Genomic DNA, 242,113 nt, shown 5'->3' on the forward strand with positions numbered 1-242,113 from the left:
CATTCTATTAATTTGATCATAAATCTGAAAAAAAATCCACAAATTTGGCCCTCAATGTTTATACAATTTGTCATTGTAGTTCGAATTCCAAAAATTCAATAAATTTAGCCCTCAACATTATAAAATTCAATAAATTTTAGGATCAAATTGATAAAATGTGTAAATATTAGAGGGCTAAATTTGTTATTAGGCCGATAAAAAAGGCCTGCATCATCTTTCCGTCACTCATCTAACAGAAGAGTGACTAAAATATTTGATTTTGAAAAGTTAAGTGACTAAATCAAAAAAATTAATAGTTTAATGACCAAAATAGAACTAAAGACATAGTTTAGTGACTATTTTTGTAGTTTACCCAAAAAAGAAAAATCCACAAAATTGGGAACCAAAATGGCAAAATCAGCCACATGCCTAATCCCTTTTGTCTTCTTCTTTAGCTTATTTAGTTAACAAATTTATTCAGAGACAAATAATCAACACACACAGAGACATATACACAATTCCCCACAAAAATGGAATCTGTCACTGTTATATTAATATATGTGGCTAAGACCTTAAGCTGTTAGCTTCATAATTGTTTATTTGAGAATCATATCGATATACGCTCCAAAAATGACCAAAACCATGTTTCTTCCGCTTCTCCTCCTCCTCCTATCCGCCGCCGCAGCTTCCACTTCGGTGTCAACGGAGTGCACAGTTTCCATGATGGACGATTACCCGGTTCCCGTTCGGCGTGAAGTTTACGGCGACGGGAGAATCTTCGATATTAGCCATAGATACACCATGGATATGCCGTCATGGGAGAGAAAGGATGGTCTGGGTCGGTTCCTTTGGCTTCCCGCCAGCATGAAGAATGGGTCGTTGGCTAATAACTCACTGATGAAACTACCGACTCATAGCGGCACACACGTCGACGCGCCGGGCCATATGATCGACCGTTACTTCGACGCCGGGTTCGATGTCGACACCCTTGACCTTGAAGTCCTTAACGGTAAACGCCCACCGCCGTTATTAATCTTCTTTTTCAAATGTTAATCGACGATGAACACTAGGCGTTTGTTTAAATGCCGCAGGGCCAGCTTTGTTAGTGGATGTGCCGAGGGACAGTAATATAACTGGTAATACCATTTCTAAATACTCTTCTTTGAATTTAAGTTGAATATTTGATAGTGACAATGGGCGGAGTGGACCTGACCCGGCCCATAAATGGGATTAATGCCATACATGACCTCCATTCGAATTTATTTTAGCTTGAATTCCGACACGAATGTTTTCTGTTTTGAGTTTTTATGATTTAAATTATCTTTTATATGTATTTTGTTCGGATATATTATTTTGTGATTATGTTTGTACCTAATCATGTTTGAATTAGACAGACTGGTTAGATCAGTTGGATTGAGAAATTGGTCAGGGTATTGATTCGAATGATGACTTTAAACTAATTAGAAGGGGAACTGGTACGGACTGGTTGAACTGATTGAAAATAGCACGGACTAGTTGAATCGGTTAAAAATAGGTTGAATCATTTTTTTTAATGATTTTTTATCGAACCTGTTGGACTAACGAATCGAGGGTTTAACGAATTCGACCTTCAATTTGATTTTAAAAACATTGCTTGTACCCCATAAAAAAATAACCCAGTCTGATTGAACCTTGCTCATGAATGACATTAATACAATATATGATTTACCAAGTCCGGTCCAACCAAAATATAAGCTTTAATCTTTGTTTAAATTTGTTTATATTTTTAAAAATTATTAACCCAAATTTATTTAGGATGGTTTGTATTTATATTGTTTGTATAGAAAGAAATAATATTTGGCACAATTGATAGTAAAGTTTTAGACTTTACAAGTAGGGTTAGAGGTTAATAAGTGGCCTATAAGAGTATAGTAAAATAGAATAATATTTATACACTAGCAATGTACTAAAACTAACTTATAGTAAAATATTAAAAATAAATATTTTAAATAAAGAGACACGTGACCATTTTTAAGATTGCTTGTGAAATAAAAAATACACTTCTATTGTACCAAATATTAACCCTTATAAAATATGCGCTATTTTTCTTTAATATTTATAATTTTATATATGTTTTATTAAAATTTTAAATTTAAATTGCAAAATTATATATTAATTTTTCATATAATACGAAAAGGATAATATATATAAACAAATAACATATTATTTAATTGAAAACGTGTTGGATTTAGCTCAACTTTAGCGAAGCTCAACTCATAAATTGAACCAACTTTGTTTCCGTCTTAAATTTATTAAACTTTTCCAAACTCTCTCAAATATCGTTAAATAAACGTAGATATTATAACAAATGGTAATCTTTTGTTTTTGGCAGCCAAAGTTATGGAGTCGTTGAAAATTCCTAAAGGAGTGCGTCGTGTTCTTTTTAGAACACTAAATACGACAGTATGTGTCTGATATGAATATATGTTTAAGTTAAAATATGCTATAAGTTCTTATATATATATATATATATTTTTTTTGAAATTCACAATTTAGTCAATGTAATTTTATTTTAGAAATTTAGTTTTCTACTTTTCATATTTTAAAATTCAGATCCAACTATTAATACTATTAAAATTATTTTGGTTAAATCTTTTATTTTTAGTTACATTACTACCATCACCATGTGAATATTTTCTTTATTTCAAAATTCTACACCAATAAATTTAACAAAAAAAATTCAACACTGTTAATATTAGAATTAAACTTTGAAACCTAAATAAATTCTGACTTTGTGAAGAGTATAAGGACCTCTGAATAAATTTATTTTTGGATATTTCTGTTTTCTCAATTTCAGGAGGCTTATGTTTAAAAGTGAGTACGATTCTAGCTATGTTGGATTCACAACAGATGGGGCAAGATGGCTGGTGAAGAACACTGACATCAAACTTGTAGGTAAGATCAACAATTACTCGGATTTGAGTGTTAGGATTGGATACAAGTATTTATTTGATATAAATATTTTGATATTTATTTAAAGATCCCGATTATAGTGAGATCACGTAGGATCCTTTTAAATTAATGGTTGAAATAAAAAGGACAAAAAAAAAGAAACACTAATTCACCATAGATCATGCCACATAGGATTTTCATTAAGAGATGTGAGTTTACATTTTAATCAATTCAACCAGTTTCAACACTAAAAAAGAGAGATTGATTTCCAAAGAAAAACAATGTATTCAGTAACTGATTTAACAAGTTCTAGGTCACGAGCACAATTTTCTAATTTTTACTGTGACTTTATCAAACGATTATAGTTTCTTCATTTATGTCTTTCAATCACAATTGTTAATTTAAAAAAGATTCTATGGAATCCCACTATAATAAAATAGCACGTTACTTTACCTATAAATATATACAATGTTTTTTCAAAAATTTCATGTCTTGGAGGATCTTTAGAGGACCATATCCCTGTATTGACATTTGTATACATGTCAGGTACGAATTTTAAGGTACTGCAACAAAAAATTGAAGAGCAAGATTTGTAGGGATGTTCTTCATATTATCACATAACTACATTATTTCAATGATGTCAGAATTAGACTAGATTAACTAATTGAGCTGGTATACATTCTATTAAATCGATGGTATATAACTAGATATAAATCAAATTGATATAACTGGTAAAAGAGATGGATATTGAGATAAAAAAAATCGTTAATTCAACCTATTGAATCGGTTTGTGACTTTCTATATTTTTTCTTTATTTGTTGTTGAGAACTTAAATATAAAATCAATGATCTGATCAGTTCAATCATCGATTCGTTTTTTATAGTATTACATTACTTTGATTTTCTTTTGTCTCAATCATTTGGAAATAGGAAAAAGGATATTAAATTCTAGGATACAAATCCCAAACCTTTTAGAATTTTTTTAAAAACAATTGCATGAACCGACTGAGTTAATTCGATTTTTGGTTGTTTCCTTGCAATATAAGTAATTATGCTGATGAATTTTTTAGGAGTCGATTTCTTATCCGTTGCATGTGAGGATCATTTGGTTTCGGCTCATCTTGAATTCTTTGAAAGCAGGGTAAGGAATTTTTTACAATTTGAATCCTTTTCTTTTCCTTAAATTATTCGTGTCAGGTCGATTTATATTCAAACATGAATATTAAATATGATCCTCGAAACATATGAATAAACTTTAAGTATATTCGTATTAAACACATAACTATATTCCAACACTCACTTTCGAGTTGGGATAATGCAGGAAATCATTCTAGTAGAGGGCTTAAAACTTGATGATGTTCCGACTGGGATATATAATGTACATTGCTTACCTTTAAGGTTGCTTGGTGCTGAAGGATCACCCATTAGATGCATTCTCATTAAATGATACATGTAATTTAATCTGGATTTAGCCTTTGTATTGTCGTATGATGTTTTTCAGTCTTTATACTTTTTAAATTTTAAACTTACGTCTTTGTTCTAAATGGTTATTGTTAAATTCTTTAAGCTAAATTTAACTATTTTCAAAAAGATTAATGTTTGATTCACTACCGGAGGAGTTTGTAGATTCCACAAGCAATGTTAGGGTTTGACAATTATCTTATAGAGATGTAGTAAAATATTAAAAAAAACACGTGATAATTTTTAAGGCTGCTTATGGAATAAAATAAATACACTGCCAGTGTACCAAATACTGATCTTTTTCAAAATATTACTTGACAAACATATTATCACTAACTGATTGAGTTTTAGCTTGATTGATATGGGTATTGTTGCCAATGTAGGAGAATATGGGTTCGAGTGCGTTGAAGCACATTATATTTATATTTATGCTTGTCAAAAAATTGTAATGCCAACATGGATTTTCATTTCTTTATATAGCTAGAACATTGTAATATAATATATATACGGGATATGATACGCGTAATGCCATGTTAACTTATTATTTTTACAACAATAAGTCTTGAGTGTAGTAGCAATACACATTGCTCTTTTAAAGACAGAATGCAAGTTCGAACTTTGGAGGCAACATTGTTAGAAAAGATAACTATGAACTCAAACATAGATAATAAAACAAACTAGGGGTGAAGCCAGAAAATCTTTTTAGGGGGCGTGAAATTAAATTGTAATTTTTATGATAGTAAAAATGTAATTTTTAAAAGATTAAATAAAAAAATTATCATTTTTAAGGGGCCAAAGTGTAATTTTACTTTTACTAATTTAAAATTTTAAAAATTTTAAAAGGTCAAAATAGAAAATTTTCCATTTTAGGGGGGCCGAGGAGCCTGCCAGCCCCCTTAGATTCGCCCTTGAAACTAACATGAATAATACAAAAAAAGATGCTATTTTCACATAATATTAAAAAAATATGTCATCTTAATTAATGGATCTAATATAAACAAAATTGACGGTACAAGACTAATAGTTGAATTTGACTTAATAGATTTAATTGCTATATTACGTGCCATTATTGAAATTTCAAATTTTGAAAATATATATAAACAAAAATTGATCAAATTAGAATAAATGGATTAAATACGTAACTTACGCATATAATAAGGACTAATAATAGAATTTGACCCAAAGTTTTGTACAACTATACAAATAAAGGTCTAATTCTGATTTTGCCTCTCTACCAGGCTGAAATTTGATAATTAGTCTCTTCATTTTGATTTACTTAAAAACATACTTAAGCATTTGGTTAATATATAACTTTTTATTGGTTAAAGATAATCGAAAGAAATTTCGCCTAATTTTAATTGTATGATAAAAAAATAACAATAAAATTCACGTAAATCACTTGAACAGCAATAAGTAGAGATGTTTTATGCCAAATTAAAGGAATTAAATCACAATTTCATCGTAATAGAGGGACTAAAACAAGAATTAAAACCAATGAATTTTGGAGCAATATCCACTTTGTGGGTAAAAGTATCATGGAAGCATGTATATTAAGAGAAAGATTACATTTTTCCTCCTTTACTAAAAAATGGGTAAATTAGTCCCCGTGCGTTAGATTGAAGAACAAACTAGTCTTATTAAAAGTTTCATCTATTTTTACTGTTAAAAACTGGTCATTGTATATCGGCATGAGATATACGTGGCATGTTATGTGTCACTGTTTAATTATTCTGTCAGCTATGCCAATTTTTAATAGTAAAAACAGATAATTTTTTAAAAAGAAATTATCAATATGCTATTTGATTCAACGTGCAAGAATTAATTTATCTATTTTTTTAGTAAAAGGACTAAAATGCAACCTAACATTTAGGATAGGGGACTCTATAGTATTTTTACCCTCTGTCTTATTTTGATAATAGTTAGTTGAGACGAATGGTCACAAAACACAGTTACCGACAACATTCAAATCATAAGAGCTACTAAGCTGTTTCCATAAGCTCCAAATTGATCAATAACCATGTCTTCTCTGATTCTCCTCCTCTTATCCACCGCCATCACCGCCGCCGTCGCTTCCATTCCCGCCTACCCTTCAGTGTCGACAGACTGCACCGTTTCCGCCGCGGATGATAACCCGGTTCCCGGTCGTCGTGAAGTTTACGGCGACGGGAGAATCTTCGACATTAGCCATAGATACACCGTGGATATGCCTTCGTGGGGGAGCAAAGATGGTCTGGGTCAGTTCCTTTGGCTTCCGTCAAGCATGAAGAACGGTTCAAGGTCCAATAATTCCTTGATGAAGCTGCAGTCGGTCCATTCCGGCACCCACGTTGACGCGCCGGGACATATGGTCGACAGCTACTTCGACGCTGGGTTCGATGTCGACACCCTTGACCTTGATGTCCTTAACGGTAAACACCCAACGCGGCAATCGCCATTGTTGGATCTCTTATCTTTCATTGTAATCAAATGATGCACTCCAAGTGTTTGTTTAATTGTCGCAGGGCCAGCTTTGTTAGTGGATGTGCCGAGGGATAGTAATATAACCGGTATCGATCTACAACACCATTTTTTTTTTTTTTGGCTTTGTGTATGATCTGATACTGATAGTAACTTATAATCTTCTGTTTTTATTTTAATGTTGTTGCAGCTAAAGTGATGGAATCATTGAACATTCCCAAAGGAGTGCGTCGTGTTCTTTTCAGAACATTGAATACTGACAGGTATTGGAGCTTAATTGAACACTAAAATACTTGGATTATTCTTTTAAATGTTTCATTACTAAATTAACCCCTAAACTATAATCAAATTTCCAAATTAATCATTAAAATTTTTTTATGTGATACTTGAGTTATTAATTTTGCTCAAATTTTTTAAAATACTACATTTAATAACAACATATCATGTATCATGCTTTTATTTGCTAATATGGTTCTTTGGGTAAACTAGGATAAAATTAATAGTTTAGAATTATTTTTGATAAAAAAGAACTGAGAACCTCTCTGGTTCTTTTTAATTTTGATATTGAACAAATTGGAATATAAGTTTAGGGTTAATTTACTGAATGCTAGCAATGAGGTGAATTTTTGGAGCAAAAAAGCTTTCGGCAGCCGTGGCTGGCGGCGCTATCACCAGAAACTAGGTTTTGAGGAATATACAGTTCTATGTTTGTTTTACAATCTATATTCAAGTTCATGGTTATTTTCTTAATAATATCGTCTTTAACGTTCGAATATGTATTCTCTAATTAAAAGTACAATGTGCTTTACCATTACATCTACACTAGTTAATTATAACCCGTCGAAATATAAGTAGAAATGAAATTAAATGTAAAGGGTAGAGATGAAAAAAACCAAAGGAGGGTAGGAAAAGAAATTATGATAGAGAGAGAAAATAATTAATATGCTTAGTAAGAGAGAAATTAATAAGAGAGAAAAATAATATTTACATAAAATAACTTTGCATTTAAAATTTGTATGTATTCAATAATATTTTTATATTTATTATTTTGGTGATCATATTTTAGTATAATTATAAAATTTATTTTAAATAATATATTTTAATAAACCATATTACAATTTTTAAAATACTGTCATAATATTTTTTATTTTACTAATAAATATATTATATTTAAAAATTATGAGATAGTAATAATATTAATAAGGTATCAAAAATAATATTTTTATTGTAAGGGTAAAATTGATTTTTTTATTTATTCTTTATTTATTATAAGTAACCAAAAATGTAATACTTTGTATATTCCATTAAATCAACAAAGTTATGTTATACTTATTATTTCTTTATTTCATTTGCATCAAATAGCTATTTTATCATTTATTTTTATTCCAATGAACCAAAGGAGGGGTTAGTTTTTATTATTTTCTTGGAAGTTACATGCTATGCTATCCAGGTTTAACGGTGAGCTTGGGTATGTATCAAATATGAGTACATATAATTTATTTCTATGTTTCTTCACATCTTTGGAGGACCATACTTCATTACATATATATGGTTTTGTGGTGTGCGTAGGTGAAGACTTGAACTATTTAAGACGAATGAAAAGTTTTGAGTATCATAAGTTATCAAGTATGTTGAGGGTTTCTCAAAAGTAAAAATGGCGTCTTTTTTTGTAGGGGATTTTTTACTCCGTCAGAAGAAGTATGTGAAGTGTTATTTGTCCGTCTTGAGTTGACAAACCCCTCAACAATTTCAGTATTATCTTCGATGGGTTTTTTTTGCTTTCAACCTTGTTGAGAGTCCGAGTATTTGAAGAAACAATGGATTCACTGGGCGAAAGTGCCTTGCTGGGTGTCTAAAAAGGCGAACCACGTAGAAGTGGTAGCATTTTCACCCATTAATGCCCTATATGGGATCGAGTCTAACCATGCGCAATTACACATGGTTCAACTTCCCAGGCACCCAAGGAGGCACTTTCTCACTTTGTGAATCTGGAGCCTTTTTAGGTTACTTCTCCAAACACTCAAGCTCTTAGTAGAATTGAGAAACAAAATTCTCACCGGAGATAATAACGGACTTGTTGGTCCACCAGGTTTGAGCGGATGACACTTCACATACTTTTCCTGAAAGAATAGGAAATCCCTTAACAAAGTATTAACTCAAACAAACCTATCAACAAAATAATCAAAGTCATTGGCGTTGTCTCCTTTTTGTTTGAACATAGAATTTGGTTGAAATGGTAGATCATTATTTTGTATCTTTTTCCCCAATTTCAGGCGGCTTATGTTTAAAAAGGAGTTTGATTCGAGCTATGTTGGATTCACCACAGATGGGGCAAGATGGTTGGCAAAGAACACTGACATCAAACTTGTAGGTAAGATCTTTTCTTGATTTTGAGTGTTGGATACGAGTATGTTTATTTTTCCTCTAGTTCTCATTTATTTGAAGGGATCTTGAATCCGTATTTGAATTTACGAGAAAAACAAATGTCAGATACGAGTACTTAAAGTGAGAGATATAGGGTTTAAGGTAAAAGAGTGTTTTGAGTTATGTCCTTTATATCATCACATAAATTCATTTCTCGATTTCAACCTGGAACTTGCTAGATGTCAGCGTATTTGAATTTACGGGGAAAACAAATGTTGGATATGAATACTTAAAGTGAGATATAAGGTTTAGTGCAATGTTTTTTAAACCGAACTAGTTAGGCCACTGGTTCGTCAGTCTAAAACAAAAAAGAATCTTGTTCAACCGATCTGTACCGATTCAAAGCTATTCTTCGGACCGGTACCTTGGTCCAACCGGTCTGATCTGATTCAAACATCCTTGGTTTAGGGTAAAAGAGCTTTGAGTTATGTTCTTAGCTTAACATAACTTCGTTGCTCGATTTCAACCTGGAGCTTGCTAGATGTCAGCTTTTAAAGGTTGTTTGCATGAATCAAAAGTGCTAAATTCTGAGCTCCTTCGATTAGCCTATTGGTGTTGCTACTTTAGTTTACTTGCAAAACAAGTAATCTTAGGGACGAATTTGTTTATCTTGGAAAATGCAGGAATCGATTTCTTATCTGCTGCATGCTATGATCATTCCGTTCCAGCTCATCTTGAGTTCTTTGAAGGCAGGGTAAGGAAATTGTACTTCAACAACATATTATTTTATTACTTTTATAGGTGGTCAAATTAAGGTTTTGGTCCTTTTATATACCGAAAATTGGAATTTAGTTCCTATAATTTAATTTAGCATAATTTAATCCCTTTATTTTTATAACGCCTTACGTTAAAATGCTACCGTGGATTTTTGTTAGAAGTACCATCTCCAATTCCAAAAAAAAAAAAATCATGTTAGCATGATAAGTTGAAATATTGTATTTAAGAAAAATCCATGCTAGCTATTTTGACTAGAATTAACGATATTTCAAACTTAGGTTTAAATATAAAATTGGCCTTAAATTATATCAGTTTTCCCACTAGGGTTAGGTGCTTAAAAGTTTTTTTTCCTTAAACTATTAATTTGGTCTCATTTTATCCCAAAACACGATATCATCCAATAAGAATGTGACATGCAACACGTTTTTATCGGAAGTCATACATTATTTTAGGTAAAATGAGATGAAATTAATAGTTTAGGTACCATTTTTGACCAAAATTTTGTTAGGTACCTAAGCGAGAAAAGTAGTATAGTTTGGAAGGTAATTTTGTGATTAAATCTAAAAGTACTGAGATTAAATTATGTCTGTATAGATAAATCCTAAATTCGAACTCAAGGATTAACTATCGATTTTCAAAGTCAAACTCTTTGCTTTTTTTAAACGAGTATTTGTATAGAATCTAAATATATGAAAAAACTATGAATATTCTTAAATTAAGTATATATCCATATCAAACACTCACTGTCAAGAATTATTGGATCCAGGAAATCATTCTAGTGGAGGGCTTGAAACTTGATAATGTTCCAGTTGGAATATATAGTGTTCATTGCTTGCCTTTAAGGTTGCTTGGTTCTGAAGGATCACCCATTAGATGCATTCTCATCAAATGATCCTAACTCCTTCACTGTTCTTATGCTAGAGATTTCATCACCACTAATGTTGTTCAGATTTTTAATATTTTTGCCTAAACCCCTTTCTTATGCCTTTCTTATGTTTAAGCTTAGGATTGTAAATGAATCGAATTTGAATGAATAATCTTTTGTTCATGTTTGTTTTTATTTGGCGGGTGTTTTTAAGAATTTCAAATAGTAAAGTCGTCGTTCATTTATTTAAAATTATGTATGATTATGTTTATTCGTTTAAATTAAAAAACACATTCACGAACATAGATAAACTTATTCATAAATTGAACAACATTTGTTCGTGTTCAGTTCGTTTAATAAGCGAGTCTTTAAAACTTGAATCAAACTATGCAACGAAACTTTGTTCATCTACGATCCTACTTAAACTACATATAACCTTTCGATCCCTAAATTGAAAGATATTATTTGTCAGATTACTGCTAACAATGTTGTCAGCCCCGAATCTCAAAAATAGAGGAGGTGGATAAACATATTCAAACTCAAACTCTATATCAACAGCAATGATGGCAAATCTTAATCCCAAAATAAAAAATATTACGAGCTTAAACATAAATGTTGCAATACTAACAATACCAATTAATTCTAAAATAACAGACCTTCAAGTTAGGATAATAAATAGTCTGCGGATAATAAATAGTCTGCCTTAGGTCAAGTTTAGGTTAATTGTTCAATATTTCATTTAGCTTTGGTGGTGTTGTAAGACATCAAAGTTGAACAAAACAGAGTAGAAATGACCTAAAAAGAAATCCACAAACTGAAGTGTATTATTATCATAAAAAGTCAAAACTATACAATGGATATTACAGAGTTCTAAGTTTTCAGTTTCCACACAATATTTTAAATACTTCTCATTTTAGCTTTTGGTTGACATGTGCATTTTTGCATTTGGTTGACATGTGAAACCCTTGGCCGATGAGGAATTGTCTCCTCCTTGGATGTTTTAGTACGGTGGTGGGGGATAATGACCCGGGAAAGGACCTGTTTGCAAAATGGAAAAGAATGGAACTTAAGTACTATATTTGAAATGCAATAGGGTGTAATCATCGAAAGATATAAAATGTAACTGAAATTACCTGGCGGATAATAGGGTGATTGTTGTGGATACGTAGATGGGGGATACGATGAATGTGGCGGAGGTGGAGGGTATGTGGAAGGTGGTGGAGGGTATGCGGAAGGTGGTGGAGGGTAAGCTGAATGCGACGGAGGATAAGCCGAAGGTGGAGGAGGGTATGCAGATGAAGGATACGCTGGATATGGTGATGGAGATGGATATGTTGTAGCTGGTGGTGGATAAGAAGCTGGATAAGTTGCCGGAGGTGCGGAATATTGAGGGACATGTGGAGGAGGAGCTGTATATTGTGGTGCTGTCGGAGCATATGTTGTGGTTGGCGGCTGCAATAATCCAAGTAACCGTTTAGTTCACATTTTTTCAAATAAATATTAACGAAGCTGGTGAATAACAGTAAAATAGATTGGACTTACTTTGGCATTTCCGTAATGCATTATCAGCCGTACTTCTCCGGCATATCTGCAATTCGGAAAAAGTATCGGTAGGTGCTCAAAGATTGCTCTAACTAAAGGAAATCCAAAAATAGGGAATATAACATGAAATTTAACTCGGCAAATTAGACAAGTCAATAACCGAGCATGAAACAGAATGTCTTGCTGGTATATATATAACAAATAAGGTTCCAAGAAACACAATTGCTATCAAAACAGTATCGTAACATTTATGGAGCAAGACATTGCAGCAAAATGAGTAATTACGTGTCAATTTTGATGAACAGAAGCATAAATTAAGCAAAAATCTTTCAGTTTGAGGACAACTGAGACATGCGTACATGACTACAAGAACCGATTTTCTTCCTCATAAACCGTGAGAGTAAAAATGAATCCACATGGAAGATAGGATGCAATAAGTATAAAGACAAGCTAGCAATGACAGAGATTCCAGAATTATATGGAGGAACATAAACAGCGTTTCACAACCAATATAAGCTTAAACCGATCTCGAGATCAAGCGTCCTTAGATTCTTCATTGAAACATATCTTATCCTAGTACATGCTAAAAGCTACCATTCAATTTTCGATTCATTTACCTGCCGGTTTTTCTTTGAAGTGACCAAAGCAGTATCATTAAAATCCTGAGATTCAGGAATTATATGGAGAAATATAAACAAGGTTCTGCAGGCAATATAACTTAAACCAATCTCTAAAGGTCAAGTGCCGCTAGAGATTATTCATCAAAACATATCTCATCCTAGTACATGCAAAAAATGACAATTCGATTTTGGTTTTCGATTTGTTATTCATCAAAACATATCTTACCCTAGTACATGCAAAATATGACACTTCGATTTCAGTTTTCAATTTGTTTACCTTCCGGTTTTAGTCTGAAGTGACCAAGCAGTATCATCAAAACCCTGAGAAAGAACCTTCTGCAATTGAATCCTACAAGAAAACCGAACATTAGAATAAAAAAACCAATAAGAACAAATCTTTTCAAAAGCACATAAACGGATCAAAGGTGTTTTCTTACTTTCCACTGCCGATAAAATCGTCATAAGTCAATGTATTGCTGTTCCATACCACAACATTGATCTCTCTAAGCCCTTCAATCAATGTGAATGTGAACCTCTCTTGGAATACAGGTGCTTTGCCACCATCTAAAACAAAAAACCGAGATGTTAAATTTCCGGAAGAATTCCAGGGCGAGCTTTTTAGATTGAGCTTTCTACAAGCTCCGATCACACAAAAACAATGAATATGTTAACTATAAATCTACCGATTTTATGTCACCCTTCAATTCAAACTAGGAAAAGCGACGTCTATGGATTCCAAACATTCATGATTTGGATGCGAATGAAGCGAATTACTTACACCTTGTTATCACAATTTTTTCATAATGTTGTCTAATATCACAATTACGCAAAATATTATTTAATTACATAAATTATTACATCATCTGTAATGTTTTAACATTGTACAATTAGACAAATTATTATAACTTCTATAATGTCTTATATAACATTGAAGCTTACTAAAAGCTCATTTTGAGGAGCTTCTCTTAGAATTTTCCTAAATTTTGACTTAGATCCAAAAACCCAAAATACATGAATTCATATATATATGTAAATATATAATGCTGAATCTTACAAAAAGATTACCCAATTAGACAAACTATTATAACTCCTGTAATGTTTTGTATAACATGGAAGCTTACAGATAGCTCGTTTTAAGGAGATTTTCTTAGAATTTTCCTGACGTTTAACTTAGATCCAAAGACCCAAATCAAAAACCCTAAAATACATACATACATTCATCTGTGCATATATATATATATATGTGTGTGTGTGTGTGTGTATGTAAAGTTGAAAGAGAGAAATTACCAGTGCAAGTTCTAGTACGGTATTTAGTGCTGCCATATTCAAGACAAACGTAAGGATCTTGCCTTGAAAGCCATTCAGTATCTTTCAATCTATTGCATCCAACAACTTCCATAGCCACAAAAGAAAAAAAAGCCCAACATTCAAATAAGCACAAAAATCAATAATTACCCTATAAAATTCAAAAAAAAAAAAAACAAACTTTCACGTACCAGTAACCTCGAGAACATGGCCGTGGATACCAGAAACCGACATGGATTTGATACTAAAATAACAAATATAAAGAAAATAAAAATGAAGAAAAGTACAGAGAAGAAATTTGGAGTTTTTTTTGTGATGAGATTTGGTGATTTGACCTGCCTTTTAAAAAGGGGGGTGACTTTTTATAGATGAGAAAACGAGTGAACTTTTAATAGATAAGTTGTGTTTAAGCTTTGAATTAACGATTTTAATGATGGTTTTTTCTTTTAAAACTTTTTTTTTTCTTTGCAACAGCAAGGGAAGTTTAATTCAATTTGGGGGCTTTCAATTCGGTTTTAAAAAACTGGCAAAAACTATGCAATTTCCATATAAAACATATATAAACGCGTAGTTGCCATAACTGAAAAGGCTTGTAAAAGTGAAAAACCAAAGGATTTTTTATTTTCTGTTTGGATAGAAAGAAAAAGAAAGTTTTGGTTTTTGCGTTCAGGGGTTGTAACTTGTAAGTTGCTTAGTTGATAAAATGGTAATGGCGGCTGTTATATATGAATAAAGAAAATTATAAAAAATAGATTATTTATTTCATCAAAAAGAAAATTAGACTTTTTTTTTTTTCAACTTTATTTCCTTGACAATGAACAGCCATTGTCAAGAAAATATAAACGAAAATGGCAGTTGAATAAAATACAAAAAACAAAAAAACAAAATTTTCACGTTGTTACTTGTTTCTTAGTTTATCAACAGAATTTAGAAAAAAATAACAAAAATATTTTTTAATTCAAGTATTTTTCATATTCATTTAAATAAATAGTAAATGCATTAATGACAAACAGCCTCTTGGTCTAATAGTAAGATTATAATGTTATAGGATAAGAGTTTTGGTTGACTCTCAAATAACCCTATTTTTTCTCTCAATTATTAATTATAAAAAATTATTGTGGATTAATAGTTAAGGTTGGAATTTTAAAATTTTATTATCTTAAAATTGGATGGTTGTTAATTCATTCATGCATTGCAATAATTTAATTATAATTAAAATTATTTAAATATATATATTATTTGTGATATATTTGTAATTGTGTTTGTAATCTAAATTTCTTTTCATAAATATTAAATATATTTTTAGAAAAAATGAATAAATATAAATAATATTATAAACATGATCATCAGTTAAGGGCTCAATCCTCCTTTGGTTTTATAGCATCAATACTCAATTCAAGAGCTCAATTGATTTAGTTGATTAATTTAATTCAATTTTTAACAACAATGATTAAACACTTTATTTATAGTATACATAAATACAAATTAATTTTAATCTAACAATTATTGAGTTAAATATTAAGAAAATATAATTTTATTAGTATAAGATACAAACAAAAATATAATTTAATAAAATCGATCCTATCCAATAATTTAAGCCGTGTTGTGTATTATATACACACAAAGAATACTTTTCTTAACGAGGCAGGGATAAAGGCTTCGATTAAGATAAAAGAAAAGGTCTTCTAAGAGAAGAATTTTTATTATTTTGAAGCCCTTTTCTCCACGTCATCAAATCAAACAAAAACCAGGTCAAACTCTGACTAAAACATTTTTTTAATTTGACAAATTAAGATATTTTGCCACTATTTTGACTTTTTATTGCTGAAATTCGTTTTATATATATATATATTAATTATAAACGTTTTAACACGTTAAAAATTATATTTTTTATAATTTTTTTTCTTAAAGAAGTTAAACAAATAAATCAGGTATGAATAAATATAACCAAAAGTAAACTATTACGATATACAAACAGATTGGTATTCAAAATATAAGTGAACCCAAACTAGAATAAATTTAGACAGATGCACGCATGGAGAAATTTAAAATGAAATAAAATCCATACATAATTTACATGGGGTAAGACATGAACTAAAGATCTCAAAGTTCCTAAAACCTCGACCTTGTCATCATTATGTCAAGATATCATAGGATTTTTATAAAAAAAAAATTCATATATTCATGTGAAACGAACAAGCCGTGCTTTAAGAAAAAGCATAAAAAAGAATTATGTTACTCGGACTTGGATATGTTGGTATATTCATAACAGTAGACAACTCAGATTTGGATGTAAATTCAACATGGGCATATGTCAGATGCAGACGCGAGAAAAAATACTTCAAAAAAAATGAAAAATCGGGAAAAACCCTGAGACAACTCATATGGTATCAAGAACCATGCAAACTACACGATAAAGAACGAACAAACCAAATGTTACATTTCTAAATGGTAAACTAGTTTTTCTTTCACAAAGTAACCAAAAAACGAATTTCATCGAGACTTTGATTCATAATTTAATGCAGAGAATATTCTACCAGCCAATTTTTTTTATGGGGATTTACAACACCTATAAGTCAGAATCAGAATGTGAGATGATTCGAATAAAACAAATACAATAGAACATTACCTGGGATTCATATAACTTGCAACCTGATGTATGTACAGGAAGTTTGACATTTCTCCGGTTTATTCGCTATCAAAATCTTCCTCGTCTCCGAAACTGAAAACAGATGCATCAGCAGCCATTGCCTTGAATTGACTTTCTGAGCTGGAAATCGGAACACGTGCATCAGCAGCATCAGCAGCTTGCTGGACGGTGTCTTTTCTAGGCTCGTTAATGGCATGCTTATGTTGGGTGTCCGTACTTCCTAAGGAAACTTTTTCAGTAGACTTCACCAAACTTGCAACCTGATCAGAATTAGTTGTTTTGGACTTGGAGGTGGCTCCCTCGGCTGATTCGGAGGTGCCTGAGCTTTCATCTTGCTTATTTGTAGGAGTTTCGGGTTGTGACTTTGGGGGAGCAGTGCCATTATAATCTACAAGCACAATCTCAACCTGGAAACCGGGGGACGGCAATTTCCTCTGCAAAAATTATCCAAAAGAGGAAGAAACATCAAAGAGGACATTATTTCAACCGAAAGTAACGAAGATACGTAGACAGGTTGAAAGAACATCACAAATAAATTTAGGGTAAATTCTAGAAACATATTCAGCGGTTAACGGCGGACTAGATATGCCCTCTGAGGTTTAAAAATCGAAAGTTTAACTACTGTGAGATGTGTTTCATTTTATCTTTCCAGAACACTCTTTAACATTTTCCGTTTCTTTCCAAAACTTCTCTCATTTTCACTAAATACATTCATAAGCCGTCCAGCATCAAAAACCTGAGATTTAACAATTACCCATTTCCACATCCATGCTCATTCCAGGCTCTCTTTCTTCCTTAGCCATTTCAGGATTCCCAGTTCCCCTAGAATAGCCATTTCAGGATTCTCAGTTTCCCTAGAAAATCCTAAAAATCGAGATCAAACATCCTAAAAATCTTGTTACCATGGCTGTTGGCCAAGTATATTATGGATAAGGTTTTTAGCTGCCAATTTAAGCGTAGTAGGAAGCCAAGAAATGGCTGCTAATGTGAAACCATGAGAGAGGAAGAGAAAAAGGGCTGTAAAAATTTTTCTTACCAGAAACAAAGAAGTGTAAAATTAAGAGGAAAAATGGTTATCGGTGTCGTGTATAAAGTAAATGGAGGCAAGCATAAGATAGTTCAGTGTCAGATTTTTAACCTCAGGGGCCAAATTTATTTTGGGTTAACCACAGGGTGATTTCTTGGAGTTTTACGCATAAATATATAGTCTCAACGTAAAGCATATCATGTTTTACCTTGTCGAAACCATCAAGATCACCAGTACTCAGAAGTTTTCTGTTTTCTATCATTGTTGTATTCAACCAACTGAGGAATCAAAAGGCCAAGAATCACAAAGAGATCAGTTTCAATTCATAAATACAAGCCAAGGAGCTAATTTTATTTGAGAGGAAGATTACATACCAGTAAAAATCCCCTTGGCGATCATTAAAATGGACTTTAAAGTCCCCAGCCAACTCAGTCAGACCCGATTCCCCAGGCAAAGCAAAGACCATAACTCCTTTCTTTGGAGCGCTAAACCAAAAATCTTCTGGCTGTGAAGAATAATTATATGCACCGAAGTTCAAATTGGAATAAGGATGCTCCAGAGCTTAAAACGGCATTTTTAAAAATATGGGCATTGATTGTGATAATTAAGCAAACAACCAAAGAAACATACAGAGAGATCCTTGGTACGTGGATGCTTCTTTGTGGAGAAGAGAACACCTGTGCATGAAAAGATTATTATGTTTGGCTAGGCAGAAGGTTAAGGTAGCTTTAATATACAATAGAATGGCTGCGAGTCAATTTCACTTCTTTGAAGTACTAGAAGGGAAAGAATGTATCTGAAATTTTAATTTGCGAGGAAAGGTTAGAGCCTAGAATTACAGCAATTGCTCATTAAAGCATTCCGACAAAGACTCTCATTAACAAATGCTTTCAAGTGATGCAAAATTACATCAAGGGGTGGGTTTTGATCCTAAAACATAAGGAACCAAATGAAATCAAAGGTGACCTTAAGCCGGTAATTTAGATTCTTGGAACGACAACCATGCATTTTAAACATTCTTAATGCTGGTATTTTAGATTCTTGAGTAAGAGCGAATGTAGACGTGTAAAGGTAGAGTGAGAAATCTAATCTTCACATCTAACCTAAGGAATTCCTCTAAGCATAAAAAGTATCTTATGCATTGGCAGACCCTAAGTTATAGAGAAGCTTAGCTTAAAGAAAAATATAGAAGCACAAATCATCAATCAAATAAAAAAACCAATTTGCAGACGAAGCATGTTGTACCATTATGATCAGAGACGGTAATTGAGGGCCTGGTCCAATAAGGGCAATGATGAAGCCGGAATCCTCTAAGCATGCACCTATATAAAATGTGCTGTCAGCAATAATAGAAAGAACAAAGATGCAATATAAACATTGCATAGCCAAGAGAATACCTGCGTCCAGGCTGGTTTTCACCATTGAAGTATATTAAGGCGCGTTCAAAGTATTTGACATATCTCTTCAGAAGATAACAAGAAAACAAAAGTGGCAACCAGGTAAGATATAAACAGCTTGCCAAAGACAGAACAAATTCAGAAATTACTCGTCCGAGAATATCACTAGAAGTCCATTGCTCACAATTTGACTTGGCAGAACCAGCCCCTTCCCATCCACACATCTTTTCTGGTTGTAATAGTCAATCGACTCTTCAGCAGTGGGGAAGAACTAGAAGGGATAATAATTTATGAAAACAGTATCAACAATTGTAACCACAAAACATGTAGCTTCACCAAATTCACTATCATTTCTTCAAGAATATGTCCAATGGGTCAAACCTTCAAGTATAAAAGAAGGCTAGAGATCATCAACCCTGTCCTTGCCATCCCAGCTTTACAGTGCACAACCACAACATTCTCGATATCTTCCTTTAGCCATGAGTAAGCACTTTGACAGAAAGATATTATCAATCGAATTGGGGGGCAATTATGGTCATCAAATGGGAAACTAGCAACCTGAAGAAAAAGTATGATAACAATAATAAGATGGTACAACTTTATTGACATTGGTCATCCTATAACTACAGTCAGTTTTAGTTGATTTGATTTTAATCAACTGGGTTGTATCTGTTGTTAAGGATGCACGAATGAGAAACAAAAGTTAGTGAAACAACAAAAAAAGCTTGGATGGAATTGACTCTACCGAGGAATTATACTCTGCCAATGACTGATTTCGTCATCGAGTACAATATTCCACTCAATCCGCTCCGAATGGATTCCAAAAGAAATTAGGGCTTAATTTCTTCAGTTGGGTTAAACTTATTTTTGCTTTAGATTAATCCACAGGTCCGAACAAATGAAATCTTAATCTCTTTTCAAATGCTAAAAGAGAGCAATATGCTTATTTGGTTAGAAAAAGGGTTTCTTTTATCAAAGCTAAACAATAGGCACAGGGCATATAGATTATGAAATAAGCTCAAGTGAAATATGAATAGCAAACATATTACCGGGTTAGTTCCCATAACAAATCATGCCATACCTTTCCTTCAAACAGTGAAGCATCATATAGTCTCTCAGAGCAAAGGTTATATACTTTGTACTTATCCTGCATATAGAAAGTCGGACAGATTTTAGGGCCAAATTGTATCATATAATTGCGAATTACCAACATATAAAAGCCCCGTCAAACCCAAAGGCTCATTTTGAGTAATACAACCAAATATTTAGGCAAAGCAACTTTAACTGCTCCACAAACCTCGACAAACAAGGCTAATGTTGAAAGAAAGGTTGATGTACTAGGATAAAGGTATAGGCCAGAAAGTTGACATTATAGTCATCGCCCCAAACCAGGTATGTTTAAATTAACACAAATACAGCAAAACCTAACAGGACATAGATCAAGCTCATATTTTCGTTCAACTTATGAGGTCAGCACAAGGTTCCTGTTATCTATGAGGAAATAAATGGTAAAGTCCTCACAAAGAAATGGCTCACGACAATCAATTTGTCTTGTTCAATTATTAAATAAAAACGTAAACATCAAAGTGAAGGAAACTAGAAAGAGAAAGAAAAAAAGATTAAAAGAGGAGAAAATTATAAATCAGTAGATGTGTCATTACCTTGTGATTGGTTTCAAAAAACCTAATCACTTCTTCCATGTGATTTCGATAGAACCCCTGTTTCACAGTTACAGAAAATTTAGTACAATTAAAAGACAGTAGCCAAATTTAGCTATGAATTAGTTTAGCTACCTCAACATATCCAAAAAATCCAGAGCTCATGTCACCAGCAGGGAACCCCATAGCAATTATATTCTCAGTGATGTATGTCATATCTAAGTCAAATCCTCCTTCCTGAAGTCAAGGTGCAGAGGCAACTTTACAAATATTGAGAATCAAATCATCATAAAAAACAACAATTACAATATATATCACATATCAATTCCCATTTTTACAAGAAAAAGAAGTTAAGGAAGCATCTCCATGCAAAAGAAAATAGCAGTATCTGACCTGGAATCTCCGTTTGTTCTGTGAAACAACATGCCGAGCCTTGACCTGTACAGCTTTCACAGCATTTTTAGATGTGTTGACTATGCCATTTGTAATTGTTCCAAAAAAGCCAGGTTGAGCAGTTGGTGAATTCCCTTCATTACTATCATTGGCGGGAGGAGATTTAGGAGACGAGTGCAGTCCAATTCCACTGGTAAACCGTGCAAGAGGTGACTTTCCAGCAGTTTCTGTTTGTGAGTCCTCTTGTGAGGCAGCAAATGGCTGAGGAATTTTTAAATTTTTAGCCCAAGACGACAGCTTTGATGGTGAATCATGTGTAAGATTTTGTTGTCCTAAATCTGTGGCAGCAGGAAGTTGTACATCAGAAGCTTCAGCAGCAGGTGAACTTGATGAGTCAGCGGGTCCGTCATCCATTCCAGTGTTCCAGGGGTATCAATAATGACTTAAGGTCAAGAGCACAGATCTCAACATATGAGAAGGAATTATAGCTGCAAGCATAATGTCTAGGTTTAGATAATAAATAGTGACTGCAATGAGAAAATTGAAGTTGTGGTTCTTTTTTCCCTAACCATGAATAGCTAAATACCATAATGATTTGACCTAATGCCCAATAGCAAGTATATAATGAGAAGGAACAGAATGACATATAGTAAAATTGCCATGTAACTCTAATAATTTTCTTAAGTTCATATTCCACCTTAAGAAACAAAGAATGCATCAAAAAACATAATTGCCCTAACCCGAGGGTATACTATAGCGTTTGTCGCTTGAGCCATTTTTAATTCATGAACTCATTTGCAAAAGAATTTTCAACTGGCGAATACTGAATAAACAACTACGAAGTCAGGCTAGCAAACATTCAGATAGCATCCAAGCATATTATTACTAGCCAAAACCAAATTCAACCAACTTATTTGGAGAACTAATCAACGCATAATGGTAATTCAAATAGTCAAAATCAGTAAAACTGCAAGGAAATTAGAAAATGATCTAAAACAGCAATCGCTATTAACAGTTACAAATGTGGAACAAACAAATTATCCACTTACCACTCTGATTAGTGGCTAGTTAACAAATAATAGTCACTGATTTTTCGCTCTGAAGATCAAAAACCTACATTCAATTGGTAATAAAATTTCAATTAAATCTTCAACATGTAATCGAAATCAAATTCCAAATTTAGCTCCCAAATAACAAAATTATCTGCTTAATACTCTGATTGGTAGCTAATTAACAAATGATAGTCACTGATTTTTCACTCTAGAGATCAAAAGACTACATTCAATTGTGGAATAAACAAATTATCTGCTTATCACTCTGATTATTAGCTAATTAAAAATTAATAATCACTGATTTTTCAATCTAAAAATCAAAAGTCTACATTCAATTCGTAATAAATTTACAATTAAATCACAAATTTAGCTCCCAAATAACAAAATTATCTGCTTAGCACTCTGATTGGTAGCTAATTAACAAGTTACAGTCACTGATTCTTCAATCTAGAGATCAAAAGGCTAAATTCAATCGTGGAATAAACAAATTATCTGCTTATCACTTTGATTAGTAGCATATTAACGAGAAGCATACATTTAATTGGTGATAAATTCACCATTAACAAAATCCAAATTTCAGCTTCCAATTAACAAAAATCATCAAAATCAACCAAAGAAAAAAAAGAGTATAAATCAACCTTCAGAATCCAAATTCCAAAACAGTTTCAAAACCTAAAGATGAAATCAAATTAAAGCATCGGTCGGCTTCAAAAGATTTGATTCAATAGATTAGGTCTACGGTGATTATAGATCTTACCTTGGATCGATATTACGGAAGAACCTGAACCATGGGATTGCAAATTTTGAATACAAGTAAAATAAAATCAATTTGGTAGAAAATGGAGAAATGTGAGAGTGGCGTTTCGTAATTTGAAGTTGTTCGAGGGGTTTAACTGTCAATTCACGTGATTTCACAGTCAATGAATGTGGACCGCTGATCTGGTAGAAGCTTAGATCAAATTATGTTTCGTAAATGATATAAACTTCGCTTGTGATAAAGATTTAATATTTGAAATTGGTAATTTTTTATTCTGGAATTTGAATTTTTTATGGGTAAATTCTATGATAGTGCTTCAATTATTCATAAGTTTTTTTTAATCACTCAATTATGAAAAATCTCAAAATGCTCATCCAATTATTCGGTTCTGTCTTTTTTTTTTGTCACCGGTCCTTAAATGCCTAACAAAAAAAATGGCATGATAGTTTTAAATTTGGCATAATAGTAACTTTAACCCTCAATACTTATACATTGTGTCAATTAAAGCTTGAATTTAAAAAGTATAATACTCAACATTTACACATTGTGTAATTTTTTTTTTTACTTTTCTTTACGACCCTTTCATCTAAAGAGCTAAAAAATAAAATTATAAGCTAAATTGGTAATATATGATAATATTACATCTTAAATTTTTTTAATCTTTTAAAAATAACTTCTAATAATTTTTTAATAAATTTATATAAAAATTATTGAAATTTTTCGACTGATGACATGGCACAATCTCATAATGCCATATCATCGCTCTTGAATAGAATACAGTTCATTGACTAAATTGAGAAAAATTGTCAAATTTTAAATTAATGTAGATAAAAGAAATCAAGGATTATGTTTAGAAAATTTGTTGTTACTTTTTATCATTTCTAAATTGTATATCTATTCTTTTAAGTTTATTTATGGTTTTAATCCTCCATTATTTTAAAATTTATGATCAAATTTCTATCATATCTATTCTTTTTGATATAATGACTAGAACTACTCATAACTCTCCCTAATCCATAAATAGGAAGATAATGTGCTTCAACCCGCTCGAATTCACATCCTCCTGCATTGGCAACAATACCCATATCAGCCAAGCTAAAACTTAATTGGCGCATATAAAAGTTAATAACACTAATAATTATAGTTGTTAAAAATCATATGGATTTTGTTTTACTATTATTCGATGCAACAATTAGACTCATATCAAGTATCAACTAATGTTAGGTCATTATTGTTTTTATTAATTTGAACTTACTAATAACGTTATACAATGATGACTAAATTATACCATATCAAATTAAAATAAAATAGTTAAATTTCAATTGTTATCAAAGTAGATGGACTAAAATCGTAATTAGACTTATTATTATTTTAAAAATAATCCCATTTATGTTTTAATTTTTTATAGCAGAACGATTTTATTTAAAAGTATATTTTCTCATAGTACATTGCACTCATAAGTAGAGTTGATCATGGGCTGGGTGGCCCGGCCCGGCCCGAAGGTCAGCCCGAAAAATGAGAGGGTTTGGGTAAAAATATAAGCTCGAAAAATAGGTTTGGACAAAAAAGAGGCCCGTTTAGAAAACGGGCAGACCTAGAGTAGGACCTGCCCGGCTGAATTATATATTAATATATTTTTATTTTATTTTTAATCATTTTAAATTTTTAATATAACCATTTTTATTATATTGTCAATTTGTGAATTGTTTTAAAAATTGTTTTAGTATCATTTTATTTGTTTTAATATTAGTTTTATGTTTTTAAATATATTTGATTTATTATATTTTTAAATTTTTTATTTAATGAAATAAGCAAAAAAAAAAAATTAATATGGGTCGGGCCGAGCCGAGCCGGGCTCAGGCTTAGCAATTTTATTTTGGGTCGGGCTTGGACAAATTTTTAGGCCCATATTTCAGGCTGGGCTGGCTCAGGCCTATTAGACGGGCCTAAAATTTTGTCTGAGCCTAACCCGAACCCAGCCCGGCCCAGCCCATGATCACCTCTTCTCATAAGTAACAAACATAAATCTAAACTTTGAAGATAACATTTTTAAGAGGACAAAGAGTAGCCACGAACCCTAAATATAAATCATAAATTTAGACACTTCAATTTTTTGTTTCTTTCTTCTTCTTTTTTTAATAAAGTAACATTTAGTAAAAATTATAATTACCAACAAGCTGTCAGTTGAAGTAATAGTAGTTTAATCTCAGTAAAAAGTGAGAATACGAATTCAAATAAGAAAAACATACTTGTTTGAATAATTTTTTATCTCAAATGATTTTGATTTACAGAGTAGAGGTGTGTAATCAAGTCAAATTAAACTTAAATAGTGGTAAGATAGAACTCGTTCTCAATTGCGATTCAGGACTCAATATTCGTTTGAGCATGATCGAACATTAATTTCTAAGCTTGAGCTCGATTAAGTGTGTTTATCAAATTCATATTTAAGTTCGAACTCAAGTTCAATTAAGCTCATTCATACTTAATCTTTTTTCTATATAATAAGAATAATAATGTAATTTCAAATTTCATAATATAAAAATATTTAAAAAAAAAGAAGAAGCTTTGATTAGGAAGATAAGCTTTTTGAATATAAGTATTATGATGCTTGAATTCAACTCAACTAGTATCTCACATTCAACTTGACAATTACCTAATTGAATTTTTTTAAAGTCAAACTCGAATAGCTTGTAACTAGAGGTATCCACAGGCCAAATTAGGTTCAAGTTGGACCTAAGCATGATATTAGCATACTTTATGCTTATCCAAACTCTGACCCAAAATATGAGCTTAAAATTTTGTTCAAATTCGCCCATATTTGTAAATGACTAACTCAAACCTATTTTAAATCCACCCATATTATTTATATATATACATTTATATTATTTTAATTTAATATTAAAAATTTTATATATTTTTATTTATTAAAATTTTACATATAGTTATCTTAACACTTATAAAATTTTTACGTTACAATAATATTATATATTATTGTGGATTTTATTTTATATGTTATAAATTACATAATACGTAAAAATAACATAATATAGAACATTACAAACTTAAAAATAAGTTAATTTGGGTCGGACTTAAGTATTGAATATTTAAGTTCAAATTGATTCATTTTAAATGGGCTTATTTTTTTACTCTAAATCTATTTTTCGAGCTTAATATTTTTACTTAAACTTTTTCAAAATTTATGCAAACTTTTAGATTTAAACGAATAACCTAATCAATAAACAAATATACTTGTAAATATTATTATTTCATGTAATTTTATAATATAAAATATATTGAAATAAAATGAACAATTGGGCTTTTGAACCGGGCAAATAGAAGAGTTTTAGGATATTCGCTTTGCTACACGCCTAAACACATAATTGCCGGTGTCTGTCATGTCAAAGAAAGGTTAGCACGTCAATTTCCTGCTAGACCGGGAACAGGGAAGAGTTTGGTACTGCCCATTGCCCTTTACATAAAACTTTTCTAATTAAAAAGTATGAATATAATTTGAAAATGATATAAGGGTAAATTACATCTAAGGTCACTAAACTCTTAGTAAATATATGTTTTGATCACTTAATTTAAAAATGTTACAAAATGGTAATGAACTACTTGAAAGTTTTCATTTAAGTCACTAAATTGTTCGAAAGTTTTCATTTAAGTTATTGGGCTATTAAGTTTTCTTTTTAAGTCTGGCTAGCGAGCTCCAAATGACAATTTGACAATTAGTACAATGAATCAGTAGAAGAACATACTTTAAGTCTAAGTTAATCTGGTATCAGCAACGGAGGTTGAAGAAGAAAATTGTTTGAATTTTTGTTCATAAATTTGTGATATTTTAAGTTGTTTTTTTATGAAAGAAAAAATGAACTATAAAAGAGAAGGAAAATGAGAGTTTTCAATTGATGCATGCTATGCGAACAAATAAGGCCATACAACAACAATTTTAATAACTCGGTGACTTAAATAAAAACTTTTGAATAGTTCAATGATCACTTTGTAACTTTTTTAAGTTGAGTGACCATAATGTAAATTTACTAATAGTTTAGTAACATTAGGGTAGCTTACTCATGATATAAATATATAAATGGCTAATACTTGTTGTCCTTCTACTTTGCATAAGTTGTGATTTTAGTCCATATACTTTTGGAATTTTAAAATTTTAGTCATAACCTAAATAGTACCAATTAAATCCTTTTGGTTAAATTCAATAACTAGTTTTGTACTATGTGTATAATTGAAGATTTAGTCCATATTTTCCAATTGGATCATTCTAAGTCCTAATAATTTTTGAATTTTGAAATTTCAGTCTCTACGCAAATAATAATCATTAATCCATTAAATGGATTTGTAGTGAGTAACATATGAAAATAGTAAGCTGACATGATCAAATTGGATTTAATGACTATTGTTTGCATCAAGACTAAAATTTTAAAATTTATAATGATTGGAAATGATCAAATTGGAGAACGTAAACTAAACTTGTAACTTTGTATATAGTACAAGATCGATAGCACAATTTAACCGAACAAGTTAACTATTAAGGACTAAAAAAATTTAAAATCCAAAAATATAAGGACTACAATAGGGATGGCACCAAGGTGTAGTTAAAGGCTTTGGCCTCATTGGTATGGTAAATTTGCTAATTTGGCTTCCCAAATTTGTAAACTTGTCGGTTTAATTAATGATTCAATCTCTGCCCCAAATAAAAAATGCTTAACTTCGCCTTTCGGTTGAAAAATACAATGATCATGCTCATAACGTATGTATAATATAAGAATTGATAGCAAAATTTGAGGTAAAAATACCATGGAAGCTCTTGTACTAAGAGTTAAATTGCGTTTTACCCATTCTATTAAAAGATTTGACTAATTAGTCTCTATATATTAACCAAAGAGTAAACAAGCCATTCTATTAAAAATTTTATTCATTTTTACTGTTAAATATTGGTCCTTGTACACCGGCATAATATACACGTAGCTTGCCACGTTTTACTGTATGGTTATTACGTCAACCATGCTAGTTTTAACAATAGAAATGAATGAAATTTTTAACAGAAAAAATTGGGTTGCTCTTTCATTCAACACACATGAACTAATTTACTCATTTATTGAAAAAAAGTAAAATAAAATATCATTTATTTACTAATATAAAGACCTCTATGATACTTGAACCCAAATTTTAATCAAAATTTTCAAGTAATACCACTACTCGAGTATATGGACATGATAGATGCCGAAATGCACATGGCAATTTGGGGCGCATGAGAACAAAACTTGACCCCCAAGACGCCGATGAAAAGCAATAAAGCAATAAAACAACAGAACCGTCGGCGTTGGCCCATCTTTATACGACCAGCTACTCTGCCACCATTCAAAAGAGATAGGCTTAGGTTGCAAAGGGTTAAAAAAGTATAGGGCCCATTTAGAAATTTCTAAAAGTAAAGTGGTTCATTTAATTTTGATTTGATTTTTTTTTGTGGTTTTGTTATGCATGTGAACCTACTCTTAACTGGCTTGGCTACTATTCCATGCAAGACGACAACGTTTTTGTTTTGTCCCCATCTTGGCATTTTTCTTCTAAAATAATTTTTTAAAAAGGGTTTTTTTAAGTTGTCTTCAGCTAGTTGGATATTATTCTTAGAAAAAGCAATTAGTGTGACATTTCAAGCTACTTGATGTTATTAGTCTTTATATTTTTTATAGAATTCGAGATAATTTAAAATTTAAAATTTAATTATCTCACTTTTTAATTTAAAAATTTTAATTTAACTATCGACGTGATTCATAATTACTGTTAAAATTTGCCATCATGTTTATTTTCCATCAACAGATCATACATGGGCAGCTCAATTAATATGCTAATTTGACAAATTTTAACAGAAAATGTTTACGGTTTTAATGTCCTGACAATTTTAAATCGAAACTGTTGAAGGGATTAATTTCTAACTTTTTAAAATACATGGAGTAAATCTTTAATATGGTCAAAGTTTTTTTTCTTTAAATTTGAGTTTTGATCCAATCTACCTACAAGTTTAACTAAGTTATATTTTGAAACTTTTTTATTCTGACTGCAAATTAATTTTTTGCTAGGAGATTGCAAATGAAAATAAATAGGTTTTGACATTATTTAAATATTTTTGAACAAATATTAAATTAATTCATTAAATAATAGAATGACTAATTTGATAAAAATCCCTTTAATAGAAGGACTTCATAGGCACTTTCACCCTTTTTATTTAAATTAAATTTTTGGGTTCATATTTGCTTAAATTACCCACAACCCCCCATTGCTAAAGTGAAAGATATTTTGTGTTTAAGTGCATTTAATTTTTTACAACATTAAACAGCCGAGTTAATATTTTTATCCAAGTCCTTGTAAATATCAAATAAATTTTTTTGTAAAGATTATACTCGAGATTAATGCTAATTACAGTCTCTAAGTTGTTGTAATGTCAACTATACCAGCTAAACTAATACTTTTATACAAATCTTTTTAAATATCAATAAGATCTTTTTGTAAAGATTAAACTCGAGACTAGTACTTTAATAAAGAAAGATAAAGTACGCAAATAATCACCTAATCATTAGTGTGTTCTTACTTTGGTCACCTAGGTTTAAAATTTTCTATTTTAGTTCCAACATTATCGAAATTTAATATTTTGATCACTTATCTATTAAAATCACTAGCGATGGCCTCTTTATTGGCATAATAATAAATTTAGCCCTCCAGTACTTATAGATTTTATCCAATTAGTCTTAAATCTAAAAAATTTAACCCTCAACTTTACACATTTTTGTCAATTTAGTCTTGATTCTTGAAAACTTTAAAAATATAAAAATTATTTAAAATTTCTTTTCCAATAACATACATACAAAATAGTTATAAATAAATGAATATGTTATTTTTCTTATTTTCTAACATAAAATTTTTTATTAAATAATAATTTATTTATAAAATAATACTATTAATAAAACAATTTAAGGGAAAAAAATCACTAAGAAGACTTACGCAGGTTCAAAATTTTCCTTTTTTCACTATTAACTATCACCATGTTCAGGTTGAGTCAAAAGCTATAACTTGAAGACAAAAAGGGTGAGAATCGATGCTTTAGGTTGTTGCTTAGAATGAGCTTGATGCGCTTGAGGTCGTGGTTGAGGGCGAGCATGATTTGGGGATGAACTCTTATGAACTCAGTAGGTGGAACGCCATGAGAGCAACTCCACTACCAAATCCTAGTTCAATGGTGCGATGATGGAGAGAATATGGAAATCGAATAGTTTAAAGTAAAGGCTATTGGTGCTTGCGGTTGTGGAAGAAGGTGGTGCCTGAAGCAATGCTAGACGATAATAAAATTTAGTATTTATAAAATAAACTAAAAAAGGAAAATTTTAAATTTAGTTTAAGTCTTGTTTGTATTTTTTAAAAATATTTTATTTTAGTAAATAAATTTTATGCCAAAAAGAAAAAGAAAAATGGATATTCGTTCATTTATAATTTTATATGCATTTTATACAATCTTTTGTACTTTTATAAAAAATATTTAAATAAATTTTATTTTTAAATTTTTAAGAAGTAAAATTTAATTAACAGTAGGTGTAAAGTTAATGATTAAATTTAATTTTTAAGATTAAAATTAAATTGATAGAATATGTAAGTATTTAAGGGTTAAATTTATTATTACACCAATAAAAAGAGTTACTACAAGTGATTAGTGACCAAAATATTAAAATTTAATAATATTAATGACTAAAATAGAAAATTTTAAATTTTTATAGTTAAAAATAAAAAAAATTATGAGAAGAAGTTATTAAGGTGCAATTATGCAAAGGGAATCGAGCAACAAAGCAAGCAGCTGTTAACAAAACTTTCATTTTCCAAGACAAAAACAGTACGATCCAACTTTGTACCATGTCGTGAACCTTGACTTTTCCTTCAATTATGGTCACCCCTATTGCCCCCATTTTTTTTTTATCTTATATAATCCACCATAGCCTTTCACTCAATTTCTCAAAGAAAAACAATGGGTAATCTTTCTCTTTCGTTTTTAGTTTTGATCGCCATTTTTGGTTCTTGTTGGTCTCACGAGGTGGTCAGTGACAATGATTATGGTGATGATGGTGGTCTGTATCCGTTCATTGGGACTAACAGGGAAACGTTAGAGATCATTATCGGCGGCGGCGGCGGTGAAGCTCCTGCTCCGTCGCCTGAAGATTGTCCTCCTCCTCCGCCACCTGAACCTGAATGTCCACCACCACCATCTCCACCTCTACCTCCACCTCCACCACCACCGTCGAAATGTGGTTACCGGAGCAACAACCTCTGCTTCGAAAACGAACTGCTCGCAACATCTTATGGAGTAATCCAAAAGTTCAAGAAGCTAATCAAACCAGATGAAAATAGCAAAAGATACACAAAAACATGGAACGGTGCCAACGTTTGCAAATACAACGGCTTCAAATGTGATGTGCGACCGGACATGAAAAAAAGAGCAGTTGCCGCCGTTGATTTCAACGGCGCTAAGCTCTCCGGCATCAATGGTTCCCTTCCACTCCACGATTTCATCGACGGATTAACAGATTTAGCCATTTTCCATGCCAATTCCAACAACTTCACCGGCACCATTCCGTTCATCGGAACGTCCAAAATCAAATACCTCTACGAGTTTGATATCAGTAACAACAAGATCACCGACGATTTCCCGATGGAAGTCCTCCGTGCCACACAATTAACTTTCCTCGATATAAGGTTCAACCAAATCAACGGCGTCGTTCCGGCGACAGTTTTCAAATTAGACCTCGACGTTCTCTTCATCAACAACAACAATTTCAAGCAACGTCTACCGGAAAATTTAGGCGATACACCGGCATTATACATAACATTTGCAAACAACAAGTTCACTGGTCCGATCCCGCCAAGTATCGGCAAAGCTAAAAACCTCCTCGAAGTACTATTCCTCAACAACGAACTCACTGGTTGTTTACCGTACGAGATCGGCTACTTACAAAACGCCACCGTTTTTGACGTCGGAACGAATAAACTAACCGGGCCGATACCACATTCGTTCGGTTGTTTGAAAAAGATGGAGCAACTCAATTTAGCCGGCAATGAATTTTACGGCGAAGTACCGGAAATCGTTTGCCGGTTACCCAATCTTCAAAACTTGTCTTTGTCGAGTAATTATTTCACCCAAGTCGGACCGGCATGCCGGGATTTGGTAATGAAGAAGAAGCTCAACGTTAAGAACAACTGTATCTTGGATTTGCCGGAGCAAAGATCAAAAGCCGATTGTGCTATGTTTTTCTCGAGAAAACTGATTTGTGATAGAAAAGAATCTTTCAAATGGATTCCTTGTATGGCAGGGAAAAATGGGTTTCATTCAAATTCCATTGAAGAATCTGAGAAAAAGGAATCTACCGGTTCTGGTTCTTCTTCGCCGTCAGCTACTACTTATGGTGTTCTTAAACCTCATCGGTTATGAACAAAACGAAAAGATAATAAGGTTAAATATGTTAAAAGTCCCTGTACCATTTCCTAATTTAAAATTGTCATTTTACTTTTATTTTCAGAAATTCAATCTTTCTATTTTCAAATTAAAAATTTCATGACCAGTTGTTAATATTATTAAAATTATTTTGTTAGATTCGGATTCATTACAAGGAGCTTACAAGGAGCAAAGCCAAAATCTTTTTTTGGGTTAAGTTGTGTAATTTTATGAGCTAAAATGGAATTTCACCATTTTAATAGCTTATATCTTCATGATTTTTTAAATGACTAAATTAAAATTTTATCATTTTTAGAAGGTTAAAGTGCAATTTTGTTATATATTAGAATGCCAAAATTTAAATTTCCAATTTAACAAGTCAAGCTCCTACCAGCTTTTGCTGTCGCCTGTGTTCATTACTTATTTTTTTAATTATGTGATTACTAAGAATTTTTATTTTAAAATATAGTGTTAATAATTGAACTTGAAAATTAAAATTTAAAAATAGAAAAATTAAATTCTTAAAAATAAAAACTAGAGACTAAATATAAAATTTTGGAAGAAGTATAGGACTGATGGCACATTTTAACTATAAAATGGTAATTTTTTCTCAAAGCTGTGGGAGGAAAGAATCTTTCAAATGGGTTCCTTGTATGGAAGGGGAAAATGGATATAATTCAAATTCCATTGAAGAATCTGAGAAAAAAGAATCTACTGGTTCTGGTTCTTCTCCATCATCTACTACTACTAATGGTGTTCTCAAATTTGGATGAGAGCATATCCAATGGAAAGCTTAAGGAGTTATTCTCAATATAGTACCATAACATCATAACATCATGCAAGATCAATTATCGTACTTGATTAAGTTCAATTAGTTTTGATAATCATTTGGTTAAAGCGTATGTTTATAATGTATTATGTGAGATCTTAATAGAATGAATAAAGGATCAAAGTTTGTTGTGCTTTTACTCCGAAAAAGTATCTCGAGCTATAAGTTGATTAAAATTATCTCTACTTGCGTCTAAGTAGCATATGATAATAGTTCCTTTTGTTATGACAGCAACAGTTCTGTCAATACAGCAGCTGGTTTGTATCATCGCTCGGATTTTACGACATCTTTGATTCGTTAATACTTCATCCTATGGCTCACTTGAACGAAAAACGTTACCTCAAGGACGAGTCTATCGCTATCCACCGGGACATGGTCTACCCGCCTAATATTGACGGTGCCATGCTTTTCGTTCCATACAATATGTCAATAGGCGATGCATAAGAGTCTCAGCCGATTCCTATAGGAGCGGGTCCATACAATATCTCATTATTTTTAAAATTTAAAATTTATCCTTTAAAAATAATAATATTTTTGGCAATTAAAATAATATTATTTTTATTCCTAAAAATTCTCTCCCATTTTGTTGGTCTCTAATAATGTATATTATCTCCTAGTATTATAGGGATTCATCCTAAATAAAAAAAAATTCACTTCAACTTGAACTTTAATTTTATAAATTTTTTTAAAGCATTAATATTTATTTGACAAAAATTATTATTTTATATAAATAATAAATATTTATATAAATATATGATCTTAATGTTCGTAAAAAATCAGATAATAACCAAAATTTTAATGAAGACAAATCTTTTAATTAACTTTTGAAGGATATTTAAAAAAAATAAATAATGGGATTTAAATAATTAAATTTTGTACTTATAAATTTTAAAAATAAATAATTAAGTTTGAAAGAGGCTTCGTGAAGTTTCTATAAAAGTTTATTTAAGCTATTTTTTCTACCATTAATTTTTATTAAAAATATTATTTTTAAATAATTTAATTTTTGTTCCTAAATTCTCTATATCTAAACCTACTACAACTATGATTTTGTTAATATTTGTTTATTTAAATATAGAAAGCTTAGAATTTTTCGCAAAACAAAATCAGATAACCAAAATTAGTATTTTATCGCTCCTGACCGTACCATCGTATTTTCCTCAAATATGCAAAACAAAGAGCAAAATTTCTCAGCTGCCGCTAACGGCGGCGCCACTGCGCCTGAAGGCCATCAAGTTGTCACAATGGCAGCAAATATTGAAAACCAAAACGATATTTCAAATCCCTCAATTGCTTCGAACATGGACGCCACCGTTCTTGAAGGAGGTGAAATCGTCACAGCAACGGAGAATGAGGCTTATAACAACATACTAAATTACTCAGCTGCTACGGATGGTGGTGCCATCGCTTATGAAGGCAGCGAATTCGAGACAATGATGGAAGATATTTTTAATCAAAACAGCACGCTAAGTTACTTTGCTGCTGCGGATGGCGGCGCCACTGCTTATGAAGTTGGTCAATTCTTCACGCAGGAGGAAAATATTTATAACCAAAATAGCGTTCTAAATTCTACAGTTGCTTCGAACATCGACGTCGCCGCTTTTGAAGGTGATCAGTTCTTCTCGCAGGATGAAAATTTTTATAATGAACTCAATGTTCTAAGTTCCACAGTTGCTTCGAACATCGAGACCACCGCTTTTGAAGGAGGTGAAACCGTCACAACAGCGGAGAATGCCAATAACCGAAACAACATGCTGAATTCCTCAACTGCTTCTAACGGCGGCCGAACCGTTGCTGAAGTTAAAGACTATATCCAATCGTTTCCTCCTGGAGTCCGATTCGCCCCTACCGACGAGGAATTGATTCAGTATTACTTGTTGAAGAAGGTTAACAATGAACTCTTACCTTATAATCTTATTTGGGAGGTTGATCTCTATGGAACAGAACCTGCCAAACTCACTGGTAACCTAACTAAACCTTTATTATTCCTATTATATTCGTATTAGTTTTTTCACGTAAAAGTGCAGGGATCAAATTGAAAAAAAATTAAAACTCAGGGATTAAATGTTACATTATCCTTTTTAATAAATAATTTTTAACTTTGACTTGTAACCAGGGGTAGGGGTGTGCAAATTTAGGGTAAAATCGAATTAATTCGGTTAATCTATCGGTTAACCGAATTAATTCGGTTGGAGTCGGTTAATAATTTTTTAAAAGTTTGATTAACGGTTAATTCGGTTCGAAATCGATCGGTTAACCGAATTAACAGAATTTAATAAATAATATTATAATATATAAGTATTTGGTAGGTTCGGTTAATTTTTTAGAAATAAAAATTAATCGGTCGGTTAAGTCGATTAATATTTGATGTGTTTTATACTTGTTTTAACCAATATATATATATGTATATATAAATTTCAGTTAATTCAGTTAACCGACCGAATTAACAGAAAAAGTTCAATTCGATTAATTTTTTTTTAAAAAAATTTGGTTCAGTTAACGGTTAAAGATTTAAAAGGGTCGATTAATTCAATTAATGGTAGTTTGGGTTAGTAACCAGTCGGTTAATCGATTGAACACTCCTAACTAGGGGCAGTTGCGTGGACCCTAACTTACTCAAATATTTATATTTATTTAAATATATATTATATTTTTAATTTAAGTTTTATAATATTTGTGTTAGAGTCTTACGAACCAAATGGAGAAAGCGAATGGTATTTCTTCACGTCGAGGAGAAAAAAATACCCAAACGGAGGAAGGCCAGATCGTTCGACAGAGAATGGCTTTTGGAAGCCGACCGGAATGGATAAAAACATCCCTGAAGGCCGTCTGAAACCTATAGGCTCCAAAAAGACACTTGAATTTCACACCGGCCGACATCCTTCTGGTCACAAAACTGAATGGAAAATGCATGAATACAAAGTTGATCCTAGCCTGATTAAACCCCAAAACAAACCCGAGGATGGCATGACGGTAAATTCTTTCAAATTTAATTTTAATATATATTTTTTTTAAAATTTCAAATATTTATATATAATATATGATTATTAATTAATAATCTAATATGCCTCTAGTTTGTTTTATTAAATAAAATTTATTTCGAGTAAATTATATTGATATTCACTTAATTATTAAAAAAATTATTTATTTAATTATAAAACTATAAAATAACCACCTAACTATTTAAAATTTTTTTGTTGCAAACGGTTAAATTACAAATGGAATATAGCTTGATAGCTTTTCAAATTAGCATAATAACAATTTTAACCCTTAATATTTGTACATTATGTTAATTTAATATTAATTCTAGAAATATTAACCCTAAACATTTACACATTGTAAAATTTGATTTTTTTGTAATTTTACTTTTATTTGTAACATTGAGGATTTATTTTAAAATTTTAATTATTTAATTTTATAAGTACAAATAATAGTAAGAATTTATTTAGTGAAACATTTACCGTTTATTAAAATTTATCATGATTTTACATTTTAATTAGCAATATGTTGTCTTTGAATGTTAAAAAGTTGTTTAACTATAGGTTAAACCATGTTATTAGTTCCTCTACTTTGTAATAGATGTGAATTTAGTCTCTATATTTAACTTGATCAACTTTAGTCCTTATACTTTTAAAATTTTAAAATTTCAATCCTTACCAAATGATTACGTTTAATTAATTAATTATAGGGACTAAAATTGAACAATTTAAAGTATAATGACTAAATTCAAAATTTTTACAAAGTATAAACTCACCGGAAACAAGGGGAAGTTTTTTGCCGTTTAGGGTTTGTTAATTTTGCAAGGGTCTGTGTGAAGCTTCTAGATTTTTGTTTTGTTATTTTTTATTTTTTTTCCCATGTTTCGTTTATTTTTCATGTTTGATTTATTTTGTTGGGTTTCACATGGGTTATCTGCTGTTTTAGATCTTCTTTTGTATTTGATTAATAGCATATTTAACCTTTAAATACACCTTTGTTGTTACTGTTATTTTAATTTACTAATAAATTTAACTTTACATTTTGTAGCTTGATACATGTGTTCTATGCAAGGTGTACAAAACCCAAAGGAAGGGTCAAAACGAAAATAACCTTGAAAGTTTTGATCAAAATACTAACACTAGTTCTTCCTCGCAAAATTTTGATGTCGGAGCATCCTCGGAGGCAACAATCGTTTCATATCCGATGACGGGTTTTGCTGGACAACCCGATAACGGACTGTCTCCATTGACCACTTCCCTGATGCCCAATTACGAGTATTACTCGAATACGTGGCTTCAACCTACTGTCGATGGGGCACTAAACAACGAAGCTTTTGTACCAGCGGCCAATAGAAATGATACCGCGATTAGAAATCGTAATTCGGACACGACTTGGCCATATCATCCTTATTATTCGAATGGTTTGTTGTTACATCGAGGTGTTAATAACGGAGCATCAACATCAACAGTGGCTAGAAATTACATCGATAATAATGTTCGTGCCGTTCAAGTTCGGCCTCCAAATGCAACATTGACTCAGGTAACTGTTAATAATGCCGGACCGAACGGTGAAGCTCATTCAATGGCAGCGAGTAGGAGTAACACCATGTCTAGAGGTAGGGGTGAAGCTCAAAGAGGTTCTCGAAGGGGTGGAAATCGAGGAAAAATCATTATGTTACCTCGAGGATGAGTTATAATGCTTAATGTTGTCGGTGTCGTGCTTTTCGCTCGATACGATAAGTCAATGCAAAATGCGTAACATTCTCAGCCGATTCCTGTAGGAGCCCTAGTCTCTTCTCTTGCAAATGCTACTCCGGATCAACAAAGAACGATATGCGTCGTTCTGTTTTACTTATTTATTCCGATTAACCGAAAATGTTACATCAGGCGAATTTACAGGGGGAGAATCACTATCCACTTGTCGAAGCTCTAAAACCCAATGTTGCAGGTTGCTTCTCAACAGAAACAAGCCGATGGTGCGGCTGATCAACCGACCTCGTTTTCGTAAACCAATAACCTCGTCTCTCGAGTTCCAAATGCATGCTACATTGTTTACCGATTCTTCTCCTTAAACACCATCATAGTGTCCTCTTTACTGAGTCCGAATAAGCCACATCATTAGTCAGATACGAGCCAATTCCAATTCTGTACTTTTTTTGAGTGTTCCGGAATTTCGATACTACCATTTGAATGATTATTTTTTACAGATTCATTAAGCTCAATGAGATTTAAGATCACTAACATTATGATGATTTCTTAACCAAGAATTCACCATTAATTAGTATATTCATGTGTATATATATATAATATCTTTGTATCATAATCAAGTTTAAGGTCTTGAACTTTATTATTATAGAGTAAATATTTCAATTCGTGTATTTATATCATATTTGAATATATTTACAAAAGTTAAAATTTTCGTAACTCGTAGTGGATTTGAGTTTGGTAAATTTAATTGAATCCAACACTTGTTTCGGTCTCTGTTTGTGGTGACATAAGTCCCTCCCTATAACTCATGAATTAAGAATTTTCGCAACAATAAGATCTACTCAATATAAACGAGGAGTTAATGAAATATTTTCGAAGAAATCTTTCAAAAATTTATCAACGAATCCGAAAAGTTCCTTATTAGACGATGGTATTTTATTCGCCAAATACATCATTATTTTATATTCTTTCATATGTATGACGCAACCCGATCTGTGTTTTTCAAGTTTATAATTCTTTACTCCTTAAATGCAAATGAAATAGAAATAGATAAATAATATAAAAATAATACTAATATATATATAATAGAATTAATATTCTAACATCTAATATAAATTATATATTATAAGCTCAATAATAAGAAATAAGAAATAAGAAACTCACCCTTGATATATATGTTGTATATGTAAATCCTAAATGTCAAGACAGCGTGATTCGCCCTGAAATGAAAAAAAAAAAAAAAAAGAATATAGATGGAAAAAGGGAGAGTTATTTTTATTTATTATATGTTAATTTTAAGTTTAAACAATTTCAAGTTTCGATGGATTTAAGTTCAATTACGTTTGATATTTTATTTCGATTTTCAAAAATAAAATAATCTATCATAACAATTTTAGGTAAAATGAGATGAAATTAACAGTTTAATATCACTTATGAAAAAAAATATAAGTGTTTAAATGAAAAAAGAGGCATAGTTTGGGTGTTAATTTTATAATAGACCATTTCTTACTCATGTTATTCCGATTGAAGGAATGTTAAAATGTGACATAGTCCCTGGACATTGCGAAAGTTGTGGATTTAGTCTCTATAATTTAATTTGATAAATTCTATCCCATGTAATTTTCAAATTAGTCCGTTTCAGTCATTATACTTTATGAATTTTGAAAATTTAGTCATGGACCAAACAATAATAGTTAAATTTGTTGGCTAAATTCAATTACTAGTCATGTACTATGTGTATAGTTGTAGATTTAGTCAATATTCTCCAATTGGATCATTTTAAGTCCCTATATTTTCAAATTTTAAAATTTCAATTTTGACACAAATGACAATCATTATTCCATTAATTGGTTTTTAGTGTATAATACATGTAAGTAACAAGCTAATATAATATTAGGCATGTGATAATATATTTGCTCCATCGGATTTTGAAAATAATAAAACTTAAAATTATAATTTAGTGAATAATAAAATTTGAAATTTGAAAATATAGAGACTAAAACTGATTAAATTAAAATATAGGGACCAAATCTATAACTTTCATGAAGTACAAGGACTAATAACAGAATATAACCTAAAGAAAATACAATGGTATGACAATTTAACCCTTACAAAAGAACAAACCTAAGCCATAGCCACCCTATATAAATCCCTCAGCCTTCATTTTTTGAAAACCCTAAAGAAAAAAGAACAATGGCGGAAAAAGCAGTCGAGTCCGTACAGTGTTTCGGCCGTAAGAAGACGGCGGTAGCTGTAACACACTGCAAGAGAGGCCGTGGATTGATCAAGATCAATGGCTGTCCAATCGAGCTCGTGGAGCCAGAGATCCTCCGATTCAAAGCCGTCGAACCGATCCTTCTCTTAGGCCGCCACCGTTTTGCCGGCGTCGACATGAGAATCCGAGTCAAAGGCGGAGGTCACACTTCTCAGATCTATGCTATCCGTCAAAGCATAGCGAAAGCCCTCGTTGCCTTCTACCAAAAGTATGTCGACGAGCAAAGCAAGAAGGATATTAAGGATGTTTTGGTGACGTACGATCGGACTTTGCTGGTGGCTGATCCAAGGAGGTGTGAGCCGAAGAAATTCGGTGGAAGAGGTGCTAGGGCAAGGTTCCAGAAGAGTTACCGTTGATGAAATTTCAGGGTTTGTTTGGCCAAATAAACTGGATTTTCGTTTTTTTCTCATAAATTTCTATGATTTTAAGATGTTACTGAGTTTCAGAATTTTGAATTTTTGTTTTTTTTAATGTTTATTTAAACACATTGCTTGAATCTATTGAAATTGGCCTTAAATTATTGTTGATTTCTAATATTCTTGTTGAAGTTGCCATGAATATGTTCAATTCTTTTATGAGGTTTTATTGTGCAATTAAAGAGGGCAATGTTTTAGAACAGGATAGGTTATCATTTCGACCGTTTGGATTAAAAAATCATAAAAATAAAAATTGTTTCAATCAATCCAATACCATATAATGGAATAGTGCCCGGTCTTTTTCAAACATCATTGAAAAGTGCAAGTACTTTTTGTGTCGCTTGATCATATTATTGGTGGATTGTTCTTCATTTATGAAAATAAAATATAATTTTATCGTTTATCTCTTTGAAGAGTATTTACAATGAAGGGATAGTTGGGCAATCGTGATGTAAAAAGTATTGTTCAAATTCAGTTTAAGTCAGAGCAATTTGTTCGGCTCTTGACCAATTTTATAAGTAAAATTCTCCATTATTGAGATAGGATGATATTAACATTTTTCGCTACGAAAATGTCATTCTCAATAGCAATAAAATACATATAAATTGTTATGCGAGATGTCAAACCAATATAACTAAAATTAAATTCTTTGTGATTGATTTGGTAGGTGTTCACTATATAATTACCCGTGCTTGAACCTTCAAGGGAGTAAGGGTAAGGTCTTTATTCGAGAAATACTTATCTTAAAAGTTTAAGATTAGATAAAGTTTTGATTAAATTAATTGTTTTCCTTAAATTTTACAAATATGAAAAATATTTAATATGTAAATATTTTTAATTTTGGTTATTTTTAATATTAAGTCCGATAATAAAAATAAAACATCTTAATCATTTTATTTGAAATTTTAATTGAAATTTATCAATTATATATAAAATATATTATAGGATGAAAACAAAATAATTCATTATTAAATAAATACATCAATTACTAATATTAATATATATTATTTATTAAAATCAAACCCCACATCGCGGGTATTATTACTAGTATTTAATTAAAACTCATCTCGTGATTGATTATCCAATAACCTCTATTCCTTTATTAAAAGGATGAATGTTTACTCCTCCACCTTTATAATTATTTTTCATTTTGGTCTTTGAATTTTTTTGTCCACAATAATCTTAAACTTTGATAACTATTCTCTATTCGGCCTATGAATTTGAATTCATTTAGGGTGTGATGACGTGGAGTGTCCCATCATCACTTAAAAATTTTTAAAAAAAATTATATAAAATTTAAAAATATACAAAAAAAAAGAATTATAATTTTTTACAAATTTTTTTATAAGTTTTCAAGTAATGACATGATATTATCTATAAGCGACGTCATCACATCTGGTCATTAATCGTTTGATTACGTTGTCCTTTGTTTTTGTCTCCATGATTATTTATTTTTAAAGGGAGAAAGCAAGAGTTAGTCTTTCCCATTTTGGTCTCCAAAATTTTTTTGTTCATATTAGTCCTAAAAATTAACACCATTTCTTAGTTTGGTCCTTGAGCTTAGTAATTATTTTTGTTCATATTATTCCAAGTTCAAGACCAAATTTGGAAAGTTTCCAAGTTCCAGGACCAATATCGACTAAATTGGGAAAAGATGTCAAGTTCTAGGACTAATATGGACAAAAAATGTCCAGAGACCAAAATGAGAAAAGTTTTTAAGCTCAAGGACTAAATCTTACTTTATCCCTTTCAAAATAAATATAAAAAGTCGAGAAAAGAGGATTAAAGACCAATAAAAAAAATAAAAACTTACACGCCCGGTGGGACTCGAACCCACAATCGCCTGATTAGAAGTCAGGCGCCTTATCCATTAGGCCACGAGCGCTGGTGATGTTGCTGTGACTTAAAATATAATTGAAATTTATTAAATTATATATATATATATATTAATTTTAAATTTTTAATGATTTATTTATTAGAATTGTAAATATCAGTCAACTAGTTGGACTGAAGAATACAGGGTTTGACTAATTCTGATCACCATTCCGATTTTAGAAATTTGATGCTTCTCTTATTTAACTTCAAGTTCTACCATTTCCATTTGAGATTGAATTGAAATTATTGAAAATCGAGTTTAAACCGAACGTAACAAAGATAAATTAAATTTGAAGTTGTTTTTTTAAACTTAAGTAACATAAATCTCTCATTTACATCTTTAATATTGGCACGTGATATAAAACTCGAGGAGGATGAAAATGAAAGAATAAGAGAATTTTGTTATAAAATGGATAAGATTAATAATTACTTTCTTTCATTTTAAGGAAACTACTTTCCTAGCCATAAACTTGTTACTTTTACTTCGCATAATTCATTTTTTATCCTTTGCTCCTATACTTTCCAACATCCGGTAGTTACATTAGGTTTCGACCAAATACAGGGTCGAGTTAAATTAAACCTTTAAATATTAGGTAAAATTCTCTTAAAATTATTTTTTCCATTAACGAATATTAAGGCTCAAGACTTATTTAAATAGCATTAAACAGTTTACCAGAACATTCAAAAAAAATTTTAGGGAGTCAAAATTAAATTATAATTTGTATGAGGTTAAAGTGCAATTTTATCTTGTATTAATTTATGACTTCATCACTTCGAAAAAATAAATAGAAACCTTTTTATTTTAGGGACCAAAATACAATTTTATCATATATAAATATAAAATAATAACATATGATATATGATATCAAAGGAAAAAGAGTATCGTTCTAATTTTTTGGCACAATTGGTTTTTAGTACGTCAGATCCCAATGAAAAAAATAAATAGAAATCTTTTTATTTTAGGGACCAAAATATAAATTTACCATATATGGATATGAAATAATAACATATGAAACTTAGATATATGATATCAAAGGAAAATGAGTATATTCTAATTTTTGGCACAATTTATTTTTAGTACGTCGGTTCCCACTAGCTTATGTAATAGATACAAACATATTTATAATTTAATCCAAATATTTTAAATATACTCTATGTCAGGTTGAGATTGCATTTAACACCTAAATTCACGATTAATCTAATGTAAAAAAGACATAGTTGATACAATATTAATACTCCCTTTAAAACCGAAGGACTAATTTAAAATATTGGTCATATCTTGAGGATGTTTAATAAAATTAACCCATATTTTAAATATACATTTGTTTTTCACGTGTACCGTTAAAAGCGTGCGAACAGCTTAAAAGCTATAATGCCGGAAGAGGGAAAACAAAAATATCTGGTTGACACTGGCCTAAGATATTATCGCACCTGTTGACGTGTCACCTGCCTGATTTTGACAAGTGTAAAAGCGTCGCCTTGTGGACCTCCTTTACTGGCCCTTTAAACAAACAACAATAAACAACACCGCCTCTCTATTTTCTCTGCTAATTTTAAGGATTTTAATTTTTTTTTCTCTTTATAAATTTCAAAACAATCTTCACGTTTTTCCTATTTTTCCGATTTGAAAGCCAAGGAAAAAAGGTCAACAATGGGACATAATCTCCGGCGGAATTTTCCGGTACCGGTTCCGTCTTCGGATCCGTTATTGGATCGTCTAAATGAGTTCACTCAGATGAACTCGGACTCTTCTTCCTCTGGTGTAACCATTGAGAGCTTCCGAGATCCTACTGCAAATGCCACACCGGTAATTTAGTTATTTTCTAATTTAACTTCCTTTTTTTAGTTTTGAATTGTAGCTTGATGCGTTATTCTTTATCCGTTAAGTTTTAGTCTTTACTTTTTTCGTGATGCTTGAATAATGGAGGTTTGATTTCATGTTATTAGGGAACGATAAAGAGAAAAGGAGATCGGTTCATTTAAGACGATTAGGTTGATTTTAGGATTGCATGATAATGATTTTATTACTGTTGCTGTTTCTTTTCAAATTTTGCTGTGATGATGTTTTGTTGTTAAAAGAATGCAGATTATAATGAATCATTTTGTTTTATGTGTGTCTGTCTGTGTTTTCTCTTTGTGCATATTTTGATCTTTATATGAGAATCTCAGTTTTTATAATGCTTAATAAATTGATATGATTTAGTTTTTTGGAGTAGAGAAGTGGAAATTCACAGTAAAATTAGGAAATCGCAGAGAGAAAAAGAGACAGCTTAATGAATTATTTCTTTTCCATTTTCATTTTGTAGTGATGATGTTGTGTTGATAAAAGAAATGACGATTATAAATCATTTTATTTTATAAGTTTTTTTTTTCTGTTTGTGCATCTATTGATCTTAACTTGAGAACGGAGAACCTCAGTTTTTATAATGCTCAATGAGTTTAGACGATTTAGTTTTTTTGGAATAGAGAAATGGAAAATTCACTGTAAAATCATGACTAGTTTCTTTATTTAGCACCAATTAAATACTAGTCGTTTGAATCAATTGTACAATGGGGGCATTGTTACTGCAAAATATTGTAGTTTCAAGTAAATGAAGTCTATGGCTTTCTTAAGATGACCATCATGGAGAATTTTTTTTTTTAATTTCTTATACGTTGGTTTATACTTGATATATTTGCGAGGAAGGAATTTCTTCTTAAATGTCTCCAATATTAATGAAAAATGAGATATAATTTCAATAAATCGCCAGAAAAGGCAAGCTCAAAACAGGGTTTCTCTATCGATCACAGCCTCAAAACATAGCATCCTTCATTCCCTCTATTTAAGTAGAATATCCCCCATTTACTTCATTCATTTAGTGCCTAAGATGGCTTTCTGCTGGATGTGATTAGGAAAGCCTTATATATTTCTTGTTTATTCTTTATTTGCTATCAGTATATAAACAGCTTTAATTCTCTGGTCCTCTCCAATTCCCTCATTTAGATTCTAGGATTGTAATCCTGGATTCCTTCGGTTAGTAATGCAATTTCCTCATGCGCTACCTAGTTCTTCCAACATAGATTATGTTTTGTTGAGCACCTTTTCCTTCTGTTTGTCGTGATAAAATTCTATCCAAGAAATCCAAAAAGGTAAACCTACCAGAACTATCCTTCGGCCATTTGATATCACTATGGATTGGATGGTAAGTTAAAGGATGTCCTCTTATTGAGGAAACTCTTATTTCTTTATTAATTCATCTCGTCTAAATGGTTTAACTTCTTTTCCTGTGGTTAATTTATCGTAGAACTCCCATTTCATCGTGTATGCAGCTTAAATCTTTTCTGTTATTTTTTATTTTCAACTTAGCAGGGTCAAACTATGGTTTGGACCAACGAGAAGCACAACTCGTATATTGAGTTCTTAGAAACATCATTTGCCGAGCAGTTGCATTATTCTATGAGATTGCGAGGCTGTTATCCACAGGAGGAAATGTGGGAGCCATGTCCAGCCCCACAACTGCCTGCCAAAGTAAGTTATTCCTCCTCTCATCAAGTCAGAGACTTACTCTGCTTGCCATCTTCACCTTATGGTTTTAACTCTATTAATTGCCTCGTTTCAATAAGTTATCTTGATTGTCTTTTCAGTTTTCGGTTCTCCAAGATGGCTGCTACCTGAAGAGCAATGATCCGTTGTTGGATAGCACTGCTGATTCTAGTGATGTCCTAGGGAATCCATTATATTATTCTACATCTGCAGCCAAAAGCAGCTCAGCAACATTTCCTTTTTCGAGGAAAACTGCAGTTCCCAATGGCAGAATCTGCTCAAGAAGTAATACGAATTTGGGTGCCTGCACTACTGGTACATCTAGGCTTAATCTGCTAGCATATTTTCCTCTTCTTATTGCCTTCTTTTGTTTCTGTTATGAGCTTCCCTATTCCATGCTATTTGGTGTATACCTTTTTTAACTTAATGCATTGCTCTTTCCATGAAAATGCATCATTTTAGTGGAGATCTTTGTAAACAAACTTGTTTTCCTCTCCTAGTATGCTTTTGACATAAACTTTGGTCTGAATGAGCCTTTTGGGTTATGTGATTGGTTTAACAACCAGTGGAGGAATATCGGTTTTGGTTCTCTGTTTCTCTGAACTTCACATGCACATGATGGGTGAAAGTGACTTGAAGTTACCGATGTAAGATTGGATGAAGTGCCCATTTGGCTTGGTGGTGCTGCACGGTGGGGACTTTGAAGGTATCCCACCACACCAAAACCCACTTTCGAATAGATTTGAAATGGAGAAATGCCATGTGTGGTGTCATGTTTCCTTAAGATCAAGAGGCACTTGTTTTGTTTTTTCTTTTGTTTGCCTCGAGAGAAATTTTTTACTTCCGAGTTAATCTGGAATGGTGCTTGTATTTTTTTTTTTTTTTTTTTGGTTTAACTGAAGTATTTGGTCTTTTATAGAGGTCTCGGATCAGAATTTTGTGGAGGAAGAGCTAAGAGAAAAAACCAGCTGTGTTTCCGGGGCAAAACGCTTGAAGATGATGCCGATGCTTGATGCTTCAAGTAACAGTCAAGTAAGGTTAAAAATTTTAACTGTCTCTGCCTTTTACAAAAGCTTAACTGTTTGAGAAGATGTCTAGAAACCTCAAATTTATTATCCATGAAACTCATGTTCAGGTTTCGCCGTTTGGAAAATTAAACTCGGCAGATGACTCAATCATAAGCCATACATCTGCAAAAAGAGGAATAAAAAAGAAATAGCTGTCAGGCCACACCAAGAGCGTCACCTGCCGAAAGTCCAACATACAATACTTCCTAATGCAGAGTTCAATTTCTACTAATGAACAGGGAAAAAAATCGATGATACTTATTTTTGGCCATGAAATAAATTCGGCAATTTCTCGCTCAGTGCTCGGTTGCCGAAAAACGCTGGGAGAGAATGCAGTGCAAAGAATTGATTGATGATTTTGCAGTTAGAAGATTTTGCATAGATTTAAGGTAGAATTCTTTTGTTCTTTTTCTTCTCTTCATTATTAGATTCGTGCTGCGATTTTATACCTAACTTGCATTCTAAGCTATCATTTGCCGTGTATCCGAAGTTTATGATATTATGCAAGCCGGTTGGCTATTAGTAATCTGTTTATACTTTAAATAGGCACAATGAATGTATACCTTAGATCCGGATTCTCCAAATCATCAGGTTTTTAAAACGTTTGTGTTTCGCACTTCCGCTCGTTTCCGATGCATATCTAGATAAGATTGAATGCATTGAGTTTGGTATTTGAAACTCACATCCGAGCCCGAGTAATATGATACTAGATGGAAAATGAGTGTTTTTAGTCCATTACATATTTTGAAAATGAGCTATGAAATGGTTTGATTGATAAGATGTTGATACTTTGAAAGCTCAATTAAAATGTTTTGAAGTTAAAGGACCATTTTGAAATTTGAATCATAATTTGGAAAAGTTCAAAAAAATTAATCTACACATTTTAAATTTACTCCAATCCAAATGTAAGTTGACATTTAACGTCATGCTAGGCTGTTGAATAGTCTGATGGATAAGATGGTGATACTTCGAGGCTCAATAAAAAGTGTTTTGAAGTTAAAGGACCATTTTGTAATTTTGAATCATAGTTTGAAGATGTTCCATGAGATTAACCCTTCATAAATTATTAATAAAGATGAAAGGAACCTTTAGTATATGTATTTGGTACATTTTCTTAATTTGGTCCATAAATTTAAACTCAATTAAGGTGTGATGATATAACACTTTAAATTATATCATGTCATCCTTAAAAAATATATTATAATAATTAATGAAATCCAAGTTTAAGAATCAGATTGAAAAAACAGCCAAGTTTCGGGACGAATGTGGACCAAATAAAAATTCATGGACCAATCCTTCAAAAAGAAATATGGACCAAGATAAAAAATAATATCAAATTTTGAGGACTAAATTATACTTTATCCCATATTAATGTACAAGTACTATAAAATACTATAAATATGATTTCTCAAAGTGTTATTCTTTCGTAATTTTATTTAATCCTCTTCCGCCACCACCCTTAACTAAGTCTATCCGCTGCTACGGCTCGCCGGCGGCCGAAGCCGAAAACCGGAATATTTGACTCGAACGGGAAGCCCGTGCCAACGTCAATGCCTTTTTTGAACGACGAAAAATATTCGTCCGTCCATTAATTCACAAACAAGCCATTACTATTCAAATTTTATCTTCAAATTTTCATTTTTCTTTGACGTCGAAGTCTTTATTTCTCTAATTATTTCGTGATTTCTCCCCTTAAACCTCGAATTAAATCGAGAAATGCCAAAACTAAGAGGATCAAGAACCCATGAAGGGTTGCCCATTTCCGATGCATCTCCCATATCCGTTTCCAACAAGAAAAGATGGTCCACTTTGATGCCATGGCTCATCGCCCTCGTCGTCATTGCTCAACTCACGTTTCTGGGTCGTCTCGGGATCGCCAAAAACGCCACGTATTTCCATTCGTGGCGGGAATTGTTGCGTAAACAGCACTCTTCTAGTGGTGTGAAAGTCGCTGGCGTTCGAAATTCCGGGATTCGAGGTTTGGGCGGTCATCGTTACTCCGGTCTGGAAACCTGTGAGGAGTGGCTTGAGAGAGAAGATACAGTGGTTTATTCAAGGGATTTTAACAAGGATCCAATCTGGATTTCGACTTCTGATGTTAAGGAGGTTATTACTATTACTATTATTATTTTTGGTTTAGATTTTTTTTAACCTTTAGCTTTTAAGATTGTGATTTTTTAGTGATTTGTTTGTGAAATTCGAGGTTACTAATAAGCTCTGTTTGTTTATTTTTATTATAATACATGAAATGCAGGTGATATAATGTTCTTTTTTTGGTATTGTTGCTTTTGAGTGAAGATCATGTCTTCATTGCATTTGTTTATGGCAGGGAGGCAGGCAGGCATGCATGTATCATGTATGTATGTATGTATGTCTTCATAGCATGTCTTCATTGTGTGTATATGTATGGATGGATGGATGCATGGATGGATGTATGCATGCATGTATCTTCATAGTATCTGTTAATTGCAGAGGAATCACCTTGGAAGTCAGACATATATATTTCGCTTTATTCATAAATTGGTCCTTAAACTATACCCCATTTTTCAGATTGGTCCTAAAGTTTTATTTTTTGTCAAAAGTGATCCTAAACTATCAATTCTGTTCCATTTTACCTGAAATGTGTATGACATCCAATAAAAACATGTCATGTGTTAAAAAAAAAAAAACACTTTAAGAACCAATCTGAGAATTGAGGTATTGTTTAGTGACCAATTTACTATTAAAGTCTATATATTTACATGCATATATATATATATATAGGTTAAGTTAATCCTAGAGATTTCTTATATATACATGTTTATCCTAGACATTGCCTATATAATATATGTCTTCATAGCATCTGTTAGGGCTAGAAGAACTATCTTGGAAGTCATATACATTTATAAATTAATCCTAGAGGTTTCCTATATATATAAGTTTATCGCATTGCCTATATACATATGTCTTCATAGTATCTGTTAGTGGAACTATCTTGGAAGTCATATATATACATTTATTAATCCTAGTGGTTTCCTATATATAAGTGTATATATAAGTTCATCATTGACATTTTCTATATTTTCTTCTAATTTAGTACATTAGGAAACTTGTATATTATTTTGCTAGTTCCCTCTAAATGTTCTTGTAATTCTGCATGTTATTGTTTCAGGCTTGATGATGTTTAGAACTTGAACTTATTAGTTAGCTTTCGGGACTTAAAATCCGATTGAAGTCGTTATATCCTTTTTGAATTACTGACTTAAACTTCTTGGTATCGTAGGACGTCAAAACTTGTGCCGTGAATTGTAGCTTCAGATCCAAATGGATTAGGAAAGCTGATGCTACTTTTAAATTGCATAAAAAATCTAAAGCACCTAGCGTGCATCGTTCTATGGAATCGGCTTCCTACTATGCGGAGAATAATATTACTCAGGCACGACGGTGGGTAAGCACAATCTATGATGGCTTTGGTTGTATTTGAAATGATCACGGATTTTTCCGTTAATATTGCCTTACTCATGATGCTCAATTCTGTTAAATATGATGTTTGCTGTGAATTACTTGTAGAAGCTTATGATCTGTGGAATATAAACTAAAATGTTTCTGAGAATCTAGGCTCGTTGATGTGGCTTTACCATTATACTTCTAATGTGCTTATCTTTTGGATATTTGAGGTATAAAAGAACCCGATATTCCCCCTTCAAACCGTTGAATATGTTACTAATCCGAAGTGGGTTCTAGTTAAATGCGATATTCCTGTGAATTACTCTTAGAAGGTATGATCCATGGACAATAAACTCGATGGTGCTTCAACGACAACACGTTTCTGAGCATCTAGGCTCATTGACATGGCTTTGCCGCTATAAGATTCTAGCCATACTTCTAATGTACTTCTCTTTCGGATATGTTCGGACTAAATGAACCCAATATTCCCCCTTCAAACTGTTGAATATGTTCGTAATCCGAAGTGGGTTCTAGTTAAATGTGATATTTGCTGTGATTACTCTTAGAAGCTATAATCTATGGATAATAAACTCGATGTGATGCTTCAACAAAAACATGTTCCAAGCATCTAGGCTCGTTGACATGGCTTGACCGTTATGAGATTTAACACATACTTCTAATGTGCTTCTCTTTTGGACACGTTTGTTATAAATGAACCTGATATTCCCCCATCGGACTATTGAATATTGGTGTAAAACTAATGGTTTTCTTTTTCTATGAATTTAGGGAAGGTTTTGATATTGTAATGACAACTAGCCTCTCGTCCGATGTACCTGTCGGATATTTTTCGTGGGCTGAGTATGATATCATGGCACCGGTGATCCCGAAGTCTGAGAAGGCTCTTGCAGCTGCTTTCATTTCTAACTGTATTGCTTGCAACTTTCGTTTGGAAGCTCTTCTGGAGCTCGAAAAGGAGAATATCAAGATAGATTCTTATGGTCTTTGCCATAGAAATCGTGAAGGGGGAGGTGAATTGAAGTATTAAACTTCGTATATTTTTAATTCAAATACGAATCCGTGTTTACATTTCATTTAAATTTGCAGTGGACAAAGTCGAAATTCTGAAACGATATAAGTTTAGCTTGGCTTTCGAGAACTCGAATGAGGAAGATTATGTCACGGAAAAGTTTTTCCAATCTCTTGTTGCAGGTATGAACATTACGCTTCGATACCGATTGGTTTTAGTTTCATCGTCAGATTAATGGAAATGGTAAATTTTGTAGGAAGTGTACCCGTGGTGATTGGTGCACCAAATATCGAAGATTTTGCTCCTTCTTCCGATTCATATTTACAAATTAAGGACTTGAAGGATGTTCGGTCCATTGCAGAACAAATGAAGTACCTTGCAGGAAACCCGGACGCTTATAATCGATTATTAAGGTGAATACGTTACCTTACGGAAATTGTTTCTTTAATGGCCAGAATTATAATTTGATTTCTTCACGAGGAATCTTGTGGTAAACGTACCATGGAGGTTCTTATATTTTATATTAGGAGTAGGAGTCGAATTTCATTTAGTCCCTATACATTAGATTAAAGAGTAAACTAGTCTTTTTATTATAATTTTTATCCATTTCTTCTATTAAAAATTGGTCTCTATACATCAGAATATATTAAAATAAGGTACATATAACACACCACATATGTTTGATTATTTTGTCAGTCAAGCCAATTTTTAACAGTAGAAATAGATAGAATTTTTAACAGAAGTAATTAGTTTGCTCTTTTATTTAATGTATAAGGACTAATTGATCCCATTTTTGAGTAGGGATAACATGCAATCTAACTCCTAATTCAGGGACATCCATGGTACTTTTACCGGAATCTTGTTAACAATGAGATATCAATGGGTTTAGGTGGAAGCAAGAAGGCCCGACCGATACTTTCAAGGCTCTTCTCGATATGGCTGCGGTTCATTCGTCATGCCGTTTGTGCATTCACATAGCAACCGCCATTTGGGAGAAAGAAGAAAAGGATTCTGATGCCAAGAAACGTCCCTGCAAGTGTAACAAAGGATCAGAAACCGTATATCATTTATACGTACGAGAACGAGGGAGGTTTGAGATGGATTCTATTTTCTTAAGGTAGTATAGCTCTTGTACTCTTTAACTAATATTAGTACTGTTAAGGGGGGTTGGCTCTCGTTTTTAGAGAAGTCTTTGAAGTGTTGTCCACTAAGTAGCCGATCAAACCCTCGAACGGAGGTATTATTCCCAAGTTGTCTATGCTCGATTTTAGCCTTGGGTTTTTGTCTCCCTACTCCCAAAAAACCCTAAAGGGGTTCACGGAGGGATTTGAACCCCTACCCTTAAAGGGTCTTAGTGGATAAGATCACTACCGCCCTTTCTCTAAATAGGGAGACAAAAACTTGAGACTAAACCGAGTATAAACACAATAGGAATAATACCTCCGTTTGAGGGTTCTGTCAGCTTCTCGACGGATAATACTTCAAAAGCTTCTCTCCAAAAAAGAGCCGACCCCCCTTAACGAGTAAAATGTTTGCAAAACTGTTTTTATTGATGACAAAACTAGACGAAATCCTTATTTTTCCAATATCGATGAGCAGGTCCGGGAATATGACCTTAAATACCTTGGAGGCTGCGGTTCACACGCATTTCAAGTTTCGGAAACACGTTCCTATTTGGAAACCGGAAAGGCCAGAAAGCCTTCGAGGTGGAGATGAACTAAAAGTATACAGAATATATCCTCTTGGGTTGACACAAAGACAGGCTTTATATACATTCAAGTTCAAAGGGGATGCTGATTTTAAGAACCATATCGAAAACAACCCTTGCGCGAAGTTCGAAGTCATATTCGTGTAAGACTGGTGGTTTCCGTTATCTCATCTTCGAGCACCGATGACAGATTCCTGATATCGATGATGGTTTGCTGAGGAACATTTCCTCAAAGATCGAAGGCAGCCTCATGCAGGTTATGAATTTCATCCAATGCTTCTTTTTGAATTATGTTTTCATTTTAGATTGATGAACTGCTAAGTTATAGTTGATGAGCAATGATTATAATTTTTGGATGGTATTAATCAGTACCGTATTGGTGAATATATCGGCATTGTTTTGGTACCAATACATTTTGGTATATCGTTTTAGTTTTTGTCGGTACTTTTTAAATATTTTTCATATATAATATATTATATACATATATGCAACTATAAAATTTAAAAATAATGTTTAAATATTAAAATGTTGTATCAATCAATACGTGAAAATATACATAGAACGCATTGTATCGGTCAAAATAGGTTAAAATGCGTCAAAATAACTAAAACTGGTATAAGTTTTGATCAAAACGGAACATAAATTATTTAGTACTAATTTAGGATTAAAACATGTATTAAATGGTATGATCAATATCGAAACGATACTAGTTATTATGATTCGTACCATTAAGTTTTAGCTTCAAAATTTTCAAAGCATCATTAATTAATTATGTATAAAGTCTATTAATTTGATACATAATCAAGAGAATAAATAATATTTTAAAAATAATAAAAAATAATCGATAATAAAATAGTAAGTAATTAAATAACTAATTATTCAATATAAATCAAAATTTTACCTACAAAGAACTATTCATTTAATATTTTATTGTCATTGACATAATATAATCATATTTTTGGGTGCCGGAAACAATACTTATTAAATAACATTAAACTATAATTTTTCCCTTATAATTTTTAGATGTTATTCGAATGAAAATACATTGTTAATGCATATATTTATCATATTAAATATTAGTTTTAATTGTAATACTAATTAAGTGGCAATTAATATAAAATAATTGTAATTTTAATTAGTATATAATTGAACTATAATTCAAGTTTCATGCATATAATTTAACAAATTAAATTTTATGTATCAAATTGTATATTAGACTAAAGCTTATATATAAATTTGATATTTATCTCTACTTATTATATTTAAAATAAAATCATATTTTTATATATAAAATTATTTTATTAAATTAAAAACTTGAATTTTATTATTTTTAATTTATCTAATTATATTAAATGATTTTATAAATTATAATATTATTAATTAATAATATTTTATTTAAATTGAATTTTTGAAAGATAAAACTAAATTTATTAATTTCACATTAATATACTATCATATTAAGTAATATTACTTTTATTATTATCATATAATAATATAAATAAATTATTATTCTAATATCAGTAATATAATTAACAATAAAAATATTCCTACAACAAAAATTAAGTTATATTTAAGACAAGGCTTGAAAGAGATGAAAGAGAAACTCATATACTATATATTATTTACAAGATGATGTGAAAAGAAAAACAATCACACTGTTGTTCAACAATCCAAGCATATGATGTGAGATATGGATAAGCTTTTTAACCAATTACAAGATGCAGAATGGAAAAAAAAAAAATTTAATACAAACACAAAGCATATGATGTGAGCGAATGTCAGATATGGATAAGTTTCTCTTTACGTATTTGAAAAGTAATATCCTCTACTTGGGCAAATGTCATCGTCTGCCAGAGAGGCTGATAGAGCTGACTTTCATCGGAGTTGCCACAACCAGCGGAGCTTCGGGTGAGTTACTAACGGCAAAGTTGTCGTGCATGAATCGACTCTCTACGATAGATTCGTCCTTCAATACGATTTTGTAGCAATAACAGCTCTTGAGACCCTGTTGATTCCGATAGCATTCGTGAGCGCTGTTCTTCACTTGCTGGAAATCCCATATCACGCTGAATTTCCCCACGGTTGCAACTAGGTGTCGCTCTTGTTTACCGTTCTCGGTGACCTGAGAAAGAGAGTTCGATAAGTGGGTCAGTTCCGAAAGTGATGAATGTCATGTAGTATTGAAGTTACGAAAATCGAAAAGAAGCAACGTAAATGATCATTTAAACTATCCAACGTTAATGAATCACATGTCTAGGGAGACTCTGTTTTATACTCAATATAAAACATGCATAAAGGCCTAGCCTGAGCGACTTCGAGTCCATGGTGACTGGTACTATAGGTCATGGATTCGGAATGGGAATCAAACTATGAGATCTAATCTCCCATTGTCGCTCGATAGCTTAGAAAAGGAAATTCTCAAGTTCATAATGACCGTTTCATATCCATTGTCGCTCGATAGCTCAGATATTCGAGTTATAGAGACTGCTCATATTGGTCATGAATCAAGAACGGGAACTAAACTCTACGAGATCTAATATCCGATCGTTCTTCAATAGCTTAGAAAAGGAAATTCAAGTTCATAGTGACCATTCATATTGGTCATGGATCAAGAACGGAAATTGAACTCTACAAGATCTAATATCTGATCGTACCTTAGTAGCTTATAGGTAAAGTGGTCGGAAGTGATAAAGGTAAATAAAACCTAATACACTAAACATCAGACCCCAAAACCCTAACCCCTAAACAAAAATTAGAGCATAGATGTGAATCCTAAGTCCTAAACAAGAACTGTAAACCCTAAACAAAACTGGAAAGTGAAAAACAATGAAGCAGAAAGCAATTAAATAAAGGTCAGTCTCGATGTTTACCCATGAGAAATGGCCACCATGGAACTTATTATTGTTCCCAGCTAGATGTGAATCCAGAGGAGTCAACTTCAACAATCTGGGTGCTGGAATTTTATTCCCCATTCTACCACTAAACCCGGTTTTTGGCTTCCCGTCTTTATCTGTAAATAGAGTGCAAATGAGGACCAGATACGTATCAGTTGTGCCCAAAACCCACTTCCCATCATAGGTAACATCCACATGAGTGATCGGTGAACCGAGACCGGGAAATGCGGTCTTGGCCTGCCTCATTGATGTCTTCGAATACAACCGAATCTTCCCGTCAAGTGATCCGACCACAATTGATCCATCTCCTGTGCTCGCAAAGCACTGAAAATTTGTCCCTCTCGAGAATTGATGCCCTTGAGTCCAATGCAAAACAGGTGAATCACTTGTGGCAATGTTTTGAACCATCCCTTTTCGATCTCTCATATCCCATTGACACAACCTATTATCATCTAAACCCAAAAATGTCGATTCTGAGGGATCCAATTGCGACCCTTTGGTATCGTTAGTGATATCTCTCATTGTGATATCGGCACCGTCTTTCTCGAACTTCCACTCTGTGACAATCTTCCCTGTCTCGATATCAACCTGTTTGAGCCCTGTTGCGTTAGGTTTCCCTTCATTCTCTGGACTCACAAGCATCATATTTGTTTCGGCCCTCATTAGCAAAGCCTTTTTGGGAGTCGAACTAGACGGACTTCCTCCAATTCTCGAACCACCAGCGTCGAACTTAACACAAATTCCTTTCCCATGAATCCCACGGTTAAAGTTCCTATAAACTTGAACACCCAAATCATTAACCAAGAAACTATTATCCAATGCACCTAAAGCCAAACTTTGAACACCTCCATTAGCAGCTTCTTCAAACTCTTCCATCAACTCTCGATTCCCTTTAATCGGAATTGAACCCGAGCTCAGATCATCCGCGTCTTCCCACATGGAATCATCCGCTACCTCGGGTTTCATCCACCCAATAAATTCCTTTCCATAAACCTTAACCTTATTCTCTTCACTAGCTTCCATACCATAAACATTCTCAAACAAACAATTCTGAAATTGAGTAACGAAATTCCTATACTCTTCATCCCTTAAAAACTTCAAAGCCCAAACAGCTTTATCCACAAAATCGACTCTCTTCTGATCCCCAAACATTTTCAATTGCATTTCAGTCGAAACCCTAACCCTAACTTTCGTTCCTACTTCCAAAAACCAACAATTCTCATCATTATCACCATTTTCCTTAGTGAAACTATAAGAAGTGAGCTTTTCAGAGATTACCCATTTCGCTTTGGGTGTGTTCCCGCCTATATGAAGGTAAAGCTTCACTGGGTTTTTGAGATTAGGGCTTGATTGCTGAGAATTGTATTTCAATTTCAAGGATTTGAGCTTAGCATCGATATCGTCGAGGCTTTTTTGAGTACCTGAAGAAGTTGAAGTTGAAGATGAAGATTGAGTGTTTTGATGATCGCTTAAAGCGTCGTCGTATTGCTCCTCCTCCTCTTCTTCTTCTTCATAGTCTTCATCGGATTCTGAATCCGTGATCCGATCTTCCCTGCTTTGAGCAGTGCCCATTTTAGAACCTTGGTGAACTTCAAATATAAATTGAGGGACTAAAGAGCAAAATTCGAAACTTGTGAGAGCTTTATGATTTTGCCGATGGCAGATTTCAAACAAACGGAAAGAGGCGATTACAGTATTTATAGATCCGACTTTGACACTTTAGTCACCGGCTAGTACCGGTTAATACATCTTGTTCTTGTTTTCTTTATTTTATTTTATTCTGCTTTTTATTATTTTATTTGTGAATGAATTATTAGACTCCTCTATTCTTTTTCTGTATTTATTAAAATAACAGGGACTTGGTTAAAAAAGTAAGGAATTTGAATTTGAAATATTTTTGGTGGTATTTTTCTTTTTAATAAGTGAAAAGCAAAAAGATTAGCTAAATTTAATAATAAAATTACACTCATATAATATAATTAATTGAATTAGTTTCACAAGTTAAATTAACAACAACTAAATTAAAAATTACTTAAAAATATTTTTAATAAAATAATAGATATTAATATAATGATATTTTTATCTTTTATTATTTCAAAAATAAAATTTAAAACTAACAAATTAATGATATAAATGGAGTTAAAATTATAAAATTAATTAATGCACAATGCTTTTGAGTAGTTGAGAAAGTAACCGGATATTATCGGTTAGCGGTTAGCTACTTAGCGTTAATGTAACGTGGCGCGAAATCTTAGCAGCGAAGTAAAATGCGACGCTGGAAACTTTGGATAGTACGCAAATGTAGGCAACCGTGTCGCGTTACAAAAAGGCCGAATATTAAAAAGTTAGCAGTTAATACGCGTTTGAATCGCGTTCGAGAAACTCCAAAACATGATGAAAGCTTTGGATTTTCCCTTGGGTAAATTACTCTCAAGGTTGCTATACTATTCTAAAGTTACAAAATGATCATTAAACTATTCTAAAATTTTATTTGAGTCCTTAAATTATTTGAAAGTTTTATTTAAATCATCAAAAAGCTCTATTAACAAACTCTAAGAGACAATTCAATAATTGGTATAATAAAATAAGTAATACCTATTCAAGTAAAACATATCTTAAATTTAAATTGACTTGACAATCAATGTCAAAGATTGAAAACAAACTACTTAAATTTTAATTTGTAAATTCGTAATGTTCAAAATTATTTCATAAAAAAAATCTAAACTATAGAAGGTAAAAGGAAAAGAGAACTTTAGATTGATGAAGACGATGCAAGAAAGGTCATACATCAACAATTTTAACCGAGTGACTTTGATAAAAAAATTTTGAATAGTTCAATAAGACAGTAACCATTTTGGAAAAACTTTTTGAAACTCTAAAATATAAATTTACTAATAATTTAGTAACAATTTACTCTTTCCTTTTTTTAACTCTAAAATAGGATTAATTACATCAATGTCCTTTAACTTATGACTCAAATTCTAAATTAGTATCAACCTTAAAAAAATTTCAATTTTTTCGATAAAGAAATTTGGGAATAAAAGATGACAATAACATCACAACAATCAGACTCAAAGATGGCATGAGAGCATCCTTGGTCCTTAGTCCTCAAAACATTAGTAACGTAACAATTAAATTCTTAGACACTCAATTCTAACTCAAATTTAACATAAAACACATTTAAAATACGTAAATCTAATTGAAAACTAATGTGAACTTTGGTATAGATAATTTGAATTTGACGCGTTAAAAAAATAACACTACTACTAATTTATCGACAACTAATGTGAACTTTTGTATAGATAATTTGAATTTGACGCGTTAAAAAAATAACACTACTACTAATTTATCGACACCGTCTTTGCCATAGTCAAGTCCTCCATGGTATAGGTACACATACATAACCAACATTTAGCTCCTAAATTAATGACTAGACAGGCAAAATGACATAATTGATAAATACTAATACTTTGAACACACAATTAGAATGTTTTAAAATTTAAAAAGACATTGATGCTCCGAGTTATTCGAGTTTCAAAAAAAAAAAAAATTCAAATTCAATTCAATAATTATGAAGCTAAACTCGAGCTAGCATCATCTGAGCTCTTCATTTTAATATATTTTTTTTATTATGACTTTTTTATTCTTATTATATAGAAAGAGGTTAATTATGAACACACTCGAGCTTGAATATGAACGATCTTAATTGAGTTCGAGCTTGAGTAGCTTGATTATCTCGAGCCAAGCTCAGGGCTAGGAATTGATGTTCAAGTCGAGCATGAGCTTGCCACTATTCGGGGCTTCGCTCGATTACACCCTTGAACAATAGCTAGGAGATATTTGATGCAATTAACCCTTTCTACTATACTACGTGGATTTGATGGTATCAAGTACAAATATGTATCTAATGCAGGTCTTTTCCCCTAAATTCTTTTATATATTCGAAGGATCATACCATACTAATATCTAAATATTTATTGAACATGAATACGAGCATAAATATTTAAAGAAAAAAAATCGGAATAACATAAGTTTGAATTTTAGAATACATTGAATTACATTACCATAATTTCCAAGTATCATTCTCCAAGCCTTTATCATATTCTAACTAATAAGAACAGTTTTAACAATAAATACCTTGGCATTTACATTTCTTTGCTCTCTGCTCCATTTTTGTCTAAGAAGCAATGCCTTCTGAAATCTGCATTGTAATCAGGACTGAAGCCAGGAATTTTGTTCAGGGGTCCAAAATAAAACTATAATTTTTTTTTGGGGAGGGAGGGGCAAAGTTAAAATTATTATGCTAAAAATACTTAAATTAAATTATTTATTTTTTAGAGGGGCCAAAAGTTAAAATTTTCTATTTACTAAAGGCTTAAAATGCTTAAAGTTAATGTTTTACTTATTAGAGAGCCTTATATTGCAATTCTACCATTTGGCCACCGGGAGGTGTCCCTTCTGGCTACGCCTCTGGTTGTAATCATAGAACACTTATCTCCCTGGTGAAATGACACAGGGGAGATGCATATTCCAAACGAAAAAACAACAAAACATTATGGGAACTCACCATCTCATAAAGCATCTCGAGCAGCAATTCGACATGTTATTGCATCTGCAAGAGTGGATATGCCTAGCTCTGGGCCGGATATTTTGTAGTGCTGAAGAAAACCCGAAAATGATAAACCAACCATCAGAAAGATAAATGTGAGGAGAGCAATGAAACATTGAGATCGATGTCGCAAACCTTTTGTATCTGAGCTTGGTCTGCTCTTCCTTCAAACTCATCTAAATCGATCTCTTTTCCATTGATAAGCTTCTCCACAGCTTTCATCTATGAGAATTTTAGTCAATCGTTAACATGGAACCGATGGGATATATCTACGAAAAGAAACTCAGTGAATAGCTCAACACAAAAGATGCATACGATGTAGTATTACCTCATCGGGAGAAGCGTTAAATCGAGCGGCAAGGACATAACTTGAACTTTCAGAAATACCACAACGTTTCAGGGATTCGGTGATCTGGAAACAATCATCGTTTTCTCAGTTGTTAAATATTGAAATAACAGAAAATCAGGTAATGAACTACAGAGTCAGAAATGGTTCAAGAAGATTACATGCTTAGACCCAGAGTAATTGTAAACAAGTTCGGAATGGAGTGTTCGTGTAGTCAACGACTCACGTGACTTGGAAATAAGTGTCTTATGAGCTGCTGCTAGAACTGGAAAAACATCTGGAATCTGTGTCGATCATCCATACACATGAAATCAGAGAAACTATATGAATATGCATATATGTATCTGTAAGTAGACAGAAACTATAAACTCGGGATTCATACAAGTGATGCATTAAGAAACGCAACTTCAGGATCAAGTGTTCCGGCTTGCATAGAGCCTAGGAGTTCCCTGCAAGATCACAAACAAAATTTAGGAACTCAGTTTATAAACGAAGTCTCAAGGCATTTTGCATCAAATTGGTCAAAGTTAATTACTTGGGGGGGGGGGGGAGGCATAAACGAGACAACTCTGCTTGCAAACTATTCACGTGTCTTCTCAAAAGAACTTGAACTCGGCTCAGTCATTGTTGAGTCTAACCAAATTCAAGTATTCTGATACTTCTTAGAGTTAAGCTTTTATTATTGTTATTATATATGTTTTCTTTTTCAACTAGTATTGAGAATTTTCAACTCAAATTCAAACTTGAGTATAAATAATCGAGCTTGAAGTCGAGCTAGGGAATCAAGCTCATCTTTTCCTAGGTAAGCAAACCTGCTCGAGCGAGCTCAAGTGGCTTGATATTTATCTCTAATTGAACTGAAGCCGAGATTCTAACGTCAAATTTTGAAATGAGCTCGAGTTTCTTAAGGTTTTAGCTTGGCTAGATTCAGTTACACTGTTATCAATCATCCAATGCTAGCATATAAAAAAAACTCGAATATTTTATCTCGAATTAAGCTCGAAATTTAAAAACGAAGCTCGATTAGACAAGCTTCAAAGCTCAAATTTCAAAATGAGCTCGAGCTTTCTTATAGTTTTAGCTCAATTCCACTCAATTACACCATTATCAATCACTCAATGTTAATATATATAAATATAAACAGTATTCTCTAAAAATTCCCATTACAAAGAGCTTCATGGAGTGAGAAAATTCCCAAATACTCTAAACAGGCCAATGGAAATAAGAAATTGAAACCCAAAAATATCTCATATTGGCTAAAACAGATCAAATAATTCATGATTTCATTCAATTATTAACAAAATTCGAGAGTTTAGCAATATTTAAAACCGTGTTTTTTTTTTTAAAAAAAAGAAGAATTTGGAAACTAGTGCATAAATCTTTCATTAAACCACAAAATAAAGGCATTGAGATAGAGAAAGGGAGAAAGTACTTGGAATTGGTGACATCAGCGAAGAGGGCAAGCGAGAGAGTGTTGCCATTGATTTCAAAGACCTTCATTTCTGCTCTGCAAAAACACTTGGCAACTAGAGAAGCTTGGATATGGAAGCTAGGGTTTTAGCTTCATCGTCAAAGCTACATTATAAGACCAATACGGTGCGTTTTATTGGAAAAAGAAAGGAAACGTTAATAACATTATACGACCTCAAACTATTATTCAAACTCTAAATTGATCCAAAACCTTCAAAACGTTTTAATTGAATCCTTAAAGTATCAATATCATACGGAACTTTGCTTATTTCTTTTTTTGAGGATCGACGAATCAAATGATATTTTTTTTCCAATTTTTGCCTCTTCTTCTCCCAATGAATCAAACTTTTCTTTGCCATAATGGTTCAGTTCCTATTATTATCAATGATACAAGTCGGATCCTAGATGTAGAAATAGAGGGGGGCATACCCCCTTCTCCATCGAAAGAGATGATATTACCGCAGATACAGCGCATAACATAAGGAATTAACCAAATTTTCCCGATGTAGAGGCAATCAAGAAAGCCGCATAAGTAAATATATAACCTCTGAGAAAAGTGGGCTAATCCAACCAATCTTGCTCGCACAATAGAAAGAGCCACTGGTTTATCTCTCCATCGAATCAAATTAGATAAAGGTGTGCGTTCATGAGCCCTTGCTAAAGTTTCAATCAATTCTTGCCAATATCCACGCCAAGAAATTAAGAACATAAATCCGGTAGCCCAAACAAGATGTCCAAATAAGAACATCCACGCCCGATCGATAAACTATTCATACCAAATGGGTTATACCCATTGATAAGTTGTGAAGAGTTTAACCATAGATAATCTCTTAACCATCCCATCAAATAAGTGGAAGATTCATTAAACCGTGAGACATTACCACCGCCATAATGTGATGTGTTTCAATGCCAATAAAAAGTAACCCATCCAATGGTATTTAATATCCGAAAACCGCCAAATAAAATCGTCCCACGTCGAAATATCACAAGTACCCCCTACCTGGACCATCGCAAGGAAAACTATAACCAAATCCTTTTTATCCAGCATTAACTTGGAACCGCGCATCTAAAGCGCCTTTACTAAGATCAATGTAGTTGTATGTAAACCTAGAGCAATAGCATGATGAACCAAGAAGTCTCCGGGACCTATTGTTAAGAATAGTGAATTACTATTTTCATTAACGACATTTAACCACCAGCAACCATATGCTTCGACCCGCATTGAATGTTTGGGCCATTCGTTGAAGATAAAAGCACATCGAACCCGTATGAAGTTTTACCATGAGCAGATTGGATCCATTGGGAAAATATGGGTTCGATTAAGATTTGTTTCTCCGAGTCCCAAAAGCAAGCATGACATCATTATGGACATAAAGTCCCAAAGTATGGAATCCCGAAAGAGGTGGCCCAACTTAAATGGGATATGATAGCTTCTTTATGGTCTAACATTCTTGCCAATACATTATCCTCATTTTGTTCCGGATTGTAATCTCTAATAAAAATATAGCTCCGTGGGCAAAAGCTCTGTCATGATGAATCTGCGATGTATTGGTGATGGGTATATAACGCAGCTTAAGTAGTAAAGTCTTGTGCTATGAACGCATAAGCGGTAAAGAGTACATGTGTTGAGCTACCAAGGACGTAATAACCCCTAAAGAAGCTAGAGCAAGGCCTAATTGAAAATGAATCGAATTATTGATTGTGTCATAAAGACCCTTATGCCCCCGCCCAATCGTCCTCCGGAGGAATATGTGCTTCTAAAATATCTTTTATCTGTGACCAATTCGAAGTTAGTTCTATACATGTGACCCGCTATTAGGAAAAGAATTGCAATAGCTAAATGATGGTGTGCAATATCACCAACCATAAACTTTGCGTTTGTGGATGGAATCCCCGAGAAGGGTTAGAATGGCGCTCTCGATCCTTGGGAGGTACCAAATAAATGACTACTTGAATCGAGGTTTTGAGCATAAAGATTCCACTAACTTGAAAAAATGGGCCTACCCTTGGGGATGCGGTAATACATCTAAGAAATTATTCCATCGAACATATTCCCCGGGATCCGGGAATAGTGACATGGACTAAGTGCCCTGTCCAACCCAAGGAACTTACTCGAATAGTCCCGAAAATGATGATTGAGGCGAGATTCGGCGTTTTGAACCACGAAACGCTTCGGTTTCCATTTCGGTTGTAGGTGTAACCAACCCGCTATTAAGGATAGAACGAAAGAAATAATAGAAAAAGGGCTCCAGATAAAGATCTTCATTAGTACGTAACCCGATTGTATACCACCACCGATAAACACCGAGTAAGCGATATTCATGGACCAGAGCGCCCTCTAGTAAAAGCTTCCACCGGTTGACCAAAATGAGGATCCCAAATTGCATGAGCAATCGGCCTTACATGTAAAGGATCCTGTACCCATGCCTCAAAATTTCCCGCCAAGCTACATGAACAGATTCGGAAGTCCACGTAAAATTATTGCTAATTGCCCGGTGAGAAGCAAAAATATTCGATAAAGACGTTCTCATAATATCATCATGACTCTCGAAGTCATGCGCGGTAGCAATACCAAACCAAATACGACGAGTAGTGGGGTCCTGAGCTAATCCTTAACTAAACCTTGGAAATCTTAATGCCATAATGCCTTTCAAATCCTCCTAGCCATTATCCTACTGCAATAATTCTTGCTAAGAAGAATGCCCATGTTGTGGCAATTCCACCCAGAAGGTATTTCCAACCTAGGAATTAGATTTAGCATTAAACATCAACTCAAATATGGATGACATACATGGATTAAATTGTAAACATGTATATATCTACTCAAATCCAATTTGACCATGAGATAGGTTCATACATGTTTACGATTTGATTCATATATTTTAAATATGTTCTGTTTCATACCTAAATTGACATTTAATAACTAACTTGACTTTAGGTTAACGGAATGACATGATTAACACAATAAAAATACTTTAAGACTCAATTAAAATTTAATGATCAATTTAAAATCTTAACGATAATTGAGAGACATTTAGTGGAATTAATCTGGAATGACAAGACTTAAGAAAAAAAAAAAGGGAGGAGGAGGAATAAGGTTTGAGTAAATGTAAATTTAATTTCACTAGACTAATCAATTGAGTTAATGGTTCAATTGATTTTATCAGTTACTTAAATTTATAGAGCAAATTGTTATGAATCAGTAAATAAAAATTAAAATAAAAAATTAGTGATTAACCGATTGAATCAATTTACGGATTTTTAGTAAGTTTTTTTATTTTTAATTATTGTTGAATTGATGATGTGATCGGTTCAATCACCAATCCAATTTTACAACATTGATATTTCATTAAATGCAAAAAGGTTAAAATATACTATAAGTATCTGTACTTTTGAAGTTTTAGAATTTAGTCCCTATGCTTTTATTTTTAGGAATTTAGCTTCTTTACTTTTCAGATTTTAAAATTTAGGTTCAACTATTAATACTTTTAAATATTTTTTTGCTAAATTTGTTAGTATGATGTTTTGAAATAATAATAAAAATTCACTTGTTAGTTATGAAATTAAAAATGACGTTATAGTTTAATAAAAAAATTAAAGTGTTAACAATTTGACCTAAATATTGAAATATGAAAGATAAAAAACTAAATTCCTATAAACAAAAGTACAAAGATTAAATTCCAAAATTTTAAATAGTATAAGGACTTATGGTATATTTTAACAAAAAATATTTTTACAATTTAATTTTACATTTCGGTTTTTCTGGGAACATAAACCTATTCTATTTATAACCTCATTAAACTACTAATAATGGGTGGATTAAATGCAAAAACAACAATTTTGCTTCAAAATTAGTGGACTGAGGATGACATTGACCTGGTCAACCATGTTTCACCATGGATTCTTTTGAAAATTGAAAATTTTCTATCTTCATGCATACCCCCTTTTCTTTTTCTCTTTCTTTCCCACCAAACAAACAAAAAGTAAAACACAAAATCATCCAAATACCCCCCCTCACCTTTTCTTTTTTATGCCTTAGAAAAAGATAAATCTTTTTTTGAAGGGTTAATCTTCATGCCCTTCACAAATATGTCTCTCCCCATCTTCCTACTTTGGCTGGTTAGCATTCCCTTTTTGGCCCATTCGTCCCCTTCTCAGCCTAGAGGTAAGCATTACATACATGCATGCATGCATACATACATACATACATATATAACATATGTTTGTACATGTTAACACATTTTACTAATGGCACCATTGTTAATAGAGAAATAGATTGGGGATGTTAATATTTGAATTTTAAGATATTTCTTAAGAAATGGTTGCGAAAATTAATAATACATGCAAAGCAAAAGGCTTAGTTAAGGGGTAGCCAATGATTGGAGTTATAAAGCGGTATAATATTAACTTTAGTCCCTTTCAGTTATAAAGTTTTCAATTTAAGCCCTTTGTACACAATTCTTTTTACTTTTGGTCTCTCCAAGCTTTAACAGTTTTATTTTGATGCTCAATACTGAATTTTGGCTTCATTCGTGATGCAAAATCTCTTTAGGATTGGGGGCAAAGCCAAAATTGTGTTAGGGTTCGAAATAATATTAAAATTTCTTGGGGGCAAAGGCATAAAATTTATATTTAAAACAATGAAACTAAAATATAATTTTTTAAAAGGACTAAAAGAGCTATTTAACCATTTTAACCAAGGGACGCCAAAGCCCCAAAAATGGTAAATTGATTATATAATAACTTCAAAATTTATGAAATCACAAGTCAAAATTTGATAAAATTATTTTTTACCCTAAAAATTTTATTATTCATTTTAGTCCCCTAAAATATATTTTTTTCACCCCTTGCTACCCCTAATTAGAAAAAAGTCTAATCATACTAGTGTTGGACACTAACACCCAAGACCAAGTAAGAAAGCTTGATTTATGCAAATATTTGTGTGCCTTTTTAATTGTCCCGTACATGCATGCATGCATGGCCGACATTGATATATGCAGGCACGTTGGTAAGCTGTGGCTCGTCGACAAAACAGTCAATACCCGACACCAGCCTCAGTTACATCCCCGACGACGGCTTTATAAACGTTGGGAACAAAACAACTCTCGAAAGCAATGATTTGCTGCCGATCCTATCCACGCTACGATATTTTCCCCAGAAATCGGCGAGGAAATATTGCTATACGTTCCAAGTGATAAGGGGAGGGAAATACTTGGTGAGGACGATTTATTTTTACGGAGGTTTCGATGGAGGGAAACAGCCGCCAGTGTTTGATCAGATCATCGGAGGAACAAAATGGAGCGTGGTGAACACGACGGAGGATTACGCCAACGGGATGTCGTCGTATTATGAGATTATCATCGGAGCTCATGCGAAGACGTTGAGTGTTTGCGTGGCGAGAAGTAATCAAACGGCGGCGAATTCAAGCCCGTTTATATCCGCCATTGAAGTGCTCTCGTTAGAGGATTCCATGTATAATTCTACTGATTTTCGTACCCAAGCATTGGTCGCTGTTGCGAGAAGTGCGTTTGGGAATGAAGATAGCATAAGGTAATGATCAGTATTTTTGGAGTCGGAAAGGACCGGTCGGTTGGACCAAGAACCGACCGGGGTATCGGTTTGGAATACAAAGTCCTCATGTTAATTTCACACTTTGATTTTGTACAGCACATGAAAGATAATATTATAAGCTTCAAAAGATTTTTTTCGTGTGGTTAATGTGTTATCTTTTGAACCTAGCTTTCCAGATGATCCATACTACCGATTATGGCAACCATTCACAGACAAGAATGAAGTCGTTTCGACCCAAACAATTGTAAGCAGTTCGGATTTTTGGAACAAGCCACCGGAGAAAGCGTTCTCAAAGGCGATCGCCGGAGGTGTGGGGAAAAAACTCGAGATTCAATGGCCGTCAGGATCACTTCAGAGCACTAGATACTATGTTTCACTGTATTTCCAAGACAATCGGGCGGCGAGCGCCAATGCTTGGAGAGTGTTCAGTGTTGCGGTAAATGGGAAGACTTTTTACAATAATCTTAATGTCTCAACTGGCGGCGTGACGATTTATTCAGCGGCGTGGCCATTGTCGGGGCCGACTACAATTACCTTGACTCCTGACGCTAAAAGTTCTGCCGGGCCGTTGATCAATGCCGGTGAAGTTTACCAGATTCTGCCTTTTGGTAGAAGGACTCTTGCAAAAGATGGTAGTTTTTTTTCCCGTACGTTTAATAGTTGAATATGGATACAAAGATATTATTTCTCAAAAAAATTTATCAAAGTAAGAGTATCACAGAGGTACTTATTTTAGGAGCTTTTTACTGAAAAAATACAAATTATTCTTATTAGATCAAAGAGCAAATTAACGATTCTATTAAAAGTTACATCTATTTCTACGGTTAAGAGTTGGTACCTATACCTTAGCATGAGGTACACGTGACACACCAAGTGTCATTATCTGGTTATTCTATCAATTATGCCTGCTTTTAATAGTATAGATAAATGAATTTTTTAATAGAAATGACCAAATTGCTCTTTGACCTAAGTACATGAACTAATTTATTTATTTTTTTAATAAATGAGGCAAAATACAATCTGCTTCTTAATATAATGGTCGTTATGATACTTTTACCTATAAATAACCTATCAATTCTAACTCAAACTAACCCAAACCTAGATAGACTAGAGCTCAAAACAATCTAGATATGAAGTGAGTAGAATTTGAAATGATTTGAACCCCTATGACCTCAACTTGAAATTTTGAGCCTTTAACTTGAATTACTGGAACTTGAAACAACCCAAACCGAAATGATTGTTTAATACCCAAATTGATCCAACCCAAAATCAATTGTATCCACCCAATTAACATAAACACGTTAATAGCATCCAAAATGCAATGCGTAACGTATTTTAAAGTGATATGAAAAAGAATTGATCAATTTAATCATTGTCGTGTTTTGGATTTTGATTTTTCTTGGTAAAAGTATCGTAGAATTTTTTGTATTAGGAGTTAGATTACATTTAGTTCCTTATTTTAAAAATAGGCAATTAAGTCCTTATACGTTAGACCAAAGAGCAAATTGGTTCTTTCTGTTAAAAATTTCATCTATTTCTACTATTAAAAACTGGTATGATGGAAAGAATAACTAGACAGTTACACGTGGATTCTACTCATTCTAGCATACAAGGACCAATTTTAACAGTAGCAATAGATGGAATTTTTAATAGAATGACCCGTTTGCTCATTGATCCAACATACATGTCTAATTTGTCTATTTTTTAGTAAATGGCAAAAAATACAATCTGTAACTCTTAATACAAAGATTTCCATGATACTTTATTTTTACTGATATTTCTTTTATTCATTTTAAAACACGAAAAGTCGAGTTTTTTTAACTTAGTGATATTTTTTACTAATTTTAATAATATGAATGCTTTTTTGGATTTCCTAGTGGCGGTAATGGAGGAACTGGCTAGAAACCTCGACAACCCTCCACTTGATTGGGTAGGTGATCCATGCTTGCCCCAAGAAAACTCATGGACCGGAGTTTCTTGTTCCGTAAAAGATACCGTTGCTAGAATTATCTCTTTGTAAGTTATTTCGTGTTTTCATTTTTTTTATATTATGCATGTCTATTTTACGTTTCATGTTTGAGGTTTGTAGTTGTACATCTCAATAATATTATCTTGAAGATTCGAACTTAGGTTCTCTTCTTGAGAGTGCAATGTTTCTAACATTCATATCTAATTTTTAGTTACTCAACTTGGTAATGAGGTATATTTTGGTATTTGTATATTTTTTTTATCTATATTGGTACCTAAACTTGACAACTAAATTTATTTTGATCATTGAACTTGAAAATATAAAAGTTTGACGGCATTACACTATGAGATTATGCCTAATTTTCAAGTAATGATATGACATAATCCTAGAGGGACTAGTGTTTTAATAACTGAACCAATGATTGAATCAATCAGACTATCGGTTCTCGATTCAATCAGTTTGATCAGTTCAACTACTAAACTAATAATAATTAACTAATTAAAATTTCATAGAAAAAATATTAAATCGATTCAACTACTGGTTTTTGTCCTTTTTTTTATACTAATTTTTGAACGGTTTTTTATTCAATCAATTCAACCTCTTTGATTGAACCAGTATACTGGTTGGTTCTTGGTTCAATCAGTCCAAACGATCAAAATCTAGTCTCATTCTAAAAGCACTAGTCATATCATCAAATCTTAACAGAATATAAGTTTAGGGACCAAAAATAGATCTAGTTGTCAAGTTCATGTACCGAATTGAATAAAATAACATAGGTACCAAAATGAACCTGGTTATCAAGTTCAGAGGCTAAAAACTATATTATCTCAAAAATTTTGAACATACTTATATCAAACACGAAGGCACATACCTATATTCAACACTCGTATTTGAGTATGAATAAGCATAATATCTAAAAAAATGTGCTAACTTCCTTTTAATTTCTTGATGATATGAAGGGATCTTTCAAATGCTGGGATATCTGGCACTCTACCTCTAACTGTAGACAATTTATCTGCACTCCACCATCTGTAAGTAGACTAGCTTCTTCCATTATGTTAGAGATGTGCATTCATTTGGTTCGGTTTTAAAATTTTGGAAATTAATTAAAACAAAAAAATTTAAGTAAAATTGTTTAATTGAGAAAAATAATCGGTTAAATCAAGTAAGTCAATTAGTATCATATTCATTAATTCGTTAACTGAATTTTTTTGTTTGCAGTTGGTTAGGGGGAAATAAATTCTCTGGTTCGATCCCCGAAATGAATTCTTTGCTTAAGCTTGAAACTTTGTATGTTCTTTGACAAAAATGTCCCCTCTTACATGTTCTTATTTGGTTAAATTATGTTTTAATCTATTCACTATACTCAAAATTTTAATTTAGTCCTTATATTTTAATTTGACATAAGTTAGTCTCTCTATTTTAGTAATATTATCAATTGGGCCAAATAGTTAATAGTGTTAATTGTTCCGGTCAAAATGATAGTGTGAATTTTTTTCGAAAACACACCTTCCAAGATCAGAAAAGAAAAATCAAGTCAACAGATGGATTGGAAAATGGTGTTTTCAAGAAGAAAAAAAATCCACATTAATATTTTAACTAGAATAATTAACTATTTTAACTATTTTAATTGACTAATAAATTTATAAAAATAGAAATATCAAATTATACTAAATTAAATACAGAGATTAAATTTCAAATTTAAATACGGTAGAGAAATTAAAACCATAATTTGAGTAGCTTTTTTTTCCTCAATTGATTTGATTGCATTTGACATCTATGTATTTTGTTCATGGTTTTCCACGGAAGGCATTTGGAGAACAACAATTTTACTGGGGAAATCCCTCAATCATTAGGGGAACTTCCTTCTCTTCGTGAAGTGTAAGTATTATATGTAAAACCGCTAATTAATATCATGTTTCATTCGATCGTTAAGTTAAAAAATAATAGAAATTTTTTTATATAAAATCAATAAAAATACTCATATTGTGAGATTTGATCTTAAAATAATATAATATTCGATTTTATAATTTCAACTAAAATCTTATTTGATTCTTACATAATTTTTTAATAAACGATTGATTTTATTGAAATTTTAACAGGTTACTTCAGAACAATAACCTTGAAGGTTCAGTTCCTGAACAACTTGCAACGAAGCAGGGTCTAAAACTTCAGTACGATAATCTTACTTCATCTTTATATTCGATATTTATAATTGACGCATAATTGAAGATGAACATGGAGATATAACTCTCCAAAGACCTTTCCAATTGAACTATCCAACACACATATAGAAGTGTCCATTGGCTAGACTAGGTTGTGGTCAAGTTCCAAAAAAGAAATCAATTCTAAGCTTATTTTCGGCCTAGCTCGAGACATGAAAATCCTTGACCAAGTTTGAGCTAAGCCTATTGGGTCGGGCGGACCACTCAACGCATGGATAGAATCTAAAATCAAATGACTTAAACTCGAAAATGACCAAAATAAAAGATGATCTGAACTCAAAATAACTTGAAACCTTAAAATCAAAATTGACCCAACCCGCCCGATTAACCAGTCTACTCTAAAGATCTTCTAAGAAATACCCATATCGAACATATATTCATTTTCATTCTATAATCACACTTAAATCCGAGTAATCGAAAATCTCAAACCAATCCGATTTACTTCATCCAAAGCTTATGACAAAGTATTGAGTCTCATTGATTGTGCTTTCTATTTTCAGGGTGTCTCCTGGAAACCACCTTTCAAAATGAGTGAAAATGGATCTAAAACAGCTACCAAAGTCTCATCACCAAACAAATGATGTAATTTTTTTTTTCAAGCAATGATATTAAAATCCAGCTCAATGGAATATTGTATCTACATAATAAATGTTTTAATACAATATTCAAATATTTAGTATTATTTATTACACCAGATATTAAATTATATAATATTAAAATTTCTAGAAATTGTGTTACTTAAATTATATAATATTAATATTATTTACTAATGTATAGTAAAATTGTATTTTAACCCTTCAAAATGAAAACAAATTAATATTTTTCCTTTCAAAATGATGAATCATAAGTTAATACAATATAAAACCAAGGACTAAGGTAAAAAAAAAAATTTAAGGACAGAATTGAATTATAAATTATTTGGGTTAATTTATAATTTTATAATTTTTCAATGGATCATAAAAATAGTTTTACCATCTTGGGGACGGGGTTCAAGACCCCAATCTGCCCTCCATTATCTTCGCTCCCAGATAAAACTACACTTTGACCTTTTTAAATTTTATGATTCAATTTTGATTTGACTACAAATATTTTTTTACTTCGCCTTTAAATGGAAGTGTTTTGCCATTCAATTGGTAACCACGTTAACTTTTTGTTCAAGTGAATTGATGATCTTAATTTTTAAGATCGTGGAATTCTAGTCCGAAAAATTTTAATTTTTTATTTGAACTTGAGTTAAGTCGAGTTTAAGTTAACCCCAAATAAACTAATTATTTTATTTTCATTATTCAAGAAAATAAAATTTTATAAAATTAATACTTTTATATTTTATGATTAAATTTAAATAAAATTTCATTATCATCAAATAGTAATGTGGACGGAAATTAAGAAAAGAATGGAGTTTACCATAAAGCAAGTCTACTTGTGTAAACATTGTAAGAATTACGGAACTCACAATTTTATTTTGACATAATAGATCAAATAAAACACATTTCAATTTTATAAAAAATTATTTTAGTTTTTTTTTAAATTTTTATATCTTGTAGCCCTTAAATTAGTATTTTTAGTCAAAACACCAAATAAAAAATTAATATTTACTAACTTTACAGACGTGACAATTCACGTTTATTTCATATCAATAATTAATACATAGTATAATCGATATTAGTTACCATCCACGTTGTATAATCAAAATATGTTTGATTATATAATAAATTCATATTTATTTTATAAAACAAATATATTTAATAATTTTGAATAAATAGAGTTACATGATATGGAAAAATAATTACAACAAATAAAAAATAAGTCAATAGTCAATATTCAACAAAAAAATAGAGACTTGTCCATTTTTTCCAAAGAGAAAAATGTATTTTCCATCTTGGACCTATAATTTCCTTGATTGAAAATAGACATGTGTTACATATGAGTCTATTAATTTTTTAATATATATAATTTTTTTAAAAATAGTATATTTATATAATTAAAATTGAATATATCGAAAACGAATATTAAATATAAATAATTCAAAAATAAATGAAGATCGAACCAACATAAAAAAAAATTATTCCAGAGGTTGAACTTAAATTCCAAAGCTGAGGAAAAAAAATTCCAAAGGATAGTAATTAACTTTTCTAAGATTCTTGTTTCATATTTTTCAAAGGACTTAGTGGCAAGATTATCATAGTGTATAGTATGAGAGTTTCGATTTAAATATTTAATATCATTTATTAAACCTGTTCAAAGGTCGGAATGTATGTCTAAAACTTATGAGATTTTTGATAAAAAAAATTTAAGTTCGGAAAATGTACTTAGATAATAAAAGAAAACTTATTTATCTTGAAATTTTGGGTGTTTTAAATTTTATGTTAGTTGATGACTAAAAAAGACAAAATTGAATAATTGAATGACCATTTTGTAATTTTTCATCATTGAGTGATCAAAAAGGAAAAAGGACATAGTTGGGTGACTAATATTGTAGTTTGCCCTATATTTGTATATATTACGTAATTTGTATCATGTAAAGGTATTTTTTGATGGGTTACTAGAGTTGTCCATGGAAAAAAAAACTCGATACTATTTTGAATATTAAATCTAAATTTAAGTATCAAATTGGGATAAAATTTTCTAGTATCAAATTGAATATTGAAATTCAAATTAGATACCAAATAGTATATTAAAATGTATAAAAGGATTAAATTGAAATTTCATCATCTTAAACGATAAAATACAATTTTACCATTACATTAACTTATATAATTTTAAAATTTTAAAGAGACTAAAATAAAATTATGCCATTTTGATTCCTCCTCCACCCTTTGGCGCCATCCAATATTCAGTAAATACAAAAACATAATGACAAGTGAATTTGATTCAAATTATATATATATACTATCCAAATAAATAATTTTATATTTACTATAAATAATCTAACATTACCTTGAAAATCAAAGCGTAGCGGTCAAACAGTTAAGCATTTTCATAGCTCTTAACAATAGTGATTTACAAAGAAACAATGGAGCTTAAACCTGGCTTATCAGCTTTGATCACCGGCGGAGCTTCCGGCATCGGTAAATTTTTTGAAATCTTTACTTTCTTTTTCCTTTTTTATTTTTTGAAACAAAAAGATTTAGTATCATATTTGTTTTCGGAGGATCTATAAACTTGATTCAATGTGGTCGATTGTAAAGCGGATCGAATGAAGTAACTCGATTGATTTTATTGAATTTTACGTAGGTAAAGCGTTGAGCTTAGCTTTGGCGAGGAAAGGATTATTTGTGACAATCGTAGATTTCGCTGAAGAGAAAGGGAAAGAAGTTGCTTGTTTAGTTGAGAAAGAGAAATCCGGATTCCATGAAAAGTTAGAGTTTCATTCTGCTATTTTTGTTAAATGTGATGTTACAAATCCAAGTAAGTTCGATTTGAAGTTTTCTTTGTTTATTACTTGCTTGATCATTTTCTTCAAAGTACGTATTTTAACATACACTCACTTGATTTTGATTTTTACAAATAGGGGAATAACTTTAGCATTTGAGAAAATGATTGTGTTACTAATCCAAATAAATTCTTTTCTCTTTTAAGTGTCTTATATCTCGTATTCAAACATATATTCATTGGCAAATAGGAATTTACATTTGAGAAAATTATAATTTCTAATTCAAGCATATGCGTTTGATATTTATTTATATTTATATCAGGTACATTTTTATTATATACTCATTTGATTTCAATTTTCGTCAATAAAATGTATAGCTTTAGTGTTTGAGAAAATGATAGATACTAATCCAAGTAAAACCAATTTGATCCTTTGTTTATAACTTGCTCGATCATTTTCTTCAATGTACTCCTATCCAGTACATAATTAAAAATATATATTCATTTGATTTTTATTTTCTTAAATAGGAGATATAACTTTGGCATTTGAGAAGCATGTGGCTACATATGGAGGATTGGATATTTGTATTAACAGCGCCGGCATCGGCAATCCAGTGCCATTTAAGGATGATCAAACTGATGGGACCAAGACATGGAGGCACACCATTAATGTCAACCTTGTAGCAGTTATTGATTGTACTCGACTCGCTGTAATGCTTCCACTATGACTAATTTTTCTGCAGTTTTTGCTTTGATAATAGTCCTAATTTGCAGCAATGGATTGATTGTTTACGAGTTTTTTTTAACAGATTAAAACTATGCAAGCTCAGCAAAAGCCAGGGGTGATCATTAATGTAGGGTCCTCTGCTGGTCTTTATCCATTGTTCTTGGGCCCCGTCTACTCTGCCTCAAAAGGTTTGCATTCATTATTGCCTCCGTGTCACTGTTTTCAATTCATTGATCTTCAGTCAAAATGCATAATTTCATTCGGTTTTATCAACAACACTTTTTTATGAATCAATATTTTATTTTTCTATTAAAAATTAAACAGTTTAGTTTTGTGTTAAATCAAAGAATAAATTATTCTACTTTGTTAAAAAAATTATCTACTTGTATTATTAAAAATTTATGTAGCTGATGTAATAATCGGACAATGTTATGTGACGTGTCACGCGCACATTATATTAATGTACATGAATCAATTTTTAACCATAAAAATAGATGAAATTTTTAATAAAAATTTTAATTTATTCTTTAATTTAAAGACTAATTTTTCTAACTCTAAAGACAAAACCTTCATAATTTATTTATTGTCTTATTTAAATCCTCGGCTCTAATAAATTTATCAGATTATTTGCAGAGATTAGTACGAGAAAGGGAAAACGCATATATTCAGAATGAGTTGGTGTTAATAAATATCTTAACGAAAGGGGTCTATGTGTATAACACATTTATGAAATTTGACGAATTGCTTAAAATATTTGTTTTCCAGGAGGTGTTATCATGTTTACTAGATCACTAACTCCTTACAAACGTCAAGGAATACGTGTCAATGTTCTTTGCCCTGAGGTAAAAGAATCTTTATTTAATTTTAAGATTTTGGATGTTCATAATTAGCATTAGCCTTCCGAAAACTGTTTCTCTTAATATGATTTGCCTTCGAACTTTGATGTAGTTTGTTCGAACAGAGATGGGAGAAAAAATGGACCCCAAATTGATTTCACTAATGGGAGGCTTTGTGCCAATGGAAATGGTGGTGAAAGGTATATATTTTGGGATTTTGCTAATAAGTGCCTCAAAGTAAATCTATTTAAGAGTCGGGCTAAATAATTTGTAATTTTAATCAATTTGATCTACTTTGAATTATTATTCAATAAATTATTATTATTATTATTCTTTAAAATTATTAATATTTTATTATTTTTAAATGGATTAACTACAAAATTGACTTTTAAACTATACCATCTTTCACTTAGAAACATAATTTTTTTTGACAAAAGAAGTATTTAAATTTTCAATTTCGTCATTTTCCCCAAAATGTATGATGTCCTGTAATAATGTGCCATGTGTCACATCTTTATTGGTTGACATTGTATTTTGAGTAGAATGAAAGGAAATTAATAGTTTAATATCACTTTTGGGAAAAAATTACTTAAATGAATGAATTGATATAATTTGATAGCCAATTTTATATTCAATCTACTATTGAAATAATAAATAAACTTTTTATTTAGTCCAAATGAGATACAATTTGAGATTATATACTATAAAATTATAATAAGTTCTTTGCCATCTATCTCAAAGGACATCTTTAATACAATATTATCATAACTAATATACTAAATTAAAAATAAATTTATCTTAACTTGAATGAAAATAGTTAAAACTCTTATTAGATACTTATTTGGTATAAATTTAAACTGTCTTACTCTTATTTTTTACCCTTAATATTGTATCAAAATAAACTTAGAAAATTTTGTATATCCTGATCTTATTAATGTAACTTCTCATACTATAATTGTAGTTCAGGTATAATATACTTATATAAAGCATTGGTATAATAATGAAATCAAAATCTAGATTTTGCCCTTCTAATAATTTCTGGTAACTCTCTATGCACGTATGCATAATATTTCTAGGTGCTTTCGAGCTTATCACTGATGAAAGCAGAGCTGGTTCTTGCCTATGGATTACAAACCGCCGAGGACTGGAGTATTGGCCTACTCCAGCTGAAGAAGCAAAATATACTGTGCGTTCTTCCTCAAGTTCCAGGAACGACATGATCCCGTTCCAAGCTCCTTTAGGTTTCCAACTTCCTCACAACTTCAAGAAACTGTAAGTAAAAAAAATCTCATAATTTCTTCGCCAGCTTAAACATAGATTCAGTTCTTGCATGGCTTCTGAAAGCTACGGTTTTAGGACAACATGTAAGAGTCTTGAAAGCGTAGCTTCGAAGTTTTGGGAACAATTTATTATCAGGTTAATAAGGACATGATCTTTAAAATTGAACATTGGTACGAGAATATGATATTCAAATGTATGAAAATTTTAAAAATATTGAGTAGACTCGTATCCAACATATATTCGTTATCAGTACTCATCCCAAGTAACAGATTTAATAAATATAGGATGCTTGTTTATTGGTTTATTAAAGATACTGACCTGGACCTTTCTGCTCTTCCTCTTCAGTGTTGTGCATACATTGAGTCACCATTTTCGTGATTCAACCCATATAATAAGTGCACCATTGAAGCTTCCTCTTGAACCAGACCAAGTTCTTCTGAAAGTCATTTATGCTGGTGTAAACGCAGGTGATGTAAGTTTTTTTATTATGCTTTTTCATTTATGATTCATTTGATTTTCCCTTTACCCTTTTCTTTAATTAATTTCTTCTCTGCACTCACCTTTTGATCTCATTACTCCCGAGTATAAGAATCCTGTATAATTGTACGTCTATTTGATATATAAATTGTACACACTGTTCTTATTTGTGTGCTTTTTGAATAATATGTTACACACAGGTGAACTTTAGCGCAGGTCGGTATTTTCAAGGGACCAAGGAAGAAATTAGTTCCCTTCTTCCATTTGATGCTGGATTTGAGGTGAAGAAATAAAATATTAATTAAATGTCAAAAATTAGAAATGGTAGTGGATTGGATATCCGCATTAAAATATTAATTTAATGGTCAATTAAGCAGATATCCTATGATTATGGTTCAATTTTGCTGTTACAGGCAGTGGGAATAATTGCTGCCATTGGAGATTCTGTAAGAAATTTGAAAGTTGGAACTCCTGCTGCACTCATGAGTTTTGGAAGTTATGCTGAATTTGTGAAGGTATAACATCAATTTTATTTTTATTATGTTTATAAAGGTCTTGTTTCATCATCTATTTCAATCTCCCTTTTAACCATATTTATATTATTAAATAATTATTGGATATTGCAACTAAACATAGGTTCCTTCAAAGCACATACTTCCCATTCCAAGACCTGATCCAGAAATTGTTGCTTTGCTTACTTCAGGATTAACAGCATCAGTCGCTTTAGAAAAAGTACGTTTCTATAGCAATTTTTTTTCTTATTTTAGATGATTACTTTTGGTTAACTGCACCAGTAATTTTTCAATTATTAGTAAATTTTTTTTGGTCATCTAATTATGAAAAGTTTAACTCGGAAGGTATGTAAACATTCATATTTGGTGCATATAACATCATGGTTATAAGAATATGATCCTCTAAAAATTTTCCAAATATATTAAAGGACTTAAAAAGAAATCAACCATATTAAACATATACCATTTCCAATACACACTTCCAGATTCGAGTAACTTAACTACCGATCCCCTTTTTTATCTTATAGGCTGGTCAGATGAAATCCGGACAAGTTGTCCTTGTAACTGCTGCTGCAGGTGGGACTGGGCAATTTGCAGTCCAGGTTTGTTTTGAACTCAGTGATAATTCTCCAGTAGTTGAATTTGTATATGTAAGAAACTATGAGCATATAAAAATTTACATAAACAGATAACTCTTTAAGTATTATTACAATACAAAAGTTAATTTGAACACAACGTGAATGTGTTTTATCATATCGTTTGTTTACTAAAGTCTAAGCGTCTTGAAGTACTCATTTAATGTTTCGCACATATTCGAATACGGTACATAATATAATCCTCTAAATATATAAAAAAAAAATTTAAAATTCAGCAGTTTTATGTTGAACACGTACAAGTTTCTGACTCTCATCTTGAATCCTATTAACATAGGCTTTATTCCATACTCGTCTTAGTTTTATTCATACTGAATTATAATATTTCATTAATTTTCCAAAACATCTTCAAATTATATATTTTATATGACCATATTTTACATCTTCAAAGATATATGTCATGATAATACGGTTTGTTTCATAGATTCAACAAGATTTTGCCCCCTGGATTTATCTTTTCTGTATGCTTTTATAGCATCTTTTAATAAGAGAGACATTTGCAGCTTGCAAAGCTTGCAGGAAATAAGGTCGTTGCGACGTGCGGAGGAAAAGAAAAGGCAAGGCTTTTGAAAGAATTGGGGGTTGATCGAGTCATAGACTATAAAGCTGAAGATGTCAAAACGGTATGTATCTGAAATTCTTTTCAATTGTTCTGCTTTTTTTCGGACACCCACCTACAGTGAAACTCACAACCGAATTCGAGTAAACATAGATTGGAAGTTGGAACTCTCAAACTATTGCATCCTTTTAATCATCATCCATGGCCAAACTTCTGAGATTAATCTCAACACTCTCTTCCATGACTAAAGATCTCAGCTGCCATCATTTATCATCATCCATACAATGTCCCATCTTCTTGAGACTGATCCCACCACAGTTTTCATAATTTCTGCATTTGGTTGGTTTCATGAAAAGAACAATCTGACTTTTAGTCTTTCAGGCTCTCAAGGAGTTTCCTAAAGGAGTCGACATTGTTTATGAATCTGTTGGTGGGAACATGTTTGATTTGTGTCTTGATGCTTTGGCTATTCGTGGACGACTCATTGTGATAGGATTAATCTCTCAGGTTATTATTATTACTAATGAGATTAAAATTTTAAAAGGAAGTTACTGTTCTTATTTTGTTGCCTTTGACCATAACTTTTAGTTTTTAACATCATTTACAGCTTCTGATGTTCTACTTCTTATTTACAGTATAGAGGGAAAAATGGGTGGACGCCATTAAACTACCCAAGACTTGAGAAGCTTTTGTCCAAAAGCCAAAATGTGGTATGTAGTCTGTAAATTTTGCGGATGTGACTCTTCATTTCTCTTAAACTATTTGTGTTTGACATTTTTGTCTTAAATACTTTCGGTATAACCTCAAAATTCGTGTATCCATGCGGTGTTTGTGTATCATTGGAGATAGAAACGACTAGCTTCAGAGAATATGAAAAAAAAGACAATATTGTAGCCAAATACATATAGATTTAGGATAATTCATTGAGCTAATGTTTCCCATTTTCCGGTTATCGCGAATTTTGTGGTTTCGATCCTATCGTATATGTTTATACATCTTCGCACTTTGGCATTTCAAATCTTGTGGTTTGATACTTTGATTGAATTGAAAATAGCTTTTGTTTTTCAGTCTGGCTTTGTCCTGGTACAGTATGGCCATTTATGGAAAGAACACCTACTTAGACTGTTTCATCTTTACTCTTCAGGAAAGCTTAAGGTAATACATATATCCTGTTCTGTGTTTGATATACTTCTAGGAAACCTTTCCTAACATGCTGTAATTCGATTCTACCAGGTTGTAATAGACCCGAAAAGATTTTCAGGTTTGCATTCGGTTCCGGATGCTGTTGAGTATCTGCATTCGGGTAAAAGTACTGGCAAGGTGAGCACAAATTTTCAATAAATTGGGAGCATTCAAGTAAACCAACCTAGACCTCTAATGTGTTTATTACTGTCAAAATTCTGTAGGTTGTCGTTTGCATCGATCCAAGCTTTGAACATCAAATGGCTAAGTTATGATTTGAAGCCAATGAAATTATCGTTCATTGTTCATCCCTACCGGGTACAATCTTAAACTATTTGCATCTTATATCAAAAAATTATTATTCATAGATAGCAGAAGTTATGCTCATCTGTAGTGGTTACTTGGTTAGAATAAAGGAACTGTAGATGGCATTGAATTGCTGTTGTTGTTGCTGTTTTCTTTTTTTTTCTTTTTTTCTTTTTTTTGTGTATGAGACAAATTCTGAGAAAAATGTACTGCTAAATGATACCATATATCATAGTGCACAAAGATATTGCTTGGTGGCATTGACCACCTTCTTGTATTGGTCTTTAGCTTTGTAATGACATTATTGATATGAATGAATGACATGTGCATTTTTTTCACTGTTTGCTCGTTTGATTACAGTTTGTGTGTGTTTTAATTATACACATTTTTTTTATAGAAATAATATTATTTTTCGGCTTAAACTTGAAATTTGAAAATTAGGTTTAGTTTTATATTTGTACATTTTTTTATTCACTTTAATATATAAACTTTGCAACTAGATTCATTTTAGTCCTTAAACTTAAAAAATATAAAAGTTCGATGATAGTGTTTTAATAACCAGATTAGTAGTTAAATCAATTAGACACTGGTTCTCATTTAATCGGTCAATTTGATCAGTTCAACTACTAGATCAATTGTAATTAAATAAATAATTAAAATTTAAAAAAAATATTAAACTAGTTCAACCTGTTCAACAACTGGTTTTTGCTTCAATTTTTTATTTTTACCAGTTTCAAGTTATTTCCGATTCAATTGGTTCAATCCTTTTATTTGGACCAGTATATCGATCGATTTTCGATCCAATTGGTCTGACTGACCAATCCAGTCATGTTCCAAAAACTCTGGTCATATCATCAAATCATGACGAAATCTAAGTTTAGGGACCAAAACGGAACTAGTTCTCAAATTTTAGTACCAAAGAGGACCAACAAAAAAATACTCAAGTACCGAAAAATTCATAAGCCAAAAATTATATTCATTCCTCTTTTATATTAAAAAAGGTTGTATTATATAGTTATAGATAAAGGAAAATAATGAAAGAGATCCTAACCCGATATTACTGTTGAATCTCAATGACCTGAGATCAAACTCTGTTAACTTCCTTGTACAACATAGAGGCAATTCAAAAGCCTATGACATGGAATTCATGAAGATATACACTTGATACACTATCTTCTTCACAAAATACTATCTGTTGTTGTGCTTGAGATATTTGCAAAAGGTTTGCCATCACCAATGGAACATGTTCCATTACAAAAGCTATTAAGTGGCCAGTGTCACCAAGGTGCATCGGCCATTTCTTGAAACAGAGCCTTGAACCGATCACGTAGAAAGCCGACTTTCATGCCTAAATTTGAGAAAACTGTGGTGGGAAGTTGTAAGCTTGGCTTCTCTAATGGCCTCCACGATGTTGATTGTCTCGGCAATGACCCCGGCCACCAGTTCGCAGTTAAGTACCTCGAGAAGATTACTTTTGATCACAGCAAAGTTCATAGTACTTCATCTGCAGGTACTTGGAAAACTTAGAATCTATGATTAAACCTTAATGCAAGTGTTAAAATCCTTGAAACTCTTCACTTTTTTAAAATAAAAAACGGATTCCGAAAGCCTGATTCGGTCCGAAACTTCGGAACCGAGATAAATTCACAGTTGGTCCAAGGTCAGAACCGTAGAGTGTGAGGTCATTTCTATCTTCTATTTTTCCTACACAAAGGTCACAACCTTCGTGTATTCATGTCATGTTTATGTATTATTAGAGATAGAAAAGGCCTCTAATGTGTTGATAGTACAGTCAATTTCTATAGGTTGTCATGTTTGCAATGATTCAAGCTTTTAAAATGGCTAAGTTATGGAGTGAAGCTGATGAAATTATTCTTCATCTTCAGGTAAAACCTTAAACTATTTGCTTCTCATATCCAAATATACTCATTCTACATAGTTAGGTTATAGCATATTTTTCACTCTTGTTAAAGGTATCGTGTCTGATACTCCAGAGTCCAGCATATATTTAGACTTGGATATACCAACATAAAGATATTATTAGACTTGATCATAGCCAAGTTTAGTTCGGGGCGTGCTAATGTAAAATTTTGTACTCGTTTTTTGGGCACGGGCCTAAACTTAGGTCTGACTCAAAAATGAGCTTAAAATTCTGCCCAATTCAAGCCCAGATTAAAAATCCTAAACCCGAGCTTAGTCCGCTCATATTACTTTTTTAGATTATTTTTTATATAAAAAAATTTTAAAAATATAATATATCAAATACACTAAAAAAATTAAAAAAAATGTTTCCTAATAAATTGAAAATACATTAAAAAAATCTTTATGCTTAAATAACACTAACAAAGTTGCAACTTAGCAAGCAAATACCTTTTAAAATAGTAACAAAATTAACAATAAAATAAGAATTATACAATATTTAAATAATAACAACAAAAAATTAGCAAAATAATAACAAAATATTAGCAAAACAACAGCAAAACAATAATAAGACAACAACAAAACAATTTATTCAGGTCAGGTCAGACTGAACCCAAACGAAAAAAATTCTACTAGAGGCTAGACCCATTTAGAAAATAGATCTTATTTTTCTGTCCAAACCCATTTTTCTAACCTATTATTTTTCCTAACCCTTCCACTTTTTAGGCGGGTCACGAGTAGCTCAGCCCATAATCAAATCTAAATATGACCATCTAATGTGGACTTTTCAAATATCTTCAAATCTAGAAACTAAAATACAAACCTGATCCAATTCAATTTGATCTTAAAAGGACAGCGAGTTAAACTTAGAAAATTACCCGAACCCAAAATATTTCCAACTTAAAATAAATCAAAAACGGAATGGTCTAAACATAAAATTATTTAAATATGAATTGACTTGAAGAAGTAATTTGAAATGACCTTAATTTAAGATGGCCCAACTCAAAAAATTTAAATGACAAATTTGAACAATTTATTATTGATTTATGAATCATATATTAATAATTTATTGTATCCGATAATAATGAATACGAAATATTACATAAAAAAATTAAGGCAAAATAAAGAAATAGTAAGTCAATAGTCAACTTTCGAGAAATTTCAAAGCAACTGTTAGGGCAAATCATTGAGGCAAATAAAGAAAAAGGGTTACTTGTCAACTTTGTACAAAGAAAAAAGAACGTTTCTTCCGTTGAATTAGTCAGATCGTAAGGAACACTCCTCTTAGATCCCCACCATTCCCCTATTTTTATATTATTCGGGTTGGATTGTGAGACTTGAATATATAAACATACAAAGGTGAAATCGAAAATTTTATATTAGGCATTAAGATAAAATTAAAGAAAATTAAGGGTTTAAAGTTAAAATTTTGGTATTAAAAATAATTTAAATTGAATTATTAATTTTTATATGGATTTTTTTTCATTTAACCAATGATTGAAAAGGATTAAATTAATTTACCAATTTTATAGAGATTAAAATGAAATTATGTCATTTGACTAAATGAGTCAAGTAAAGATGTTCATTAGTTGGGGAGGGTCAAGTTGAAACCCAATTTCAAAATAAACTTTCCAAAATTTCACATCATCTTACTATTTAAAACTTATACAAAAACATTTTCTTTTAAATTCAATTATAAAATATTAATATTAATAATATAAATTTATTTTATTATTTATAAATAGTAAAAGAGACCAAGTTAAGTTGAAAAGCGTAAACTCAAATTAGACTCAAAGTAAATTAAGTTATTTAATCCGTAAACACCTTTAAAATTGAAATTTCTATGAAATTTTAATTTCACCTTTATATACATTTTTGATACAAAATATATTCAAAATTTTATATATTTAAAAATCATATCTTCATATAATATTTAAATATATATCAAATTACATATTAAATTAAAATTTATATATTAAATTATACATTTTAAAATTTATCTCAAATTTATTCCCAAATTTCTACTTTATGGAGTCAACCCTAGGAACCAGCTCATTCAAATTCAATAAAAAATAATTATGTTCAAAATTCTTATTTCATATTTTTCCACGGTCAATTTACAAAGTCTATCACCATGTAATTATAGTCAGCAATATTTCTAATCTTTTTATTCTTTTTTCTAGATAGGGGCACATCTTTATTACATCAAAAGTAGATAAATAAACCATCAAAATTAGAAAGAAAAAAAACACTAGAATCAATTAAAAATAACACATAAAATAGTTAAATCGATATGTCAAATCTAGATGCCCAAATTCCAATTATCAATAATTGAAGAAAATAAGATTTATTATAACTTTATATTTTCATAAATTTTAATTTTAATTTTTATATTTTCTTTTTAAAAATTTAATCTCTGTATTTTTTATATTTCAAAATTTGAGTACAACTATTAATACTATTAATTTTTTGTTAAAGTTTTTATTATAACATTTTGAAAGAAAAGAAATACTCACTCGGTAACTATATAACTAAAAAAGGACATTGCAATAAACTTAAATTTAACAAAATGATTTTAACGTTATTAATAGTTGGACCTGAATTTTAAAATAAAAAGTAGAGGACTAAATTCCTAAAATAAATATATAGGGATTAAATTTCAAAATTTTCAACAAGTATAGAAATTTATGGCATATTTTAACCTTCTAGATATAATTTCAAATTTTTTATAGATTTAGTCTCTCTCTATTTTACTAAAATTTGAGATCTAACGTATTCAGTTTAATTTGATATAATTCTATTATTCTACTTTTGTAATATTAATATTACGTTCAAACTGATAGCATTATTGATTATTGTCGTTAAAGTGGTGATGTGATTTTTTAAAATTGGTTTATCATTTAATATAAAAATTTATTATTAGTTGAATCTTATTAATTAAATTTACACTACTGGAGTGAAGTCAAAAAAAAATTGGTGGGAAATTGATTTATAAATTATTTATAAAGCTAAAATATAATTTATCATTGTAATAACATAAAATTTGCAATTTCTTGAGGATTAAACTATAAAATTTTTCATTTTAGAGGGAAAATAAAATTTCAAATTTAATGGGTCAAAACTGTAATTTACCATTAAATAACTTAAAATTTTATTATTTTTAAGGAAGCTAGAAGAACAATTGTCCATTCTTAACTATTTATATGAACAATTAACCATAGTTTAACGATAACAACTAACAATGTTACCTATTTGTAATCTACCAATAACACTATAAAAGTAAGGGGATTAAACTATGCAAAATTAAAGTAAAAATATTGAATCTAAAATGTTAACATAGTAAAAGGAGTAAAATCAAAATTAAACCTTTTTATAGAGAATAATGAAACCTATTTTTTAGGGATAATATGGTTTTAGGCCCTTTAATTGGCAACTAGGTCCACTTAGGTACCTGTACTTTTTTTTGTTCTACTTTGGCCCATGAACTCGGCAACTAGATCCAGTTTAGTCCTTGTACTTGGATTCTGTCAAGATTTGATGATGTGACCAGTATTATTGGAATAGGACTAGATTAGAAGGACTCAAAATTAATTAATATAATGGTTCGAATAAAGGGGTTGAATTGATTAACTCAAAAATTGTTTAAATGTGACAAAAATGAAAAAAAAAAATAGGACAAAATTTGATAGTTAAAAAATTGGGGGTCTAATTAAATGTTTCGTGAGATTTATGAGAATTTTCAAATAAATTAAGAGAGCTTAATTAAAATTTTAAAAAATAAAAAGAATAATGAGAATTTTCAAAAATTTAAAGGGGCCTAATTAAAAATTTTAGATAACTTCAAAGGAGAAATGAAAATTTTCAAAAAATTTAAGGGTCTAATTAAATTTTTCTAAAATTAAAAAATCAAGATTTCTCAAAAATTTTGGGGGCCCAAGATCCCTAGGCCCGATAAGGATCCGCCCCTTATATATATTTTGGGAGGACCTTTGTCCAAAATGGGTTTAATTGTCGAATTAAAATATTAAAGTGGATTAAAAAAACAAATACTAAAGTGAAATAATCAACAAGTTTAGGGGTAAAAAATTATATAAATTGATTTTTATCACGACTGTATATAAAATTGTGTTCAAAATTTCAAGACCGGCGGGTCTCACTTAACTGCCACCAACTTCAAGCAAAAAAAGAAAATGATGCAACGACTTTTGGTTCCATTAAAGAAAAAAAAAAAAGAGATTTTCAGAGTCAATTTTCATGAAAAGAAAAAAATATAAAAAATCCAAAAAATATTATATATTTATTATAAATTGCTCACTTTATCGTGAAAATCGGTTTGTAGCTCTCCTTTTCAACAAACGATACTAATTATTATCTCTAACAACAGTGATTACAAAGAAGAAAATGGAGCTTAAACCTGGTTTATCAGCTTTAATCACCGGAGGAGCTTCCGGCATCGGTAGGTATTTTGAAATCTTTACTTCTAAAAAAAAAAAATTGTATAATATTTGTTTTTAAAGGATCTATGAACTTGATTTGATGTGATCGATTGTAAAGCAGAAGTAATTTGATTGATTTTTATTGATTTTTTTTGTTTGGTTGTTGCAGGTAAAGCGTTGAGCTTAGCTTTGGCTGGGAAAGGATTATTTGTAACGATCGTAGATTTCGCTGAAGAGAAAGGGAAGGAAGTTGCTTGTTTAGTTGAGAAAGAGAATTCTAGATTTCATGAAAAGTTGGAGTTTCCTTCTGCTATTTTTGTTAAATGCGATGTTACGAATCCAAGTAAGCTGGATTTCATCTTTTCTTTATCACTTGCTCGATCATTTTCTTCAAAGTATTCGATTCATATTTGAATACGCCATTCAATTTTGAATTTTTGCATATAGGCGGTATAACTTTAGCAAAATGATTGTTACTAAAGTAAATTCCAGTTCATCCTTGTTTATCACCTGCAGATCATTTTCTCCAAAGTATTTTTGTTGGATATACATTGAATATACACTTGCTCGATTTGGAATTTTGTGAATAGGAGATATTAGTTTAGCGTTTGAGAAGCATGTGGCGACATATGGAGGATTGGATATTTGTATTAACAGCGCCGGCATCAATAATCCAGTACCATTTCAGAACGATCAAAGTGATGGGGCTAAGACATGGAGGCACACCATTAATGTCAACCTGGTTGCAGTTATTGATTGTACTCGCCTTGCAGTAAAGCTTCCACTTTGACTAGTGTTTTTTCTGCAATTTTTCTTTGATGACAGTCCTAATTTCCAGCAATGGATTTTGATTGTTTAAGGTTTTCTTTTTAACAGATTAAAACTATGCAAGCTCTGCAAAAGCCAGGGGTGATAATCAATACAGGATCTTATGCTGGTCTTTTCCCATTTTTCTTGGACCCCATTTACTCTGGCTCAAAAGGTTTGCATTTATTTTTGCCTCTGTAACACTGTTTTCAATTCATTGATCTTCAGTCAAAATTCATAATTTCATTCGGTTTTATTCTTAAAGTTTTAAGTTCCTTTTGATATAAAACGAACCGCTAAATTATTTCTGTTAAGCTTAAATTTGAATTGAATTTTTAAATGCTATTTAAATATGAAAACAGAAAGCTCCATCGAATTTGGTAGCCACTTTTTTTTTTTCGATACTATCCATGGCTTTTTTATAGTTTATGCTCAGGATCCATGAATACAACTTAAATTTAGCTTGTTGAATAGGGTAAACCTAATTAGATAATAATGAAATAGAATTCGAAATTTTTTAAGCGAAACACAAGTATCTTGTTTACTCCCTCGATAGTAAACAGTTCTTCAAAAAAAAAGGTGGTTTGAGGATAAAAGAAAGACTAGACTTAAACCAAAACGAGTTATATTTTGATTGGTAAAAATAACTTTACAAACCAAACATTAATGTTCATCACCTATTCCTATTTCTCAGATTATTTGCAGAGATTAGTGCGAGAAAGGGCAAATGAATATATATTAAGAATGAGTTGATCTTAATGAAGATCTAAGAATAAGGGATCTATGTGTGTAATTCTTGCAGGCAAAACATTTATGTAATTTGACAAATTGCCTGCAATATTTGTTTTCCAGGAGGTGTTGTCTTGTTTACTAGATCACTAACTCCGTACAAACGTGAAGGAATACGTGTCAATGTTCTTTGCCCTGAGGTAAAAAAATCTTTAGTTAATTTAAAGATTTTGGATGCTCATAATTAGCTTCTCCTATGTAATTTGCCTTTGAACATGGATATAGGTTGTTCGAACAGAGATGGGAGAAAAACTGGACCCCAAATATGTATCTCTAATGGGAGGCTTTGTGCCAATGGAGTTGGTGGTAAAAGGTATATGTTTTGGAATATTGCTAACGGTTATCTCAAAATAATTTTTTCTTTTGAATTTATTGATGTTTTATTATTTTTAAATAGTAAAATAGATATTTTAATTTAGTTCAAATTATGTTTGGGTAACGAATTTGCTTGGTCCAATTCCTGAAAATCTCTATCTCAAAGGATATATTTAAAGTTGTGATATATAATAATATTTTCATATTTTAGATGAATAACTAGTATACTAACTTAAAAGTAAATTTGTAAAATCTTGTAACATTATCTTATGATAACTATATTTAATGTAGTTAAAAGTATTATAAACATCGTGTTAGAATTGAATTGCATTTTAGTTTTATATTAAAAAATAGACAAATTAATCATTGTACATAAGATCAAAGAGCAAACCGATACTTTAATTAAAAGTTTTATTCATTTTTTTTATTAAAAACTAATTCTTCTACGTCAGCAAGAGGTGTACAGGGCATGCCATGTGTCACTGTTAGGTTATTTTATTAGTCACGCTAGTTTTTAGCGGTAAAAAGGATTGAAGTTTTTAAAAGAAATTATCTATTTACTTTTTAATCTAACCTGTAGGACTAGTTTTCTCATGTAATAGAAGGTGGTGAAATGCGGCTACTAATACAAGGAATTTTATGGTACTTTTACCATTTAATTTATAATATATTTATAAAAAAAATTGATTTTTAGTAGATTTTGCACGTAAAATCACTTCTGGTAACTTTCTATGCACCTGTGCGTATTTCTAGGTGCTTTCGAGCTTATCACTGATGAAAGCAGAGCTGGTTCTTGCCTATGGATTTCAAACCGCAGAGGCATGGTATATTGGCCCATTCCATCTGAAGAAGCAAAATACTCTTTGCGTTCTTCCACAAGTTCCAGGACCAACAAAATCTCGTTCCAAGCTCCTTTAAGTTCCCAACTACCTCAGAATTTTAAGAAACTGTAAGTAAAATGTTATAACTGCTTCAGTTTTTAGTGTTTACAAATTATATGAGGAGTTTTGAGGGTTGGAAGTCTTGAGTTGCCAGTATTTACATAGATCGAGTTCTTGCATTGTTGCAGAGAAAGCTACAATTTCAGGATAACATATAAGAATCCAGGTCTTTATTCATTAGCCATGTGTTGGACACATACTCATGTCGACTCTCACTCTAAATCTGAGTAACATAGACCAGCTTAAAAAGATAAGATGTGTGTTTATAGGTTTAATAAGATACTGACCAGTGCCTTATCGCTCTTCATCTGCAGTGTTGTGCATACCTGGAGCCAAAATTTTCGTGATGCAACCCATATAATAAGTGCACCATTGAGACTACCTCTTGAGTCAGACCAAGTTCTTCTGAAAGTCATTTATGCTGGTGTAAACGCAGGTGATGTAAGTTTTTTATTATGCTCCATTTACGATTCATTTGTTTTCTCTTTTCTTTAATTAATTCTACTCTGCACCAAACTCTTTTCTTTAATTAATTCTTCTCTGCACCAAACTTTTGATATCTTTTATTCGGAGAGTAAGAATCTTGTATAACTATACAAAGTTTTACGTCTCTTTGATATATAAATTACATACATTGTACTTATGCGTGTATTCTTGAATAACATGTTACACACAGGTGAACTTTAGCGCAGGCCGTTATTTTCAAGGAACCAAGAAAGACCCTGGATTTGAGGTACAGAAATAAAATATTAACTAACCAAAATTAGGGATGGCATCGATTGGGATATTTTCCATTATTTGTAATACCGAATCTGAAGTAAAAGACATCATGGATATCTACGTCATGGTATCAGACTTAGAAAAAATCGGATTTGTATCAGCAATTACCCGAATTCACATTATCTACCTATTGTCATCCCTAGTGAAAATGTGGTAATATAATATAGTTCAATTAAGCTGATATCTTATGGCTATGGTTCAATTTTGCTGTTACAGGCAGTGGGAATAATTGCTGCCATTGGAGATTCTGTAAGAAATTTGAAAGTGGGAACTCCTGCTGCAGTCATGACTATTGGATGTTATGCTGAATTCATGAAGGTATAAGATCAAGTTTATTTATTTATTTTTTCAATATTTTATAGAATCTTGTGTATCATCTATTCTACCTTTTTATTCCAATATTTAAATTGTTAAATAATTCAATTTTGAAACTAAATATAGGTTCCTTCAAAGCAAATACTTCCAATTCCAAGACCTGACCCGGAAGTTGTTGCTTTGCTTACTTCAGGATTAACAGCATCAATCGCTTTGGAAGAGGTACCTTTTTATTGCATTTTTCCCTTATTAGATGTAGACTTTTGCATTCTCCCAAAATATGACCCCATCTTTCATTTCCTTTTTCTTAAAAATTGTAGCTCTCTAATCACCCTTTTTTTTAATCTTCTTCAATTTTTTTTTTTGTTTTTTTCATCTTATAGCTTGGTCAGATGAAATCTGGAAAAGTTGTCCTTGTAACCGCTGCTGCTGGAGGGACTGGACAATTTGCAGTCCAGGTTTGTGTTAAACTGAGTTGATAATTTGTAATACCAACATGATATGAAAAAAAAGGTAGTAATAACGACACAAAATATAAGAATAATAGAAAAATAAGAACATGATATAATACACAAATGTATCAAATTAACATAAGCACAATTTAAATTACTAACATAGCAAAAGATGTGTTTGTCCATATTGTTTGTTTAATAAAGTCCTGGCTTCCGAATTCTATTATCTTAGTATGCTTTTATCTTTGTTACTATAAACTCTTCATTTTCCTTAAAGTACTGGTGTCAACATATTTCGGATACAGGTGTGGGCACGTTACTCCAAATATATTAAGAATAAAGGAAAAAGTTGAGCATACTCATGATAGATAAATCATGCCTATATCCAATTCTCATTCCGAATCAGTGTAACATAGACTTGTATTCCTTGCTTAACTTAATTTTATAAGTACTGAATTATGATATTACATTTATTTTTAAAAACATCTTCAACGATATATTTTATATGACCATCATATTTTACACCTTCAGAGATATACTTAATGTTATCTCATGATTGTATGTATATGTTTCATGGCTTCAACAAGATTTTGCCCCCTGGATGTATCTTTTTTGTGATCCCCATCTCGACTTTTGCAGCTTGCAAAACTGGCAGGAAATAAAGTTGTTGCAACTTGCGGAGGAAAAGAAAAGGCGAGGCTTTTAAAAGAATTTGGGGTTGATCGAGTCATAGACTATAAAACTGAAGATATCAAAACTGTATGTATCTGAAATTCCTATTTTCAATGGTCAGCTTTTTTATCCATCCGTATCAGACACATGCTCGGTATCCGGCCCTTACAACCGAGTCCAAGTAACATATATTTGAAGTTTGAACTCTCAGTATGAGAGATTCTAGTCTATTTAGTCTACTTTGCTGGTTTTCCAACCAATGTATCCTTTGAATCATCATCCATAGCCTAACATCTGAGATTAATCTCAACACCATTTTCCATGACTATCTCAGTTGCCATCATTTTATCATCATTCATGCCATGCCCCATCTTCTGAGATTGATCTGACCACAGTTTACATATTGAAGTAATGCTGCCATGTCATAATTTCTGCATTTTGTTGGTTTCATGGAAAAAAAAAATCTGATTCTGTAATCTTCCAGGCTCTCGAGGAGTTTCCTAAAGGAGTTGACATTGTTTACGAATGTGTCGGTGGGAACATGTTTAATTTGTCCCTCGATGCTTTGGCTATCCGTGGACGTCTCATTGTGATAGGAATGATCTCTCAGGTTGTTCTTACTTCCCCTTTTTTTAATGAGCTTAAAATTTATAAATAAAGTTACTGCTATTCATATTTATTGTTTTGACCCATTAATTTTTAGTTTTTAACATTTGTATTGAGTTTGATGCTATGTTTAGTTTTTCCTTTCAGGTCACTTTTAATATTAGATAAGTGTTTATATTTGACGCTCAAACCCAAATTTGAATAACATAAATAACCATAGGTTGTTAGAGAATGATCAAACCATATGTTCTTACATGATATTGTAGCTAGTGAGTTGTTAATTTAACATAAAAACAATCTAGCCGATCTTCAAATTCGCACCTTTAATATCTTTTGGTGTTGTACTTCTTTTGGACAGTATCAAGGGAAGGATGGATGGAAGCCATTAAATTACCCTGGGCTTGTTGAGAAGCTTTTGGCCAAAAGCCAAACTGTTGTAAGTAGTTGGTTAAATTTGTTGCGGTGACTCTTCCTTTTTTTTTCTTGAAATCCCCTTTTCCAATACTTATGTCCAACATATTTTCGAACATGAGTAGATAGATACGATTTTTTTATGAGATATTGTAATTACTAATGACTAGCTTATTAGAATATAAATAATAATAATAATAAGACTTACAATAATTCGTTGAGCAAAACCGTTTTGCCATTTTCCGGCGATCATGAATTTTATGGTTTCGGATCTACTATACATGTCATATTGTCCTCTTCACCACATCAGATTTCTTGTTGTTTGATTGTATTGAAAATGTTCTTTTTCTTTTCAGGCTGGCTTTGTCCTGATCCATTATAGCCATTTAATGCAAAAGCACCTGATTAGACTATTTCAGCTTTACTCTTCAGGAAAGCTTAAGGTACATGTTTGATATACTTCCATAAAAGAATCTTGTGTTTTATTCGCTTAGCTAAACAAAAGCCTTAATGCTTCTCACTTAACATGCTGTAATTCGGTTCTACCAGGTCGTGATAGACCCGAAAAGATTTTCGGGTTTGCATTCAGTTAGTGATGCTGTTGAACATCTGCATTCGGGTAAAAGCACCGGCAAGGTAAGCACAAATTTACTATAAAATGAGATCATTCATGCAAAACCAGCGTAGTCCTCTAATGTGTTTACATTACTATGAAACTGTTTAGGTTGTTGTTTGCATGGATCCAAGCTTTGAACATCAAATGGCTAAGTTATGATTTGCAGCCGATGATCATGGAGTAATCGTTCATCATTCATCCCCAGCGGATAAGTCTTAAAAACTATTTACATCTCATAGCGGAAATATACTCATACATACGTAGCAGAATCATGTTCATTTAAAATGGTTACTAGGTTTGAACAAAGAACCACAAGTTAGCATTAAATTGCTATTTCTTTTTTGTATTGTATAATGTAATGCTAAATGATGCCATCGTGTATGTGTATTTGGAACTAAAAGTTATATCGAATAATAGTATATAGAAAAGTAATGGAGGGGATCCTAACCCGATATTCTCGAAAACCCAAGTTTTATACACTTGTACACTTTCTTCTTCACAAAATACTATCTCTTGTGCTTGAGATATATGCAAAAAATTCCCCATCACTAATGGACTAGTTTCCATTACAAAAGCTATTGAGTGGCCAGTGTCACCAAGGTCCATTGGCCACTTCTCGAAACAGAGCCTCGAGGTCATCAGCATTCTCTTGCTTAAATAACCTTATCTCTCTATCAAGTTTAGTCAGTGTATGGGTTACTTCCGCTAGCTTTGCTTCGAGTTTCAGCTTTTCCTCATTTGAGTTGGCTTGTTCGAGTTTAGCTTCTTTGTACCTCCTCGACTTCGTCAAGAGGTTCATTAACTTGTCCAATCGAGCACGTAAGAAGCCCACTTTCATGCCTAACCCCTCAAACGATCTCAAAGTTTTGTCCCAAGTGAGGAAACTGTCGTGGGGAGTTGTAAGCTTGGCAGCTCTAATGGCATCCGCAATATTGATCGTCTCGGCAATGACTCCGGCAACCAGTTTACAGTTAAGTCCCTCGAGAAGATTTTCGTGAAGGAATGAGTTTTGATTACAACAAAGCTCGTAGTACTTCATCTGCAAGTACTTTGAAAACTCGGAATCTATGACTAAACCATTAACAAGAATGTTAAAATCCTCGAAACTCTTCACTTCTCTAAAATCAACAATGGATTCTGAAAGCCTGATTCCGTCCGAAACTTCAGAGCCGAGATCAACCCTGTTGTTCTTGGATTGATCCACAGTTGGTTCAATGTTAGAACTATAGAGAATGGGGTCATTTCTATCTTCTGTTTTTCCTACCGAAATTTCACATATCTTTAGTTCTTTCCCTGCAATCATCAAAAGAAAACCTTCATAAACCCTAAGATTCATATATTCGTGCCATGTTTGTGTATTATCGGAGATAGAAATGGCTTACCATTGTCAACTAATTGAGTGGAAGATTCTAGCTTTAGAAGGCCAAGAGCAACATCTACTTCTTCTGAACATTTTTTTCTCACAATATAGACCTAATAAATCATAGAAAGCTTCATCATAAGCATGTACGATACATATATGGATGTTGGTACTAGGGTATGATCAACCCAGAAAAAAACCATACAATTACCTTAAATTTGGAGGGTCTCACTAAATGAAAGACACATACATCTCCTTCCAATAATTTATGAGCAATGGAGAACCCTCTCCATCCACCACTAAGACCAATCTTTTCCACTAAATATTTAACTTGAAACTCTTTCCCTTCTTCATCTTCCAAAACCATCATTCGATCTTCCTTCGGCAAATGATTCAAGCCGAAGTGCTTCGGAAGACCCTGCCATCGGAAAAAGTTAAAACATCTGCCAATCAATATACCAATGCGGAAACAAGTCTCAATGACGAAAACCGAGTCATACCAGCCAAAATCCTCCGGTTACATGTGATGGAAGCATGTATTTTATCATGCTAGGGAACTCAGATGATAGATTAGCTTGAATATCCAATGCTCGTTCCATTACAGCCAATTTGGTTTCGCCATTTTCGTACACTTCATCGTATTTTGCTCTCTTCCGTTTATTACTAAAAAGGAAACAACAGAGACAATATTATATTATACAATGTTGTAATGTCCAGATTGTTTCAAAGACATGAAAGAAAATTTTGAGCTAAAATAACCCACCATTGAGCCTTCTCCTTTTCATAAGAGACTATCTGTCAAAAGATTCATAAAATTCCCATTAGTATATTCTTGAAATACACATATCAAACAACCGTTTCAAACTCATGTTCTGGTACAGGTAACAAGATATGACCTTCTAAGGACTGTTTCGATGGTGTATATGTATGTATGTACGAGGAAGAGACCTTGAAAGAGCTTATTCTCATATTCCGGATGCAAGCATATGACCCTCTAAGAGTCCAAAATGCTGTTTCGGATGTATACCTGTATCCGAAATTTACACACGAGCTCGGTACCTTTCCGATATTTACACCCGAGCTCGAGTACCCACCGTATTGTTGCTGAGAGTTTTTAGACTTACAGTTTAGTGACAACCTTAAAGGAAAAAAGCTTAAATGGGATATTGAGGCTCACTTGGTTCACAGTCATTGCTGAAAGTTTTTTCCTAAACAATTTGGTCTTGGGTGGTCTCCCTCTCCCTCGACTAACCTGCTATATATATATATATGTATGTATGTATATATATATATATTCATAACCCCCAAAAAAAAAAACAAATTACATGCTTGGGTACTTCTAAAATACATACATAAGTGGATGAATGATGATGCTTATGTATGTATGTATGTGTGTATGTATGTATGTATGTATGTATGTATGTATGTATAAAAGAGGAAGAAGCAGAACTTATTTTCTGTTTTGAATAGAGCCCGAGAAGGAAAAAAAAAACAGAGTACAAGCTTTGGGTACTTCTAAAAAAATGTAAATGTTTGATTATACATACATAAAACATGTAGATGATGCTTATGTATGTTATGTATGATGGATGTATATAAGAAAAAAAAAGAGAGCTTGAGAGAGCTTACAAGCTTTGGGTACTTCTGAAAATACATAAAACATATGGATGATGAACGTATATAAGAAAAAAGAGAGCTTTTCACTGTTTTTCTGGATAGAATCCAAGAAAAAAACAAAGAAAAAAAGAAACAGATTACAAGCTTTGGGTATGCTTCTAAACCATGCATACATAGAACAAATGGACGATGATGATGCTTATGTATTATGTGATGTGTATATATATATGTACGTATACATGATGAATGTATATAAGAAAAAAGAGAGCTTGAGAAAGCTTATCCTCTGTTTTTGATATAACCCAAGAAAATAAAAAAGAAACAGATTACAAGCTTTGAGTATACTTCTCAAAGATACATGGAACATATGGATGATGATGCTTATGTATTATGTGATGTGTATAAGTATGTAGATTTGATGAATGTGTATATAAGAGGAGGAGGGACCTTGAGAGAGCTTATCCTCTGTTTTGGAGAGACAGCCATGGCATCTCACTTTCAAAAGCTTTTGTATTTGAAATTTTGAAAATCAAAGAGAGAAAAGGAAGTTTATTATTATATACATATTTCAGTACAAAATGATCGGGTTTTGTGGGACACTGCAGAGAGAGAAATGTATTAGTGGAAAGAAAATGAAAAGCATTTCTTCCTTTTTTCTTTCTTCCCTTTTTTGTTTCTTCCACTTTTGGAGTTTAATTTTAAATTAATCCTCCCATCATCTACAACTGATTGTAGACCATGAGAAATCGAGTCTTAAAAAAATTTTAGATCTATTTTCTAAGCTCAACCTGAATTATAAATGTTAAATTTGAATTTAAATTTTGTTCAAGTTGCGTTAATTTTTTGTCCTGTCTATAAGTAAACTCAATATTAAAAAAAGAATAGATTAGATATTAGAATTCGGTTTTCGATTTTCTATTAAATTAATTTAAGTATTTAATTTTATAAATGTTTTGTTTTTAATGTTTAATTAAGGTTAAAATTAATATTAGAAGTATATTTAATCTAAAACTTATTAATTTTGTATTGGTAATGTAATAGTGTGATACTAAGGTTGTTTGAATTAAATTTGATCGATTGGTAGAATTAGTCAGACTGCGAATCGATTGAGGTATCAAGTTGAAGAAAAACCTAGAATTGGTTGACTTGAGAATCAATATAAATCAATTAAATCAGACAATTGAATTGAATTTTTTATATTTTTTTATATTTATGAAAATTTTAATGATTTATTTAGTTGAATTAGATAAATTAGTTGAACTGATCACCCTAATGGCTTGACTAATTCAACCACTAATCAAATTCTAAAAAATTATGTGGCACTTTAAGTGTTATACATATCTCAAACTTCGCTAAATCTTCATCTCCAACAAGGATCGAGTCTATTTCATGTTTGATCAATCCAACAAGATTGCTATCACATCATTGTTAATATATCATGTAGTCTATCGTATCAAATCATATAACTAATCTAATAAGGTGGTCACTTCAAAGGAACAAATTTATCAATTAAAAAAGGACATATGGAGCATTAGGGGAAAATTAGGGGAAAAAAGTCAGAAAAAGATTTGCAAAGTAAGCTGTTTTTTCTCGAAAATAAGTCGACTTTGAATAGAGAAACATAAAACACTTTTTACAGGAAGCGTTTTTAGCTGACATGTCGAAAATGGCTTTCCACAAAATGCATTTTCTTTTAATACATTAACTCTTATAGTTGCATGATTTGAAGTTTTGAGTCTTAAGTTTGATTCTTCTCCTACTCATATTTGTATTTTTTATATTTATTAATTAAAAACACTAATTAAATTTTTTTTAAAATTAAAACAACATAAAATAAAAAATAAGAATGTGAGTAGAAAAGAAATCAAACTGAAGACTAAATGATAAAACTACTAATATTTAACTATCTTACTAAAAAAATGATATATCAAAAGAAAGCTCGTTTTGTAGAAAGCATGTAAGTTGAAAACACTTCATGCAGGAAGCAAGCATTTTATGTTTCTCTCTCCAAAATCGGTCTATTTCTCTATTTCAAAAAAAATAACCTCCTTTATTAAATATGTTATAAAATCGATTTTTTTTTTTAATTTACTTGAGCAGAAGGAGTCTACTTCCCCGATCTTATTTTCTAGGGAGAGCTTGATCTTTTACATCTCTCTCAATTAAACTTTATGGGAGCTCTTCCTCTTAACTTCTTGTTCTTCAATTCACTTACTTGCAGTTCTTGGCTCACTTGGTTAAATCCATTTGCTACGTACCACCTTTAGACAAATCTAAATAAAAGATTTAAAAATCCAAATTTCATGAATACCCAAAACTACTGAATTGACTAAATAAGAAGAACATGAAGAAAAGAATAGAAGTATTTAATAAAAAGCCTCACTTAATGCATACATATCTTAGAATTCATAAAAACAGAGGTATAAAGATGGCATCTTTGTACATATCTCACTTAATACATACATATCTTAGAATCCTCTTATGTACATACATGCATGCATACATACATAACACATATACATACATTTTACCAAAAATACATACATACATACATACATACAATCCTATGCATATGTTCTCATATACACTACCTGTACACTTCTAGCCAAAGGATTATGATCACAAGCAAGCAGCACAACAGGTAAACCAACACAATTTCCTGCAAAAAAAAAAAAAAGTCCACGGACCTCGTTTCCAATACTCGAGTTGAGAAGAAGCTAAGCATCATTCATATCCAGTATGGGATTTTGATTCATTGGGAATCTTTACAGTCTTGAACGACGATTGCACTTGATACCAAGGGGAGGTGAACGCCGACGGGCCGATGCAAATGGCTGTCCCTTACTGGAACCTGAATATCTAATATCCCAACCTTCAATGTTCTTAGGGACACAAGCATCAAAGAGAATTTGGCCGAGGACACTATGAGCGTTGATGCTTGGTTGTACAGGTAGAGAGATTGGCCGTTCATCTTGAAGAGATCCAGACTCTCTACTATTATGATATTTGGCTGAACTTGGCAAGAAAAAGTGGTCACTAGGACCAAGAGCAACTCTCCTAAAGCTTTGGTTCGAGTCGACTGCTGCTTTCTGCAGGCCATAGATTAACTCGGAGATCTCATCATGCATACCATTCATTTCCCTGAGATTTCGGATCCTGCGGGAATAGACCAAAGTTGTCTTCTCAAGGAAACTGGCCACGGCAGCCTTGTATTGGATAGGATAATGCTTGTAGTGTTCTGAAATATAGCAAAGAATAACATTAACTCAGTTGCCAAAACCGAACACACAAGTAACTGAACATTTTAGAAGTACAAAACACAATCAGTTCCAAGCAAGCACTCGGGCATTTCATAAATCTGAAAGATGAAATAAAAATGAGTTATTTTTATAAAGGGTAAACTACACCATTACTCGTTAAATTATAAGTAAGCCTTCATTTTTGGTTAGCACAAAAAATTACAATTTGATCACTGAACTATTCAGAAATTTTCTTTTAAGTCATTGGATTGTCAAAATTGATATTATATGGCTTTTTTTTTTCACACTGCCTACACTAATCGGAAACTCTATTTCCTCCTTTTTTACAGTTCAGTTTTTTTTTCATAAAATAACTTTGGACGTTACGAATCTATAAACCAAAATTCAAACAATTTTTTTCTCAGATCTCCGACGTTGACCATAGATCAACTTAGATCTAAAGTATGTTCTTCTACTCATCAATGAGTAACTATACCGAACGTTTAATTGTCACTTAGAGCTCACTGACAGAACTTTTTTTAAATAAAAAAACTTAACAACTCAATGACTTAAATAAAAACTTTTGAATAGTTTATAGTGACTTAAATGAAAACTTCCAAAAAGTTCAATGACCAAATTGTAACTTAGTTAAATGATCAAAACGGAAACTTACCCACAATTTAGTGACTAATGCTATAATTTACCCTTTCATAAATCAGCTAATGATGCTTTTACTTTCTTATAATCAAGTATATAATATGTAAAGTCTCCAATTTACTTTCATATACTTAGACAAATCATTTAGCTGTCCACCCTTCACCTGAATCGACTAGATAAGTATAATAAACCCATAATCAGTATATGACACGAACTTGACGGAAGTTACAATACTTGGTAGTAATAAAAAACAGAGATGGTCAAACCGACCTAGATGAGGAGAGCCATTCCACTTTACAATCTCAACATCCGCCCCGAGATCCTGTAAGCATTGGGTGAAATCGCGTATAACTGGATATGGTGCAAGGTCATCTTTCTCCGAGCATAAAATGAGATATGGAGCATCTAAGTCCTACAAAAGAGGAGTAAGGGAAATTAACCAAAGTGAAGCAGATCGAAAACAACTTAACAAGCTAACATTGGGGATTAATAAACTTACAACAGAGGAGTAAAGGGTTTCCCAATACTCGGTACGTTGAGACTCAAACCTGGTTAGATAAAGACCGTCGAGACCAGAAGCAACACCTTTAGCAATCCAAGAAACGAGTTTCGATGGTAGAGGCATTTTACGTATGGAGGGATGTAATGCAAATCGGGCATTCAAATCACTTGCAAAATCTACCGGACCAGAATCATAGATTTGTCCACAAACACAATTCCGAATCAACTGGATTTCCTATATGAAATGAAGAGCATTAACAACAAAAACTTCAGTTTAGTTTAAGAATATTAGATATTTCATAAAGGGACTATATATAACAAGTAAATTGCAACAAGAATCGAATGGAGAAAGAAAGGATACCGGACTAAGCGGACTTTCACCAGTTTCTTGAATAATCTACAATAAAAAACAGCTAAATTATTTAAACTGCAACAATGGGAATTATAAGGCACAAAAAAAGTGTCCACACTCATTCGGAATTGGAATAATATTAAAGGTTCAATAATAGTACCTGAAAAACCTTGTACATACAAGCCTTAGGACTGCCTGAGAAAGCGACGAAGACCACCGGACAAGTTCTAATCTTTAGTTTCTGGAAACCAAGAACCGAAGATGGCTTATGTTTTAAGGTTGTTCAGTAATCACCAACTGAATTTTAAGACATCTTGTAATCGATAATAAAACATAAAGAAACCGACCTCGAGAAGTTCGTTAAGAAGAACAAATGCTAAGGACATAGCCCTCTCAGGATAATATCTGCACAAAGAATGTAACATGAAACTTTTGAGTACATTAAAAGAAAACAAGAAAAGAATTTTGCTCAAAGTGAAGCAAAGGAATGTTAAATTGTTCGCTTAGTTATATGTGTGTTACACTCATGTCAACATATAGATAGAGATACGACCTACATAGATCCTCCGAATACACCAAAAAAACTGAGAAAAAGCTAACCAAACTCATGTTAGCCGCATGTTTGTATCCAACACTCATACCTAAGTCCGAGTAAGATAGATCCTATGAACTCCAAAATCCACTCCATACAACCCTACAAATAACTTTTAGAGCAACTCATTGGTCATATCAGTAGTGAAAATTTAATTTAGAAACAGCCCCAACTCCATGTCCAAACCAAACAACATCCTGTCCATCCTCACCATGGACAATTTGAGTGAAAAAATAGTATCCTAAAATAAACCCATTCCATCACCCAAGCTATGTTACCAAGAATCGGGTTGACTAGGGATAAGTGTTGAATATGGATATATTCATTTTTTTTTGAAGACCATACAGCGTACAATGTCACAAAATATGTATCCGACATAAGTCTAGAATACTTTGAGAAAAAGAGCTCGGATAACATGGCACCCATTAATCCAATTATTACAATTTTTTTTTCCTACATTTGGAAGACCGTACCATGTAATATATCTAATTATGTATCGAACATAAGTGTTCGGTAACACCCATTAATCCAATTATCACAATCATTAGCAAGAAAAAGAATAAGAAAAACCTCTAATTGAACTCTGACCATCAGAATTTCAATGAAGCACAAGCTAATCTATAATAAAAAGAAACACCCAAAAAAACAAAAAGAACATTTAAATTTTTCACCTAAATAACGAAATTTGGACAATTAAAGTAGCTAAATTAAGCTTATTCCACCATAATTTACTTTCTAAGCAACCAAAAAGCAATATATACATATGTTTGTGCATAAACTTACTAATAACAAAAGAAACACGAAATTTTTTTACCTAAACGATGAAATTTAGACAATTAAAGTAGCTAAATTAAGCTTATCCCACTACAATTTGCTTTCTAAGAAACCAAACAACAAAATATATACACATATTCATAAAGAAACTTGCTAATAACAAAAGAACACAAAAAATTTTCACCTAAATGACGAAATTTAGACAATAAAAGTAGCTAAATTAAGCTCAATCCATTATAATTTACTTTCTAAGTAACCAAACAACAAATATAAAGATATTCATAAAGAACTATAAAAAATAACAAAAGACACTAAATTTTTCACCTAAATGAAGAAATTTAGAAAAGTAAAGTAGCTAAATTAAGGTTATCCCACTGTAATTTACTTTGTAGGTAACCAAACAATAAATTATATACATATATCCATAATGAACCATAAAAAATAGCATAAGAACACTAACTTTTGTCACCTAAGTAACGAAATTTAGAAAACTAAAGTAGCATTCTTAAGCTTATCCCACTACCATTTACTTTCTAAGTAACCAAACAACAAAACATATAGATATATTCATAAAGAAACTTACTAATAACAATTTTTTCACCTAAATGACGAACTTTAGACAATTAAAGTAGTGTAAATTAAGCTTATCCCACTATAATTTACTTTCTAAGTAAACAAACAACAAATTATATACATATATTCATAAAGAACCATAAAAAAAAAGCAGAAGAACACTAATGTTTTTCACCTAAATGACCAAACTTAGAAATTAAAGTAGCTAACATAAGCTTATTCCACTATAATTTACTTTCTAAGTAACCCAACAACAAATTATATACTTATATTCATAAAGAACCACCAAAATGAACACTAAAATTTTTCACCTAAATGACGAAATTGAGACGATTAAAGTAGCTAAATTAAGCTTAATCCACTAAAATTTACTTTCTAAGTAACCAAACAACAAAAAATATACTTATATTCATAAAGAACCACCAAAAACAACACTAAATTTTTCCCGACAACTAAAGTATCTATATTAAGCTTAATCCACTATAATTTACTTTCTAAGTAACCAAAGAACAAAATATATACTTATATTCATAAAGAACCACCAAAAAGAACACTAAATTTTTCACAACAACTAAAGTAGCTATATTAAGCTTAATCCACTATAATTTACTTTCTAAGTAACCAAAGAACAAAATATATACTTATATTCATAAAGAACCACCAAAAAGAACACTAAATTTTTTCACCTAAATTACTAAATTGAGACAATTAAAATGGTTAAATTAAACTTAATCCACTTCAATTTACTTTCTACGTAACCAAACAATAAAATATATACATATATTCATAAAGAAACTTATTAATAACAAAAGAACACTAAAATTTTCAGCTAAATGACCAAATTTAGACAATTAAAATAGCTAAATTAAGCTTAATCCACTTCAATTTACTTTCTAACTAACCAAACAACAAAATATATAATTTTGTCATAAAGGCACTTACACGTTGAGAAAATCAGCACGGGAAACAAGGGAATTCCAGCCAAGAGACGAATAAAAATCCAGGTAATTTTTAAGGTGTTTCTCGTGAATCGAAACCCAAGCGAAAATCACAACGATTCCTTTCACTTGTTTACTCTCTTCTTGATTTCTTCCCCAATACACACTTCCACCGCCGCCCATCATTATTTTTATCGAAGCTGTTTTTTTTTCCCCAAATTCAATTCCTAGGGTTTTGGTTTTTTCGATTTTCCCACGAAATTTAACAAATCCCAATAATTTTCAGGGAAAATTAAAACGAGATTTTGGTTGGTGAATTTTTGTGGGTTCGGTTTTTTTTTTTTTGAAGTATTGGAATCGATAATGTTGGTTAGAGGAGGAGGAGGTGGCAGTCGTGTAAAGGTGCCATGTGGCAGGTTTGATATTTTACGCATATATACCAGCTCATTTTAGTATTTGTTTTTTATCGTGCGCCCCACTTTTAGTAAACGACGTGGTTCTTTGTCTGAGAATAAAAATGAAACAAATTAAATGTACGATGGAAAAATTAACACCAAAATCAAATAACATAGTTATAAGAGTTAAAATGTAATTTTATTTAAAATTTGTGAGTAATATTTATTTTTTAATGGATTTATAGAATATCGATGACTAGTTATTTGATTCGTTCCAATAGATATCTTAATAAATAATATAATTTTATCTTTGTATTAATTTATATTTTATAATTTTAAAAAATTAAATAAAAATTTTATTATTTTTAAGAAGACAAAATATAATTTTACTATTTACTAACATCTAATTTAATAAAATTAAAAGGGCCACAATGATATTTTCCTATTTTATGGACCTGGCCTACCAATCTTCTTGGTGCCACCCCTAGATATAAATTATAAAGATTAAATTGTTAGTAAAGGTTAAAATTTTCAAGTGTTTATGTTCGAATCTTATCACATGTAGTTGTTTTAGGTAAAATTTTTGATTATATTTTAATTATTATTCTATTTATATTTCATGCATTAATTTGATTATATATTATATTTGTTTCAACGCGTATTTTAATTGTAATTTATCCGTATTTATAATTTCTCAAAAAATAAACATATACATATTTGATATATCAATTTAGGGATTGAATTAATTTGAGATTGGCTCAATTTGAGTTTTAAAATTTATAATCATTATAAATTTGTACTATAGATTCAATTTATTTTCAAGTAGTATTATTTAGACCGATCATTCAAGTTTGTTCCTCATGTTTTGAAGTAATTTATTTCAAGGTTGATACTAAGATTCAGATACTTGTGAATTACTTATTCAGGTCCCTAAGTTTGAATATTTTTTAATTCGAGTTTATGACGAATCCAAAAGGGAAGAAGAATTGTATTTTGGTATCTCTTAAAATTTGCATATGTAGTTTTGATTTTGAAAAAATAATAATTTTATCTTGATCTCTTTAACATAAAACTTTGAGCTTCACCCTTGATTCGGGTTACTTTATATCCGTGTTTTTCTTAAATTGATATTTTTAATAAAATCATATTCAAATATAAATCTAATAAGCTCTAAGTTATCAACTTTTAAAGAAATCAAATGGAAGGGTGTTACTTGCAATCATAGTAATGGGCAAATAAATAAATAAATGTTAAAATATAACGTAAATCATCATATTTTTATAAATTTAGAATTTAGGCTATTTACTTTTATTAATTTAATTTTTTCACTTTTCAATTTTCAAAATTTAGGTTTAATTGTTAATAATGTTAAAATTATTTTATTGCATTCAAGTTCATCACATTTTATTTTTTTTTAATTACATGGCTATTTAGTGTGTGTTTTTATTTCAAAATATCAAATTAACAAATTTAACAAAAAAAAAAGAATATTGTTAACAATTTGACCTGAATTTTAAAATCTAAAAGTACTAAATTTCTGAAAATGAAAATATAGGTACTAAATTTTGAATTCATAAAGAGTACAATAACTTGTAGCCGATTTTACATTTTAATTAAATTTGTTTGTCAATTTTCATACTAAAAATAAACTCCAGTTCAATTAAATTGATTCGTATTTAAGTCCGAGTAGTTTAGACATAAAACTCTTTTATATAATAAAAGTAAAAATATAATTGTATAATATAAAATTATATTAAAATTGAAAGATCAATTAAATTTACTTATCATTCAAATTAAATTATAGTTTAATTCAGTTCAACCCAAAATTTAAAATCTGATTAATAATTATTGAATTTTTTTAATAGAATGCGAACGATATCTCATTTACATGTGCAACTCATCCAAAGCAAACATCCAAGTTATAAAAACCACGAAAAATAACAATGCTTATTTCTATTAGATTAAGATTGATTAAATTCGTTCTCCATTAAAAACAATTTTATTTTATCAATCAAATTTTATTATTTATATTCGGGCTTGATTAATACTAATTAAAAATTCCCAATTAAGCTTGTAAATTGTTTAAATTAATCAATAAATTATTTGAATATGAAAATGTATAAACTATCGTATTTTTTACTAAAAAATATAATATTTATGTTAGAGTTGTGTGACCAAATTCTAAGAGATTGTTTGCAGGTCAAGTTAAACAAAATATATCTTTTTTAGAAGATTTAGTATTTATAAGTATAATATATTTAGCATTTATTAGAATGATATATTATTAGCATAATATATTTGACTTTGATTAGATGTAGTTGAAACTCCTCTTAAAATTCATTCAAATTTGACATAGTGAATTTTCTTCTCCTTTACCGGTGATTTTTTTTCGAAAGGATTTTCATGTAAAATCTGTGTGTTTTTTATTTTTATTTTTCTTTTCTTTGCGATTAGTTGTCATTACTGAGGTTTTATTTTTACAAATTCATTACTCTTTGTCATTATTTTAGCAATATAATCTTCGTAATTTAATATTTATTTTATTAATGTATATTTGTCCCAAAGGCAAAACAACAAAGCTTCACTTGTTTTTTATTTGCGTACTAAAATACAAATAAGTTTAGGCATTTTGTTTTGTTTGTATATAACTGATAAATGAGATAATAAAAATTTACTTTTCCTTTCTTACAAAACAAAGCTACAAAAGTAAAAAACAAAAGAAAAAATTAAAAGGATACTAAATTATTAGTAAATTTAAGTTTTGGTCACTCAATTTTAAAATATTATAAAATGATCATTAAATTATTTGAAATTTTCGTTTAAGTTACTTTTGAAAGTTTTTAATTAAGTCACTTAATTGTTCAGCGCTTTTTTAAGTTAGTGAGCTTTAAGCAACAATTTAACAATCGGTACAGTGAATTAGCACCTATTAACGAGTAGTGTCAGAGATAGGAAAAAAAAACTATTTGGATTTTGGTTTGTAAATTCATTACGTTTAAAGCTATTTCGTTAAAAAAGCTAAACTATAGAAGAAGAAAAAAAGGAATGAGAATTTTTGATTGATACAAGCGATGCGAATAGAGAAGGCTACACAACAATAATTTTAATAGCCCATTGACTTAAATAAAAACTTTCGAATAGTTTAATTACTATTTGTAACTTTTTGAAGTTGAGTACTAAATAAACTCGTTGATAGTTTAGTGAACTTAAGTGTAATTTATCTAATAAAATATTAATAATAAATATTAAAAAACTACAAATGATGTATTAGTATCATTAACAAAGGTAAAGGTTTTAGGATCTTGATATTTAGCTCGAAAAAATTCAAATTGTTTCGGTAATTATCAAGTGAACTTAAATAGTTCGAATTATCAATCTAGCGTAATTAATTTTTTGTTTTAATAAATTTTATATTATAAAATTACACATCTGAATTCAATTCAATTTGAATATGAATAAATTTTAATTTGAAATTGAATCAACAAAATATTATTTTTATTTTTATTTAATTATAAAATATATAAATATTAATTTTAAAAGAATAAGAAAAAGAAAAAAGAAATTTCCAGATAAGTTGAAAGCAAATCGAAAACAACCAAAAGGAAAGCTCAAACAAAACACAACTTTCAAATAAATAACAAAAATTCCCTGTCAATGCTAATTTACTCAAAAATATAAATAAAAATTAGTTCAAATTTTAAAAAATAAAAATCTGTACAAATAAGTGAAAAAGAAGCGATATTCTCCACCTGTTTTGGTATTTGTCAACTGTCAGGTGCTATATCTCCGTGCTACCACCTGTACCTTTAACATATCTCTCTTTTCCTTCTCACTTTCAGGGCTTTAACCGAATCCACTGGTATCGACCGTCAAGAGGGACATCCTTGACAATATCATAATTGTACCTGATATTAAAATATAAATAAATGAAAATTCTAAAGGAATATAACGAAATGTAAAAGTTTGTTAGTTAGTTAGAGATTTGGGGGGATTTTTTTTTCCTGATTCTCTGAATGCTAAAATGCACGGGTATGGTTACGGTCCTTATCCTACGCACTGAAAAAAAAATGAGCAAAGGAAAGGAAAGAGAAGTGAAACACTTGCTTTTTTGCGAATCGGACTTGCTCGTACTTTTCAGCGACGGAGAAGAACTCGTCGATCTCCGCTTGTGTCGGCGGCGGTGATGGCGATGGAGACGGAGGCGTATTTCTATGTGGCGGTTCCTCTGAGTCTCCGATGAGCTCGATTGTTGGAGTTGTTTTCGTACTGAAAAATGGAGATTTAAAGAAACGGAGAGTTATTGAAGGATTGAAATATAAATTTGAAAAAAGAAAAATAGTAAGGAATCAATGAATGAAGGAATTAGTGAAAATTAACCTGAATTTGTTAATGTTGTTGATGCACGTTGATATTTCAGTTTCGAAACTCTTGATCTGCAAAAGATCACATTAAAAAGCTAATGCGAAATGGTAATATTTTCTTTCCTTCCTGTTTCGTTTCTTATCAACCAAACACTAAAAAATAAACGCGCAGGAATTTTTTTTTTCAAAATTCTCACCTCTAGATCTACGAACCTCGAGCTATGCTTAACAATATCACACGACTCATTGCTAACACAACGTGAAGCCGAGGATGAATCATCGCCGGAGCCGAGGCTCGAAAACATATCTCCGGCGGAATTCGAGGAAGTGGAGACTGTAATAGGTTTGTCCCCCGAATCAGAAAGGAAACGGCGACGAGAGTTTCCGAGCTTAATGTCGGATGACGGTGGTAACTCCAATTCCTGCAAATCTTTAGAATCAACGGTTTTTCTTCTCTTTGACAATGTGAAACTTGTCCTTGAAGATTCCATCTCCTGCTGTTTCTGCACTTCGTTTAGAGCTCCTCGTACAATTTTTTTCGTTTCGCTGAGTTGTTTTTTTTTTTTTATAGCAAAATTAACAATTTTTTCATTTTTGGCTATTTTTGGGGTTTCTCATTGAGGAGAGAATGGAGAGTGTGTTATAAAAAAAGGGCGGTTTGGTGATTGGATGATGCACCTGGAGTCGTTGATATCTTGGAAGTTAAGATCTGTTATGGGTGGCGCCGGGCCGGGTTAAATCACAGTCTAATATTATTTCAAATTTCCTATTCAAGTAGGATGTAATCGAGTAGAATTTGAATAGTAGTAAGCTTGAGTTCGATTTCACACTCGTGCTAGGTTGATTTAAACATTAATTTCTAAATTTTAATTCAAATTGAGTATCGAGTGTCAAATTTTGAGTTGAGCTCGATTAAGTTTATTTAGCAATTTTCTTTCTTGAGCTCAATTAATCTCATTCGTAATTAAATTTTATTTACGAGAGTAAAAATATAATTTTTTAAATATTAAAATAAAAAGCTAGATTAGACTTGTGAGTTGCTTGAATTGAGTATTATGGTACTCAAATTCGGCTCAATTAAATCAAAACAATATTTAATTTACGTATCCACTATATGACAAGCCTCATGAGGTCTTTTTAAAAACTTAACCACTAGTAATGCATAATGTTCGACAATCAAGCACGATATACTTAGTGTCCTTGCAAGGCATATTCCCGCTCCACCCTCTCAAAGTTTCGCTTAGATGTTATCTGTCATTCCAATTTTCAACATAAAATTCTCAACCCAATTAGCATTCCCATCTAGTGTCGAATCTGGGTGCTGGTAGGGCCCCGATCCCCAAAATAATAAATTTTCTATTTAGGTCATTTTATAGTTTATAAAATTTTAAATTAGTAATAGTAAAATTACACTTTGCCTCGTAAAATGATAAAAAAAATTGATTTAATCCTTTAAAAATATAAAGATATAGGCTATTAAAATGATAAATTTACATTTCTACTATTATAAAAATATATAATTTATTTTCGACCCAAAAAAGAATTTTTTGGCTTCACCCTATTCTCATCTAGCATTAACCCACCAACCAAAGTCAAACCTAAACTCGATTTAACTACTTCATTGGTATTTAAAATGTAAATCCCTATAGATGGTAGCTTTCACTGTACCCGTTGAGGGGCACGAGCAATCTTAAGCATAATGGAGTTCATGTTCATCGCTTTGCCGATATCACATGTAAAACCCTATCTTTTTAGTTAATAAATAGCAATTCAAACTAATTTTTTAAAAAATCTCTATAAAAAATCGATAAATTCAATTTCAACTAAAAAAGTTTAAAATGCTCAGTCTTTAAACAGATTTAATCTAACTTACAACAATATCAATTGATTTGATATGTGATAAGACCCGGCCTCTAGTTAAAATATTTTGTAATTAAAAAAACAAAAACAAAAATCTTAAGAGATTTCGTATATGATTTACATAATGTGAAACTCGATCTTTGTCAACTTTATCAAAAGTTCATTAACATCATTTAAATTAAAATTTTTAATTTGAATTGAAATTAAAATATTATTTTATTAATAAATAATTTATTTGCCTTTAATAAAAATATTAAAATTTATTATAATAGTATAATTTTTAAAAATATTTATAAAATTACTTGAATAAATTACGTTAAATTTTAAATTAGAAAATGTAAAGCTGGTTTAAAGACCTATTTAAACTCGTGAATATCCCATCTTGTCCGATTAAATTATTTAATAAATGTATAAAAATAATAATTGTATTAATAAGGTAATAAATAAATTAGGCCATAACTTATCTAAAATAAATAAATAAATTATACCACTAGAGTTAAATTTTATCCTATAAATTATACCAAATACAGTTTAAAAAGTTAAAACATGTCATAAGTCTTTATATTTTTAAAATTTAGAATTTAGTTTTATACTTTTATTCTCAATAATTCAGCCTCTATTTTTTAAATTTCAAATTCCAAGTTAAACTGTTAACGCTATTGAAATTTTTTGCTAAATTTGTCGGTATGACTTTTTGAAATAGAAAAAATACTCACACCGTAATCAACTTGAATTTAGAAAGAAAAAATAATAATGTTTCTAAAAATAAAAGTATAAGGGACTAAATTCTTTTTTATGTGTGTGAATAATCTCATCATAAGTTCTGTTATATTTACTCGTTTCGACACAATGTCCTCTTAATCCATAAATAGGAGGATAATGCATTTCAGTACACTCGAACCTATATCCTCCTCCATTAGTAACAATACTTATACCAATCGAGTTATGACTCAATCGATATACAAGAACTAAATTTTACAAGAACTAAATTTTAAATTTTAAAAAATTATAGAAATTTATAGCATATTTAAAAATACGTACCAAATAGAAATATTAAATATATATTTTAAAAAACAAATTAATAAAATATAAATGAATGAGATAACAAGACACCTAAAAACCTAGACAAGGGGCATAGATATGAAGATTATTAATGGGAATGGGCATATAAATGGAAACAGCCAGTCGGTGGTGCCGTGTCAAATGTGAAATTAAATTATTGTGTTTTGTTTCCAAAAAAAAGGAGATATCTGACTTTTAATAAATATTGTTTTGAAATTAATTTCATTATTATTATTATATTCTTTCAATAATTTTACTTCAATATTAAATTTATTATTTGTTAATTACCTTTTTTAAAAAAAATATATATATATATATCATTGATGTACACTAGATTTGTCCATGGGTTAAGCCAGATCTGTCCGAAAAATGGGAAGGTTTGGGAAAAATTATAAGATCGAAAAATGAACTTGAGCAAAAAAAATGAGACCCATTTAGAAAATGGTCGGGCCTCGGACAAGGCTATTTTTGGTCTGGGCTCAAGCCCAACCCAACCCAACCCGAATTTACAAAAAAGAAGATAAAATTGTTGTTTTCTTATTATTTTCTCGTTGTTTTACTGTCATTTTACTATTATGTTGCTATTATCTTGTTATTATTGTTTGAATATTGTATAACTCTTCTTTTTATTGTTAATTTTGCTACTATTTTAGAGGTATTTATTTGTTAAGTTGCACCTATCTTAGTGTTATTAAAGTATAATTTTTTTATTTTCAATTTGTTGGAAACATTTATTTTAATATTTTTATTGTATTATATTTTTACGAAAAAATTATATAAAAATTTTAATACTAACGAGTCGAGCTTGAGTAAAATTTTAAATCTATTTTTTAAGTTAAGTCAGATCAGGATTTATCAAATGGGCTTAAAATTTTATCAAGACCCGATCTGATCTATACGCATATATAATGTATACATAAAAAAAATAACAATGACGGTTTAAACTCTAAATTATAAATATTTATGAAACACAAAAAAAAAACTATAAATAATATATAAAAAGTTGAAAATATCAAATTTTAAGATGGAAAAGTGTAGGCCGGTGGGTATATTATCTCCATTACTAAAGTATTTATGGCAGACCCATTTGAACGCATTGGCCTTTACTTCATCAGTTTGGCATTTATTCATAAATAAATTAGAATTTGTAGTGGGGATTTTGACTGTTTGAGGAGAAGTTTGAAAAGTGTTATTTGATGAAAATTGATGAATTTTTTCAATAGTTGTGGGATTAAGTTTAAGGTGTTTATATTTGATTTTAATTTTGAGTTTTATTTTTTTGTTTCTGTTAAAAACCGTAAAGAGATTTTATGAAGAAAGTGTGTAAGATGAGTACCATATGTTGGTGACTAAAAGTATTCTCACTCTATGAACCTCATAGAAGCTTTCAGTTTAAGTGGAGAATAAAACTTAGTGATAAAATCGAATACAACATACTAAACCCAATACCAAATTTGTCGAAAGTGTATGTCAAGCCTTGACTCCAACACTTTGCATTCTTCTTTCACAACAATGAAAATCTCCTCAATAAAATTTTATTTTTTGTGACCAACCTAAGAATATGTTTTTTTGTGCTGCACATTTTGCAAGTTCACTTACTTCCGATCACATTCCTTAGTTCACGATGTCTTTTGTACAAATTTAAACTCAATGCATCGCTTCCTTTATGTCTACTACTGTTAGAACAAATTTCCATCCGATCTTTGTTTCGGCTTTAATCAATGTTTTAAGACTCAAATCTGTAATTAAATCAGTCAGATCATCGATTCCTTAGTTCAACTGGTTCAACCAGATTAATTAAGGAAATCATTAAAAATTGATAAAAATATTGTTCAACCACTCAGTTCAAATAAATTTTTACCCAATTCAATCGATTTATATTGATTCCAAAATCAACCGATTTAATACCCTTCTCTAAAATCAATCTAAATATTCGTTTCAATCTTATTCAAACAACCCCATCTCTATGCTATTCCATCCTACTGATTTTGTAAGACTAGACCTCGTTATCCCTTCAATAGTGTAAGGTGAAAACTGTGGAGATAAGGGTAAATTTGATGACACTTTCAGATTGAGATAATGTTAGCAGAAATACATGTACATTCCTACATCCTTACCCTCTTGCATATGCAAACAAAAAAATATATATATATATATATTGATACTTTAATAAATCGTTACATGTTTCCTTTTATAAAATATTTATTTTTAATATTTTATTATGGATGAATATTTAGTACACTTATATTATACTTTTTATTTTTAAATAATTATTTTTAAAATATTTTATTAATATTTCGTAAGATAGTTGTAACCCTTTAACCTCGCTTATTTGTGGAGTCTAAAAACTCTACTGATTAAAATATTAGCTCTTAACTATTCGAGAGTTTAGTTAAATTTAAACATTAAATTCAAATTTAAGTACCAAATAAAAATAAAAAATTAATTACTAAATCGAACATTAAAACTAAACCCGGTGTCAAATAGTATATTAACCTATTACTTTTACTGCCATGAAATAGAAAGCCAGGGCCATATCGTTAAATTGATTGATGGTCTCGTATAAAGTTTACCATTGGGCTTCAAGAAACCCATCTTTTGGCCCAAATCACTATTTATAAGGAAAAATTTCTATTTGAACTCTTTTATAGTTTATAAAATTTTAGATTAGTAATGGTAAAATTGTACTTTGACCTATTAAACTATAAAATTTTGATTGAAGATTTAATCCTTTAAAATTATAAAGATATAGGTTATTAAAATGGTAAAATTATACAATTTAATTTCGGCCTCCCAAAAATTTTCTAGCTTCGCCCCTGAGCTCTTGTTCTACATGTTTAGTATGTCTGAATTATTTATCGTTTGTTCGTTCCATACAATGTAAATGTGACCAAATAAAAATAAAAATTTCGACTAAAACGATGATGTGGATTTTTTTACTTCTTAAAAACACCTCATCCAACTCATTATGTTGACATGAATTTATATTTTTTATTTCAGAATAAGTGTTTTAAAAAAAATAAATTTTATATTAATATTTAACTGGAATAGATAACGGGGGTTAGCTATTTTAACTAACTAATTGAAATTACAAAAATAGATAATTAAATTATGCCAATTTGAAGTATAGAGACTAAATCCTAAATTTAAATATAATAAAGGACCAAATTGATTATTTGACCGATAATTAAAGACCTTTACCCCAAGTAAAAGATAAATATTACCACTTGCTAAAAAAAGAGACAACAAGTTTCCTATGTTCTAAATTGTCTCATTTAAAACTGACTTGATAAAGCATTAACGTTGAGAAACTTAAAGTCCTCTTTAAATTGGTGTAGCCTTTGAACAATCAAAGAACTCATGGTTGGCGTGCGTCTAATCAATATTACTAAATTCAATAATTCGAATTTTTAATATTTTTTATCTTTTTTTCCGCAATTAAATTCTTAAAGCTGTATCGACGTAAAGAAATAGTATTATGCTTAGCTATTAGTATAGTCCTTACCGAATCTGACGCCTTTCAAAGCAACTGTACATTATTCAATCCACTAGAAGCTATTTTGGCCATTTGATATCTCTGAACGTGACGAAATCTTATTTTCCAGTCTCGCTTGAGCAAGCTATGTATTAATCGTAACTCCCCCAATTTACTATTAGCAGTCCCACATGCTAAAATTATTTCTATTAAAAATGCATTGTGAATCATGAATAATTTATATAAATATTTCAATATAAATAAAATTATCGTATAAAAGGTTAAAAATAAAAATTGAAATGTCTTATATTGATTTTGGTTACATTTCAGGTTTAGATTGTTTCGAATGCTTTATTGTGAGTTTAAGGTTTGAGTAGTTAGAGATAAATTATTATGAGTCTAATTCGTTTTGAGTTATTTGTTCATATTATTTTAGGTTTAAATCATTTCGAATTTGACTTGTTTTCTTCAATTCCGAGTTTGAATTAATTTGTATTCGAGTCCATTTAAGTTTGAATTTTACAAGTTCTAAGTTTTTTTTTTTTAAACTTTTTATGTTCAAATTAGATTATGCTAAGCTAGAGTCGGAATAAACAAATATGTGTGGTGATATTATTAAAATGCATGTACATGTGGGGTTATAAATGATCAGAGTATTCAATTTTTATTCGTTTATAAAACTAAATAAACGAACATGAACAAAAATTTGAGGCTCATTTATTAAGCAAAATGAACAAAAGTAAAGCTTATTCGATTCATTTATATTTGGTTAAAGTTCATTTAATAAATCATTTAAAACTTGTTTACGACTCATTTATTGTTCAATTATTATATAATTAATAATATAATTATTGTTTATGTGCTTATTTTATTTATAATATAATTATTAAGTTTTGTACTTTTATTTTTACATCTAAAAAATATGTTTATTTATTGTTTGTTTATTATTATTCGTAAATTTTGTTTACGAGCATGTTCATTTAATGTTCAAGAACACGTTCATTCAACGTAAATAAATAAAAAAACAGTATACATAAATTTAAATAAACAAACATAAATACAATTTTGAAATTTTTAATGAAAATGAACTGAGTACGAACAAATTTAAAAATAAATAAACAAACATAAATAATGGTTCATTCGTTAAGCTCAGTTGATTTGCGACTTTATAAACATGGATACGAACACACTGTACAAGTACGATATAATATGAAAACTTTGTATTATTACATGTATTCTACCTTTAAGTTTCAAAATGGGTAGCTACCCAACCAACTGTATGTCTAGTTGTCGTAAATAACAGCTTTATGACCGGTGGCAGTGGCCGGCAAAGTGGCGGTTTTGTCACCGTAGAAGGCGGAGCAGCTTTCTAATTAAAAGCTGCAACAAATCTACCAACATTAGATATCCACAGCATCACCTTACATTACAAATAGGGCTTATTAGAAAACTGGCCCTTAAAATATATAGTATTTCTCAATTTGGTACTTAAAATTTTGTTTTGTCTAAAGCTATAGTTAAACTATCAATTTTGTCTTAATTTATAGAAAAAATCCCAACCAATTAAAAAAGTACGAGAACTTGAAACATATTTACTCATTTGAATCGAAAGGGTAGTACCAAAAAGGTTAAAATATGTCACAAGTTCCTATACTCTTTATAAATTTAAAATTTAGTCCCTATACTTTTGTTTTTAGGAATTTAGTCCCTCTATTTTTCGGATTTTAAAATTCAAGTCTAACTATTAACACTACTAAATTCAGGTTCATTACAATGTCATTTTTTTTAGTTACATTACTTCTAAGTGAGCATTTTACTTTATTTCAAAATTTCACACTAATAAATTTAACAAAGAAAATTTAATAGTGTTAACTATTGGGCTTGAATTTTAAAATTTGAAAAAGTAGAGAGACTAAATTCCTATAAATAAAAATATAAAACTAAATTTAAAATTTATGAAAATACAAGGACCTGTGGAATATATTAACCAAAAAATAAAATTAATAAGCAAAAATCATTTAAGATTTGGGTTGAAAATTGTATACCAAAAAAACACACATCCCAATTTCTTGTCTATGTCAACTTTAATGCAAAATCTCACATTGGGGCCAAGAAAGAAAACCTTATTTGTCGGTAAAAGGACAAACCAGGTCTTTAATGTTTTGCAATGGTGGACATTGGGACAATGATATTAATGTCTGTAAGAAAGAAGAAGAAGAACAGTCTGCAGAGATTTTCAGACATCTTTGATATGTTACTTGTGTTCTTGGATTACAAAGATGCTGGGAATTTAGTAGAATTTGGGATTTGTCAGTACTAAATTTTGTTGAAAATGAAGTTGGTGTTGGTCTAAAATGGTAATTGATTAGAAATACTGTTTTGGGTGAATAATTTTTCTGTTCTGTGAACTTGTTTATTTGTTAGGTATTCGGGTTTTTGGTAGAGTCGAGATAAAAAATTTTCACTCATGAAAATAATATTGGACTTATTGAAAGGTTTATCGATTTTGGATCAACTATATTCGTAAACTTCTCTCGAAAGAAATAAAAATCTTTTTATCACAAATATGAAGTTGGGAATTTTGTATATAGAAATGATGAAATTTAAAAATTTAGGGTGAAAGGTAAAAATCTTGTGTTAAAACTTCGTAAATTAAATTATCATTTTTTAGAAAGTATAAAAATGATTTTTCCGAGATTAAAAGGACTTAAATTGAATTATTATTTTTATGTAATAATAAATTTAGCTTTTTAAGTTTTATTTTTGTTAATTTGGTCCTTATTCTTCTTTGTTTTAAATAAATTTGGCTTTTAAGCTTTCAAAAAGAGATAAACTCGTTGTTTTTAGAAAATGCTTACTAAATATAGTCTATGTGTGTACTTCATGTTAACATGACACTATCTATATTATATATAACGTCAATAAATAATTTAAAAATTATAAAATATTAAAAAAGGAAAAATAAAAAAAAAATATGAAGTACATGCGGATTGCAATGCATGTTTTATTTAAAATTTTAACGTTTTAGTCTGTATTTCCATTAAAAAGTAGTAATTCGACTCTTTTTAAAGGGGTCGAATTTGATCATTTTTAAAATGTTAAGACCAAATTGAGTTTAAAAGAAAGGACCAAATTAACAAAAAAATATATAAATATTAAGAGGGGCCAAAATCTTTGGTTGCCCCTTGTACATACTTGCTTTGTCGGTTTGAGAGTACTTAACATGAAACTATATCATTTCCTAAATTGAGTTATTAGACTCGTTCTTCATTCGAGTCCAATCGTATTTTTTTTAAATTGAGCCGTGATTCAACTCAATTCATAAACAACTCTACATGAAACTTAATCTTTGGATGAATCAAAGATTTGGGGATGGGAGGATAAATAAATTAATTTTTTGGGGTACTCATTTTGTCCAACCTAATGAACACCCTATTCCAACCAAATCATGCTTTTGATGCTTATGCCCAGGCTTTCACATTGCCTTTTTCATGTTTTTCCTTTTCAATATTTTATAATCTCTTTTCACTTATTTAGATTAAAAAAAATGAATATATCGGATAATATGTTATATAAGATTTTTAAAATAGGTTTGGTGGTCGAATTAGTCAAATTACTGATTCATCGGTCCAATTAATTTAATTAAAAAATTATAAAAATAAAATGTTAAAAAAAATTAACCCAATTCAATTGGTTCGCACCAATTCGTGAATCAACAAGTCCAACCTTTTATTTCGAACCGACACCTTAGTAGGTTCTCGATTTAACCTAGAATAAAAAATCCATGTAAGAAATCATTCTAAATCTATTGTAGTCCTTGATAAAAAAAAAAAAAACCAAAATTGATTAAATTAATTGGGTTAATTTTATCGATTTTAATAAAAAATTGTTCTCTTTTTAAGAGTCAAGTAGTATTAAATTTGATAATTTTTAAAAGAACTTATCATAATTTATGCATCTTATTTAACTCGATTTAAAATTTATCTGAATCTCAATATAATTATCGAATAAAATAAAATAAATAAATGGTTGACGAAAATCTTAGTAGTCAAAGTAAGGAGTACTCAATAACTTAGCTTTAAAATACCAAATCACCATTTCCTCTTTTTTTCATTTAAGGGTGTATATATATATATATATATCCCAATTAGGTGAAAACATGAATGGTAGAAGTGAAAAGGAAAACCAATAAAATTTCAACACGTATTGAACTTCAATGATTATTACTTATGAAACTTAATGACTAAAAATTCAAATTCAATTATTTTTGAGTTTAAATTGATTCAATTTAAATTATTTTATATTTGAGTCTTTTAGATTTGAGGCTCGTGTTTCGAATTATTTGTTTAATTAATTTTGATTTGATTCTATTTGAGTTTAGATTAATTATGGTTTGGATACATGGGTTCAAATTATTAACTCTTTTTTGTTTTATAATGAAATAAAGTTAGATCAAATTTTGTATAAATCCTTAATCGAGCTCGAATTAAAGATGAGTTTGATTTGGTCTAATTTGATTTTATAATGATAATTTAATAAAATTTTAATTTCTTTATAAATATTTCAAAAAATAGTTTTGAAATAAATATAAATTAGACATAAACTCTTACGGAGTTATTTTCAAATATATTTATATAAAAACTTTAGATCGGTTTAATCGATTAGTTCGATTTTAACCAAAGTTTAAACACCCTTAATTCATACTGCATAGTCACACGAGAATAAGAAAGATATATAATATATCCCTAAAAGATGTACAATATATTTAGATATTTTTAAAGATAATATCTCATAATAATATTCTAATAAATATTAATTTAATTCAATTTTCGTAAATTACTTACACAATTATTGATATAATACATTTTAAGTATTCATATTGCAATACAAATAATTATATATATTTAATATAAAAATAAAGTAATGTATTTATTCTTTTAAATATATAAAGTTGTGTTAAAATTATTTTTATTTATACATTTAAACCATAATTAAAACTTGAAGCGTGTAATTGTATCAAATCGAAATTCATGTATTAAATTATATATTAAATTAAAATTCGTGTATAATTTTAAAATTATCCCTTTTAAAAATGGACCAAACACTCTTAACTACAATCCATTTTCAAATTTTCAATTTTTACCTAACTTTTAGAAGGTTCAATTTTGACTATTATACTACTCTAGTCATTATTTATAAATGGGTCGCCCTTGTGAGACTTCACCAATTTTTTCCCCTCTCCGCCCACCTTCCCATTTCTATATCTTTCTACCTTTGATTCCCACTGCCACAAATGGAGGTCGAAGTGGTGGCGCCGCTCCCTACGACGGAGTTCAACTTCGACAGCTCATGTTCATCGCCGTACATCACCGCTCCCTCAAGCCCGCAACGCTTCGGCGGGAACCTCTTATTCTCCACTGCTCCAACCAGTCCTTCTCATGATTCTTCGTTGTACGGTGAACTCAACGGCGTTTCTCACGTCGTCGGTTCTTCACCGGCGGTCCCTTTCGAGTGGGAGCCAAAGCAAAGCAACGACAATGATGATGGTAACAATGGGTGTGGAGATTTCGAGTTTAATTTCAGCGGCCAGTTGGAAAGAACTTCATTATCAGCCGACGAGTTATTCGACGGCGGTAAGATAAAGCCACTTAAACCACCGCATTTGTTCGAACCAACGGCGGAGAACCACCATGAACCACCGCAAGTGAAACAAGAACAACGAGGAAGAGAAAGGAAATCTGGATTTTCATTTTCATCATCAACAACATCATCTTCAAACTATAATTACAATCTAATTCACAAAAAAAGCCGATCTTTATCCCCATTTAGAGTCACCAACATCATTTTGGATGAACAAGATGAATGTCCCTCAAATTTCGAAAACTCCGTCAATTTTTCATCAACAAAAACCCCCAAATCCTACGTTTCATCGATCTTTTCAGCCATTTCGTTTCAAAGAGGCAATAAAAAATGGAAATTGAGGGACTTATTGCTGTTTAGGAGTGCATCTGAAGGCAGAGCAACTAACATCAAAGAACCTTTGAGGAAATACTCTGTTTTGGGTAAGAAAGAAGTGGAAGATGTTAAACACGCGCCATCGTCGAAGACGGCGAGTTCAAAGCGGAGAATGCCTCCTGTATCGGCACACGAGCTGCATTATACGGTGAATCGGGCCGTCGCGGAGGAGATGAGGCGGAAAACATTTTTGCCTTACAAACAAGGTCTCCTTGGATGCTTGGGTTTCAACCCTGGCAGTATGCATGAGATTTCTAGAGGTGTTGGGTCTTTGACACGTGGTTAAATAAAAAATTCCTTTTTTTATTTAAATTTTTTATTCGAGGTTGTCGAGATATTTTTTTCGATTTTTTTTGTTTATTTATGAAATTATTCATGTTGGAGAGGAATGTTGATGTGGTAATATTTTTCAAAGACATAAATTATTTAATTTTTAAAATTATTTATATATTTGAAAAATGCATATATAGAAAAAATAAAAGTCTAGAGAAAATAACTTCAATCTACCCTTTGGTTGGGCTTGTTTGGGAAATTAATCTTAATTTTTGTGATTCGTACGTGAAAATATAATTTTTAATTATGTTGCCAATTTTAAAAGTTATTAAGTTAATTTTTCGTTGATAATTAATAATTAGTGACAAAAAAATTAATTAATTGAGTAATAAAAGAAAATAAATTTTATAATATTTCAGTAATTAAAAATGAAATTTACTTATAGTTGACTGCTAGTGTAATTTATCCATTTTTATAATACATAAAAGTTAATTATTTCGAATTTGTGAGAATATAAATTTTAATCATTTTGATTCCCTTCTATTATTCCTTTCAATTCTTGTATAAACTTATATATATAGAATCAGCATACATCGGAGTAATATTTTAGATTTATCGATGTTTTTAAATATTTTTTATATATAAATTCTAGATGTATTTAGGGATAGGAGAGTCCAATCCATTCTTCCATTGTATTTGAATTTTAAAATTTTATATTTAAAATAATAATAATTTATTTTGATTTATAATTTTAGTTTCAAAATTTTTAATAATATATAAAAATATGTATTGGTATATGTTGATAGAGATGGATAATGAAACTAAAGTAACATTTTGTTTTATAATGAAATCGATACATACCGATCAATACGACATCTATTAATATAATATCAATCACGAGTGATACCAAAAAAAATAAATTAAGGAGCGAAATAGAATTATAAATTCTTGAGGAGCAAAAAAATTATCATTATAACAATTTATAATTTTATAATTTTTTCCATTTTAATGATCAAGGCTCTTGTATCGACTAAACATTTTTCTATGTATATAAAAAAAAAAGTCATAAAAATACCATGGAAACTTTGTATTGGGAGCTAGATTGCATTTTATTCCCTTTACTTAAAAATTCACTTTTTTATGTTAGATTAATGAGTAATTTGTTCATCTCTATTGAAAAGTGGTGCGGTTGACGTAATAACCAGACAATTATACATAGCATGTCACGCCTCATGTTGATGTACAAATATCAGTTTTTAACAGTAGAAATAGATGAGGTTTTTAACAGAATAATTGATTTGCTCTTTGATCTAACATACAAAAACTGATTTACCTATTTTTTTAATAGAATGAACAAAATATAATTCAATACATAGTACAAGGGCCTTTATAGTATTTTAACCAAAATAATTTGAGTTTTAAAGTTTTTATTTCATATTTTAATCAATCCACCGGAAAAGTGGTTGTTTGATAACTTTTTATCTTAATTTTTTTTTTATAAAAAAACATTAATTTAATGAATTTAAAGCTAAGAACTTAAGAAAGGTGAAATGTTGGAGAATAATATTACAGCATGGCATGGCTTAGCAAAAAGAAAAAGAGAGAAATAAAGTAAATGTTAGGACCATACATTGGAGTAGATAAAGCTTAATTTATGTACCATAATCATGTGTTTTTTTTAGAGTAATGATGTTAATAATGGTGTTTAATTAGTGTAAACTAATTGTTATACACATTAATTAATTAAGGCTCTAATAGCCTCAAAAGCTATTGGGTCTTTTCCGGTGTTCGTAAAATGGAATTTCGAGTATTTAAGTTTAGGTATTTGAGTTAATATATAATAAGGTGTCTGAACTCAGTAACTTATATTTACTAATTTGTATTTAGTTTCTTTTTATTCTAACTGGTAACCAAACTTGAAAATCGTAAACCAATTTAGTACTTCTTTTTAGGTATATGACTAATACTTAGACTTATCAATGGGTCGAGTCGGGTGGCCTGTCTGAAAAGTGGGACTGAAGCCTATCAATCAGGCCTAGAATTTTGTTAGGGCTCAGCCCAAATCTGGACCAACCTGGCCCATGGACAACTCTACTAACACTGTTAAAATACGATGACATGACACTCACGACCAGTAGCATGGTGACACGTGGTAGCCTCACATTTTAACATGTGAAAAAAATAAAAAATAAATACTTAAATTTTATAAAAACGTATAATACCTCAAAAACAATTATGAATGTATTTGAGAGGTCCCTTTATTATAGAGACTTGATCAAATTAGTCCATATATTATTAAATGGATCAATTTAATCTCCGTACTATAAAAAGGAATCAAATAATGTCAAATTAGAATAGAGTTAACAATTATTGTATAAAAATATCATTTATTGTTTAACAAAGTTAATATATTTTAAAGTTTTTATGGTTTTGTATTTGAAATCTTTTGTTTTTAATTAATTGCAAATGAAAAATAATAATTTTTAAGGTATTTTTATACAGTAAATATTAACTTTGTTATGATATGGACTTATTTGATTTTTTTAATAATAAAGGGACTAAATTGATATAATCTTTATAATACAGGGACTTCCGTATACCTCAACCAAAAACAACACTATATATATATATATATATATATATATATAAATATATCCAATTTCCATGATTTTTGCCTTAAAAAATGAACCAATCTAACTTGTTGCTGTCGTCTTGTACTTTTAACTTTAAAGTTTTCTAAGAGAATGAAAGTTTAACAAATATATATAATTATAATAAAAATAAAGATTGCTAAAGTAAGCCATTAAAAATTTTATATTGTGCTCTAATGATGTTCAAATGTATCTTACATTTGGAAGGACATATAAAATATGTATTTTGGTATGAATTTTTTAAATTTTTAAATTTTTTATTATATGTCGATTGAATTTTAGTTCGAGTGGTATGAGTATTGTTACTAATATAGGAGGATGTGGGTTCGAATATACTGAAGAGCTATGAGTAATTCTAGGTATTCTTGTGTCAAAAGAGTATTTATGATCGAACATATTTATAAAATTTATATGATCTCATATTTATGTTTAAATATATATTATATCGAGCATACAGCTTAAAATATGTTATAATTTTTATACTTTTCAAAATTAATAATTTTATTTTTATACTTTTATTTCATTAAATTTAGTTTCTATACTCTTCAGATTTTAAAATTCACGTTTTTTTATATAAAAACTAAACCGAAATGTTAAATATATGATATTTATAAATATATATATATATTTGCCTTAAAAATTGAACCAATCTAACTTATTGCTGTCGTATTGTACTTTTAAGGTTTCAAAGAAAATGAAAGTTTAACCAATAAAATATATAATTATAATAAAATAAATAATGCTAAAGTAGGACATTAATTTTATTTTTTACATGTGCCCTAATGATGGTCAAATGTGTTTTACATTTGGAAGGACATATAAAATATATTTTTAGTATTAATTTATTTAATTATTAAAAGTTTTTAATATCTTTAAAAATTATACCGTCTTATATTCGGTATAAAGTATTCGTAGAGATCCTTGGATTAGGAGTCGGGTTGCTTTTTTTCCTTCCTATTCAAATCATGAGTAAATTAGTCTCTATACATTAGATCAGATAGTAAATTACTGCTTCTATTAAAAATTTCATTCATTTCTACTGTTAAAAACAAGTCATTATACGTTAGCATGAGGTATAGGTGACATGCCACGTGTCATTGTCTGGTTATTCAATTAACCACGCCAGTTTTTAACACTACAAACGAATAAAAATTTTAATAGAAATAATCAATTTGTTTTTTAATTTAATGTGCAAAGACTAATTTACTCAATTTTTGATAGATTGAACATCTTAAATCAGAGATGTTCATAATAGTTGCAACTCTTATACTGTGTTTAAATATATATATATATATATATCGAATATACATTTTAAAAACAAAAAAATTCAAATAATGTAGATTTTAGAAAGTAATGTTAGGAAGTGGTGAAATTAGATATTTTGTGGAATAATTTGTGATCATTTAGCATCATTTAAAATTGGACAGATATGTTTGATATACAATATAGTTAAAAGTATGAAAAAGGATGTTTAATTAATCAATGTAGCATGCAGGCCTAGTGATTATAATTTTGATCAAATAGTGAACCCTTTTTTTTTTTTTGCTTTGTATTACAACCTGATGTAATCAATTACAATAAAAGAAATCATAAAAAAAAAAGTGGTCCAAATTGGAAAAAGGTTTTGGTAAAAACAACTATTCAGTCCCTCTTAATTTCTGACTTTACCCCTGATTGTTATTGTAATAACTACGAAGACATGTGTTTAAACATGTATTATCATCTAATTTAAGGGTTAGGGATTTATGGGTTTAAGTTTAAATTCTAACATTTACGATCCTTAATTTATAACATATTTTATTATAAAGAGGAATAATGATAATTTTGCCTCGATGTTTATATTTATTTTGGTCATTATTCTTTTTTTAATCTAGATTTAATCGTTAAATTTTCGAAAAGAGTCTAAAAGTTTTTAAATGAAAATACTAACTAAAATATTAGATTTTTTAATGATTTTTGTGCGGCATCCCGTATGATAGTCCATGTGTACTTTATGCTAATATAACACTATTTATCTTATATATTTATGTTAATAAAATCATTTAAAATCATAAAAAAAATGAAGCACACATGGATTGTTATCAGGGGTGAAGCCAAGAATTTTGTTTAGGGGACTAAGATAAAATTATATAAAATTAAATGCTTAAAATACTTATATTTAATGTTTTACATTTTAGAGGGCTTAAAATAGCAAGTATACCATTTGGCTGGGGACCAAGGCCACTGCTTGCGCCCCTGGTTGTCATGCAAACTGCAAACTACCGTGTTTAAAAATTTAATGTTTTAGTCAATATTTTGTTAAAAAACTCAACAATTTGATCCATTTTTTTAAAAGTTGATGATTAAATTTAACTCTTTCTAAAATTTCAACGATTAATTTAAGCTAAAAAAATTATCAATTTGATAAAAGATGTAAACATTAAGAGCTAAATTTAAGTTGAAGACATGATAGTAAACCACCATAGTACCATTTCCTTTATTTTTTAAGGTTAATTGCATCATATGTTCTCAAACTATTGTTAGATTTTCAAATTAGTCCTTAAACCTCAAAAAATTAATTAAATCTTTAAATTATCAATATTATACCAATCAAATCATTCCGTTAACCAATCAGGCAAGTTAAGTGTTAAAATGTTAATTAAGGATGTATATTTAAAACACATGGATTAAACTGTAAATGCATATGTACTTAACACATAAATAGAAGCATAATCAGAAAAATAATTTAACATAAATTTTTCGACGATCAAAACATAATTTTATCATTTGTGAGGCAAACTAATGTCATTATATTTTTTGACTAAAGAGTAAAGACCCAATGTTTGACCACTTAACATATAAACAGACATTTGCTGTCCAAGCAAAAGTGAGAGTGTAAATGAAAATTTGTCTCATTATTACTAATAATATGGCCGATTTATTAGACTTTAACGAGTTGATAATGTACCATATAAATCAACGTTTAAAACATCGGCGGAAATGAGAAAAATTTGTTGGGAGAAAATTAAATTGTATATTAAAAATATAGTAAAATTATAAATTTATTATTTTAATAGTTTGTATATTTATAATTTGTAAAGAATTAAAATTAAATTATTATTTTTAAGAGGTTAAATTGTAATTTTATTATTTTAATTTAAATTTTATAAACTATAAAAAGACTTAAATAGAAAATTTTTATTAGGGCCCGACCCCTAATACTGGTTTAAAATTTTATTTTCTAAAATCATTTTAATGTTTTATTTTTGTCAAATGTTGCTCATTCGTTGGTTTGATTAAAAAGATAAGAAATAAAAAAATTTCAATTCCATCACTAGTTCAATCTATTTTTTTGCCGGCTTAATAGATCTGTATCGGTTTGTGAATAAATCAATTTGATAACATTATCTGAATTGATATCCTAACAAATTCATAACTCAACCAATCCAATTTAAACATTATTATCTCACTTACATCGATTGAATTTATCAAATTTTTAATTACAACATGCATTTTCAATACTTAAATAATTTTAAGAATTTTTTTGTTAACCCCCAAATTTTCACCTAATGTGTAATTTAGTACCTGTAGAAAAATCCAATTTAGTAATCGGTACCATACCGTTCTGGTCTTCTACCTGTACCAAGTCGTTTAGGTTTCGTTTCGGTCAAGATTTCAATATGCTTTGCATGTTCCAATGTGTTTTGGCCCATTCTAGCCAATACCGGCAGGTACAAAATTTTGATATTTTAAACTTATCTTTTTAATTTTTTATCTTAAACATTTTAACTTTTTATAATTACATTTAAAATTAAAATAAACCAAGCTATTGAACCAATTAATAAATTTAGAACTTATTTTTCCATATAAATAGATGTAATTGAAATATATTTGTTTGTACATATAACATATAATACTCCAAGCTACAAGGGAAGTTAATCGTCTACTACAGCACTCGTCCCGGTTGGATTTGAGTATGCGGTTTGCTTAACTACTCGCGTCGCCAACGGAATTTCCTTTGGGTATTGTATTCAACATTTTCTACCGTCAAAATCACTAGTGGAGACTCGTGAGGAAACCCACTTCACAAACAGTTCAGATACGTTGTTGTCGGTGTCTTTGTCTTGACATGCCCGAGGCTAAGTAGCCAAGGGAGGATGCCTGGTAATTTTTCTTTTTTCCTTTTATATTAATATTTGATGGTAAGTAAGTATCATAACAAGAAGTAATCAACAAATTCTGGGGTGCATTTAGCACATAAAATCCTCCAAAAATAAGGAAAACAATTAAATAATATAACATGAAGGATCCAAAAAAAACAACAAACAAGGAACATCACACTGATACTTGGGTCACGCCAATAATTGTAGTATTATTGTTTTTTTTTTTTTCATACTACTTTAGCAAATGCTACTTACTTACCATCAAATATTAATATAAAAGGAAAAAGGAAAAATTACCAGGCATCCTACCTTGGCTACTTAGCCTCGGGCATGTCAGGACAGCACACCCGACAGTGCAGAATACGGAACTGTTCGTGAGGTGGGTTTCCTCACGAGTCTCCACTAGTGCTTTTGATGGCAGGCAATGTTGAATACAATCCCCAAAGGAAATTCCGTTGGCGACGCAAGTAGTTAAGCAAACCGCATACTCAAATCCAACCGGGACGAGTGTTGTAGCAGATTGACGTGAGGGACTAACAACAACAGCAAACAAAACATCAGCACCCATGATTTCTCTCCCATTATGTATATATTTGATTTGATTTATTGATGATTGTTTTGCATTGCTTGATATAAGTTTTATATAGACTTTGATTGTCATGCCAAAATGTCAAACTACCAAATTGCCAAGCTGCCAAACTACCAAACTGCCAAACTGCCCTATTGAATGTAAAATTAAGATGCCAAACTACAATGCCCTATGAAAAGAGGGAAATGAAACCTAATTTCAGAAATCAACTAGTAAGATAAAAAGAGAAAAAGACATCCGTCCAAACAACTTAAAGCAAAGCTAAAAACAAGTAAATTAATACATAAATAAATGAATAAATACATAAATTGTAACACCCGAACCTGACTGACTGCCATGGTGTTTCGGACACGAGGGGTTAATGGGCCAAATCTTCTCAAGGTACCAACCAATTTGGCATTTCAGACAGTGGAAATCTGCACATCGTCGCCATAAAAATCATATCTCGAGTTTCAAAACTCTAAACCGATTCCATAAATTTTTCCCGAATTTAGACTCATATATCTATCCATGGATTTATTTCTAGAATTTTGGTTGGGCCAATTGGTACAGTTTATTAGTTAAAGTCACCAATGTTACAGAGTCGACTACACCGACCTTCGCGTTAAAACTTGAATATCTCTCTCATGCAGGCTTTAATATCGGTGCCGCTTTGTTTCTAATGAAACTAGACTCAAAATGGAATCTGCACATATAAGGTATGACTTCAAATTCTTTCTGGATAATTTATAGTAAATTTTCAAAGTCACGACAGGGGACCCGAAACCGTTCGCCCCTGTCTCACGAGGACTTTAATATCTCTCAATATACCGCTCATATGGTCGTTTGCTCCATCCATATTAAACTAGATTCATCAGGTTCAATTGCATAATTTATTCACTATTTAATTCTACTTCTACTATTTTTAGTGATTTTTCAATCTCACCTCACCGTCATTGCTCGCAATGAGCCATCGCAGATACTATGCCAATTTCATGAATCTTTCCTTGGCCTTAATCATCCATCAAACATGACACAAATTATGGCCACCTTATCAAAATTAAAGTTTCTAAGACTCGTGGCTATAGGTTCTAGCATCCCACTCGACGACCACATAGGCCATTTTCACATGGCTTAAAGTTTACAACCCACAGCTCAACAAAATATAATAGCCTATACATGCGGATGTTCTTCAACAACGAAGACAATACCAAAATATTTCAGCCGGTGTGATGACTTCAACGACGGTTCCGAGCACGCAACAATACGAGTCCACGAGACCTAAAATGGGTGACAAGAAAACACCGAGTGAGTTTATAACTCAAGAAGTCGTAAGCACTTTACAATTATCCATTAGCTAAATTCATCACAAAGTGAAACAATGAAACAAGGCTAGGTACTTCATCCATATCTAACTATACCATAATTCCTGACCTTTCGGTTCAATCTCATACCAAGTCATACATCCACATTTCATATTTATACGATAAGATATTTGAGGCATTTTCACACACTAACTCATTTTCACCACAATCACACAATTGTAATCATCACATAGATTTAAAGCTTACCAAGCTCAACCCCGAGCATGAACATATTGTCTATTCGTCATGAGCTCAAGGTACTTACCCGATTCACTGTCCGGATTAACTCGATAATGTCGCACACTCAAGCCAATTGTAATACAAGAGCATATAGTGAATCCGCACACTTAGTGCTATATATTTTCAGCTCGCACACTTAGTGCTATAGAATCAAACTCGCACACTTAGTGCTGTACAATTTTATACCCGCACACTTAGTGCCAATCTTGTCACCGTCTCCATTTATACCCGCACACTTAGTGCCGTGGCCAATACCTTATGCATTTTGCTGCCTTTATACATTCAACAATGGCATCATTCCATACACATACATTTTCATTTACACATCAATTCATTAAACACAATTGCATATATATTATGATCATTTAAATCAATACAAAACATATGCTTAATGACTTACCTTGTGTTAGGTAAAATAGTTCCAAGTCGGCTACTCGATGATCTTCGATTTCCCCTTGTTGGACGCCTCTCCTTTAAGATCTTGAGCTAAATCAAACAAATTTACTTCTCAATCAGACACATACACACGGCAACCATATACATTTCAAAGGTCAATTTATTCGTATCATTTGTCCATATATTAGCTTTTAACGCATTTGGTCACTAGGGCGACCATATTTAACTTTCAAGCATTCAATTCTAATTTTAGTTAAACAATGCCGAATGCCAGACACACACACACATATAAGCACATTTAGCATTTGATACATTCGGCCTTAGCATAATTTCATTAAGAGTCCCCATTAGCCACTTCACTCATCAATTATCTCAACTACTTGATAATTCATACTTATCATGCTAGCTGAATATTTCTTATTCAAGTTCATCATCTTCATATTCGGCACTAACATCACAATCTCATATCATGGCCGAATGCTCCTCTTAAACTATTGTTCATCTAGATTTAGCATGAAACAACAATCATCACCCTTGTTAGTTACCCTAGCCGAAAACCTCACTTATTCAAAAACCAAGATTTCAACATGGGTTACCTAAAGAACTTGATAACTAGTTCAAATCTCATCCATCTAACTTACTAATCAAATGTGTACAACATTTCCACCATCTTCTTTAACATCTACCATGGCCGAATGTTCATATCACCATAATTTTCAAAGATTTCGGCATGGTTAAATAAGGGGCTTAGAATCTAGCTTAAAACCATGCTAAGATTTAAAGAGCTAACTTGAATTCTTACCTTAATTTCCAGCTCAAAGTGGCTGAATTTCTTCCTCTCTTTTTCCCTCTTCTATACGGCTAAGAAGAACCAAAGTATGAAGCCTTTTCCTTCTCCCTTTTTTTTTTTCGGTCATGTATGAGAATGATGGACACATTTTTTTTTCTTTGTTTTCTTCCTTTAATTTTTCATTAGTTTATTTCCCATGCTTCTTTTTTTTTTTTTTTATTCCTCCTTACATAATCCATTAACTAGACATGTTTGAAACATGTTTCCCCTTGCCCATAACTTGTCATGGCCGGCCACTTATCCAAAATAAATGGAGTATTTGACATGCAACTCCATTTATTTTACTTCATTCTTTTATTAACCTCTTAAAATAGCCACATATATTTAAATCCCTTCACATGAGTCCTTTTTCTTTCAATTCACCATCAAATTAACTAAATCAAAGAATTCAAAATTCACACATGTATTTTCACATATTCTAGACAATAAATATTACGTTCGAACATGTCGGTGACTCGGTTTAGCGGTCCCGAAACCACTTCCCGACTAGGGTTAAATTAGGGATGTCACATAAATAATGATAATGAAATCAATGGAAACTGATAAACCTAAATGTATTTAAATGAATTTGAGTTAAAAATAATAATAACATAAATCCAAGTAGATGAAAAAACCAAATCAATTAACCCTCAAATCCTAAACATAAAATATCTAAGCCTGAGAGGATTACTTGAGCATCTTGTTCTTCTTTCAGAACAGGATTCTCCATATCAGCATCTGGATCTCCCATACACTTTTCAATCCTTTTAGCATCAAGCCCTGAATGGATGACAAAAGAATATCATCAATTTATTACTAGTTTCCAGCAAGATTTTGATATTTGACTGTGCTATTAACAGAAATTTTAAGATAAACCAAGAATTCTTCCAATTAACTATTTACCAAGAGATTTGATAACACCATCTGCACATTCCTTGTTATATTTTTTCTCCTTCATGGGGCATTTTTTTGAAAATCAGTCACATAATCCCACCACACTCAGGGCCTATTGGTCTCATTTGCCACTTTGAAAACGCAAAGCTGCCTTAAGTTCTCAATAACTACATCTTGCCCTTCATAACCTGAGCTAAAATCTTGTTCAGGATCCGGTGCAAAGTATCTTCCGTGGTTGATGCATTGAGATTTGCACTGTCGGCTTAGGGTGAAAGCTTGAGGACAGTACCAAGTTATATAATAGGGTGTGAACTGCGTATAGCCACCTTTTTCAAGCATCTGAGCAGCACCCTTGAAATCCTTCACAAATGCCATCAGCATATCACATTTAACTCCACATTCATCATTGCTGTTGGTCCATAGCTCGTAGTCGACACGATCATCAGGGTTAGAGTTTCACCAAAAATTTTCTCGATAAGGGCAGATGGAATTGTTATATCTTCAATGTATTTGGCAGATGAACTGTCCTCTTCAGGATTGTCCGTGGTTATTAATGCTTCTTCAATATCATCCGCAGCAAGCACAGCAGAAGCACCTGCTTGCTGTACATTCCAAACCTTTAAAGCAAAGAAGCAATCATGAAAAATAATAAGGAAAAAGGCGCTAAATGCGGTCTCCGCAAATATATATATATATATCAAAAACTAAAGAAAAATTACATCTAAGACCATAACTCAATCTAGGACAATAAGCAAATTTTACAACCTTAGCAGCAGCTGGTGTCCGTATATAGGCAACACTTCAGATTTTTCTCATCTCTTTAACAGTGTAATCACATTATAGTAATGTAAATGAATTATCTAATCTGGAAGTAACTATAAGCCATTACTACCTAATGCTTAGATCAACCAGCATTTTGAACCTCATTTTTATCACCATACATCTGTTTGAGAACCAACGAAACTCAAATCATACACTCTAAATCTATGTTCACTCAGACTCGGGTATGAGTTTCAAATGTAGGCACATGTTTGACACGGATATGTTTGTTTTTGTTTTTCATGTATCTGGAGGATCTTTGAAAAGTCATGTGTCCCCCTATGCATGTTCGGATATTGAGTCTAAAACGGGTACTTCAAACGGATATCTAGAGGATTATTAACAGCGTAGTCGCATTGTAGTAATGTAACTGAATTATCTAATCCGGAGGTAACTATAAGCCAGTACTACGAAATGCTTAGATCACCATTATTTTGAAACTCATTTTTATTATCATACATCTGTTTAAGAACCAACTAAACTCAAATCATACACTCTAAATCTATGTTCACTCGGACTTGGGTATGAGTTTCAAATAAAGGTATGTGTTTGACACTGATATATTCAATTTTTTTTCATGTACCTAGAGGATCTTTGAAAAGACATATCACCGCACACATGTTCAGGTATTGAGTCCAAAACGGGTACTTCAAGCAAAACTGAGAGTCAGAGAAACTTAGCTCTAAACCACTTTATCCAATCTGGAAAACTACAAGCCATTACTACGAAATTCTTAGATAACCAGCATTTTGAAATTCATTTTTATTATCATACATCTGTCTTGAGAACCAACCAAACTCAAAGCATATATGTTCACTTGGACTCGGGTATGAGTTTCAAATGCAGGTTTGTGTTTGACACAGATATATTCACATTTTTTTCATGTACCTAGGAGGATCTTTGAAAAATCATATGACCGTACACATATTCGGATATTGAGTCTAAAACTGGTACTTAAAGCAAAACCAAGAATCAGAGAAACTTAGCTCTACTTTTGTAGACACCTCTAAGGCTATATCCCTGTGAAAGGAGGGAAATGAAGCTAAAAAAATGGACCTAATTTCAGAAAACCACTAGTAAGATAAAAAGAGAAAACGACATCCTTCCAAACAACTTAAAGCAAAGCTGAAAACAAGTAAATTAATACATAATTGAATGAATAAATATAAAAATAAATGATAATGAAATCAATGGAAACTGATAAACCTAAATTTATTTAAATGAATTAGTTAAAAAATAATAACATAAATCCAAGTAGATGAAAAAACCAAATCAATTAACCCTCAAATCCCAAACTAACAAATAAATTATTGCCCCATAAATAAACCAAATCCAACAATTTGAACTTTAAACCTAATATTAAAAATTCCCCAATTGGAATTACTCAAATTAGCTAAAACAACACAAAAATTCCTTATCGGTCAACCCTACAACAAACAAATTATAGCTCAAATAAACAAAATCACAGATTAATTTTTCCTATAAGGCGAAAATTTTGAAAAAAAAAAGAAAAGAATACCTCCACGATCGACCAAAACAAAGGTAGGAAGAGAACCAGGCTTGGATTTTAACGAAATCCCAAAGTCATCAAAGCTTTTACAAGCTTTTTGGTTTTCTTCAGGGTAAACCACAACACCAGCCATGCTTCCACCATATTGAGGTATCCCAAAGTTCCCAATCGCACTATCATGGGTTCCTTTAATCTTCTCCGGCAATGTTACCGTCAAGCTGTTCTTTTCCACCACGAATCTCGCGTAACAATTGCTTATCAAAAATAATAACATAAACACTTGAAGAAGATGATGATGGAATGTTCGTAGCTCCATATCTTTACTTTGGGTTTTTAGTTTTTGGATTTGGATTGGATCAGTTTTAACGACGATACTGATGAAGAAGATGAAGATCGTGTATGAAAAACATGTAAAATTAAATGGTTTTTTTTTAAATAAAAATAGTGAAAATCGCCATTAAATATTAAATCAAAAGTTGAAATCTTTGATCTTTTAAACAAATTATTTGTTTTAAATGACACAATTAGTGAAATTTTGACACGCTAGGAATAAAAAATCTTAGAATGAGTTTAGATAGGCGGTATATTTAATTGTAATTAGTGTAAAAATAACGATAATGATAAGATTAGATATTGTAGCGATATTGTAGCATGAGACAGTAAGCTAAATGCACCGCACTACACCGTACCGTCGTCCCAAACCCACCTTAGTCATTCATAGATGTAGCTCGTTGTAAGAGTAAATTGCACTAGAGGCTCCTAAACTATGACTTATTTTAAATTGATTGTTAAACTTTAAAATATTCTAATTACATCCTTAAACTTTCAAGATTATGTTAATTAAGTCCTTATGATACTAAAACCATTAAGTTGGTTGTTAAGTAACATATCAGATCCTATGTGACATACTTTAAATTTTAAAAAGTGAAGTGTCATTTTGCTTAATAGTAAATTTAACAAGTTTAGTAATGAAAGGACTTAATTGACATAATCTTAAAAATTTGGAGATATAATTAAATTTTTTAAAATTTGAAACCCATTGGAAATGAGAATCATAGTTTGGGGATCTCTGATGCAATTTACTCTAGTTGTAATTAAGTGCTTGTGGGTTAGGTCTAGAGGTGTTTATATTCGAGATGCCTGTCATAGTTGGTTTGGTTTAAAAGATATCGAGCTTCTTTTCACACGATCCAAGACAATAGATGTTTTCAATTAACTCGAGTTTTTGTGATAATTTATGTGAATTATTGTTGACGTTTCGTGTAGCCAACTTGTACTTGTGCCTCATTTAATATATAGGTTCAAACATCATCGATTGTGAAATATTTAATTCTTTTAATATAATGACTTATTTTGTTCTCCAACCTTACAAAAAGACTTTAACCATTTATTTAATTTTTCGTCTCTTTTAACCATTGAACTTAAACTGTATGTCAATTTACCAAAAATAGATGGAAAGTTAACCTCTGCTAACTTTGTAAATATGACATCCACGTAGGTGCTACATCAATAATTATTTTTTTTAATTAAAAAAATCTCACTATTAAAAATTTTAAAATATAAAAGATTTATTTTTAATTTTAAAAATAATTAATTACTACGACATATATGTGAATGTCACATAGCAAAGTTAATAACATCAATTTTTTTATCTATTTTAGAGTCATTTGATAAATAATATAAGTTTAAGAGTTAAAATAAATAAATAAATAAAATAAATAAAAAATTAAAATAATTTTTTATAGAGTTAGAGTGCGAAGTAAATCATTATGTTAGTTCTTTTTAATGGTTTATCGATAGGCACCCAATGAAGTGCTTCTAATTGTTGAAACTATTGCTTCTTCACGCATTCAAATTTTCAATAGAGTTAGAAGAAAAAGTCTCTATCGAAAATAATATTAGAGTCAAGATGGCTTCTAAATTTAACAGTGAAAAATACACCATGATAAGAGCACCCAAATGTATGAACCCGTGGTGGATCCTTATAAGACCCAGGGACCTTGGCCATCAAAAAAATTTGAAAAATTATCTTTAAATTTTGAAAATTCTTATTAAGACCCTCCATGTTTTTGAAAGTTTTAATTAAACTCTTCAAATTTGTTAATAATCCTAACTAAGCCTATTGAAAGTTCTAAGAATTTGATTTAAACCTTTATTTTTAATTTTTTTAATTAATCTCCAAAATTTAATATCAAAATTCGTAATTATATAAAAGTACATGCAAATTGAAGCAGAATCGTTCGAGTATAACATGTAGAATACAAGTAATGTTTTTTTTTCTTTTAAAGTTACAACTATATGAACAAATTCAAGTAGGATTAAACATTACAACTAAAGGCGGAGCCATGAAATCATTTTAGAGGGATAATTTTAAATTATAAATTTTTAAAAGATTAAAGTGTAATTTTACCATTATATTCACCTATAATTTAAAAAATAATGTGCTTAGCATAAAAGCTTCCTTCAATAGACCCCATCCTATTTTATAGTGGTTGATGAGCAGCAGTAAATCTTAAAACCATTATTCAAATGTTCAATCTCAAGGCTTTAGGCAACTAATTAAGAGGCCAACCAGAAAGGGCAGCATATTTATTGCATTCCTTATGTTTTTCAAATTAATATATAAATATTAGATATAGGTATATGAAAACAAGTATAAATGCCGATTAATTATAACTCAATTGGTATTGATATTGTTGTCAGTATAAGAAAATATGGGTTCGAGTGCGCTGAAACGTATTATCTTTTTATTTATAGGTTGAGGAGAGACTATGAGCAGTTATATACATTGTGTCAAAAAGAGCATATATGATAATAACATATAATAAGATTATTGTTAAAAAAAAAAGTCAAAATTTAACTATGATGGTCAAGAATCGGTTATTGAATTTTAAAATATAATCTATATTAATATATATTTAACGGTTACAAAGTTTTTTTTATTTACTTAAAACGAATAGTTATAATTTTTAATATATTTATTTTAAGTTTTAGTGTATTTGAAGGAATTTTCAAGGATCATATTCGATATTTAAAGGCAGACAAGGGCTTGGTCCAAAAATAAAAATTAACCTTTTAGTTCCCCATAAATAATAAAATTATAAATTAATATATAATCTTTTTAAAAAAAATAAAACTAGAAATTAATAAATAATAAAATTATATTTTGAGATCACAAAATTTATAATTCCTAGATTCACCCTGGTTTGAATATGACAAATTTAAATAATTTTTTGAATATTTTAATTACTATTTGTAACATATTTGAAGTAAATACAAATATTTATTATTCGAATCTGTTTTACTTTTACAAATTACGGATTTAAATTTGGATAATAAATATCTAAATCCATGTTTCTCTTGTGGGTTACGAATACTAATTTTAATATCCGAATCTATTATTTACTTTATTTATAAAATTTGTTTAATTTTTTGCTTAAAAAGTAGATTTACTTTTATGTCCTTGCCTAGAAAACTACGCGAAAACTCGTGAATATATATATGAAGGGCGGGGCATTTGATATTTCACATTTTTTAACCATTTTTCCCGAGAAAGTGATGGAAAAAAACATTATTCAATAATAGATTCTTAAGGAAAAAAAAGTGGAAGAGTAAGGGAGGGAAAATGGAAACTGATGATACAGGTAGAAAAATGGAGGACGAATTAGGAGGCAATAAGAGATTGAGTGAAACCCCTCCCGATGATGATTGTTGCCCAATTTGCTTTGGTCCCTTCACTGTTCCTTGTCGATCTAATTGCGGCCATTGGTATTGCGGTACTTCCCTTTTTCAAATTCCTTTGTTTTTTTTTTTAACAAATTTATTTAGCGACTACTGTCTTGAGCTTCGTTTTGTTTGGTTGGTTAGAAAAAAAAATTCAAGAAAGAAATGAAAAGGAAAAAGAAATAAGGCTTTTTCTCTGAAACTGTACTTGGAGTTTTAGTTTCCAGCGCGAATTAGTATTTTGAATTAGCACAAATTAGTTAAAATTTCTCACTGGTTAACATGAATTTGTTGGTTCATTCAAGAAATTGTTAGGAAACCATTTTTTTTCAAATGGTTAAATTCTGCTATTAGCCAATATGCTTTGTGAAAGTTATGGATTTAGTTGCTGTACTTTCATTTGATAAATTTTAGTCTCAGTACTTTTCAAATTTGTTAATTTTAGTCCTTTTACTTTTGAAATTTTAGTCTAACCCAAACAGTAGCAGTTATATCCATTCAGTATGCTTACAATTATAGATTTAGTCCATATTCTCGAATACGCTTTTCAAAATTTGAAATTTTAGTCTTGACGCAAATGATATTAGTTAATTCATTAACTGAATTTTCAGTCGGTAATACTTGTAAATAACAAGTTGACATGGCATTACATATACGCTTTGCTACATCAAATTTTGGAAATAGCAAAATTTAACTTAATGAATTTAACAGTTATTTTTTGGTGAAGATTGAAATTTTAAAATTTGAAAAAGTACAAGGACTAAAAATGATCAAATTGAAGTATAGGGATTAAATCCATGGCTTTTGTAAAGTACAGGGGCTAATAGCAGAATTTAACCTTTTCAAATAGTTTGTTTTGATTTTTATTGTACTTTGTGTATACAATTTTTTATGGTTTATATACATTTACATGATATGCTTTATTTTGTTCTTTTCCAAAGCTTGTGTAAAGGTGGTATATTGCTTGAAGAAAAGAATTTCTTTGTTACTAGGAAACAAGTTTTAGTCATTAATTTATTCTCTCTTTTATTTTATAGTGGAATTGTTAAAGAATCTTGAGGTTTAAACTATAAACCATGGACACTTTTAAAGGAGGATTCGTTTCTTCTCACTATAGTTTCGCCCTTTAGATGCTGATGACCTAATGAGATTGTTATCGAGTCGTGTAATCAGGAAGAGATATTAGGAACTCACATGAAATTGTGGATCCCCCAAATGGCAAAACTTTCAGTATTAGTACAAAGGTGGTTGTTGAGTGCTATTAAACTTTTTTTTCCCTTCGCAATAGGAGTAATGGATGGTAATTTTATTTTTTTTTGGGGGGGTGGGGAGGGCGGGGGGTTGCATTATCCGTTTGTCATTGCCTTTGTTTCTGAAGCTGAAATTCATTTATGGGTTAATATATACAGAGGTATGTGATCTTGGCAACTAAACGTGGAAATCATAAGCCAATTTGGTACTTTTTAGGTACTTGGTTAACATTGTTAAAATACGCTGTGGCGTTGACGTGACATTGACAATCAATAACATGGTGACACATGACAGCCTCACATTTTGATATGTGGCAAAAATAAAAATTATAATATTTTTAATTAATTTTTATCTTTTTCATGTGTCAAAATGTGAGGCTGCCATGTGTTACCATGCTATTGGTTGTCAGTGCCATGTCAACACATTTTAATGGAGTTAGTCAGGTACCTAAAAAAGTACCAAGTTGGCTTATGGTTTTCAAGTTTAGGCATCAGTTAGGTCTAAAAAAATTTTAGGTACCAAGTAAGTATAAGTTGCCAAGTATTTAGGTACCTTGGTATATATTAGCTCTTTATTTATTTACTGTTGTTATAGTTGTGCAGCTAGTGCCTTTGATTGCCAGAACTTGTGTTAAGTTGGAACTCTTAACTTGCTTTTTGCAGTAAAATGATTGTCTCGATAAATTATAGTCATTGAATACTCCCCGGATTGGGGAACTGACTTATGTGTTTTTCCTCTAATCAACTTTCCTTAAGTTGGTTTCTTTTTTTCTGGTCTCGTTTCGGTTTTTGGCAGGAAGTTGTATTTTGCAATTCTGGAACTATTCCTCGGCGTCAAAGCCATGCGGGTGTCCCATGTGTACCTGCATGATTGTTAATTTGATGCCAGAGGCATCATTGGAACAACAACCACAGAACCAAGAAGTTGCCGAGGTGCTTAAAAGTGTACGGAGGTATAACCTCCTCTTTCTTGGAGGTGCACGTGGATTCATTCAGGTATGCGTGCTAATTATAGCCATTTGTATACTCTAGTAAACATTTATGTTAAGTTGATTTCTGTCAGACACATACAACTTTAAAATTAATGGTTTTACCATATAATTTAATGGCTCTGACATTGCTTTCGAGGTGAACTGCAGAATAATGTTGTTTTGTTTTGTTCACGCTAACAATCCTTATACTCGCTTCTTGTTTATTGTTCCGTTTGTCTTACAACTGTAATGCTTGATGTTCTGTTCTGTTGTGAGCAGGCCGTGAACATTTTCTTCCTTCTTTTCTTAGCAGAAAGTGCGTGAGTTACCATTCTTCGTCAAGAGAATCTTCCAGGGATTGATGGATCCTGATACAAATGATACATATATTGCCGAGATACGCCTTTTTGCAGTTAAGTTCAGTGCATATATATGCTGTGAAGATATATATATATATATGCATATATACAGCAGTGGCATCTAGACACAGACATGCGTTTATGTGATTTGCACATGTGCAGACTAGCCTGCACAAGCATTTTACGTCTTGTGGCGGTCATGTGCTTGTCCTTGTCTTTATTTTGAGTTAATGTTATGTTTTACCGTTTTCAATTAGAAAAGTTAGCACTTCTTCAATGTCGAGAGCGTGCACTATCTTCTATTTTCTTACGGTGCATGTCATACATTAACTTTATATCTTCAATTCAAAAGGAAACCGGTAGAACTTTCAAGGATCTTATAAACCAGAGGTTAGTCAAAGCTTCTATCAGTAAATTTTAGGAAGGGCTGACAAAAAGGTGACTGTTTTATAAGCTTCAAGTATAACAAACTAATAGGTTGTCATGACGGTTTAGACGATAATAAATCAAAGTTAGGTGACTAACTTGCAACACATATATATGTTGAATCAGTTGCTCATTTCATTTAAACACTCCGGTTCCCGACTGTTCTCTGCTAAAACTCTTAACCACTATTTTGCAGATGTTGCTAAGTATCATCTACAGAGCCACACCATTAGATTTTATTCCAACAGGTATATATATGTTGTTCACAGGGTCAATTTGATGATGGTAGTAATAAGTAACCATGTGATCGATATTTTCAGATCATTTTGGTGTTGGAAAGCTAATTATTATTTTCAAAACTGGACTGGACTAGTTGATCGGATTGGGAATAGGCCGGGGTACCGGTCCAGAATAAGGGGTCAAACTGGCTGGTCTAATCGGTTGAACCAGTTTTTTTTTTCTACTTTTTAAAATTTTAAAATAATTTATTTAATCGAATTGGACGAACCGGTCGGACTGAGAGTCAGTGATCTGACCAGCTCAACCATTGTTAATCTGGTTCTGAAAACCTTGGAGCTAATGCATTGCGGTACGTATATGCTAGCCAATTGTACAAATTGGTGTTCTTTTTTTCCTGTTTTGCAGGGGGGATAGGAATCGGAAGGGTGTTTGATTGTTCAGCGATTATTCTCATACTCATCCTACGTCTGGTTGGTATCTATCGCAGACGACGACTTATGCAGCGTGTGAGGCGCTTAGCCGCCATGGAACTTTTACAAGAATGAAACTTCGATATGGTAGATTTTGTTGCCCCCCTCTCTATTATTAACACTTTATTATGTCTATCAAAGGAAAATAGCCGTAAAAATGGATCAATTGTGTGTGTGTGAAAAGGGGAGCTTACATTAGGTTGTATATATTTTATCAGTAGAATTTGGAGTGTATGATTCTGCAGTATTGTATTGGGGAGCCAATAGCAAACAGGCCTTTCATTATATTTGTTCAATGTTTTGTTTTACCTTTTTATATATTCGAGCTCGAGTTTGACTCCAAAATTTAGGGCTCAATATACGGCTCGAGTTTAAGACATAGCCTAACCAAACCCAACTACACGAGCTTGAGTTCGCTTAACCTTGCTTATCAATTTTTATGCACCTAAATTTTCTTTAAATAATAATGGGGATATGTAATTTTGTAATATTAGAATAAATTAAAATGAAAATCTAGATTAGGTTCGCAACCTGTTTGAATTGGGTATTATAGTGTTTTTAATTCGGTTCATTTTCCAGTTTGTGAGCATTAAAATTTCATTTACATTATTAGATTTATTGTCTTAGATTTTAAGTTGGCTTTCAGATTTTAAAATATTTTAGTAAAAATCTCAAAATATTAGTATTATTTAAATAAATGTTTCTTAATCGTCCTTGTTGTTACCTAGGATGCAGCATAAAAATGGTACGAAATATTTTTAAATACGAGTCAAATTGCAGATGTATACATTTTTCCATGTTTAAATTTTAAATTTTAATACATTAAACCTATGTTGTCCACATGTCTATGTAGATCTTTATAGATTTTAACATCTAAACTAATAATTAGACTAATAGATGATGAAATTGATATAATACTTAAATTTTTTATATTTAAATTATTTTGAATTTAAATATGGGACTTAACTTTTTTGTTATTAAGTTTAAAATTAAATTTTAAGCCTCTTAAGGATTAATTTAAATGAAAAAATTTAGATTTAACTTGAAAAGAAAATTACAACCTTAATATAAAAAAATTATAAAATTCAAGAAAAGTGATTTACCCAAAAAAAAAAAGTTAAAAAAATAAAACATAATAATTTAGGAGCCAAATCGTCAGATAAGAGTTAAACAATTCCCCACCAAAAAAATTAAAATTTAAAATCCCTGACCTCTCGGAAAGTAAAAAATTACACTCCTGAGTCTTAACAGATCTTCTTCGCCGCCGGTCCGTCACTCCTCCGATCAGCGGGGGATCCCTAAAATCTGTAGCTAAGAGAAACCAAAGATGGCTCCGACGAAGAACGTCCGTACAATCTCACAAGAGGCCTTCGACGAGTTAGTGAAAGAGAACATAGATGACCTCGGGATGGATCCCGCCGAAGCCCTAGAAGACGCCATCCAAACACTCTCCCTTCAAGGCGTTGATCTTTCTGGTATCTCTACAATCTCCCTTTCATTTTTAATCCATTTTGTCGTGGATTCCCATTTTTAACTGAGTGTTTTTTGAACGACCGATTTGAAATAGGGATCGTGAAGTGTGTTCCTGGAGAAGGCGGCATCAAGGACCACCCGGCGATGCAATGCTTGGATAAGCTGAATCAACTGAATGCCGATTCGAAGGATAAATTCGGCGGCCAAGATTTAGTCCAAATCACTGCGTTGCTTAATGACCTAAGTGAATTATGTATTTCTAATAAAGAAGATTCGGGGAATGCAGCAATTGTTGCTAAAAACGGCGGTATCGAATTGGTTTGTTCGATCTGTAGTAAAATTCCAACTGAATCAAGGCATTGTCTAGTTTCTTGTTTTAAGGCAATGGCATCATTGCTTACAGGTTTAGAACAATTCAATATGTTTTAAGATTTGGTAATAGTTTATGTGTTGGAGTTAAATTAGTTTATGCTCTGTTTTGTTTGTCTTTTAGATGTTCAAAGTACAGAGAGTTTTAGGGCAAGTGGAGGACCGAAGATTGTGGTTGGTATTCTTAGTGATGGGATTCGAGATTTCGATATTTTGAATTCGGGTTTCACTGTTGTTGCTGCGGCTGCAAGCGGTAATGAAGTTGTTAAACAATCGTTTATGGACTTACAAGTTGATGAGCTGATTCTACAAGTTTTGAGTGGACAAACTCAGGGAAGCATTCAAAGTTTGTATGATGCTATACGTGTTCTATTAACCTCCGATGATAATCGGGTTGTTGCTTCCGAAGTAAGTAAAATACGTGTACTAAATCTTTTAGGTAGTACCGTTATTGTTCCTCAAAACGATTGAGCGATATTTGGTTGCTTCAGGTTTATGGTTATGCACGAAGATTTGCAAAAATTGGAATTGCAAAAGCTCTTGTGGAATCTCTTCATGGGGGGCCTAGTTCACCTAGTCTTGTTTCCGCTAGCATAGCACTAAAAGCCGTTGCTGTCAATGTAAGTTATTAGAATTAGTTGAGATATAAGGGACTACTTGATTTAGGTTAATATAATAGGCTTAAAATACTAATTATGTATGAATGATGAACATTAGCCTTTGAATTTACTATAATGTGTTTCATTTTGTGCAGGATGAAATATGTAAGTCCATTGCCGATGCTGGTGGTATCGATGTGCTTCTTAAGTGTGTTGATGATAGTGGTGAACAACGCAACAAAACTGTAGCTAGAACTTGTTGTTCATTGTTATCCAAGGTATAGACATAAAATGCTCCGTTGAAGGTTGTTTCCTTTATTATAATCTTTCACTTATCTTCTCCGCTTTCATGGCATGAAATATTTTGTTTTTAGAGCCGTACAATGGTACCATTCGAAAAAGGGTTTTCTATTGTAGGTGACGTGATACTAGAATTGCGTGCGCTTGTATATTTTAAATCGCAAATCTTAACTATATGGATTATGAATCAGAAGCTTGTACTTTCATGAAGCTGCATTATCTGAATTTTAGTTTCATGTCTTACCGGAATCATCAATGCCTTCTTTTTTCCCCTATTTGGCTAGTTGGCAGGAAGTGACTCAAATAAGAGTGCTATAGTCGAAAAAGGAGGTTTGGACAAGCTGATCAAATTATCGGCTAGATTTTCTGATGATCCATCTGTGCTGCAAGAGGTAAGGGATTGATAAATCTTATACCCGTGAAATGCTTGATGATCCAGTTTTCACAACCATATTACTGTTCTGCTCAATTAGTATTTGTACAACATGATAGTCTTACTTGTTTTTAAACAGCAGTTCGGATGCTCTGAGAAACACTCGATGTAATAATGGATGCGAAAGTCATGTGCATTTTCGTGATAAAACATATGCATGCATAACAATATAGGATTGACATCATAATGAACTTGACTTTAGGTCATGGCCATCATTTCTGTACTCTGCTTGAGATCACCCGACAATGCAACTCGTGCCATTGAAGCTGGAGCAGGTGATCTTGCTATTCAAGCCATGCAGAAGTTCCCTGCTGCTCAGCCGATGCAAAGAAGTTCCTGTCTCATGATACGGAATCTTGTTGTCAGGAACCCGGAAAACAGGCAAGTTTTATTTCAGCACTTCATTTAAGTTGGATATAGACAATTCGAGTATCAACGTTCATAATTTTTTCAATCGCTTAATAATGCCATTAAAGAAGTTACTAGTAATACTAGTCTCGATTTATTGAAAACTGATGCTTTCGTGTGCAGAACCCTTCTGCTGAATAACGGTATCGACAAGTTTATCTGTAAGGCAAAGGAAAATCATGAAAGCTGCAAAGATGCTGCCACCGATGCGCTAAGAGATTTGGGGCTTGATAACTATAACTCATAGTTAAGAACTATCAGGGGACTTGTTCTCTTTTTTGGGTGTGGTTATTTTTGGGGTTTTCATTCTTCTTTTCAATTTTGCATTTTGGAGAATCAAAACTGTTTCTAGTGTTCCTTGATGAAGTTAATTTCCTTTAATTTTGGAGGCTTGAAAAATATTTTCATAGTATTTTAAATTATTTCCACTATGAATATAAAAATATTTATTTTTACATCATAAAAAAAAATTATAAATTAAATAAAAAAAAAGATTCATCTTGGTTCGGGTAATCAAAGATTTTAACTTGTGAACTAAAATATGTGGTAGAAAGAGGAAAACAAGGGCAATAAAATTGTTATCAGATAGTTTTAAGAAAATACTAAATTATAGTTTTTAAGAAAATACTAAATTATACATCTTGAATTATTGATTAACATATTGTAGACCACTCTATCCATGGCTAATAAAGCCATTTCCAAAAAAGTAAATACAGATTATTATAGTATCATACCCCTATTTGGATATACATTGATATAGATATCAGACACGAATATCTCAAAAAATAAATAAATAAATAAATAAAGAGTCAGAGTAACATTAAGTGTCATTCTTCACTCTAAAAAAATGAAGTTAACGGCTTGCCTCGTCCCATGGTGAAACCCTTGGTTCCATCTGGTATTCTCGGACCCTTAAAAGTCTGTTTCATAGATGCTTCACATTGCGTCGTTGGGTTGATAGGTTGAGGTGATGTTGGGAGCTGGCCTCGTCTGTTGTGGTTTTGAACACGCCCTCGGCCCTTCCCGCGGCCTCTGCCGTCGCCCTTTTTTGATCCCACTCCATTGTCCTCAATCTATGGAAGAAAAAAGTTAGAAACCATGTTACTTGGATTTGAATGTCTTTGATACCAATACAATGTATTTGTAAGGTTATTTCTTCATACTCATATCCACGAATGTGTTAAAGACGAGAACCGGATATGATTACTTGAGGAAAAATAAAGAGTACTGGTTGTGGATAAAAACATAATATTGATGCTTACCTTATTTTCAGTTGATTCAACATTGTTTGATTGAAAGGAATGTTCAAAGTCTTTTTCGTTCAATATGGCATCAAATTCGGATTTTCGGATTTTTAGAATAGGTTTTGGCTGCATTTTTATTTCAAAATTTTAAAAAAAAAAATTTAATTAAGGAAGACCAATATGTGAAAAATATAATATTATGAATAATATAGATATCGAGAATCTAAGCAGCAATCTTACTCGGAGCCCTTTTCTCCAATTCCTTTCATCATTTAACTTCTCAACCTAGGCAAAGAATATTTAGATTTGGATGCGAGTGTCGAATAAATGTATTTATTCTATATGTATATTGTTGAAGGGAGGTTGACTCCTTTCGGAGAAGTCTTCGAACTCTCAATGGACCCTTCAATGGGTCAATATTGTCCCAAGTGAAGATTTTATCTTTTGACTTTATTAAGAGCTTGAGTGAGTTCACAACATAAACTTTCCGTGTTCTCGAGTGCCTTGGGAAGGCAATCACAGAATGAGAGTGTCTCGTTGGAATAAATTGTGCTTGGCGCTTGATTACCTACTAAGACATTCTCGCTCTGTGAACCCGTTCGAACTCGTAACAAAGTCAAGAGATAAACATGTTCATTTTCATATTCATTTAAAAAAAAAACTATATCCACATCCAAATATATATTAGACACAAAGTATCTAAAACAAACACTTCAATAAAAATGAAAAATCAAATTCCCACTTTTTTAGCAATCTCCCTCAATTCGAGCTCCATAAGTGTATAAAGCTTAAAGAAAATGGAAAAAAAAAAAGAAGAATTACTAAGGATATTGTGTAATAATTTGAACTTTGAAGGATTACATTAAAAAAAAATGTTTGATTTCACTTAAATATTATCGTACCTTGTTAGAAGTGGAAAAATCAGTTTTAGAGCGAGGAGAATTGGACTCTTGAGGACGACATATTTGAATGTTCTTCACACTGTATTTGAATATCATTAGCAATTAAGGTGTTGCAAAACAACCTTTTAGGACATACAATTGCGTATGTTTCTAAGTTGTTGTAGTTTTTGTAAATTGGAAATTTTGTTCTTAGACTCGTATTTTTCAAGAATTTGGCCTCTTTATTTTTCAAATTTTAAAATTTAGATCAAATTGTTAATACTGTTAAAATTTTGTCAAGTTCATTGGTGGGGCAATTTGAAAGAACAAAAAAAAACTCACTTGGTAGTCCACTGGTGGAAGGTGCTGTTAAGTTTTCAGGGTACTTAAAATTTTCAAAGATTCTAGGGGGATAATTAAAATTTTCAAAAGATTTAGGGGCTTAATAGGAATTTCCAAATTTTTTTGGGGGGGGGTTAATTAAAATTTTTTAAAATCATGAGAGGATTAATGAGAATTTTCAAAAAAATTAAAGGGTCTAATTAAAATTTTTAAAACTTTTGGGAAACTTAATTCGAATTTCTAACAATTGTGAGGGGACATAATTAAAAATATCTAATAGGCATAATGAAATTTTCCAAAAACTTGGGAGGAGTCCCTATCGATCTAACGACATTCTGCCCCTTAATTTATTAGAAGAAATTTAATGATGATAATGATTGGACTTGTATTTTAAAACTCGAAAAGTGAAGGGACTAAATTTTTTGAAATAAAAGTAGAGAGATTAAATTCAATTTATGAAAAGTTCAGGGACTTGAAACATAGTTTAACCAATAAAAAGAATGTAATAGAAGCTATTAAAGAAGGACCTTCCGACAACATTAAAAATTTTGTCTAGGTTCTGATGAGAGTGACCTTCAGGCAAATTCTCCACAACAACAGTACGAGACTGCAAGAAAAAAAAGAAATAAGGTCGTAATTTGTAATGAATCATACATAAAATATCCAAAAAAAAAAAAAAAAACTCGGGATCTTTATTTTCCTATACACCTTTGTATATTGGGATGGAGTTCAACTATCAATTCTAATATGAACTCAATGTAATTCGATTTAATCATACAAGGTTAACAATTCGAATTTAAATTTATTTGAATCTAAAATTGATTCTGAAATAGAATCTAAATTACCCAAGCAAATATCTCGAAATAACTTGGAAGTGAATAAACTCGTATTAACCTAAAAAACCTAACTATAAATATGAGTGACCCGAGCTCAAAATAACCAAAAATCGAAATGACTTGAACTTGAAAGTGAACCAAAATCCTAGATTGACTTGAACCGAAATGACCCAAAAATTTTATAACTTGAATTTATTCGATTCAAATTGACTTAAAAAATTAACAACCCAAATCCATAGTCGTTTAAACTTGAAATTGATCTTGGACCGAAAACCTTCAAACTTGAACTTGAATTATCGAAACAAGTAAACCCAAAACAGCTCAAACTTGAAATGGTTAAAATCCATAACGACTTGAATCGAAAAACTTAAACTTCAAACTTGAATGATCAGAACTTGAAATAGCATGAACTTGAAATGACTTGAACTTAAAAGTGATCCAAACCTCAAAAAGACTAAAACTCATGATAAACTTGAACCGAAAAGACGTGAAAATTTTACAATTCCTGTTCATTCGATTTAGATCGATCTAATCCAAAACTAATCCCAACCACCAAATTGACTGATCTAGTATAGAGGTTCGAGTACAATCCTCAATAAGATATTGAGCATACCTATATCACAAATGTATCTCTATCCAACACTCATACCTGAACTTCCTCTTTGTCCTTCTTAGTGAAAGGATGTTTACGTTTAACCTTCTTACCATCATCACTAACAACCTTCATTTCAACCAAAAAAATAAAAATAAAAATTATTACTTTAAATTCCAAAATAAGATATTCAAAGGGATATAGCAACATTTAGTCCTTGAACTTTGCAGCTTTTCTCATCTTGATCCTTAAACTTTTTTTGATCCATAGTAATTTCGGAATTTGGCAATTTTTCTCAATTTGGTCACCAAAATTTAGATTCCATTAAAATTTGATGGCATGATGGCACCAAATTGGAAAAAAGCTAGCAAGTTCAGAGATTAAAAAAAAAAAAAACTTACAAGCTTTGAAGAGGATCGAAGTACTTTGGCCAGCAACAGTTTGTTAGAGATGAGAGAGTTGATTTTCTTTGTTGAAGAAATGAAAGATATGGGAACTAAAAGCATAGAGAATTTTTTTGGTTAAAATATCTTGTTAGTCCTTGTATTTAATAAAATTTAAGATTTAGTCCCTACACTTAGAGATGTTAAAATATAAATTTCTTTTACTTTTTCAATTTAAAAATCAAAATCTAGTGATTAACATCGGTAATATTTTCTAGCAAAATTTATCAATTCGCATGTTAATTAGGTTATTCTCATATGATGTGGCATGTAATTGATGTACTAACGATGTTAATGATTGGATTAAGATTTTTAAATAGAAAAATAATAGAATTTTAAATTTTAAGTATAAGGACTAAATCTTAAATTTTGTAAGAGCAGATTTAGAGTATCGAGGAAACAGAACTTTTCTTTAATTGAATAAAGGAATAATTATAATTTACCCTTCAACATTTGCATTTTTGTATCAATTTTGCCCTTATTATTATTTTTTGAGCTCAATTGCGCCACTAACCATTCAAGAAGAGTCAAATCGTTTTCTTAACAGAAATGCTGACTAAAACATTAATTTTTTTAATGATGTTGGCATGGTAATCCCTACGTACTTTATGTTAACATGAAACTATTTATCTTATACACCAGTATACCAAATTAATAAATAATTTAAAAGTTATAAAAATATTCAAAAAAATTAAAAAGAAGAAGTATGAAGTACATGTAGATTGATATGCGGGTTCTCATGTCTAAAAATTTAACATTTTAATTAGTATTTCCATTAAAAAAGGCAATTTGACTGTTTTTGATGTTGATGGTCAAATTCGACTCTTTTTAAAAGGTTGAAGGTTAAATTTAGTTAAAAAAGAGAATAAGGGTCAAATTGACAAATGATGTAAACATTAAGAACTAAATTTGAAATTATACCAAAAAAGAACTTTTTAGAACCCTAATTGTGTTTCCCCTTCTTACCATAACCTTCAGGATCTTTGCTTATTTGCCTTGACAATGATTCGTTTGCTAAAAGGCTCATGTCACTGAATTGGTGTTCCACCTGTTTTTGACCAAAGCAGAGTAGGAATTTTATGTTATTCCGACTTTTCATTTTAAAATAATTATATATCGATTTTAAAATAATTATATATATTCGATATGTGTTTTGTGCATATTTCTATACGATTGTGGGATATGATCCTTTAAAAATCATTTAAATACGTGAAAAGCTTGAATAAAATCAAATATATATGATTTTGGTTCAACTTCGAGTAACATGCTATAACTATATCTTGAAAAGGTTATACTTATGTTTAACACTCATGTTGGACATATATCGGGACATTAATATAATGATACAATACTTTAAGAATCCTTCAAATTGTATGAAAAATTAGAGAAAAAATGAATCATATCCGGTTCAATACATACTTGACTCAAGTTCAGGTAACATAGCATAGCTATGTAAATAATAATTTAAGGGATAAAGTAACATATAGTCCCTAGACTTGACAAGTTTTTTTCACCTTGGTCATTGTACTTTTTTGGTTCACATTAATCTCGAAGCTTGACAATTTATTTTTTATTTAGTCCTTGAATTTGAATTCCATTAAAGTTTGATAATGTAATACTTTGAGATTAAGTCGCATTGTCACCTAAAAATTATATAGAATCTACAAAATAGTTAAAAAATTTAAAAAAATTCAAATAATGCCATGACAATTTTAGTGTCACGTCATTATTCATTAATGGAATCTAAATTTATGGACCCAGTTGAGAAGAAAAAATCTACCAAATTATGAGATAAATGTGGACAAAAATAATTTGAAGAACAAAGGTGAAAAAAGTTACCAAATTCAAGGAGTAAATGTTACTTTATCTTTGAAAATCTAAGGTGAAAATAAATAAATAAATAAATAAGCATAACCTGGTTGATGATCTTTAAGCGAAGCTCACCAGTGAGCACATTCTTGGAATAAAAATTAGTGTTAGAAAGATTATGATTCGGGATAAAATAAGTAGTGGAAATCGGTTCTTGTTTACCAACAAAGAACCAATCAAATCCTCCTCCACCACCACCATCGTCGCCACCGTTAAGGTAGTGAAAGAAAGGGTAATAATAAGTCGAAACGGGTAATATTTGGGTACGCGATCTCGAGACGAATTCGGGTGCATACGCATTGAATTTGAACCTCACACCATTGCTACTCCCTCCATTGTTATCCATTTGAAGCTTTTCTTTGGGTTCTTCTCTCTCAGTTTTTTGTGATTCTTCCATGGTTTCTATTTTTTTGTTTATTACAAAAGCTTAACGTGTTTGAAAAAAAAACATAGATTTGATTGTCTCTCCTGAAGATTAGTAACTGTTTTCTTGAGAGTAGAATCCATGTAAATGCGGAGACAAGAAGGAATTTTCTTACACGACCGTTGTGTTCGGAATTTCAACATCATTAATGGCAACCTTAATTTTCCCTTTTTCTTTGCTAACCCACTTATTTTAAACCTCGAGCTTTAAATCAGATGAGAGTCGAATTTAAGAAATTGAAGTGTATAAAAAATGTTTCAAAAAGTTACTAAATTCAGAGATTAGATGTTATTTTATCCATTATTAATATAATATTAAATTCGATGTAAAATCTAATATCTGTCAATTTTAATTGAGTTAAATCACTTCTTGATGTCTTAACTTGATAAAATCCCTTACATTGACGTTTCAACTTTTTTTGTTCAAAGTTGATAATTATTCTCATATTTGAGTTTGAACTTACAGTTGATCCCACATTAAAACCTAAACTTTTAAGATTTTCAAGACCAAAAGAGATTTAAGCCCTAATATGAAAATAATTATTAAGTTTAAAGACTAACTTGTAAGTTCAAGCCCTAATGTGAGTAAAACTTGGGAACAAAAAAAGTATTAAGATCAAATATATGTATAACCCTACCCGACACGACACTAAGTGGAATGCGTAAGTATTGGACATGAAAGCCTGTAAGGAAACAAAAACATATATATACATAATATAGCAAAAGATCACTACCGTACATACATTTTTTTTGCAAAGGCAGCTCAATTTTCTTTGATGAATGCGTTATACCAAAGAATGGCACTTTTACTTGTGTAAGCCATATGGATTATCATCTTCGCTATAATCGGAAGAACACTTTTCTTTTCAATGGCACTTTTACTTGTGTAAGCCTTATGGATTAAGGTCTTCGCTACAATCGGAAGAACCCTTTTCATCGGAATCGGATGCACTGTCAAAGTTTATGTCTCGAGATTCGACCGCACAATCATCTGCGGTTTCGCTGCCTGCTTTGAGAAAATCTTTTAAGTCATCTAAGATGTAAGGTTCCACCAGTTTCCAGAACCACATTGAATCAGTCCTGAGAAATCCGATCCAAAACACTCTCCCTTTTCGCTTCACTCGGCAATTCAAGGATTTTGATTTCAACGTTTTCACCACTTTCTCGACGCCTTCGCTGCTCCCTTTCAGTTTCAAAAGGATATCCCCGGCTGATGTTCTGTAGCCCCCGTACATATACCAGTATGCAAGTACAATCGGAGACAGCCACCGGTGTATTAGCTTTGGGATCACAGGTTGACCCTTTGGCCAAAACTGGTCCGCATAGAAACCGAAATAAGAGTGTGAAATGGTATTGAACTTGTGCAGGATATCACCATTACCGGCAGTTAGCTTACTTGAAGGATGTAACCACTCGTGGTATTGATCGTGAATATGTCTCTTTAAAATAGAATGTGGTATAGAACTTGGATTAAACTCGAACCGTATCATGTGGTTCTTTCTCTCTTCATCTGAGTCTATCCGTAAACCGCCTAAAAGCAACCCCATTAAAATCTCTCGTTGTTCTTTGCTTAGCTTTAAGCTCAAGGGTTTCTTAACCTCTTTTCGGCTCGATCTAAGGACATTTTCCAACTTTTCCATCAACGGAGATTCGATTTCGAATTTCTTCTGGCACATCAAATCATATATCTTTTCTGCTTTCGAATTATCTCCGGAAGAAAGGTATCCACATAAAATGGTATTGCATGATTTTGCATTAACACCAATTGTGACATTCTCGCCCATGTGATTGAAAATTTCCTCCGCTTTGCCGAGATTCCCGACTTTCACCAACGAGCTCAAGTATATATTATAAATAGTACGATTCGGTCGGCATTTCTCAAGGCACTCTAAAAAGGTCGACTCGAGCTTATCGTGACAGTTCAACCGGAGGTATGTATCTGTTAGCTTGATGTACGATGGCATAAGTGGCTTCATACCACTCTCAATGAGTTCCTTCATGAACGATTCCGCAAGGTCCATTTGCTCGGATTCACATAATACCTCTATAATTTTGTGGTATGATGCGATGCTAGTATATCCCAAACACTTTTTCATCTCCCGGAATACCTCCAAAGATTTCGTAATTTCCCCAACCTTCGAATAAACTTCCATTTTATAGACAAAAGCTTGAGAAGGGATACTATCATTGGAACCGAGTAGTTTGATCCAAGTTCTTTCGGCTTCTTCAATATCCCCATCCTTCGAACAAGCTCTCAATATCGAAATGAGCACTTCTTTTCCTTCTTCCATACCCGATTCTCGCATCATTTTCCTCAACGATTTTATCCTTTCTTTATCCACCGTATCTTGATAGCTATGCAACCAAATTAGGCCGGTATAGATTTCTTTTTGTATCTCTAAACCACATGTTTCTAAATTGTGAAAGATAAACTCGGCTTGTTTTAAGTAATATTTTGAAGAACCTCCCGGTCTGTTTAAAAGAGCTCGGAAAAGCGAGTTATGTAAGCTAAGACGTGGTTGGTATCCTCCTAACTGAATCATACGATTGTAAATACCACAAGCCTCATCTAAACAACCTTGAACCGGTGTACTAAGATATGCAACAATCAGAATATGAAACGTAGACTCACTAGGCACACGTCCCTGGTTGATGATGTCATCGAATATCTCCCGACATTTCGTAAACTTCCTCTCCTTCCCCATGTAATCTGCTAGCTTGGTAGCAAGAGCAAAATCGAATCGATACCAATGCTGCTGCATCATCCACTTATAGACCTGCAATGCAGAAAAAGATTCTCTCAACATCGATCATACGACCAGAGCAGCAATTCAGATGGTTAAACAACACACAGATTCCCGTTCTTAAAAGTCGTTTTTCTTCGACTCTTGAAAAACTCAAAAGCAATATATAGCAACAAACAGCATATATCAACAATCATAAACACAAATCCAGCAGAATCATTAAGGAATCAAGATGTCATAGCTTCGGATATGTCATAAAATGGGGTTTTGTTGAGAAGCAATTCAGACAGTTAAACAACACCCGAATTCCCATTCTTAAAAATGCTTCTCTTCGACTTTTGAAAAACTCAAAAGCAATATACAGCAACAAACAGCATATATCAACAATCATAAACACAATTTTAGCAGAATCAGTAAGAAATCAAGATTTTATAACGTCGGAAATGTTGTAAACTGGGTTTTGTCGAGAAGCAATTCAGACAGTTAAACAAAACCCGTATTCCCGTTTTTCAAAGACATTTCTCTTCGATTTTTGAAAAACTCAAAGCAATATACAGCAACAAACAGCATATATCAACAATCATAAACACAACATAGCAGAATCAGTAAGGAATCAAAGTTTCATAGCTTAGGAAATTTCGTAGAATTGGTTTTTTTTTCGAGAAGTTACTTGAGAGTTACTACTTGTAAAACAGGAATCTTAACTTCAGCAAAAACTAAGAACAATCCTTAAACCCAAAACCCTAAAGTAACTAAATGTGAAAGATTAACATCAACAAATTTGCAATGGCAACCAATTGTTCTTTGTCATTCACATAAACCCTAAATCCTAAAACCCTCAATCATGAACTTTTAGCATCAAATTGGGCAAACAAAAACAATAATGAAATCGAAGAAAGAAATCAATTTATATACCCTGAAACCAGTTTCATTTTCTCGAATTCTCATACAATGAACAGCCAAGTAAGTAGCATCCTCTTGCTTGAGCCACTTCCTTTGCGCATTCAAGATCCTAACCAAGGTTCCCGCCTTATGAGCCGGCAACTCTTTGCAAAGCCAAGCGAGCTTTGACCTTCGCCACTGCTCCGGCAACTCGTCTAGTTCCTTAACCTCAATATCCGGTGCCACCAAGTGCTTCATATCGTTATCCGCGAAAACCCCATCATTGTCTTCGAAAACGAATTTCGCTTCGGTTTCGTTGTTGGAGAAATCCCACCTCTCTTCTTCTTCCCTTTCCTTTTCGTCAACGAAACCGACGGCGGAGGCTGAGAATGGGGCTGAAGATACACTGAAGTGGCGGGAAAAAGAAGGGCAAAACCGAGGCGCGGCGTAGCGACGGGTGAGGGGGCGGAAAAGGACGGTTTGAGAGCGGGAAAGAGGGCGGAAGAGGCGGAGGAAAGAGAGGGAAGTGCGCATGGGGGTTTTGGAGGGTTTATTAGGGTTTAAAGAAGGGGTATTGATGGTGATTATGAGGGTTGAAAGAGGCGGGGAAACGAAGCATTGAGCTCTGTTTGCTGCTATTATCATTTGCTGCATATCCATAATCCTTTTTCAATCCAAAAGATTGTTTCCTTTTTTTTTTTTCAAAGGCGACCATGAAAATGGTAAAGCTTTGGGCTTTGGGCCAGTGCCCATTAATCTTAGGCCCCTGTTCCATTACATGATACAATTATTTTAAAATAAAATACAAAATGATGATTAAATTATTCGAAAGTCTTTATTTAAGTCACTAAATTATTCAAAAGTATTTATTTAAGTTACTAGGTTGTTTACTTTTTTTTTTGTTAAAGTTCGGCCAACAAGCTTCAAGCGTCAATTCAACGACCGATACGATGAATCGGTACCCATCAACAAGTAGAAAAACATATGTTAGATTCAAGTCAATCTGACGGTTAGTGTCGAAAATTGGAAAAAAGCCGTTTGGATTTTGGTTCATAAATTCGTGATTTCAAAGTTGTTTTGTAAAGAAAAAATAACTAACTTGTAGAAAAGATGGGGAAGGCGAGCTTTCGTTTGATGGAAGCAGTGCAAATAGAAAAGACTATACAATATCAATTTTAATATCTTAATTATTTAAATGAAAACTTTTAAACAGTTCAGTAACTATTTTATATTTTTTTTAAATTGAGTAACTAAAATGTAAACTTACTAATAGTTTAGTGACCTTAGAGGTAACTTGTCGTAAAGAAGGGGATTAACTAAAACATTTACTCCATAAAATTGGTAATCTTTTTCAATTTGGTCCCTAAATTCTTTTGATCCATGTTAGCCTCTTTAACTTTGTAATCTTTTTTTTCCTAATTTTGGTCCTAAACTTAGTTACCCAATTAAAAAATTAGCCATCAAACTTTATCTTTTTTTACACTTAGGTACCTAAAGCTTTTTTTTTTTGTTAAAAGTGGTACAAAAACTATCAATATCATGTCATTTTATCTAACATGATACTAGTCAATAAGAGCATGTCTTAAGTACCACTTTGGATAAAAAAAAAAACCTCTAGGTATTTAAGAGGGAAAAACTGATAATTTAGCGGCCAATTTGGTAATATAGTTTCTTCTAGGATTAAATATTATTTGGTACTTGAGTTTTTTTGTCCTAATTTTGTATTTAAGTTTGGCTTCAATGTTTAGTTTGGTACTTTAGTTTTTTTCAATCTGGTACTTGATTTTTTCTTTGTTCTATTTAAATACCTGAGTTTAGCTTCAATATTCAATTTAGATTCTAAATTTTTTTTTGTCCTAATTAACTACATAAGTTCTTTTAATTAGAGCACATGTGTCAAATATTCATTAAGCGGTGTAATGTTGTTTGGCCTAGGTACCAAATTGAACATTAAAACCAAACTAAGATACCAATTTGAAACAAAAATAAAACTCAAATACCAAATCAAACATTAAAATCAAACTCAAGCACTAAATAGTATATTAACCATTTCTTCTACTATTTTAAATTTCAGGGCAAACGCATCTAAGGCCACTAAACTATTAGTAAGTTTTTGTTTTGGTTATTTAACTTCAAAAAGTTACGAACTGATTATTGAACCATTTAAAAGTTTTCATTTAAGTCATTGGGTTGTTAAAGTCATTGTTGTATGATTTTCTTTGTTTGCATAGCCTGCAACAATCGAAAGCTCTCATTCTGCTTCTCTTTTATAATTCAGTCTTTTTTCATGAATCATCTTTAAATATCATGAGTATGTGAACCAATATCTAAACAATTTTTTTTCCTGGTCTTCAACATTGACTGTCATATTGAATTGACTCTAAGGTATGTTATTCTACTCATTGATGGGTACTGATTCATTATACCGATTGTTAAATCATCGCTTGAAACTTGCTAACCAGACTTTATATTAAAAAAAAAAAACTTAACAACTCAATAACCTAAATGAAAGTTTCGAATAGTTAAATGACATAAATGAAAACTTTCGAATAGTTAAATGACCATTTTGTAATTTTTTAAAATTGAGTGACCAAAACATAAAATTACTAATAGTTTAGTGATCTTGGTTGTAGTTTATCTTATATTTTTATCAGTAGAAGAAACTTATAAAAGACGTAATAAATATTAATGCATGTTTTTAAGTAACTCTAAAATGGTGTCTTCAAGCAATGGACGGCAAAAAAGAAGAAGACAATATTGCTGAAACAAGATCGCCCATTGTTTGCTTGCCTTGCACCCCTCATTTTCAGAAAAAAACCATCGTCATGGTTCAATGTTCCTATACACACACACACATACACACATATACATATATAGATATAAAGAGAAAAAAAAAAAAAAGAAGCCCCAAACAGTTCACGAGCTCTCTCATCTGTAAAATTTCTTTCTCAAATCTCAATTCGGATCCCCAGAAAGAAAAAGTATAGTTTCTTTTTGAGTTAAACAATTTCACGAGCCAAAACCCATTTCTTCAACAACCCAATCAAACGATCGTTGTTTTGCCACGTTTTACAACCACAAAAAACCCAATCACCGACTAAGCTTTGATCTGGGTTTTTTTCAGAATATCAGATGATAACGTGATGTGAGAGGTTTTGGGTTTTGCTTCTTTCATATTTTTCCTCTTTGGGTTTAGTTTTTCTTTTTTTTTTTTGCGGGGGATTTTAAAGTGTTTTAAGCTTTGACTGAAATGGATCGACCAGCAATGGGAGCTGGGATGGATTTGCCAATTATGCATGATAGTGATCGTTATGAATTGGTTAAAGATATTGGTTCAGGGAATTTTGGGGTTGCTAGGTTGATGAGAGATAAACATACTGATGAGCTTGTTGCTGTTAAGTATATCGAGAGAGGTGAGAAGGTTAGTGTGTATTTTTCTTCTTGTTGTTCTTCTCAATTTTAAAACCCCATTTATTCTCTATGGTTTTTAATGGCGTTGAGCTTGTAATTGAATTTGATTTGAGCTTTGGGAATTTGATTTTCTTTTCTTAGTTCATTGCTTTGTTTTGATGATCAACTTTTATTTTGTGTTATTTGCTGGGTCTTTGTAAATGATTGAGAAGTAGTGGCTGGTTGATATTTGAGTTTGTTTTCAATAAATTTGAGGTTGGAATTTTAATTCTGCAATTCATACATAAGTGATTTTCATTTTACAAATGTGTTTGAAATTGCATGTATGGTATTGAGCTTGAAATGGACTTTGATTTGGTTGATTTGAGCTTTTGGAATTTGGTTCTGTTTTCAGTTCATTGCTAACTTTGTTACCGTTAAGTTTTATTAGATCAACGAGTAAATTAGTTCTTTTTATTAAAAAAGTATTTATTTGTAGTATTAAAAATTAGTGCGTTTGACAAAACAATCAAGCAGTACAAAACAACCAAACAGTGACATACATATACCAATTTTTAAAAATAGAAATGAAAAATTTAGACAGAAGAATCAATTTACTCTTTGATTTAACATATAAAGATTAATGTGGAGGTCTAAATTGTTTTTTTTTGTTAAAATTTGGACTCTTTATGATCAACTTGATAAAAGTAACATGGAGGCCCAAATTATTTTTTTTGTTAAAACTTTTATTTATTTCTACTATTAAAAATTACCGTGGTTGCTAAAATAACCAGAAAATTACACGTGACATTCCACGTGTATCTCATTCTGACGTATAATGATTAATTTTTAAATGTAGAAATGAAAGGACAAGTTTACTCTTTGATTTAATTTATAAAGATTAATTTACTTATTTTTTTATGAACAAAATGCAATTCGAATTCTAATACCAGGATCTCCATAGTATTTTGCCAATCAACCTTGATTTTGTTTTTCTTGTTCTTTTGTTTACGATTGATCCTGTTGGTATTTGATATTTGAGCTTGTTTTCGATTTTCTATTTTCATGTTCCTTTTTTTCATAATATGTCGTATGCAAACAGATAGATGAAAATGTACAAAGGGAAATTATCAATCATAGGTCTCTAAGGCATCCGAATATCGTCCGGTTCAAAGAGGTCGGTCCTCAATCTGAGTGTTCCATCAAATTTTATCATATTTTTCGTCATCCTTGATAAAGATTTTTAACTTTGTGAATCCATGGTGTTACATTAGGTCATATTAACACCAACACATCTAGCTATTGTGATGGAATATGCTGCTGGAGGAGAGTTGTTTGAACGGATATGTAATGCAGGCCGGTTTAGTGAAGATGAGGTGTTTGATCGATTACGTATTAGTCTATATTTGCTTGTTTTGATCCCCTTTCTTCTTCTTGTCTAAACTTGTTTCCCCGGTTTGTAGGCTCGGTTTTTCTTTCAACAGCTTATATCAGGAGTGAGTTATTGTCATTCAATGGTGAGTAAACTATTGTTTCATTGCTTTTACCAGTTAACTCGGTTTGATCCCTTTTCCGGAATTCCTCTCTGAAGCAAATATGCCACCGGGACTTGAAATTGGAGAACACATTACTGGACGGGAGTCCAGCTCCTCGTTTGAAGATTTGTGACTTCGGGTATTCCAAGGTATAAAAAGTGCTCTTCATTTTCTCGAAGTATCCATATTTGATGCTTGTAGCTCTGTTCAAGTAACATAGTGTACTTTGCTTTCATTGTCTTTGATTTCCGTATACGATATGTTGATGTAGTATACTTTTTTCCCCAGTCCTCGTTATTACATTCTCAACCAAAATCGACGGTCGGAACTCCGGCTTATATTGCTCCTGAAGTGTTACTCAAGAAAGAATATGACGGAAAGGTAATGATGCTTCGTATTTGCTTCAGATTGCTTAGTATCACCTCTCTTTGTATTTTCTTGCAAATAAAATATATGCTAAAATTTTAATGTCGAACTAAATTTCAGGTTGCAGATGTCTGGTCTTGTGGGGTTACCATATATGTTATGTTGGTTGGAGCATATCCGTTCGAAGACCCCAAGGATCCAAGAAACTTCCACAAAACAATACATGTAAGCTCATTCCTTGGTTAATACTACCATAGCAACTTATATCTCGACTAATGGAATTGGTTGGTTCACAGCGGATTATACATGTCCAGTACTCAATCCCGGATTACGTCCATATATCCCCCGAGTGCCGTCATCTGCTTTCGAGGATTTTTGTTGCTGACCCGGCAAAGGTTAGTTCTCTCTTTGTGCTATCATGGCTCAGTCTATGATTGTATCTGAAATGTCAGAGTTTAATTCAAAACTATGCTACCCGAACTCATTGGGTATCCAGATGTGTTAGAAACCGGTACCTTAAGGAAAACGAAAAGTCCGAGCAACATAGATTTATATATTCTAAGCATATATAATATTGATTCGATTTTTATTGCAACAGAGGATATCCATTCCTGAAATTAAGAATCACGAATGGTTTCTAAAGAACTTACCAGCAGATCTCATGGATGAGAACTCGATGAACGACCAGTTCGAAGAACCCGATCAACCTATGCAAAGTGTTGACGAGATAATGCAGATCATTTCCGAAGCTACTATCCCTGCAACGAATATGAATAATCTCGATTCTTATTTGACCGGTAGCTTGGACCTTGATGATGATATGGAAGACCTTGACAATGATTCCGAACTAGATATTGATAGCAGTGGAGAGTTAATATATGCGATGTGACTCTCACCATGCTCGTGTACTAATCTAGGGTGGTCAACTGATGTTAATCTAAGTTTATTCTAGGAAATTCGGGAGAGTTTCTCGGAAGAATCCAGTATTTGTTGCAATTAGCTTTCAAAATGAAGTGTTTATGTTCTTTTAATGAAAACCTTTGTCTTTTAACTGCAATGATGACTCCTTGTCTCTCCATTTTCATAAAGTTTGTAATAGATAACTGCGTGAACTAACTGGATTAAGTTCGAGTTTTACTCTAAAGGCAAGTATTGATATATTTGTTGAGGGGATTGGCTCTTTCATGAGACAAGTCTTTGAAGTGTCGTTCATCAGGCAGCTAACAGGATCTCCAACAATTTAAGGTATTGTTCTCGTGTCAGAGTTTTGTCGTTAGCCTCCGCAAAGAGCTGTGTACGGTTCACAGAGAGGGCATCTCAATTGGTGGTTCCTGTAAGACTCGGGCAAGGTGTCAATATGAGGCATGTGAATAATAATGGAAATATTTGAGCGTGAGGCGACTCGACCCACCAACCTGAGGCTTATAGCCCCTATACTTGCAACCATGGTACCACTTGGGTTACACATTTCCTGAATCTTGCAGTACTATCAACCGAGGCGCCCCCCTCTATGAATTGTACATAGCTCTCCGCGGAGGCTGGGAACTAAACTCAATATGGAGACAATACCTTCGGTTGTTGGGAATCTGGTTGGTTGACCGACGGACGATACTTTGAAGATTTTTCTTGAAAGAGTCGGCTTCGTCAGCAACATTAATTTATGAAAATCATATGAAAACAGTCTTTATTCAACTTAAAATCTTACATATAATCACGTAGCCGAGAAATACTAAAAGCATATTTTTCCATATGATAAAAGCATATTTTTCTATATGATACAAACTATGTTCATTATATCATATGATGACAATTTAAAGCTGAAACTAAAAAACAGGTAATGGTTTAGAATCAAAGATGATAGAGTGCAGCAATTATTCGGATTCTGGCGTCTTGAAATGGTCGATTTGAAGGTTTTCAGCCTCGAGTTTCTTGTAGTTGCTGCCGGTTCGATTAACGTAAAACTTTCCCCAGCTATATTCTTTATACTTCGCTGGGTTTTGCTCATTCACTAGCTCCTCTAGAGGCTTCACTTTGACATAGTGGGAAGGGAAGAAGAATAACGGAATCGAAAATCTTTCCCGTTCGGAATTCACCACAACTCTGTGCTCCGCACTCACATAAAGATTGTTACTCCAGACCTGCAAAATGCCATCTCGTTTAAACAATATGATCTTCCAATTCGCCTTAGATGCAATCGAAAACGCAAGTAACTTGTCTAACTAGGCCCGAAATCGAGCTTGGGTGAGCCTAAAGTTCAGCTTAGTTAGTTAAATGCAACTATTTTAAGGGAATAGCATATAGCAAATTTGGGTTTTGGAACCCAACTTTTTTGTATACAACATTCAAATATCAACATCTATAACACTTTCCTTTCTCCTCATGCTACCACTTTTAAGAGGTGGAATCCAATAGATTCGGGGTTTGAACCCTGCAAACCCCTTTTCTTATCCTAAAGATGCATCATGGAACCCTTTTTCTGAGAGATTGCATACAGTAGATTCGAGATTCGAATCCCAACATCTACGATCCCTTCTCTTATCCCTAAGTTGCATTCATACCATCATTTTTAAGAGATGACATCCCGTAGATTTAAGGTTTAAGGGTAAACTACACCTAAAATCACTAAACTATTAATAAGTTTATGTTTTGGTTATGTAACTTCAAAAAGTTACAAAATAATCGCTAAATTATTTGACAGTTTTTATTTAAGTTATTGAGTTGTTAAAATTATTGTTATATGGCCTTTTTAATTTATATTGTCTGCACTAATTAAAAACTCTTATATTTTATAGTTCCGTTTTTTTTTATGGAATAACTTTGAATAGCACGAATTTACGAAACAAATCCAAACAATTCAATGACTTAATAAAAACTTCAAAATAGTTTAATGCTCATTTTGTACCTGTTTAAAGGTGAAGTGATAAAAATGTAAAATTACTAATAATTTAGTGAAGTTAACCCAGTTTAAACCCCAACAATCAACAATCTCTTCTCTTGTCCCCTTTGTACTAGTAAAACTAAGGTTACCTGAAGAGCATCAGCAATATTAATGATGTAGGCATTTGGGATTGGTTTGATAGGAATCCACTCCCCATCTGATTGCCTCCTAATTTGTAATCCACCGACATCGTCCTGAGCAAGAACAGTTAAGGCACCACCATCCCTATGCCGACCGACGCCAAGTGCTAGCTCGGGTGAAGGGCAAGGAGGATAGTAATTCAGCCTCAACATACCAGTTTGGTGTTTAAAGAAATCACTCAACCGGTTAGCAGGCAAACCTAAGCTTAAAGATATGAGTTCCAGCAATTTGAAAGCCAGTTTCTCCACCTCTCTACAGTACTCCTGGCATGTCTCCCTATATAGACACAAACATATTGCATCAAACAAGCACAAACGTACATACATACAAACATATATACCACCAAAATCTTAACTGAGCTTAATTGAAGTAAAATATTCAAGTGGGAATTCATTCAGACATTCAAGCAAGCATGTTGTGAGAAAAAATGTAAACCCTTTCTTCACCTGAACTCAGGGGGATTCTCAGGCCATTTGTTACTGTACGTCCTTATTTCCTCATCATCGGGATCCGGCGAAGCTGGGAGAAATGTTGGGTCTTCAATTAACATATCAAAAACCTCTTTCCAGTCTCTAACATTCTTAGTATGTTCTTCATCATGGTAACCCGTAAAATTCAATTCATCTCGCTTAGCTTTCCTTTTTTCCTCTATGGGAAGATCGAAGAACGCTTTAGCCACCTTCTCGACTCTTTGGCGTAATTCCAAAGGCACCCCATGATTGATCACTTGAAAGAAACCCCATTTCCGGCATGCATTACCGATCTCCGAAGCCAGTTTTTCGATTCCTCCGGTGCCGGAAACCGACATGTCGATCACTGGGATCCCATCGACTTCGATTGTACTTGGTTTTGGCCTTTGTTCTGGTTCTTGAACAAAAGCTTGATCGACCCCTCCCATGGCGATTCTTTATCAGTGCAGTAGGTAGATAGTTGACAACGTAGCTTAGCAAGCTTTATAACCCATTGAATTCCAAAGAAATTTTCTTTAGAAAAAATATTTTCGTTGGTTGGTGGTGGGTAATAAGAGAAGGAAATGGACAAAAATAATTAGTGTAAATTGGTTTATTAAATTATTAGTCATTTAATTTTAAAATATTATAAAATCACCATAAAATTATTTGAAAGTTTAAATTAGTTTATTAAATTATTAGTCATTTAATTTTAAAATATTATAAAATCATCATAAAATTATTTAAAAGTTGAGTGGACTTTTAAAATTATTATTATATTTACACATCTGCACTAATATAAAGTTCTCGTTTTTTTCTTTTATAGTTTAATTCTTTTCATTAAACAACTTTAAACGTTATTAATCTACGAATCAAAATCCAAACTATTTTTCTCTAATCTTCATCATTGACCGTCAGATTGACTTAGATATAATATATGTTCTTATTCTCATTGAAAGGTACTAACTCATCCTACCGATCATCAAATTATTACTTGGAGCTCACTAGTCGAACTTTAAAAAAACTTAATAGTAACTTAAATGAAATTTTTTGAATTAATTTTTTGAAGTTGAGTGAGTAAAAACGTAATATATGGACTAATAGCATAATTTAACCTTTTATCTTTTATTGAATAATTAATTGGCGGTAGGTAATTAGTGGGTTTGCCGTGTGGAACCAGGTTGGCTTCATATTGTATCTTGCTCTATGGTACAAGATATTGTAATAATTTAGGTTTTCAATGGTTTAACTTTACTTTTAGTCCCTTCACTATATTAAAATTCTAGATTTAGCCTATCTATTTTGAATTTAATGGTATTTGGTCTTTCAATTTTTATAATGTTATAAATATGCCCAAATTGATAATATCATTAGTTGCTATTATTAAACTTTTAAGTATTTAATTGACATATAAATTTATTAACAAATTCGGTAAAATTTAACAAAATTTAACTTTAAAAATATTTAAAAGGAAAAGAGTAAAAAGTAATTTACCCAAATTGTAAACATACCAAGTGACTATTTATTTCCTTTTCTTTATAACCTCATATTGCAATATATATAAAAGTTTGATTAACTAGAACTAAAATCAATTCGGTACTAAGCATAACAATTTGAAAATCAGAATATATCTGGACTTAAACTAGAATAAATCGAGACTAAACTAGTATCTCGAAGAGCCTCAACCTTTGCCGACAGTTCGAAAAGGGCAAAAATTAGATGATCTTAAAGTCACTAATTTGGATGTTTTGGACCTCAAGTTTCTTATAATTACTGCGGTTTCTAGCCACATTGAACTTCCCAAAGTTGTATGGTTTATATTTGGGTGGGTTTCCCTCATTCACAAGCTCCTCCAATGGCTTCACCATCACATAGTGAGAAGGGAAAATGAAGATCGGAATCGAAAACCTTTCCCGTTCCGAGTTCACCACCACCCTATGCTCCACGCTCTCGTAAGCTTCGTTGCTCCAAACCTGAAAATCCAATATTATTTGATCATCTTTAATAGTTTCGTGTAAAACCATACTATTTTTCATCAATGCGATCATACTAACTTTAGAAGCAAATTGTTATGAACTCAATAACTATATATGATAATAAGCATTTTTTTGACAGAAAATACTAACGTTGTCGATGATTGGATTAAAAATTTTAAATTAAAAAAGCAAGAGGATTTAATTATAACTTTTTAAAATAGAGGGACTAAGTCTCAAACTTTACCGAAATATAGGGACCGATAGGTATATTTTGACCATTTAGTTAATTTTCAGATTTGCAGTTTGTCTTAGTCTGCCTCAAGTTAATCCGGACTGGTGGCCCGAACTTTGGGCAAATCTATATGCAAGAGCTTGGATAAATTAGCCCAAAATGAACTGAGGTTACCTGAATAATATCACCAACATTGATGACCAAGGCATTTGAGGTCGGTTTAACGGGAGCCCAGACACCGTCCGATTTTCTCTTCACTTGTAATCCTCCGACATCGTCTTGAGCGACGATGGTTAAAGCACCGGCATCCTTGTGTCGACCTACACCGAGTGCTAGCTCGGGGCAAGGGCATGGAGGATAGTGGTTAAGTCTCATCCTGCTTAGTTGGTCTTCAAAGTAGCCATTGAACCTATTAGATGGCAAGCCTAAGCTCAAAGAGATGAGTTCCAATAGCTTGTAACCCAGCTTTTCAACCTCTCTTGCATACTCTTGGCATACCTCCCTGGCAAGCATTAATAGATTGGATTAACATGAGGCGTAAACGAGACATTTGTTACGATTGCATTTGAAAAAAAACTCGTATTTCACTCGATCATTGCTAGTCTCAAGCTAATATTGACCAAATTGAATTTGAGTACCCTAATGAGCTAATATAAATAAGTAAATGAATTTAATCAAACTTGAGCTCGATTAAGCTTGTTTATCAATTTTCGTTCTCAAATTAGATATTATTAAATTTAAATTTAACTTGATTGATAGCTCACTACTCAAGCTCAAGCTCAGCTTAATAATAACTGAATTGAGTAAAAATCTTTTTCTATTCAAACTTGAACTCGAATAGCTAATGCTAATCTTATTTACACCCTAATCATAGATTTGATCATCTCTACCAACCAATCTATCAAACACACCGAAGGGAATATTGATAAATGTAATATGGAAACTCTTATAATAGGAGTCGGATTGCATTTTGCTTCCTTCATTCATAAAATGAATAAATTAATCATTATAATTTAGATTAAACAGTAAATTTACCGTGTTATAAATTTTATCTATTTATAATATTAAAAATTATTCTTGTAATTAGCATGCAGTATATGACCATTCTTTTAACAGAAAAGATCATTTATTAAAGGTGTAAAACTAATTTATATATATATATATATTTATAGTAAATACGGACAAAATATAATTTAACCAGTGCATCCAAGAGTTTACTTTTACCTAACAACATTAAAGAAAAGCGCCAATGAAAGATTAATCACCTAAACTGTGGAGGATTCTCAGGCCACTGATTACTCAACGTCCTCATTTCATCATCCTCAAGTTCAGGCGAAGCTGGTAAAAAAGAAGGGTCTTTTATCAAGAAATCAAACACTTCTTTCCAGTCTCTAACATTCTTTGTATGTTCACTTTCATAGTACCCCATAGGATTCACTTCATCTCGTTTAACGTTACGTTTTTCCTCCATGGTTTGATCGAAGAATGCTTTAGCTGCTACCTTAATCTTTTCCAGCAACTCCAAAGGTACCCCATGGTTAATCACTTGAAAAAAACCCCAGTTTTTGCAGGCGGTTCCGATCTTTGAAACGAGTACGTTGATGTCTGTGGTGTGGGATAATGAAAGATCGATCAATGGGATTCCTTCGATTTCGATGGTATCCAGGTTGGTTCGGTGTTCAATGGATTGAATGAAAGCTTGATCAACTTCTCCCATGGAGATTAGATTGATGATGATGATGATGATGATGTTGAAGTTTCTGATATAGAAAGCTTGCTTTAAAGGAAGATTAGTAATATTATGTGACTATGGCTTGTTATATATCACTTAGTTTTACATTCATTGAACATGGACGCTTTCGCTAAAAAAAATATTACAAACTGAAATTATTAAAAGTTTTCATCTCGGTCAGTGGTTGTGGTTTTTTACGGTGAATTAATATTCATTGACGAATAATTTAAGTTGATCTGACGATTAGTGTGAGAATTGGAGATGAAAGTTACTTTAATTTTAATTCGTAAATTCGTGACATTTAAAACTATCTCATGAAAAAAAAAGAACTGTAAAAGAGAAAGGAAAAGAGAACTTTCAACTGATGCAAACGGTGTGAGCAAAAAAAGGCCGTACATCAGTGATATCAACATCCAGTGACTTAAATGAAAATTTTCAAATAGCTCAGTGATCATTTTATAACTTATTGAAATTGAATGATCAAAATGTAAACTTGTTAATTGTTTAGTGACCTTAATTGTAGTTTACCCAAAGAAACAAACATATAAAAGAATAGGTAAAAATACTTGGCAGTTCCTCTAATATAAAAAATTGAACAAATAAATCCCTCGTTGGTTAGTAATTCTGAAAAAAATAAGAAATCGTCCCAAATTCTGACGTGACGTGTATGTTAACACAAATTTAACATGATATTGACGATAATATCTAGGGTATAATGAAATAATTATATATCAAACGTACATTGAACATAGACATATATATGAAATCACATAGTTTCACATACATTGAACATGGACAGTTTTGCTAAAAGAATAAAAAATACAGTCACACCAAGAGTGACCAAGTACCCAATGCCTTCTCTCTAGAATCCTCCCTTTCTTTCTATGCCAAAGTTTATAATCAAAGTTTTCGGTCCGATTCATTTAATAAAAATTAATGAATAAATCAAGTTGAATCATTCGATTCAAATCGTTTTTTCTTTTAATTTTTAAATTAATTGATCTAATAATTTTTTTCGAACCGATATTTTAATTGATATAGCCTAATGCAAACAACATTAATTCTAATTAAGAGTTAATTTGGAGTAATATTTAGCTGTTAAGTAACACAGGTTTTGAACTCTATTATCCTCTTTCCCCTTCCCTAATATTGATATTGTAACAGCAAGAGAAACGGTTTCATTTCTAAGTCGGTACTACTTATCTTTTTGTTAATATTGTTTGAATTGAATAGGACTAATCAATCGAATTGATCAGTCCTGCATGCATACCGTTGGTTTTCACAACTGCTCTGTCCCCCGTGGACTTTCATTGTATGTGTTTAGACTTCTTTTAACCTACTTGCTGCAATTGTTCTTTTTCTAATGAGATGGCTTATTTTTTATTATTATTATTATTATTATTATTATTTTTAAAAATACATTTCCTCTGAATCTATTTGTGTGGAATTGCGTAAATTGTACTCTGATCTCTGTATTTTTGAAGGGTTAATGTAATTTCGTGTTTCACTCTGGTAGATGAACTTGGTAACCAACTGTACTTTGCTACCTGAAATGCGATGACGATTCGCTCTAAAATTATACCGCATCATCAATAGAAATTTTGCGTAGAGAATTCGGGTTTTCAAGTTGCCGGCATCGAGGTCGAAAGGACTACAAAAGATAGTATTAGGATTTCGACCCGATTAAGCAACGAACGAGAAAATAACGGAATAAATTGAGAAATTGAACACACAAATTTAATGTGGAAAAATCCCTCCAAAGAGGATAAAAAACCACAGGCAAAGATAATTTTACTATAATGGCAAAAGAACGAGGAGTACAAAAGATGGAGATAAAAACTAAACCCCGAAAACCTGAAAACAAAGAACCCACAAAACGTAAACACAAAATTCTCTAAATGTATTATGAGTTCTAATCTCTAATGGGTATATTTTTCTAAGGTTGTAAAAAAGCCTATTTGTAAGCTAAATTCATAGGCCATATAATAATAAAATAATCTAAACTAATCAGTATTTGATTGAAACAAGTAAACAAAGTTTAACTGAAAGATTATTTGTAACACCCCTCGCCCGTATCCCTCACCGGGACAGGTTTCGAGGTGTTACCCGACTTAAACTCAGTCAATCACACAAAAACCGTGCTGAAAAATTTCAATCAATTTAAAACTTATGAGCTTACGAGGTCCAAAACATTAAAACCCTATACATGCCATAGACTCGAAATACTAGGATTTACTTACACCGATAACGTGAGCTCGACAGTGTGATAATATCTCTGGCGAACTCCAACCCGAGCAGGTAACTGAAGTCAACAATCTATAAAACACAGAAATGTAACAACGAAGTAAGCTTTCATAAGCTTAGTAAGTCTTAAGCAATGCAAACAAATAAACGCAATTATACTTCGATTATTTAATTTCTTAAGAGGCCAAATTCTAGAGATATTGCCATCTGACCGAATATACACAAGCACATAATGCACGTTCAACATTCTTATCACACTTAATCTGAATTCATATAACATATTTTTATCAAATACCCTCACATACTTTCACACCCTGACCAGGTGTATCATGATCATAGGTATAGTTTAAACATTTATTCACGTACGTATCACATTACTCCCTTATGATTCACTTCAAATCAAACTCACATATGAGTACATACTGCGTACCTGGCCCATTTTACGTATTAAATGTATTCATTTGACAATCTAGCACGAGGTACCTTAGTCATAAGCTTTTCTTAAATCACCGGCATTTCGCCTGCTAGGCTCGAGGCCCGATATCATTTCACCCGCTTTATAGCCTGCTAGGCTCGAAAGCCCGAATAGTATCTTACCGACATTATAGTCTGCTAAGCTCAAAGGCCCGAATAATCAAATCAACAAGTTCCATATAACATATTCATATCAATTGAGTACTAACATCATTCGAACGTATATATAATTATACATCTCAAACACTTTTCTATCATCCCATTTTCACATTTAACATTTGATAGCTTATGCATAACATTTCACTCACATTCATTTCAAACTTATCATTCGATTATAAAAGCACATTGCATATTTACCAACATGTTATACTTGCCATTAGGCCATATAAGCATGATACAATACACTATCATTTTATCTTTAACATTCGGCTAAAGCCTTATCTTACAAGGAACACCGAATTCACATAATATATCACTTTACCGGCATTACGCCTGCTAGGCACGAAGGCCCGAATACACATCACCGGCACGAAGCCTGCTAGGCACGAAGTCCCGAATATAATACCAGCACTAGGCTTGCGGGATTTATCCCGGATATAATACCAGCACGAAGCCTGCGGGATTTAACTAGGATATATTACCAAAGACGAAGCTCATGCGGATTTAACCGGATATAATACCAAAGACGAAGCTCATGGATTTAACCGGATATACATCGAATATCATGCATATTTAATCATATTTTAACACCTCTCATTCAACATATCACATTAATAGTCATTTGCTACATTCGGATATAAGCTCCTTATGAACACCATCATTTACATTTCGGTTCAAAAGTCATACGTAAATATCACATATCTATTTCACCATTCAAACTTAACCCATAGTGACCATTCGACTCTAAGTCATATACATAAATTATTTATCGCACAACTTAATTCAGGTAGAACTAAAAGGTCACAATTCATCTAATATTTGACTTTCACACATACAGATCATAGTAAGCTTATAAGAAATCAATAAGCAACTCATTAACAAATTTTTGTCAATGTTTACCACATAATCATAATTTCACTGCAAGCTGTCTTCCTAAGCAACAGTCACTAAATCATTTATAACTGGAGCTACGAAACTCCAAATCAATTTCCATTAATTTTCCCTGAAAATAGACTCATATATCTTCTTTCCATAAAATTTTCAGAATTTTTAGTTTGGCTAATCAATACCATATTTTTCTTAAAGTTTCCCTTGTTTCGCTATTTGACTAATCTGACCACTTTTCACTACGAATCAAATTTCTCATTGTACAGAATTCAAAATATGTTCTCGTTTATTTCATTTGAAACTAGACTCATTAAGGAGTCTAAGCATATAAATTTAATCTTATGACCATTTTTGTACAATTTATAATGATTTTATAAAAACAGAACAGAGGATCTAGAAGTCATTCTGACCCTGTCACACATCACTTCAAATATCTCATTATCGGCAATTCCTTTGCTTACACGGTTTCTTTTATAAGAAACTAGACTCATTAAACTTTAATTCTATAATTTATTCAGCTTCTAATTCATCTCCCACAATTTATTGTGATTTTCCAAAGTCACGTTACTGCTGCTGTCCCAAGCAGATTTATTACCAAATCACTCCTTCACACAAACCTTGCATGCATGTTATTTAAACATGTATATCACCAATCAATCATCACATATCTATGATTTTACTTAAGCATAATCTCTATTTCATCATTTTAAATTCATGATCAAATGCTCACAACACAACCAAAAACCAAAATATGTTTCATGAGTTAAGGTAGAATCAAGAAGAATCCATGGACATCAAAATAGAAGCAAAGTATCATGAACTTACCTTGGATTTTACTTACCTTGGATTTTTCTTCCCCAAGTGACCGAATATTCAAGAGATCTCCCCCCTCTTGCTCTTCTATTTTCGACTATGAAGAACCAAGAATGAACAAAACTTTGTTCTTTCCATCCTTTTTTTATTATTCTTATTCCCCAACATTTTATGACACATAAATGATATATTAATTTGAGCCATAACTAAGCCATAACTTCAATAAAAAATTTTACACAAAAGCTTATCATGCCCACCATCCATTATAGCTATTATAATGCTAACATGCATATTTTATCTAATACCCATCACCTTGGCCAGCCACTACATGTAAAAATGGGGGGTTTGACATGCAAATCCTCCTATTTTGCATTATAAATTATTTGGCCACTACAATTTAGCCTATAGCATTTTCAGAAATTTTCACATAGGTCCTATTTCATAATTTTACTCTCAAATGACAAAATCAAAGCATGAAATTTTCACACATGCACTTTCACATATAATAAACATAGAATATAACATTTAACTATTTTTGTGACTCGGTTTTGTGATCCCGAAACCACTTTTCGACTAGGGCCAAATTAGGGATGTCACATTATTTTTCAAATTTGACTGAAAATAATAGTCATATTTAACAAATCTCCACCTTTACTTATATTTTCACAATGCCATCTTTGCCAAAAACCTCTACGAGCCTATCTTAAACTATGCAGGGAATTAACTGAGTCGAATTTGTGCTTAGAAACTGGAAGACTTCTAGCCTTCAACTTGTACACTGCCAAATCATAACTAACCCGGGTTTGATTTTCACGAACACAGTGCCCTAACTTTTCAAAACCTGCATCCAAAAGAGAACCTCTCTTCAACGAAACGGTCATACATTTTTCCCTCCTATGACCAAGTTGCCTCTGTTCTGAACAAGTTAACTTCAACTCCGTAACGGACAAGGGATGTCCGATTTCACCTGTTATTGTATAACTTTCTAAAATATAAAGATTGTCGGTTCTTTTACCTTTTAACAAAACGAGAGCTGCACTAGATACTTTAATGCCGCTCGACTCGATGTTGATTTTGCATCCTTTCAAGTCTAAAATACTTAAGGAGATAAGATTTTTTCGTAAATCAAGTACATACCTGACATCTGAGAATGTGCTAATCATCCCATCATGCATCTTAATTTTAAGAGTATCAATACCAATTACCTTACTAGATAAGTCGTTTCCCATGCGCACAACTCCAGCTTCAATCGAATTGTATGTGGAAAACCATTCTCTATTGGGACACATGTGGAAAGAACATCTTGAATCTAGGATCCACTCGGACGAAGCTTGATGTTATCGCTTGTTGACACTAACAAGAAATCATCACCATTTTCATCGGCTAAATTAGCACTAGCTACATCTTCCTTGTTACTCTCAACAACCTTTTTATTTCGCAGTTTATAACAATTTGGTTTGACGTGACCTAACTTTTTACAATAGCGACACATTTTATCTCGTTTCTTTGATGCTACCAAAACAGAAGCTTGCCTATCTGTCTTGCTATTCAAATGAAGCTCATTGTCGAGTTTGTCTCTACTCAACAAATGACCCTTCACATCTTCGAACGAGAATTTGTCTCTGCCATAAATCAGGGTATCCCTAAAAGACTTGTATGAATGAGGTAAAGAGCACAATAATAACATAGCCTAATCTTCATCGTCAATATAAACCTCAACATTCTTTAAATCATTTAAAAGAGTAATAAATTGACTGATGTGATCTCTAGGAAGCTCACATTTGTTCATGCGAAACGTAAATAGACGTTGTTTCAACACTAAACTATTAGCCAGAGACTTAGTCGCATAAAGAGTTTCTAACCTTTTTCACAAGGCGGATAAGGTTTTCTCTATCAATACCTCCTGCAATACTGTATTTGCGAGGCACAACTGGATTGCAGACAAAAGCCTTTTCATCAAGCTATTCCCATTCTGTTTTATTTAGATTCTCAGGCTTTTTCCCAGTAACAACCTTTTTTAAATCGGATTAAACTAGAATTGTCATCATCCGAACTTGCTACAGATTAAAATTTATCTCACCATCAAACTTCTCAATTTCAAATCTTGTTGCTGTCATTTCTGAACGAGCTGATCTATGAAAATTGAACTAGCTCTAATACAATTTGTTAGGATTTCGACCCGATTAAGTAACGAACAAGAAAATAGCAGAATAAATTGAGAAATTGAACACACAAATTTAACATAAAAAAATCCCTCCAAAGAGGATAAAAAACTACGGGCAAAGATAATTTTACTATAATGGCAAAAGAACGAAGAGTACAAAAGATAGAGATAAAAATTAAACCCCGAAAAACCGAAAACAAATAACCCATAAAACGTAAACACAAAATTCTTTAAATGTGTTATGAGTTCTAATCTCTAATGGGTATATTTTGCTAAGGATGTAAAAGGGCCTATTTATATGCTAAATTCATAAGTTAAATAATAATAAAATAATCTAAACTAATTAGTGTTTGATTTAAATAAGTAAATAGAGTTTAACTAAAAATTATTTCTCAAATTTTACTGAAAATAAAAATCATATTTAACAGACAAATATTGGAAGTCCATCCTAGATTTTGCTCACCGTGGTGGCCCAATCATTGTGGAGGTGTTTGGAGAAGGACTTGGCTTTCTCCTTGATTGATGCTTGTGGAAGTGCTTCATGCGAATCCACGGTAGCGCTCTCACGACTGCTACGTAAAGCTTTGGTTACATAGAATATGCCTGAAAACAGCATCAAAGATGGATCACCTTAGCTATTGGAGCTCGAAAATAAAGGTAACTGCAAATAAACTAACCAGTGATAAAGTTGTTCGATACAGCTTCCGTATAACATGTCATAGATTGTGCCTCTACTCTTATTAATTTCGCCTTTTCAACAGGATCCTCAGACCAGTCGATATTCATTATATCATCACCATCATCATCATCCGGATCTTCAACTCGAACTTTGTTGCCACTAGATATGACGGATTTAGCAAGCATCAAGAGGTGAGACACCGCTAAACAGCACAATTCCGAAACCATCTGCAGCATACACGTTATTTTAAATTCAGTTCATATGCAGAAACAATCATCAAAATGCTCGGAAAAAAAAAATTAAAGAACATTTCGATACATGAACTCCCTCCGAGTGAAGTGACTCTAGCCTTCTACTAGTTCTTTGGATTATATCGTTAACAGCTAATCCGGTCAATGCATTTATGAACCTGAAAAAGTTGTGGATTAACGACACCAAGCAGCATCGAATATAAATAGTACTGCAGAAAATACGGGACCCATACTATATAGCCGTTAATAACTCAGTCGGGAAATTTTCCGAGCAAAGGTAAAACGAAAAAGAAACAGTATTTAGTAAATTACCCGACAGCCATATCCGCATACTTTCGAATACTTGAATCATGTAAAATTTTCATCTCGTCATGACTGTCCTTGGTCTTTCCTTTGGCTGACTCCAGATCATTTCCATCCATTCCGGATTCGGAAGTGAAAATTGGTTGGATTTCTTTAAGCTTTCCCTCATACATGGATTTCTGTTCGGGTGGTAATGTTGTTTTTCTTCGATTAAATAGAAGGGCGTAATGGCTGGATAATGATTCCAGTTCCTAACATCATTATAGTTCAGCAATTCGAAAAGATTATAACCATTTGAATCGTTAAATTCCAACTTCGAGGATAAGAAGTTAAACCTCCAACTGTTCTGGACCTCCGTATATGTAGAAGCATTGATTGAAACTAACTTCCTCTAATAACCGGTCCTCCTCAGATGATTGTTCGTTTCTCTTTTGTGTTCATTTCAGGTTCTATACCGGTTTCATTGATTAGTAACTCCATAGTCTCCTTTCCTACATACTCGAGCACTTGCATTCCCTTTGTTGTAAAAGGTTTTCTGTTCTTAGAAGAAAAAAAAAAGATGAGGATTCTACGAGATCATCATGGCATTATTAAGAAGGATAACAAGGCCTGCACAAACCTTGATCGATGATGGTGCAACAGAACCAGCAGGTAAACTTCCACGGTGCATGGAATCCGCAAAATTTACAGTAGAATGCTCGAGCCTAGAAAATAAAATGGAAAAACGTTATGACATTCGGAGATAGACCATTAACACGAAATCTAGCAGCAGCCTACGTTATTCGTGTTTATATTAGCACGGAAATTTCCATTCTCGAATTATCTACCTACGGCATTTGGATGTTCTAAGTACCAGGGAAAATTTCTACTCAAAGTCTGAACAAGAAAACACAAAACATAGGTTCAAACACAAACAAGAAAACTAAAATCTGCTGGTTTACAGTCATCTCAGATTAGTAAAGTTTCAAGGTATCAAAAGGTCAAATATTGTTTTAGTCCCTCAACTATGATCAAATTGGAGATATAATCTTTGTACTTAGTTTGGCATAAATTGATTCTTTACTTTTATATCATTAGTTAGTCGTAGATTTTTTTTCTTAAAAGCACCTAGACTTGTATCATTAGTTAGTCGTAGATTTTTTTTCTTAAAAGCACCTAGACTAACTTGCGACAGTGATTATATATAAATATATGTTATACCTTTACCTTAAGCTCCCTCACCAGACCATCCTAGGGGCCTGGCGATACAACCTTGGCAGCTCCTCGCCAGAGAAACCTGATTTCATGCCTAAATATCACATTTAGTGAGCTTATACAATCTGCAAAAGATATATTGGGAAACCTCCTTGACAGCACCCATCAATTCAACACATCCGACAGCTAGGCCCTTCAGGTCAATTCCAACAGTGCCTTAGGCTAACACATGCCACCGTATCACTCCATCCCGAAAAAGGAAACTCATGTCGTTGGAAACCACGTTCAGCCTCCATTCTCCTATAAATACCCCCATCACCAGGATAAGGAAGACAAGAAAAACAGGCAGTCTTTACTCTAACAAGACTCCACTCGACTTACCCTCTCAGACTTCCAAATCTAGAGGCTCTCCACACCTTCTACGATGTGAACTGCACCTATTTGAGCAGCTCTCTGCACCCCTTACGATATGAACAGTTATAGCAAACCACCCCAACTTTTGTGCTGTATCAACATATAGATATAGTGGTATTTAAGCTATATTGAGTAGACTAACTAATGACATTATAAAAATAGATAATTAAATCATGCCAAGTTAACCATAATTTGACCAGAGTCCACCCGATTCACCCTCTTAGGCTATTAAATCTAGCAGCTCTCCACGTCCTTTACAATGTGAACCGCCATAAAAACCACCCCAACTTTTGTGTTGTAACCATATATATATATAAGCTATGTATATCATTATAAGAACAAATGATTAAATTATGCCGGATTAATGGACTAAATCTAAAATTTAATTAGAGGGACCAAAACACTAAATCTAAAATTTAATTAGAGGGACCAAAACAAGAATTCCACCAATATCAAAAAGAGAGGAAAGAACTTGCCGGACCAAGAAAAGAATCGTCACTTGATTTCTCTACCTATCCAAAGCAGACTTTCGAAGCTTTTCACTTTCATGATCTTCACTATCTTTTTCAATCGAAGATTCCTCAGCTTCTTCCTCCTTGGACGAACATTCCGAATCTTCAGCAACTTGAATATCCGCAATAGTCTTGGCAGCTTTCTCTGCAACCTCAGAAGCCTGTCACATCCATATGTCATCGAAGATCTAAATTTCACCTAAAAACCCGGAGATTCAAAAGAAAACAGATCTTTAATTCGAATACAAAAAAAACCCAGAAGTATTAATAAAAGGGGAAAAAAAAGAATAAAATTACATTGAGAGTGATCTCCTCGGCGGCATAAGCGGCGGCTTTTTGAAGATCAGATAGAACAGAGAAAGTGGAGTAAACCCAACCACCCCAACCTCCTCCACTCTTTGGTTCTTCTTCATCTTCTGGACATTCCTTTTCGTCTTTATCTTCCATTTTCTGTGGAGGTGGAATCTTGGTAGCTTCCATTTGTTTTTTTTCTTCGTTTTTTTTTTCGTATCAAAGATTGAAATGGATTAGAAAAATTACTAAAAAGAGATCAAATTTTGGGATGAATTTTATTTCCTGGTTTTTTTTTTTTAAAGATTGAAATTTGCATGAGATGTGTGTGAATTAAGGGAGAGCTTGAAGTTTGGTTGATGATGATGGCGGTAGCGGTTGTTTACGGTCGAAAATGGACCCGCCAAACGGCAATTCAAATGTGCGCTTGAAAGCAAAATCTCGCCTTTGCTCAAACGACGCCGTTGAGGTCATCCCTCTACATTAAAATAAATGAAACGTCTGCGTTTTGTGGTGGTTGGGCATATTTTTTTTTGAAAAGCACAACTAATTAAATTATTAGTAAATTTATGTTTTGATCACTCAATTTACAAAAAGTTATAAAATAGTCACTAAATTATTCGAAAGTTTTTATTTAGTACAGTAACATTATACGAAAGTTTTTATTTAAGTTGTTAAGTTTCTTTTAAATAACAGTCTAATTAGCGAGCTCCAAATGACGATTCGACAGTCTTTCTGATGGATCAATACCCAACGATGAGTGAAATAACATATATTAGATCCAAGTTGATCTGATAATCGATGTTGAATATCAGAGAAAAAAGGTTCATAGACTTTGGTTTACAAATTCATAATGTTCAAAATTGTTTTATGAAATAAAATTAAAATGTAAGAGAGAAGAATATGATAGTTTTAATTAGTAAAATTAACAATTTTAATAATTTAATGACTTAAATAAATTTTTAAATAATTTAATAATTATTTTATAATTTTATAAAAGTAAATAATCAAAACATAAGCTTAACAAGAATAAAAAATTTTAAAAGTTGAATTTAAAATCCAACTCGAGCAAGTTACCAACTTATATATATATCATATGGTAATAAATTATTAAACGAATTATTTTATTTCCAATTATTTTCATTATGTTGGGCGCATGTGATTCTGGCATGGTCTAATCCACCCTAGCTTGACACGTGTTCAAAGTATTTTTATATATTATTTAAAGTATTAATTAAATAAAAAAATTTTGCTGAGAGAGTTGATGGGTTCACGACTCGGGACCACACTGTCTTCTTTGGCCTTTTGACTCACTGATTCTTCCTTTTTCTCATACTCTTCCGACTCAACTCACTTATGAAAACGACTCCAACAGATTTCAATTTAAAAATAATAATAGTAAATTACACAAGTTGATTAAACCATGAGTAAGTTTATGTTTCGATTATTAAATTTTAAAATTTTTCAAAACAGTAATTAAATTATTTAAAATTTTTATTTAAGACAAAATTTTTATTTAATAATAGAACAAGAGTTATATAATATTTAAATAATAATAAAAACGTAGTAGTAATATAATAATGAAATTATAACAAATAAATAAAAACCAGTGGTAATTTTAGGTCAGGTCAGGTAAGCCTGAGCAATAAAAACTTACTCAAGACCTGACCTGTTTAGAAAATAGGTTTTATTTTTATTTTTTGTCTAATCTCATTTTTTAAACTTATATTTTGTTACTTTTCAGGCAGACCTTCAAGCTAGGGCGTGGACAAATCTAGTACATCTAAAAGAAACATAATTACAATCCTTGGCGTTTTGGCTTTTATTTTCTTAGAGATAATTTTAAAAATATCAAAAATTAAATTAATTTATTTTAAAAACTTGAAAACTTTTAGAAAAAAAAGATAAATTTAAATTATATCACTTTAAATTATTTTTTAAATAGTAAAAATGTTAAATTATTTTTAAAATTTAAGGTTTATTGTATCATACATCCTCAAACTATGGCTAGGATCTTAAATTGGTCCTATATATCAAAATGCATTAATTGAATATTCAAAATATAAATATTGTATCACTCGGACTAGGGGCGAAGGTAAAGGGTAGGTAGCTACCCTCCCTCATATGATAGAAAATGGTAAAATTACCTGTTAATATAATAGTAAAATTTCACTTTAATCTCTCCAAAAATTTATGATTCATCCTTATCCCCTACTAAAGTAATTTTCTAACTTTATCCTTGACTCGTATCTTTCCATTAAACTAACTATTAGAATGAGCATTAAACGCATTAATCCAAATCATAAACGCATGTGTACTTATTAGATAGACAACTTGGATTTTACATGTAAAAAAGAAGAAGAAATATCCTTATAAAATTTATAAGCACTGCTTTATAAACACATTAGATCCAAGCTGTTAGTGCGATAACTACACATGTGTTTGCAATTTGCTCTATGCACTTTAAATATGCTCAACATCATATCCAAATGAAACAACTAGGCTGATGGAAGTAACCAATCAATACAATACCGATATTTTGACAACTTAAATAAAATGCTTTATAGTTCAAAGACCAATTCAAAATTCGGATAATAGTTCAAGGACTTTTGATGAAATTAACTAAGGTTAAAATAAATAGTGGGTCCTTGTACTATTTTTAAGTTTGAAATTTAGTTTTTTACTTTTATTTTTAGTAATTTATTCCCTCTACTTTTTAGATTTTGAAATTAGGTCCAACTATTAACATTTTTAACATTATTTTGTTAAATGTAGGTTTATTATAACGCTATTTTTTCAGTTACTTTGTTATCAAATGAGTATTTTTATTTTTAAAATATTACACTAATAAATTTAATAAAAATGTTTAACAGTATTTTCAATTGGACTTAAAGTTCAGATATTAAAATCTAAATTTGAGAAAAGTACAGGGACGTATGACTTATTTTAACAAAAAAAAAAAAACTAAAAGAGCAAAAGGGGTAGTAGGTGGGACACACGTTGGTCGCTTTCGTTTAAGAAAGGCGAGACGAAGAACTCAGTAGTGAGTAAGTGAGTTCAGATTGTGGTTCAACTCGGTTCAACTTTTAGGGCAAGTTGGGTTTTTTTTTTTTTTTTTTTTGGAGCTTTAAAAGCAGAAGAAGCAGTGAAGACCAGATCTGAAATCTCCATTTTCTCTCTCTTTGAGCTTTCTTCTTCGGCTTATCTCTGAAGTCTTATCATTTCAATCACTGTGCTATACACACACATATATATACACACATATACTTTTAAAACTCAAAAAAAAGAAAAAACCTCTTTAAAGCTCTCTTTGAAACTCAAGCATCACTGTATAATCTGATCATCTCTTCAAATATGCCACGCCCTTTTTTCCATAAGCTTATTCTCTCCTCTACTCTCCAAGATAAGAAACTGGTAAATTACTAAAAAACCCTAATTTCCTCTCTGGGTTTATAATTTTATTTTATGCTTGTGTGTTTTTTGTGTGTTTTAATTTCTCAAAATTAAAACCCAAGTTTTTCTTTTGTTTTGAGCTCTGGGTTTGTTTTACTTTCCTTTGTTATTGTAGATTTCGTTGTGTTTTTTGAAATTTGATTGTTTGGGACTTGTTAGAGTTTTTGTTTGCTTGATGTTGAATTTTAGTTCATTTTAATGGATTTTTTTGTTGATTTTTCTGTGTATTCTTTCATGGATGTTGGTGAAAAAGCTTGTTAGTTAAGAAATTTCTCACGATGTTTATGAAAAAATCTGCAAAAATTCCCAATTTTAAAGAACCCTAATTTTGGATTTTGGGGGCTGTCTGCAGAGGATCCCTGATAACTTTGTTAAGAAATTCAAGGATGAACTTTCTGTTGCAGCTGCTCTCACTGTCCCTGATGGTCATGTTTGGCGTGTAGGGATTAGGAAAGGTGACAACAAGGTCTGGTTTCAAGAGGGTTGGCCCGAATTCCTTGACCGATACTATATCCGAATAGGATACTTTTTGATCTTTCGATACGAAGGGAATTCGGCTTTTAGTGTTAGTATCTTTAATTTGTATAATTCTGAAATAAACTATCAGTCTAATGCTCTTCTTGGTAGTCAATACAATCATGGGAAATCGTATCCGTTCGATGAACTCGAAGACGATGAATGCATGTCTTCAGCTATGCAGCATTTGTTCGGGGGATCCAAACTTAACCGTTGCGTTAATTGGAGTGGTGAAGTTAACCTTAATGCGGCAAAAAGCGCGAATAATCAACCTATTCGAGGTATGGTTCTTCGTTTAATGTGCTCGAACTTAAGATGATTCTGCTAATGGAAGTGAAATTGCGTACTTCAGGTTCGGAGACGCCACCACCAAAGAAACCCGGGAGGAAAAAGCAGAAGTTCGACCCTAGTAAGTGTTCTTAAGTTTTTGCAGTATGGAAGGGATTCGGGATTTTTCTCACTGGTTGTCTTGTGAAATGTAGATGATCAGGATTTGTCCGTTGGACATGAAGACGATTCGGAAATGCGGTATAGGTTTTACGAAAGCGCTTCAGCTCGAAAGAGAACCGTGACAGCCGAAGAAAGAGAAAGGGCAATGAATGCAGCCAAAGCATTCGAACCGAGTAACCCTTTCTGCAGAGTCGTCTTGCGACCATCATATCTATACCGGGGATGTATCATGGTGAGGCATTGAATATAATTGATAAAAGTATTATGGAAGTCTCTGTATTAGAAGTCGGATTGCATTTTGTTTCTTTTATTTAGAAAACGGAGAAATTAGTCTTTTTTTTTTTTATATTAGATTAAAGAGCAAAGTTAGTCTTTTTTATTAAAAATCTCATTCTAACTTACAAGGATTGTTTTTATCAATAAAAACGGATGAAGTTTTTAACAAAATGATCAGTTTGCTCTTTAGTCTAATGTATAGAGATAAAATTGCCTGTTTTTTAGTAGAGGGAATAAAATGTAATCTGACTTTTAGTACAAAGACCTTCATGATTCTTTTATCGAATAAAATCTTATTTTGGTTCCGCCATATTGCACGTTTTTGAAATTTTCTCTTGCAGTACCTACCATCTTGCTTCGCCGAGCATCTAAGTGGGGTTTCCGGGTTCATTAAACTCCAACTTCCCGACGGGAAACAATGGTCTGTTCGATGTATTTATAGAGGAGGCAAAGCTAAGTTCAGCCAAGGATGGTATGAATTCACAGTGGAGAACAATTTAGGCGAAGGAGATGTTTGTGTATTCGAGCTGCTTAGATCGAGGGAGTTCGTGCTTAAAGTGACTGTATTCCGTGTAATGGATGGTGCCGGACTAATGCACCGATCTCAATACAATGCCAACTAAGTTAAAACTGGCAGCTCGAGTGTACCAGCCTATACGCAACTCTTTTTCAGGTGACATGTTAACTGAGCCTAGGAAAGTGAAATACCAAAAAATTTTGTGGCTTGATTTACTTTGTAAATAGATTGTTCATTGAAGTTGACATTGAACTGGATTTGAAAATTGGGGTTTTAAGCTTGATTATCATCTGTTTGATTGGTTTAAAATTTTCATGGCATATATATATGCATGCATATGTATTGTGTTACTTGTACTTTTCAATGGGTTTTTTAGGTTAAATTTTGATATTAATCCCGTGTTATTCGTAACTTCTTAATTTAGTCCCGTTTTCTTATATATAGTTATATGTATAATATTTTGCTCAAAAAAAAAGTTATATGTATAATATCATGTCATATTGTTATTTTCATGTATTATTCCCAAAAATCAGTTAAACGGATTTAGCGATTATTAGTCAAAATTTAAATTTTAAAATTCAAAAGGTGTTATTTAATAGGAAAATATGGACTAAATATACAAGTTTAAGTGGAATTTAGGTTAAAATATATTGATTGTCTTTGTAATTTGACAATTTGGGACTTGGTCATTGTATTTAAATAGTAAAAATTAAGGCTTTATTTTGCTAATCGAGAAATCAGAGTCTAGTATTTTTTATTAAAATTTATCAATCTGGCATATTGTTTAAACCGTCTTTATATGATGTGACATATTATTAATGAAGAATGAACTTATTAACAAATTTTAACTAATAACAATAATAATTGAATTAAAATTTTAAATTAAAAAGTAAGATGATTGAGCTTCTAGTTTTAAACTGAAATGGACTAAATCTTAAATTTTATTGACGATAATGATTAATAACATAATTTAACTTAATTAAAATTAAATTTATCTGAATTAAAATTGATCAATTTTAAAAGTATATATTATGCCGATCATTAATTTAGCATATTATTTAAAAAAATTAATTAATAAATTTAGCAATTACAATTTAGTCAAAATTAAAGTTTTAAAATTCGAAATATTATCTAAGCATACAATTTTATGTATAATACAAACAAATAGAAGAATCTAACTAAATTACCATCTTTCAAATTTAAAAATATACAAATTAAAATTAACATATTCCTACTTTGTTTCTTTCCTCTTTTCCTCCTTTTGCTAGTCTTTCTTTTCTCTCCTTCTTGGACCTTTTCCCCATTTTTTCCTTATTTATTTATCATATTTATTTACAATAATTAATTTCATAAGGAAAGGTCCTTAGTTTGTTTGGTTGATAAGAAAAGTTGAAACTTCTTTAGTTGGTATAGAAGTTAAAAGAGAGAAAATTGTGGGGTTATTTCACACATAAAAAAAAAATAAAAAAGAACAACCTATTTACATTGCCTAGTTTCTGTACCTTTTTAAAATTTTGTAATTTGGTCCCTTTTACTTTCAGAAATTTTGATCTTATATTTATCTGATTTAAAAATTAAAATCCAATCAATAGCGTTTGTTAATTGATTTCCGTTAAATTGAACTTTAAATTCTGAATTAAACCTTTATGAGTATTAGAATGATACATATTCAAATTTAATGGAAGTTCATTATAATCATTATCAAGAGACTAAATTTAAAAAAGTTGAAGAGTAGAAGGACTAAAAGCAACAACTTGAAAGTCTATAGCTTTATTTGTTTGCTGTAAAGAGCTGATTCTAAAAGATTGAAGCGTTCATGTAACATCCCGAAATAGGGCCTAAACGGAACAGTGGTTGCGAAACCACAAATCCGAGGTAGAATGTAACGGCCTAATTTTCAGTGGTGTCAAAAATGGTGATTTGAGATCACTAAATCGGACAAATAAGATTGAACAAGATAGTAACTTAATATTTATGAGTCAAGTAAGAATTTAGAAGAATTTGTGAAATGGTGAAATTAGTGAATTAAAATAATTTATTAGGTCGACGGGTCAAAAGCGAGGTATCGAGACCTCGAATTTGAAAATCGAGCTATAAATATTTTTATAAATATTTATGAAGTGTCATTGAGTTAGTATTAAAGTTTCGTTAGAAAATTTTGATGTTTGGATAGCTAATTAATTAAAAGGACTAAATGAAAATAGCTCAAAATTTGTTAAATTGTGAGTAAATAGCTTAAGTATTTAAAAGATGGATTTAAAGAGCAATTAGACCCAAAGGTTAATGGCTGGACGGTTTGGGTATGAAATATGCAAGAAAACAATGTGAACAAGGGACAAAATTGGAATTAGCATAAAAGTTAATAGTTAAAAAAATGATGTAATTGAAAATCTAGACATTTCTTCATCTTTCTCAGCCAGAAACGCCGTAGCAGGTCTCCTATGCTGATTTTTCATATTTTTGCACTATTTTTTATCAAGCCACTCGGGGATCGAAGGAAACGTCGGAGACCGATCACACTATCGAAGAAACCACATTGGTATAGTTAAACGTTTCGTTTTGTGTATGGCATGTATAGGAACTTGGTTTCTTTTAATATGATATGATCAATGAATGATGTGTAAATACTTTCTAGTGATTAACTAATAGAATGGCTGATGATATACATGTTTAATAGTATGTATGATTAAGTAGTAACTATCACATGAAAACTATGAAAAATGTGAAAGTAACTTAAAAACAGATTCAAGTATCAGAAATAATGTGATTTTGAAAAATCACAAGAAATTGTAGAGACATGGGTTGATGGTGAATAATATATGAAATTAAAGCTCATTGTGTCTATTTTCATATGGAATAATCAAAACAGGTAAAGGTTTTGTATTTTATAAGATATCTGGGTTTTAGTGAAATAGGGCCAGAGCAATTTCTGGATCCCCTGTTCCAACTTTAGAAATTCACCATAAATTTTACAAAAATAATTAGGTGGTGTACTTTATATGTTTAGAATCCTTATTGAATCTAGTTTTAATGGAAACAAACGGTATAGTCATATGAATTTTTTACAGAGAGAAAAGTGGTTCGTAGTAAGTAGAGGCCAGTGTAGTCGAATTCTGAAACAGGGATAATTTTAACTAATAAACTGTACTAATTGGCTAAGTCAAAAATTCTAAAAAAAAATTAATAGATAGATATATGAGTCTAGTTTCAGGAAAAATTTACGGATCTTAATTTCGAGTTTTGAAACTCGAGAAATGAATTTTTAAGCAACCATGACGCAGAAAATAGTTTATTCCGAAAATTAAAATAAGTGATTTAGAGTTGTTTAAAAGGTAAGATAAGTTCAGTAACACCTCAAGCTTGACTCCGGTGACGGTTTCGGGCGTGGGGGCGTTACAGTTCAAATTACCTTTTTCTTCTTAGAATTTCTCTTTTGTGCTTTTTAGGTGTCCAACATGAATTTTACTTAAAAAATACAATATAAATATGCAAATAATTATATAAATTTAATAACTTTATAATTTACCTATATATTTAATATTTGCCTTTGGACACCCCAACATGTTTTTCCAGCAGAAATTTGCTACTGTCCATCAATTTTTTTTAATAAAAAATTAATTAAATATAAGTGGTTTGCAAATTGTGATATTATTCCAAAGTCTAATATAAGTGGGGTTTAGTCTACAAGGATTTGGTATAGTTGGTAAAGGTTGAGATTTTGAGTGCCTAATTTTAAGTCTCATAATACGTAAATGTCATGTGTGATTCTCTTCTGTCGAACGCAAGAAAAAAGAATTAGGGAGGAGTTATATTTGAACAATAAATTCTTGAAGGGCTAGAAGGTAATTTCATTATTATATTAATTTATAAATTTATAATTTTTCAAGGGGCTTAAAAATAAGTTTACATTTTTTTGCAAAAGGCCCTTGCCCTCTAGATTTGCCGCCGTTCTCTCCGAAATTATTCTAGGTTTAAATCCCACGTAAATGGCCTTTGGTATGGATATATTTTGATTTTCATTTCATTATCACTTTGTATCTTGTTGTTTCTAGTTTTATTTGATTGGACATTGTTGAGAGGGCCGGACTCCTTTAGGAAACTAAACCCCTAACAATGGTAAAGTAATTTTATCCCCAGCCTTTGCCGAGAATCCTGTGAGGTTCATGACAGGAGAATTCCTCGATTGGTGTTGTAATGTACTTGTACTTGCAATTGCACTTGTAAGCTCCTTTAATATATGGGGTAATTATGCTCTCGATCTTTGTATTCTTTAAAGTTTTTTAAAATTTAAAATTTAGTTTTATTGCTTTTGATTTCTAGAATTTAGTCTCTTTATACTTTTTTAGGTTAAAATTAAAATTCATTTTATAACATTGTTAACGAACTTCCGTCAAAATTTCGATTAGGGATTAAATTCATAAAATTAAAAATAAAGAAATTAAATATAGAAACTAGAAAAGCCGTTCGCAAGTTGTGATACCATTGCAAATTTGTATTGCCGTTTTATAATGGTTTAAATCCAAAATAGTCCCTCAAACTATATTAATTTTTCCAATTAGTATCTAACTTTTTTTAATTAAAAATGATATTTAAACTATTAATTTGTCTCACTTTATCCCAACCATACGTCACATTCATATTAAATGTCGTACATTTTTAAGTAAAATGAGATGAAATTAATAGTTTAAGTATCGTTTTTAACCATAGAACTTTAGCATTTAAATATCTAAGTGGAAAAATGATATAAATTGGGGGCCAGTTTTAGAATTAAACCTTTTATAATCAATGACTATTACAAGAAGTATATGGCAATACATATTCAAACAATTCTTTAGTTATCCTATTCAAACATAAATGAAATTGCAAACATAACCCTAAAAATTTAAAATTCAGCTATAAAGATGTAAATGTTCAATTTCAATCCAAATATCTTCACCCATTAACCTCAAAATTTTCCTTTTCACTTCAATTCTGTAAGGCACATCACCCTCAACAACACCCTTCTCTTTGTACACAACAATTTTATCATAGGCTTTGAGCCCTTTAGCATACACAAATTCAAGCCACCCTTTAGAAAAAACCGGCTTCGCGTAAACCCCGTCTCGTCGAATACATCGGAAACTCCATACTACATCGCTGGTGTCTTTAACTTGCAAATCAAAACATCGATGATCAGTAGTGGTGTAAGGAAAGAGATACAAAATACGGGTCGGGACCGATAATCGTCGTTCGATATCAGTTTGTGTTAGTAACTTGGAAAATATTAGCTCCATATGTAATCTATGTTTCATTAACTTACCAAATTCTAAAGCTTCAACACACACTCATATACACAAGCTTATATCTCTATATATAGAATGCTATGTCGGAGTTTTATCTTCCTGGGATTTTCCTGGAAAGTGTGGGAAAATTATAAAATGTTGACTGGGGAAGACAAGTAAATTCGATTGGAAAATCTTCCAAGTTTCTTAGGTGTTGGTATTAATGTTTTTCTAATGTGTTGGAAAGTTTCAATTGTGTTTTTTTTTCTCTTATTTCACTTAAGTCTATATATGTACAAATAGATGTGTGTGTATATATCTGATTAAATTATTAATAAGTTTATAATTTGGTTACTCAACTTTAAAAAGTTACAAAACAGTCATTGACCTATTTGAATATTTTTTTTATTTAAGTCACAAAATTATCTTCGAACGACGATTCAACTATTGATATTGTGGAACAGTACACATCAACGAGTAGAAGAATATATCTCAACTCCAAACTAATATAATAACCAGTGTCGGGGACTAGAAGAGAAAGTTGTTCTAATTTTAATTTGCTAATTTGTGATGTTTAAGGTTATTTTATAAAATAAAAAAAAGAGTAAAGTATAGAAGAGAAAGTTTAACCTTTTCGATTAGTGCTGGAGGTGAGAATAGAGAAAGCTATATATAACCGTGATTTTAACAGTCTAATGACTAAAAATAAAATTATTAATAATTTAATGACTCATGATGAAATTTACCCTTTTCTTTTTTTGTTTTTTTGTTTGTAACGCGTCTCGCACCGCATCGAAAGTAACGGAAGATTGGAGGTTAAGTTATTATTAAAAAATTCAAGGCAAACTCGGGTATCTTCTCGAACAATGGTCTCCTTTTGATATGTATACTAAAAGAGAAACAGTTTTATAAGTACAATGAAATTACGCCACGCCACACGATGTGGTAGAATTTATTTTATTTGACACTAACAACATTTTTAAAATTAAATAAATTATTAAAATATTTATAAAAAATTGGCTCAACTGGTGTAAAGTGTTTCCTTGACAAGTTTTAGTGCTGGTCCAGTTTAGATATGTAACTATGGATAATGATTGTAGGTGAAGTGGTAAAAAATATTCATATAATCATCAGTTCAAGTGATTTTTTTTTTAACTTAGTTCAACTAATTCCAAATGATTTACGGGTCAATTAATATAACCTTTATTTACATCAATGAACTTACCGTTTTAATCCAACAGGTCAAATAATATTAAAATGAATGAATTAAAATACAAAATTAAATCCATAACCTTAATAAAAATATTAAAAGCAAGTTTTGAGAAGTAAACAACTATTAGAGTTCTTGTAGACATAGAATATGACTAAATTAAGTTATAAGTCCATCTCCAATGTCAATTTTATATTAAAAATTAATTTTATTTATTCCTTTTTTAACTAAATTTATTCCTAAATTTATTAATTTTATAAACTACAATAATATAGTGAGAAAAATAATTAAACAAAATTTTAAGGCGTTAAAATCTAAATTAATCGGATTTTAATTCAGTTGATATATTGTTATTATTGCAACATTTTAAAGAATGTGAGTGGTCCATTATTAATTGATGTAGCGATTTAATTTTTAAAAATATATTTTTCAAATGAAATTTTGGTTTGATTCAGTTTTCATAAATAATTGACAACATTATCGAATCAGCGCCAATTTATGTTAATATATCGCATACACAAATAATTATATTAATCTAATATGAAAATAAATGTATGTATCTATTTCTTTAAATATGTACAATTGAATTAAAATCGAGTTATTATTTGGGCTTTTAAAATTTATTTTTAAGATCCTAATATAAGCGGCTCAATTTTTATTTAATGAATTTTAATATAATTCATGTAATGTAATATTATTCAAATAGTTGAAAATAATTTAAATATATTAATTAGTTTTTAATATTAATCTCATTATAGGTTCTTATTGTATTTGTTCGTTTTGATACAATACTTAAAATTATCTATAGCTTTTCTCAACCATTAAATAGGAGAATAATACACTACAGCGCATTTGAAGTTACGTCTTTCTACGAACAATAATACCAATGTCAATCGAGATAAGATTCAATTGACAAATTTATTAAAACAACAATATAAAATTTCAAATATATTAAAACAACTATAAATAATAATTTAAATATAATAAATATATACAAAAAATTAATAAAATAAAAATAATTTTAAATAAAAGAAAAATCAATTTTATTTTTGCATTTACTCATTGTTGCTTAACTTTGTAAATTTATTTATTTTTTATTTTGATTTAATATCACATCAGCAATCAATAAATCATGTAATTCCAATAATAGTAAAATTAAATGAAGACTAAAATATTAATTTTTAAATATTATAAAGATTAAAATATTCGTGAATAAAACAAATTTAAGCAAAACCAAAAATGCAATTAACTCTAAAAAGAAAAAAAAAGTTGGCCAAACAATGTGAATAACGTGGACGTATGCTTTGCATGGTATTTAGCGCGCGACAGAATAATCTGACGCCAGGTTTTCAAAGCGGAAACGTCCGTCCACCACGTCACTCACGCCACTGCCTTGGCCATAAAAATGTTTTAACTACATTCAAGATTACTAAACTAGTAGTAAATTTATGTTTTGATCACTTAACTTTAAAAATTTACAAAATAGTTATTAAACTATTCAAATGTTTTCATTTTAGTTACTGGGCTGTTTTTGCTTCTTCCTTTTTTAAGTATGGCTAGTGAGCTCCAAGCAACGATTTGACAATTGGTACAATATATTAGTACCTATCCACAAGTAGAAGAACATATTTTAAATCTAAGTCAATTTGGCAACCAATGTCAAAGATCGGAGAATAAACTTGTTTGGATTTCGGTTTGCAGTTTATGACGATCAAAGTTGTTTCATAAAAAAAACTAAACTGTAGAAAGAAAAGAAAAGGAAAGGAAATGAGAGCTTTTGTTTCGTGTAGGTGGTATGAACAATTAAAGTCATATAACAATGATTTTAACAACTTAGTAATTTAAATGAAAACTTTCAAATATTTTAGTGACCATTTTTGTAACTTTTTGAAGTTGAGTGACCAAAATGTAAACTTACTAATAGTTTAGTGACCTTGGGTGAATTTACCCCAAAAATAATAATTAAAAAGAGTTAATACATCATTTAGTACTTGAATTTGGCTTCAATATTCAATTTAATGCCCAAATCAAACGACATCATGTGGCATGTTTGGTCTAGTAAAAAAACATAGGTACTTAATTGGGATATAAAAAAAAAAAACTTAGATATCAAATTGAATATTGAAAACTCATTTGCTTAAATGGGACAAAGAAAACTCAATTGTCAAATTGAAAAAAAAATAAAAATCTAAGTACCAACTCGACATTAAACCAAACTTAGGTGCCAAACTGATAAAAAAACTCAAAATTAAACGTTAAGATTAAATATCAGTGCTGATATAACTCTATGAATTTGACGAAAAAGATAAGACTTTATTTAAATCTTTTAGTTTCGGTTAAATTCTTCCATTAGTCCATGCACTTTACAAAAGTTACGGATTTAAACCCTATACTTTAATTTAATCATTTTAGTCCCTATATATACTTTTAAAATTTTAAAATTTCAGTCATTGTTAAATGATAACTGTTAAATTTATTAAGTTAAGTTCTACTATTTTCATATGTATATAATGTCATGCTAACATGTTATTTCCACATATTACTCACTAAAAATTTAGATAATAAATTAACGACCATCGTTTGTATCAAGATTGAATTTTTAAAAATTAAAAAAGTATAAGGATCTAAACTGATTCAATTAGAGAATATAGACTAAATCTGTAATTGTACACGTAGTACAAGATTAGTAATTGAATTTAAGCCAAATTTGGATCAGGATTAAAATTTCAAAATTCGAAAAGTACAAGACTCAAATTGACCAATTTGAAAAGGATAAGGACCAAATCTACAACTTTTATAAAGTAAGGGACTACTAGTAGAATTTAACCTACAAGAACTATCAAAGATTTGAATTTATCCAGATTTATACACAGTGAACCCCCTCAAACTTTAATTGCGGAATCTCCAGTTCTCAGCCATGTAAAAACCAAAAGCAGGGCTTTTTCTACGTACAAATTGATGAACTTTTACAAACTTCTTTTTAAAAGAAATCAATTTAACCCTAAACTTCCCTTGATTCGATTCAAAGAACTAAAACTGTTCTTCTTCTTCACTTCAATTTTATATTCCATGCCGGCAATCACATCTTCCTCTCTATAAAGAACGACGATATCACCTTGCCGGAGATCTTTTGTCCGGACGAAATCGATCCAACCGGAAACGATAACCAGTTTCGGGCCGTACCGTTCGGTTCGTATTAAGCAACGAAAGTTCCAGAAGGTTCCTTCATCGTCTTTAACGTTCAATACGATTCTTCCATGGCAGCCGTTGAAGTGTGATAAAGCTTGTAATAATAAACAACCATTTGAAACTGACAATCTTCTTTCAATGTCTGTGATCGTTAGAACTGTCGCGAAGATTTCCATGTCTGAATCTGAGGAGTGTTTTGGTAGACAGTGAGAATTTGAGCATAAATATATAATGGGATGTCTTTGTGATTGGTGATGATATGAATGTCTTTGTCATTCAATTCAATTCAATGTGTCTTTTTTCTTTTTAATTTGTAAGAAAAGGTGGCGATTGCACGACAGCTTCACTTGGTGTCTCGCGCGCGCTACGCCGTTTTCTTGTTTGCTTTCTTTCGTTATTCTTGTACGATTAGGGGTATGCATAGTTTAAAATTTGAGAAAAGTTTGTCATTATCTTTTCTTAATATCTTCATATTAAATTTTAAGATTTTAATTTAGATTTAATTTTTTAAAAATATGAAAATTGAAATTTAGAATGAAAATATTGATATAATTTTTCATTTTCAGTTTTAAATTATTTTTATTAATATTTTTAATTATCTTTCATTCATATCACAATTTCTAACTTGATAAATACAAGAAAAGAAATAGTGATTTTATCATTCAATGATGATATTGATCTTATTGTTTTTCTAATGGCAATTTTGCCAGCCAAATTTATATGCGTAAAATTCATCATCTTTTTTTTCGACATAAAAATTATAATATGAAATTAAGGTAAAATGTTGAAATTTGAATTTAAATTTATTAAATTTCATCAATACTGATTTTAATATCATTAGTTTTTCCAATATATATATATATATTTTTAAGAAATTAATCCAAAGATATTAAGGAGATAAAAATAAAATTTATATAAAAATGTATAACACTTATCACTAAATTTTTACAATTTATTCCTTAAATTTTTTGGTGATAAGTGAAAACAAAATGTTATTCACAAGAAGATATACTCAAGGTTCATATATATATATATATATATATATATATATATATATATATATTCACAAGGACTAATTTTTAATTATTTTTGGAGTTCTGAAAATGACCCAGTTTTACTTTAGTGTTCAAAGATCAGTAGATATGGTATTCAGTTTGGTCTCCTTCTTTATTTTCATATCAGTTTCACCTTCATGTAAGTGTTTTTAATTTTAAGTATTGAATTTTATTTAAAATGTATATTTATTGGAATATTTTTTAATTGAAAAATGCAGATGGATATGATCCTTTGGATCCTCATGGCAACATAACTATTAAATGGGATCTTTTGCAATCTAATCCTGATACAAGTGATGTAAGTTATATGTATATATATATATATATATATGATGTTCATATAGTTGTATAGTAGTTAGGGTTTTGCAATTTTCTTTAAAATATTTATATGTATTTGCAGGTGAGGGTATCAATATTTAACTTCCAATTATACCGCCATATAGAGCGGCCGGGGTGGCAGCTTGGTTGGGAATGGCAAGGTGACGAGGCGATTATGAGCATGCTCGGTGCCGAGGCAACCGAGCAAGGCAATTGTTCGAGGTTCAAAGGAGGCGAAAACCTCCCTCATTGTTGTGAAAAGAAACCAATGATTATTGATCTATTACCAGAAGCCTCATTCAACATGAAAACAAGTAATTGTTGCAAGGGGGGTGTATTGTCTTCAATGGTTCAAGACCCTAGTAACTATGCTGCAATTTTTGTGATGAAAATTGGGGCTGTCAATAGTTCAGATCAGTTCAAAATGCCAGGAAATTTTAGGTTCGGGGTTTCGGGGTATACTTGTGGGCAACCGGTTCGGGTTCCACCGAGTCGGTATAGTTCGGATAGTGGCCGTAGGTGGACTCAGGCTCTCGGTAAGTTCGAGTTTGGATGTCAGTGTTTGATACGATTATAGTTACATTCCCCTAAGTTATTGCTATAGATATTAGATTTTCCATCACATAAATTTGTTTTGGAGATTAGATTTAGGTTTCAATCACCATTCAAGCAAATTTTCGAGATTAGACTCAAGTTTCAACTAGGGTTTCAACTATTATAATAATGTCATGTAGTTTCGAGATTTGATTCGGATTTCAACTATTATAATAAGCTTTCGAGATCGGACTCGGGTAATGTCATGTATCTCACAAATGTGGTATGTATTGTGTTGCAGGAACATGGAATATTACATGTATGTACTCCCAATTCATGGCATCAAGTTCACCAAAATGCTGTGTTTCCTTATCAGCATTCTACAACACAACCATTGTCCCTTGCCCTAAATGCAGCTGCAGTTGCCATGCATCCAAATGTGTCAAGTAAAAATTCCTCTTAAATATCTCCTTATTTTTATTCGGATACAAATATTTATATAAAATTTTGGGAAAATTCCATTTCTCCTTTGAAGTTTTTAGAAAATTTTAATTAGCCCCCTCCTTAAACTTTTGAAAATTATCACTAATTAATCTCATAAAAAATTTTAAAAATTTTAATTAGACCCCCAATTTTTTTTAAAAATTCTCTTTAAACTCTTAAATTTTTGAAAATTTTACTAGGCCCCCCAAAATTTAATCCCATATCTGCCATTGTATGTACATTTGAACATGCATACTTATATGTTTTATGAATAGGTTCGGGGAAACACCACCGGTATTGCAAGAAATGAGAGATTCGAATCAACAGTTATCGACACTAATAAGATGTTCGTCACATATGTGTCCAATACGAATACATTGGCATATAAAACAAAGTTACAAACAGTATTGGAGGGTGAAAGTAACTTTGAATAATAGGAATATATTGAAGAATTACAGTCAATGGAATTTGGAGGCAGTACACCCAAATTTGAAAAACTTGACACAAGTTTTCAGCTTCAATTATGAGCCACTTAATCCATATGGGCATATCAGTAAGTTAAAAAAAAAGTTCATTATTACTAAATACTAATGTTTTAATTTTCTTTTCTAAATATTGATGTCCGGTACTCATGTCAGATGCATCTCTAAAATCTCTATGAAGGCATGGAAATCTTGGGAAAATGGCATAATTATAAATTTTGTTGCTAAAATTTACTTATTTTGTAATTTTTGTCCTTATTTTCTTTTAGAACTTTTTGGCTCTCAACCTTCAAATTTTTGTCAAATTACTTTGTTTCGGATGAAAAATATGTCTAAACTATAAATATTTTAATAGCATTAACGTGATAGTCTACATGTACTTCATTACTAACATGATTTTTAAAAAAAAAAACTATGATTTTTTGAACTTTTGTTGAAAAATATTAATATTTTATTAATTTTATAAAGTTTCAAAAAAATTAAAATATAATTTTTTTAAAAGTACATCGATGTTAGAAATGAAGTATATATAGTCTATCACATTAATACTATTAAAATTTTAAGAGTTCAGTCAACTTTTACTTGGAAACAAATCAATTTGACTAAAATTTGAAGGTTAAGAGCCAAAATGATTTTTTAAAAGGATAAGGGCAAAATAATAAAATGTACAAATATTAGGAACTAAATTTATTTTTGTCAAATGAAAAATGAACATGCTTTTATTAAACACTCGCACGCAAGGGCGGAGAGAGGGGTCACAAAGTGACCTTGGTCTCTCAAAATTAAAAAATTGCTTATATAATTTCTTTAGTTTTTAAGAGAATTAAATTAGTGTAATGATAAAATTGCACTTTAGCTTCTTCCAAAAAAAAAATTATTCATTTCGTAGCCTCCTTAAAACAATTTCCTGCCTTTGCCTTAATTCACACGAGTCCTGAATTTGGCAGATGATTCGGGGATGTTTTGGGGGATTCGTTATTACAACGACATGTTGTTGCAGGAAGGTGAAAACGGGTACGTGCAAACCGAGATGTTGATGCGTAAAGGCGAAGATTTTCCGAGTTTCAGACAAGGATGGGGTTTTCCGACAAGGGTTTTGTTTAATGGTGATGAATGTGTTATGCCTCTTCCAGATCAGTACCCCACGTTGCCTAACACTGGTGGAAATGGTCCTATATTTAGCCTTTCTTTGATCGTTCTCTCTTTATTAGTGCTAACAATTGTTAGCTTCTAAAAAATGTGAAAATATTGTTTTTCTTTTTGCCACGTAGGATTTTTGGAGAGAAAATATTATTGGGGTTATTTAATATTCTTACTTACACACTTTCAAAATTGACAGAGACTAAATTGTTAAATTTTTTTTATAAGGACTAATTTACTAATTTTGAATTTAAGAGATTGAAATTATTTTTACCAAAATTTATTGGTAGCACCAATAAAATTGTTAGCACCAATAAAGAGAAAAAAAACCAATGAAACATTCATTAGATAAATATTGGTTTCATTGGGTTTATGAAAAAAACTTGGAAAATGTAAAAGTATGATAACGTGCTCAATCTTGAGGTGTTAGTTGACTTGTTCTCAAATTCAAGGAGAAAAAAGTATTATCAACCTTTTAATTGAATTTTAGCTTGAATGGATGAACAAGTTAATGTTTAATTCAAATTTTTTGGACTCAAATCTCAAATTCATATTGACTTGCGTAGTGTACGCGGTTAAGACCACCTATAAATTTTGACTCTAGTTCGATAAACCCGATATGATCAATCAAAAACTCAAATCCAAATTCTCTCGAACTATAGTCCGAACTGATCCAAAAAAAAACCCTAAATAACCTAAACACATAATGATCCAACCTAAAATTATTCCAACCTTAAACTCAAAAATAAGTGCAAATAAGAAAAACAAATCCAAAGGGAATTTAACCGATCATCACAGTTTCAATTCTTACACAGAAAGCATATCTATGTATGCAAAGGGATCAATGACAAATAGTATATAACAAAATGGGGGGAGTTTTAATTTTTTTTTTTTTAGCTAGCTTTTGAATTATAAAACAATGATCTGAATTTCTAAATCAGGGCTTCCTATTACAAACCCGAGTGAAAAAAGGAAAAAGGCGAAACAAAAATCGTGGGGTTTACCGTGGTCCATGGAACCGAGAGTACATACCTACTGTTAAACCCTGTGATTTCGTTTGGAGGCTTTGATGGGGTCTCTATACCTGAAAGCTTCCTCTCGATGTTTATTGCCTCGACAACTAGAAAAAAAAAAAAAAGAAAAGCTCATGGAAGCACCGATGGTTCTAGTTTCTGACAACAAAAGGTTTAATCACACTTGATGTTTCTGTAGATCCTCCTTACGAACAAGTTCGAACCGAGAAAACCAATGGCTCCTACGTATTGAAAAAGGAAGTAATATAAAATAACATGAAAAGATGACATAATAAACAACAAACAACACGTGCAAAACCCCCTTCCTATAAACGACATGATAAAAATGGTTTGTGTTGTGCAAACTTTCATGTAATCTACAGATGTTTCGAGACATCCCAACTAGTTCTTCAAAAATGTCTGAAATTTTAGCCAAGGAAAACGATCCAAAAATTTTTTGGCAGGACTTGGTACTGTGCCGGAAAAGTCATGGGAGAAAATGCTTATTTTTATTACGATTATGATAATATATATATATTTGAAACTTACCACAGAGGATTCCCAAACCAAGACAAAACATCAAAGTGTATCCGAAGTAGAAGCTGGTCTGGAAGAAGCCTGACATCTTGGTTTTCACGGAGTAGTAGTACACGGAGTACAAATACACGTAAATAGCTGTTGAGGCAGCAGAGAAGAATGATGTCCACTGCCAGTGATAGTTCTCAGCATTTAGCAAGAAATATGTCCCCACGATCGTAACGCAAATGGTTACAATGATGAGAATCAGGAAGACCAGCAGCATAAAACCATAGACGTAATAAACCTGCAAAACAGAAGTATATTGCATATGAAATTACATGAAATGGACTGACAACTTCCATGTCGTATAAATTAAGACTGTTCTAGTAAGTAATCACTATAACCCTACAAATTTTATTTCCGATTTTACAGCATACATAAGTGTGGAAGGCTACTCCAGTTCGAGTTTGTCTATATTTGACTATTATGTTTTTCAGATAGTATTGTCAAAGACATTATGAAGGTAACATTAGGAGTAAGAGAGACTCCTTTAAGTTATCGAACATGCATCCAAAAGATTTTGAATAAAGAATTGCAAATATGATTCAATTTCCAAAAAAATGGCTCATTATCAAGCAATCAAAACCTAGGAAAAAGAATTTCACCTTGTAATTCCAGAAGGATGTGAAGACAAAATACATTTCAATGAATATGCTCCCAAATGGAAGAAGTCCTCCCATCATAGAGACCACAGAAGGTGTAAGATACCATTTCTTCTCTGGAATTGGGCGAGGAATGGTCTTTACACGGCACGGATTATTTGGAGCACCACTCCAGTTTCTTCCAACAACTGTACCAAGAAGAGCCAAGGGGAAGGAAATGAAAGCCCAAATTACAAAAACAACCACCATTGTACCGAAAGGAATAGCTGCTAGAGATCCATAAAATATAGCAACTGTGTTGAGGAGGAATCCAATCCCAAAGCACAAAAATGGAAACAGAGATGCTGTCAGGATCATTGACTTTATCCAATTTTTACCTGAAAAACACAGAACCCAATTTTTTAGAATGAAAGACGGCCAACAACAAGAGGGACTAAATGCAAGCCAGAATGGAAGGGATTAAGCACGTACCCCCATTTCGTGAGTACATTCCACCACTCACATAACCAGAAATGAATGATGTAAAAGCATAACACAGTATAAAGGTAGTGACAATTGCTCCTCTCCTGAACAAGATAATTAGTATATGAGATAATAGTAATCAAAATGCTGAAAAATGAAATGCCAAAACCAGCAGACAATGTAGTTCACCATTATGAACAACAAAAACGAGGGGAAAGACAACAAAAATGATGGTCGAAGTTGACAATGCTATGAATAGAAAAGCTCAAAAAAACAAAAATCATGAAAAAATATGTTTTGACAGCTCCCACGAATTTTGATTTCATTAGTGTCTTCTCAACATACCCAACATACAAAGTTCCCACAATTGCCAATAAGATGACAAGGAGAACAAGCAACGCTAGCTGAGCACCTGTACCAACAACAGCAGAAAGCAAAGCCAAATTGCTAGGAGGCCTAAAAACATCACCATGGACCAGTTTCCAACCACACTCTTCACTCACATCCCTTTCCTGAGAACATAGTAAATAGCAAGAAAAACATGAATTTTCAGGGAAAAAAATTAATTTTCTTAAAGAAGAGCAAAAAGGAAAGAGGGGCAAGTAATATCACCAAAGTTTCCAGATCATCATCTTCCCGAGCATACTTCGCATAGTCATTTCTCAAAGTTCGCATCAAGATCATTGACACCAAACCAGTGAGAAAGATAACCATCATGAATGAATTGAAAACAGAGAACCAATGGATCTGCATATTGCATCATTTATTTAAAGAACCTGGTAATTTAAAAGAAAAAAAAAACCTAATGCAAGAGTTGGGCAATAAATAAAATATTTTGTTGCAGTAGTAACAAAAAAGAATCTCATAAAGGGGAAACTATCACCAATAATGCCTACTTACTTGGTGCTCAAAGAAAGGATAGTCTAAGTAAATATCAAAGCGACGAGCAAAAGTCACATTAGTTGGAAGCCATTTAACAGAATATGTCATGTCCAGGGTTCTCCCTGCTTCCAGTTGTTTTGGACTCTCCTGAGTGAGATTGACATGAATAATCTGCAAGATAGAACAGTCAACAACAGCTAATTCCAAAAAATGGAACAGAAATCATGAATATGTCAGAAGAAACAACCTGATCCTTATTGTATTTAATAACAATATTCTTATGTGTGTAGAGGACATGCTTGCCATTTTCACTGTTCCTATCAGGATGCAGCTCGCCAACAAAGCCTAAAAAAGTTTAAAGATAGTCTTCAGTAACAAAGCATATAAGGATTACCAGACCAAATAAAAATCAGAAAAAGTAGAGTAATGCATACCCCATAAAGGCAGATCATCTGAACTTTCAGCATTGCGAAGAGCATGAGGCATTGCATCAACAAAAAGACAAGGACAATAAAGAGTAAGTGCTCCACAAAGTAAGTCATATCAGACAAAGAACCCCTTACTGTGAATGGACATACAATACAAAGAAAGTAACACCCAAGCATCCATGCTCTCCGCATCTACTTACATGATTTGAAATGTATTTCTAGCTTGCATTATGCAACTATCTCTAATCATGTATCCAGGAAAGGATGTGAACTCGGTATGCTCCTAAAGAATTTTATAATGCAAATAAAAAAACTTATGTCTTCTTTGATTTAAGCAAAATAACAATAATATAACCTACGTTTTAAGTATAGATCCCAAGGAGGAGAAACCTTGTAGAAAAATTTTACGAGAAAACAATTTGCATCCATCATATGAGCCAAGGAATGTGATGCAGCTGACTTATCCACCCAATGCTTCCAATGCTTTTAGATCCAGGGATTTTAAGTACGCAACTGATATATCAAGTATCAATATCTTTGGAGACCAGTCTATGCCCGTTTACTATTTTCATACAAAATAATGACAAGTTAAACATACCCACAAAGAATTCAAACCAGTAGCTGTTCTCAATTGCATCCTTGAACTGTCTGACCTTTGCTTCATCAAGTTCCAATTGACAAATGGTTCCTCTGTCCACATTCTCTGTTGAAGAATAAAGAAATCAAAATTAATTATTAGAAGAAAAAAAAAGCAATCAAAATTACGAATCAAAAAAGAAGACAAGAAAGCGTACTTTGAAACTTCATATCAATTTGGCTATCAATCAGTTCATTTCCACCAAGGACCTCACCAAGACCACCCCATTTGTGAGCAGGATTAGTACCCGGTTGACAAAACGGAAGGCTGTAATAGTTATATGTTTCTTGTGGATTATTGTACGGACCAACTTTATTCACCCATAGAGTAATTGGATCATCGGGTTGATACTACAAGAACAAAACAAGAACTTAAAGAAACCTAACAATACAACCACATCAATGAAATCTAAACATCAAACACGTTAAAAAAAGAAACGATTACCATCTAAGTTCTCCATTCATAACGAATGCGATTCGAATACATTACAAGGAAATGCAAAAGATCTAAATTCGAAATCAAGAAATTACACCGAAAAAAAGACACGAGATCTAAAGCGTTACTGAATAGTACTAGATTTTTTACCTTGTGATATGACTCGGAAGCGAAAGCGTGGGAGAGGAAGAGTAAAACGAAGACGAAAACAGAGAAAGATCGGACGGCGGAGAAGACGGCGGACGACATTGCGATCGTCGGACGGTTGATCGGATCTGAATGGTCCCGACGCCGATTCGAAATGCTACGTGACTGAGTTCTCTCCCTTTGCTTTTTTTTTAAATTCTCCCTTTGAATTTCTTGTAGATTTTTGGGAGAGAGTTTTTTCAGTTTTTTCTTCCTATTATTTATATGAATCATCATCTCCCTCTATTTTTTCTCGCCAAAATTAGAGGATATTGTTGGTTAAATTTTATTATTAGTCCTTGTATAATGTGTAAAAGTTTAATTTAGTTCTTGTAATTTAATTTGATTTTTTTAATCTTTATATTGTTTTTGAATTTTGAAATTTCATTCTTAACCAAACAATATCCAAAATCTTACAGGAAAAATATATTATCACATGCTTGTCATGTTAAATTGTTATATTCATATAATACTCATAAAAAATCAATTTTTTTAATAAATTTAATAGTTACCATTTGAGTTAAGACTTTTAAATTTTGAATGAAAATATATTTCTAAATTTTTTCGAGCCTAAGTTCACTTCCACCTAACCCACCATAAAAAGCTATATTAATGTTTATATATTTTTATAATTAAATTTAAATAAAGATAAATCAAAATAGTATGCAACTATATATGATGGAATGGACAAAGATTAAAAACACTACAAATTGTAATTAATAGTGTTAAGAAGGCTTTTGTATATATATGTATATGTGTATGTGTATGTATAACTGACCTATTCTTATGGCTAATAAAAGCTCCTAACAAATTGCTTTGTGATGACTGTTTGGGCATTTCACCAACATTCTCTCTTATTCCATCTTCTCATTCTTTTTCTGAAACCTTTTCCTCAATTTCTCTCTTTAGTTTTTTTTTTTTAAACATTCATTTAATTATTGGTATTTTATAGTCTTTTTGATGGGAGATCACTCTCATTCTCGTCATCGTCGTCGTCATGATCATGAGGACGAGCATGATCAAGATCGAGATGAAGACCACAATCACGATCGTCATCGTTCAAATACGTCTGGCATTATTGGCTTGTCATGCAAAGCATACAAATCTATTGTTAATAAATGGTGTTCTGATAGAAATTCTCCAAAGGAAGAGGAAGGCAAGATCAAAGATCATGATGATTCTTCCAAGGTTTGTACATAAATTTTCAATTCAAATGTATGTATGTATGTATGTTGATGTTTGATTTTCTTTAAATTTCAGAAAGGTAATAAAAAGGAACAAGAAGATAAATCAAAAAAAGGTGAGAAACATTCAAAAAGAGAGAAACAAAATAGGCTAAGTGCGGACGAGAGCATGTTTTCTCGTCAGTTTTCGTTTCTTTCGAAGAGTTCGAGTAGGAGGAGCCACACACCTACACCTGTACCGACTTATTTGTCAAAGAGTTCGATCCGGACATCTAATAGCCCTTCGAGATTCTCGCTTTCGAGAACTTTTAGTAAAAAGGGTCGAGACGAAGATGAAACACCACAAAAACAACAACAGAAGAGAAGTGTTAGTGTCAATCGAGCTTCCACTCTTTCGAGAAGTTTGAACCGAAAAGGCAATTCAGAAACCGAAAAACCTAACCTTTCGAGAAGTACAAGCCAAAGGAGCACCACTCCTATTATATTCTCACACTCCATTGCTCGGAGAAAACCTTTGCCAGTCGAAAAAACACTTGAATGCACCTTGGAGGAGCTCTGTCATGGAGGGCTAAAAAAGATCAACATCGTAAAAGATGTCATTTCTGAAGAAGGGTATGGAACTCTATTTCTCTTTATATGTACGCCATCTTTTTCTCGAGTATATCTAATGTTCATAAGACTTAAATATGCATGATGCTATAATCAACAATTAAATTGAATCTCGAGTTTGAGGTAGACTTATTTATGGTTAGACTACTCGCTTAAATCTAAAGTCTTACCCTATATTTGAAAGGGTTTGAACAAATTAAGCTCAAAAAGTGTGATTTGGATGAAAATATTAAAATCTATTTAAAATACGAATTGAGTTTGAGCTCCTATATTTTGGTCCAAGCTCATCTCGACCTGTTTTCTAATTTTAGAATATAGTCTTTTTTTATAAAATATAAAATTTTAAATTAAGGAAAAATATTTGGTACATTTGAGGGGAGTTTTTAGATTCCGCAAGCAATAAAGAGTTAACAAGTGTCCTATAGCGATATAATAAAATATTAAAAAAATAACTACCTACAAATACAAACGATTTCGAATAAAATTTAAAACTCATATTTCTTGCCGGGTTAGGCAAAACTTCAACAAGCAAGTATAATCTTAATACAATACATAAGCCGGCCAATTAAGGATGAGTAAAGAAACCAATGAACTAAACCGATCCAAATTAGTATGGTTCAATTTAGTTTCGATTTTGGTTTCGGTTTAGCTCTTTAAAAACAATATAATGATAGTAAATATTTTTAAAGGTATAATGATAAATTTAGTCTATAATTTAGCTTTTAATTTTTTAAAAAGTGTCAAATTTGTCCATCAAATTTCAAAAAGAGTCTAATTATTTTTTAATAAAAATATTGACTAAAACATTAAATTTTAAAAGCAACAAACATTATGCATGACAATCCACATATACTTAATGTTAATTTTTTTAATTCTTAAAATTATTTTATTTTTCCTATGAAATACATATAGATTGCCACACAACTTGTCACACCAAAATTATAAAAAATAATTTAACTCTTTTAAAATGTTAAAAATAAGTTTAAATAAAAATAAATACCAAATTAATAAAAAAATTAAATGTTAAGAACTAAATTTATCCTTATAACTTTTAAAACTAATTTGAATTAAACTATATTAAAATCCGTTTCCACCCACCCGATACGACCCGACCCGCATATAAATTCATTTTTTTTTTTTTTTTATGTATACAGAATGATAGTCAAGCAAGAGGAGACACTAACAATTAACGTAAAGCCGGGATGGACCAAAGGGACGAAGGTTACCTTCGAAGGCAAGGGCGATCAGAAACCGGGTTACCTTCCGGCCGACATCATCTTCACGATTCAAGAGAAGAGGCACGAGCTATTCAAGCGAACCGGCGACGATCTGGAGATAGTCGTCGAGATCCCGTTGGTTAAGGCCTTGACGGGCTGTTCCTTGTCCGTTCCGTTGCTCGGAGGTGAAACGATGAGCATACACGTCAGTGAGGTCATATATCCGGGATACGAAAAAGTGATTCATGGCCAAGGGATGCCTAACGTTAAAGGAGACAAACGAGGTGACTTGAGGATTACGTTTCTCGTTAAGTTTCCGACGGAACTCTCCGACGAACAGAGATCGGAGACGTGTAGTATATTGGAAGGTTGTTGTTGAGAGGTAAATCAATTAATTATGTTTTTTTGTATGATTTTCAAGTGATTTTAGTGTTTTTTTGGCTCACATTTTCAAGTGATTTGTAGCTTTTTTTTTTTTTTTTTTTTGAAGCTATATTTGGTATGATTTTGTGTTCTTCAATGGAAGAGGTTGCGGAGGACGAAAACATGAAAACTTTATTTTATTTTAGGTTAAAATATGCAGTTAATCCCTATATTTTTGCAAAATTTGAGATTTACTTCATATGTTTAAAAATTCTAAGTAGATTTTTTAATTAAAAATGTCGGGTCAAAGGTGGTATTTTCGTGAAAATTATGTTTATTGAATTTAAAATTATTTACTTTTTAAAATTATTATGGTTATATAGCCCCAAAACCAGAAAATTATTTTTGGGCGAAATTAAATTGTATATTTTACTATAGTAAAAATTTAATTTCATTATTTTAATAGTCTATATTTTTATAATTTTAAAAGATTAAATTAAAATTTTATCATTTTTGAGGGTAAGGAGTAGCTCGGCTCCGCCACTTGGTTACATAGATAATAAATTTCGGAAAAGTTAGTTCAACTTTTAACTTTTTAATAAATCTGTAAAAAAAATAGTATATTAAATTAAGGTCATTAATCTATTAATAAATTTATGTTTTGGTTATTTAATTTTAAAAAATACAAAATGTAATTAAATTATACGAAAGTTTTCGTTTAAATCATTGGATTGTTAAAATTACTATTATATGGCACTTATTTTTGAAAGATCAAAATGGAAAAAAAGTTTATATCATAATTTGATCTTTGAACTATATCATTTCCCGTTCGAGGGAAAATTAAGACAAAATTATAATTCAAGTATTAAAGTAGAACAAAAAATTAAATACTAAAATGAGAAAACATGTATAGTTCAAGAGCTCATCGTCAAATATTATACATTTACAAGTACAAATATATGTTGGATCAATTACAATGCAGAATCAAACTAAGATAAATCTCAAAACTATATATGAATTTTGATTCGATGTGCAATTTTATATATAAAGTTTGATTTTATGAATTTTATACATGAAATTTTGATTTGATCTAATTTTCAAAATTTTTTTAATACAATTATTGATATAGCATCATTTTTTGTTTATATATTGTAATAGCCCTAATTTGACCCTAGTCGGAAAGTGGTTTCGGGACCACAAAACCAAGTCATAAAAAAACAATTAACTGTTATATTCTATGCTTATAGTATGTGTACATGCAAGTGTGAAAGTTTCATGCTTTAATTTTGTCATTTGTATGTGAAATTTATTAAATAGGACTTAGGTGAGACAATTGTGAAATATGTTGGGTTAATTTTAAAGTGGCCTATTAATGCATAAATACAAAAAGATGGACTTGCATGTCAAATATCTATTTTGTTGTGTAATGGCCGGCCATGATGTGGTTTTATTTAGAATATATGTATTGTTTATTAGTGAAGTGGCTTTATATTTTATAGTATTAATGTATATAAAAATAATAATAGAAAAAGAGGTGATGAAAACAAAGCTTCATTTTTTTTTGGTTCTTCTTGGCCGAATTGAAGAAAGAAAAAGGGATAAGATTTTCGGTCACTTTAAGCTTGGGGAAGGTTAGTATTATGTTAGTTTTTGAAATTTTAAGCTTGATTTTAGTTAATTAGATAGTTTCATACATAGCCTATGTCAAAATTTTGAAATTTGGTGATGATTTGAGCATTCGGTTTTGGTTATTAAAGGAGGAGATTAGATTATAGTCTTTATGTTTTATGAAGAACTGTTGAAGAGGAAGGTTGGAGTTAGTTAAGTTATAAATTTTTAATACTCATGAGTACTATAGCCGAACATAAATTTACTTAATGACTTGAACAAATACCGTGTGGATGTTTGAAATGAATGAATTTGAGGTTTGTTCATATTAGGGATTCGGCTTTGTGCATAACTTTTAAGAGTTTGATTTTGAATAATTTGAGTATTGGAATGTAAGTAATGTTATGCATAGGTTAAATTTTTGTATTCGGCTTTTGTAGTATATATGTATGATTAATCCATTTTTTTTCTTTTCTTTTGCAAATGATATATATAGGGTGATAAATATTAAGACTATTGTTGACTTGTGTTTAGTGATATTCGGCCAAGGACTAAATGTGCTTGCTTATTCGGTTTAAGTAAAGTAAATGTGATTGGTGGATATGATTAGGTTGTGGTTTATTATAGACTTGTTTTGATTGTATAAATTAGCTTATAAATTGGTTTGGAAATAATAAATAATGAGCATGCTTTGTGGCCGTAAGGATTATATGATAGTGTGTCGTGATATTAATTTAGCTAGTCGAATGGATGAGGAATGAATTTGATATATATATAGGTAACATTGACGAGTTGTTTAGCATATGGGTTTTGTATATTGGTTCGGCAACTAAGCTAGAAAAATAATTTTCGGTAACATGGTATCTATGCACATATATAGATATATATATATATAAAGTATCTTAAGTATATTTGTCCATTTGATAAGGTTGACTAATAGTTCAAGTAAGGATTGCTCCATTCAATATGTACATGAATTGAAGTAATAGGTTCGGTAATTAGCTTATGACATACGGGTAATATCATATGTCCGATTATAAGTTAAATACTCGATAGTTGTGGTTCATTGGATATAATGTTTGAATATTGTTTTGAAAAAAATTGATATTTGTATTTAGTAAAGTTGAATAAGTCATTAAATAAATCTATTTGTTTTAATTAAGCTCAAGAACAAAGAGGGTCTAAATCAGATAAGGGAAAGGAAAAAGCAGTCGAGTAGCCTATCCAAGAATCTGCTCAAAATATCCGAGGTAAGTTTTGAGTAGTTTCCTTTAATATATAATTGATGCTAGTTTATAAGAGTATAATAGGTGAATTGAAATTCAGTTAGCACTTGTACAAAGTTGTTTAATAAACAATGCGTGTATATGACTTTGAGGTCGATGGTAACTTTGAGTTTAAGCTTGAATGGCGAAATGATTGTGTGATATTAGGTATAATTTTTGAGTTGAAATGTTAATGATGATGTGCCTATTAAACTTATATCCGAATGTATTAAATGATTACTAAGTGATAGGTTGATTGAGATGTGTTAAATATATAACTAAGTATGCATGGTATTGGAAAAATATCCGGACTTGAAGTCCGCAGGCTTTATGCTGGAAATATATCCGGACTTGAAGTCCGCAGGCTTTATGGTGGAAATATATCCGGGTAAGTCCCGAAGGCATTCATGCTGGTGTTATATCCGGGCTAAGTCCTGAAGACATTCGTGCTGGTATTATATCCGGGCTAAGTCCTAAAGGCATACGTGCTGGTATTATATCCGGGCTAAGTCCCGAAGGCATTCGTGCTGGTGCTATATCGGGGCTAAGTCCCGAAGGCATTCGTGCTGGTGTTACATCCGGGCTAAGTCCCGAAGGCATTCGTGCTGGTATTATATCCGGGCTTAAAGTCCTGCATGCTTTGTGGTGGTGATTTGATTTTGGTTTTAAATCCAGCAGACTTAATGCTGATGATTGGAGTAAGATTATGATTTCGAATGTTCGTAGCAAACTACCATTGAATATATATGTTCAATACATTAAGTCGGTCAGGTATGTATTATATACTTTTATATGTTAGATTGATCGGAATTGAATCATGAATGCGAAACGAGAAGTATATGTGACAATCTCATATGTGTATGTGTGTATTCGGTTATGGTGAAAAGTTATATGAGATTGATTTGGTGATATACATGTTAAATAATATGAATCCAAAGAATGGGTAATAAATCTGCTTGGGACAGCAGCAGTAACGTGATTTCGGAAAATCACCATAAATTGTGGAAGTTGAGTTAGAGGCTGAATAAATTATGTCATGAAATCTTAATGAGTCTAGTTTTTATAAAAGAAACCGTGTAAGCAAAAGAGTTGTCAATAATGAGATATTTGAAGTGGTGTGGAACAGAGTCAAAATGACTTCGAGGTCCCCTGTTCTGTTTTCAGAAAATCATTATAAATGATAAAAAAATGGTTATAAGATAAAATTTATATTCTTAGACTCCCTAATGAGTCTAGTTTCAAATGAAATAAACGATAACATATTTCGAATTCTTTATAATGAGAAATTTAATTCGTAGTGAAGAGTGGTCAGATTAGTCAAACTGTGAAACAGGGGAAACTTCAATAAAAACCTGGTATTGATTGTTCAAACCAAAAATTCTGAAAATTTGATGGATGGAATATATATGAGTCTATTTTCAGGGAAAATTAACGGCACTTGATTTGGTGTTTCTTAGCTCCGATTATAAATAATTTAGTGACTGTTGCTCAGAAAGACAGCTTGTAGTGAATTTGTGATTTTGTTGCAAACATGGTTAAAACTTGTTAATGAGATGCTTTTCGAGTTCTTATGATCTTATTTGTAATTTCAATATTTGGTTTTAATTGATTTCAGATTCAAGTGAGGTGAATTTGCTAAATATGCATTATGTTCATGGATACTTGACCAAAATGGCAATTATCTAGGAATGATTTCTTGAAAATTTGAATAATCGATCTATAAGTAAATTAATTATTTGCATTGCTTAAAACTTACTAAGCATTGAAGCGTACTCCGTGTTCTCTTTTCCATTTCTTATAGGTATATACTTTAGCTCGAGTTGGAAGGGCCGGAGATATCATCACACTATCTAATCATTATGTGAGTTGAGAAGATTGTATATCATCATGGTTTAAGGCATGTATTGGATAGACTATAGGTAGAATGATATTTCGACTTTGTATACATTATAGCCATGCGAAGATGGCTTGCTCATTTTGTTTAGAGAAGCCTTATAATTGAACTAATGTGGTGAAATGTTTTAGTTATAACTTGATAGTAATTAATTTGTTATTAGATATTCGGTTATGTTTTGATAGTGAGTCATTTTAGAAATTTATAAGAGCTCTTATGGAAAATCAATGAGACATGTTTGCATTGTTGATAATTTATGTCTGGTAAGTATCTTTGACCTTATAGAAGTTTTGTTTAGTCAAGTAATACCTCATAACCTTATTCCGGCAACGGATATAGGTTAGGAGTGTTACATATATTGCGTGTATAAATAATTATATATATCCAATATAAAAATAATTTGATGTATTTATTTCTTTAAAAGTATATAACTGATTCAAATTAAAGTTCTATATATATATTTGAACAATAATCAAAATTTTATGCATATAATCACACAAAATCAAAATTGTGTGTTAAATTACACATTAAATTAAATTTCATATATTTGAAATTTATCTGAACTGATAAAAATAGGAAAAAACTAAACTTTGACCTTAAAAGGACATCAAACTAGTTAGTACTCTAATAAATTATTATTATACTTTATAGAGTTTTTTGGGATAAAATACAACTAATTTCACTAAACTAATATCATTGAACTATTCGAAAGATTTCATTTAAGCCATTAGGTTGTTAAAATTGTTGTTTATGACTTTCTTTGTTCGCACCACCTGCACCAATCGAAAGTTTTCCTTTCCCTTCTCTTTTATTGTTCAATTTTCATGATACAACTTTGAACGTAATGAATATGCGAGTTGAAATCCAACCAACTTTCTTCTCTTATATTTGGCACCATCTAATTGACTTATATCTAACATATATTCTTCCATTTGTCAATAAATATTGTCAACAGATATTAATTTACTGTACTAATTATCAAATCATCGTTTAAAACTCACTAGACAAACTTTAAGAAGGAAAGCAAAACAACTTATAATTTAAATAGAAACTTTCAAATTCAAATTCAATATCAATTTTGTAACTTTTTGACGTTAAAAATATAAAACTTACTAATAATTTAATTCAATATGTAAACTCATTAATAATTTAATCACATTAAGTGTTGTTTTTTTTGAAAGAAATACTTTAAAGACTTGAATTGCATTAAAAAGGGCAAAAAACCATTCAAAAGAGCTATAACCTATTTTCATATCAATGTCAATATTGTCATTTCCTTTTTAAATTTCTCTAAGTGAATATTCGAAGTGTTTTTTCTTTTATCTATACACTTTAAAGCATTGGTTTGTACCATATATCATATGTGTATCTTTATGCATTGTTTCATCTTTGCTGTATAGATGACTAGAAATATTAGCTATACAAACATCTAATACTAAAATGTATCTTCATTTTGCTTTCGAGTGTGCCACTCAGTCTGCTCAGGGCTATTGGACATTCTGCGTCGCACGATCTTCATGCCTAGGAGAGTTAGTATAAACCTGCCCTTGTTCTCTCACGTCCCGGAACATGGATAGAAATGAATTGAGACCTTCTTATGAAGCACCTCCCAAGATCCATAATAACAATGAACTGAATGAACTCGTAGTCCCAGGATTAGAGCCAGCTTCGGCTTGCGGTAGCTCAGGTTGTCCTTGTCCAGGAATCTGCACAGAGTCAACAATCTGGCCCACATTGTTGTTTCCCGTGTTTCCTTGAGGGCCAGCAGCTTCTCCGGCAACATTTGCTGGCATTGCTTGATCAGATATGGTTCTCGACCCCAGCCCGGAGGAAGGATCTGTATTAGCTAGGCCTGGATTCCGGGTGTTTAATCTTCGAATGTGTAGAGTAGATGCAAGTATAGTCGAAGAAGTGATATGGAAGTCCGGATGCTGCTGAAGCTGAGATCGCCGGCTTTGCATAAACCTTTGAACTGCTGGTACCTAGAAGTGTAACGTACTGATAAGTACTAGAAATGTAAACAAAATATCTATATCGGAAATTTTCTTTTCCGCAACTTATTTGTTGTTATGTTACTCCGAATCTTCGTTCTTATGGAAGTATTAGTGTTCAACAAACACCCGGACCCAAGTATGGGAATTTGATCCCCAATCACTCTCCCTACACCTAGCCGATAAATTATATTTACTAGTTACATTTAAGTGAATTTTAAATCATAAATTCCCATAATAAGACTAGATAAAAAGTTATAGGGTAAATTACATTAGCAGTCACCTAACTATGATTTTTTTTTTTCCTTTTTTGGTCATCCAACTATGAAAAGTTATAAAATAGTTACTCAATTATTCAATTATCTTTTTTGGTCACCCAACTATTTTGGATTTTTGGGTGTTTCCAGCCAGCTGGTGACTAAAAAAAGACAAAATTGAACAGTTGAGTGACCAAAAAAGAAATTTACTAATAGTTGGGTGACCATTTTGTAACTTTTCATAGTTGAATGACAAAAAGAAAAAAGAACCATAGTTCGGTGACTTCAACCTAAGTTTACCCAAAATTATATCAAAACCACAGTATAGAACAGAAGATTGCCAGCCTTTTCAATGATCATTACCTCAAAACGATTCCAAAAGTACAGAATAAGGTGCTGCATGAATGCGGCAGCAGTAGAGAGAGCCAAATACGAAAAACCTTGAGAAATTAAAAAAAAAAAATCAGAAAAAGAAGCAAATTCCGAGGCTAATTATTCTAAGAACGGTATAGGATCATACCATATGCATAGGAGAAGAAATAAATGTGAAAAACCAGAAAGTAGAGAGAAAAGAATCGAGGAAAAAACTTCATTGATATTGGTGTCCGAACACTGCAAACAGAAACAATCATATTAAATAGATATGGGATTCAGAAGATACGGAGTAAACTCGTTCGATGCAATCGTATATCGTAGATAATAACCTGCACCCAATTAAAAACCAAAAGGAGCCGGAATTATCTAATTGAAGTTATATGATTATAACCTACAGTTGAGAGCTACGTTGCTCCAACTCTTTATTTTTCTTAAAGTATTCATGTCCGACACAATTTCAATGTGGGTATTAGGACTCTCCAAAGACCCTCTAAATACATGAAAGAACTTGGAAAAATTTGTATATACCCGTGTCTAACACATACCCACGTTCGACACTTACACCGAAGTTCAAGTAACTCAGGTTGAGAGATTTCTCCATTTTGCTCAAATTTATGCCTGCCATAAACACCACCTACTGGTCCTAACACCTAAGAAAACATGTATAACCCAACTCTTTCTAGTTCAGATATATATATAACGAGAGAAAGAGAGAGAGAGAGAGAGAGAGAGAACCTGATCAGTATAAAAAGTTCACATATCCAGACAAGAATTAAAACCATGAAAGCCAATAGTTGATCATCATAGAACTCAAACAGAAAAAAGAGGATGCCAATCATAATCTGCAAGACGACAACAACATTCTTTAAGGCTAGTGGCAAACGCTTGAAAGTTCGAAAGAAAAGCCAAGAGATTTATGCCTACCGGTACAAATACAAGCGATTCAATTACATGCACAAATATCAACTGAAATGTTGGAAGCCTATGTCGAGCGTGGTGTTGAAGCTGCACTGAAATAATTTAAGAAAAGGAGATACAATTCATATTTGAAAATTGAAGGAAAAATGATGCATTTCAACGATGTCAAAGTGCTGCCACCTCTTTCTAGACACAGAATTCATCCATCAATATAATCCAATTGAATAACTCCTTCAGTAAACTATAGGCAAAAGGTCAAAACATAGAGTCTCTAAATCAAAAGTAAAAACCCATCTAAAAGGATTTCAAAAGTCTAAGGGTGATAAGTTGGTATCCAAGTTTTTAATCATAAACTTCTTCAACAAATTGAAATGAATGCAATCTGCACAAACATTACATTGCCTTGCACAACGTCACATGGCCTGCCAAGAAATAGAAGTTAACGGACCTGTGAACTTAAGCATGCGAGTCTGAGTTTCCCTCAATGTAAATGATACCGACATGGTCGTTGTGAAAAATACAAACAAAGACATCATGAGCACACCGCACTTGGTGACAAGGTAGTCTGCATTGAAACCAGATAAAAAATAACTTCAAGGAAAATTTCATCCATTGATGACAAAACAAGATTATAGTACGAAATATGACAATAATATACTATCATCTTTGCTATTTTATAAGGATCAAGTGCCATTATTCTCACCATTTGTACCACTTTCTTTCTTATTCTCATATTTCTATCTTTCTTAATGTGTTCTCTAAGTATGTGCCATTTTTCTTGAAGTACACGTGTTAGAAACCCATTTCTGACACGGGCCTCAGAATATGGCACTCAAAGGGTCCCTCAAACACATGCGAAAACTTAGCAAAAATTGAACATATCCATGTCGGAGTCATACAGGTATCCGACATTCACACCCAAGTTCAAGTAACATAGGTGGTTTTAGCATTAGATGGCTAGTGAAATAAAATGTCTTAATGTGTAAAAGAAATTAAAACTACAAACCTCCAAGTCTTGCAGAACTACCAGGCAATTCTTGTGCATAACTAAGATTATAGAACTCCTTCGTCTGAAAGTTATAAAGATAACCTGAAATACAGTTCCAAAACAAGCTATAAAGAGGAACAAAATAGCCCCAAAATGACCATGCAAAAAGAGAACTCCGGTTCAAACCCTGAAAAAAACATTGTTGGGAGAGGCAGCCACAGACCCCCAAAGGATCAATCTTCATAGATTATAAAACTGACATAAAGGATACGTTGGTCATACCAAAAAAAAAAAAAAAAAAACAACAGCTACAAGGTGACTTTAAACATTTAGGTACACAAAAGCTACCATAAGGACTAGAAGGATATGCAGAGTCTGCTTATAATGTCATAATGACCATTATCGGCACTGGGATTAAGTGCATAATGTTATGGACATGTATGATAAATTGTGAATATATAAAGAAAATAATCATTCAAAGATGTTAAGTGACTAATAAAATGAAAGCTAAGAATGTAATGATAAAACGACCTTAAAATGAAAATCACTGATGCATTGAAAGAACTGTATCAAATATTGCATGATAAACATGTTGTTACATAGTGTAAAACTCAAAAAGCTATTGAAGAAAAGTGTGATGCAGCATTTGAATACAAAGTATTACCTAGGCCAGGCTTATGCAATAAGCTATTCATCATAATAGTGTCATACCCGACAAATCTATTGATGAGAAGTTGCTGCCACCTGCAAACAAGTTGGCATTAATGTATGGCTTTCTTTCTCATTTTATTTACGCATCACATGAAGATAAAAACATAGCAATCTAAGAAAGATGAAAGTGGAAGTTGCAAATAGTAAATTTCAGCAAATATACCTGTTCCCAAAACAGGGATGTCGAGCTGATAAGCTAATATTAACAGTACGGATGTTATGCTGTGACTTAGCTGCTTCAGGCAGCAAGAAGTAACCCTGCAGCAGTGGCATTTTCTTATGTTTAAAGATACAGACTTCAAATGGTGGAACGCATTAAAAAATCTTAGAATGCATCAAAGATTCACCCAAAAAAAAGAAGAAAATTCAGACTGAGAGAAAATACCTTTTCCAAAGAATAGAGATAAGTTGGTTCAAATGCTTTACTTCTTCTCTCAAGCCAGTGCACTGAAACCAACAGCACAATTTTTTTTAATAAAATAAAAAGTATACACCCTAGGATGCCAAAAATGCCAAATTGCTTATAACATATATGGTGTGTTCGCGTTCGTGTGCTTGTTATTTGCTATTCATGCTCAACAAAGCAAGAAACAGAATCTTTTACAAGAAGAATCAAAATCTATCATTACTATAAAACCTAAGTATTCATAATTATTTCTGAAAGCTCACAATTTGACCAAGTGAACAAAGATGAGAGGATAGAATGATGTCATCACCTGCATATGAGTTAAGCTTGTCGAAGTGAAGTATACGCAACCATTTAGGAACATCAAGATTTAGATGTAAACCTGTTATGTTCTGCACTTAAGAAGTTCAAAACTCAGCAAAGAGAAATTTAAGCCATGAAAACAAAGGATATGTTTGCTGCCTTTTTTACTCACCAACAACTTATGGAAACTTGCAAAGATTTGAACTGCATGTCTCCAAATAAAAGATAAACGTCTGTACCACTTTTTGCCAAAGTGCACAACAGCTACTTTAAATGTCTGTTTTGCTGATAAAGAGAAACCGTTATGTGTCTCCTCATTATCGATTTTAGCAACAACATTGTCGATATTTGGCTTAGAGATTTCACCATTGGTAGAGCTTTCTGCATGTTGCTTAATAAGATCACCATCAGTATTCCAGAACTTCCATGCTGATTTCCCCTTCCTAGCGCCTGAATCAAACCAGTTCAACCAAAACTTGGCATCCAAGAACATCAACCCTTCATCAACAACACTTGCAACTTCTACATTTTCAGTTGCGGTTTTTAAATCAGTGTTATCTACAGTAACGGTTTCAGACTCATTTCTTGACCACAAGCCAGCACTGGTTATCTACATTAAAGGACAAATTTGAGGTCTAAAGGAGCAATAGAATTATATCAAATAGGTCTCTTGTCTCTTCAAGCTCTATGTATCATTAATATATTACAAATAAAAGCTAATATCTTACCTTAATCTGAATAAGTTGTACTTCATTTGAATCAATTCCAGAGAGCTCACTCGAACATCCAGGCTTCATATGCAAAAAAAAGTATCACAATTCATTCAAGTTTTCCTTACATGTCAAGAAAAAAATTTAAAGGGAAAGGAAAAATTAATCACATGTTGGCCATCCCTCTCCCACTTATAGAGCTGAGCAAAAAAATAAAAAAAAAAAAAATGAGAAAACAGTATACTGATTCAAACCGTAGTGTTTCGTTTGGTTTTATTGAATTTTCTTCATTTTAGTTTATATAATACTTAAACATATATGGTTCGGTTCAGTTTTTGGTTCAAAAGTTAAATAACTACAGCAATTTGAACCAGACAGAATTCTATTTTTATTTATAATTATTTCTAATATAAAAATTGATATTTTATTCTAAATAAGTAAAAAATTAACCAACCCGAACCAGTGGAATTCAGGTCAGCTTGGTTCATTTGTCAATGTGCTCATGTTAGTTGGCAGTCTATATGTCTTCCCAAACCTGGAGGAGGTCTTGGAATCAAAGACATAAAGTCTTGGAAACTTGCTTGTATTCTTAGAAACCTTTGGGCTATTCTTGCTTCAGCTGGTTCCACTTGGATAGCATGGATCAAATCCTAAGTGCAAACTTAGGAATTGGTGAAAGCTTTCTGCAGTTGAGGCCAATGGCACAACGGGTCATGAAGCAAGTGAATGGCACTTTAAGAGGCCTTTCCCAGGGATAAATACATAGTGGCAGCAGTTCAGCAAGAGTTAAGGCTGGGGAAGGATAAAGTTGAATGGCATAGACTGATTTGGTACCAATTCTCAGTCCCCGAAACACGCAATTATCTCTAAGATGGCAATTTTGGATAGACCTCCCAACAAGAGATAGGCTAGTACGATGGGGACTTGTAGAGGATGAGCACTGTTTTTATGCTCTAAATGCATTTTCTTAGACTGCAGTTTCTCCAAAGAGCTATGGTAGCAAATACCGGTGTTATGCAACATCAAAACGAAAGTCATTGATTGAGACCACAAATTATACTGGGCACTTAGCAACCTAAAGGGTAAATCCTCGATCACTATCATCATCAAGTTAGCATTTGAATGCCTTCATTTATGTTGTACGGAGAGAAAGAAACAATAGATTTTTCAACCATTCTATGGATGAACCATCCCAACTCCTAATCAAAGTAAAATAAACAGTGACCAAGACATTATAGTCTCCTATAAAAGTTGTAACTGACTTTGTAACTGGCATGTTTGACTTTAGTATTTGCTTCATTAAAGTAGCAGGCCTTAAAAATCCAAAGCTGACTCGAACTGAACCGTAACCACCCTTACCACTGCCATCCTAGTTCAATTCCCTAATGATATTTAGCAATCCTGTTCACCCTATTGTAAAACAATGAACACCCTCTAACTATTTATAGTACTTGTAAAATCGTATTCCAATGGGCGTTTCGATCATTAAAATCATCTATTCTACAATTAAATTTAGTTGATCAAACGGTCAGCAGTAAGAGAACCACTTTCTCAAACTTCAATTATAAAATTAAGCTAGTAAGTTGGAATTCTGAACAGTGAATATAAATTAAACCTAAAACAGTTCCAAACAAGAAATACCCAAAAAAATTTAGCTGAAATTACGTCAACTAAACTCTTCTAAACCCGATTAAACAATCCCACCCCCCAAAAAAAAATCAGCAAAAAGAAAAAAAAACCCACCAAATTAAAAGAAAATACCTGTTGAACATAATTTGCATGCATAGTAACAAGAATACAAAAGAAAGTAATAGCAATGAAGAGATAGATATACTCCAATGCTACCCTAACTCTTGGGGTTAATATCTGAGAAAATCTCCCTTGAACCCTCATAAATGTTTGCTCTGGATCCATTTTTTTTCAAATTTTTTTTTCTTAATCTCCCAATCAACTATATATTCCACAACTTTCAGATTAAACGACCTTTCATTTTTTTTTTTCCCTCTTTACTCTTTCTGGGAAAATTTTGTGGGTTTATATTACAATAGCTGTCTGATATTGAAAATGTTCGCGAAGTCTGATTTTGACCGCCATTGTTCTTTTTATTTAGGATTAATGCCAAAATTAGCCCTCAAACTATTTCAATTTTCACATTTAGGTACTTCAATTTTTTATTATCAAGAGTAGTACCTAAAATATCCATTTCACGTTATTTTACCCCAAAAATATATTATGCCCGATAAGAATGTGCCATGTGGTATGTTTTTATTGGTTGCTATTGTGTTTTGAAGTAAAATGAAATAAAATTAAAATTTGAGTACCTAAATGAAAAAAAAATGGCATAGCTTGAAGGTAAATTTTGTATTTAAACCTTTTAATAATGTATAGTATTCTTTCTCATTTTTCTTAAGGTCAAATTATGCAATTATTCTTTTATTATGAATTTAATTTTGAAATTTGAGTCATGACCCAAATAATAGCAATTAAATATCTTTAGTTAAATTTTACTATTACTCACGTATTATATATAAGTTGTGGATTGAATCTTTTATTCTTCAATTTAATTATTTTTAATCCCTATATTGTTCAAAATTTGAAAATTCAATTTTAACTTAAATAGTAACGATTAAATCTATTAACTAAAATGACATGAGTTTTTTTTATAAGTATCGTAGAAATAACAAGTGACATTCATGATAAACGTGATAATATATTTGCTACATAAGACTTTAGAAATGATAAAATTTAATTTAATAAATTTAAAAATAAAAAAAGTACAAAAGTGAAAATAATCGAGAGTAAAGTATATGGACTAAATTGAGAACTTAAGCATAATAAAAGAACTAATGTTGAATTTTTACCTTTATTTAATAACACATGATTGTTAATCTGAAATTAATTAAAATTCACAGCTCCTGAGATATAAAAATTAAATTAATCTTAATCATTCATATTTTGTTTCAATCGAGAATTTTGTCTAAATGAGAAGCTCTTTTAATTATATTTTATAAGAATACATGTGTCATTCATTACATTCACAATAAATATTATATAATAACTAATCTTGTGGCATCCATTACAGTGAATTAATAATAAATTAATAAAAATTAAATATTGATATTGTTGTTAATGTAAGAGAATATGAGTTCGAATATGTTGAAATACATTATCTTTCTATTTAAAAGTTAGGAAAGAATTTTTAATTAATAATTATTTTAGCTAATAAATTTAAAAATATTAAATCCTAACATATATATTTGTAAAAAAAAAGAAGTAATTGGGTAAAATTGCATGCCCAACATTAAAAAAAAAGTTAGAAGGAAATTAGGTCCCTAACAAGTTGGAGTTTTACTTGTAATTCAAGTTAGGTTTGAATTTAATTTAACATAAAAGTGGAGGTGTTTCTACTTATTAGGCTTTACCATGAAAAAAAAAAAACTTCTTGGTTAGGTTTTTAATTCTATCTAAAGGGTTCATAAAAGGAGAAACTCTTAAAATATTTGAATAGACAAAAATTACATAAGTCTGAAGAGTTCGTGTTCGGTTAGGCTCAATAGAAGAGATTTTGTTAGAGTTGTTCATGGATCGAGTCACTCAATCAAGCCTAAAGGCTTACTCGAAAAATAGAAGGATTTGGACAAAAACATATGCTGGGACAAAAATATGGGACTCAAAATAAGCTTTTTTTGCTCAAGCTAGACCTGGCTTGGATACATGTCTTTTTAAAATTTGTTAGGAAACATTTGTTTCAATGTTTTTAATATATTTTCAATTTGTTGGAAAACATTTATTTTAATGTTTTTAGTGTATTTAATATATTATATTTTTAAATTTGTTTTATATAATAAAAGAATTTAAAAAAAAGTAAAATGGGCCGGATCTGGGTTTAGCATCTATATTCTAGGTTGGATTGAGCAAAGTTTTAATCCTATTTTTCGAGTCGATCCCAAACATATCAATCGAGTCTTAATTTTTGTTAAAATTTGACCCAACCTGGCCCATGAACAACTCTAGACTTGAGCAAAAAAGTTGTGACATATAAGTCATTTTACATAGAGGATGCTACCATTTGAGCTGTTTTGCAAAAAGCCTTGTGAGTTCATAGGCTAGATCTACAAAATTGAAAATGCCAATATTACACTTTGCCCCCTAAGTTTAAAAAATTATGTTTGGTCCTTCAAAATTGATTAAAGCTTAAATTAATACATGATAAAAATATATTTTGACCTCTCAATAATTTATAATTCAATTCTACCCTATAATAAAATTTATGGTTTCATCCCTACTTATGTTGAGCATAAGAATACTCAAATTCATTTTACTCGATAGTTAAAGTTACTCAAATTTGACTCGAAATTGATTGAAACCATTTCTTTTTTCTTTTGGGAATTAAAACTCAATATCTTGCAAACACAGCCTTCTCATTTACATCCTACACAAAAATAAGCAATATAAAATTATAAAACTAAGATTCAGCTTTATCAATAATTTCCATAAGAATTAATCATTACAATCACTGAAGCAAATAATTTAATGGTCAAAATCTACTTTCTTCCCTATACTATTATGTAAAGTTCATTTTAGTCCATCTACTAAAAAATGCAACAAATTAATCATTGTACATTAGAATTTCATTTAAATCATGACACCATTACAATTTGCTAATAAATTATTGATAATTTAGACAAAATATATCATATCCAACTGATATGATCCACTTGACCCATAAAAACCCAACCATCCCCCCACCAAAAAAAAAATCTATGTATTTTCCAACCACGTGATATGGACGCTTTTGGGGGATGGTTGGATTTTTTTATGGGTCAGATAATAGATAAATTTGTTGGGTATGCTATATTTTGTCCAAATTATTAACAAACTGTAACGTTATCATGATTTGAACAAATTTTTTATATACAATGACTAATCTAAAGTAAATTTAAATAGAGGGACTAAAAAGAACTTTACTTAATAGTACAGGAACTCTTAGTAAACTTTGACCATAATTTAACTCAACTAACTAATTAGTTCGCACATAATTTTTCACATAATGAGACTTTAATCTAAACATTCGAAGGTTCAAGATTTTAACTATTGCAAATAATGTCATTCATCTCTTTAAATTATAATTTTGTTTTCAATTTAGACACAACTTGAACAAGTAAGTTAAGTAGAATCTATATATATATATATATATATCCTAAAACAAAATGCAAAAAAGGAAAATTGATCTTAAAATTAGAAACCCCAAGAGTTTCCCCTCCATTTTAGGAAATGATAAAGAAAAAAAGGAAAACTCATGGTTTAGGAAGAGCTTGCCTAACCAAACAAAACAAAACAAAAAAGGAAATTATTACCCAAATTTGTTCCATTGTCTCTTTTATCTTCTCTTACAAGTATGCTATTTCCATTTTCTTTTTTAATTTGTTGAGTTAAAGCTTTTTTATTTTTCTTATTGGATTCTTCTTCATGGCTAATTAGTCTTATGGTATGTCATTTTTTTAAATGCAAATTACAATAAATAGTTGATTATTGGTAAAAGAGTATTTTATGTCTAATTTGTAGTATATTTCATTGTAGAGGTCACCAAAAGGGATTGTTAGGAGGATAGAAGAAGCGGTTTTTCAAGGAAACCTTTGTGAAAAATACCCCAAATGGCTTCTTCCCCAAAAGGTTCTACATCTTCATCACATGTTTCATCACCACCTCCATCAGTGGGGGATAAGTCCACTGCGCCACCGCCAGTTCCAGCTTCCTCGCCACCAAACCCACCTTCGGTGCCACCGCCTCCCCCAGCAGAGTCAAATTCACCTTCACCACCTTCATATTCAAGTACTTCATCCTTTTCACCACCTTCGACACCCACTTTGCTCCCACCGACATCGTCTTCTACATCATCGTCATCACACTCGACCTTGTCCTCGTCACCATCATCACCATCATCATGGACATCATCGACAACATCGACATCAAAATCACCCTCATCATCATCAACAAGATCATCAACATCGCCTTTACAGAAACCCTCATCAAATACCAATGGAAACAATCAAAATAATACCACCGTAACAAGCCCTACACCATCACCACCACCACCATTATCACCACCATCATTATCATCACTATCATCATCACCGCCGCCACTGCCAGCAAATTCGCCACTTGAAAATAGCTTACCGAATCCTTCTTCCACCCCAATACTTTCATCCCCACCACCAACATCAAACTCATCCACTAATCAAATTGAAAACACACCAAAATCATCTAATATGCCATTTTCATCTACATTGCCAATTATAATAGGAGTTCCAGTTAGTGTTGGTTTATTACTTGGTCTCATTTTAATGTGCATCAATGCGATGCGCACTAAAAGGAAAGAAGACTTCGAAAAGCATGTGCAAAAAGGTAAATATATTTTGATTTAATTCTCGAGTTTCTTTACCCTTTGAATTTTTTAAAATTTGGTTCCTCTGTTTTTAAGTTTAGGAATTTAGTCTCTTTAATCATCTGATCTAAAAATTAAAGTCTAATTGATTATACTATTGATGAACTTAAATTAAATTTGAATGTGTGTTATTTTAATTGTTTTCGTTAAAATATACTTCAAGTCCTTGTACTTTTTGTTCATTTAGAATTTAGTCATTCTATTTATATTTTAATGAGTTTAGTCCCCTACTTTTTGGATTTCAAAATTCATGTTCAATTATTAACACAATTAAAATTCTTTTGTTAAATTTAAGTATTACAATGTCAAATTTTTGTTAGATAGCTACTAGCGATTATTTTTTTTATTTCAAAATTTCACACTGGAGAATTTAATAAAAAGAATTTTAACGATGTTAACGACAGAACTTGAATTTTGAAATTTGAAAACTAGAGGGACTAAATTCTTGGATATATAAGCACGTGGACTAAATTCTAAATTTACGAAGAGTACAGGGACTTAAAGCATATTTTAAATTATTTTTGATACATTTTCTAAATTACCCATAGACCTTCAAACCCTAAACTAACTAAATTGAAGGATATTATATGTTTAAGCGCGCTTGAACACACAACCTCAAAGTTGTTGTAACATCAATGGTGCTAACCGAGTTAGGACTCAGTCGGCATGAGACTAAGTTATCTAGTTAAAAATAGTGGGATTAAACATCAAAGAATATAAGGAATAGAAGCACAATTTAATCATATACTTCAAGTTGTTTGCATCGGTATTGCTGCCAGTGCAGAAGGATGTGGGTTCGAGTGAGCTGAAGTGCATTATCCTCCTATTTAAGAGTTGGGGAGGGGCTATGGTTAGTTCTGGGCATTGTATAAAAAAAGAGTGAATATGATAAGAACCTATGATGAGATTAATGTTAAAAAAAGTGTTTAATCAATCTTTTCTTTTGAAAATTGCCATGCATTTTGATTGATATGTATAGGTGATGCTGAAAAAGGAATTGGGAATGAAGCAAATGAGCATGGTGTTAATATACCTGTGAATCCAAGTGGGATTGTAGGTAAAGGAGGGTCACCACGAGAGGAATCACCTCCAAATTTGACACCCAAATATCAATCACCATTAGGGATCAACAAGTGCTCTTTCACATATGAAGAGCTAGCCATTGCAACTCAAGGGTTCTCTCAGAAGAACTTGTTGGGTCAAGGTGGGTTCGGGTTTGTTCACAAAGGGGTCTTACCTAATGGAAGAGAAGTGGCTGTCAAGAGCTTGAAATCAAGTAGCGGGCAAGGCCAACGTGAATTCCAAGCCGAAGTTGAGATTATTAGCCGCATTCATCATCGTCACCTCGTTTCTCTTGTTGGGTTTTCCATTGCTGGGGATAAAAAGATGTTGGTCTATGAGTTTCTTCCAAACAAAACTCTTCAATTCCACCTTCATGGTATGTAATGGGATAATGGTACTTTTTTATCAATTTTTTTCTGTAAAACAAAGTATCTGGAGTCACATTAGATTTGAGATGAATCCATGTCAGATTAGGAGTGTTAAATGCACTTCTCAAGATTTGAACTTATATTCTCGCCTTTACTAGGATGAGTCTAGTACTAATATTGATAGCTTGTTGGTTTTCAACAACATTGCTTACTATATATGAAATATGTGATTGGTTTAATTATGTGATCAATCCTTATACTCTTCAAACTTTTAAATTTTAGTCCCTTTTCTTTTAATTCCATGGATTTAGTTTCTCTACTTGTTTCATTTTTAATCAAACAAGGGATTAAATTCCTAGAATTAAAATAAGGGGACTACATTTTAGAAATCTAAAAAATACAAGGATTGAGGGTGTAATTAGACTTATAGGATTATAATAATAACCCTATTTATGCTATCATTAATTGTTTGGCTATAGAGAAATGTTTCCCAACCATGGACTGGCCTACTAGGCTTAAAATTGCACTTGGAGCAGCTAAAGGTCTTTCATACTTGCATGAAGATTGTAAGTAATTTTCCCCCTATATAACATTGTTTATTTTTATATAATACCTAAATTACACATAACCCACAACCTCCAATCTAAAGTGGAGGATATTATACACTTAAGTGCATTGGAATCCACATAATACATTTCTACATATTTCTTTTTCTAATGCCATTTAAGGAAACAGGCCACCCTCGCATCATTCATAGAGACATCAAATCTGCCAACATCTTACTTGATTTTTGTTTTGAAGCCATGGTATGTCAATAACTTCAAAATTATTTAATTAAATTGTGTTTATTTTAGATTTTTTTCAATATATATATTTGAATTGTAATTCAGGTAGCAGATTTTGGATTGGCTAAACTTACTCAAGATAGTAATACTCATGTCTCTACTCGTGTCATGGGAACATTTGGGTAAGCAAAAATGGTTAAAATTGATTGATAGGGTGAAAAAATTTTAAAATTTAGAAAAATTGAAAGAGAAAAAAAAATTCTTTTAAAGTGAATAAAGTTATATTTTTCTTATCAATTACTTGGTAAAGTTAAAAAAAGAAAAGAAAAGGGAGGAAATAAATAAAATTTTCAAAAAAATACATTGTCGTGTAAATTTGCACACATTATATCTTTTTTATTTTCTCTTGTCTTATAATTTCAAGGGTTAATGCACTATTTGGGGCCTTAACTTGGTAATTGTTCCAACATTAGGGCTTGAGTTTTTTTTAATCGAAGGTAGTACCTGAACTTGGCAATTGTTCCCACATTGGGGCCGAAACTTTTTTTGTCCAATTTAGTTCTTAAACTTGTCAATTGTTATTACATTAGGGATTGAACTCTTTTTTGGTTCAAGTTATTCCCTAATATTTCCTTTGAAAAAGTTGGTCCAAAAGGAAGTTTAGACCCCAATGTGGAAATAATTGTCAAGTTTAGGGTCTAACTTGAGTAAAAAAAAGTTTAGACCCCAATGTGAGAAAAAACTGTCTAGTTCAAGCCCTAGCGTGAAAATAATTGACAAGTTTAATGACTATCTTGGACAAAAAAATTCGTTCCAATGTGGGAACAATAGTCAAATTTAAGCCCTAAAAAATTGCATTAACCCTAATTTCAAATTGGAATTATTTATTTTTGGTGTAATTATAAGTTTCATCCCTCTACTTAATTTGTTAGAATCATATCTTCATATTTTACAAAAACTAAGAAGTGAGTCCAATTGGATACCACTATTAATCCTTCTTGTCAAATCGTTGATCTTAAAATCAACGGTTCAACAATTTATATGCAAACTACTAGCAAAAAATAATAGTTATGGTTCTTGTGTTATAACAATAATTGAACTACTTTTTAATTTTTGTAAAATACTAATACTAAATTCCAACAAACAAAAGTAAAGAGACTAATTTCTCTATTTTCATAAAGCAAAGGGATGAAATTTATCATTAGACTTTTGCTTTTATGCATTTAGAATTGGAAAATTTTGTCAGTCTTTCATCATTTCATTCTTCTTACTTTTCTTTACTACTAAGCACACTGAAAATTTATTTCTTTTCACTTTCACTCTTTTCTTTTCAACCTTTCACTTTTTCATGCAACCAAGCACACCTTAAATTCTTTGATTTTGAATTGTTTAAAGCCTCATATGATCTTTATTATAATCAAACAAATGCAGTTACTTAGCACCTGAATATGTATCAAGTGGTAAGCTGACAAACAAATCTGATGTTTTCTCCTTTGGCATTGTGTTATTGGAGCTGATAACCGGACGTCGGCCTTATAATCCCACATTGAATATGGATGAAAGCTTAGTAGATTGGGTATGAAATATATAAACTTTAACATCTTTTTTTTTATAGAAGAAAAGAAAGCATCATAATGCCTTATTTCAATTTGTTCTTACAATGTCATTTCCTAGTTTATCTTCTAGAAGTAATTTCTTAACATGAAATGAAGGAAATTCTATCTTAACTAAACTCTCTGCATTTGAGGAACAATTCCTTGTTAACCAGTCTGCAACCATGTTCCTTTATCTATGCACAAATTGGAATTTGACATTAGCAAATTTTCGTTGCATCATGTTTATTTTCCTAAATTTTAACATCTTTGATATAACACCAAATGTTGATAGTGAATGGCTAAACTATTTAATATCCATATATGTTTGTATATGGATTAATAGGCTAGGCCCTTATGTGCAAGAGCTATGGAGGATGGGAATTTTGGTCAATTGGTGGATCCACGACTAGGAAACAATTTTGTCATCCATGAGATGGCATCCATGGTTTCATGTGCCAGTGCATGTGTTAGGCATTTTGCTAGACAACGACCCAAAATGCGACAGGTATTTATCTATATTGTTTTTTAAGTGCTTAATTGAGTTGGTTTCACTCATTAACTAGGTTTTAAAGATGTTAAAAAATTACTAAAAATGCATTATTTTTTCTAAAGTAACATATTATTATGAGAGTGTTTTTATCTTTTATATTTTTATATAAAAGTTAGAAAAATACACATGCCTGGTGCTTGAAGAGGTGGCAAGTTCACAGAGTTGGAGTGCTTGTCTAGTGTTTAAGAAGGTTAACCGTGCACGATTGCGCATAGTTGGACTCGAACATATGTCTTATAGTTAGCCTAAATGGTAGCATTCTCACCTAAAAATTGCCCTATAAGTTATAAGGCATGGGTTACAATTCAACCATGGGATATCATGCATAATCCACCTTCTTAAGCACCTAACAAAACGCTATCGCTCTGTGAACTCGCTACTAGGGGCAAAGCCCAAAAAATTTTATAAGGAGTTGCGTATCTATATGAGAGGTAAAATGTAATTTCACCATTGTATTGGTATATATCTGTATACTTTTCAGAATAAATAAAATAAAATTTTATCATTTTTGGGGGACTATAATTTTACCATTTATTAACTTAAAATTTTATAAGTTTTCAAGGGCTAAAAGCATAATTTTCCATTTTAAAGGGGTAGGGCCCTTGCTTGCCCTCTCCCTTCGCACTTGCTCGTTGTTTCTTCAAGCACTTGGCCTTTTGATATAGTTGGGAAACAAAACTCCCATTGGGGACAATTTTGGACTTGTTGAGGGTCCGCCGTTTTTGAGCACATGAAACTTGCTATACTTCTCGAGTAAAAAATCCTTCAACAAGCTTGAAATGTGCTTTTGAAAAGAAAGGCTAAGCACACCTAAACAAGTAATACTAATGAATCAAATCTATTGAATTAGATTGTACGTGCATTAGAAGATGGTGTTCCATTAGATGACCTAAGTGAAACCCCAAATCTCAACCAAAGTTCAACCTCCAACTCCAAAAGTGACGTCACTAGCAATGAATCGAGTTCATACACTTCAGAAAGCAAAGAATATGGAAGCAACAATAATTACGATACGAAGCATTTCCATCTCAATCCTTCTTCATTTAGTGGTGACTCAAGTGAGACTACGAGCAAAGCTAAAGATGACCTTAAGTAAATTTGAGGTTTGATGGGTGCTTGTACTATAGGTTGAATAAGAATCAATTAATTTCTCCATTACAAAAGTGAGAAATTTAGATTTTGTACATTTTATCTTTTTCCTTTTTTGAGAAAAGTACGTGTACATTTAATTTTGAGGCAAAGAGGTAAAAAATTAAATAGGTTTGAAGTGACATGAAAAATGAAAATATATTGAATTGTTGTCTTTTGAAGTGACATGAAAAATGAAAAAAAAAAGTGAGCAATGTGGTCCTTGTTGAATTTTTTTTTTTGGTACAACTCACACACCACGACAGAAGTAAATTACTACTATATAAACATATCATTAGTAGGGAATTCCTACGACTCTGTTAACGTTGATAACCTGAACTTTTGATATAACAACATTTAAGTTGAATTCTATATATTATATTTCATAAGTCATTTAGTGAAAATTCGGTTGAAAGTTTTATCAAACATTTTCAAAGACTTGCAAAGTACTCAAATACATGTTTCAAATGTGTTTTAACTTATCAAAAAAAAAATTGAGCCATACTAAAGTGTTCTAAGGTGTTTAAATTGATTTTATACAAGTTTGGAACTAGGTTACGATACATATTTTAATTTATTGGAGCATAAAAAGTCAACAAGCTACTGACTTGAAGGTATCGATGTAACGCCCCCTTTACCCGAGACCGTCGCTGGAGTCGAGCACGAGGCATTACTAAACTTATTTGAGCACTTAAACAAATTCAAACAATTTATATCACACTTTCCAGACAAGCTGTCCAACTGTGTCATAGTTGCTAAATAATTCATATCTCGAGTTATAAAACTCGAAATCCAAATCCGTAAATTTTCTCTGAATTTATACTCATATATCTACTTACGAATTTTTTCTAGAATTTTGGTCAAGCCAATTAGTACAGTTTATTATTTAAAATCTCCCTGTTTCAGGGTTTGACTACTCTGACCTTTTTGTATTACAAATCAGATATCTCTCTGTACAGAGCTTCAATGACTATGCCGTTTGTCTCTAATAAAACTAGACTCAATAAGGAATCTGCACATATAAAGTATGACTTCTAATTATCTTTGTAAAATTTATGGTGAATTTCAAAGTCAGAACAGGGGATCCAGAAATTGCTCTGGCCCTGTTTCATAAAAATTTAAACATCTCATAAAATATAGCTCATATACCTGTTTTGCTTCTTCCATATGAAAATAGACTCATCGAGATTCGATTCCATAATTTATTCATTATTTAATTCCATTTCTACTATTTTTAGTGATTTTTCAAAGTCAAACTACTGCTACTTACGAAAACTATTTTAGTACAAATATTGTTAACTAGTTTATAACATCTTTACTTCAATTCATTCAAACTCTATACATGCCATATAAATCTTCAAACATAAAACAAAAGCTACCGGAATTGATCTGGATAGTGTGCTTTGTTGTGTTGATCCGATCTACCCACTTCACTTCAAGTCAATCTACATAAAAATATTAAACACACACAAGTAAGCTTATTGAAGCTTAGTAAGTTCATAGGTTAAAAGTAATGCTTACCAAACATAATATTTCCAAACAATACCAAAACATTTACTAAAGTTTCCTGCGATTCACAACCATTGTTATAATAATTCACATAGTTGAGCTCAACAAGAATAACTACTCAATCTCTTCCATTTGGATCACTTCTCTTTATTTCTTATAATCAAATTAGGAAACGGCTTACGAAATTGAGTACGTCGTTGCTCAATGCCACGATTCACAACTCAGTATGGTTTTCCTCATTGAAATACCATACCTACATTTTCAACTCAAGATGGGAAATGCCATACCTACATTTCTTAACTCAAGATGGATTTGATAATACCATACCTACATTTCACACTTCAAGATATGGATAATACCATACCTACATTTCACAACTCAGTATGGATGATACCATACCTACATTTCACACTTTGCCATGGAACAACCATGGTCTTATCCGTCAATTCATCACACGTCACGATACGAACGTACTCGATCCTGCGTTTTTCCTAATTTGCATTTCCACATTTATTCTTTCATTAACAAAATCTACACAATCCCACAACAAATTCGTATATAATAACACATTATATACTTCAATCATTTACAAATAAACATCTAATTTCAACCATATGAACTTACCCGCCTAATTTGTAGAAGATATTGAAATTTTGGGACTATTCCGCAACTTTTTCTTTTCCTCGTTCTTCTTTGGATTCTTGATCTATAATATAAAATATTTCTACTCATTAGCATTTATTTGATTTCTATTTCACTTCACAATTTATGCTGTTCAAATTTCGAAATTGCACTTTTACCCCAAAATTTACAGTTTTCACAATTTAGTCCCTACTCAATTCACCCATCAATTGAACTAATTTTTCTCAATTAACACTTATTTTATCATTATAAACTATTTCAAAACCTTTTATATTCTGAATTTCAACAGCAACCTTCAATTCACAACTTTTTCACAATTAGGTCCTAAATATCATTTCCTATCAAAATCACTTAATAAAACCACCTTAATATGAAATTAGAACTTAAATTTCATAATAATTCATCATAAAATTCCTTATCCATCCAGGGTAACTTCCAATTTCACCCATAAAATCAAAAACTAATGAATTCTACAAGTGGACCTAATTGTAAAAGTCATAAAAACATAAAATTATCAAGAAAAAGCAAGAATTAGACTCACATGATGTAAAAATATGAAAACCAGCTTTCTCCAGACCTTCTATGGCGTTTTGGCTGAGAAATTATGAAGAAAATGTCTAGATTTTTCAATTACATCATTATTTAACTATTAACTTTTATCTATTTCCAATTTTGCCCTTTTTCACATTGTTTTCTTGCTTATTTCATACCCAAACCGTCCAGCCATTAACCTTTGGGTCTAATTGCTCTTTAAATCCATCTTTTAAATACTTAAGCTATTTACTCACAATTTAACAAATTTTGTGCTATTTTCAATTTAATCCTTTTCAATTAATTAGCCATCCAAACGTTAAAATTTTCTAACTGAAACTTTAATACTAACTCAATGACACTCCATAAATATTTATAAAAATATTTATAGCTCGATTTTCAACTTTGAGGTCTCGATACCTCATTTTTGACCCGTTTGACCTAATAAATTCTTTTAATTCACTAATTTCACCATTTCACAAATTCTTCTAAATTCTTACTTGACTCATAAATATTAAATTACTATCTTGTTCAATCTTATTTGTCGAATTTAGTGATCTCAAATCACCATTTCCGACACCACTGAAAATTAGGCCGTTACAATCGAAACATAGCCTATGGTCTTGTATGATAATTTTCTAAAGGCTATTTTTTATGAGATGTACCGATACATAATTTTTATGTATCTAAACATATGTTGCAATATCACTTTTTGAGCCTAAAATTAATGCTCCAAACAACTTCAAAACATCCCTAATGGCTATAAACAACTACAAATTACTTCTTGATATAAATACTCATCAAGAACACTTCAAGACTTAAGAGAGAGATACCTAAGCATCACAAGATAATTAACTTTAAATCTTTATTTTTTCCATTTCTCTTATGCATATTTCTTTGAAATCTTATTGTCAAATCTTTTCTTACTCTCATATTTTTTATTTAGAGCTTTAATTTGTAAACACACACCTATTAAAGGGAGGTTCTTATTAGTTTGCTCATCTTCTATTTGTTGTAAAGAGTATACTTAAGGTTTTATAAACCTTAAGTAGATTGTAAATGGTTTCTAATTGAGCCAAAAAAGCTAGAGAGTTTTAGTTTAGCTATAAAAACTAGGGGAAAGGTTCTATCTTAGCTTTTGTCAAAAGATAAAGATTGTAAAGGTTATACATTTTCTTTGAAAGGTAGCAATTCTTCTAGTGAATTAGGAAAATCTTTAGTTGAGGTGTACTAAGGTAGTAAAGGTAGGAAATTAGGGTCGAACCATTATAAATCAAATTGTCCAAACTATTCTCATTTTCTGTTTTATTTTAGAATAGTTTGTAGAAGTTTTAAGATATCAATTCACCCCTACTTGGTATTTTAGGACCTAAAATTGTCATCAAAGTTAGCTCTCTATTGAAGATTTCACCACCAAAAAGACGATTCAAGGCACAAATATCAAGTTTGAAAATGACACATTATTTCAACTCAACTAGCTTAAGAGATGGATAATTTGTTACAAGATCTCCTTACTTTAGTAAAGAGTGTTATTCATATTGGAAGACAAGGATAATACTCTCCATTCAACCAAATAACTGTCATGTATGGAAGATCATCTCTAATGGAGACTTGAAGGTGCCCGATGGCGGAGATGAATGGGAAGAAGGTGACAAGCATAAAGCTCAACTCAATGCTAAGACCATATGTTTCTCTTTTATGTATTAGGGTCTAATATGTATAATAGAGTGCCACAATATCAAAATGCCAAGGAAGTTTGGGACAAGCTTGCCACCACTCATGAAAGAACTAGCCAAGTCAATGAATCCAATATTGGTCTACTCACACTTGGCTATGAGCTTTTCAAGGTGAAGTTGGGAGAGAGCATCAAAGAAATGTTCGATATATTCACCAACTTCATCAATGGGTTGAGGGCAATTGGGAAGGCTTATTCCAACAAAGAAATGGTGAAGGAATTGCTAAGTAGTCTACCAAATGAATAGGAAGCTAAAGTGACAAATATTAAGGAATCAAAGAACTTGGATAAGCTTTTTCTAGATGAACTCAAAGGTTCAGTCCTGACCTATGAGATGAAATTGTAACATAAAAAAACAATAGAAGTAGGAATAGCACTAAAGTCATCCATCCATGAAGAAAGAAATGATGAAGATGATAAGGATGAGGATGATGAAGAGGTGATCCTACTTGCTAAGAATTCCAAAGGTTCACAAAGATAGATAAAGGCAAGAGGCTTCAAAAAGAAAAGAAAATGGCTTGTTATATTTGCAAAAGTTGGGGCAAAACAAGTATGACCTTTGAGGAAGAAGCAAAAAAAAAAAAAAAGCCACGATAGCCACTTGGAATAATAGTGACACTTCCAATGATGATGACTCCAATGATGAAGGCATTGACAACATTTGCTTTATGGCTCTTGAAGAGCCCAAAGTATCTTCTAACTCATGAGATTTTAATTCTTATACTTTTAATATGTTACAAAATGTTTTTAGTGAGTTAGCTATGGGATTCGAGACCATGAATTTCAAGTATAAGAAAATGATTTCTAAACTCAAGGTTGAAAATGATTTTCTCTGGAAAACTAAAAGTGTTTTTGAAAGCCATAATGAAAATTTGACAAATGACTTAGAAACTTTTAAAATTAAGTGTGTTTCATTTGCAAAAGAAAATCTAAAATTGAAAATGAAACTTGAAAGCTTGAGTAAAGAAAAAGAATTTATTTTTAAAAACTCGTCAAAAATGGTAAAGTGTGAACATTATCATTTCCATGGTTATACATGACATACTTGTCCAATAAAGAAAATAATTCAATATAAATTAAACAAATATGGGTTCTAAAAATAACATGAGACTTAATGATTAATATTCAAGGATTCAAAGCAATTTGGGTACCTAAATCCAAGTGAATGTCTCTTGCAAGTTTGTTTGAGCAATGAGGAGCAAAGTACAAAATTTTAGATGCTCTAAACACACTAAGAATGATGGATGACCTTTAGTCTTACATTTTATTAATTATGTGTTAATCGGTTGCCTATTGACTTGTTATTTCTAAACATGTTTTAATATAATCATGCTTGAAGATGTTTAAAGGAGGAATGCCTATTATAATACATTGCAGTCTTGCACATCTTAGGAGCATACAAAGCTTCATAGTTTTTGTTGTTGAAAAATTATTTTAGCAAAAAGAATTTTAAAAAATCGTTTAAGCAAGTGACAATTGAGAAAATGATTTGAAGGTTTTGAGAATTTAGTTTTAAGCGTGCTTAGATAAAGAAATTTGAAAAACTTGTAATAATTTGAATTTTAATGTTTTTGAATGCCAGTTTGATGGGCTCTTAGAGCTTACATGACCAAAATTTGATTTTGATGATTTATGGATATTGAAATCATTTAGACATACTTAAATCATGTTATAATACTTCACTAAATGGTTCAAAGAGCTTTAAAATGATATTTCTACACTTTTTTATCCATTATGAGTTCAAGGAAATGAGCTTTTGAGTTTTTATTTTTAGATTTCCTTGTTAATAAGGTCATTTGATCACTTGAACAAATTTGTTTCATTGTTTGAAAGTTGTTAGAAAAGTTCAAGTTCATTAAAAATGTAAATTTCAAGTTTTACTATCACGATAGCCAATTAACAAAGCAAAAATAAATTTTAAAATTTTTAAGTTAAGCTTTGTTTAATCCATGTAAATAGTGTATATTATAATATAAATTTATTGTGAATAGGTGGTCCTAAGCTTATATAGGTTGTATATAGGTGCAAGTGTATACAAACATATTTGAAATATGTGAAATGTGCTTAATATGCCATTGCTAAGTTTCTGTGTCTTATTTTTTCATTTTAAGATGCTTGGTACGTTGATTCAATATGCTTTTTGGTTACAAAAAGGACTCATCTAGTGATTCTTTGATTCAAGCATGTTTGTGTTGCCATGTCTAGTTGTTTATGTATGTTTTTTGTTTGTACAAATTCACCTCCCTATTGATACTTTCGAACCTAACAGACTTGAACCCACGATATGGGTATCAACGTTAACACCTTTGAGCTAAATATCAAAGTTTTTTTTTTCCCCTTTTGAAACATGAGAAGTTAGTTTTTTTTTTTTTTACATTGAACCATACTAGTTCATATTTTATCTATTTGCTTTAAAATTAAATGTAGAACGACTGAATTCCTCACTTTTACATCAGATGCACTCTTAATATATATAAATTTATGCATTGATAATAAATCAAATTATATAACTTATAAAATGTTATAGTTATTTGTATTTAGTTTTATTTATGTATAAATTTTTGTGATATTATAATGTATTATATGTAGATATATATTCAAAAGTCTAAATATTTTGATTAAACCAGGAGACATGCAAATACTAAAGAACCAAGAAAGGTTTAAGAATAATTAGATTTCATAAACTTTAAAAATTAAACTTTGAAATTTACTATGACTAGAAAAGAAAGTTTAAAAAGTCATAGAGTAGAAATAACAAGAGAAATACTAAAGTTAGAAAACAACTAAAAAAGTCCTAACTTCCCTCTAAAAATCTAGTATTTATATTGTCTAATTAACCTAAATTAAGGTACAGAAGCTTGCTTGAAAAAGACCAAAACGCCCTCAAAACTCGAACAAAATGCAGAGAATTACGTCGAAATAATGTAACCAGCGCTGGGGTGCCAAATCGCGGCGCAGGGGCAAGCAAAGGACGGGGCAAGGGCGCCGATGAGGTGTGGAGCAGTCACGCTCAAGGGGCATTGATTCTGTGTTGGGGCACCAATTCCCAATACTCAAATAAGGTACTCAAATCATGGATAACCTTTCTCCTATATGGTAGTATTTGAGTTTATTTTTATTTGATGCCAACTTTGAACATGTTATGCACATTTTGGGAACTATTTTTTAATTTGTAGCATCAAATAGTTTAGCATGTGTCGTATCCATCCTATCTTTGTTTCTCACATTTTCTTTTTTCTTTTTCGTGCAATTGTGTACAAGAATATTAATTTTGTGTAATTTTATACATAAAATTTTAATTTGATCTTATTCTCATAAATTATTAATACAATTATTGATATAACACTATTTTATATTTATATATTACACACAGAGATAATTATATTTATCTAATATAAAAATAAATTGATGTATTTAATTTTTTAAATGTGTATGATTGAATCAAAATTAAAGTTTCATATATACATTTGAAACACAATCAAAGTTTCACGTGTATAATTGCATCAAATTTAAATTCATGTATACAATTGCACATTAAACTAAAGTTCATATGCAATTTTGAGATCTGTCCCTATTAAATATCATTCTAAGTGTGATTATATGAACTACATATGTTTATGAATTAGGCTAGATCAAGTTCGAGTTAGGCCTATGAATGGTATTAATATCATGTATAGTTGTTCAAGCCCATTCTAACCCAAAATATGGATATCAAATTTTGTCTAAATTTATTCATATTTATAAATGGTTAACTTAAACTCATTTAGGTTTGTCTATATTATTATTATTATTATTATTATTATTATTATTATTATTTAAATATAGTTATTTTATTTAATATTTAGTAATTATATATATTACTACCATTATATTTTTTCTTTTATTATTCTAAACATACACTATATTTTAAAATATTTGCATTATAGTATAGTATATTTAATTTTCATATGATATAAATTACATGATATATCAAATAAAATTAATAGCACATCATAAATTTGAAAACGGGTCAAGTTGGGTGGACTTGGGCTCTAATTTAGAGCTTGAGATTGACCCAAATTTTAAATAAGCATTTTTTTACTAAAATTTTATTTTTCAAACTTAATATTTTTATATAATCTCTCAAATTTCGAGTAAACTTTCACTCTTTTAGCCCTTAAACAAGCTTAATATGACCCAATAACCTTAGTTTGGGTCATTTCACACACCATGCATGTACATGAAGCTAAAAAACATGGTTAACCCAGACACTCTCTCTATATATATATATCGATGTATATTTATGTTTGTCATTACCGATGTATTTCAAGTGTATCATTTTTTGAAATTATCAATATTTTTAGGTTTATTTAGAGCTTTTCGGTACTTTCAGGAAAACTTTTTGGAGTATTGTTTATCTAGAGTCAGTGAATCCCTCAATGAGTTGTTATTGTTTCGATCACAAGTTTTGTTTCTCAATTTTGTAGAGAGCTCGAGTGCCTGAAGTTGCCTAAAGAGGCATCAGATTCAACAAAATGAAAGCGCATCGTCAGTCAAATCGTATGTGACACACGAAAATAATAAATCATGCTCTACAATGTATAAAACACTTATAGGTTTCAAACATACAATACTTCAAAAATTTCTCTTCAAATATATATATATATATATATATATATATGTATAAATCCCAAAAATAATAAATCATAAACATGTTTACTTCATCAGATCTACTCGAAAAACTTGTAACACATGTCCGGTCAAAAGAAATGTTGCTAAGACAAAGCCATTTACCGGAAAAACCGAACATTTGAACAAATTGTAAGAAGCTCCCAAATTGTAAAATGAAAAAGTGGGTAACATATGTTTGACCTTTGGTAAGAAAAATTAAGAAAGCCAGCTAGAAAATGCCTGGAAATGTTGTTGACGACACACTGTACTAACATCAACCTAATTTTCCCCTACGTAGAAAAGTATACTCCAAAAACATCCCACCATAGTATTCATTGGTCGAGTCAAGGCTCGAATCTTTTTAAAAATTCTAATAGTCCAGGTCAAGTTTAGTCTGATCTACTCAAATAATTAATTTTACTGTTCAAAAATAATTTTATATGAATATTTATATATTTTTACAATTAAAATTTATATGGTATTTGAATCTCAGCATCTTTGAAGAATTGATCTTTTCAGAGTTATTGGTCTATGTTTGGAGAATGGACCTCACCTGGGATTGAGAGTATACAAGGAGCTGAGCAAGAACATACGGAGGCAGGGACGGATTTAGAACTTCTTTTAGGGTCGAATTTTTATTATAAATTTTGAAGGGTCAAAACATAAAATTATTTTTATTAATTTATAATTTCATCATTTTAAGAGATTAAAATGAGTTTTTTAATT

The 242,113-nt window shown here is 31.4% G+C and overlaps 30 protein-coding genes, 1 non-coding gene and 2 pseudogenes across 46 annotated transcripts; 17 read left to right on the plus strand and 16 right to left on the minus strand.

Annotated features, from left to right (window-relative positions):
- The first annotated feature begins 444 nt into the window (after nucleotides 1–444).
- On the plus strand, nucleotides 445–4,499 carry LOC108482309 (cyclase-like protein 2). Its single transcript, XM_053032112.1, has 6 exons — nucleotides 445–988; nucleotides 1,071–1,115; nucleotides 2,351–2,420; nucleotides 2,813–2,913; nucleotides 3,980–4,050; nucleotides 4,231–4,499. Exons 1-6 carry the CDS (start codon nucleotides 610–612, stop codon nucleotides 4,354–4,356), a joined length of 792 nt encoding a protein of 263 aa, XP_052888072.1. The 5' UTR covers nucleotides 445–609; the 3' UTR covers nucleotides 4,357–4,499.
- Nucleotides 4,500–6,285: 1,786 nt separating this feature from the next.
- Nucleotides 6,286–11,085, plus strand: LOC108483366 (cyclase-like protein 3). The gene is made up of 6 exons (XM_017786723.2): nucleotides 6,286–6,778; nucleotides 6,872–6,916; nucleotides 7,018–7,090; nucleotides 9,101–9,198; nucleotides 9,875–9,945; nucleotides 10,735–11,085. Exons 1-6 carry the CDS (start codon nucleotides 6,388–6,390, stop codon nucleotides 10,858–10,860), a joined length of 804 nt encoding a protein of 267 aa, XP_017642212.1. The 5' UTR covers nucleotides 6,286–6,387; the 3' UTR covers nucleotides 10,861–11,085.
- A 461-nt stretch (nucleotides 11,086–11,546) lies between these two features.
- On the minus strand, nucleotides 11,547–15,015 carry LOC108483368 (protein SRC2 homolog). Its single transcript, XM_017786724.2, has 7 exons — nucleotides 14,492–15,015; nucleotides 14,283–14,387; nucleotides 13,433–13,559; nucleotides 13,273–13,344; nucleotides 12,376–12,421; nucleotides 11,967–12,285; nucleotides 11,547–11,871 (listed from the first exon to the last, which is right to left on the minus strand). Exons 1-7 carry the CDS (start codon nucleotides 14,532–14,534, stop codon nucleotides 11,834–11,836), a joined length of 750 nt encoding a protein of 249 aa, XP_017642213.1. The 5' UTR covers nucleotides 14,535–15,015; the 3' UTR covers nucleotides 11,547–11,833.
- On the plus strand, nucleotides 12,000–96,065 carry LOC108483784 (uncharacterized). 5 transcript variants are annotated; one of them, XM_053032063.1, is made up of 19 exons: nucleotides 12,000–12,009; nucleotides 88,797–88,917; nucleotides 89,067–89,240; nucleotides 89,488–89,669; nucleotides 89,774–89,879; nucleotides 90,557–90,633; nucleotides 90,719–90,806; nucleotides 91,562–91,757; nucleotides 92,064–92,190; nucleotides 92,426–92,482; nucleotides 92,746–92,847; nucleotides 92,971–93,066; nucleotides 93,228–93,302; nucleotides 93,936–94,055; nucleotides 94,453–94,578; nucleotides 94,933–95,010; nucleotides 95,342–95,428; nucleotides 95,535–95,621; nucleotides 95,710–96,065. In XM_053032063.1, the coding sequence occupies exons 2-19, from the start codon at nucleotides 88,863–88,865 to the stop codon at nucleotides 95,758–95,760; spliced, it is 1,884 nt and encodes a 627-aa protein (XP_052888023.1). In that variant the 5' UTR covers nucleotides 12,000–12,009; nucleotides 88,797–88,862; the 3' UTR covers nucleotides 95,761–96,065. The 5 variants fall into 5 exon arrangements, with proteins under 5 accessions (XP_052888023.1, XP_052888018.1, XP_052888026.1 ...); XM_053032058.1 differs by lacking the exon at nucleotides 12,000–12,009 and adding an exon at nucleotides 14,646–14,655; XM_053032066.1 differs by lacking the exon at nucleotides 12,000–12,009 and adding an exon at nucleotides 53,002–53,011.
- LOC108483687 (phosphatidylinositol 3,4,5-trisphosphate 3-phosphatase and protein-tyrosine-phosphatase PTEN2A) lies at nucleotides 16,792–23,392 on the minus strand. 2 transcript variants are annotated; one of them, XM_017787224.2, is made up of 14 exons: nucleotides 23,235–23,378; nucleotides 22,475–22,538; nucleotides 21,426–21,913; nucleotides 21,168–21,269; nucleotides 21,036–21,092; nucleotides 20,456–20,521; nucleotides 19,756–19,932; nucleotides 19,559–19,645; nucleotides 19,375–19,439; nucleotides 19,223–19,299; nucleotides 18,608–18,654; nucleotides 18,352–18,482; nucleotides 18,186–18,255; nucleotides 16,792–17,384 (listed from the first exon to the last, which is right to left on the minus strand). In XM_017787224.2, the coding sequence occupies exons 3-14, from the start codon at nucleotides 21,837–21,839 to the stop codon at nucleotides 16,989–16,991; spliced, it is 1,689 nt and encodes a 562-aa protein (XP_017642713.1). In that variant the 5' UTR covers nucleotides 21,840–21,913; nucleotides 22,475–22,538; nucleotides 23,235–23,378; the 3' UTR covers nucleotides 16,792–16,988. The 2 variants fall into 2 exon arrangements, with proteins under 2 accessions (XP_017642713.1, XP_017642714.1); XM_017787225.2 differs by lacking the exon at nucleotides 22,475–22,538 and having other exon boundaries at nucleotides 23,235–23,392.
- On the plus strand, nucleotides 31,099–33,039 carry LOC108480718 (uncharacterized protein At4g06744-like). Its single transcript, XM_017783800.2, has 2 exons — nucleotides 31,099–32,739; nucleotides 32,880–33,039. Exon 1 carries the CDS (start codon nucleotides 31,261–31,263, stop codon nucleotides 32,716–32,718), a length of 1,458 nt encoding a protein of 485 aa, XP_017639289.1. The 5' UTR covers nucleotides 31,099–31,260; the 3' UTR covers nucleotides 32,719–32,739; nucleotides 32,880–33,039.
- Nucleotides 40,381–41,044, plus strand: LOC108480742 (40S ribosomal protein S16-like). The gene has a single exon (XM_017783833.2). It carries the CDS (start codon nucleotides 40,429–40,431, stop codon nucleotides 40,864–40,866), a length of 438 nt encoding a protein of 145 aa, XP_017639322.1. The 5' UTR covers nucleotides 40,381–40,428; the 3' UTR covers nucleotides 40,867–41,044.
- Nucleotides 42,739–42,811, minus strand: TRNAR-UCU (transfer RNA arginine (anticodon UCU)). Its single transcript has one exon. It is a non-coding gene; the product is annotated as a tRNA-Arg (tRNA).
- Nucleotides 44,182–48,007, plus strand: LOC108480741 (cold-regulated protein 28-like). 2 transcript variants are annotated; one of them, XM_017783832.2, is made up of 5 exons: nucleotides 44,182–44,608; nucleotides 46,151–46,309; nucleotides 46,426–46,639; nucleotides 47,244–47,361; nucleotides 47,460–48,007. In XM_017783832.2, the coding sequence occupies exons 1-5, from the start codon at nucleotides 44,453–44,455 to the stop codon at nucleotides 47,479–47,481; spliced, it is 669 nt and encodes a 222-aa protein (XP_017639321.1). In that variant the 5' UTR covers nucleotides 44,182–44,452; the 3' UTR covers nucleotides 47,482–48,007. The 2 variants fall into 2 exon arrangements, with proteins under 2 accessions (XP_017639321.1, XP_017639320.1); XM_017783831.2 differs by having other exon boundaries at nucleotides 47,244–47,356.
- LOC108482200 (glycoprotein 3-alpha-L-fucosyltransferase A-like) lies at nucleotides 48,811–53,961 on the plus strand. The gene is made up of 8 exons (XM_053019599.1): nucleotides 48,811–49,530; nucleotides 49,721–49,747; nucleotides 50,654–50,814; nucleotides 51,604–51,845; nucleotides 51,922–52,026; nucleotides 52,101–52,257; nucleotides 52,734–52,961; nucleotides 53,444–53,961. Exons 1-8 carry the CDS (start codon nucleotides 49,108–49,110, stop codon nucleotides 53,697–53,699), a joined length of 1,599 nt encoding a protein of 532 aa, XP_052875559.1. The 5' UTR covers nucleotides 48,811–49,107; the 3' UTR covers nucleotides 53,700–53,961.
- LOC108483385 (protein CYPRO4-like) lies at nucleotides 55,135–58,168 on the minus strand. The gene is made up of 2 exons (XM_017786756.2): nucleotides 56,423–58,168; nucleotides 55,135–55,674 (listed from the first exon to the last, which is right to left on the minus strand). The coding sequence occupies exons 1-2, from the start codon at nucleotides 58,016–58,018 to the stop codon at nucleotides 55,393–55,395; spliced, it is 1,878 nt and encodes a 625-aa protein (XP_017642245.1). The 5' UTR covers nucleotides 58,019–58,168; the 3' UTR covers nucleotides 55,135–55,392.
- LOC108482067 (uncharacterized) lies at nucleotides 60,449–62,999 on the minus strand. 2 transcript variants are annotated; one of them, XM_017785172.2, is made up of 7 exons: nucleotides 62,834–62,999; nucleotides 61,784–61,850; nucleotides 61,563–61,685; nucleotides 61,384–61,467; nucleotides 61,191–61,277; nucleotides 61,014–61,104; nucleotides 60,449–60,647 (listed from the first exon to the last, which is right to left on the minus strand). In XM_017785172.2, exons 1-6 carry the CDS (start codon nucleotides 62,899–62,901, stop codon nucleotides 61,018–61,020), a joined length of 516 nt encoding a protein of 171 aa, XP_017640661.1. In that variant the 5' UTR covers nucleotides 62,902–62,999; the 3' UTR covers nucleotides 60,449–60,647; nucleotides 61,014–61,017. The 2 variants fall into 2 exon arrangements, with proteins under 2 accessions (XP_017640661.1, XP_017640660.1); XM_017785171.2 differs by having other exon boundaries at nucleotides 60,449–60,664.
- Nucleotides 66,741–73,365, plus strand: LOC108481311 (putative leucine-rich repeat receptor-like serine/threonine-protein kinase At2g14440). Its single transcript, XM_017784463.2, has 9 exons — nucleotides 66,741–67,036; nucleotides 67,872–68,421; nucleotides 68,611–69,074; nucleotides 70,320–70,458; nucleotides 71,371–71,442; nucleotides 71,633–71,701; nucleotides 72,221–72,292; nucleotides 72,514–72,585; nucleotides 73,137–73,365. Exons 1-9 carry the CDS (start codon nucleotides 66,946–66,948, stop codon nucleotides 73,165–73,167), a joined length of 1,560 nt encoding a protein of 519 aa, XP_017639952.2. The 5' UTR covers nucleotides 66,741–66,945; the 3' UTR covers nucleotides 73,168–73,365.
- On the plus strand, nucleotides 75,579–82,873 carry LOC108482667 (uncharacterized). Its single transcript, XM_017785790.2, has 18 exons — nucleotides 75,579–75,704; nucleotides 75,871–76,044; nucleotides 76,537–76,718; nucleotides 76,818–76,923; nucleotides 77,501–77,577; nucleotides 77,684–77,771; nucleotides 78,648–78,843; nucleotides 79,198–79,324; nucleotides 79,530–79,610; nucleotides 79,743–79,844; nucleotides 79,966–80,061; nucleotides 80,369–80,443; nucleotides 80,998–81,117; nucleotides 81,435–81,560; nucleotides 81,689–81,763; nucleotides 82,122–82,208; nucleotides 82,287–82,373; nucleotides 82,460–82,873. Exons 1-18 carry the CDS (start codon nucleotides 75,650–75,652, stop codon nucleotides 82,508–82,510), a joined length of 1,905 nt encoding a protein of 634 aa, XP_017641279.1. The 5' UTR covers nucleotides 75,579–75,649; the 3' UTR covers nucleotides 82,511–82,873.
- LOC108483785 (B3 domain-containing protein Os01g0234100-like) lies at nucleotides 95,808–99,309 on the minus strand. 5 transcript variants are annotated; one of them, XM_053032088.1, is made up of 8 exons: nucleotides 99,026–99,309; nucleotides 98,139–98,216; nucleotides 97,858–98,065; nucleotides 97,725–97,756; nucleotides 97,462–97,624; nucleotides 97,173–97,379; nucleotides 96,984–97,074; nucleotides 95,808–96,894 (listed from the first exon to the last, which is right to left on the minus strand). In XM_053032088.1, the coding sequence occupies exons 5-8, from the start codon at nucleotides 97,558–97,560 to the stop codon at nucleotides 96,194–96,196; spliced, it is 1,098 nt and encodes a 365-aa protein (XP_052888048.1). In that variant the 5' UTR covers nucleotides 97,561–97,624; nucleotides 97,725–97,756; nucleotides 97,858–98,065; nucleotides 98,139–98,216; nucleotides 99,026–99,309; the 3' UTR covers nucleotides 95,808–96,193. The 5 variants fall into 5 exon arrangements, with proteins under 5 accessions (XP_052888048.1, XP_052888049.1, XP_017642854.2 ...); XM_053032089.1 differs by having other exon boundaries at nucleotides 98,139–98,213; nucleotides 99,026–99,077; XM_017787365.2 differs by lacking the exon at nucleotides 97,858–98,065 and having other exon boundaries at nucleotides 99,026–99,301.
- Nucleotides 99,310–100,943: 1,634 nt separating this feature from the next.
- LOC108480341 (uncharacterized) lies at nucleotides 100,944–106,593 on the minus strand. Its single transcript, XM_017783302.2, has 7 exons — nucleotides 106,209–106,593; nucleotides 103,675–103,732; nucleotides 103,488–103,568; nucleotides 103,337–103,372; nucleotides 102,974–103,210; nucleotides 102,745–102,886; nucleotides 100,944–101,816 (listed from the first exon to the last, which is right to left on the minus strand). The coding sequence occupies exons 1-7, from the start codon at nucleotides 106,388–106,390 to the stop codon at nucleotides 101,344–101,346; spliced, it is 1,209 nt and encodes a 402-aa protein (XP_017638791.1). The 5' UTR covers nucleotides 106,391–106,593; the 3' UTR covers nucleotides 100,944–101,343.
- A 3,614-nt stretch (nucleotides 106,594–110,207) lies between these two features.
- LOC108482561 (cyclin-dependent kinase inhibitor 7-like) lies at nucleotides 110,208–111,774 on the minus strand. The gene is made up of 4 exons (XM_017785690.2): nucleotides 111,158–111,774; nucleotides 110,977–111,032; nucleotides 110,704–110,865; nucleotides 110,208–110,504 (listed from the first exon to the last, which is right to left on the minus strand). The coding sequence occupies exons 1-4, from the start codon at nucleotides 111,449–111,451 to the stop codon at nucleotides 110,435–110,437; spliced, it is 582 nt and encodes a 193-aa protein (XP_017641179.1). The 5' UTR covers nucleotides 111,452–111,774; the 3' UTR covers nucleotides 110,208–110,434.
- A 10,745-nt stretch (nucleotides 111,775–122,519) lies between these two features.
- LOC108482655 (uncharacterized) lies at nucleotides 122,520–123,811 on the plus strand. Its single transcript, XM_017785781.2, has one exon. The coding sequence runs from the start codon at nucleotides 122,651–122,653 to the stop codon at nucleotides 123,656–123,658; it is 1,008 nt and encodes a 335-aa protein (XP_017641270.1). The 5' UTR covers nucleotides 122,520–122,650; the 3' UTR covers nucleotides 123,659–123,811.
- Nucleotides 123,812–131,997: 8,186 nt separating this feature from the next.
- Nucleotides 131,998–137,374, minus strand: LOC108481312 (vacuolar-sorting receptor 3-like; annotated as a pseudogene).
- Nucleotides 137,375–140,560: 3,186 nt separating this feature from the next.
- LOC108483438 (uncharacterized) lies at nucleotides 140,561–148,478 on the plus strand. The gene is made up of 13 exons (XM_017786832.2): nucleotides 140,561–140,834; nucleotides 142,828–143,027; nucleotides 143,316–143,414; nucleotides 143,984–144,035; nucleotides 144,433–144,533; nucleotides 145,816–145,972; nucleotides 146,065–146,373; nucleotides 146,464–146,747; nucleotides 146,831–146,959; nucleotides 147,094–147,216; nucleotides 147,523–147,630; nucleotides 147,874–148,052; nucleotides 148,203–148,478. The coding sequence occupies exons 1-13, from the start codon at nucleotides 140,684–140,686 to the stop codon at nucleotides 148,324–148,326; spliced, it is 2,016 nt and encodes a 671-aa protein (XP_017642321.1). The 5' UTR covers nucleotides 140,561–140,683; the 3' UTR covers nucleotides 148,327–148,478.
- Nucleotides 148,479–148,918: 440 nt separating this feature from the next.
- On the minus strand, nucleotides 148,919–155,235 carry LOC108481314 (la-related protein 6C-like). Its single transcript, XM_017784464.2, has 10 exons — nucleotides 154,333–155,235; nucleotides 153,384–153,465; nucleotides 152,376–152,470; nucleotides 152,032–152,103; nucleotides 151,074–151,153; nucleotides 150,226–150,304; nucleotides 150,066–150,110; nucleotides 149,541–149,608; nucleotides 149,342–149,450; nucleotides 148,919–149,152 (listed from the first exon to the last, which is right to left on the minus strand). The coding sequence occupies exons 1-10, from the start codon at nucleotides 154,681–154,683 to the stop codon at nucleotides 148,919–148,921; spliced, it is 1,215 nt and encodes a 404-aa protein (XP_017639953.1). The 5' UTR covers nucleotides 154,684–155,235.
- A 332-nt stretch (nucleotides 155,236–155,567) lies between these two features.
- LOC108480133 (pentatricopeptide repeat-containing protein At2g15820, chloroplastic) lies at nucleotides 155,568–159,051 on the minus strand. The gene is made up of 2 exons (XM_017783013.2): nucleotides 158,369–159,051; nucleotides 155,568–157,486 (listed from the first exon to the last, which is right to left on the minus strand). The coding sequence occupies exons 1-2, from the start codon at nucleotides 158,993–158,995 to the stop codon at nucleotides 155,603–155,605; spliced, it is 2,511 nt and encodes an 836-aa protein (XP_017638502.1). The 5' UTR covers nucleotides 158,996–159,051; the 3' UTR covers nucleotides 155,568–155,602.
- A 1,982-nt stretch (nucleotides 159,052–161,033) lies between these two features.
- LOC108483377 (serine/threonine-protein kinase SRK2E) lies at nucleotides 161,034–164,714 on the plus strand. The gene is made up of 9 exons (XM_017786736.2): nucleotides 161,034–161,756; nucleotides 162,828–162,902; nucleotides 163,000–163,101; nucleotides 163,189–163,242; nucleotides 163,317–163,409; nucleotides 163,549–163,641; nucleotides 163,747–163,851; nucleotides 163,923–164,021; nucleotides 164,225–164,714. Exons 1-9 carry the CDS (start codon nucleotides 161,586–161,588, stop codon nucleotides 164,513–164,515), a joined length of 1,083 nt encoding a protein of 360 aa, XP_017642225.1. The 5' UTR covers nucleotides 161,034–161,585; the 3' UTR covers nucleotides 164,516–164,714.
- Nucleotides 164,715–165,283: 569 nt separating this feature from the next.
- On the minus strand, nucleotides 165,284–167,751 carry LOC108483378 (flavanone 3-dioxygenase 2-like). Of its 2 annotated transcripts, XM_017786739.2 has the most exons (4): nucleotides 167,152–167,751; nucleotides 166,905–166,981; nucleotides 166,654–166,811; nucleotides 165,284–165,764 (listed from the first exon to the last, which is right to left on the minus strand). In XM_017786739.2, the coding sequence occupies exons 1-4, from the start codon at nucleotides 167,601–167,603 to the stop codon at nucleotides 165,498–165,500; spliced, it is 954 nt and encodes a 317-aa protein (XP_017642228.1). In that variant the 5' UTR covers nucleotides 167,604–167,751; the 3' UTR covers nucleotides 165,284–165,497. The 2 variants fall into 2 exon arrangements, with proteins under 2 accessions (XP_017642228.1, XP_017642227.1); XM_017786738.2 differs by having other exon boundaries at nucleotides 166,654–166,981.
- Nucleotides 167,752–168,643: 892 nt separating this feature from the next.
- On the minus strand, nucleotides 168,644–171,162 carry LOC108482321 (protein DMR6-LIKE OXYGENASE 1-like). Its single transcript, XM_017785444.2, has 3 exons — nucleotides 170,628–171,162; nucleotides 169,537–169,864; nucleotides 168,644–169,127 (listed from the first exon to the last, which is right to left on the minus strand). The coding sequence occupies exons 1-3, from the start codon at nucleotides 171,077–171,079 to the stop codon at nucleotides 168,870–168,872; spliced, it is 1,038 nt and encodes a 345-aa protein (XP_017640933.1). The 5' UTR covers nucleotides 171,080–171,162; the 3' UTR covers nucleotides 168,644–168,869.
- Nucleotides 171,163–172,716: 1,554 nt separating this feature from the next.
- Nucleotides 172,717–181,876, minus strand: LOC108481315 (uncharacterized; annotated as a pseudogene).
- Nucleotides 181,877–184,487: 2,611 nt separating this feature from the next.
- On the plus strand, nucleotides 184,488–187,086 carry LOC108480095 (B3 domain-containing transcription factor VRN1-like). Its single transcript, XM_017782949.2, has 5 exons — nucleotides 184,488–184,894; nucleotides 185,286–185,730; nucleotides 185,784–185,858; nucleotides 185,932–186,131; nucleotides 186,517–187,086. Exons 1-5 carry the CDS (start codon nucleotides 184,835–184,837, stop codon nucleotides 186,796–186,798), a joined length of 1,062 nt encoding a protein of 353 aa, XP_017638438.1. The 5' UTR covers nucleotides 184,488–184,834; the 3' UTR covers nucleotides 186,799–187,086.
- Nucleotides 187,087–197,455: 10,369 nt separating this feature from the next.
- Nucleotides 197,456–200,458, plus strand: LOC108481316 (COBRA-like protein 6). Its single transcript, XM_017784465.2, has 6 exons — nucleotides 197,456–197,546; nucleotides 197,626–197,705; nucleotides 197,808–198,261; nucleotides 198,561–198,705; nucleotides 199,018–199,295; nucleotides 200,172–200,458. The coding sequence occupies exons 1-6, from the start codon at nucleotides 197,456–197,458 to the stop codon at nucleotides 200,456–200,458; spliced, it is 1,335 nt and encodes a 444-aa protein (XP_017639954.2).
- A 662-nt stretch (nucleotides 200,459–201,120) lies between these two features.
- On the minus strand, nucleotides 201,121–205,852 carry LOC108483393 (transmembrane 9 superfamily member 1-like). The gene is made up of 12 exons (XM_017786769.2): nucleotides 205,553–205,852; nucleotides 205,125–205,317; nucleotides 204,929–205,033; nucleotides 204,337–204,354; nucleotides 204,150–204,247; nucleotides 203,921–204,073; nucleotides 203,633–203,767; nucleotides 203,366–203,532; nucleotides 203,030–203,124; nucleotides 202,562–202,935; nucleotides 201,927–202,200; nucleotides 201,121–201,619 (listed from the first exon to the last, which is right to left on the minus strand). Exons 1-12 carry the CDS (start codon nucleotides 205,823–205,825, stop codon nucleotides 201,552–201,554), a joined length of 1,953 nt encoding a protein of 650 aa, XP_017642258.2. The 5' UTR covers nucleotides 205,826–205,852; the 3' UTR covers nucleotides 201,121–201,551.
- A 575-nt stretch (nucleotides 205,853–206,427) lies between these two features.
- On the plus strand, nucleotides 206,428–212,051 carry LOC108481317 (uncharacterized). The gene is made up of 4 exons (XM_053025305.1): nucleotides 206,428–206,776; nucleotides 206,849–207,384; nucleotides 208,536–208,980; nucleotides 211,733–212,051. The coding sequence occupies exons 1-3, from the start codon at nucleotides 206,549–206,551 to the stop codon at nucleotides 208,975–208,977; spliced, it is 1,206 nt and encodes a 401-aa protein (XP_052881265.1). The 5' UTR covers nucleotides 206,428–206,548; the 3' UTR covers nucleotides 208,978–208,980; nucleotides 211,733–212,051.
- Nucleotides 212,052–214,974: 2,923 nt separating this feature from the next.
- On the minus strand, nucleotides 214,975–222,456 carry LOC108483535 (membralin-like protein At1g60995). 4 transcript variants are annotated; one of them, XM_053017933.1, is made up of 16 exons: nucleotides 222,149–222,456; nucleotides 220,558–220,587; nucleotides 220,406–220,468; nucleotides 220,044–220,287; nucleotides 219,850–219,962; nucleotides 219,685–219,766; nucleotides 219,354–219,415; nucleotides 219,132–219,226; nucleotides 218,922–219,001; nucleotides 218,276–218,359; nucleotides 217,718–217,834; nucleotides 217,276–217,361; nucleotides 217,087–217,193; nucleotides 216,497–216,588; nucleotides 216,340–216,416; nucleotides 214,975–215,710 (listed from the first exon to the last, which is right to left on the minus strand). In XM_053017933.1, the coding sequence occupies exons 1-16, from the start codon at nucleotides 222,299–222,301 to the stop codon at nucleotides 215,324–215,326; spliced, it is 1,872 nt and encodes a 623-aa protein (XP_052873893.1). In that variant the 5' UTR covers nucleotides 222,302–222,456; the 3' UTR covers nucleotides 214,975–215,323. The 4 variants fall into 4 exon arrangements, with proteins under 4 accessions (XP_052873893.1, XP_017642476.1, XP_052873887.1 ...); XM_017786987.2 differs by lacking the exon at nucleotides 220,558–220,587; XM_053017927.1 differs by having other exon boundaries at nucleotides 219,850–220,287.
- A 3,310-nt stretch (nucleotides 222,457–225,766) lies between these two features.
- On the plus strand, nucleotides 225,767–226,815 carry LOC128279365 (proline-rich receptor-like protein kinase PERK8). The gene is made up of 2 exons (XM_053017941.1): nucleotides 225,767–225,875; nucleotides 225,968–226,815. Exon 2 carries the CDS (start codon nucleotides 226,042–226,044, stop codon nucleotides 226,810–226,812), a length of 771 nt encoding a protein of 256 aa, XP_052873901.1. The 5' UTR covers nucleotides 225,767–225,875; nucleotides 225,968–226,041; the 3' UTR covers nucleotides 226,813–226,815.
- An 864-nt stretch (nucleotides 226,816–227,679) lies between these two features.
- LOC108481318 (putative proline-rich receptor-like protein kinase PERK6) lies at nucleotides 227,680–232,545 on the plus strand. Its single transcript, XM_053019601.1, has 8 exons — nucleotides 227,680–227,698; nucleotides 227,812–228,270; nucleotides 228,742–228,828; nucleotides 228,998–229,068; nucleotides 229,153–229,229; nucleotides 230,479–230,623; nucleotides 230,986–231,147; nucleotides 232,043–232,545. The coding sequence occupies exons 1-8, from the start codon at nucleotides 227,680–227,682 to the stop codon at nucleotides 232,286–232,288; spliced, it is 1,266 nt and encodes a 421-aa protein (XP_052875561.1). The 3' UTR covers nucleotides 232,289–232,545.
- The last annotated feature ends 9,568 nt before the right edge of the window (nucleotides 232,546–242,113 follow it).

This window comes from Gossypium arboreum, chromosome 1, assembly GCF_025698485.1.
Source record: "Gossypium arboreum isolate Shixiya-1 chromosome 1, ASM2569848v2, whole genome shotgun sequence".
NCBI classification, from domain to species: Eukaryota; Viridiplantae; Streptophyta; class Magnoliopsida; order Malvales; family Malvaceae; genus Gossypium; species Gossypium arboreum.

Bases quoted from the DNA above. Each gene is read 5' to 3' on its own strand.
- LOC108482309 (XM_053032112.1), top strand. From the start codon at position 610: ATGACCAAAACCATGTTTCTTCCGCTTCTCCTCCTCCTCCTATCCGCC. The intron at 2,421-2,812 runs AGTATGTGTCTG...TTTTCTCAATTT, and splicing joins TTTAGAACACTAAATACGAC to CAGGAGGCTTATGTTTAAAA. The intron at 2,914-3,979 runs GTAAGATCAACA...TGAATTTTTTAG, and splicing joins CACTGACATCAAACTTGTAG to GAGTCGATTTCTTATCCGTT.
- LOC108483366 (XM_017786723.2), top strand. From the start codon at position 6,388: ATGTCTTCTCTGATTCTCCTCCTCTTATCCACCGCCATCACCGCCGCC. The intron at 6,779-6,871 runs GTAAACACCCAA...TAATTGTCGCAG, and splicing joins TGACCTTGATGTCCTTAACG to GGCCAGCTTTGTTAGTGGAT. The intron at 6,917-7,017 runs GTATCGATCTAC...ATGTTGTTGCAG, and splicing joins GAGGGATAGTAATATAACCG to CTAAAGTGATGGAATCATTG.
- LOC108483368 (XM_017786724.2), bottom strand. From the start codon at position 14,534: ATGTCGGTTTCTGGTATCCACGGCCATGTTCTCGAGGTTACTG. The intron at 14,388-14,491 runs GTACGTGAAAGT...TGGCTATGGAAG, and splicing joins CCATGTTCTCGAGGTTACTG to TTGTTGGATGCAATAGATTG. The intron at 12,422-13,272 runs GTAAACAAATTG...TCCGAATTGCAG, and splicing joins CTTCAGACTAAAACCGGAAG to ATATGCCGGAGAAGTACGGC.
- LOC108483687 (XM_017787225.2), bottom strand. From the start codon at position 21,839: ATGGATGACGGACCCGCTGACTCATCAAGTTCACCTGCTGCTGAAGCT. The intron at 18,256-18,351 runs GTATGTAATCTT...TTGATTCCTCAG, and splicing joins CGCCAAGGGGATTTTTACTG to TTGGTTGAATACAACAATGA. The intron at 17,385-18,185 runs GTAAAACATGAT...TAATTTTTGCAG, and splicing joins ATCTTGATGGTTTCGACAAG to AGGAAATTGCCGTCCCCCGG.
- LOC108480718 (XM_017783800.2), top strand. From the start codon at position 31,261: ATGGGTAATCTTTCTCTTTCGTTTTTAGTTTTGATCGCCATTTTTGGT.
- LOC108480742 (XM_017783833.2), top strand. From the start codon at position 40,429: ATGGCGGAAAAAGCAGTCGAGTCCGTACAGTGTTTCGGCCGTAAGAAG.
- LOC108480741 (XM_017783831.2), top strand. From the start codon at position 44,453: ATGGGACATAATCTCCGGCGGAATTTTCCGGTACCGGTTCCGTCTTCG. The intron at 44,609-46,150 runs GTAATTTAGTTA...TCAACTTAGCAG, and splicing joins CTACTGCAAATGCCACACCG to GGTCAAACTATGGTTTGGAC. The intron at 46,310-46,425 runs GTAAGTTATTCC...TTGTCTTTTCAG, and splicing joins CCCCACAACTGCCTGCCAAA to TTTTCGGTTCTCCAAGATGG.
- LOC108482200 (XM_053019599.1), top strand. From the start codon at position 49,108: ATGCCAAAACTAAGAGGATCAAGAACCCATGAAGGGTTGCCCATTTCC. The intron at 49,531-49,720 runs GATTTTTTTTAA...TGTTTATGGCAG, and splicing joins CTATTATTATTTTTGGTTTA to GGAGGCAGGCAGGCATGCAT. The intron at 49,748-50,653 runs GTATGTATGTAT...TTGGTATCGTAG, and splicing joins GGCAGGCATGCATGTATCAT to GACGTCAAAACTTGTGCCGT.
- LOC108483385 (XM_017786756.2), bottom strand. From the start codon at position 58,018: ATGGGCACTGCTCAAAGCAGGGAAGATCGGATCACGGATTCAGAATCC. The intron at 55,675-56,422 runs GTAAACATCGAG...TCTCTTTCTCAG, and splicing joins ATGGTGGCCATTTCTCATGG to GTCACCGAGAACGGTAAACA.
- LOC108482067 (XM_017785172.2), bottom strand. From the start codon at position 62,901: ATGAAGGTCTTTGAAATCAATGGCAACACTCTCTCGCTTGCCCTCTTC. The intron at 61,686-61,783 runs GTATGAATCCCG...TGATCGACACAG, and splicing joins CGTTTCTTAATGCATCACTT to ATTCCAGATGTTTTTCCAGT. The intron at 61,468-61,562 runs GTAATCTTCTTG...GATTGTTTCCAG, and splicing joins ATTACTCTGGGTCTAAGCAT to ATCACCGAATCCCTGAAACG.
- LOC108481311 (XM_017784463.2), top strand. From the start codon at position 66,946: ATGCCCTTCACAAATATGTCTCTCCCCATCTTCCTACTTTGGCTGGTT. The intron at 71,443-71,632 runs GTAAGTAGACTA...TTTTGTTTGCAG, and splicing joins TTATCTGCACTCCACCATCT to TTGGTTAGGGGGAAATAAAT. The intron at 72,293-72,513 runs GTAAGTATTATA...AAATTTTAACAG, and splicing joins CTTCCTTCTCTTCGTGAAGT to GTTACTTCAGAACAATAACC.
- LOC108482667 (XM_017785790.2), top strand. From the start codon at position 75,650: ATGGAGCTTAAACCTGGCTTATCAGCTTTGATCACCGGCGGAGCTTCC. The intron at 76,924-77,500 runs GTTTGCATTCAT...TTTGTTTTCCAG, and splicing joins CGTCTACTCTGCCTCAAAAG to GAGGTGTTATCATGTTTACT. The intron at 79,325-79,529 runs GTAAGTTTTTTT...TGTTACACACAG, and splicing joins CTGGTGTAAACGCAGGTGAT to GTGAACTTTAGCGCAGGTCG.
- LOC108483784 (XM_053032063.1), top strand. From the start codon at position 88,863: ATGGAGCTTAAACCTGGTTTATCAGCTTTAATCACCGGAGGAGCTTCC. The intron at 90,634-90,718 runs GTAAAAAAATCT...ACATGGATATAG, and splicing joins TCAATGTTCTTTGCCCTGAG to GTTGTTCGAACAGAGATGGG. The intron at 94,579-94,932 runs GTTGTTCTTACT...TCTTTTGGACAG, and splicing joins TGATAGGAATGATCTCTCAG to TATCAAGGGAAGGATGGATG.
- LOC108483785 (XM_017787365.2), bottom strand. From the start codon at position 99,064: ATGGCTGTCTCTCCAAAACAGAGGATAAGCTCTCTCAAG. The intron at 98,217-99,025 runs GTCCCTCCTCCT...ATATATATATAG, and splicing joins AGAGGATAAGCTCTCTCAAG to CAGGTTAGTCGAGGGAGAGG. The intron at 97,380-97,461 runs GTATGACTCGGT...TTCCGATGGCAG, and splicing joins TAACCGGAGGATTTTGGCTG to GGTCTTCCGAAGCACTTCGG.
- LOC108480341 (XM_017783302.2), bottom strand. From the start codon at position 106,390: ATGATGGGCGGCGGTGGAAGTGTGTATTGGGGAAGAAATCAAGAAGAG. The intron at 103,569-103,674 runs GTCGGTTTCTTT...CTTGGTTTCCAG, and splicing joins TTCTTAACGAACTTCTCGAG to AAACTAAAGATTAGAACTTG. The intron at 101,817-102,744 runs GTCGGTTTGACC...GCTATATTTCAG, and splicing joins GAATGGCTCTCCTCATCTAG to AACACTACAAGCATTATCCT.
- LOC108482561 (XM_017785690.2), bottom strand. From the start codon at position 111,451: ATGGAATCTTCAAGGACAAGTTTCACATTGTCAAAGAGAAGAAAAACC. The intron at 111,033-111,157 runs GTGAGAATTTTG...GATCTTTTGCAG, and splicing joins CGAGGTTCGTAGATCTAGAG to ATCAAGAGTTTCGAAACTGA. The intron at 110,866-110,976 runs GTTAATTTTCAC...TCCATTTTTCAG, and splicing joins AACAACATTAACAAATTCAG to TACGAAAACAACTCCAACAA.
- LOC108482655 (XM_017785781.2), top strand. From the start codon at position 122,651: ATGGAGGTCGAAGTGGTGGCGCCGCTCCCTACGACGGAGTTCAACTTC.
- LOC108483438 (XM_017786832.2), top strand. From the start codon at position 140,684: ATGGAAACTGATGATACAGGTAGAAAAATGGAGGACGAATTAGGAGGC. The intron at 146,748-146,830 runs GTAAGTAAAATA...TGGTTGCTTCAG, and splicing joins ATCGGGTTGTTGCTTCCGAA to GTTTATGGTTATGCACGAAG. The intron at 146,960-147,093 runs GTAAGTTATTAG...CATTTTGTGCAG, and splicing joins TAAAAGCCGTTGCTGTCAAT to GATGAAATATGTAAGTCCAT.
- LOC108481314 (XM_017784464.2), bottom strand. From the start codon at position 154,683: ATGGAAGAATCACAAAAAACTGAGAGAGAAGAACCCAAAGAAAAGCTT. The intron at 151,154-152,031 runs GTATGAGTGTTG...TTTTTCTTGCAG, and splicing joins AGGACAAAGAGGAAGTTCAG to TCTCGTACTGTTGTTGTGGA. The intron at 150,111-150,225 runs GTACGATAATAT...ATTTTCTTTAAG, and splicing joins ATTTTTCCACTTCTAACAAG to CTTTATACACTTATGGAGCT.
- LOC108480133 (XM_017783013.2), bottom strand. From the start codon at position 158,995: ATGGATATGCAGCAAATGATAATAGCAGCAAACAGAGCTCAATGCTTC. The intron at 157,487-158,368 runs GTATATAAATTG...TCTGCATTGCAG, and splicing joins AAAATGAAACTGGTTTCAGG to GTCTATAAGTGGATGATGCA.
- LOC108483377 (XM_017786736.2), top strand. From the start codon at position 161,586: ATGGATCGACCAGCAATGGGAGCTGGGATGGATTTGCCAATTATGCAT. The intron at 163,642-163,746 runs GTAATGATGCTT...ACTAAATTTCAG, and splicing joins AGAAAGAATATGACGGAAAG to GTTGCAGATGTCTGGTCTTG. The intron at 163,852-163,922 runs GTAAGCTCATTC...GTTGGTTCACAG, and splicing joins ACTTCCACAAAACAATACAT to CGGATTATACATGTCCAGTA.
- LOC108483378 (XM_017786738.2), bottom strand. From the start codon at position 167,603: ATGGGAGGGGTCGATCAAGCTTTTGTTCAAGAACCAGAACAAAGGCCA. The intron at 166,982-167,151 runs GTGAAGAAAGGG...GTGTCTATATAG, and splicing joins GAGAATCCCCCTGAGTTCAG to GGAGACATGCCAGGAGTACT. The intron at 165,765-166,653 runs GTAACCTTAGTT...GGCATTTTGCAG, and splicing joins ATATTGCTGATGCTCTTCAG to GTCTGGAGTAACAATCTTTA.
- LOC108482321 (XM_017785444.2), bottom strand. From the start codon at position 171,079: ATGGGAGAAGTTGATCAAGCTTTCATTCAATCCATTGAACACCGAACC. The intron at 169,865-170,627 runs GTGATTAATCTT...AATGCTTGCCAG, and splicing joins GAGAATCCTCCACAGTTTAG to GGAGGTATGCCAAGAGTATG. The intron at 169,128-169,536 runs GTAACCTCAGTT...TTGGATTTTCAG, and splicing joins ATGTTGGTGATATTATTCAG to GTTTGGAGCAACGAAGCTTA.
- LOC108480095 (XM_017782949.2), top strand. From the start codon at position 184,835: ATGCCACGCCCTTTTTTCCATAAGCTTATTCTCTCCTCTACTCTCCAA. The intron at 185,859-185,931 runs GTAAGTGTTCTT...TGTGAAATGTAG, and splicing joins AAAGCAGAAGTTCGACCCTA to ATGATCAGGATTTGTCCGTT. The intron at 186,132-186,516 runs GTGAGGCATTGA...TTTCTCTTGCAG, and splicing joins TATACCGGGGATGTATCATG to TACCTACCATCTTGCTTCGC.
- LOC108481316 (XM_017784465.2), top strand. From the start codon at position 197,456: ATGACCCAGTTTTACTTTAGTGTTCAAAGATCAGTAGATATGGTATTC. The intron at 197,547-197,625 runs GTAAGTGTTTTT...TGAAAAATGCAG, and splicing joins CATATCAGTTTCACCTTCAT to ATGGATATGATCCTTTGGAT. The intron at 198,706-199,017 runs GTAAAAATTCCT...TTTTATGAATAG, and splicing joins CATGCATCCAAATGTGTCAA to GTTCGGGGAAACACCACCGG.
- LOC108483393 (XM_017786769.2), bottom strand. From the start codon at position 205,825: ATGATGATTCATATAAATAATAGGAAGAAAAAACTGAAAAAACTCTCT. The intron at 205,318-205,552 runs GTAAAAAATCTA...TTGTTCTTGTAG, and splicing joins CTTCCGAGTCATATCACAAG to TATCAACCCGATGATCCAAT. The intron at 201,620-201,926 runs GTAAGTTTCAAA...TTCAATACGTAG, and splicing joins TGGTTTGGGAATCCTCTGTG to GAGCCATTGGTTTTCTCGGT.
- LOC108481317 (XM_053025305.1), top strand. From the start codon at position 206,549: ATGGGAGATCACTCTCATTCTCGTCATCGTCGTCGTCATGATCATGAG. The intron at 206,777-206,848 runs GTTTGTACATAA...TTTAAATTTCAG, and splicing joins ATCATGATGATTCTTCCAAG to AAAGGTAATAAAAAGGAACA. The intron at 207,385-208,535 runs GTATGGAACTCT...TTATGTATACAG, and splicing joins GATGTCATTTCTGAAGAAGG to AATGATAGTCAAGCAAGAGG.
- LOC108483535 (XM_053017927.1), bottom strand. From the start codon at position 222,301: ATGGATCCAGAGCAAACATTTATGAGGGTTCAAGGGAGATTTTCTCAG. The intron at 219,767-219,849 runs GTGAGTAAAAAA...TCTTAAGTGCAG, and splicing joins CAAGTTTCCATAAGTTGTTG to AACATAACAGGTTTACATCT. The intron at 217,362-217,717 runs GTCCGTTAACTT...AAATTATTTCAG, and splicing joins TCGCATGCTTAAGTTCACAG to TGCAGCTTCAACACCACGCT.
- LOC128279365 (XM_053017941.1), top strand. From the start codon at position 226,042: ATGGCTTCTTCCCCAAAAGGTTCTACATCTTCATCACATGTTTCATCA.
- LOC108481318 (XM_053019601.1), top strand. The intron at 228,271-228,741 runs GTATGTAATGGG...GTTTGGCTATAG, and splicing joins TCTTCAATTCCACCTTCATG to AGAAATGTTTCCCAACCATG. The intron at 228,829-228,997 runs GTAAGTAATTTT...TTAAGGAAACAG, and splicing joins TTCATACTTGCATGAAGATT to GCCACCCTCGCATCATTCAT.